Here is a 228,636-nt window from a genome sequence, read left to right on the forward strand (position 1 = left end):
ACCTCATTGCACAGATCTCAGAGTTGTCCATGCAGCTGGCTACTGCTCGGACCACAATTTTCTCTTTGGAAACCATTAATGTGAGAATCTAATAGAAAATAATTTGTGATATGGGTTTTCAGTTTGACATCACGCATTTTTTTCATTCTGCTCTCATCGCTTTTAAATACCATAAATATAATTTTTGCGGTTCCTCTATTAATACGATTAATGTGCACTCTCTCAGGTTCCATCCTTACTAAGGGAACTACTGGAAAAGCACTTCCAGTCTGAAGAAACTGTCAAAGAATTCTTGCTCCGCTGCACAAGTGAACAGTCAGAAGCCCTTACTGCAGCTGATCAGTCCCAGGCAACAGAGAAGGAGGAACAGCTGGGGAAGGCTGAAGTCCCACAAAGGTGTGGAGGGCAAGAGGCAGGAGCAGGTCACCAGAGAGTCACAGCCTTCCTACCCTGGAAACAGGAACGGAACAGGTGGGTCAAGTCAGGGGCTGAGTCCGGAGCTGAGGTAAGCGTCAAGCAACAATGCCAACACCTCTTACGGATACCTCACCTCCAATTCACCACACCCCCGGAAGCTTTACTCAATCCCGCAGTTGAGGCTGGCCTCACCAGCTTAAAAAACACCGCCAGCAGTCTGATGAGGGACACATGCAGGGCTCCGGTAGGCCAGCTGAACTCTCCCATCCGCATCTTGTCCACAAGCCTCGAGGAGATCCGTTCCCCAGGGATGCAGTTACACTGTGACCAGGACCAGACCAGAAATCGGCCCAGTTCGGCCACCACAAAAAGCTCTGGGCCCCCGCTGAGCTCCCATTTGCTCAAAGGCAGTACTGTGGAGAACTTGAGTGACAACATCATTCCCAGCTGGAGAATATGTAACAGCAAGACCACCACTGGAATGAGAAAGGACAACGTCGAACAAAGCTCCAACACAGTTACCTACCAGGTCGCCCAGAAGATGCTGGATGATTTCATGTACCAGCTGCAGCATCCAGCAGAAGGGGTGGGCCATCAGGGAGAATTTAGAAGCTGGGCCAAGTGTCCAACAGAGGATATCCTGAATGGAGAGCGAGCACAGCTCTGAAGCAACCCTTACGGGAGTCAGATGTTGCAGTCCCTTATCCAGTCCACATCCAAAGTGCCCATGAACTGCATTTTGCTGGCCGATGTGCTTCTGAGCCTCCAATCTTGAGCGTTTGAGTCTTTATGTGTGCACTTATCGCCTCTTACTCAGTCATAATTCGTTCTTGAAAATGGACCCAATATGAAAAAGTCACATAACGAAATTATTTCTTTCATTATTTCTTATGGGGAAAACATTAATTTTGTTCCAAGCCCATCTCACATTCACTCAGGAATCACCCTAAATGGTCCTAAATTCTATAAGGAAGAAGTAGTGCAAGACGTCAAAACAAAATGAATAACAATAACCATCGTGCTGGAACAATGGAAGCCGGAGCGAAGGTGAGTAGGACCCAATCGCGGGTTCCGTTTATTAACAAACAAAGCCAGGGAGCGAGACAAAGAGCCGTAGTCGGGGACAGGTGAAGGTCGGGCGATGAACCCTCAGGGTTTCTTGGAGCAAACAAGGGACGTAAACGACGAGACAAAGCGAAGGTCGGTATCCAGGAGATCAGGAATTTTGAAAAGGACAGGAATCGTTGGACACACGGGAGTAATGGTTACTCAAGTGAGGTTCTGCAAGCAGGTGTGGAATCCTTGTCTTTTCATCCCGGGCCGTCTTGATGGGACGCAGGTGCAGGCGAGGTGCACGTGACAATAGCATTACACACTCAACCCTTCATGTTTGTGCATTTTTTGTAAGTAGTTTTACTTTTCACCGTTTGTTCCTGGAAAATATATTTTTTAAAAATGTATGTTTTATTTGATCACATTCTCAAAGATGAAGGAATTAGAGATAAAACATTTTAAACACATCATTGAGCAGGCTGATCTTCCATTTAGTGTAAAAAGTCAGGACGTATTGAAGTCCTTCTACTTTTAATTGCATGTCAGGTAGTAATTTTAAGTGGAAACTCAAATAATTTAGCAATTAAACAACAACAAAAATGTAACCCCAATAATATGGTCTGCTAATTATTAAAAATAAAACTAGAACACATGACCCAGTGATGACACTTTTTATAAAGAAGAAGCAGCAGCAGTCTATGCTTCTTAAAATTGGTGACATCACAACTGGCATATAGGTACATTTTAGTGTGCAAAATATTTTGAAAAAATAACTGTTTTTTGGTTTCTTGTATAGGGGGTGCGGTGGCGCAGTGGGTTGGACCGCAGTCCTGCTCTCCGGTGGGTCTGGGGTTCAAGTCCCGCTGGGGGTGCCTTGCGGCGGACTGGCGTCCCGTCCTGGGTGTGTCCCCTTCCCCCTCTGGCCTTACGCCCTGTGTTGCCGGGTAGGCTCCCGTGACCCTGTAAGGGACAAGCGGTTCTGAAAATGTGTGTGTGTGTGTGTGGTTTCTTGTAAGATCAGTGACTTGGAAAAAAATGTCTTTCTCTAAAACTGTATTTGTGAAGGACTGCTCTCGCCTGAATTATTGCCTTTACTTGTAACATCACATTGCTCTGTACCCAACGCTCTCTGTTTCGTGCAGTGTGTGCCTCATTGTGTGCATTGCTCATTTTTGTTTGAGTGGAAATAAATCATGTCAATCTTGCCTTTCCAGTGTTAAACTTTTTGTGCCCTTTAATAAAAGAGTCAGTTGCCCAAAACTCTGTGATCTTTTTTTATTTTCCACTATTCGCTATAACCTTTACAGGGTCAAGCCAAAACCAGCTGACATCAAGGAAAATAAAGAAGAACCAGTGATGTTGCAGCGTCACACAAGAACATTTGTATGCTCTTTAGAAATTTTTTTTTTTTTTTTGCAGTGCAATGTCAACAACCGCTTGTCCCAAGCGGGGTCGCGGCAAGCCAGAGCCTAACCCGGCAACATTGGGCGCAAGGCCGAAGGGGCAGGGGACACACCCTGGATGGGATGCCAGTCTGCCGCAAGGCACCCCAAGTGGGGCTTGAACCCCAAACCCGCCACACGGGGCACAAACCAAACCCGTTGCACCCTTCCGAAATAATTTTATAACATGAAATAATTACTCTAAAAGTGCAAGCAATTATGAGATCCAACTAAATAATTAACATACCATAAATCCAAATATTCTGATCTTGCTGCTGCATGCCAAGCCTTGCCATGCAGCACTCAAACCAGCGTTTGGCAGAGACACAACAGTTTCCCTCTGGATCGTTCTAACTAGCCTGTTGTTAGGAACATTAAACAAGCTTATCCCTTGCCCCCTACTGTCTCCCTCACTCTACCTGTCAGCTTCAGCTGAGCCCTGCGATGAGATCACTTCCTCTTTGCACGAAGGAATGGAGCGTAGGTTTGCTGAGCAAACACTGGCCTCCTTTTCCATTGGAAGGTGCCATTTAATAGGATCGGAGCGACTCTGCACGGATTAGCCGTGAAACGCCCCAGCTTTTGCACCTGAGCAAATCCATTGTGTGTCTCCTCCAGCATGGACACAAAGGTATAGGGGTACCATGCGCAGCGCTGAGGGAGGGTCCTGATTCAAGGGGCAACAACAAAGCTGTTGTGATGCAGTGCTAATGTATTGTTTTGAGGAAATTAAAGGGAATATCTTTTTTTGTTGAGCAATCCTATTTTTTTACCTGACTCCGTTCACTGCACGTCTCAGGATCTAAGTGGGACCATACCAGAATTATATCGGTCCGAGTGATCAGAATTCTGGATTACAATTTCTTTTTGATCTTCTGCACCCCTGCACTGGTCTGAGCTTCCATTCTCTTCCTAGAGGGGATTTATCCACACTTCAACGCCATACTTATGCGCTGAATCCATAAATCAGGAGCGGCCTACCCACAGCCTGATAAATTCTACCCAATCCCAGACCTTCTGCAGAAAGACCAGCTTTTTTTCTGTGTTTTACCGTTCTCCAAATCTGCACTTAGCTTTTCCTCTTGGCCTATTCTCCAAATACTCCCAGGTGTCCTCCGACTGCTCCATCGTCCTTCCCAGAACCAGCTCTCTTTCACATAGTTCTGCACTCCTTCTCCTTCATCTCCTCTCAGATTGCAAAGTCTGTTTCTTTTTGCTCTCACCTTCGTCACTTGACACCATGGCACTGCTGAAGATTAAATTCACTTTCCAAAGCCGCGTGCGCCTGGCTCAAGGACTGTGGCTGCTGTCCTGGTTGGCCGTCATCGCTGCGACCCTCACCTTCTCCATGGGGGTCTTCCTCAAGGCGGAGCTTCACAAAAGGTCCGAGGTACCTGGAATCATCCCAGCTCCTCTTATGTTTGTCAGACATTCCAGGTCTTTATTGAGTTATCAGTAGTGGGATTATTAAGGATATTAACTTGTAACCAAAGGGTTGTTTATTCAGGACCCTGGAAAAGCCTTGCATTTACTCTGGCCTGAGTGACGGTTTAACCTGACGTGCTTCAAGCAAACAATGTCCTGTAGTGTGAAATGGTCAGATTTGTAACCTTTTGAGATAAAAGCATCTCTTAAACCCAAAAATCTTGCTGATGGCGGTGCAGTGGGTAACGCTTGTGCGTACACTACATGTTTAAGTGTACTGTCAAGTTGTAGAGCATCTGAATGTTTGTAATCCAAAATTGTATGGAATAAGGCAATGGTAACTACTTCTATACCCTCCCGTATTGTGAAAGACAGGTAAGTGGTCACGCTGAGTAAAATTCAACTCAGTGGCGCTAACCCCTTACCAACCTCATTAATCGCAAATGATTTTCGCGAAATACATTCAGGAATGGAAGAGATTTTCCACAAATTTCCAAAATACTCCAGAAGATCATAACATGTTGTCAAAAATATTCCAGACTGCAGTCAATTGTCTTTAGAATGCAGTTTATTTATAAGACTGTGCACCTAGGAATACAGTTTTAATCAATGTGCTTCAGGCAGCAACCACTATAACAATATTATATAAATTAAGGCCACATGGATAGCTGCCTCCACTTAACTTTTTTGCTAGAGATTAGCAGGACGATCAAGACAAGAATAATTGTAGTTTTAATTCAATGGTCTGCGTGGAATTTGTCGAAGTGCTTTAAAATAGCTAAATATCAGCAAGCCTAAAGTCTCCGTACAAAAAAATTCTCATATTAGAGTCTAAGTAGGAGTTTGCCAGAAAATGTGAATTTAGGGTGAAAGATTGCCGATTCTAAGAGTGTATGAAGAATATTAATGAGCTGCCTAGGCTGATTACTAGGATTTAATAGGTACATGACCCAGTGGAATGGGCAAAGAGGGGGTGGGGATCGACTGTGGTGTGAGGAAGTCACAGGCCTCAGCCTCTTCATGTTTGCTGTTGCAGCCAATTAATTCCCAAAATCATCTATTATTAAAATAACGAAAAGATTTTTTTGGGGGGGGTAATGCAACACACAAAAAATAAAACCATTCACACATTTTGAACATTTTTCAGACCTGTCCTTTGAGACTAGTTCCACTGTAGTTCTGTTTGAGCTGCAAGACAGGTCCACAAAAATTGTCAGATAATTTAGGCAGATATTGACACTGATATCTGAAAAATAGTTCATGCTGTTGTATCCATCCTTCTAGAATAGGCGTTTTCCTAGGGTTAATTTCTTAAGATTTCCTCATAAAACCTCACTGATTTGAGGGAATTTTAGGTAAAGTGGTCGGGAAAACAAATGATAATTGAATTGAACAAAAGTTTGTCCGTTATTTTTGTTTCTCTTCAGAATCTCAGACCAATGGTAAGCTTTAAAATGAACGAGGCATTATTGGAAACACTTTATGTGATTAGCCGAGACATGTCTGGATTAGAAATGATCAGGCCTGGGTAATGTGGGCCACAGTCTTTTACTGGCTGTTTTAACAGAAAACAACTTAACTCTTCACTAGACTGCTCCACAGATTTGATATTTTCATTTCTGGACATGGTTGGGTATAATGATCCCTTGGGTGCTTATGCGGCTGGGAATGCCAAATCAATCAATTTTATCTGTTTTTCTTGCAGATTTGTTTGTAATGCAATTGAGTACAAGGGTTAGGATTAGGCTTTGCCATGAGTAAAAAGTGTTTCAGAAGTTACTGGGTTATAAGTTGCAAGTATAGTCCAAGACTTATCTTGTGTTTAGGCAGCTCAGTGTTTCATCCTCTAGTCCTGTAACCTGTAAACAGTTAATTAAGTCATAGTTGTAACAATGGTGACCAGGATTATGTTCTCAGGTGATGGACAACACAGAAATCCATGCCGTCCCCAACACCCTAATTGTGGTGGGCCTGGCTTCCTTGGGCATCAACTTCTTTGCTGGCCGGATCTGCCAAGATGCTCTGGACACCACTCGCTTCCCACGCTGGAAGAGTTTCCTGCAGCCCTACTTTATCCTGTCCCTCTTTTTCACCTTACTCATGCTGGTTGCTGTCATCATGAGCTATGCTATGAAGGGCAATTTGGAAGAGTCACTGAAGATTGGCCTGAAAAATGGTATTCGCTTCTACAAAGATACAGACATACCAGGGCGCTGCTTCCAGAAGGAGACTATTGACCGGCTTCAGATGGACTTTCGTTGCTGTGGGAACAACAACTACAAGGACTGGTTTGAAGTGCAGTGGATCAGCAACCGATTCCTGGATTTTACCTCCAAGGAAGTTAAGGAGTGAGTGAGAAATGTTGGATAGGCCTTGAATGCTTATAGTGGGTGAAGCCATGAGGCAAACAACTCCAAGGTCTCACAAACAACGCTAGGCACTGCTAGTCAGTGTTACCTAGAATGCACCCAACCAAATTATCTGCTGTTTTTCTCCAAAATTTTCTCTCGGTAAAATAATGACAAGACATTAGTGTAACGCTGAGGTATTTCTGAGAAAGTCTGTTCAAAAATGCAAATATAATTATAACAGCATGGCACACTGAGAAAACAGATTCTTTTTCACTCTTTGGAAAAATCATGTTAACTTACAATGTTCCAAACAAGGGTGGTATGAGTAGTATTTCACAAAGGTGAAATTATGCCGAAATTTTAAAATAGTCGACAACACAGTAACTGAACAAGTGGGGTGAAGATGAAATCCTTATAAAATGAAAATAACTTTCATCCTTCTCTTCCGTAACACCTTACTTTTTGGCGTTCAGCCGGATCAAGAGCAATGTAGACGGACGCTATCTGATAGACGGGGTTCCCTTCAGCTGCTGCAATCCTGAGTCTCCACGGCCCTGCATCCAGCACCAACTGACCAACAACTCTGCTCACTACAACTACGAGTACCAGACTGAAGAGCTGAACCTCTTCAACCGTGGCTGTCGTGAGGCTCTCGTCAGCTACTACATGGGCATAATGAACTCCATCGGTGCCGGTGTACTGTCAGTCTTCATCCTACAGGTACTCTCAGACCACAGCTCCTAACCCCCTACTTGCCACCACAGCAGATAATACTGTGACCCAACTCATGTAGGTTGTCTCTATGTGCTATAGTTACAATTATCTGTAATGTTTAGTTTTTTAAGTATAATATTCTTCTCACAAGAGTGAAATTTGTCTCATGGGCGGCACATCAATTGAAGATTCTAAATTAACTTTCAGGAGGTCTAACAACATCTGTTCCGTACTTTATACAGTAATATGGTTTTAGCTGTTTTCTCTGGAAACATACTTCTCCTTTGGCCTGAATGTTTTCTTGTTCACAATCATTTTTTCATCTCTTTTTGTTCTTGCTCTATATCTTTCACTTATCTGGTTTCATTTTTCTCTTTGAGTCCACCCAAAGCCTGCTATCCTTGATCTACATGTTCCTTTTGTTGGGTTTTTCCACTTACCTTGACCTATTGTCTACTTTTTCATTGACCACTCCCCAGAACAATCCATCATGATCTAACATTATTATTCAAAACCTGCTCTAGACTCTATCTCTACCTCTAAAATTTCTCTCTCTCATCCCAAGCTGTTTTGTTCTCATACTCTCTATATTTGTTCTGCAGATGTCAGTACTCGTGAGCGTGCGTTACTTGCAGACTGCCACGGAGGCTTTAGTGGGGCAGGAGAACACCGAGATCGAGACCGAAGGGTATCTCCTGGAAAAAGAGGTGAAAGAGACCATCAAGGAGAAGATGGACACTATCCTCAAGTTCCTTCCGATCAACCAAGTGGATGCTGCTGCAGGGCAAGGGTCAGCTGAGGTCGGAGAGAAGCCAGCCACACCAGCCAGCTAAAGGACAGGACTAGTGCAGTGGACCCCTGTTTGAGTCCCAGGGATGCAGTGGGTGGAGGTGGTGCTTCCATATGATTATTTACAATTTAAGCTTTTTCAGCCCATAACTACCGTAATGGAAATACATTAGCTGGTTTAGAGAGAGCTGGCAAACCTGCACACACTGTAGCTCACAAGGATGTGACCTTGGGACCACTGGAACACAGAAAGGTGTAACTTCTCAGGTTTGAACACTACAATGATCCATTAAGCGTTAATTCACATCATATCACATCACATTCACTGATTAAGTTGCTCACACGAAGCAAACAAGCACACACTGATGCACATGTATTCATCATTCATCACCAACACATTTCCACTTGCAAATAGACACACAGTATGTGGCAAGGTCTGACAGTTTGGCTCATACATTCTTAACATAGAGACTTCAATCCAGGGAAGACTTCCTTTCCTTTATAAATCATCTATAATGTTGTAGCCTATCAAACTGCCTCAGCTTTATGCTTTATATTTTTCAGGAAGGTAAATTTTACTAATGAGATTTTCACTCAAAGTGACTCAGTTCTGAAAATAAAGCCTCCATATTATCCATTTCTTATTTTCCCTTCACTAAATCTACACAAATAGTCTGAAGTCAAGGTACAAGGTACTTTGGTGGTATCTGCAGCATTGGTTGTCTCATTGGCTTTAAATTCCTTTCTTTCCTAATTTGATTAGTTTAAATCAAGTTCTGGAGAGTGGGAAATATTTCTCAAAAAATTCCAAGAGTTCACTTCTATCTCTTTGTTGTCAAGGGGGCCCCACTGGGTTTGCAGAGCATGAAGCCCAACCTGCCTGTGACATTTGCCTCTTCTTGAACCATGGATGATCGCTCAAATATGAATATCCTGGAGAAATAATATACATTAGATCTTACTCTGTCTAGAATAACGATTAATACCCTGGCATAAATATACTAATATATAAATATAAAAATATGTTTGATGTGGGCTGGCATGGTGCCTCACAGCTCTAGCATTGCAGGTTCAATTGTAGCTCCAGGTTTGTCTGCGTGGACTTTGTGTGGGGTTCCTTCAAGTGCTTCAGTTTTCTCCTATGCTCAAAAGACATACTTTTCACAAAAACTGATGACAAAATTACCTTTAGTGTGGGCATCAAACTGTAAATGCCCTGTGGTGTATTACCATCTCAACAAGGGTGCACTGTACTCAACACCCTTTCATTCCAGGGATAGAAATGAGACCACTGTGACTGCATAATATACATCCATACGTTCACCTGACACAGTAACATGTAATAATGTATTGAATAGATCCAACATCAAAATGTGGTTGAAAAAATGGCAAAAAATACACACACACACACACACATATAAAAGATAAAGTCTTTGTCCAAACTTAATGTTCCATGCAGTCTGTAGTATATCAATCTGCTCAAGTAATCTGCGTTATCTTTGTAAATTAACAGAAATTGTGAGAGAACCATGGCCACAGATGAACATAATAAAGTTTTTAACTGCTTTGTCAGGGTGTGTCATTTAATCTGCGAAACATGTTCCTTTCTAAAGTGTGACCTGTTGGCAGATCATTCCTTTCTGAAGAGCTTTAAGACCTCATTCCTTCTCTGAACACTCACTCAACATTTCACATCACATACCACCCTGTCCCTTTTATGCAGTAACATTCCTTCTCACATTTCCATTTTCATTCACTGTTGGGTTTTCTCCACCTTCTCGTGCTTTCATCTTTCCTCATTTTCTCTTTTGCAATTTCCTACCAGCTATGACTTTCCCTCTCTCTCACTCTTTATAATGTCATGGGGAGTGAGGGAAATAGGATTACGCAGTCTGATGATTGATGTCAGTAATGCCAAGGAAGCTCTATGTCCGTGTCCTCTGTTCGGACACCTCATAAAGTCTTATAATCCCTATGGATAATGCCTGAACTGCTGTTAAAGCAGAACTCCACACCTGAGTGTCTTATGTGTGAAAGTATGCGCATGCTTATTTGCAAACAAAAAGAATAAAGAGATGTTTTTGGGGTGGGGGGGGTGGGGTTTTGGTACAAAAATATTTCAGAATATCAGGACATATGCGTTTAGTGAAGTGTGAGTGCTACTGCTAACTAATAAACTGACACGACTGTTGTTATGAATATACCCCTTGAATCACGCTAATACTTAACCAATATTTCGCCTCCACTGATATCCCAGGAAAGCAGGATATTTTATTTACTGACATTTCTTTGACATTTCACTTCACGTTAAAACGTCAAAAGAGATTGGTGGAGTAGTCAAAAGCACAACTCAGGTAAAAGTACTGCTGCTTTCAAAAACTAAATGTCAAAAGTACAAGTAAAAGTACTTGTCCAAAAATCTGCCCCTTAAGCATTGAGTAACAGTTTGAGCTTTTTAGCGCTGTGAACTGCTGATGATGTTAACAACTCCAATGATGAGTTTTAATACATGGAAAAATATATCTGAACAGCTTTCCAATAAATTAAATCTGCAGTGCCAATAAAATTAAATGTATTTGATTAAACTACCTAATCAGATACTTCAAAATAAATAAAACACCACAGTTTGCTTGGTGTTATTGTTAAACATTTTTATTAGAAACTTTTGTCCAAGACAGCTTCCAATGGTGGGTTTGTGTACTGAGTTCCTTACAATTACTTATCCACTTATGCAGCACAGTAGTTTTAATTGCATCAGTTCAGGGTCAGTGCCATGGGTTAGGGTTAGGCTCTACAGCAAAAGTAGAGATGTGAACTCATGTCTTTTCCAAGGCAACAGTGCCAACCCCTTCTCTACCTGCTGCCCTAGATGATTTAAAGCAGCTAAATACTGCTTTGGGGGGTGTGGTGCAGTAGGTTTGGCTGGGTCCCACTATCTAGTGGGTCTGGGGTTCGAGTCCTGCTTGGGGTGCCTTGCAATGGACTGGCATCTCATCCAGGGTGTTTCCCCTCCCCCTCCAGCCTTGTGCCCTATGTTGCTGGGTGAGGCTCTGGTTTGCCGTGACCTCACTTGGGACAAGGGGTTTCAGACAATGTGTCTTTAAATACTGCTTAAAAAATGAGTTTGTACAATGTCATGTAAATGGTGTTCTAAATGTTTAATTAAATGAAATGAACTTTCTAGTAACTGGAAACTTAGTTCAACAACCATTTAAAAAAGCTGCTATAAGGTGCACCTAACACAATACAGGAAAAAAAACATTTTCAACTTGATAATTTTCTGTAAACTGATTTTTCCCTCCGTTTTACTATCACTTCTCCTGCCTGGGAACGATCTTCATTGTCAGCCCAATGTGGAAGAAAACTCAGCAATAAACTTTGACAGGTTAAGAGTAACAATGGCTTGAGAAATGTACAGAAGACAGCTGATGGTTAGGTGTTTCTAAAAGATTCACAGGAAAGACAAATTGGTTTAGAAGAGAACTGTGACAGCTGACACTGGCCAATGAATTCCACAGAAGTTAGCTGACAGGAGATATTGCTCATCATGTGCAGTAAAAGTGACTTGGTTAGTTTTCGGGAGAGAAATTTAACACATTAAAGGTGAAAACTACAAAAATAACAAGAACAAGGTGACAGAAATGTATTTCTTTTTCCCTTACGAATGCATTTGATTAAAAGTTTTGATGCAGAAAAATTCCTTAAAATGCAATTTCTTTAGAAATGTGCTAAAGTCCATGTGACAAAGTGAATATAACAGTTACTATCTGTCACTGCCTGTCAAGCTGTGCACCATATGGCTCCAGTTAAGTACTTTTTGCTGTGTTCCATTAAGAAATACTACTGGATTTAAAGGATCATATACATTTAGCTGATGGTTTTCTCCAAGGCAACTGACAATTTTGAGCTACTTACAATTATTTACCCACTTATACAGCTGGCTGACTTTACTAGAGCAATTCAGGGTAAGTACCTTGCCCAAGGGTACTATAGACAACAGTAGTATCTGAACCTGCAACCTTTGTGTCTACAGGCAGCAGCACTAACTACTACACTACTAGTTGTCCCATGTGCCTATGAGAATGTTCTGTACACCGAACTCTCTCCAGATCCAAGAGGATTTTTTTCTCTTTTTGCTCTCTTTTTTCAACTGGCACTTCTATTTCAAATCATTTTATCTACCTCATCTTGAGGGTAACCCTTAAGAGTAACAGCTGACTTTTTTCACTGTCACAGATGGCAACGGTGGTTTGTAACAGACCCCGGCTGCTGGTCCTCTTTGGTTGTTTATTGTTTTCACAAATCATGAAATCAGAGATGCCAGATTGGCAACTTATACAGGCACAACTGTGTTAGTAGGTGATTCCTTTATTCCAGTTCTTCCCAATGATGAAGCTGGCAGGCCGTCATGTCAACAGGATGTTCAACCATATTTACAGCACTAACAACCCAAAAATTAAGACATAAAGTTAAAATTGTTCAGTTGGGGTAATGATTTAGTTCAGCTGAATACTCAAGTGGTTATGCAAAGTGAAGATCTTCACAGGCGGTAAAATCCACTGATTGAGGTAAATCAGATCTTTGAGTTTGTGCTCCTCTCTAGAAAGATTCCACTGACTGACTTCTACACTGCAGTTACTACAGCTTTTTCGTTTGCCTCTCTTTTCATGATATTTCATGTTTTTCCGTTTCAGTGTAACAATTCTTGAGCTATTAAATGATCCGTTATTTTTTCTACATTTTTCGTTGTACTTTTAAAAAAATCAGTGCATAGAACACATTCTACTCATACTTGTGTTTTGAACATAATGCACAACATGGAAGGATGGGTTTTAGCCTTGTATTTAAGAGCTTTAACTATAAAACTGAAACAGTTTATATGCTGACATTTAGAAAAACAAAAGTAGAGCTGCTTTGTTGCCTAAAAAATAGGAATAGGGTGCACTTTTCATAATATCAGATTCCAATACTCTATATCAATATTAATATTGATATATATGTTTAGAGAGAATATTGCTTAATTCCACATATATGGCCCATTCTGCCTGTTCTGTGTGTAAGAGAAGCATTTTCCTGTGTTCAGCAGCTCCAGGAAGGCATGTGTCTGCAACACATGGTCACGTGTGAGTTATCAAGCACATACACTACAGGGTGCTGTCAGGCATTAAAAGCTCACTGATGAGTAATAAATGTTAAATAAAGCTGTTTTATTTTAAAACTAAGACCTTTTGATTTGTGACAAAACAACTGGCTGATGACTCCTCAGTAACTTTTTCTGTTTGCTGTCACAGCACACTGACACAAATCGAAGGCTTCTCCTACCTGAACAGCTAGGATGTCTTCCCTGTGTAGGTAAATGACAAAATATTTGTGTAAAAAATATTTAAATTACATCTGGACATTGCTGCACAATGATACACCTGTATGCATCATTTTCTAATGATTTTTAAACTTAATTCATCATTTCAGCCGTTTGTTCTTTATAGCTTTTCTTTATCAGGTGCTTTCCTCTAGGTTCTCTGGTTTCCTTCTACAGTCCAAAGACATGCAGTTTAGGTGAGCTGGTAATGCTACATTTCCCTTAGTGTGCGAATAAGTGAGTGACCCTGTGTGTGTGTGTGGCTACCTTGCGATGGACTGCCATCCTATCCAGGGTGTACCCCCTAGTATTGCACCCGATGCTTCTGGGATAGGCTCCGGATCACTGCGACCCTGCTCAGGACAAGCAGTTATTGAAATTGAATGCACGGATGAGTTACCAGGTGCACGTTCCATCTGTTTTTGTGTGTTTTTCAAATTTATTTGTAAGACTGTTTGTTATCTGTCACATCAGTTACAGAAGCACAATAAAATGGTTACTTCAAAAGTATTTTGTTTTTTCCAGTCATTTTACACTCTGGCCACAGTTTTACCTCGTTCTCATTCTCTCTCTTCCTTCGAAGATGAATGGTGCCTATCAAATGAGCGGGAAGATACCCTCCCAGTCCCCCAGTGACTGACAACTGAACATACAGTTCCCTAGATAATTAAAACATGTAGACGTGTATATACACACTCTGTGTGCCCAGTCAGCCCAATTTACACTGAGTAAGCAGCAATGCCCTTGCCATCCATTCAGTCGTTGTCGTTAACCGGTACGTTCTGTATACTGTAGGGTCAAGGTGGTTCACATCTTATCCTGACAACACACTGCGAAAAATAGGGGTACATCCTGGACAGGTACAAATCATTTGCAGGGCACTCACACACACTACAAGCAATTTAGGGTCCCCACTTCACCTGAAACGCGTCTTTGGATTACAGGTGGAAACCGGAGGGTCTGGAGGAAACCCATACAGGACATGCAAGCTCTACATGGACTGAGCTGAAATTGAAGCCCATGCACTGTGAGGCATCAGTGCTACATGCTGCCCTCCTGTGTTTTTTTTATTTATTTTTTTTTAATTAAATTATACATTTAGTTGTGATTAATGAATCACAGAACACATTGCTCTGTCCTTTATTATAAATTTCAAAGTTTCACATTCATTAGAGGAAATATTTTAATAACTTGACATTAATTTTGAAACTGTGTGATTGTATGTAGCTTGATCCAGTAATCTACCTTTCAGTTTCTATAGTGATACTGTTCTTCATAGTGCTGGCACTATGACTTATTGCTTTTCTCATTTTAATTGCATTTGTTCAGGTTATCATTTTAGCATATGAAATCCAACTGTTACTATGAATATTATTAATAATGAAATTGCTCATCTTGGCAATTATCCCAGTTGAATAAGTTAAAACTTATCCCCAAGTACAGCTCAAGAGATAGACAAGCCTTTAGAAGTGATTTAAAACCTGAAAAGGCCTTGACTTAATGTAATCTTCTAAGATCACGTGACATTTTCTGCAAAGAGCATGGATCAAATCACAGATATGAGATTCAGAGTATGTCAGTTTGAGAATTTAAATCCTAAAGTGTGTGGTTAAATTAGTCTTGTCCTGTCTTATAACAGGTGATATTTACTGTTGTGGTAGAAATGCATATTAACAGTTATTGGAGCGAAAACTCTACTGATGGTAAATGTTGAGAACAACAGAAAAGCTCACCCAGATCATGTTTCTACTTAATTAATTTAGACTTGAATGAACAAAAGTGAAATTTCCATAGATGTGATATGAGCATTTTTCTTGTTCTGCAGCCCATCCTCTCTCATCTTGGAAATGCCCTAAAAGCATGGGTATTAAACTCAGCTCCTGCTGAACCAGGTACTTGTTGGCTTTTATATTAATTATTTCATTAGTAGACAATCCAAAGACATGCTGTTCAGGTTTCCCCCATAGTGTGTGACTGCCACAGGAAGAGTGTTTCACTGATGTATGGATGAGTGACCCAGTGTAAGTAGTGTATCTAGCAGTGTAAGTCACCTCGGTGAATAAGGTGTGTGGGTTAATAACACTACATAGTATCCATTGTAAGTCGCTTTGGAAAAAAGCATCTGCTAAGTGAATAAATGCAAATGTAAATGCAAATGCAAATATAGTATACCTGGCATGCAGAAAATTTACTTTGACATGCAAAAAACAATTTTTGGTGTAATGCCAGATAGAAATGATCCCAGCTTCCGAAATTTATGGTCACATGACAGCAAATGTGCGTAGTTGCCTAGATACTGGGAGTGGGTCAACTTACCCCACTCTCCCCTACTGTAAGAATACCCTGCTGTATAAATGATAACATTGTTGCCTTGGACAAGGACATCAGAGAAGCAGAGGTTAAAAATAATAAAGAAATCGTTTAAAGTACCGCCGCGTTCAATAGTCGGTTATTGAAATATAATAAATATTTAAATATTTCTTTATTGAAATTAATTGTGTGAATCATCAAGGTTCTGTTTCCTGCCGTGTCTGCAAACACGGCCGGCGGTAAAGATGTGTAAAGTACCTTGCTTTTACAGCGGCAAAAGCTACGTCAGTGACGTATCTCTCAGTCAGTCCCCCCACCAAGCAACACACTTTATTTTCTCCCTTTTCTTGATCAGGGAATTCACAGCGTTTCAAATACTGTACTGCTAAAAAAGCCCCACTTGTGAATTTTGTAACTTCCTTTTGCTTCCCATTCGGACGGGAATTCGGGGCAGTTGTTGAAACCGCGGACATTTCTTAGCGCCGACAGATGTCGCTGTTGTTCACAGCAGCGTCCCCATTCGTGACCGCAGCCTGCGCGATGAGTGTGTGGCGCAATGTGCCGTTTGCCGCTGCTTTCCGGCTACGGAGGAGTCCTGCTCACTCTATTCGTTTTAAATCCTGTGCTTAAGACAATCGACAATGTGACCTTGGCGGACTTGAAAAATGTGTAAATGGATTCGGGACATTTTGAACAGTTGACGTCCTACATGCTTATTTTGTGTAAAAAATAAGAACGAGCTGGTTGCTTCCATGCAGGCAGGGAAACACCTGCTGCAGTCAAACTTTTAATTTCATTCTCTTCTGCTAGTGCGTCCCACACACGTAGGTTTACATTTGAAGCATCCTTCCCATCGTGGTGTTGTGTATGGAAACAGTTGCTGCTTGGGGCTCATGTGTGTCCTTGTCATCGACGTGACGCCATTCTGTGCGAAATTCCGCTGCGGTTTCGCAGTTTGCCAATGAACTTCGGAGACGCTTCTGACTGTGAAAGCGCGTCGTTCGACGCGATGAGGGGGACACGCCGCACAGCAGCGCACTGACCGTGGGCACCTTTCCTCCTTCCTTCTTGCCTCTAAAACGATGACGTCTACGTAATTAATATTGGAAAGTCTTCGAGTCGCGATTTGTGAAGTAGAACCGATAAAAAAAAAAAAAGAGGAATAGGTGATAAAGATGGACGGGGTTTTTGCTGAGATGTTAGAGGAGTTCATGACGAGTCCGCTCGTGACCTGGGTGAGTCTCGCTCTCAACGAGCGGCAGAACTGTATAACTTTTTTTAACGACGACGGCGCGAGACTGGTTTGGTCGCGCGCTGTCGATGTCTGTTTCGTGCTCGCGGCGGCGGTCACCTGTCGGCACAAACTTCTTTAACGAGAAAATGGTGTCAAATCAAATTCCGATGCGATGGTGCACCAGGCTTACAAAAAAAATGCACACGAAGGCCTGTAATAAAGTTCAATAACTTTTTTTTTTTTTTTAAATGTAAATGATTTCTGCTTTCTTTAGTTTATTTCATTTTTTTGCTTTTTTAAGTTTACTTCATTTGGTTGTTGCCTGTTTTTCCTCATTACTGAAAAAAAGTGTGGTTTGGTGTCCCTTCCCCACCCCGCCAGTCCACTGACTAACAGGCCTCCCGGACAGCACCTTCCCTTCCATCGCTATTTCCTTCTCTTACGCCTCTTGATTCATAAATAACACGCCGTATTTAAATTACCACCTCTTTCTCTTTGCCTGGGCCTGAAAATGGTAGAAATATACCATTATTTGGTATTTGTTGCTGCTAAAGTGTTTGCAGAGGCACAACAGGGAAGGATGTGATGATGTTTCCTCCCTGATGTCCAACCCTAATGGATCCCTCAATATTATTTGTGTGTGGTTACACCCTTGTTATTATTATAATAATAATTATTACTATTGTTATATTGAGCATTATCAATGATTTTGGTCCCCCCACCCCCAAAAGAACCTATGAGTTGTACCGAGTGCCTGGTTCTGCCTCAGAAGTCGCAAGTTGTTTTCGTTTACTCTCCTATTGCTGGTAAATGTGTTTATTAAAAGGCAGTTTTTTTGTGATTCTGTCCTCTGTTTCTCAGGTGCTCCTTTTCGACAGCGAAATAGATGGAGTTGGTTCTTTTTCCACCCAGTACCTTGAAGTGAACTCTACGTGTCACGATGCTAAGAGGCGCTACCTGGAGTTGACCAACGGGATCTTTCTGAACGAGGTCATGAGGCTCATGTGAGTCTTGGTTCTCCCGCGCGTGAATTCGTGCCGAGCTTAAAGGGAGCGCCGAGTAAGTAAAGATGCACGGGGAACGCGGAGCGACGTTTGCGCCGCTTGAACGGTGTCATTAACACCCCGCAGTAACGGGCTGACGTTGCACCTACTGGTTCGGCAGCGCAGCGAAGGTGGCAGGTAGGGCAGTGCTTGGTGATGTCACTCAGCAGTCTGAAGGGTCCCGCATCAAATCCTACTTGTGTTGCTCCTGTTCTAGCGCTCTTCAAAGAGCTACTTTTCCCTGTGAAATACCCTGTTGTATAAATGGGTAATTCAGTGTAACAGATGTAACTCATTGGACACAGGCGTCAACAAAATGAAAAATACACATAATAATAGCGAATTGTCTATGTTATGAGGATTTTCCATGATATACACAATTATATGGTACATGCTTTAAAACTTTCCTTTCTTCTCGCTTCGCTGGTCTAGTGATCCCAGTCCAAAGGTGGAACAGATATATCAGACTGAGAATAACGATGAGGTTGTGAGGGTCCGAAACTTCTCCATTCTGAACCGACACCTGCGGTCCTGCTATGAGGTGAGGAACGGTGGGCGAAAGCTCCTACGGCTTCAGAGTACAAGGCGGTGGAGGACGGAGCGTAGAATTTATGCAGATGCTTTGGGCTTTTGAAGTTTTGGTTGAAGAAACGTGCTTGCAAACCCATGCTCTTTTGGAGACTTAAGACAATAAAAGCAAGTGCATTTATCAATGTACTTGATTTATTCTTGCATGTTTCCTTTTGTATTCATATAAATATACTGGATGAAACCTTGTCATTTTATGAAATTGATAGCTTTCAGACAGCTCTAACAGCTCCAGCTGAATGCTACTGATTGACCCTAAAAGTGACCTTTGTCCGTCAACTTCTTTAGCAAAACAGTATTAATTACATATTACAAATTACATATTACATATTACAGTCAACCTAATGAAAGGCCCAGATAGTCAGATCTGGTACTTTCTTATTTGAATTGATACCAGTTTTGAGGTTTGGGCAGCTTGAATAGTCAAGTTCCATGCATATGAACAGAAGCGTATAAAAACACTGCATAATACATGTCACAGGTGTTATTTGAATACGGGGGTGCGGTGGCGCAGTGGGTTGGACCACAGTCCTGCTGTCCGGTGGGTCTGGGGTTCGAGTCCCACTTGGGGTACCTTGCGACGGACTGGCGTCCCGTCCTGGGTGTGTCCCCTCCCCCTCCGGCCTTACGCCCTGTGTTGCCGGGTAGGCTCCGGTTCCCCGCGACCCCATATGGGACAAGCGGTTCTGAAGATGTGTGTGTTATTTGAATATTTAAATGTTTCTATGAATTTAAAATGGGAGGTATTTGTTGGATGAAATTCATTTTCATACCCTTTTCTTGCAAACAATGTCTGTCATTTGACAGCCATTTATTGCAGTGTTTCTTGTGGTTTCACTTCTTGGTTTTGGCTTCCTGGTCACTTGTAGGGCTGTTACTAATCTATACTTTTGTATTTTTATTCAGAGATGTGGGTTTCAGTTTACTTTTAGTTTTTAGATTCCTATATCCATATTTAAGTTTGTGAACCTTCAGCCTAGACGGAAACATATATTTCCACTGCCATGATGATGCATTCCTGATCAGTCATTCCTTTATTCTTAATGCTATTAGAGAAGTTTATGTTTTCTGCTAAATTAGTTTGAGTACTGTTAATGGAAGTTGTATTAATGACGACCCGCAACATAAGAGGTACAGACCACGTTAGCTGAACAACTTAAGTTCCAGCCATAACGTGAGTCACTTGTACCCTCTCCATTTGTGGTATTGCAGTTTCCATAGTAGCTCTTCCGCCACCTCACATCACATCACTTCCTGATACGTAGCTAAACTTCCTCTTCTGTGCAGCTATTCTCTCTCAAGTCCACCTCACCACAGTACCTTGTCAATTCTCTTTTCATACTTTTTCTGTTTTTCAGATGTTCAGCCTGGTAATAATTTAATTCCGTAGTTCCTGCTTGCGTATGCATGGATTAACATATGAGATCGGCACACAAACCTCCTTTTGATTTTGTCAGTTGATATTTTGAATTCTTGGTGCTTGTGTTTGTGGTAGATTAAAAATAAATATGTGTGACATGTTTAATTCTGTGTATTTATACAGCAACGCCATCCTTGTGGTAAATTTATGGCTTATTTATACCCTACTGAAGTGACCTCTACCAGCTTATATGACTCTCAGCACAGCAACCAAAACAAGGGCTGGTGCAGAACTAAACACAGTCCTTCTGCTTATGTGTGCCCATCCCTGTCTCTGCCTCCACTTGTATCTTTCAGGAGAGCCTTCAGCAGTTAATTCTCATGCCTCTGCCGAATGTTGCAGTTTTGGGAAGAGACCCTTTCACAGGTACCTGCCCAGATTGCCTTTATCATCTTAGCACTGTGCTCACTTCTGAAGCTGTTGTCCACTGTTTAAACCACCCGCTTTCTTCCTCTGTCTTGTCAGGTCTGTTGCTCTGTTCCAGCATATTGTTGTGCAGTACCAATCCAAAAAAAATGCATACACTTGCTAGAAACTATTTTTTACTTTCCTGTCAATATTTTACATTGTACAAGTTTGTGAAAACTTGAAAATACAAAAATCAAAATGGTCTCTATATGTTTGAATCCTTAGAGTAGCTGCACTTTGCCTTAATAACAGTTTCACGAAAACAAGGCATTCAGTCCTCAACCTGCAACAGGTGCACTCAAACTTTTGACTGGTATTGTATGAGTCTCTGCTATTTGTCTGTTGCTGCTGGTACAATAAGGGCTGCCTTTTCTGGAGCATGAAGTGTTGTATGAGGGCTGGACCACCACTCACCACAGAGCTTTTTAGTGCAGTTGATTTCAACACTGGCTTAGTGTAACCAGTGGGACAGGTGGCACATGGCACATCTGCAGGCTCATTGCTGTCGCTCTCCACTATCAGAGGCAGCTATGGAGGAGCTGAGAAGGCTTCTGCTGCTCATGCTGGGTTGTGCTGTGCAGGTGAGTGTGTGTCTAGCATCAGCCGTGCGCTAACCTGAAGCACCCTGTATCACACACTGCTACACCCCAGGTTGACAAATCATGGTAGTGTTAAAGCTATCAAACCAGAAACTTGCCATTTCAGGTCCTAGGTGGGGCTTTGTTGTTGTGTCTAGAAAACGGGAACTAGTGGAGTTCTCTTTGGAAAGAACTTCTGTTTGCCAAAAAAATAAATGAAAACACACTGAAATCTCCCAGAGCTGCTGTAACATAACGTCTGTTCTTATGAGTACAAGTGTTTATTTAATTTATCAGAAACATCTTGTCACCAACATGTAATAATTACTTTGGCAATACGTTATTCTTTTTTCGTGGCACCATTCTTGTGTTTTTCCTGTAACACTGTTTCAACTTGAATTTACCAGAGATTGCAGTGAAATCATGGTGACGCCTTCACACGCTAAACCACGTCTTTATCAACACCCTGGTCACAGGAGCATGACAAAATCATGCTGTGAAAACACTGTCACAAAAAATGTTGAAGTAACAAACAAAAGCAGGAAGTAGTGAAATACAGCTTGAGCATAGGCTTATTTTTTTTTAAAATTTTATGTTACCTTTGAAATTAATTAAACTCTCCTAATCCAAAAGAACACAATTTTCATCTGTTAGCCAGCAGAATAAATTGAAAAACAGGGATTTTTGTGACAGCATGTTTACTCAGACCAGAAATAAAAATTGTCACTTTATCATCATCCATATATTACTTTTATGACTTATTTAATTCTCTTCATGTCATTAGACCTTTTGTGGATCAGGTTTTAATCATGCTGTATAGATATATATTTATTTATAGATTTATGTGATCTTACAATTATAATCTGAAAGTGTCGTTAACATTAACTTCCTGGTTACTTAATACTGTTTTGACTTCCTGAAAAGGACCCAGAAATTCATAATGTTGTTCTTTGTTATGAGCAACCGTAATTTTGAAAGATGGAGTGTGATTTAATGTGGTCATGTGGATTGTGGGTGCTGTCCATCACTGATGTGTCACCTGAGAAACTTCCATGCAATGATAACACAAACATAACATGACCCTCATGCCATGAGTCTGTGTCTTTTTGTTTGAAACACATGGCACCATTCCAGTGTGAGAGGAGAGAGGAGTTCATACAGAGAATACAATCCCTGGATATTAAGACTCAGGCTGGCATTGCCACCTGCATTCAAGAGGTAAGATCAGCAAGATTAAGTATTTAATGCCTTGATACTTAATAAATCAACCCTGCTAGAGTATGGAACAAGCAGTCACCCTATCCGCCACCAATCCTCACGAGACAAATACACCCTATATCACCCGGGGTTATAAAAATCTAAGGGAGCATGATCTGTCTCTTGATTTTCTGTGACCTTTTTATAAATGTAATGAGAAAATAAAAATGTAAGAATTTTTTTCCCGGACTACGTGATTATTGTGTTCTGTTACCTTAGAGTGTAACATTCTAATACGCGCACTCCTTGTGTTACGAACATTTGAGTTACACATTTTAGACTGAAATTTTCTGGGTTGTCTATTGTTAATTGCTTTTTCTGCACTCTATCTTCTGAAACTTTCTTTCTATTGTGGAAACAGAATTATGATTCCAAATGTATCTCTAAATTGGTGAACCAGCATACGTTGTAATAACTTGCACACAGTAGTCGGAATGATGACGTAGCTTATGTTCTGTGTCATACAGTGCCAGGGTAGTGTCTCAAAGCACCTGGGCTGCGCCTTAGGACATGGGTTCTAATCCATCTTAGTTAGTTGGCATTAGCCTGGCATTCCTCCTGCAGTCTAAAGATATGTGTTCCGGGTAAATTTGCAGTGTGGAAGTGTAACACAGTCAGCATTACTATACAAATAATTGACCAAAATATGAACATCTGTCCTTTCTGAGAGAGAGAAGTGGACTTAATGACTGCTTGTCCGAATGACTGTGACTTCTGCTCCACCCAGGTCACTCAGAACCCGAGTGCTGTCCTGCCACTCCAGTGGGGAGAGCTATGCGCACTGGGGGGGAACGAGCTCCAGGGTGTCTTCAACTCCATGGCACAGCATATCCAGGGTCTACTGGCGCAGAGAGACACGCACTTGGAGGTGAGATGTTCCAGAGGGGCAGAGAGGAAGAACTACCCAGTGGAGGCTTCGTGCAGTTCCTCTGGCTTTGGCTTTGCTCCTACATGCTTATGGCTGGGGAGTGCTAGCATGGCATGCAGGCCAGTAGAAACTGCTGCTCCAGCCAGCTGTCAAAGGAGCTTCATCAGGACACGTGTAACACTGTCTCTCGGCAGTTTTTGACCCTCAGTGGCACAGATCTTTTACACTTGAAACCTGATCCCTACACAATTATTTCTCTATGTATCATTTATAAAACTATAAATGAAGCGTAGTCTTTTTTCGTTTTTCTCCTCTAGGCGTGTGTGTTTAATGCAAGTCATAAATAGTAGCTGTCCTACTTGCCATGTATAAAAAGACCTAAGGTATCCCAGTGCATTTAGAGCTTTAGCTATATTAAAGCCACCATAGTATTGATAGTGCTAGTGTTTTATTCAATGCATCGTTTGATTAGTCTTTTATAAAAATGTGTTTTATATTTTTCATAGCTACGACAGAAGCTGCTGCATCTGTTGCTGTAACATTGGTGAATATTTGGTGTAGAGTGCTCTGCTGTCTCCTACATTTACAGGAATCATCCAGTTACTGAGATCACACATGAACCCAGGGGCAGTAGCGTGTACATGGGACACTATTTGCAGTGGTTTACCAGCCAATCAATGACTTTAGTGAGACAGCTGAAGGCTGAGCTACACCACAAATCATCTCACTGCGTGTTCTACAGATGGCATTAGGCAGCCCTGCTTTAATTTCTCTGTTTATCGATTGACTGTCTCTCTCACTTATTTCCTGTTGCATTGTCGCCTCTGTTTTTTCCAGAGGATAGCGGAGCTCTGTCAGGAGCATGAGTCGCTGCAGGGGACAGGCCATTCAGGGTCCCAGAGCAGCCACCCTGATGCCCCCCCGCAGAGCCTGGCCCTACAGCTAACAGACAGCCGGGCCAAGCTGCGAAGGCTACGCCAGGAGCTGTGAGTAAGGGGGATGTTGGGGAGTGCGTGAGCGAGTGGAAGGAGACGACATGTACGAAAGAGGTTTGGAAGTTTTCCAGCCGCCCCAGTTTAGAAAAATAGAGAAGTTTGTGGGGATGATCACTGTTTTATCAGTTGCTCATTGGGCAACAGATGATGTGTCTGTTTTACAGAGAAGACAAATGCGACCAGTTATTGGATTACAAGCAGGAAGTGCAAGCAATGGAGGCAGAGCTAAAAAAAATGCGTCAGGAGGTGAGGAATTAATTGATAGATTTGATTATGAGACCAGAGTCATGGATCAGAGTGCTGGAAGCAAGTGATTGACAAAGTGAATTGCATCTTCCTGTGTTGGGGCAGAACCGGGCCCTACAGGGAGACATGCGGATGGCACGGGGCTTGCGAGATGAGCTCGACTGCCTGCGAGATCGTGCAGCCAAGGTTGACAGGCTTCAATCGGAGCTGCAGAACTGCACCCACCGTCTGCGCAACCTAGATCTCTACCGCACTCAACTGCAGGTACAGAAGCAGAAGGAGAGAAGAATAATATGGGATATCTCATTTTGGTGAATCGCTTAATCTAGAACAAGCAAGTGTGGATTTGTAGACACAAGAGTTATGATAAAACTTTACATATAATAGTACAAATGCTACAGGGGATACAGTCAATAAAATCTAAGACTGACTGCTGTGTGGTACTGATGCGGTTGTAACCCATCAGTGCATACAGCACAGCAGCATCATACTGTGGCCAGTTTTATAACTTATTGACTGCTATGTATTATGTGTGTGCATGTATTTATTCGCTGAACCTCCACAATATCCTAAATTATTTTACAGTGTGGTGGATGGACCAGAGTCCTGTGTCTATATAAATAATAGTTATCTCACCATCAGATAGTTTATATTAATTTTTTAAACTTGTTAGCATGGCAGAGTTTTTTTTTTTTTTTTTTTTTTTTTTTAATTTATTGAAAAAATACAACAGCAAGAGTTGTGGGCTGTTACAGACTGAATAGGAATATAACGAAATATACTGTATATATGCATTATATGTCGGTCAAGTGAAGACTGCACAGTTGTATATTATTTTACTTGCTATCCAAAGTAACTCACAATGTAGCAGATTATTTACTGTGAAATTTCTGGAAAACCCTCACATACAATTTTTTTTTTTTTTTTTTTTCCCTGGTGAGCTGTTAAGTAATTATTCTTTACAGAGTTGTTTAAAAAATTCTCCCTGGACACTACATTTATGAGACAAAAATTGTTAGATAAAGTTATGATTTCTACACATTGCACATTGCCCAAGTTTATTTTAATCTTCGACACCAGCTTGTATCTGGGAGCAGTGAATTGGTAAAATGGCAAAATAAAAGAAGCTTGAAAATGAGTACAAACAAAATTAAAAAAAAACTTAAGGAATTGTATTTTTTTAATTTTAATGTTTCTTGTGGTTTGAAAGAGTTTTGTATGTAAATGGACAATTTTACAACCAAATGATGGAAAGTGAACAATTAATGAGGCTTAATTAACCACACCCAGCATGCACAGTGCTCTCCTTTGCTCAGTACTGGAGACTCCTCAGGGAAAGCAGTCTCCTGCTCCAGAGGGCAACAGCATGTCTCTCTGGTGATTTCATATGTCCACATTTGAAGCACAAGCCACTCACTCTATTCCCCCATGGCTTCTCCTGCAGGAGCAGCAGCAGCACTGCGCCATGCTGCAGGAGACACGCGCCCTTCTGGAGGAGCAGTTGGCAGAGGCGCGGGCACGCTGCTCGAGCCTCAGGGAGCTGGAGAAGGACAACCTGTTGCTGCGACAGCAGCTCATCAACCTGGAGGCGGTGGGTTTGTGGGACACTGCACAGGGGGACTGAATCTGCTGTGGCTAACACCCAGAAAGTGCTGTTGCACACTGGAGGCTTCCACTGTCCCGGTGTCTAGACACATGGTACATACACACCTGATACCACAACACTTGTGCTATTAGATAGCATGCTTGGCTATCTGACCCCATGTATACATCTTAAACAAATGGAGAATGTACATAAGATACACAGAGAATTGGAGTGGACACACACGTCCTCCTGTTATGTAATGCGAGCGGAGGCGTATTGCGCTGTTTATGTATTAGAATGTGTTGTGGATGCAGGAGCGAGACACGGAGAGGCAGAGGGTCGATGAGCTGCTGGAGATGAACATGCGGCTGGAGGCGGAACTGAAGCAGCACTTGGGCCAGGCACGAAGAGCGCACCAAGTGGCCCTGGAATCTGATGAGGAGCTTGGCCAGGAGGCAGGTCTGTTGCACTCACCTTTTGTGCACCATGCTCCTATACGTGATTCGGAGTGCTGCTTTCCAATCGGTGCCCCCAGTCTTGGTCCCTGGCACACAGGTGTATGTGTAGGCTTTCATTTTATGGGAGCTCTGCTTTTGGATGCATTAAGTTACTTGACAGATTGAACCCCTTGTTTCAGTGCTGTTCACAGTTTAAGAACCAGCAGTGCGAGTTGGTTAGATGTGTTTTTTTGTGTGACAGTAATGATCCATGGAGTACATGTAACATGGTGGTTGAAGAACTAGACTTGTGACCCAAAGTCTCACCCCAGGGAGCCCTGCTTTTATACCCTTAAGAAAAGTACTTAAGCTGACTTCTCCAGTAACAACTGAATGAGCTGAAAACTGGAAACTGTGTAAGTGGCTTTCAGTGAAAGAATGTGGAAACAGAACTATTGTAAGAACTTGGTCTGTGTTAGTGCTCCCCTCGCCCCCTCTCGCCTCCTTGGACCTGAAGCCCCTGAGCGTGGAAGTGAGTGAGGCGTCGTCATGGAGACTGCTGGGGGCTGAGAATGAGAACATGGAGCTGCGCAGGCGGCTGGAGCAGCTGCAGGCCGAGCGAGAGGCCTGCGTGGATGTAGCTGACTCCATGCGGGTGAACGCGGTATGAACTCCTAATTTTGGTCATGACCTTCAGTGTTCGTCTTCTTTATGTAGCACATTTCGTGGTCATCGCATGTATCAACTACACATGCAGCAAGTTTTCTTAAGAGACTACAACATTTTATGCAGCATGAACAGTTTCACAGTGGAAAAAGAAGCTTAACCAAAAAGCTTCATTATCACTGTTGAAGCACAGAAAAAATTCCACTAACTACAGCAAAAGATATAGAAATTTTTGCATTTGCTGTTTATTTGGTTAGAACCAGTGAACATTAGGAGAGTGTGGTCTGACTTTACAGGAGTTGCTTCAACACCAGTACTCTGAGTAGATAATTAGCTCCAGCGAAGTTGGGTGTAGTCAAAACTGCACGTGTAAATGAATGAATTCCCCTTATTATTACTGATAAAGAGTGACGTTACAATAGGTTCCCTAGCAACCCTGGATCCCTAAGGATTTGCTGTGTAATGGATTCTTTGATGGTTTTACGAGTTTCACTAGCTTTTCTATAAGTAAAATTTGTGCTATTAGGACAGCATTCGATTCAGTTCTGCTGAATTTAGTTTTATATAATATCCTTTTCAAGTTAAACATGTACGATGTAATGAGCAGTAACAGAGTATTGAGATTGGTAATAAAATGACACTCAAAGTATCTAATACTTTTACAAAATGTATGTTTGTGCATGTATTTTTGTTGAATATATTTATACATATTCTTTTGATCTGGAGTGAAATATACTGTGTATCTTGTGAGATTGGAGATGAGTTAGTAGTTACTTCAACATTTGCTGTCTAGTGATGTACTTCATTTGTATTCAACTTTAAATGACTTCTTGTACAGGTTAAAGTGAATTTCCACTGACCTGAACTGGTCTTTCATAGTACAGATCATCAGTATGAATAGAAGTGTTTACCAAGTTAAAAGGAAATAAATGTAGAAGAAATATGAATGCACCCCTTTTTCAAAGTAAAATGATAGAGGCAATGAAGAAAATGTGTATTACTTTGCATATAGTTTCCTTTCTGTAATTTTGTGTATGTGTGTGTGTGTTTATGTTAATATTTATATGGTCAAGGCGGAATTGGTGGAAGTGAAGGAAAAGCTGAAACAGGAGTTGGAGCAAGAGACAGAGAGACGCACTGCCCTGGAGAAAAAGCACCAGGATTTAATGCGAGAGGTGAGATGGACACATTTTTCACTTAGCAACTTTGCTGAAGAACTTCATATTGTAAGGATTATAAAAGACATGAAAGAACTATAAATGCTATTTATGCGTCTTTGCTATCTATGCAGCAGGCACATGTATAGAGAATTATTTATATGAATGTGTGTTAATAAATACATGCTACATACAATATTTTCAGAAAAATTCAAATTAGCAGTGACTTGGTTGAAATAACATAAATCAGTGTTATAGAATGAAGCATTGGTACAAAGAATCTGGCTTATCACAGAAAGTTGAACAATTTTAAAATATTCCCAAGATGTTCTATTTTCAGTTTCAGAACCTGAAGAATGAAAACTTGAGCTTAAGGAACAGCTTGGAATCGCTGAAGGTGGAAGGCCAAGATGTGTCCCACCAGATGGAATTGGGGGGAAAGGGCTCCACATTGAAGGAACATTGGAGAGAGGAGGGTGAGGGGAGGAGGGAGGCAGAGGGACATTGGAATGGGAAAGGAGACCTGGAAACGTCGCGAGAGACAGAGACTGGAAGTATTGGTACGAAGAGAGAAGATGGTGAGGGAGAAGAAATATTCAACCTTAAAGATGGAAAGGTTAAGAGCTCTGACAATGTTAAAAAGATAGAATCCAAGTTGACTGTAAAGCACAGTGGAAATGGCAAAGGAAAAGGGGGTACTGACAGGACCAATGCAGCAGAAGGGACAACAGAAGAGGAGGCACCAGAGCTGTTTAAACTGAGAGAGAACAGAGAAAAACGAAGGGAAGAGGAGATGCTCGCACCAAGGGAAGAGACTGAGGGAGAGGAGAAAGGCTCCAGCCTTGACAGCTCCCCTCTGGCCCTACAGTTGCATCAGGCCCTCCTGGAGGTAGAGCAGAAAAGCCAGGAGGTTGAAAAGCAGGCCAGCCTGGCCCAGGAGCTGCGTTCCCAGCTTGCGGAGCAGATCCGCAGGGCCATGGGGGCTGAGCAGAGACTGAGTGTGCTGGAGGCAGAGGCCCTGAGGCTGAGAATGGCAGCAGAGAGCCTGGCCCAGGCCAGAAAACAGATTGAGGTATGCATACAGTGAGACAAAATGAGATACGTCAGCTCTTGTAGTTTTACTTTGCTGCTTTTCTCTAAAATTTTTGTTGTAGCACATATCTGTGTAAAACTAGAGTTCAGTACTCTGGAGTAATAGACCATACTAGTGGCTGTAGAAATGCTTGATGTGCTTCCATTTTTGGGTTTGAGTTCTCTGGAGGGCTTGCATTTGCTGTTGGGTGAGGTTATTAAATCTCCCACTGGCACTTCTTGGACACAAGAAGAGCTGGAGCTGAGCAGCAAGATGGGGTAAAGGCAGGTAACATATGCAAAACAGAGGCGGTTTGTGGGAGTTTTAGAAAGATAAGATTGAAAAAGAACTGGACAAACTGTCCATCCACCAACTCCGCAACAGTTTCTTCCCTGAGGCAGTCATATTACTCAACACCCTGCTGCCGCCCAACACTTACCTGGCACAGTCAGCTAACCCAGCATGACTCCATACACCACAAACTGCCTACAGTTCACAGCCCATGTTCGTGTCCACGTCCTGTCTTGTGTATTTATTTACCGTCTTGTACTCTGTTCTTTGTTGCATCATGGTCTCCGGAGAAACGACATTTGGTTCCACTGTATACAAGCTATATAGAGGAATGACAATAAAACTTGAACTTGAACCATCTTTTGCAGGCTCTGCAGACAGAGTCTCTTCAGATGGAGGAGGAGCTAACCCGACTGCGCAGTCAGGTGGAGCTGCAGAGACTGGATGGGGCCGTGATGGCACAGCTCCAGGGGGAACGAGCACAGCTGGAAAGGGAGCGGGACACCCTGCGTGGCTCAGTTGACTCACTCCGTGCTATTGCCCGCAAGGTGACCCACAGAGAGCCATATTAGTCTCCCAAATGTGTCACCTGCTGCAAGATGACTTTGTTTGCACATTGTTTATCCACTGTGTACATATATTCTCTGTAGGGTGATCAGCTGGAGCTGACCAACCAAACCCTAAAGATAGAGTTGGAGAGACTTGGGCGAAACCTGGATTTGGCACGACGACGGGAGGAGGAGCTTCAGGTGGAGCTCCAAGAGGCGGCACAAGAGGCAGAGGGTCTGGCACGAGGGCGGGACGCATCACTGCTAGAGGTCTCGCGCTTGGAACAAGAGAAGGAGGTGTGCCAGAACCAGCTAGATGACCTGAGGCGGGAGCAGAGGCAGAGGGAGAGGGAGCTGACACGGCTGAGACACCAGCTGGAAAGCACAGCTTCTGCCCTGGAGCACAGCAACCAGCGGGCCTGCAGCCTGGAAGTGGAGCACAGGTGTGACAGCTTGATACATGCAAGGTTGAACAAGACCTGAAAGCCTAGTAGGCATTGGTTTACAGAGATCCATGGGAAGTTGTTTTCTGAAACATTGAGAGCATGTAATATTTTTCAGGTTGCAGCAGCAGCTAAAATTGAATGTTGAACTGAAAACAAACCCCTTGACCACAATGCGTAGTTGAGCATTTTTCAGATAATTCACTGGTCTAGTGTAACGCAAAATCTCTACGCATCTCTGATAGTGATTAAACAATCTGCACCCTGGAAACATTTAAGCAATATGCACACCATATTTAACTGATACTGTACCATGTTTATCTGTTCATGGATACATTTCCTATACTTTTGTGTTTTTATAAAGCTGTGTTATAACGTAACTGTAATAACAGTCCACAAATGCTGTCTGAACATCCGCAGACGTGTGTGCCAGGAGGTGGCTCAGCTGAAGGAAGACAATGCCCAAATGAGGGAACTAGAGGAGGAAAACCGGAAACTGGTTGCACTTAATAAGGAGGACCAGGCTCGCATCAGTTCCCTCAGCCAGGTCTGTGTGTGCATTGGGATGTAGGTGTGGATGGGGTGGGGTGATGCAAAATACCAAGGGTAGATACTTACCTAAAGCCTCTCTCTCTCTCTCAATCAGGAATTGGCCAGTGAAAAGTTACATTCCCGGGAGCGAGCCAGTCAACTGACCAGCGAGAAGATCCAGCTACAAGAACAGCTGAATCAGATGACTAATGAGAAGGTGCAGTCTCAGGAGCGGGTCAGTCAACTAGCCTCTCAGTTGGCCAGCGAGGAGTTGCAGTCACAGGAACTGCTCAGTCAGCTAGAAAGGCTGCACAAGGAGCACAAGAGGCTGGAGGCCTCCCTTTCAACCCATCACACAGATGGATCAGAAGGCAACACTAAGACTCCAGTAACACCAGATGAAGCTCTTGTCCAAAACTCCATAGCAGACAGCGATTCTTGTCTGAAAGCAGAACCTTGGCTCCATGCTAAAAGTTCACTGCTTCTTGAAGCCCTAAATGCTGAGCAGTGCCAGCTCTCTGAAAGGCTCAGGCCTGGAGGTTCTTCTCCTAGGCATGAAGACAAAGTCTTTGCCCAGGAAAAAGTTACATCCCAGGAAAATGCTGCTGCATCATCCGAGAATTCAGAAAGAGGGGAGCCACTGAGCATGAGATTGATCGAGGTGGAGAGACAGGTGTGTTTTTGTGACCTTCTTTTATTCTGCTGTTGTTGCGTTGTGCCAAAAAGAAGGCTAGACAAGAAGACAAGATCAGGAACCTTTTATCCTTCAGATATTTTGACTACTTGTCATCATTTCTGTACCCCTTTCTCAGAATGCAGCCCTGCAAGTGGAGAAGAATGTGCTGCTCTCTCAGCTATCGCAGTCGCAGTCGGTCTGCACACACCTGCAGGAGCAGCTGGACAGTTTGAATCGACAATTCATTGTCCTGCAGGAGAACTGCGCAAACCTGCAGGCACTCAACACCAAGCTGCAGGTGTGTGTGTCCCCGTTCGTTTTTGTGTGCTTTGCTGGTACATTTTTGAGGAAAATGTGTCTCCAAGGATAATAAACCCCACATAATCAAATGCTATTGCTGAAGCTTAGTCAGCTTAAAAAAAACTGAAAGGGCGAAAACTTTCCATGAAATGTTTGTCAGATCTTAATCTACACAAGCCTGAAGAAACTTAATATTGCTCAGTCAGCAGTGTGTGGTTCGGTAGCATCTTTCAGTATTTTGCATGTGCATTTTTAGGTTGATATAAACATGAGCAAGTCAGCAACAACTTAGCAGTCTGGTTTTCAACCATTTTGTTGGTCACTTCATTTCTTCACCTTCATTTGTTGGTCACTTCATATGATACCTTCTGCCCCTCCACCAGACAGAGCAGGTATCCCTGAGCTCCCAGCATGCAACACTGTGGTCCCGCTGTAGCGAGAGTGAGGCCAGGGTGGCAGCCCTAGAGGCAGAATCTAAGGTCTGGGCGAAGGACCGGGAGGAGGTGATGATGCGGGGTGAGGGGTTGCGGCGCGATCATGAGCGGCTGACCACCCTGCAGCAGCGGCAGGAGGCTGAGCTCGAAACCCTCCTCTCTAAACATAGCCAGCTGAAAGCCACCCACCGAAACCTGGAGTCTCAGCACCGGGAGCTGGAAGGAAGGTGAATGCAGACACCTGGAGTTGTGTTCACACATACTACAGATACATACTACATATCACATGACAGTGCAAGGACTGTGACACCAGACCAAATCTTGAGCTGATTTTTAAGCAAAATGTTAATGTGAAATATTAAAAAATATTTGTGTTTTGCAACAATCTGTGAAAAGCCACAGGCAAGCTCTTAAGCTGCTTTATGTTCTGACAATCAGGTACAAAGAGCTGCTGGACTGTAGGACCCTTCTTGAGGAAAGAGAAGAAGTTATTAAAATGGAGAGAGAGAAGATGGAAAGAGAGGCACAGATGCAGGCTGACAGAGTGAGAGAAGTACAGAGGCTGAGAGATGAGAATGAGAGGTGAGTGAAGTGTCCTGCACCTGTTTGTTCATTCTGGAGATTTTTTTTTCGTTTTTAAGTCAACAGAGCAGATACATTGAAAGCTGCAAATTGTTCTAATTACCTGGCCAGGTGTTTACGCAGTATTTGTCCCTTTGGCACGATAGTGCATCTCTGTAAGTAAACGGCTGATCGGCCTGCTGCTCTGAGCTACCCTACCTGGTACTATGCAATTTGCACTGTGAAAATAATGTAGAAGAAGGCTGGATTTAGCTCAGGAATTAGAGGGGCAAATGTCCGATTTCTTCTTCCTCCTGCATTCGGAAATACCTGATATTTAACATAAGAAGACAAGGAACTATTGTATACAGGACTAACGCAGAGAAGGCGTGTTAAAATATTGGAAAGTAGTATTTCGTTATGGCTCCTTGCAGCAGACACTGGATGTCGCATGTCTGGTTAGGCCACTTGTCTTCCTTCCACAGGCTACATACCCAGTTGAAGGAGTCTGCACAGATGCAGACGGATCTCTTGGCCCAAGGCTCGGTTCTGCGGGGAGAACTCAGTGCCGCCCAGCTGGAGCGCACCCGGCTGGAAGGAGAGCTGAGCATGCTGAGGGAACAGAGTCAACAGCTGGAGCTCAACTATGCCCGTCTCTCTAGCCAGTACCAGGTCAGTTTTGCTTTAGAAATGAAAATGTTAGATGTGCAAATATTTCATATATTAAATATTTCTTCTTTTTTTTTTTTTTTGTCTGCCTGTCTGTCTGACTGATTATATGTATTCATGCATGTGTCTGTTATCAGCTGCTAACTCAGCTGAAAGGCAACATGGAGGAAGAGACCCGGCACCTCGTGGAGCAAAATCAGAATCTGGCGAGGGAGAACCGGGCCCTGCTGGAACGCAACCTAGAGAGCCGTGACCAGCACCACCAGCAGCAAAGGGAGTTCACGTGGGTGTCCTGTGTACTACTTTTAACTCATAAACAGTATTTGTACCAGCTGAGCTTTGTTATGTATGTGTGAATGCTTAACTGACACATATACATGGTATATATGTTCCACACTTATGACATGTCCAACTGAGTGTTCAGCAGCTTCTTCTACATGACACTTACTCTGCTACATACACTTATGGTTTTTGCACGTATACAGTGTTATAAGCACAGAATATACATTCTAGTTCTTTTGGGCTATATGAACTAATGTAAAGTGCCAGTGGTACAAAAACTGGGTGGTGGGATGAGTGATTACTGCATAAACACAAGCCCACACAAGCACCACATTGCTTAAAGTTGAAAGACAAGGACTTCTGACTAGGTGGTTGACAGTTCAGAACCCTTGTCATTTTGGGCAAAAGTGTGTTAGCTGTAACTAAGAAGAGTATTGCCAATAGCTCAGTCATAAGACTTGAATTTTCTATCACTTATGAGAAAAATGCTATGTAAATATTTCATCTAATTCTCTTTTCTCTCATTATTTCAGAGACAAGCTGAATGAGCTACGCAGAGAAAAACAGAAACTGGTGGAGAAAATAATGGATCAGTACCGAATCCTGGAGCCCACCATGCCGATGCCCAGCAAAGCCAAGTCAGTGTAGATTCTGTACCATGAAGCAAATCTGATCCACTCAGAATCCCTACTCTCACCCAGTCCAAGTCTGAAGGCCAGTGAAAACAGTGCAGTAGCAAAACAGAACAGTAATAAAACAAGACTAACAGTGTATGAAACATTGAGGAAGCGCCACAATATGCCTCAAAACACCGATGGATTTGCAGATGCCCAAAACAGTTCAATAGCTTATTGTCTGTGTAATGCATTTTTAATGCTTTTTTCCTTGGTAGTCATTAGTAACATAATACTTTGTTGATGTTTCTGATCTGTTAATTTGAGGAAGAGCGTTATTTGTTTTGCCACACACTGTCCTCTCACTGCTCTCTCTGTGACTGTCTGTCGCCCCCTTCAGGAAGAGCAACTGGATCGCCGACAGGATGAAGAAACTGATAAAGCCTCGCGCTGGGAAGGAGGGCAGGGAGGGACGAGCTCACTTCATTGCATCCGGGAGCATTGAGAACTTGAGTGAAATCAATGAGTCTGCACCAGCTCCATCCACATTGCAGGGTGAGAGACCACACCAGAGCACAAGCCAGGCACTCAACAAAATCATTTCAGTTGTTTGCTTAGCCACCGTTACTCCTGCAGCATCTGAGTGTGTAAGTTTAATTACTCTTATATATCGAAGGAATTTGGGTCAGATCTCTTGCTAAAGGATCCAGTGGTGTCTCCCCCACAGATATGAAGCTGAAACTGTCCAGCTGTCCGGTCCATTAAACTACATACTACTATACCACACAAAAGCTGTAGTATGTAATGTGAGGAGACTGAACAGCACAAGGCTAAAACACAAACATAATGTAATCAAAACACAATGTACACCCTTCCCAGCTTATTCCTCTAAAGGAGGCTTGATAGTCATTTACTCTAAATGCCTGATTATCCCATATTGACCCAGTTTTCCCTGTTTGTCCCTTTTTCCATCCCCTGCCATACTCCTCCTGTGGTGTTTGTTGCCCTGTAGACCCCCTGAGTGCACCTGTCTCGCCTTCCCCCCTCCGCAGAGCCGGCAGCAGTGATGCCGAAGAGCGGGTTGTGGTGCGTTCAGCCCGACGCAAACTGGGCTCTCGACACGGTTGGGGCCTGGGAAGAGGCAGAGGAAACGTTGTGTCGCAGTCATTTAGCCCCGGGGATCACCACCCCTCCCCCCGTGAGCGATTCCGCTCGCATGGTGTGTCCGCGGCAGTTTGGGAGGAAGACGGTAGCCCCACGCCCAGCCAAGAGAGCCTGACTGAGGAAGGGAAAGGTGAGAAGGGAGACAGTCATTGGGAGGTGGTGGGTGTGGCTCACAGGCAGAGGCCTGGGCAGATGTGGGTGCCACTGCATTAGGTGTTGTAAGGCCTGGGTCATGCAGGTATATTTTGCCTGGGACTGATGGAACCCCTTTTTGTTCAGTGACCAAGAAAGAGACAAGAGAATTTAATTTTGAGACGGAGATTAAGGCTTTTCTAAATTACTGTTGGAATTGTAGGGAATGGTTAACATCAGCTTGAACACTGAACAGCATAAGAATGGAAAAAACAATAGAACAATTACACCTGTGTTTTGTGTGCTAATGCAGCTGAGAGTGAGGACAGTATCACAACAGATCTGAACTCTGACACTCGCTCCCAGTCTTCTGTTGCTGAAGGTGAGCAAGTAATATGCAACAGGGATTTTCTAAATAAGTTACCATATTGGGGGGTGTGTGAAATTGAATTACTTTTATTACTATAGGATCAACTTGTGAGAAATTTCTACCATTGTGCTTGTATTGAAAAGCTTTCTTTCTTGGAAAACAATGTTCTGCATTAATTATTTATGATTTAGTGATTAGTACTCAAGGCCAATGTGCAAGCTAACAGTAAATATGTTTCTTTTATTCAGATAGTCCCTGCAGTGATGACAAACCCCAGGAAACGAAAAACCAGCAATCCACATGACAAAAGACCCTCACAGTATTATTTAAATTAAATTTAGCAGAGATCATACTTCTCAGATTGTGCCCATCTAAATCTCCTTATATGCACTGAACACTTGTAAACAGTTTACCATTTTTTTGCATTTACTTATCAAAGATAGCTCATGCAAAGAATAAAATTTGATTACCTAAAATATTTATTTTGCACATTGTTCATCAGTTAGCAGTCTTGCTGGAGTGTGCATGCTGAGATGTGTAAATTTTGTGCTAAACTATGGAGAACTCCACTTGCTATTTTGAGTGTTGCAAAGAAACAATGTGTGAAGTTTTAAAGATTTTAAATTAAAATTTCGTATGGGCCACAGCATTCACTCCTCTGTCGATATTTAGTGGACACTTCTTCGGTAAGAATCATGTTGATCTGAAACCAGTTGTGGGGAGCCTAGGGTCTCAGGTGGGCTGCAATGAGACAATGTCACAGGCGAACTACAACAAACATTAGAAAATATTCTTGTGCAGTTTGCTCCATGTTTTACAGAAAGAAACTGACCATGTCAATAAACTATGTAGGACATACCGATACAAGTAACTGAGAAATAACTGAGGAATGTACTTCATTTCCATAGACTCATTCAGACAAACAGCCTGCCACCTGTGCATAGGGGAATGGCAGGTAAAAATTCAACTGAAGTGAGGGTGTTTTTCAGAATGTGAAAATGAATACCTTCAGAGAGCAAATGAATTCATGTGGCTCAGGCTGCATTTTCAGCGTAAGCCATTATTTGCTCAGTTGCTCGGAAGTGCTGTAACCGTGAAACCTCAGCGGAACTGATTTTTATATTGTGCCTCGGTTGCTACCGGGTTGTTGATGATCAACAAGACTGCTTCTCAAAGCAAGTCGATGCCAGCACTCCTGGATACTGTCATGAGACCTGAAGTCTATTCCTTTGGCAGAGAGTGTCTGGCGGAGGAGTACACGCCCTACCTCGGAGGCCTCCGAGACAGAAGGAGACGGGTGTTGCACATTGCTGTGTGTGAAAATGGAGAACTAAACCGGGGTGAAATGTTTCAAGGTCTAAGAACGGGTGAGGAGATACGCCAACTGGACGGTCAGACGGAGGGAAGCGCTTCAAGGGCAAGATAGGCAAACTACCATTTTAGAGCAGGGGTGTCCAACCTTTTTAGGGTTAGGATCACAATCGTGACCGTGAACCGGTTCGAGGGCCACACGCAGACATCTCGGTAAGCGACGTGCTGAATCTTAATTGTCTGAATTGCATTGTTTTCTGTGTGCCTGACTACAGCTGCATTATTGTGTGATTCGACAGAATATATAGTATTTATGCCAGGTGTGCTCTGTATTAATCGTTGCGCAAACGTTTCTTGCAGGCTCCGTTACGTGGAACGGAAGGCAGCGTGCAGCCCTAAGGACAACCCTGGTTTAGATGGTTCCGTGGGAGGCTTAACCATTGATTTTAGAAATAAAACACAAAAATCATGGGGGAAAAAAAAAAAAAGGCCCAGTACAAAAATGAAGAATCAAAAAGTTGCACCGAAGCCCGTATGCAAGTTCTCAAGCCTTAATACAGGCCTTTAGACTTGCTTAAATTGCGATTTTCTTAAAGTAGTGTCTTGTATTTCCAGCATGAACGTATATGGTGCCTTTTATTTATTTGTAGCTAAGTGAACACGGTGTCAGTGGGAGTTGGACTCGTTCCTCTTTGCGGCGACCCGCCTCCCTGTCTTCCTTCCTCTCCCGGCGCGGCGCTCTATTTCACAAGGCGAAACGCTCCGCCCGGTTCCGACACCGTTTCCCGCTCGGACTGGCCCTCCTCGGGCCCCGTAGCCCTCACCTCCCCACTCCCCCCACCCTGTCCTCCACCCTCTACACATATACTAACACTCTGTACGTTTTCTACGAGCGGCGTACTCCACTATTTATCTTTTCGCCGTGGCCGCGGTCCTATTTTCCAACACGGCTCGGGCTCTTCTGCCTCCAGACGCGACAAGAAGGCGAGGTGTTTGGTTATGCGCCGCCGCTAGGAAGGAAACGAACGCTGCGGTTAGGTAGGTTCGCGGTCTGTCAGCGCGGAGGGCTGCTGTGCTGCTGCGGTGTCCGTCCGTCCGTCCTCGGCGAACGGGAAGCTCTCACTTGTCTTGGCGAGCTGTCGGTAGCAGCGCACCAGCGGCGACGGCACCGATGTCGGTAGGCTAGCGCGTGTGGGGCGGCCAGCAGCACAGCGACCTGCTTTGCTGGAATCGCCACCGCCACGGACTGACTGAGTGAGTGAGTGAGTGATCGCGAGCAGCAGCGGAAGCGATTTTGCCGGGTGAATTTTTCGCTACTACTAATAGTAGAGTCGACGGCCGAGCTACGCGCGATGTTGAAATTATAAAAGAGGAAACTGCTGTGCTGGTAGCGCTCGATGGCAGCAGTGACACAGACAGGGCTCCGCTCCGGCATGGCGGCTGTTGCGCTGCACAGACATGCTAGAATAAGCTAAGGTGAGAGCGCTGCTTTCCGCCACACGTCACGTCACGGGGGATGCGACCCGTTCCCGAGGGAGGCGCGCGGCAGCGGCGGCGTTGAAGGTGCGACACCCCCTCCCCCCCCCCACGAACGCTGGCGGGCTGCGTGGGAACCGGCGCTCCGAGTCCGTGCAGCTCGGGAACGCAGACGAGCTCTTGACTTAACGCCACAGAGCTGGTAAAGGTGTCACCTCGCGCCGACGGACATGTGTGCGCGCGCGCTTTTTTCCTAACGTCCCTTTCCGACGCACACATATCGGTATCCGCGCGCTTGTTCAGTACTACAGTAAAGTTACTGTAAAAGCCGGGTGGAGGAGGTGTGGGGGCGGAGCGCACGCTCGTGAGCACCATGTCCGGGGAGAGTTCGGCCAGCAGCGGCGAGGACACCGGCGAGGAGCTCCGGGAGGAGGGCTGTACGGTCAAGCACCAGCTCACGGACGGTACGTACCGCCAGCGCCGTGTCCCTGTCCCTCCATGTCCCTCTCTGTCCCTCGCTCCCGGAGCGTCACTGCAGGACTCATGATGATGGCGCGACCGTACCCTTAGTGGCCCATTGGCTGGTGAACTTTACCATGCTTTTACCTGTTCGTTCAGTACATATCAGCTCAGCCCAAGTACCTCACTCGAGGGAACTCCAGCACGTGTGGGATTCAGTCCTGCGACTTTGAGATTACAAGCGTCAGCCAGGTGCATTCAGTACCTGCGTCCCCCATAATGAAGGGTTATGTGTGGCTAGAAAGGGCCCCGAAGTCCATCCGTCCACTTGAGCATCTCGCTGGTCCTGAGCCTGTCCTGGAGGAGTGGGGTGTAAAACACGGTACACCTCGGACATGGTGCCAGCCCATCACAGGGCAGTCCCCCACACACACACGAACAACGAGGACGTGCAGACTGAGTGAGGTTCGAACCACATTTAAGCCCACATCCCAGGAGCTGTAAGGGACCAGCTCTAGCTGCGTGCACCACTGTGCCCCCCTGCCTTCAGATACGAACGTTGACTGAAGCCGCTTGTCCAGAGTGGGGTTGCGGCGAACCGGAGCCTAACCCAGCAACACAGGGCGGAAGGCTGGAGGGGGAAGGGACGCACCAAGGATGGGACGCCAGTTCATCGTGAGGCACCCCAAGCGGGACTCGAACCCCAGACCCACCCAAGAGCAGGCACAGGCCAAAGCCCCTGCACCACCGCACTCCCCCCCATGCCTTCAGATATTTACCTTTTTATCTTTGCCACTGGCCCTGTACTCGTGACATTTCACTTCATAGTTTACTCTTAACTACGGCAATTTATGACGTGGAGATTCGTAATCGTAAATAAGGCGTCTTATTGTAATCCTGTAGTTGAAGCATAAATTTATGGTTAGTGACTTGCAAACTTTGAAATGAACATATAATGTCCCCCGTGCGTAACGTACCGTCTGCATCTGTGCTTTCGGTACATTACATTTCCATTTATTCGTTTAGCAGATGCTTTTCTCCAAAACGACGTACATCTCATAGAAGAATACAATTTGTGCATTACATTAGCAGAGAGAGACATAGTTGCAGATGTGTGATTAAGTAGTTTCCTTCACCACATGCACTGACGTTCACCACACAAGTAGCTTCAAAAAACTTTACCAGAATATCGATTTATAATAACCTTCCTAGTAGTTTTTTTTTTTTTTGAGAAACATATAAACATTTATGTTGCATTGCAGGAGTGGCTCTCTATAGGATTGATCCGAGCATGATCACGAACACGTATACCTTACGTGAAAGTAAGAGATCGTGGGCAAAGTGAGTCCGGCCGGAAGAGATGAGTTTTAAGATCCATCCATCCATCCATCCATTTTCCAGACCACTTGTCCAGCTAGGGACGCAGTGTCAATAGGGAGAGTAGAGAAGCCCAGACGTCCCTGTCCCTTGCAACTTCCTCCAGCTCAGCCTGGGCCGACCTCGGGGACTCGTCCCAGTTGGCCGTGCCCGGTATGCCTCCAAAGGGAGGCGCCCAGGGGGCATCCTTATGAGATGCCCCGAACCACCTCAACTGGCTCCTCTCGATGCGGAGGAGAAGCGGCTCCGCTCCGAGTTCCTCCCGGATGTCCGAACTCCTCACCCTGTCACGGAGCGCGAGTCCCAGCACCCTGCGGGGAAAACTCATTTCGGCCACTTGTATCTGCAATCTTATTCTTTCGGTCATTACCCAAAGTTCATGACCATAGGTGAGGGTAGGGACGTAGATCGACCGGTAAATGGAGAGCTTCGCCTTATCGTTCAGCTCCCCCTTCACCAATACAGTCCGGTACAGCGATCGCGTTACTGCTGCCGGTGCTCCCAGTTTGCGGCCGATCTCACGCTCCCTTCTCCCCTCACTCGTGAACAAGACCCCAAGATACTTAAACTCCTCCCCCTGGGGCAAATTCTCTCCCCTTAGCTGAGTTTTAAGACCCCTTTTAAATGCGAACAGAGATTCAGCAGTTCTGAGCGAGAGGGGTAGGTCGTTCCGCCGCGGCGGAGCCAGAACCGAGAACCTCCGTGCGTTTATTACAAGTACGTCACTGCAGTAATATTAAAACAAAAAAGATGAGCAGACATAAGGCTTCAGGAGGTAGTTTTTTTTAATTAACGATTGTTATTGGGGAAAAATGTGATACGGATCCAAAGAGATTCCTCTTGAGATTCCTGTCTTTTTCTTTCAGCTAACCTCACGGGACACACAGAGAAAGTGGGCATGGAGAACTTTGAACTGCTGAAGGTTCTTGGAACTGGAGGTGAGATGATCTCTGTAGGTGGAACCCGGAAGGATTTTCAGCATATCGCAGCTCGGCACCTGCACAGCTCGCTCATCTGTCCGGGACGCCTATCGTTACGTTCTCTTACGTGAGCAGGCACAAGACGGTGTACTCTTTCACTTTTACTACAGACACCAGGGCAAATGTAGGTAGGGTATGAAAATCGAGCCTTTTCCTTCTTCAGTCGAGCAGAAGCCGTGGTTCGTTCGGTCTCGCCTCAAGAGCGCGTGCGGTTGTCCGGGACTCGTTCCGAACCATCTACTCACGTGAATAATTTTTAATGAATTTAGAAACATTTGACCTAAACGAATCCCAGAATAAAGGTCAGTCACTTATTTCGTACATACTCACAAGGTGCAGTAATGTGCGTATGAATTTACCGTGCGTGTGTTGCAAATGTTCTCTCATCTGCGTCCTGCAACCTCATGCTCCCGCTCGCCTTTCTCCTTTCCACCTCCTCCACCGTCTCTGCGATCTTCCTCTCTGTGCCCCTCCGATTGCCGCTCCAGCCTACGGGAAAGTGTTCCTGGTGAGAAAGATCAGCGGCCACGATGAAGGGAAGCTGTATGCCATGAAGGTTTGCCTCCCGTTCGCGTCCCCTAACTGCGATACTAGAGAAGACGGCCAGGTTTTGCACCCTGGAGTGCCTCACATACCTACACTTTGTTTCGCCCAACTTTCTATTGATGACGTACGATATCGGGGTGCATAACCCTTACAGTGTTTGTGGCTCGACTGTGGAAATGCTTTATTTCGAGGCAGGCGACCCACTCCCCTTTCGCCCTGTGAACGCGCAGGTTCTGAAGAAAGCGGCCATTGTCCAGAAGGCGAAGACGGCAGAACACACGCGCACTGAGCGCCAGGTCTTGGAACATATCCGCCAGTCGCCCTTCCTCGTCACGCTGCACTACGCCTTCCAGACACACTCCAAGCTGCACCTCATTCTGGGTCAGAGCCACGCAGATGCACCTTTCCTGTAGACTAGGCAGAGCACTTCATAAGTACATTTCTCCCGTGTTTCGGTTGCGTTAGCGCGAGGATGTGCTAACTTTTACTTTGCCCACGCTGCAGTGTGCGGTGTGAAATAAGGCCACGCTTTGTTCACCCGGTCTACCGTGCGAGTTTACGACGATAATTTATTCTGCGAACTGACTAGCTGCATCTCCGTGCTGTTACCCTGAAAGTCCTTTTGGATTAAAGAGGCTGCAAAGCAGATAAATGTAAATGCGGGACGCATGGATGCTAAACCTTCGGTCAGTCGCCCGACAGGTTTTTGTGGTCGTTACTGTGTTAGTGCAGGAAAGACATTTTTGTTTTGACTGCGAGTCGTGTTTGAGCACGGTACTTTGTTCCTCTGGTGTGCTATCGCAGTTGCTGAGTGCAATAAACAGTTCCCTCCATGCTGCTGTATTTTATGAATAGTTAGTGTACTGAGAAACAGAATGTGGTCAGCATGGGATTTCAGTGTCCCTGTGTTTCTACCGTGAGTCTCAAGTAATGTAGTATAACCCAGTAGGGCTACCTTGTTATGACCCCCTACCGAGGTCCTGTTTCGGAAATGTTAAGTATGAAATATACATGTGCGTGCAGACTATGTGAGCGGAGGGGAGATGTTCACTCACCTGTACCAGCGGGATCACTTCGCGGAGGATGAGGTCCGGATCTACATTGGGGAGATCATCCTGGCGCTGGAGCACCTGCACAAGGTGAGTGTGTCGGGGAGCCGCTGTACGTCCGCAGCGTGCGTTGGAAATGCCTGCAGTACCAGGCACACGTGGAGCCGCTTGTTACAGGGGATTTCTGCTCGAGTGACTGTCACCTCCTGCGGTGTTTGTTTGTACCAGTGTGCACTGACTCGATGCGGTATGCGTCTGCACCCGATTTACTGATTGAAGGTGCAGGATTTCACCTGTTCGCTGTACGCCGTCCTGTGTGATGATACGCGATCCCGCTTCACGCGGTCTTACGGAAAGTTTGTGTCCATCTTTCTGCAGCTTGGCATCATCTACCGAGATATCAAATTGGAGAATATCCTGCTGGACAGCGAGGGGCATGTGGTGCTCACCGACTTTGGCCTCAGCAAAGAGTTTCTGGATGACGAGGTTAGTGCGTTTTGCCAGCAGTGCCACTCCACTGTGGCCTCTGAGTTGAGGCAGACAAGCAGGGAACTGATGTCGGGTGGATGTGATGCAGCTAATCCATGTGTTGTGATGACTGCCTGACAAATAAGGTTCGTGTCTTCCTGTGTGTCCGTGTCCACAGAAGGAAAGGACGTACTCTTTCTGCGGAACCATCGAGTACATGGCTCCAGAAATCATCAGGGGGAAGTCGGGTCACGGCAAGGTGAAAATGCGCTCGCCCTTCGTTAACCTGGTAACGGCGCAGGAGGGATTGTCCAGTCCACTTTAGGGGGTCAAGAGCTGTACGTCACATTATTGTTCATTATGGCAGAATCCGTCCGTTGCAGGGTTGTCGCTTGTAGTGGGAGACGCCTAGTCAAACAGTCATGTGATCAACATTGTAAAGAATTTGTCTGGTGTTGAACCCGCAGTCTTTGTCACTCTCGCTGTCACTTTGTCGCTGACTGCTGAGCTGACTTTTGTGGCCCTTCTTGTGCAGTCGGTCGACTGGTGGAGTCTGGGCATCCTAATGTTCGAGTTCCTGACCGGGGCCTCACCCTTCACCCTAGAGGGGGAGAAGAACTCTCAGTCCGAGGTGTCCAGGTGGCTGCTCGTTTCTTCCGTCTTTTCGTTTTCCCTGTTTCATGAACACGATTCTGCCTTTCAAATAGTATATTAGCAGACAGAATCAAAGTACAATGTATCTGTGAAGCGATTGCCTTTGGAACAGTCTCTTTTGTTCTGCCAAAAGCCACTGTTCATCTTCAGTCATATTCCTTGTGTGAATTTTCTCCTCCCCTTACAGGCGTATCCTGCGCTGCGACCCACCGTTCCCCCCAGAAATCGGCCCGTTGGCTCGGGACCTTCTGCGTAAGCTGTTGGTGAAAGATCCCCGCAAGAGGCTCGGCTCCGGACCTCGGGGTGCGGAAGAGATCAAGAGCCACCCCTTCTTCAAGGTGCCCCCTTCAGTGTACAGGACCTTCTCCAGATCAGAGGCCGCCTAACAGTCTGTACTGTTGGAGAGCCAGGAAGCTGAGAATCTGTGTAGCGTCTTTATTGAGTTAAAGCTTAATCGTGCTCCTTGTATTGAACCCTCTCAAGGGACTGAACTGGTCAGACTTGGCTGAGAAGAAGGTGGCCGCCCCCTTCCGGCCAGAGCTGCGCAACGAGCTGGATGTGGGGAACTTTGCCGAGGAGTTCACGGGCATGGAACCAATCTACTCCCCAGCCAGCACCCCCCCAAGCACAGACAGGCTGTTCCAGGTAGCCGAGGGTGGTCTGCCAGGCTGCCTCAGTGGAGCGATTTACATCAGACACCTGACCTTCACACACAAACACTGTAGTAAAGGTACTTCCTTTCAGATGTACACGAGAGGTGCCCACTGTTGACTCGTACAGTGGCCCGAACAACCTGTTTGCGTAGGAGCGGATTCGGCTCTTTACGAGGGCAATTAATGCCGACGCTTGTGACGAAACGTATTGTGCGATGGGCTGGAAAATACGTGTGGGATTAAAGATCTCTCTTGCACTACTTGATAGGCCGGAACTCAACTGCAACTGATACGTACTGTAGGCAGGTGGTAATAAAATGAACCACAAACATAATCCACCTGCAGTATATTCCCCAGCAGTCACTGGTGTGGTGAAATCAAGACCTGCAAAAAGACACCGATGCCGAGTAGACTCCATACACTGAAGAATCTTACTAGTTTTAATAGTGTAGTAGAGTTAATAGAGGTGACTCAAATATACTCTGCTGGTGCCACGTGAGGAAGGTGCAGCAGTCCACCAAATTAACGCTGTGTTCTCGACTTGGTTTGTGGTCGCTGTGCTCTAGGGCTACTCCTTCATTGCTCCTTCCATTTTGTTCAACCGAAATGCTGTGATGGGAGACTTTCTGGAGACTCAGATGAGCCCGGAGCGTCCTGGTTCAGCCAGCGTAGAGCGCAGTGCCATGCTGAAGGTATGGACCGCACCTCTGATGTGGGCATTGCCGGAAAGTACTATACTATACGAACGTGTTCAGAACTGCAAAGGAGGGGAAACGACGGAACGGGTCCTCCTCAGCCTGCTCGCTCGCAGTTGTTTCTCTACTGAAGCACTTGTGTCTTTCATGTGGAGATAGCGAAGACAGTTTCTAACTCTTGTTAAGATCACCTCCTCGGCTACCCTCCGATATACCGCAACTGAACACGTGCCTCTTGAGATTTCCTCTGTTATTAAGGTGATTTTATCCTGATGATAACTTCTATCTGAATGAAACAAATGATAAAAGTTTCCCGAGTTTTAAGGAGAATAAAGGTGTTGTTTGATGACAGATGAATTAAGCTGTGCCTTGGGGTGTTCACAGAGTGTTAACTGGTGCCCAGTGCTGAACCATGCGGTATTTCATTTTTAACTTGTGGTAAGACTGTGGGATCAGTGCTCTCATTTTACCTGTGAAAGTACTGTGGGATACAACAGTTGTACAGGCTCCGACAGGCCTGCGCATATCTCAGGCTCGGAGTTCTCAGCTTCCCTTATTAGTGTCCGTGTGTTTCACAGCAACCTGTTCTGCTGGCTTCATTTGTCAGTTTGATAGTTATGCTATGTGTACTATTTTATTTATATACGTACGTGTGTGTGTATATACATATTATATATAAACACACACAATTTATTAGCATTACCGCATGTTCTTTAAAATGACTGAAGTGTGTTTTTATATTCTAGAAATGCACTTGATTTTAAATTATATTCAACTAGTTGTTGTGGCAGCAGGTAGCATAGTGGCGAGAGCTGCTGTCTCTGGTCAGATTTGATCTTCTGCTCTAATATCCTTGAGCAAAGTACTTACCCTAAATTGCTCCTGTAAAGAAGTTACCTGACTGTATAAAAGGGTAAATTACTGTAAGTGGCTTAACATTTGAAAGTTGCTTTGAACAAAAAAAAAAAAAAAATCTGCTAAATGTAATTTAGAAATCAACGAATGATCATAAAGTGAAAACGTGCATTCGTACAACTGCTACTTCTTTAAAATGTTCAGTGGGCATTTCTATCTAAATTTTACCAAACGTTGACTCGTGTCGACTTCGTGTTCTGTTTCACGATGTTTCCACGCCTGTGTCACGCAGGAGGAGGAGTACGAAATTTCTGTGCCGTGGGAACACAAGTGTAGCATTTAATGTTTGTTTCTGGGGTTAACTTGTCACAAAAACGAGTTTCAGCTGATAACCGACCGTTCCTAAAGCACACCCGGTTATACGTTGCTCTTTTTAAACACCACTTCGGCAATAAAAGTGTCATTACGTCACCGTTGATGTTTTCGATGTCGTTAGCCTACAAGACGAATTTTTATTCAATCGGATTTGTTGGCGACGACGCACCTTATGCTACCGCCGTACAGGGCTCGATTAAGGAAGGCCTCTGTGACACAACGTGCTTTATGTGCCCTTCCTCTATGTGTCTGCCTCTTGTCCCAGGACTCGCAGTTCTTCCAGCAGTATGAGCTCTGCCTGCAGGAGGTACCCCTGGGGGAGGGAAGCTTCTCCGTCTGCAGGAAGTGCAGGCACAGACAGACCGGGCAGGAGTACGCGGTGAAAATAGTGAGCCGCAGGTGGGTGCTGCCCCTCGTCTGAGCGACAGAGCACTCGCTCCCTCGTAGCGTTTTAAGGGAGGGACTGCTGTGGCACTGAACTGCTGCTGAGGAGTAACAGGCTCTTTGTCCTCTCCTCGGGTTACCTTCACAGAAAGGAGTTCCTGTAGTACGTCTGTCTCTGTCCGTCCGTCCATCCATCCGTCCTTCTCCTTTCTTCGGCCGACGCCTTTGTCCAAAGCAATTGTACTTTAAATGTAGCACATGCTATGTATTAATGTTTATATTGACCTTATGCTGTTATTAATATCATAGCTGTTTTTTTCCTAGAGAGCAGCGCAGTGTCTGCCGTGTCTTGACGGATGTGTTTGGCTGTTCCAGGATGGAAGCAAACACCCAGAGGGAGATTGCAGCACTCAGGCAGTGTGAGGCTCACCCCAACATCGTCAAACTGTACGACGTTTACCATGATCAGGTAGCCAAACGCACTCTCTCACACGTACATCCCACGTTTGCAGTTCCCTCTGTTCTTTTTCATACGTGGACAACCCCTGTGTATGTTCCAAGTTTTGATTGTTCCTGTCTGATGGATCAAACAAAACTCGTACATATTAGGTGCCCCAGCAGCCCTTGAGGTGGAAGTTCTTTCTGACTCACGTGATGCCTTGTTTCTGCACTTGCTCCCAGTACCATACGTACCTGGTGATGGAGCTCCTGCGGGGAGGTGAGCTGCTGGAGCGCATTAAGAAGAAGAAGCTGTTTGCAGAGGGGGAGGCCAGCCAGCTCATGAGAAGCCTGGTTTCAGCAGTGAGCTTCATGCATGATGCTGGAGTTGTGCACCGTGACCTCAAGCCTGAGGTATGACTCACCCTGATCTGCTCACACACCCAGCCTCACCTTCCCCTGGCCTGGTTACTATGGGAAATTGGAGGTAGAACAGTGAGAAGTGGGTTGCTCGAAATTGTTTGTTTAATAAAATAATTTTCTTTTTTGAGTAGCCACTGATGATGCTTTCTCAGTGAAGTTGCCTCATTTCCATTTACTTCTGCGTTTCTGTGAAAGCTACTGTCCGTGAAAACAAGTCTCATGAAATTCATTTAAAAGTCCTTTAGACTAAATACATAAAGTAATTTAAATGTGGAAAAAATGGGCTGTTTGAAACAGATAATTAGATTCTAATGGTGTAAGCAGTCCCTCAAACATTGTTGTGCATCAATATTAAAGTACCTGTGATGGAAACCCTAATTAATTGTCAGGATTACTCAGCTGGCATTGTGCTAAACTAATGTTTTGTGGAGGAAGCTTTACAGTCATTAATGCTGAATGTACTAAGCAGAACAAAGCAGGTACTTTACTAAGTTATAAAGTAACGTGTGTAGGAAAGGTGCTCTTCCAGCTCAGCCCTTGCAGGTTGTGCTGGTTTCTGCATTCCATGGCACCTCCTTGCAATAATCACTGGGATCATAATTTACCTGGTGTTTAAAGCGCTAATTGTGAGCTTAAAAAAAAATGTATTCCAATGCTGAATAGTAGTATCTACTGCATAGCAGTCTGCTGTTTTTGAATTTGTAATTTTTTTTTTTTTTTCCCCTCCCCAACTACCCAAACTCTGTGGCTGGAGCTTTTGCTGGTTAAGTCTTCATACTCTGGTGTATCAGCACTCAAGTGGTTGAAGGTCTGTGGTGATTGTGCGTCTTCCCTTTGCAGAACGTGCTGTTTGCAGATGGGAGCGAGGATGCTGTACTGAAAGTCATCGACTTTGGGTTTGCACGGCTGTGCCCTGCTGGCAGCGCCCCTCTGCAGACGCCATGCTTCACGCTTCAGTATGCCGCACCCGAGCTCTTCCACAGCACCGGCTACGACCAAGCCTGCGACCTCTGGAGCCTGGGCGTCATCCTGGTACTGCCTCCTTTTGTACTCTGGTTGCCTAGCGACAGAGATGTGCCATTTCCTAATGCCTGTCTGTCTTCATCCAATATGAACAGCACTGTGTAAGCCTCCATGATTGTATGGATCCAAACTGCTGTCTTAAATTCTAGTGTGATTTCCAAGTCTTACGTTTATTCATTTAGCAGATGCGTTTCTCCAAAGCAACCTAAAACTGCGTAAACAAAAGTGTGTTTCATCAACAAAGCAAAACAGATACAGAAATAAAATTCTTCCGTTACTTAGGTTAAAACCATAATTTTTGCCAGAATGCATTACATGAACAGCTATAGATATAGAATTGATAGGGAATTTATTTATTTAAATAAATGTAGTGAAAGTTTAGGGAGCATGTCGCGCAGGAGAGAAACGGGTCTGAAGGTGATGGGTTTTGACATTCTTTTTCAATGCTGATGGGGATTCAGCAGTTCTGAGTGAAAGGGAGCTCATTCCACCACATTGCCAGAACAGAGAACCTCTGGGCTGTTGATTTTGGACCTTTTGTCCCTGGGAGGATGACCAAGCAGCCATAGGTGGAGATGTGTAGTGGTCTGGCTGAGGAATAGTGAGTGATCAGGTCCTCCAGCTACTGATCCACTGATGGTGTTGAAGGCTGTAACTAGAATCTTGAACGTGAACCATGCAGCTACAGACAGCCAGTGGCGAGAGACATGGGGGGGGGATACATGAGAACGCTGGCAGGTCAAACACAACTAGCGCTGCAGCATCTGTATCAATCGAAGAAGTTTGGTGGTGGAGGCTGGAAGACCAGACAGGAGGGAGTTGCAGTAGTGCAGGTGAGATATCACCGTGGCCTGGACCAGAAACAGCGTAGAGTGTGTCGTGAGATAACGGTGAATCCTGTGAATGTTATGCAGCGCATGTCTGCAGGGCTGGGTTATGGCTTTGATGCATTGAGAGGAGCAAGAATTGAGTCGATTGTTATTCGGCTCAGGCTCTTCAACACTGGAGCAGATGAAATGAGCAGTCTGATAGAGTTCCCCACAGGTGGACAGACCTGCTGGGAGGTGGAGGATCTCAGTCTTGGAGAGGTTGAGTTGAGTAGATTGTGATCAGTCTATCAAGCACAGAAGTCTGAGAGACAGGCAGCAATATGTGAGAATAAGTCTGTAACTACAGGAGAAAAACAGAGAGATGAGTATGGGTAGCATTGCAGTGGTAGGAAAATCCCTGAGAGGCAGCGACAGAGCCGAGGGAAAAGGAGAAGAAAAAGAGTATGGGGCCCAGCACAAAGCCCTGTGGAACACCAGCTGAGAGAGGCTGAGGGGAAGACGGGGAGGTGTACGAATCCACCTGGGAGGATCTACCCGATGTCCATGAGAGAAAATCGGGATATTGTGGTTGACAGTGTAAAATACTGCAGAGCCAGATGGAGTAGAATGAGGACTTAGGAGAGGTAGGCAGCTCTAGGAGACAGCAGAGCTTCTGACGCTGCATGGAGTGCGGTCTCTGGAAGTGGCTGATCTTAAATCCAGACGCATAACTGGCAAGGAGATCATTGTTGGCAAACAATAGAGAACTGGTTGTAGGGTTAGGGTTCCAGAAATTTTGAGAAGAAAGGGGGAAGACAAACTGCCCTGTAATTGGGTCCAGTAAGGGTTTCTTCACCAGCAGCGAGATTCTGGCAGTTTGGAAGGCAGATGGGAAGCAACAGGAGGAGAGCGAAGAATTAATTATAGAAGAGGAAAAAAAAAAAATAGGTTATAGGAAAATTGTATGGTATTTTACTTTACAGATATAGAATTATCGTGAAGGAAAGGAGCTTTGATATTGAAAACACCTCAAATTTGTGAAATTATTGCTAAAACAGGATGACAATGACATGAGAACTGACAGTGAAATGTTTTTGACAATGTCTGTCAGTATACCATGCTGTCTGGACAAGTACCCTTCCAAAGTGAGACCAAAAGGATGACTTCATCACATGCGGCAGATATTATGCGCAAAATAAAGGAAGGTGACTTCTCATTGGATGGTGAGGCTTGGAGGGGCGTGTCCGAGGAGGCAAAGGAGCTGGTGAGAGGTATGGTTATAGGTTCTCTCCGCCTACCCTCATTCCACCGTACCACTGTTGCCGAGTGAACGCATTCACCCAATCCCCCCTGGGACACGCAGGCCTGCTGACAGTGGACCCAGAGAAGAGGCTGAAGCTGTCTGCCCTCAGGGAGAACGAGTGGCTCCAGGGCGGGGGGGCTCTCTCCTCCACCCCCCTGCGCACGCCTGACGTCCTGGAGTCCTGCGGCCCCACCGTCCGCACCTACGTCAACGCCACGTACAAGGTATGAGTTGGGGGGGTGGGCTGAGGAGAGAGAGGGAGAGGAATTGAAACTAAAGCCCAGTGTTCCCATAGGGAATTGTTTTTAATCAGCAGTGGGAGACTTCTGGACCCGAGGGCTTCTGAGCACTTTTACAGCGAGGCACCATTGTTGCATAGTTGTAATTGGAAAAAAGGTTCCGGTATTTTTCCATTTTAATGCTACATTATTTTGTAAAACCATTTTACACAATGGTGTAAAATGTAATGAATCGGGTACAGTGTGAGGCGCAAACCGTCCTGCTCTCCACATTCAGTAGTGTTGTTGCTTAACCTCCTCCTACAACCCGCTAGGCCTTCAACAAAGGGAAGCGCGAGGGCTTCTTCCTGAAGAGTGTGGACAACGCCCCGCTGGCCAAGCGCCGCAAGATGAAGATGACCAGCACTGGGGTGGAGACGCGGCGGAGCTCCTCCTCTTCCTCGTCTTCCTCGTCGTCGTCTGCCCCTCCGCCGGGCACCGCCGCCAACCCCAAGGCGCGGCCCACGCCCAGCTCCGAGCCCACGGCTCGGACTTAGGGGCGGCTTTGGAAAAGCACCGCGGAACGCACACGCCGCAACGTGCGAAAACGGAAGCGGATGGACAGAGAGCGAGCGAGAAAAGCTGTACCCCCAAGCACTGATCCAAGATTAACTCTCCTGACCCAATACCTTGAAGGGATTTCCTTCACCAACAGAAGGCTGCTCCTGAACTGCCACTTGCTGATCTCATCAACCAGCACCAAGGGGTGGTTGTCCAAGAGGCAGGTCCAGCTGGAACTGAAAAGCAGCTGAAGCCATAGAGGAGCAGGAGTAGGAGCAGGAGCATCAGGATCCAGCAGTGCAATTAAAGCCCCAGAGCTTCATCCCTGTGAGCTTCCCAGTCCTGGCCCAGGAGGCTTAACCCACTGCTGCTGGGCCCATGAATCCCCAGGACCTGGATGGGGCAGCCCTGCTGGTGGGTGTGGAGAGGATGATGGTTCAGAGCATGAGATTAAACCCCCATTTGCCACTCATTAGTCCTTCTGTAACCCAGCGGGGGTTGTCACATCTCCAGCCTGCAATCCCCCCAACCTTGTCGCCTTCAGAGCCACGATGCACTTTCCACAAAGGCAGCGCGAGAGACATGTTGGTAGAAAAGATTCCCAGACAGACCTCTTTACTGCTTCCCCAGTTTGAGCCAAAGTTTTGTTGCAGAGCCCTTGTCCAAGTACTAAGACTGATGATCCCCAAGGGCAGAGCACCTCGACGGTCTCTTGCAGGGCTCTCGTCTTCTGCCGTCTTCACGGGAGGTGTGGCTGTGAGCAGGAGTCGAACCGTGGAGCCAGGGTGTGCGTTTGTAACTTATTGCAGAAGTCATTCAAGCACAAGAGAAACATTTACATGAGTATTTTAGTTTAAGTGCTTCAGTGGAACCAGATAAATTGTCATGACACTGTGGATTTTTTCTTTTTTTCTTTAAGTATTTTATGGATTTGTTTTTATTCCTGAACCCATTTTTGCTTCAAAGCCTTGACTGTGAAATGTTGCTGTCATACATGTTCACTGAGAGCTGAATGGACTTTCATGCCACCGTTTGCTGCCCACCATGGCCTCCATGGGAGCAGGGAGCGAAGACGGCACTGCACGACCACTTTTGTCATCGCTTTTAAGCGTGGGGAGTACAGCGGATTCATTTTTGTCCATAATTTGCTATACAGCTTTAACCTGTCTTTGACACATTGTTGTGTTTCCCGTTTCCCGCCCGCTGTTGTTGTTGTGTGGAGATGTCTGTGCAGGTGACACTCTGCATCATCAGACATATTCCACACACACTCTTCTCAATTTCTCATCCATAGAAGTTAGGGAAAGGCTGGGCCAGTGAAATGTTCTAAGTGTATTTTATTTCTATTACTTTTAAGTTCATTAGTGTGTGTCATTAGATGTCTTTCTCAACCTAATGATTTTAGTTGAATTTTAAACAATGTCTAAGTGTCATGTGATGAAGTACCTTTTTGCAAGAGGAGTTGGTTTCATGAACAGCAAAAGGAAAAAAAAAAGTTTTGTGAAATGAAATCATGCATTAAACTTTTAATATCTGATCTTTAACAATGTCAAGTACATTTTACCTGACTATGGTATGGTTGTATTATTAAGTATTTTAACCAAAATGAAAAAATGTTTTGGGAAATTTTTATTAAAAAAAAATACTATCCATTGGTCCCTGGTTGTTTGTTCAAAATGTTATATGAGCTCAATTTTTTTTTTTAAAAGAAATCCTCTAAATGTATAAAATTAAGATGCCCTAAACCTGTTAACTTACACAAATGTTTCATGGCCATGCAGATGCCAACATCCATTTCGTTCACCATTTATGTCCAAGATGGACTCATTCAAGGTAGTGAATTCAGCTTTAGGTTTAATACCCCTTTTTATCCATTTTAATGGGACTTGGTGATAGTTAACCCTAGTTGGGTGTCAATGTTGGTGATCAGGAAAGCTTTCCCCCCCCCACCCTTGACACTAGTGGTAATTACATCAAATTTATTAGAATTCACCGTTTCATGTGCAGACTAGTTAAGCTCCCATAGGCCTAACCTAATATTTAAGAAAATGTGTGGATTTCTTATAACACTATCACAATTTGTCGGGATATATTTTTAGAATGTTTAATGTATAGTCTTTCATAGTGTAAGTTATTGGAAAAAAATTATACACATCTATTAATGCTGAACGGTATTTTCTGAAGGAATTCACCTACATTTAATCTTGGAGTAATGTGAACTGTTTTAGCCCAGGGGACAGTGGGTACTGCAGCGATGAGGATTTACCTTGTACTCAGAAGGTCCTGGGTTTGCATCCTGCTCCTGCTATAGTACCTTTGAGAAGTAAGATGGAGTAAGAACAGCATGCTGTGTAAATGGATAAATCATGTAAAGTTATCCATCACTGTCAACTGCCAAGGCATACCATAAATAAGGATCAATAACTTATTCCTAGTTTTCTGGTAATTTAGCTAGATCTGCATTGTATGACTAAACGAATCAACATCCCAACAGCACCAAGTTAACTCCAATCCAGCGTACCGAGGTGGTCTCTGGGACAAGGGCTGACCAGAGAACCATGCACTTGCCCACCCTGCACACCGGGTGGCAGTGTGGCGCTACGCCCACAGACTGCTGACACCATTAGGGCGGATGGATGTCTCGCCTGGGGACACTTGCAAGTTATTAAAGCGGCCTGATTGTTTTCAGGCGGCTCCTGCGCAAACCAAGGGCACCCCAGATCGGAGGGGAGGGAGAGGCGCAGAAGGGAGAAATGGGAAAAGGGGAGAGGGAGAGACGCGCAGTCACCCATTGACATGTTGATGCAAGAAAACGCAAGCATTTGGCATTTGCACACAGGCTCAAAGGTGAATAATAATTTAATGAGCAGTGGACAGCGGTTACGTACGGCGAATTAAGCGGAAAGAGGAGCGCGACTCACGAGCGGAGTCTCCGCGGATGACTTTGCAGCTGAAAGTGATCTACTGAAGCGTGGGGCAGTCAGGATTGCAGTAAAGGTACAAACAGGAAACGGTGTAGCACCGGTCTCTATTACTTCCACTCAACACGAACAGCAGGCTGCCAAACGCCCGTGTTTACACAGCGGTAAAAACGCCGACGCCGAGCGGACGCGCACTCCACCGATTGGCAAACGATGTGTGCGAACGGAAGGAATCAACCTGGACACGGAATTATTTTTTGCGAATAAGAGAAGGGCGTGAAGTGACACATTGCCATCGTGGGCCTGCCAGTCAGTCAGCCTAACAGCTGAGTAAAGAGCCAGCAGTGTCTCCCGACAACACTCTCCCTCTCCCTCTCCCTCTCCCTCTCCCTCTTGCTCTCCCTGCCTCCCTCACTCCCCTCACCATCAAATTTTAATCCTGACTTCCCAAAACACAGACTTCTCCATTATTGACTAGCCAAGCTTGACTGACTTCACTGAATACACATCAGAGCCCCACAGGTTTCTGCTCCTTCAGTGGGTTCACATGATCATATGAACATGCATTATGTTATGATCCTCTATGGACTTTGGCGCAGAGCCACACGGTAACACCAACTGACCGCTCGCTACGGTTGCCCGGGGCGTTGCGTTCATGTCCGGTGCTCCACGGTCCGACGCGTCCCGGTCTGTACCGCCGAGACCGGAGACCCGAGAGACATTCTCCTGCCCAAAGTCATTGAGCCCGTCCCATAACGGTCTCCTTGTGCGAACCTCTCCTCCTCTTCGCTTTCTCCTGCTGACCTCCCATCTCCCGTACCGCGTACCCACGTTTGCTCCCCCTCCCACCACCACCCCCCCCCCCCCCCTTCACCCAGTGTATTAAAGCCTTCCACGCTCTGAGTAAAAAGCTGATTTATTTTCTCCGAGTATCGATCGCTCCGTGCATTAAAGATTATAATTCATTACCCGGCCTTTTTAATACATTAAACACTCAAAATAAAAATAAAAATAAAAACCTTGAGACGGATGCAGAGAATCAGTGTGTGCCCACGTCTGACAGAAGCACTGCCCCCCGGCCCCGCACACGCACACGCACGGAAATGGAGGAAATGCGCTCTTTTCACTCGGGGGCAGTGCAGCTCTGGTCCAGCGCAACAGTAACGCTAATCTGTACTTCCTGTGGGAGGAGAACAGCGTTAACTAACGCAAGGAGAAGTTCCAGCAAGCAGATGAGGCCCAGAACCGCTCACATACGTCCAAAAAGAGGAGTCGCTGCAATAACAAACAGAAACGTATTTAAAAGCAGTGGAGCCTCCAGTCCAAAACAGATGGACGTTTCCGTAATACGGGTTTGCTTTTCGGGGGGTGCTTTGTTCCGGCAAGCGCACGGCGCGGAACCTCAGAGGCCACTTGTGGCCTCGGGCAACGCAGGTCCAGCTCTCCTTGGAGCTTCTGGATGCAATCATGCTGCATCGGGGGGTAAGACCAGCAGAGCACTGGGATCTCTGAGTACTTAGGGCTCCAGGCCAGCTCAAGTGCAGAACTCAATGCCTGTTTTCCCTTTTGTCTCTGTGTGTGTGTGTGTGTGTGTGTGTGTGTGTGTGTGTGTGTTTCGCCTGCTGTCAGGAGCTGAATGTGTTCCCTGAGAGACCCGGAAGAAAGTGGGAGAGAGTGGCACTTTTCCACCTGTGTCTATACCTGTGAGAGTGCGGCTCAGCGAACAGTCTTGTTTGTATGTATATGTGTGTATAAGTGTGCCCGTGCCACCTCACGCACGCCTGCATGCTTCAATACTGCATCACCCGGCTGTTGGGGAGGAACATGTGTCAGTCCCATCCACCCACCACGCCACACCACACCACACACTTATACACTGCGCTTTAATATTACAGCAGCCAACATCTGTGAGGGGATCAGAGACATCTGGCTCAGGGACAGTGGATGTGGACACGTGCAAAGTATGAACACACACACACGCGCACAGAGTCACTCAGCCATCCACATGGAAGGATCTCCACGTAGACTGATGTACTCTGTCCCCAAAACACACCGTGCCATTCCGTCAGCTAACCGAAACAAGAAATATCCTCTCAAAGTTGTCTCCCCCCCACCCCCCACCCCACCTCCATCACCACCCCGTCTGCAGCACTGTGACAGGCTTTCAGACAGTAAATCAGCGCATTGATCCAGTAGAGCTGCGAGTGTCCTGGATTCGGCTAAAGAGCCATTTTCATTTCACAAGCCGCTTCCCCCCTCCCCGTGCCATTAAACATGGCCCCCCCACCTTCCTTTAACCCGAGAGCCACAGCCACCACCTCTCATGGTCCTTCTCTTCAGGCCTGCTGGGAAAAAAGGACCCCTCACAGTACCTCCTTCCCTTCTCTGTTCTAGTCCTCTTCCGTCCTGCCTTCTAAGTCCTGTGACATCCTGCCCCGAGTGGCAGCAGGTGGCCCATCTGCTGCTGTTGCTGCCGCTGCCGCCGCCGCCGCCACCACACACACACACACACACACACACACACACACACACACACACACACACACACACACACTCCAACATAGTGGACATACTACACGACTCCTGCTGGGACAGAGATGTACAACCCCAGCTGCAGCGCAATAATTGATTGTGTTATTCACATCAATAATGACAACGATTATTGTTATATCAGTCAGTTCATTTCCTTTATCATTTGTTCCAGAATAATATCACTATGTTATATGTCAGTTTATTCCTGCCAATAAAAAATGTTTAATTTAAACTATACACAGAGAGAGAGAGAGAGAGAGAGAGAGAGAGAGAGAGAGAGAGAGAGAGAGAGAGAGAGAGAGAGAGAGAGATGGATGGATAGATCTCCAGGAGGAAGCAGCTGAGAGGAGCAGTGATCCGAGAAGAGCCTTTGTGGGATGCGAGGCTGGAGGATGACGGATCGACAGCAGGAGGGAGGGAAGGAACAGGTAAAACAGAGCAATAAGGAAAGAGAGTATGGAGGATGAGTGTGGAGGGGAAAAGACACGGAGGAGGTAGGTCAGAGGAAGGGAGAACGCTAATACGCCATAATGACTGGAGGTGTAACGGTCCTACCAGTCTCTTCCCTCCGCAATGTCCACCAGGTCTCGGCTGCTTCAGATACTCATCTGTGAGAGTGTGCGTGTAGGAAGCGGGTCTTATTTTGGATAAGACTGAAGACAGGAGGGAGCACTATGGAGGGGAGGGAAACAAAACCCTGTGCAGCCCCCTCCTCAAACACACATCCTCATCATTCGCTGATGAAGTCTTAATCGCAGTGACAACAACCCAATGCTGTGGGTGACAAAACCGCTTCGAAAAAGGTTCCACCACAAGCGCTGTGCAAAACCTGGAAACGCGCAACACACTTTATTGCTTTTTCTACACGGGGCCTCATATGCGTGCAGAGAAGACGCGGATACAGGACACAGCGTGGTGCAATCAGAAAGGGTCACACAGTGCGCCAGAGCCCTGTCATTTACATTCTCTCTGTTTAATTTCATCTTCCTTGCGTGCAGAAGTGCCACTAATGCTGTCATCACCCATTTCCCAGACTGCAACGCTGACACCAGCACGACATGCTGTGCTTTTCCCACGCCGCATCCCTAAGTCACCGAGCCCCTTGTCGCTTTAATGGATTTCTCTCATGCTGCACAATAATAGATGGCAAAAACACACTTTTAATAAGTGCACAGTAAGGAGCGATGCTGCTCAAACACACATGTATCTCACTTAGAATGTGACTGGTACCATTTCCAAGCGATTCCACAGTGATTCATACACGCAGGCTGCCCTGGGAGTCCCTGGGGCTGAGCCAGCAGAAGGAAGGGGAGGCCGAGGAAGAGGAGACACACATGCAGCGAGGAGCCCAGAAGGACGGGGACTTCATTGCTGAGGGCTTCAGAGCTTGCTTTTCACCTGGGCACCTGGAAGAGACAGGTCATCTTTATTGTCGTCATTATCAACATCAGTGACATCATCATCATCATCATCATCACCATCGTCATCTTCACCCCGCTCCCCCGCTAGCGCTGCGCTGTCGTCGAATCTCCAGTTTTAGGTTATTGTCAGTTATTCGGTGTCAGGTGGCCAAAGTCAATAAAGCTTAGCATCAATCAGCTCGCCTGGCACAAGAGTGGAAAATTAAGTCAACATACATCGATACAGCAGTTTAACTTGAGAGAGTCAATCTGGGGTAGAAATGATCATCATTCAGCTCATGTTAACGTTAGTGGGTGAATCTCTCACAGTCATCGCTTAGTGTCATTCCATCTTCCAAAGGAACAATACGTTGTTAATAGAATTCAAGTGTGTCAGTGAGAAGATCAGACTGTGCGCGCGCGCGCGCGCGCACGCGCACACACACACACACACACACACGCACACACACACACACACACACACACACACACACACGCACAGAACAGCACCACGGCAAACTGACAGCTACGACTGACTGCTCTCACCAGCACAGCTACAGCAGCTCTTAGCACCACCGTCAGGTACTACTACAACACTACTACAGCTGAGCACTTCTACTACTGACGTGAACAAACACCACAGCTACAGAGCGGGTTTACCGGGACGATGACTGACTATACTAGTGCCACAGTTACAACACGTTCACTATGGTAATTAATAACTAATATTACTACCACAAGCAGAGCAGCTTTAAAACTGCCATAAATTAATAATATTACCAGCACAGTTACAGCAGATATTACCGAAATGACCAATGACAACGAGAACAACCACTACTACTACTACTACTACTACTACTACTACTACTACTACTACTACTACTGATATAAGTAAACAGCTTCAGAGCTGTGACGAAGGAGCACTACAAGCAGAGCTACGACACTTCTCAGCACTGCTATGACTGCCACGAGCAAAATCACAGAAAGTAGAGGGACACGCGTGTCTCCGGCACTCCATGCTGGTTACCTGTCTCCGAGCCGAGTTCTGACCGGTCAGCCAGCTAGGGGTTCGAGGGTGGGGAAAGAGATGCACGCAGATACACGTAGTATCATTATTGATGTCTTACGGTAAATATATACAATATGAATTAATTGCACTTACGCTCCAAAGTCATAGTGCAGCCGTATAAAGGAAAACATGTTGTATTAAATCACTGAACTGCAGCGACCTGTGTTACACTTTGTGCGATGCAGTGATGGTGAAAAGTGAGGAAGGAGCTGTGCCACGGTGACATCATGACATCACTCACTGACGCAAGTTAAGGGGTATTATACAGCGTATTATCATACAGTGTTTACAGTGCTGATGAACACTGCTGTGGTATTATGTGGGTACAATGCTCGCGTGCCCTGCAGTGGTGCTGTGAACTGTGAATAGTGATGATGTGCCCAGCAGTGATATTATGTTATTAGCAGCACTGATGTACTCTGCAGCGATATTATACACTGAAAACCGTGCTGGTGTGTGTTATGGTAATAATGTGTAGTGTTACAGCGTTGACATTTATTGCAGCAATATTGTACAGTGTTACAGCGCTGATGTGCCCTGCAGTGACATGCGCCGTTTCCATACCGGTACACAGCTGTGAGCTCCACTGACGCCGATGTGAAGCTCTGTACACACTCACCATGTGGGAAGTAGCGAGGGAGCCTGTCTTGGTACAGATCCTCATCAGACTTGAGAAACACGCAGAAGATCACACGATCCAACTGACAAACGGGCAGAGAGACGGAAAGGACACAAGTTCAGCACTCAAATCTTTGAGCGACTCAACGTAAAAGGACGTCAGTGTGACGGGTCCGAGCTGGAAATAGACAGGAGCAGAATCGCCGTGCAGTGTGACAGTGACCGGCGGCACCAGCACTATCCTGGGCGGCACGCCTGCTTTCATGCTGTTAGATCGTGGACTACATAACAGAATCTAAATTTAAACCTTCCAGGGTGGAACACACAGGCTTTCTGATTGGCACAGAGATTGAGTAGGGCAATAGAAACAGCAACACCTCCCTACTACCTTACTAGTCACCTCACACTATCAACATGCCCATGTTACACACATGACGTAAGCTGTGTGCGTGTGGTCCACTGCAAGAAACTGCTTTCCAGCCATTGGTTCAATCATTATGTCTTGCTGTGAAGCCCACACAAACAGCTCTGAACAATAGTGGCAACTGAACAAAAAGTAAAATTAACAGTGCTGTCTAATACTGACTAGGCTGTGAGACCTCAGTGCAACAGTATAAATTTACTGAGCTGAGACCTCATTGCAGCAGTGTACGTTTGCTGGGCTCTGACCTCAGTGCAGCAGTATAAATATTTACTGGGCGATCTCAGTGCAGCACTACTTACCTGACTGATGCATCTGGCCAGTAGTGTAGCAGTATATATTTAAGGGGCTCAGACCTGAGTGCAGCGGTATATATTTGCTGTACAAGACGTAAGTGAAGTACTACGTATTTACTGGGATGAAACCTCAGTGCGGAAGTACAGTATATTTAACGGTCAGTATATGATTGCGTAGCTGGTACTGCAGTCATGCACAGTCATTGGCAGTAAACTACATTGCTAACCGTGCAACTGGGTTAAAGACCCCTCCTGTGAGGTTATATGACCTGTACTTTTAAACAGTTGGGAAATTGAAATATATAGCTACTTTAGTATAAATTTGTTGAAAGAATACACTGAACATAAATTAAACAAAAATAAGCTGAACAAAAAGTAAGTACTAGAATCTCAAAGTAAACTTTAAAACACAGACAGACAGAGGCACAAAACTGGACTTAGCTTTTCTATTTCAAATTAGATACAATTCTTATACATTTCTTATAGATGTTTTTAGATGCATCAGTGTATGTTTTAGGGGCCTGTTTGCAAATAATAAGCATCACTATTTATTCATTGTGCGTCTGTAAACAATGCATATGTGTGAGCTGCACGGAAGCTAACGTTACTGGTAAGTCGTGCGGCTTCGATCAAACACAAGTTTTAATAAAAACGTAACTGGCGTGAACACGATCCAAAAATAGAACTGTGCAGCATTCTTAAATATACATGGTGTCAACCAGGCAATGACTGTATATATTATATGCATGCATATTCATACATACACAATATGGTGTTTGCTTTAGTACTAAAATCAGCTATATAATTAAAAAATAAATAAATAAATAAATAAAACCTGACCTGTACCAAACCAACTGCAAGCCATTTGAGTCTTTAACGTTGATGCCCTCCCTCCTAGAAGCCTCCCTCTGTCAGAGGGTTAGAACTTACAGAAGCTAGTGATGTGGAAAACGAGAACTTTAATTAGGAATCTTTAATTAGGTATCTTTAATTAGTCATTTCACACATCTGTGGAGTGAGGAGGGTGAGAGCAACACTGCGAATGGTAAGCGGCACAACGACGACTGATGGGTGTGTGTGTGTGTGTGTGTGTGTGTGTGTGTGTGTGAGGAGCAGACTTGTGTGGAGGGAGGCAATGTGGAACAGGATGGCATATGGCAGGGAGGAGGTGGGAGAGACATGGATTAGAGCGCATACATGTGGAGACCTAGGTCTGATGGAAGTCTGTCTCTGCCGTCCCAAACCTCCCAGTCCCCTCTCCCTCCGGTGAAGACGCTAGTCTACTCGGGTCCCATACGGAGCCAATTAAAATCAAGGTTCTCCAAGCGTGTGCATCGACTCAGTGACTCCCCCCTCTGCCCAGCAAGGCAATCCCCGTGCAACGGCTAATCCCTCCCCTAGCAACAGCAGCATCGGGAGGAGAAGGAATATGAGGAGGACATGGGAAAGAAAGGTGGAATTGTACCTGAGCAGGGTGCTTCTCCAAGTACTCTCGAACCACGGTCAGGGCCACATCCACAGCTTTGTCTGGGGGATATCCTAAACACAGATTACAGCAGTTACTAAGCCAAACCAACAAACATACAAACACACACACACACACACACACAAAAAACCACTGCACCTCATTAATGTCCCACTATGGTTTTTGCCATTTTTTTGCCATCATTTTGCCAGACTAGTGGTACTACAGAGACTGTATACCCTGTCCGGGAACAACACGCAGCGGCATCGCTGGCTTCTCAAGCATCGCTGACTTTCATAATAATACTCCTCAGCTGGGCACTGCACTAAAATGACAGTCTCTCTCAGACATATACAGTATACAAAGCACACAGGACTGTAACATTTCCAGTTCTACATAGTTTCATTTTCTGCTCTGTTTTTCCGGATCATCTTGAGGATTTGACTTTATCCCAGTTTAAAAAGCCTGTTTCGAGTCTTCAATCAGTTTCAGATGATTGCGCCACTAATGTTAGCTGGGTGAAATATGTAGCTGTTAGCCAGAGGGATTTACTCACACAGGGTTATTTTCCGTAGTACAGGCTTTCCGTGGCACTGAGCACAATACGAAGCAGCTATGAAGAAATTCCAGAGAAACATTTCTGAACAACATATGTTGCCGCGTCATATCGCCAGCTCCGATGATGAATCTAATTATTGTTGTCATTATGCCATTTAGCAGATGCCTTCATAGACTGACTTGTCTACAGAAACGAATACGCGGAACACAAACACCAAAATCAACGTGAAAACAGCGGGAGGAAAGCGAAACAATTCCCCATTATGTTATGCAACACATGATGCAATGCCAGAGCTGAAAGCAGAACAAACGAACACAGATGAAGAAGCGAAGCCCCCTTCAGTTCTGCCCATGATGGACCCCCGCAGACAGCCGCCGGCGAAATAACGGGAGCGTCCCTGTCCTTCGTACATGTCCTACTCTTCCTTAAACATGGAAAAGTAACCTGTATAACAATGAAATGGTGGGGTCCTGGCTGCAGGGGGAGTGTGTCCAACAGCAACGAGCCCTTGGGTGAGCTGGTGAGCTGCTGTTTTGCCACTGTCTGTCACATGCACTGTGTGGTTTGGAAGGAGGCCTGCAGTATGGGAGTGGCCCTGCAAAGCTGTAGCTGCAGGCCACCTCATACACACACCCCTGAATGAATGAATTAATGAATGAATGACCTATTAATCCCAGAGGGAAATCCTGTTTGGGTGTAACAGCACCAAGCATACAACATACTTACACACAAACACTGAAGAGACAGAGATAAACAAGTAGACAGCTTATATAAATGAGCAAGTTAGGTACATAAACAAGCAAACGTGTTCACGCATCCAAGCACACATTGACACACTACAGGCAATTTAGACTCACAAATTCACCTGAAATGCACACCTTTGGACTGTGGGAGGAAACCAGAGCGCTCAGAGGAAAACTACTTGAATACAAGAACGTGCAAACACTACGCGGACTGGATGGAGAAGGGAACCGCATACACTGGCACGTCAAACGAGCTGCGAGGGACTCACTGTACCTACTGCACCACCGTGTCCAGCAAAGCAATGGTAATTTTAAATTGATCTTGAAAGTTTAGACTTTTATGTTTCCATCGTATGATATTTAAGAGATATTTATAAACAAAAAACTGACCTTTCAAAATGACAAGCTACAACCAAATAGAGAAAGCGCTGGCAAGATATTTCTAAATGTGCAGTTATTTTTAAATGACATTCTGTAGCTATTCCACAGATATTTCATGAGCAATAAGAATTCATGTGCTTGCAAAGAGGAGTAAGTTAGGAGAGCACTGCTACAGCTGACAATGCTATGCGACTAGGTTTGCTCACCTGACACTGGCAGATAGGTACGTGTTTCTGAAAGCTCACCCACAGCCTTCTGGGATCATGCTGTCATTTAGCAGTGCCTAACCACCAGCTCCTCAGTGCTTAGCTAGCTTATTTATAATTGCTGAGTGGTGCCAGTGACTTTGTCTGTCAGCAGCATTAACGATGCATAAACACTCCAATCCATTATCACCATTAGCAATTGTTCCCTATTTAAGAAAACCGAGAGGTCCACCTCAAAGCTGCTGGACGGCCCAGCCTTCCCACACGGGTCACATGCCACATACCGTGACTGCAATTGCAGATGCATATGTGACGTAGCGCCAGCATCCCACCGCAGTCCCACATGTATAATCTCTCCCCTTGACCAGAGTCTCACTGTCTTACTGTGGGGAGGCGGGGTCTCATTTCTGTTTGCAAAATTACTCTGATACTATACGGGATTAAACATTTCTTTCCAAGAAAAGACTCCAAATTGACTAAAACTGCACTTTGACACCAGAAACGATGATGCAACTTGCACTGTGCTGTCATGATAAACCCAAGTTCCCTTAAATAAACTTGTCTTAACCTCCTAACCTGATGTGCATTTGTTACTTAAGCTTGGGCATCACTAACTTGTCTGAAGTCATTACACTTTAAGTAAGTGCATATTGTAAAACTTAAATGGGAAATAAAACGTTTTACCTTTGTTCTGCATTACAATGAGACCTACAGTAGTACAGCTCTTTTATATGGTCACTTTGCGCACCAATTGCATAACTTCATCCATCCATGCATTATCCATAAGCACTTGTACAGTGCAGGGTTGTGGTGATCCACAGCCTATCCTGGAAGCATAGGGGCGTGAGGCAGTGTACACTATGGACGTGACACCGCTTCATCACAAGCCAATAACATACTTGTTTGCTCACATACACACACAAAAATAAAATTACCATCAACGGGAAACTGGAGCACCAGGAGGAAGCCCACATGAACATAGAGAGAAGACACACACTCCACGTGGAGCCGGATTCAAACCCACAGATCCTACACCACAGCTGTGGGGCACCAGCACTATCTGCTACACCATTATGTCATCCCCACATTACGTCATATTTCCCTGAGTGATTAGGTGTTAATTTGGCAAAAATTCTTGACAAAATACTGTACCCTTCAGTACACTGTGTGCTTAAATTACAGACACAACTACAAGCAGAAGTCTGTTCGTAAGTCAATTTATTCGTAAATCAAACCATGCACACACACAATGACTACAACCGCTTCTCCTGAGCAGGGTCGCGGCGAGCCAGAGCCTAACCCGGCAGCACAGGGCGCAAGGCTGGAGGGGGAGGGGACGCACCCCAGATGGCACGTGAGTCTGCTGCAAGGCACCCCAAGAGGGACTCAAACCCCAGACCCACCACAGAGCAGGCACCGGCCAAACCTGCTGCGCCACCGCACCCCCCTAAATCCAACCAATAGGGCACAATTAATAAAAGTTAATGAAAGCTCCCTTGATTTATTCACAAGGCACATTTTGAAAAAACTCAGTTATAATGAATGAAAAATTCACTATGACATACTCTTTCAGTTTTCATTAACTGCTCACCCTACACAGGGTCACTGTTCCAGAGCCTATCCTGGAAACACGGGGCATAAAACACAGATGCCAGTCCATCATGTGACTTATTATTTTTTTTTACTGACTTGAAACATGGGCAACATCTGTCAGCATTTGGCACTTCCAGTTTATTTTATTAGCTCAACAATCAATAAAAGCATAATAAGAGAAACAGCTTGATTTATTTGCAGGTTTATTCTTAAGTCTTAAGTAAAGTAATAAATAAAAAATGTGCTCCAAGACTATTATTAACATTTTCATTAACTTCGAGCTACATTAAAATTAAAACAAATTTAATAGGACTGAAAAATATAGTGTCAGAAGTTCCTATTTAATGCTGAAGGTCTACTGATTTTTCCCATACACATGTACAATGTTTGTCATTTTGTTACTGATCACTAACACAAACACCAGATATGAGGTGTAAACACTGTGGCATGAAGTTGAATTAATCTGGTCCCACATTCCTACTTTGTGTGGATGTGATTTACAGCAAGTTGTGGAATGGCAGGTGATGCTTGTTGCACATACACTTTCGGAACTGCTGGTCCCATACGGGGTCGCGGGGAACCGGAGCCTACCCGGCAACACAGGGCGTAAGGCCGGAAGGGGAGGGGACACACCCAGGACGGGACGCCAGTCCGTCGCAAGGCACCCCAAGCAGGACTCGAACCCCAGACCCACTGAAGAGCAGGACCAGGTCCAACCCACTGCGCCACCGCGCCCCCCTGCTTGCTGCACAATGAACACATTTTTAAGAATAAAAAAGTTAAGAAAACAATTAAAAACACACACACACACACACACACACACACACACACACACACATTTTCTGAACCGCTTGTCCCATACGGGGTTGCGGGGAACCGGAGCCTACCCGGCAACTCAGGGCATAAGGCTGGAGGGGGAGGGGACACACCCAGGACGGGATGCCAGTCCATCGCAAGGCACCCCAAGCGGGACTCGAACCCCAGACCCACTGGAGAGCAGGACCCGGTCCAACCCACTGCGCCACTGCGCCCCCACCCCAATTAAAAACAAGTAGGAAAAAAAGTATCAAAAATTTCCTAACTCTAGCATTTCTAACACAAAGACCCCATGCATTTCTTTTCTGTTTTTTTCTTCATATGTACAAAAAAATTGATTCTCTCACTCTCTCATACACATACACACACAGGAATAGTAGGCCTACAGACTGGTTTCCATCGTTAGTTTACTCTTCCAACCAAATTCCGCCAATGATTCATCCACAGTTGAGGTACCAAACCTCTGAACTGAACTGCTATCAGCCCTGCAAATGTACTGGTTTGGAACCAATATCAGTTTGGAATCAATATACATTTGCAAATTTAGGTTCTGCTGCATTTTTAGAACACATCAGACACAAGCCATTTTGACTATTATCCTTCTGTTAGGAGCAATTGGGAAAGGGTCTGAAATTATTTCATTTGAAACAAAATTATTGCTGTTACTTAGCAGATGTTTGATGGTTCTACTGACCTCCAGGAAATAGATGCCACAGACCAAAAAATAATAAGGTACACACACCGTCTGCAACCTTCCTGGAGCTAATGTAGTGCAGATACTATGTGCTGGTGTACCGTAGATAAGGCTCATCCCTACAACACTCGATACTCACCATACACCCCAGTGGAGATGCAGGGGAAGGCCTGCGGACACAACAGTGGGAGAAATGGTGACATTTCAAAGGCAGAATTGCTGGATTAAACACAATTTGCAGGCAGTGTGGTGCTATTTTGAAAGAAGGACTCAGTGTCTGGACCTCTGCATACAAAGAAGCTTTATCATGGCTATAAAGAGTGTTACTGTGCAATTCCCTCTGACGCTGCCCCGCTCTCTATTCCCTTCATAACTCTTCAGATTCTTATGACATGACCTCTCTTTATTGGGTCTAGTCTTGTGTGCTCCCACACCCATCTCTCTCTCTCTCTCCCTCACTGGCTTTCCTTTGCTTGAACTCATCTTCACCCTTAATGCCACTCCTCTGCTCCCTCCCTCTTCCCCACTTCTAACGTTTGCCCCCCACAGTGTCCCCTGCAGCCCTTACCACAGTCCTCAGCTGGTTCTGAGTGGCGGTATCCAGGCAGTTGCGGTAGCAGTTGCGCAGCTCCTCTCTCTCCCTGTCCCCAACAACCCCCTGGGCAATGGGACCCACTGTGTGGATCACGTCTGCGGGTGAGAAAGAGTGCTGGTGACAATGTGGAAATGCTGGGGTAGTCCATCCTCAGCCAGCCACTTGTTCTTCTTTCATCGCTGCTGTCCTAGTCACGTGTCCTCTCCCATGTTCTACCCTGTCTACTGCTACTTCAGTGCCATCCACTTCTGCCGAGGGTCCGGTTTAGTGTCTCCTTGTCCCGTACCTAAGCCCCCACATTCCCGTCGGGTCGTCCCGTCGCTGAGCTAATTTACAGCTCCACTCTGCTCCTGTTTACAGCATCGATCGGCAGAGTGTTTGTTTTGTCTGTCACCCGGGCCGTATATCATTGGATCGAGAGAGACATTACTCCTGGGGGGGTCAGGGATGGTAAAAGATGATGGAGTGGGTGGGGGTGACGATAAGCAAAGACTGGAGAAAGAACAAGGTGGGGGATTGGGGGTCAACAGAGTGACTCTTCCACAGGAAATATGGGAACGATGAGAAAGGAGGTGACAGATGGAGAGAAGGAAGAGGGAAGTGATCCGGTGTGCAGAGGAAGGAAACAATTTCAATGAAACTATTCAGGGAAAAAAAAAAAAAAAAAAAAGAGACATTTCACAACAGCACAGAATGAATGTAATTCTTACTGTGATTTTCTCTAATCCAGATGCAAACAAGAATTCACTGACTACCTGTGAACACTCAGCATTCCACAGACGTGATGCTTTCAAAATATCTTTGCTCATTCATCACACTGTAATAAATACTACATACAGCATTAACTGGTACTATTTCTAGCAGGATGAAAGGAATGGATAGTTGGCAGCAGACAAGAACACAAAATAACACCAAAAATACGCCTCGCAACACTTGCAAAAACTACCATATAATATCAAAAACACAATACACGACAGGGATTACGTTTGCATTTCCACGAAATCGTAGTTACTAAGAAATGGTGAAAAAAGAATGCAGATCTGTCTCACACCGAGTGTAAATATGTAATCTGACAGCTGAAGTGAGTTAAATAATTTGTATAGCGAGTTAGGGAAAAAGAAAGGGGGAGAGAAAGAGAAGGGGGGGGGGGGAGATCCGAGGGAGGAGGCATACATAGAGCATAGGAGAGGACAATTCTGAGGAATAGAAGATAATTCCCCAGAAAACAAGTGACTGTTTCCACTTCTTTGTCACCCAGGGATTTCCCTCAAAGACGGCCAGGGGCTTGTGTGTGTCTGTGTGTCGTACTTTATGAGTACGTGTGCGTGTGTTAGTGTGTTGAGAATGACTTGATGCCTGTTGACGTGAGGTCAGCGAAAAGACGAGGACGATAAAGGCCAAAAGCCCAAGACCACGGCACCTCTGAAGCAGCTCAGCCGTAATCGCAGCGTGTGAGAGGCGGCAGAGCGGCACGAAGGACAGACAGGGGTAAAACAGACAATGAAGAAGCACGTGTAGCTCTGCTGCCACTGTTCTCATGTGTGTTTGTCCAAAATCACAAGCTGCATGCTGTGGCACCCTCAAAAACCCTTACTTTTTTTTAAAAAGCTTAATACTCCCCCTATGTGCTACCACTGCTGCCTTTTAGGAAAGCGCCGTGGCTGGGAAAGGCAAGCGACCTCCCGCCAGAACTGGCCTTCGCTCCCTGCTCGGCGAAGCGCACACGAAGCTAGTCAAACGTGATGCCTCCGGGGGGCTACCTGGCCTGCAGACACAGCCGCCTCACGCTTCCACCCCCCTCCCCTCCCCTCCCCTCCCCTCGCCCTGCCCCCGGTGGGGGAATCATCTAGATGAGAACCCAGGGGAAAGAAGAGGACAATGACTACAATAATAAAGGGAGCAGGCCTGGACAGCCTTTTTAAATAGCCCCTTGCCTTTTTCCTCTGCGCTCCTGCTCCGCCACGCATCAATGAGAGGCCTTTGTCAGCTCCTCTTTCATGCTTCTGCAGACGCATTTTTGCTCACAGGGATTGATTTTCATGAAAAGGGCTATACGTCTATATATAATAAAAATATTCATCCATATTTAGAAAACCTGCAGCTGCCAAAAAAAAAAAAAAAAAAAAAGTGATGCCCCCCCCCCCCCCCCTTGGGGTCCATACCTTGTACTAGACTCTCTATACATGCATCTGCAAGGCAAGTATTAGTGTCGTTGACCAGGATTACATGCAAATAAGATGGAAGGTCTCCCACTACCACTGGCGGTGGGGGAGCGCCTACTTTCCACATCGTCACGGGAAGCTGGCTTCCTGTAGGCGTCTCAGCCGCTTTCTCTGCCCCACCAGCATATTTTTCAATTAGCTGTCCATCAAGACGTGCCAGAGGAACAGGTGATTTGACCACTAATCCCCATAATGAAGGCTAATGAAGGCAGTTAAGAGCTGGGAGTGGAACGGAAGCAGCCCCCTGCTGCTGCGGCTGCGGTAATGTCCCACAGCGTTAGCAGATCCTGCCTCTCCTCCAGGAGCACCAGTAAAGATCAAGTCCCCCTAATTCTGGTGGGCCTCCTAAGTGCTGGTGAGCCTGGGAGGAGAGAGCAGTGTTCTATGGAAGCTCAGCAGGTAGCCTCATCTGGGCTGGAGGAAAAAGACAAAAAAATATATTAAAAAAAAAAAAAGCTCCTTTAAGACTTTTCTCATTACACGTTTCAGTAACCCATGCGCACAAGTCTGCTTACTCAGAATACCCAAATGCAGGAAGCTCAACAGGTAAGATGGCTCATAATTGCAAACAGATAATGGGCTACAGGCCAAATGAAAACCACTGCAATGGCAATAACAGTTTAAGAGGACAGGTGTTATCCTTCCTTTGTACAGACCAGCAACAATGGAAAGACTCAGATTAATCCAGAAGCCAATTATAAACCATATAATTCTTACTGAAAGCTATAACACTTCATCAGGTGACAAAAATCAACACAATTTACAGTCAATCCAACAGCTGGCTTCCTGTCATGGGAGCGTAACCTCAAATATTTATAGAGATGTACATCTTGTGTGTAAAATAAAACAAGCTTCATTTCAGTGTGCGTCCGTTAGCCTCGTACATCTGCTTGGAGAGGTCTGCAGCGTTCAGTCACGACCGCTGCATTACAGACAGATGTCAGTGCAATGTTTTCGGTCAAGCCAATAGAATTCAGTCGAGTGCATAAAAGAGGAGAGCAGCTGGCGAGTGCCGAGTGATGTCACATAAAGAGACCGTGTGGCCTCACACGTCCACATGTCTCTGCGCACTGCAGCAGTGCATCGCTTGGCGGTACTGCATGTACATTTCCAAGGAGAGCGAGCATGGAAAATGTTCTTAGTCTAATTGGGAGGGGTGTCAGTCATTTGTCGTGCAGGTTTTAATTACTGTTAATTGGCCACTTTGGGAAGCGGAATGTGGGGGAGAACGTGATGATACAGGAGCTTTTCTCCTCCTTTGCCTTCCTAACAACTGCAGCTCTGTTTGTTTTCTGTGTCTCTCCGCCTAACCCTTGGGGGGGATGTCGGATTGGTACACAAGGTGGCTCTGGGACCAAGGCAGCTACCGATCAGGCCTGCTCCAAACGACCCCGTCACCCCCCAGCATGTCACCTGGGTAGTTACTCCATTCTTTACATGCTGTATCTGCTTTCCTCACCATGTCTTTCTTGCTGAGTCCAGATCTCTCCCCTACCCCCTTCTTTCATCATACGCTGTACTGCATTTAGTATGATTCATCTGCATGAAATTTTACATCTTAAAGCCTTAATATCTCAAGAAAAAAAAATGCATGTTTTCCTCAAATCACAGTTATGCACTTGGATTCAGTTTTAAAACTATGGCAGGAGTATCAGGAACTCCATGCAGCCCCATTTTCCTACCTTTGCACTAGCAAAGTCACCGAAAAGACATCTATTTATAAGCCTTGCTGCAAGCGTGCCATGTGGCTGCCGTTCACCAACAGTGACGACATATAGCAAGTGCAGAGAGCCAAACTACCTGAGTAAGCATGGAGACTTTCTGAACAAGCTGCAGGTGGACTAGACGTCACAGGGTTCAGGAAGTCTCCATGTCAACACGGGTACTCTAAAGTACATGCTACAAGATGGAATTCGGCATAAATTATGGATAGGCTAACCCAGAGACTACTTCAATGGGGTCAAAATGTGGGATGACACTAGGGGCATAGAAATAGATCAGTGACATCACTGTTGGCCCTGTAGGGCTAATGTGGAGAACATGAAGGCAGAAATCGTCAATACATAAACAAGACAATCAAACCATTCAGAGGCAGTCCATAGGGGCAGTTAGTACCGTAATGTTCAGAACTGTTAACTTGGAACGTGAAGGTGCTCAGTTTCAACCCCTGCTCATGCTGCAGTACCCCTCATCAAAGTACTTTTCCAGAATCGATACAGTACAAAAACCCCACTGTATGAATGGGTAAACCTTTTTAAAACGTGCTTAACTCACATTTTAAGTTGCCTTGGACAAAGACAAGTTAACAGTGAAACAACTTAATGGGTATATTACCACAAGATGTATGTGAGAGCTCGGACCAGAAACATGTTCAGCCTAAATGGTGCTCAGAATCCCATTAAACTGACCCAAGAGGCTTAAATTTTCTGGATTGAATTCAAGGAAAAAGGCAAAAAAAAAAAAAAAAAAAACCCATTCCTTCAACACTTGATATATTTGGTCATTATGTATAATTGAAACTGTATGCTTACTGATTACATGCTTTTACATTTACATGTGGATGTTATTTGTTTTATCCCTGTGTAGCACATCTCCAATGGTCTGTGACATGAAAGGGGTCAAGTTTGTACTTCCAATTTTGTGTCAAGATCTTATTTGTACATCGAATTCAGCGAGAGCCAAAATCTTAATCAAAGTTTGCTGAACTTGGGCTCTCTTCCAAAGAATATTATGGCAAAAATGCTTCCCTCATAGGCTTATGTTTGTTGTATTAAATTAGGTGTTTTGCACTTCAGTCCATCACATCCTGGAAAGGAGAGCGAGAGCTGAAGCCCGTGCCACGTTGGCTTCAGCAGCCACCTTGAGCCGACTGTCCTGCACTCTCTCAAAGTGATTTTTACTAAACTCCCACTGCTTGCCATATCTGTGGTGTCTCCAGCTTACCTAAACATACCCGTGTGTGTTGAGTTTCCTCGCAGCATATGTCATGTATATAAATCAAATGCATTGGCCACATAGTTTGAAGAAGGGGTCTGGAACCAGGTTGTTCCACTTATTCTTTAGGAATGGAAATGAAGTCAAGGTGATCAAGTGAATCAGTCCAAAGATGTAAAACATACATCCTTCCAAAAGAAGCACTTGGATGAGGGAGAGATATTGGATGCATTCGCTTATCTCCTCGGGGTCACTGGCACCCACCCCAGTGCCCAACTAGTTCTTTGGTTTATGAACTGGCTGGTGGTGACAAGAGTCTGACTCCCCCCTTCCTCGCAGCCTCTCTCTTTCTCTCTCCTGCTGTGCCTCTCACACGCTTAGCACCGCCACAAGCTGTTTCCCAGCAGCATCACTTTATTGCCCACCAGCGCGTCTGGTGCACGTGCAGTCAGAGCCCAGACAGGTTACACAAACAGACTTGTATTCCTTCCTTTCTTTAGAGACTTCCTGTTGACTTGCATTCTATTCTTTCCCTACAAAGAGTCACCTCCACCGGTGTAACAACAAAACATCCACCTGTGCTGAACACAGAGCACAAAAGAATTTTAAATACAGTATGGACTCTTGCAACATTTACTTGCTTAAGCAGACATTCTTATTTTATGGTGACTTACAATGCCTACATCTTTCACAATGTGAGGTGCATTTACACAACTGGTTTTATGCTGGAACACTTGAGCTCAATTACTGTGCTTTGTGGTAGAATGGTGTGACCCTGTGTGGGTATCCAACTCCTGACTCAGAGCTGAGGAGATTCCCTTGGTGATCCTACATGCCTACAGGTCTCTGCACACTTATTTTTATATGTACATATATATGGTTTTGGGGAAAAAAATTACACTTTCATCTCAAGTTCAGATCTGTGACCCTAGGTTTTATGCATTAAAGGGATCAAAAATCAATACACTACGCAAAGCACTAATAAGTACTGCTATCCCATTTTCCACCCGACTGAACAGCTGACAGTTTAACTAACAATCAAATGCATACAAGCATTATACCCTCATACAGTTATACTAGAAGTAAGCAAAACAAATATTTGTACATATTTTTAAAAAAAGTGTTTCATGCAAGTGCAAGACTGCACATGATTTGAACAGCGCAACAGCTGGGCATCATATATTTAGGCTTTTTACGTTTCTGAATGTGTTCTGGGACTAAAAGAACAGAAAACACCCCCATCTCCCACTGCGTTTCATTTTCACACTAGGTTCTCATACCTCTCCATGGCAACGCACCGTGGTCGCTCTTGGTTGGTGGAGAATTAAATACTGTCATTTTCATCTGAAAGGTCTACCAATTTTCAAGCCAGTCCAGATCTTTCAATGGCACAGGTAGTCAATGGACTCCGCGCAAAGCCTTTCAATCTGTGTGGACCTAATAGGGTGAAGTTTTTAAAAGTGCTGGGCGTGGGTCGATACAGTAATGCATGCTCTCTCTCCCTCAGCGGGGAGGGGGAGCTATAAATTAAACTGGGGAATTACTACTAAGTGTGGGAATAAATTAAAGTGTGCTTGCATCTGTAAACACAGTCTGACTACGTAATTACTGCACACTCCTACTGAGAGGAGGAAGGGAGCAGGGGGTGGGGGGGGATGATGGCTCAGCGATGCAGAGAGCTGGAGAACCCACATGCCCAAGAGAAGCACATGCAGCGCTGTCCACTTCAAGGTGTCAGTGCGCAAATACCAAGTTCTCTAAAAGTCCTTGTGGTATTTACTGGTGATTGTCTTTACACATCGTGCAGCAAAGGATAATTTTCAACAGTCACAGCTCATCTGAAATACAAAATTGTGTTGATATAATGCCATCCTGATCCCTTCAGAATAAGGCTTTGATCAAGATTAAATGCCCCAATGCCAGCGATACCGATGAGTGAAAGCTTGATGGTCTGCAAAGATAAGAGTCTATCCTAATTCCGATCTATTCATTTAAATGAGCTGGAGGAATACATCTAAAAAAAATTCACAAACCCAATGCATTTTAAATAAATCATAACATACAAATGTTTCTGTTAATAAAAAAAATCAGAAGTATTCAAGCAGCAAATTGCATTTACATAATAACTGTAAAGATGTGAGGCTAATAGATCGTCCGTATTTAGGTAGCTCCTCTCCACATCAATGGCTGAACAAATAAAATGACTTGTATAGTATAGACATATGACAATGTCTCAAAACACACACACACATTTTCAGAACCGCTTGTCCCATACGGGGTCGCGGGGAACCGGAGCCTACCCGGCAACACGGGGCGTAGGGCCGGAGGGGGAGGGGATGTGCAGAAAATAAAGATAATACATCACAGATTTTCATTTGAAGTGAACAGTAGCTGGAAGACCAAAAGCACACCGCTCTTTAGTCTGAGGCCTGCAGTTTTGTTTTTTTTTTTTTTTTTTTTTTAAATTTACATGAGCTGCTAAGGTTATGTACTATATGTTTGCCAGCCAGAATTATGACTGATCGGTTACTGGTGCCTGCTCATTCACAGCACCAGAAATTCTACAGATGTTTGTCTGCGCATCAATCAATCAGATGCATCTTAATTATTTACAAAACAGACATAACATTGTTCATCAAGACAGACCCATCAAAACAGAATTTTATGCACCTACATGTCAGCATGTATCCGTTACTGCATGTCAGCATACGTCAGGTCAGCTGTGTTTTAGAACATGTGTGTTTCAAAGCATAAATATGTAAAAACATGACTGTGTACAAAAGTGCATGTTCTTCTGGTGGCACAGTATGGGTGCCCATGCACGTGCATGCATCTGCCTCCTCTACTTTGTTTTTGTACTTCATTATGAGTCAGTGGATCTTTGTCCTTCAGCTCGTGTCTGTGTGACCCTGTTTTTCACATGTCCATATGTCACGGTCTGCCACTGTAGTCATGAATACACTGTACTGGGAGTTCTGTGGATGATTAGCACTGTAAGACTAAGGTGTGCATCCTATAAACCAATAATTATTATTATTGGAGGACCTTTTTGCTCAAATTACAGCCCCTGTCATACTGGATTTAAACATAACTGTCTGATAAAGGAGTCAGTCGGTGCAATGAAGTCATTCAAGAGCACTGCACTCACACTTGGCTGGTAGGCCATAGGCTCCCGTGATTTTGGCCTGGCCGGTATCGCAACCTCCCAGTGTGGCACATTCTTTCTTCAAGAGGGGCCCTGCTCCACGATGGATGGACCCATCCACTGAGGAAAGAGAGAGGGAGAGCGAGAACAGGTCACACAGACAATTTGCCAGAAAGAGTCCAAACTACGGCTACCCCTTCCTGCTTTGTAGTCTAAGCAGTCCAGGATGAATCACATGCATAACATACAAATAGAGATGCTGAGAGATTCTGCAGTCGTCTATGCTATGAATAATGTTATTAATCAGGAAATAATTGTAGCGATACATTCAATTAAAAACCTTAGCAGTAAAGAAATAATTTTTCAGCGTCTTATGTAAGCTGAGAAAGGAAAATTATTATTGTTACTAATGCAGTTTCTAAGTTGCACTTTGTTCAAAAGCCACTTACGCAGAGGTTTGCTAATAGTGATTTGTTGAAGTAATATACCTTACTCAAGGGTGTAACAACAAACGCCCTTGAAGGATAATCACTTGGTTAATAGTTCACATCTTTAAACATTACGCAACCTGCTGACCTGCACCTAATAGAGCCAGTTTAGCAACGATGACATTGAAACAGAAGCGCCCCTGTAAGCTAAAGAAGTGCAGAGCTGTGGACAGACACTGTCCTCAAAGGACCATTATTCACAAGCACAGCTAACCACCACACACCCGCATATGCGGGACTTTCATCATCTGTATAGTCAGTAAAATTATTAGCGCTTTGCGGCGAGTGAATGGAGGTGGTGCAAGTGTGCCGTCTCATTAGCCTATATAATTTGCTCAACAATTGACAGCTGTCACATCCAATGTGCAGTGCAGCTTCATGGACCATGCTATATGGCTTTAAAAAACAAAGTCCAGAAGGAAGGGAAGACTAAGTGAAAGTGGAAAAAGGAGGTGAAAACTATAGAATGAGGATCAATGGATGGGCATATAGTGAAAAACTCTGCAGAAATGACACAGGCAGAAGAGATCAATAAATAGGCACTGAGTGAGAGATCAAATTATATTTAGTGGAAGGGAGAGATAAATGGATAGGCTCAGAGTGAAGAAACCATAACAAAAGTTCTGAGGGAAGAAGGAATCAATAGAGTAGAAACGCAAAATGCTACGAGAGGAGAGGAACAAAAACATTATTATGCTTTCTGAGGAGTCTACTTGCCTTTTTACTTTATGCTTTACCTGAATGTGGAGCGTATCCCGTACACATTAGGTACACTTGAGTATTGGTGTATCACAATTAGGTATTTCAGTGAGGTGCTTACTGTGTGTGACCTTTGACATTAAGAACAGAAACTGGTTGTATTAATGTATTTAACAAAGTGAAAAGAAACTGATTTTTTTTTTTGCCTCACTGGTCATAGGCCATACTTCTACATTATGTATTAAAAAGCCCAAACTTTTTTTTAAAACCAAAAACGACATGTTGAAATTAATTTCCTCTACAATATTTTAAATTACTGATTCAGAGATTGGCTACTTCAGAGCTTAATAAACACAACTTTATTAGTAACAAAGTTTTTAACAGCGATAAAGCTACTTTTTGTTGTAGCGATGAAGGGAGGAAGAGACGTTACAATGGAGAGTAGGACGGATGAAGAGACGGAAAGGCAGCAAGGAGAGAGAAACAGTCAGAAACACTGGGCTTATTGTATACAGCTCGCCAGAGCTTGGCGACTCAGTGACTCAGTGATGGCTGAGGGGGGGGTTGGCCTTGGGGACCAACAGCCTTCCTGTGTCATTGCCCACACCTCCCCTTTACACACACAGGCGGGGAGAGAGGGCTCGTTAGCAGGTGCTAATTGGCTCCACACTAACAAGGCAGGGAGCTGCAACATGTCGCAAAGCGTGTGCCACACACATACACACACGCACGCACGCGCTCTAACACAAAGGCCAAGTTTCCGCAGCAGAAGGTTTAGCTCTACCTCGAGCCGATGAGTGCGCCCACATCCCAGGAAAGCGCTGCCCAAGTATAAGGGGAATAGAGCGCCAACATGAATCGGAGCCTGGCCCCCTTATTCAAGCAGTGTAATCCAACCTAAATACCTTGAATGTGAGCTTAGAACAAACACAGATATAAAGAGACAGAAATAGACACAAGAAGAAAGAGATCTAGGCATACAACACATACACCTACCTAATAAAGATTCAGAAAGAAATAGGATGACTATTCTTCCGCAGCACACTAGGATTCTCCAGTGCACAGGTAGACCAGCACACGGAGATTAACTGCACATACAGAATCAGTGTGAAAGCATATACGAACATAAGAACACACATCACTGTGTGTGTTTTTTTTTTAAATACCAGTTTATACAATAAAGAAGTGAGGTTAATGCTCCTGAGGTCGTAATGGGAGTGAAACTCAGGAAAATCCAGAGTCCCAGAGCTGAAACAGCTCCAATGGCTGACAGAATGCTGCCAGCTTGCCTCTGCCCAGTGGGCAGCACGCTGTCCCCATGAAAAGGGATGCTGGCGGCTGTAGTCTAACTGTGCTTGCCCATCCTCTCATTGGGCCAGGGAAAATTCCAGCAGCTTCAAATTGGCCCTGCGCCGCTGCGCGCCCGCTTCCCCATTGGCCATTAGTCAGAGGTGACGGCCTGGTGACAACACATCTGTTTCCCCGCATCCCAAACCCCTCGGTGGGGATGCACCTAGTTCAGTTTTGGCCAGTTTGCAGCATTCTGTCTGTCACAGGAGTGCGCAACTGGTCTGTGTACTGGTGAGTCAAGGTCACGGTGGACTAGCCCTCAGTTCTATTACGTCATCTATGCCTTGTTTCTTTAGATCTCTGCATTACTTGTATGATCATCTTTAATCTAATTTTCTATACATCATTTCCTCCAGTGGGTTCAACTGAACATAAAAATTAATGCTTTCAAAAACGGTGTTTTTAGAGGCACAAGTGGGTCATCATATTTAAAGTATATTACATGGCTTATTTATGACTCAGGTACAGTATGATTCTAGAAGGGGGAAAAACCTAAAGCGACGAACGTGATGCTGGCGACAGTAAACGCTTAATATTTTCTTATAATTGTGAATTTTTTCTCATTCTGAATTGCTATTTCTTTGCCTGTGTCTGATGTCTGAACTTACCGGAGTATTCCAAAGTGATAATGAAGCGGCCTTTGTTGTCACCAATAACAGTAATGAGGGTACAAAGTAGTCAGATGGGCTGCTCTGGTGGCAGGGACTTGATCTGAGGCACTGTACATGCTGAGAAGTCTGCGCACAGGTTCAAGAGAGCTATGCTATCGGGAGACCGAAATCAACACGAAATTTTAAGGAAATGGATGCTAACGGACAAACAACAGTATGCATTTGTTCAGAACCAACTGCTCCGACTTCCACTGCATGACTGGGGTCCCCCAAGCATGGCTAGACTGTCCAAGGCATAAACTCATATTTCACATGCCCCCACATTCTAGACTTTATTATAACCCAGTTACTGACAGTTTTGTTCAAAACAACTTGCATTTTTATCCGTTTGTATAGAAGGGTATTTTGCTGCGATAAAATTACCTTGTTCAAGGGTATGATGGAAAGGACTTGACTGGGCATTAAACGTGTGTGTTCTTAGCTGATATGTTACCTGTTTCCCCAAGCGGTGTGTATTGTTTAATGGTGAAAGAAGCTTTTAGAATAATTGCACAATCCGTTTCGGTGAAAGTTAAAGAGGACCAAGTTCAACGGCAACCTCCATTTACTCATTCCCACCCTTTGTCCTCTAAGTGTGACACAAACAATCTTATCCCATGATTAATACACCATATCAGCCTTTTGGGTCTCTTTACCCTCTCCAGGGTCTTTGGCAGCATAAGACCTAAAGTCCCATTGTGAGAAGGTCTTAATGGTACAAACCCTAGACCATACAAGAGGCACAGACGTGATGGTGAATTTCTGCATCCACTGTGATGCCTTTAAAGTGTTGCACAAATTACCTGAAAGAAAGGTACAGAAGAGACAGGCACAGAGACAAACACCGTTTCAATCATCCACCACTTCTCTCCACCCAGCAGTCTGAGCACTTATTCCTCTCTCTCACTCAACACTGCCTAAATGGCCTTAGCGCTGCTATCAGTCCCCAACTAATTAGCACCCAGGTTCCTGCCTGGCTCCTGAACGAATCCTGCAAGGAATCAGACAGGAGACAGAAAGTGAGAGCGAGAGAGACAGGACGAGAGGAGAAGAATTGCAGCTAATCGGAGACACTGAATGGAGAGGAAGGAAACACAGTTGAGGTGGCAAGGAATGGATGCGCAAAAAAAAAAAAAAAAAAAAAAAAAAAAAAAAGTTTTAAAACTTTGAGAAGAACGGAAACACATTGGTCTTATTCAAATGCCGGTTTGACAGTTCCGCGTCTAACACATCCTATCAATTTCATTTGAACTGAAAAAAACAGGAGAGAGAGAGGGGATAGGGAGGCGGGAAGAGAGGAAACAACAGAAAAGTGACAGAGGAAAGAGAAAGCAGTGACTAAAGCTACGAAATGAGGCAAAGGGCAGAGACGAAGGAAGAGATGGAGAAGGGAAACGGGGTCAAACACAAACACAGCAGAAGGACAGGAGGCTGGAAGTGGGAGGGAAAGGGAGGTTCTGATGAGTAGGAATTTGCAGCGCAGGATTTATCACTGATATTGATTAGCACAAGGCAAAGCACTTAACACTTCCCCCCTCCCCCACCGAGCACCGAGTCAACACTGAGAAATTACTGTTTATTTACACAGCACTCACACTCATAAATCACACATGCACACGATCTTCTTTCACAATCAAAGGGAGAGCTTTAAGAACACTGACTCATAGTTTTAAAATCACTGAGGTAGAGAGGTTCGAATTAAAGGTCTCCTTACATTACTGTTCTGTTCTTAGCTTTGAAGTACCTATTTTTGATTGTTCACTTGTTTCCCATTATACCTGAATGGGCAGTCTCCAGCACACCCTCCTCCTCCTCCTCCCCCCGGCACCTGCACAGATGCCTAGAAAGCCAGGTGTGGGCTGCTGAGAAGCACTGCACCAAACAGCCCGCTGCTCTTACACCCTGCAGGACACCTGCAGTAGCGCTGCCCGGAGACTAGAAGGGCTCCGACACCAAGCGTACACACAGAAGCAGAGGACCACTGGTGTTTGGCCCAATGGAGACAGTAGATGGACCTCTACGAAAGACACCTCAACAAATCATACACTTCCAAACATGACTATTTATGAAGATTTAGTGTGGAAATCTGACCAGGCTCTGATCCATGTGTGTTCCATGTTGCTTCCTGTTCCACAACTGTGATCAACCCTGTTCTTCAAAAAAATTTCCCGTGCTCAACAATTTTGTTCCTACTGAGCAAAGTGGAGATGACGGCCGTTTTATTAATGCACAAGCTTGATTCCCATCACATTTCACCGCCGTTTCACTGGTGACGTGTTTGTAACAGTGTTACAAAGGTCTAATATTTATGAATAGATGTAATATTCATGAAGCAGATGAAAATGACACTTCATCAAGCTGTGGTCACAGAGCCTGTGTGAGGTCAGTGTCTTCTCCACAATGCCGGGGAGGCGGGAACATGGCAGTTCCTATTTTAGAACCTGATAAGAATCTAACTTTCTGCAGAATTAGCTATCCAGTTCCAAGGCCTGTCTGCGCTACATTTTCGGGTGTCATAAAAAGTATATAAAAATGGTGGCATGCATACTGAGTTGGGATGAATTCAGAAAGTGATTTAGGCTAATTAATGCAGAGAATTAATGTAGAGTTTCCACTGGTGCTTGTTTTACGTGTAGTGCACGTTTGTGTACAGCAGTACATATATTTAGTGTACTTTTTAGTCTATTGTAGAGCAGAGCAACAATTGTACATAGAGGGCCGGAGGGCAGAACAATGGGACAACAGGAAATGCTGGTGCCTCACAGCACCTGGAATGTGTGATTGGAAGTGATCTCGGTCCACATTCAGAATGTGTCGAGTTCACATGTTCCCCTGTGGTGCTTGATCCCCTCCCTCCCCCGTCCCCCGTCCCCACAGTCCAAAGACATGTTCCAGGTGGATTGGTGGCTCTAAATTGTAACGAATGAACGTATGAACGGATGTGTGGCTACCCTGCGATGCACTGGTGTCCCTTTCAGGTTTACTCTGCCTAAGCTAGGACTTTTGGGGCAGGCTCTGGACCACTGCAACCCCTGCAATAGGAAAAGCAGTTATGGACAGTGACTATGTGAGCAGTGTAGCGTGGACCTGCAGTGCAGACCGATAAAGTGCAGCACACTTCCACATAGTAGGCTGAATGAAATTTCCTGGTTAGATGGTAATTGGAAATTCTCATCTTTGGAGAATAACACCCTCAATTGTTAGTCTTTCTACTGCTATGCTGATACACCGATTAATCTTCATCTTTGACACTGATCAAACTGGATTAGTGCATTGAAGAAAACGTCATCTCTTTGTTAGTCACATAATAAAATGGCCACTGACACCAAATAAAAACAGATGTTGGACGAGCAGAAATGATAAACCTTTGTTAATGTATGTTAGGATTAAATAGAGTGGTAGTTTGACATGATATCTTGCCCCAGGAAGCAGAATTCAGGAATAATCTTCATCAGGGAGTTAGGCCATATACACACACACACACACACACACACACACACACACACACACACACACACACACACACACACACACACTAGTTTGTGTTCTGAGCTCCAGTGCAATGTGGAAAGAGCCCAGAGACGACTAACAGAGGTGTCTCATTCTCTCATATGCACTCAACACTCACCTCCACCTCCTCCAAGCAGGGTCTTGTTAGCTGGAATAAAGGGAGGGAAAAAAATTAACAATGTGACAGATTCACACGTAAGAGACATGTAAAGGCTTTAATGTTGGATTTTCAGTAACACCAAAGCATTTTGCGAAAGCATGTTTCTCCGATGTAAAGCCCAAACCAAAAACCTTTCTAGTACAGGTGGTCCCCGATTTACGATGGGGTTACGTTCCGTGAAATTGAAAATATTGTAAGTCGAAAATGCATTTAATACACACCTCTGCGTGACAGACTGGGAGACACGGATTGCTGCCGCTGCCCAACATCACGAGAGAGTATTGCACCGCATATCCCTTGCCCGGGAAAAAATCTAAATTAAAAATTCAAAGTACAGTTTCTACTGAATGTCTATCACCTGCTCACTATCATAAAGTCGAAAAAATCGTACGTCAAACCCTCGTAAATCGGGGACCGCCTATAATGTGCTTCAGAGTGTCACCAAACAGTTCCCTCACACTCACTGTCTATAATACATGTGAGATCCAAGCACTGGCTCCACGGCATAGTACAGCATCCAACTCAAGCTGACAACCAAAATTATTACCGGTGTTCACAGCTCCTGTGGAGGAGGAGTGGTCGGCTGTAGTGGCTTAAGCGTTTATGACCCCACGCTCACTAGCAACACTGAGAACATTCACAGAGATCACAGATATTCATAATGGTATTCCACAATGATCACACGTTACAAATCACTCGCCAGCTAAGTGAATAATTCAATCCAAAGTGCCAGTCATAAAATCACATGTATATATGAAGAATGGCTGAGGTGTGAATTTTTTTTGACTGAGGTGTGAATTTTTTTTTTTAAATTCCACTGTTGTCAGCAGCTATTTCAGGAATTTGTCATCAGATCAATAATAATGCAAATCCCAATTAATAAAAAAGGTTATCACCAGAATAGGCATCAATAACAGTACAGCAAAATACTTGAAATTATAAATATATATCAAAGACTCAAATGATGCAAGACATACAGGAAGCTGGTAGCATAATATTTAGAGCTGCTGCCTTTGGATCCAAAGGTCGCAGGTTCGATCCCACCTCTGGCTGTCGCACCCTTGAGCAAGGTACTTACCTTAAATTGCTCCAGTAAAATTACCCAGCTGCCATGAATGGGTAAATAGTTGTAAGTCGCTTTGGAGAAAAGCGTCAGCTAAATGAATAAATGTAATACATGCGTAATTCCTTTATTCTACTCTCTTTCCAGTGTCCCACCGCGGAAACTCTTAACTAAAATTACCTGACAGAGTTAGAAGCACGGAATATTTGTTCCTGCAGCTTCCAGTCTCAGTTACTTTTGGTGGCAGTAAAAAATACACATGTATCTAAAGGACCTGGCTTTAAAAAAAAAAAAAAAAAAAAAAAAAAAGAGAAAGATCGTGTGCTTGAGTGTGCCTGACACATGCAAGTGTGTGTAGGAGGGCATTTACACCCGTGGCCTATGCGAATGCATAGGTATATACAAACACACAAATGCATACACGCAGAAGGAAGTGTGGACATGGTATGTAACCATGGCAACCTGAAAGCCCAAAGGCTCGTTACTGAAATCTAGTTAATTACACAGCGAATGAGAGGCTACGGCTGAACCAGTCTCTGTCGGCACCTCTGCTCCCCTGGCTGTCCGTGGTAGTTCAGGGAAAGGAAAACAAATGCCAGGGAGAAGCACTGACAGCGGAGGGGCCCTGACGACACAGGGAGAGAAACATAAATCTGACAGAGACGGAGGGCAGTAAGTTGTTGATACCCCAGGCAGAGAAGCATGCCATCTGTCTTACCCCTCCTCTTGTACCACAGGGGACATGGGGGTTGGGTGATGTTTTAGGGGGCAATTCATAATACAGTGAGTGGGGTGAAGAAGGTGATGGTGCAAAAAGATGACGTGGTGGTGGTGTGGGGAGTTAAATATTCACAAATTCAATTACTTGAATTATGAATCCAACTATATTTAGCTGTGCTTATCACAGTTTTGACATTTATTCAGTGGTCTGATCTCTGTAGCTGGGTTGAAACACCACTGATTTCAATTCACCCTTATATGGTAATGCAAAATGGTACTTGTGGAACTACGAAAAAGCCAATGAAAGCAGACAATACTGAAACTAACATCTAGGAACTATGAAAGTGTAAGGAGTAAAATGACTACAGTACTATAAGAATCTTGCATGCTCTCCGAGTACATTCATTTGGTACGGGAACTGGGTATACTCAATTTACTTAAATGGAAGCGCATATCTGTCTATGGCAAAGATATGCAGTCTTGTTCCTGCAATGCCACAAACATGGACATTTCCCACACTCCCCTAACAGAGGAACATCTTGTACTCACAGCATTGGATCACCTCTATTTGATTACCATCACAGCCAGTTCAGTTCGGGGATAAAAGGCGTCACAGGATGTAATGGAACCATACCGTGCAACAAAAAACTGAACACAACTCCAGCACTGCAGGGATCCAGGCTCCCTGACATGAAACAATGCTGCACCGGTCAGAACTGAGCAGGGGAGCCACACGGCTATGTGCCATGAGTGGCCAGTGAAAAAGCAGAGATTTGAACCTTGGTCATCCCTGACGCTGTGTGCCTACATGGCAACAAGGTCTGGCCAGCTTCCTCCAGCTGCGGAGCTATACTGTGACGCTGCTTTTGGTCTGATCCCAACCTCATGCAATGAACAGTGCGGAGGCTGAAGTTCCATTCACGGATATAAAAATAATTCATTGAAGGTGGTAAAGGTCAGGCTGTAGCCCTCAGCAAGACAGCATATTGCAAGTCTGCAGGTGTCAAATACGCTGGCATTTATGTAACTGTGTAAAGATGCAGAAGCGATGTTTTGATGCCGATTCTCTGCATAGCATTCATAGAGGTATGAAATGAGTTTGTGTGTCAACAAACAGCAAATATGTCCAGATGCAGCAAGCTCCAATATTCCTGTACCATCACCCCAGGTGGGAAAACTTGCAAAGTGTAGAGATGCTGTTTTCTTATTTAAATGCACAATGAGGGACTTTACTAAAAGCCTCTGGAACACAGCAACAAACAACAAAAAAGTGAGAGAGAGGCATCGAGACAAGGACATAAGGCAATGCAACATGGGAAATGTAGCTAAGACAAGTGTAGGCTGGAGACACAGACAGACAGGAACCACACAGCGCAACGTTACCGCACAGTCGTGAGAGAGAAAAAGGAGAAACATGGGGACAATCAAGTGTCAAAACAAAACGGAGCCAAAGATGGGGGTGAAACGGAACTGGACTAAAACAGAACCGAAAAGGCAAAAATTTGAGTGTGACGAGAACAAGAAGATGAAGGAGCACAAGGGCGAAAAGGAAAGCGATTGTGGGATTCTGAAAGTGGAAAACGAAAGGGCCAGTGCATAGGAAGGATGAGAATGGGATGACTGACACATGACTTTTAGCCACTGAGACAGAGAGTGAGCGAGAGAGTAAGAGATTGTAGGAGGGCCAACAGGGAGAGTGAAGCAAAGTTCATCACTGTAGAGGAGGGGGGAAGGGAGAGAGAGAAAGAGAGAGAGTTTGTGGAAAGAAGAAGTGAGAGAGCAGCAAAGGAGGGAAAGGACTAGATTTGTGAAGAGACAACAATAAAGACAGTGATTGCAAAGGCTCCCTGCGCCACTAGAGGTAAGGAAAAAAGGTGGGTGTGAGAGGGCGCGAAGGTAAAAATCTGCCAGCACTAGACTTTTAAATTGGGGCAAATGAAGAGGAGGAGGGTTGGACAGATGGGTTTGATAAACTGAGGAGTACTCACAGAGGGAGGGCAGGAAGAAAGATGGATCGAGGAGGGGGGGAAAAGTGAGCAGAACCGATTGAGACGGACTCACGGGCTGCTAACAGAGAAGAGGGAAAGTGTTAGATTTTGGGAGATTGACGAATGGCAGGGGAGAAAAACAAGGGAGAAGGTGGATTGTCTCAGCAGGATGTTTGCCAACACTTTGTAAGGTTCTCAACAGAGTGTCGCTGCCATTGTGATGTGCTTTGTGCTCCTGTTGCAGTGTGTGCATTCCAGTTTAAATACGGAGGCTCCGATCGGCACGTAGCCTCAACCGTTAATGATCAGCATGGTTTTCGGCTGCAATAATATTACCGTTATGCAATTACATAGGTAACACATGACTAACATTACAGCAGTGACTTGAAATATTTACCGAATTCACTTTAGCATGTAAAGTAATTTGAATCATTCATAATTTATTCACTGCATACATCTATAAGCAGTTAATGATTCATCTGAATAATCAGGTAATAATTCAGCTGAGTGGCTGTGTACATGTATCACCTTAGCACCGGAGCCTCTCTCATGGGCCTACACCCTATTCTTTTTCTCCAGGCTCTCTGCTAGTCCCTCTCTCCCAGTGCAACCTGTTTTCCCAAACACATCACGCAATCTTTTTTCCCAGTCCACCTCTCTTCCCTCCCGGCCCATCTGGCTCCACGTCTCTGTCCTGCTCTCTCCGACACGAAGGCCTCCCGTCCGTGCTTTCAAGTGCAACACGTTTTCAATCTCACCCTTTAATTGTGTGGGTATAACAGCCACAAAATTAAATGCAAAAACCAATTCTTTCGCTATTCCCTTTCTCACTGCAGTAAGACGGTGGGGGCGAGTTTCTGAAAAACAATCACAGTAAAGGAGAGACAGGGAGAGAGGGGATGGGGGGAAGAAAAAAAAAAACCACAGGAAGGTGGTTGCATTGCTTGGATGCTTTCGTCAGGAGTGACTTACAGAGCTCACAATTTTTTACCCATTTAAAACATGCTATTGTTACTGAAACTTTAAAGTGTCATATTTGATAGTAGAACAGTAGTCTCTCTTATGGGGACAGGAACCAGTAACCTTTCTGAACAAAATGACAAGCCCTTAAACACTAGTCCCTCTGTCTGTGTACACGAAGGCTCCTAGGGCCAGAAGTGCTGCTCTTTGACAATCTGCTGGAGAGCTGCCACACTCATGTTACCATAGCAAGTCTCCTTACAGCCAGCTAAACAGATGGTAGGCCAACCATTCACACCAGCACTGTGATCACACACACTGGCAGCCATGAACACCATCCAGTGACATGTACTTTGCTACTATCCGAGTTACAGGGAGATGAAGGGAACATGCCATGCACTTTTTATTTTTTCCCTTTTCATATCCGAGAACATCTAACCCTTAAGGAGTATAACGCTGACTTCTGCTAAGGAGAGGCAGAGCATCATGCTTGGATTTTCGTTTAACATTAACAAAGCCACAAAAGTCAAAGGAAACATCTCACCCAAATCTGATGCGTGTCCCACACATTTCTGAACGGTACCTATGGCTGTCAGGCCTACTTGAACTAGACAATCTCACACTTCCTTAGAGAGAACCTGAAGCGTGGTTTACACACATGCAACAATGCAAGAATATTAAAGCACATGCATGTAAGAATATTCATACCTTACACATGTGACTATTGCTGGGGTACACATTATGTACCTTAAACCCATGTTGATATTAGACAGAAGAACTCACTGACTTGCACCATCAAAGAAACACACCAAGGCTGAGGATGTGCATGAAGGAACACACACAGTACCTCAGGGTCTGAGTGGGGAAGGTATCTCACCGGCAGCTCCATCTCCTTGATCGGCAGTGAAGCTCCGCTCCCTCCTCCTCCTCCTCCTCCTGGAGAGCCCCCACCCACTCCCTGCACCCTCCTACGCGCGCCTCCCCGCCACTTCCATCCCGGAGCCCACAGACACGCACACTCGCAGCTGCCGGACAGCGTGGGGACACGAAAATCAGCCGAAAGTCCAACTCGGACGGCTGCTGCTGGCCAACAGAAAATCATGGCACAAAGTGCAGGTGCACAGTGAGTGCCGCAGTTCGGCGCGGCGGCTGGCGGATGGGAACATGCGCTGCGGTCAGCCCAAAAAACGCGGGTGCGGCGCGTTCTATAGCGCGTCTCTTTGACAACTTTTGACATTACATGTACGGCTATTCGTCGGGTGTCTCGCTAAACGGTCCACGAAGTGGCGGGACCGCTGGAAACGGGAGTGAGACGCACTGACTGACACACACACAGTGACAGTGGCTGGCGGAGAGCGCGCGCTCCCGGATTACAGCGGGGCGAAGGCGCGCCGGGAGCCCTCAGTCATAGCGGGCGACCGAGGGAGACGCACGGACGAGGACAAGATGATGAGAGCGGCGCGGTGCGGCGGGGGCGCTTTCCAAAGGTACGGCCGCTTCGTTCCATGATCTCCAGAGCTCTGTACGCGCACCTCCTCGCGGTCTCTTTCACAATTGAATTCACACGGCCCAACCAATGTCACCAACACGGCAGTTGTGTCGCATACTAAGTGGGATCGATTAATCGGAAACCAGTTTATTATAGGCAGAGGCGCAGGTTTTGTTCAGGGCTCGCAAACGTTACATACAATATAAAATGTAAAGAAAGGGGGGACCGGAGTGAATGAGGACGCAGTTCGTGAAGCGCCGCGGTCGCGTTCATCTGCTGGCTGCTCCGCGCTCATTTTAATCCTCCCGCACTTAATGTCACTTAGGAACTGCCGCGCGCCCGCCTGAGAAAAAAAGAATCGGAAACAAAACACCGTTCTCCCGGATGCCCCTTTTCCACGCTCGCGAGCGGATGAACGGCGCGCGCGCTCCGGGGCTCCGCGGGTGCCTGCCCGCGAACCCCGCACGTGCCGGTGTTTTTCGAACGCGCGCGCGCGCCAGGTTCTCGGGTTAATGTGAGCGTGCGGGAGCGCGTGCCTCCTCGGCCGCCTGCCTGTGATGTTCTGTCGCGGTCTGTCCGTACGTGTGAGCTGAGCTCAATCAACGCGCTGCGTTATTCTGAATAAAGAGCTCATTTCGAGCGTCACGGGGGACTAGTAGCTGGACCGTCCGCGGAGCTGGGGCGTCACTACGGGGCCATGCCTGACTGACTGGCAGCCCGACGACAGGGTCCGCCGGCCGGCGCCGCCGAGTTCCAGTTCGCACACCGTGGCTGTCGCACTTATACATGCATACTTGCTATGCGTAAAGACTAATGCGACATGATCGTGTACACAGACAGATACACACACGTACAAATATGCCCGCGCGTGCGCTGGAGTAACACCACCATAATCTATTTGCAAATGCACCTAATGCAGCTTATCATGTTGGCTTTCATTCCCCCCTGCTCATCCCTTCATCTCACAGTAGCCTTCTTGTCATCATCATCCTCCTCATCCCCGTGCCCCCCCCCCCCCCCCAGAGGTGTTGCTGTAAACATGCTCCATAGGTTAGTATGTCTAGCCTCAACAACTGTGTGGGGGGGGGGAGTACCCCGTTATACATTATTAATAATGTAGCAGAAGTTGTCCTTGGCCATATACAATTCCTCACTCCGCTAATTAAAAAAAGCAAATCTACCAAACTTTAAAATGCAGATGGGCTGAATTAACAAGTGCAGCTCATTTTTTCTTCATGGTGTTAATTGTTGGAGAAGCCAGTCAGTCACACAGCGAAAGATGCAAACTTTGCTCCGGTGTAGATCCCCACACACAAAACACACATAAAGGAGATGGAACAGAACAGCAGCCTTTCAGTAAAATGACCTCTGCAGCAGCAACAGATCACAGATCCACTGATGGTGTGTCAAACATATGTACATTCAGACATATGATATTTTTACCCAATGTCACCATTAACTTTTACTATTTGCTCAAGGCAGTATATTAATCAATTACATCAATTACTAACTGAAAGTAACGTCAGAAAAATAGATAGCTTTAGGCAAGAATGCCCCCAGTAGCTATTTTGTAGCTGTTTTCCCTTTGTAATCCCATACTTTTTCCTCCCATTCCCTTCATTCACCCTCACTGGTCCGTTTCTCATTTTCACTCATGCAGCTGCCTGCTGCTATTCTCTCCCAGGACATCCTGTGACAGTGGAGGGAGGCGATGGCACAACTGTTAGACCTTCTCCCCTGTCCAAACCCATGCATTACAAGCACATTGGTCATGTTTTTTTTTTTTTTTAAAGTGCAAAAGACAGACTGGGGCAGACACACAGGAGGAGGGAGAGAGATACAAGGAGAGCACAGAGCCTCACAACATGTGTTGTTAGCTGCTCTATGTGCTGTGGTGTCCTCGTGCATGATTGCATATTCTCTTGCAACGTTAATTATTGTTACTCTTGTGTTCTGCGTCATAGAGTGATTTGAACAAAGAAGAGCCAAGCACAGTGCGGTGTATTTTATGTCAATAGTGTGTTGCTCTGTGTAACACAAGCATGACGACCCCAGTGTAATGTTCAGGTATTGTTACTGTATGCTGTGTTAGTGTCGTGTTGTTGCAGTGCTGTCGGTGTGTGTTTGCGCACTCTATCCCTGCTTCTTGCTGGGTGACAGCTGGTTGCTAGTGGGGCCCAGTGACCAGGCCAAAGCAGGAGTGGGGCTCGCCAGCTCGCAGTGGCAACCGCATACATGCACATCTCCTACGGAAGGCCACATTGCAGCCCCCGCTAGGGCAGAGCGGGTGTCTGCTCCACGCCATCCAAGCCAGGGACATGCACACGCCCTGAGCATACCACATTAGGACTGGTTCACATGCCATGGCCCCCACTGAGCCAATGCAGCACAGCGGATTACAACAGCGCCATATTGAGAAACTAGATTATAATGCGATTCCCTGGGCCAGTATGGGCCACTAGATTAAGACGTTAGTCACACGGTGCAGGAAGATCGAGATGGCACCGGCACAGAGGCGATTAGGAGCGCTCCACTGTGCCGGGGGGGGGGGGGACCCACAAACTCGCTCTCTCTGAATGTGATGTTCAGAGCCGTTGACTGGTCCTACTGAGTTCACCATGTTATGCACCCTGTGGCAATGTGTTACGGCATCTAGTACCTTCGCTTAAGTCAAGGCATGTTATAGCTTTTGGGTTTCTTAGCTAAAATTAATCTCAGAAGACCCAAACCAGTGTCTGAATATAACCAATTTAGTATTTTCTCAAGTGTAAAAATGTTTTTTTTTTGTAATATTCTTACACAGAAGTCATCCGAATTAAAATGTAAAAACCCGCAAAACCTTTATATAATTAAACTATAAACTATTTAAGAAATTAAAATGACATGTTCTATCTGGTAAATGCTTTTGAATGTATCAACCAGTTTGTATTCAATGTGGTCTCCATGTTCCAACCAAGTATGTACTGTAGGATAAAGAAAATTTCAAAATGCTCCAGTTCAGCCTGTATTGAACTTACGTTAAATGTTCATAGGTCATTGCATGGAGACTACTTGAATCTTAGTGTTTGCACTTTCTTGACTTTTTTGGGGGCATCTCAATTAGATACTAAATATACAGATGTCAAGCTTGTGTAACACACAAGATTATAAACTACGCAAAATGCAGCATAGCTCCAGACAAGATTATGGTGTTACACACACTGCACCACAAGATTAGGTCCACACACAAGCTCACAATAGCACCGTATAATCCTAGATTATTACAGTACAGACTGAGCATTTGTCCAATCGGCCTAGATTAAAGCTAGACAGTGCACCGCTGTCTTGGAAGGAGGGAGGAAACCAAGCAGAGAAATGAAGCTACCCTGAAATGCATTACTGAAAAAAAAAAAGGGAGCAACAGAAAAGCAAGAAAGATAGCTAGAGGAGGAGTGATAGGGGAGCAGGATAATAATGTAAAATGTGGAGGCATTACAAGATACCGGCAGACTAGGAAGACCATTTAATCCTCTGCCAGGAGGAGGTCGTCATAGACGGAAGCCGTATTTCACACTCACTGCCATTTCAGTTGTTCGAAATAACGAATGCAGAAATACAGCCTCTGGGTGGAGGGTGTCAAGTCCTATTCAGCCTCAGGAGCCGCGGATTTAGGGACCCAAGACAACTGATAGAGCCAGCAGAAAACAAGGCGCAAAGCGAATGTTTGCAGGTGTGACGGCCAATGGGTCGTGGGCTGGCTCGGGGACCGCAGTCATGGTCCACGCTGGGAGAAGAGGCAGAGGAGATGATGACAGAACGAAGGAAAATGGGGGAAGAAACGAAGAGGCGTAGGGAAGGGGAGAGGATGTGTGTTGAACTGTCCCCCTCCCTCACTGTTCTGTTGAAATCAGTGGAGGGGGGGTTGCAGAGGGCAGTTTAGCAACGAAGCCCGATGTTTGCCCTTGAGGGAGGTTGCTTGACCCGGGCTGCCCAGCAAATGAGCGCCGTTCCGTGTATGATGTGCACCCTGTGTGTCGCCCTAGGTAGGCCTCCCCCCAAGCGAACGCGCCATTGACTCAGCCTTGCTGGCATGTCAGAACCTCACATTGTTGCTGCAGTGTTGGAGCGTTGCGCCTACCCTGGACAGTAGGTTCCGCCATCTTTAGAGTGCAATGTCTCTCCCCGTTCCACTGGACACAGATGCATGGTTTCATACGCTTCTCCCCTTCCCCTTCCCTCGTCTTGCCCCAGTGAAAGTAGAGTGGACATCCATATCTCTTCTTTATATTTCTCACTTGGTGATTTTTGTTACTGCTCCTTTGGCCTTTCTTCAATCGTTCAAGCACAGTTAGTTTCAGTGAATAAGTACATTAAAAACCACATGCAGCAAACGTTCCTTTGCCAAGCCAAGGGGACAGGGTGGGAGGGATACCAGAGAGTCACTGTCTGCACTTGTGGAGGTCTTCCTTCACATTGACATTCCACCAGGCTGTCAGACTCACAGCTGGGCCCAGCGAAAAGATAAGGGCGACGCTGGCAGTGCTAGCGGATAACCCGAGCACGTACATGCTGTGCTGCCGCCCAACTCGAATTAGAAAAATGAAAGGGGGGGAAAAAAGGTTGAATTGGAGTATTGATGGCAAGTTTATTGCTAAAACCATTTGCAGACAGTTTCCAGGCAATGGAGAGACAATGCAGGCGGCAAATGTTTCCCGTTGTAATGTCAGTAAATGAGGTTTAAAGGAGCTGACAGAGAGAAAGAGGAGGGAGAGACAAAAAGAGGATTTGGCTCTTTAGTCACGCATGGCAGACACCGGGCTGAGCACATTCTCTCCCTGCTTCCCAAAGTAAGCAGTGGGAGGAAAGGACACGCGGGGAAGTGTACAGAGGAAAGTTTACCTAGGGACAAAAAAACATTAGATGAGCATTTGAGAAAAGAACAAGTAAAATGGCAAATGAGCTGAGGACACACAGGAGACTATGAGAGGCGTAAGGAAGCGGAGGGAGAAGACTAATACTTCTCCTTTCCTCTCTCGCTGGCTCGTTTCTCTCGGAATATGAACTGTAGTACAGTGCCTCATCAGTAGCATGGCCAGTGGGATGATGGCAATCAGCTCCCCCTTCGCACTGTGCTACACAGAGGCCCATTAAATCATTAGACCTGATTCATTATTAACTCAGACGCGCAGCCGTAAATATTCATGCACTATGACTTCACCATTCCAGCACCATGTGCATGGCTAGGGGAGGGCAGGGGAGAGGAGAACACACACACTGCAGGTCTTGGGAGATGAGCAGGAGCGAGAGGGTGCTCACGTGAGAGACGCACCTCAGCAAGGGGCTCACTGCATTGTATGTTGTCAGGTTCACCAAGCATCCTCTTTCATGCACCGAAACCCTGGTGGGAAACTGCAGAGGCTGTTGGGGGGCCATCAGTCAGAGGACACATCTTACCAGATAGCTTATACCAGGACCTCAAGTCTGATTGTTACCGATTACCAATACACGGCAAATGAAAGAGCAGATAACACATTAAAACTATCAAGCAAACAGCACACCCCATGTCCTTTCACAGGAAAAAGAAGGAATCTCATCCACTTCCTCATCCTTGTCTGACCTGACCTTGTGCCTCCACGTTCTACATATAAGCGAGTGTTGGTCAGGGGGGCAAACGAGGGAGGGAAAGCAGTGAGGTATCCAGCACCTAAATTGCCTGTTTATTTCCAGTTACCGCATCATTTACAATGATGGAGAGCAATGGGGAGTGAGAGGGAGGAAGTCACAGCCACACAGTTTAAGGGAATATAATGAAAAGGGGATGAGAGAGACTGAAATATAGCGAGAACAGGGCAAGAAAGGGAGTAAGACAAGAAAATGAAAGAAAAGGAAGAGACAGTGGACTGGAAAAAAGTGCAAGAGGGTGAAAGAAACAAAAATGGAAGGACAGGCAAAGGTGTGGGGGGTGGAAAGGTGAGAGGTTTACAGGAGCAGAGGGGCGGGCGGGAGAGTAAAGGGACCAAACAGATAGCGGAAAGAGGAAAACAGACCCTGACAAAGTGTGTATTATACAGTGAGAGACTGACAGAAAAATCCTGTTTACAGCATTTACCAGTTCATTAGAGAGTGTGAGTGAAGGAGAGAAGAGAGGAGGAGGGTGAGAGCAAAATTATTTCAGTTGAAAAACACTGCATCAAATTTAACAGGCTATATATATTGCACGTACACACACGTACAATGCCATTTCTGTGTGCGCCTGACAAGGTGACAATAATTCACACCGCGTTCTGAAATGTGTAGGTGTGCGAGTTGTGAGGAGAGTTTGCACATTAAATGTGGGGTTTTTGCAGTGATTTGATTAGAGTAATAAGCAGTCATTAAATGGGGCTGCTGGGCTGGCAGGTTGGCTTTACAAAGCTAGCCCTACTCAACCCTCTGTCAGACCTACAGCACACAACCGTGTGTGTGTGTGTGTGTGTGTGTGTGTGTGTGTGTGTGTACACGCGCACGCTACTGAGTAGCAAGAGCACTCAGAGTTTATGAACAAGAAATTAAACAGCACATAACAGCATCACAAAGTACACACTGCAGCCATAAAAGACAGAGAAAGCTGAGCTGCAACCATTTATACAGATTTATTCAAACTGTAATTTCACTTAATAGCTATTCAGCTTAGTTGATCACTACATTCCATTTAGGTTCATTCATTAAAAAGACAATAAGCGTTTGTAAAAGATGCAGCAGTATAAGTGGGGCAAATAAGTTGCTTTGGATAAAAGCATTGCCTAAAATAAATAAGGAACAATACACAGGCAGTCCCCGGATTACAAATGAGTTCCGTTACTAAGTCTGTCTTTCAGTCGAATTTGTAGGTAAGGCTGAACAGTTCGGTACGGTTCGTATCTAACGTCAGTCAAATGTTTGTCTTAGTATATAGTGTACCTTTCTATGCATAAAAAACATTATAGAAACACTTCCAGATACACTAACATCTTTAACATAATACAGTAATAATGATAATAATAAATGTAACTACAGTACTTATAATAGAGACATAGAAAGAGAATAATGTCACTATTGTATTTATAGTTGCGGTGGCGCAGTGGGTTGGACCGCAGTCCTGCTCTCCGGTGGGTCTGGGGTTCAAGTCCCGCTTGGGGTGCCTTGCGGCGGACTGGCGTCCCGTCCTGGGTGTGTCCCCTTCCCCCTCCAGCCTTACGCCCTGTGTTGCCGGGTGGGCTCCGTGACCCCGTATGGGACAAGCGGTTCTGAAAATGTGTGTATGTATTTATAGTAAAGAGCGAGAGAGAAAGACACACACACATCGGGACAGAGCCTTTTACTGTGCATGTGCCATTATTTTCGCTTTGTCCTTTGAAATTGTCCCGATCGTTGGCCAACTGTAGCTTAACGCTTTTCCAATGTTTGTCTGCATTTCACGTTTTTCCGATCACTTTATTATTTCCACTTTAATTTCACTTGTGATCGTTTCCCTTTTCTTTGATGCATCACATTTATCCTTTGGTGCCATGGTTAGGAGAGTAAACATAAAAAAAATCAAACCCAAATACAGTAACACACGAGACACTTAATAGCAACGAGGTCCGACTGAAAAAAAGGAAGTCTTTGTCCTACTTCGGGCTCACGCACCCACGAGCCGACAAACCGCTGTAGACGCGCAATGTTTTCATGCATGTTGCAAAGTAGCGCCCCGTTTGTTATTACGAATCATTGTACGTAACTCAATTTTTTTTTTTGATATAATAGGCTTTACAGGGGGTGGTTCGTAACTACGGGTTGTACGCAAGCCAGACATTTGTAACCTGGGGACCGCCTGTAGGACACACAGCATGGTCTCTAGATTTTACCTGCCAGGATTGTAAAAACCATGCCTGTGTGAAGTAAACTACCAAAGATCCACTCAGATGTACAGTTTTGCCCATAGATTGAGATTATGTTTCTTGAGTTATAGGCAGTGTTATGTCTGCACCACACAACAGACTTTGGCTTTCGGCTACAAATCTTGGTATCGCCTCACCACAGAACCACCACAAAGAGCATTTTTCTAGTTTATAAACAATGCCGTTTTAAATAATTTTGAGTTCGTGTTTTGAAATAAAATCACATGGAACAAAATTTTAATGTAGCATTTGTGATTCTGTAGAATGAGGGTACTAGTCAAGAGAGTGAATACTTTTGTGAAAGAATTGCATTTTACTCCCACGCATGCAGGTGTAAATTATTTCAAATACGGGGAAAGTGCCATGTCCAATAAAAATACCAGTAAAGCACCACCATAATTTTGAAAGCACTGGTAATAAACTGGCTCCCGTTACAATCTGTGTGTGTTTGTATGTTCAAAGCTTATGGTTTCTCAGTGAACCCAACTGCAGACTGTGAGGGGTGTACTGAAAGCAGTGGGCTTCTGGACACAGACACTCAGCTGCCAGTGAAACAATGTAATCAACTAATAAAAGACTGTTCATTAGTGACGCTCTGAAAATAAGTATTTAAGAAGCTCCGTACTATTCTCTCTGCATATCTGTTGTAGTCATACTGATCATCTGTCCCCAGCCTTCGCTTTCTCGATGTGTTCTGCTCAACCATCTCCACCACTTGCACAATCTCTTCCTATGCTTGTTTCTCTCACTCACAAACTTTCGCAGGGAAAAAAAATCCATTCTCATCATTTCTTTTACCCTAGTAACCCCAGCTCGTACTCCATTCTTGTCACTGACAATGCTCATCTCCCCTAATGTTTCATGACCCAGGTTATGAATAGGTAGAATGGCGGAACTCAAGCTGTGGAAAGGTAAGGGAAAAAAGAGCAGTGGTGGGCAATAGAGGCAGATATTCTGAAACCTTTAAATGAGATAGGGAGATTTTAAATATAAAGAGGGAGGTGGGGGGAGGGGGTTCTTTCATGACAGAATAGAGTGTTATTTGCTCAAGAGTGAAGGGAGGAATAATTCAGAGATATGGAACAGGGAAAGGAAGAGAGGAAGGAGAATAAATTGTGTGTCACACTGCATATGCGGGTGTCTCTTAATTAACCCTGCTAAAAGCTTTCTTATTAGGATAGACACAATGTACTGGGAGGGAAGCAGAGAAAGTAAGAGGATGGGAGAGGCAGAAGAAGAGAAAGTGTAGTGTGCACCCTGCTCTGGCAGTCGCCTTCTCCTCTTGCGAGCTTCTGCCCCCCACAGTCCGTCCCATCCATCTCCCCCTGAATGGGTGCTGTGTGCTGCGCGGTTAAGAGTCTGGTCACATCCTTTGCTGTCTGTGCGTGTGTGCGTCTCCTACATTTCCAATCACAGCCTCATTGCTGATTGCCATAGCTAATTAATATCACATCATGCCGGCAGACTAACAATTAGACATTACTGCACACACATGCAAGCTCGGTGGACGTGGTGTAAATCCTCAGGCCTTTGCATGCTAACATCAGCTTTAAAAAACAAAACACAGTGGGCCAAATCCAAATCATTCAAAAAAAAAAATTGATTTTTTTTTAAACATTCATTTAAACATTAATTTATCCACAAATGCCACACCAAATGCAGCTCGGGTGTTCAGCAGAGACAGGAATATAAGTCCCTTGACTATACAAGGAACAGGTCCCCTGAAAGGGATTTGACCCGCAATCCAGTGTGTAATCCTCAGCCCTACTGTAAATCCTAGGGTAGAGACAGTTGAAACACAAGGCCACTGCCAAGACGGCACATGATCATTTTTTGTTTCTCTTTCTACACGCCCAAAATCCCCAAATATCTGCAACTCCTGTAACATATTAACATTCTGTTAACTAAGTGTTTTATTTTTTTACTTGATCTGTACAGTTATCCTGTACTTTCCTATACTTTGGCTCCAGAAGCAAATAAAGCAACAACAAATGTATCTATTGTAAGCCTTTCAGAACATAATAACCATTTTAGTGAGCTATAGAAACTACATGCACAAATCATGCTTTCTATTATGAAATTAATGTAAAAGTGGACGTTACAGCGGTGTGTGTGTGTGTGTGTGTGTGTGTGTGTGTGTGTGTGTGTGTGGCTCCTGTTGGTCGGTCAGTCACCCACATTCTGTGGCCCCCAGCTCTCCTTGTCCCTTCTGTGACACCACGACATCTGATTCACGGCAGAGAAAAGTAGGAAACGGTAAACAGCGGACGACAGAGAAATCGTGCGGTGCTAATCCGACACCACCGCTGCCGTTTCCCATTGGGCGAGAAAGCGCTCAGGAGCACCACACTTCACCATGTCACACAGCACATCCGTTTACATCGGTGGTGGGTTCTGTCTGGCCTGGGGTTCCACTGCTCACTGCTGCTCTCAAAAAGTAGCAAGAGCTATTGTTTTTCACGTGTGTGTACCGAGCAAGGGACACGAAGGACAAACATGAAGATAAAATAAGTTCTCTGGGGGCACAGTTGCTGTGCTGTTATTATTTTAATAATAGAATAAGCTAATAAACACAGGCAATAAAACTGGCACATCTTCACAGTTTACTGCCTTTTGTTGAATAAGAGTCTCAAAGCAGCCGTTACTTACCCTAGCACAGAAACAAACACTGACAACAACACGGCAGGGCGTGCGCCCCCCACCACTCTCTCTGTCTCTCTCTCTCACACACACACACACACACACACACACACACACTACAGTTGTCCAGCACAGTCAGTCAGTCTGTGTGTCTGTCGGTGTGAATTCAGGCTTCAGTGAATTTAAACCTTGCTTGGTCTGACAGTAATTTCTGCCTCCAAATTACATTCCAATGGGTTCATAAATCTCCCTCCCCCACCCCCACAGCCGCTTCCCTCCATCTGCCTCTCTCTTTCTCTTGCTCTCCCTCCCTAAATGGGAAACTGAAAGGCAGAGATGGGGAGGGTACGTGTGCTGGGTGGTTAAACAGTAACACAGGCGCACGCACACAACAAATGCATGCATGCACACTTTCTCTCACAAGCAGACAGACGCAGACGTGAACCTGCAGGGATGGACAGCAGAAATGCGCGTGCAAAAGCGTGCATATTCACGGAGAACTCCAAAGCGGGCAACACAGAAACGCAGAGGCTCACTCTTTGCTTAGCAAGAATCCTTAAAGTGCTCCCAAGGCTGAATCCATGCCCTAACAACTTCCGCAAAGATTTTGCTGACAAATAAACAGCTCCTGCGCACATTGTTCCTTTGAAAAACATTACTGACGCTGCCATCGGGATGGTAAGAGAATACATTTCACCTGTGTGTGTGTGTATGTTTTCCTGATGGTGACAGGACTTGAAAACAGTTCAAATTCCTCTGTACAAAATATTACAGCTTCACGCTTCATGCATTGTGCGTCCTGTCCCCTACCGCTGGGCTCACGTTGGAGCAGTCGTTAAAAATGGCTGTTATTTATGAGTGGTTCAGGTAGTGTTGGGGGAGGCGTGATGGAGAGGAGGCTGCAGGAGCAGCTCATGGTCTGGCTAGAAAAGCAGTGGGCATGCTGACTGAGGAAGGTGGACACAGACACACAATACCACAACGTCCCAGCCACATACCAAACCAAACCATACACACACACACACGCAACTGTGTCCTAGTGCACACACATAGTGACTTCTTCAAATAGACATCCTAGCATAAACCATATCCCCCTGCACATGCACTCCCACTGGTGCGCTGTCCTAGCCACCTATACAACCAAACACGAAAAATGATGACCCTACACACAAACACATCCACTCTCAGTGGAGGAGTGCACAGGGTTCCGTGTGAAGTAGCGTGTGGCTGAGTCAAGTGAAGCGACTTGCTGTTAAAGTAGTAGGCCCTCGGGAAAGGCCCGCTCACCCGGAGGCGGTGCTCCTGCAGGACTGCTCTCATAAGCTCGGCAGGGTGTGCTTTGCTCTGCCTCTGCTTATTTCCACCTATACCTCAATGTATGTTTTGTTTTAAATGAGTCATTTGCTCAGTTTTCCCCCATTCCTGGTGGCATGACGCTCATTCTTACACCCGAGCTGTTCGGAAATAATTCTAGTTTAATCCCAAAGGATTTTAGGGGCCACTGTACTCCGTCTATCTTGAAACAAAGTTGTATTTCGACTAAATGTTTAGTAATACAGCAGTGTGTATAAAACCTGCACAGTGCAGATGAGGGGAAAGTGCTGAACTGCAAAACCACAAGCCAGAGGTGATCCTGAGGTGATCGTGTGGAACATCACAAAGACAGTTGCGCAGTAGCGCTTGGCTTCCCACGCTTGCATTTTCAAGCCCCCCAGCTGTCTTGCCGCTCAAGCGGATGTGCAGAGCTCTGCTCGCTCCCTGCCTGTTTAACCCCCCCGCCCTGCCAGAGCACAGTGAGCCAAAGGACTTCAAAACTCACTCGTACTGCACCTTTGCTCTGTGGCTCTCAGACCTTCACTTCAGAGATCTCTCTGCCACAACCCTATCTCAGAACATGTGTTCACACTGACTTATAATGACTGGCACTATTTCTCTCCACAGGGTGGCGCTGCCCACATCAAGCCTGCACAAAGACACGTGCTGATAACAGAATTGGAGACACCCGTACTTGCCAGCAGAAAACAAGCTGAGCAAGCAGGCATCCAAGGAATCAGGCTGGCCCACTTGTGAAACGGACCGAGCGTAAAGCCACAAGCGCCTGGGTGCATCTCGAGCCGTGGCTAAAACAGGACCCTGAAAGACGAAGGAGACACATGGCAGTTGCATGATAGCTTGCTGTAACTACAATTGTGATGGAGAAGCTATGATTCCAGTGAGACGCGCAACAATTTAGAGAGACAGGAGAGGGGAGGGAAAAAATAACTTCGCAGAAGGACTCTTTCCAAGGTTTGGAAAAACATTTAAACCTGAAACGCTCCATTTTTAATAAACCACCTTTTTAGGTTACATTAGCATCACCTGAGCTCATTAAAGTTCCCAACTTGAGGACATTGATCATGGAGTGCTGGCCTGAGCAGTGAGCCATTGGTACAAGGAGCAGAAGTCCCAGTGGTGTGAGCCCCAGCACCCCAGCACAACATGAGGGTCCCAGCAAACAGGTTTCACAGAGACCCCTTGGGAAGATCCTGGAGTGCTCACTGAAGGCAGAGGAGGCACTGTTGCGTGGGGGAGACGTCAAACCCCATCAGGCTACAGAGCTTGGAAGGAGGACTAAACTACAGGACAAACACAGGAGTTGGGCCAAACCTTGACAGCCTTGCCCTCTGCCCCATCAGTCAAGGAGGTAAGCTCCCTGTTCTCCTTCCTGTATAGCTGGTGGTTTCCAGTGTTCAGATTCTCACCATTTCCCCTGTGGACTTCAAAATCCTTTGTATCCCCCACAAGTCTGTTCTCCTCCTTAAAACATTCCTTTAGATAAAGGGGATTTTAGCATGTTGTTTCTGTTCTGATCACACCATGGGGGACCAATGACAGGAAAAATCTACTGGGACAGGTGGAGATCACAGAAGAAGCAAGGATGGGGAGGGAAACAGAGAGGGGAAAAAGGAATTAACTACAAAGAATAGATATGAGGGATGGATGAAAAGGAATGTGTTAGAAGAGACAAAAAGGACAGAAAAATGAGCAGTCATCACAGTAGAAGGGAAGACACAGCAAGACTGAAGTACAGACAGAGGTATAATGGAAATGAAATGAATTAAATAGGAGAGGAGGAGAAGAAGATGAAGCAATTGCAGCTGTGTAGGAAGAGTGATAAGGCGAAAGGACTGTCAGATGTTCAGATGTGAAAGCTCAAGTCCGGGGGAGGGCGACAAAATGAGACTGAAAAAGAAGGAATGTGAGAGAGCAAGCAAAGGGACTACGAGGCGGCCTGATGAAATGGTACGAGTGGAAGGGATCGTATATAAGAGGAGGAAAGAAATTGCTGCTCAGTCAAGTTTTTATTCATTCCCAGCATGTAGAGAGAGAAAGGAGGAGAAGTGGAAAGAGCCCGTGTTCCGAGATGGAACAAAAGGACAAATATACATCAACGGACACAGACACACACAGGGGCAGGATCACATGTGTGCGCACACCGAGACAGACAGACACCACTGCATTGATTTTATTTGCTCATATGCCGCTGAACGAAATACTATGAAAGCTGATCAAATATGACACTGGAACAAGCAGAGGTTTATTTTCAGAGGCAGAAAAGCCTAGCACTGCCTTCATCTTTAAACATGTGTGATAAAAACAAGAAGCACCCTCCCACCTCCAGCTGGTTTTCCTAACCTGTTCTCATCCTACAGCCTGCTACTTAGACCTAAAAACTAATCATGTTAATGTGCTGCCTGACTTAAGAGAAAATGCGTTCCCAGTTCAGCTTCAGAACGCAGTAAAGATTACGTGGTTGTGTTGACCTACAAAGACATAGTGGCGTGTGGAAGGCATGGGGGGGACTGAGCCAACAGAACCCAGAGAATTACCACTTTTGGCCCAGGCCTTCGCTATCTTGAAACCAGGAGCCCCAGAGACCCAGCAGTGTGTATCGGCATTCCAACTGCAGGACCCAAATGAAGACAGACCACAGGACTTTGCATTGGTAGGGCACCAACAGTGACAGGATGGGGGGAGGGTGGTAGGAAGAGGCGGAGAGGGGCAGCAGACAGCAGCAATTTGTACATTTCAGCACCACCCATACACACAGAAACAAAAAACAAAGGGGGGGGGGGGGGGGGGCAGGCAAGGGAAACAAGGTCAGTGGCAGAAGCACAAAAAGTCATACAGTCTATAGGCTCCATGGTGTCAACTACGAGTGAACATCCCTTTTTTTTCCCCCCGGATATTAATGTCAATTAATGGAGCAGGCTTCATTTAATATGAGAAATATGAGAAAAGGAAAATACGGATCTCAACTCTGACAGGTAGGACCACAGCAATTGTGTACAAATGTGGAAGTTATTCAGGATTTTTTTAGTTGACCTAATTTTAGGATGACTAAATACCTGCTCTTTCCCTTCTTTTTCATATGTTGTACATTTATTATTATTATTATTATTATATTCTAAACATCCTGTAATCGTTTTGCGATACACTCCAAAACATAGCTATTCTGAGAGCTTAGTAAAACTCCCCATGTATAGTGTATATCTTTCAAGACTTGAAACAGAACGAAATTTGATGCATCATGAACAGTTTATTTGTATCAACCAGATTAATGAAAAACTGAAAATATACATTACACTTTTTTTAAATTGACAAATCTTAACTGTGCATCATACTTAAATGAACTGTATCTCAGACATTTTTCCAATAGCTGAGCCTAATAGGTTAAGTTTTCTGCTGCAAATTTTGTGTAAACTATGACTAATAAAAAAAACTGATGCATATTTGTTTATTTGGATAGTGGTTAATTTTGCTGCCTCATTACGATTTCCCGAAATCAATATAATTAATGTTCTTGGACAAAGCTTTTTTAGAATGATTAAACAAGCAAACAAATCAACATGCCCTGTCCTTCATTTGACAGTGTAACTAAGGAGGAAATTAATTTACACTGGTAAATCAGGGAGGACTTCTAAGAGATGATCAAACACTGATCCAGCCTGGAAGGAACTGCACAGATTGCAGTGAAGCTAAACCAAATGATGAACAAACTGTGAGCTGTCACTAGTAATGGCATTTCAGGACTTCCATTTCACTTTGACTGAGAAGGAAGGAGTGAAGGGCAAGAACAAATTCCTCATTCCAGGCAGCCTCTTCAGCTGCATGTCTGTCCAGTGTTTGCCTCTCTCCCCTGTTGTCAGGCATTTAAATATGGGCGTCCGATAGATCCAGTCAATTTACTGCTCCCTCCCACTTTTTATTTAGCTTTCCAGCCACAGCAGGTCAAAGTGCCACTGCCAAAGATGGACTACATGTTTGCTTTGTTGCAGTCTCAAATATCCCAAACACCCACAAGGCAGCCCCCTTAGCTGACAAGTATAAACAAACATTACTCTTCTCACCGATCCCAGTATCGGCACCTCCTGTTAGCTTTGCATGAGAGGCGGCTTCGGCTAATGAGCTGCTTTGCATACCCGGGGCGAGCTGAGCCCCGAGTTGTCCACGAACACTCACCGTCCCAAACACATTAACCCCTCTACTGCCAACGAGGTCCAGCGAGGGGTGCGGCCAGATATGTTCACTGACCTGAACAAGTTAAGACCCCTGCAGCTCAAATGGATGGGCAAGGGGTGCAGCAATGAACACTCCACACAGACAGACCCCCTGCCACTGCATGCCCTGCCAAGTGTAGTCAAGCTATCCATGTGGACAGGGCCATATATTCATAGCGAGCATATTTCTAGCAAGGCTCTGTACAGAGGGACCAGTGATGAGACTTGAAATTACTGCAAAATGAAGAATTTGCAATGTCATCCATTTTCAATACATTTGGAATTGTTCTGATCATGAGAAAATGTTTCCTTAAAGTTGAGTCCTTGCAGAAGTCATCTCTGGTCTCTTAAAAACAGAATGACAGTAAAACAAGATTCTATTCACAATAATAACAGGTGTGCTAAACAGAATCAAATGTAAGGGGGGAAAGAGTGTAATAATTTTAAAGTACGTACAACTCTATCCAACATGGCCCGTATGTGTAAGTTTGGATCAAAACACACATTTAAAATTGTAATGGCAGTTCAGATAAAAATAACAACAACAACATGCTAAATGCTGATAAGGATAATTTAAAAGAAATTCTTGATTTAGTGATTAAAAAGGAGATTACAGCTAGTATTTCTACCACAAAATTCTTTAAAGATGTACACTGAAGTGCTGGAGAATTCATTTTATTTACTCTTACATGCTTGGCAGGTACCTGCACAAGCCCGTACTTTGTATTTCCATGCATATGTTTTGTAGGATGTATAACCTCAGGAAAAGGGGGTGAGAGGATTGGCTAGGATAGCCTGATTTACGGTCTGTGGCATACTCTCTAGCACCCGCTAAATCCTCACAATCACATTTCCATATGTTCCATAATCCCCCCTCTCTAACACTCTCCCCATGCTCTCCCTCAGCTTTGCCTGTAGCTTGCAAGGAGCATCCCGAACATACCCTCTGCTTTCATCAGACACTTGGCCATGTGTTCTGTCTTTAATGTCCTCCACATTGCCTGGACCTCCGCCGGTCCACATCACCATAGTACAGCACATCACACATTAATGTAGACTTGTATGGCACATCTCCAGATATCCTTCTACTAACCACCAGTGCATTTGCAACCCAAGGAGAAGGACAGTTCATTTGATTCTGGCAAAAATAATGAGGCCAGAAAAGCTGTTAGACAACTAAAACGAGACAAATGTCAATAAAACTGTCACTCTCCAGGTCATTCAGTATCAGTGCAACATATTAGTACAGCAAGTCTGTTTTACAGTACCTCCAACTCAGACTTTTGCCCCCTTTCTTTCCCTGAACAGTGAAAAGGCTGGATACTCAGAAGGAGAGCAGGAAACACTGAACAAGAAAAACCATTCAAGGTCCAGGGTGGCTCCTTTCTGAAAGGAGCAAGAGGGAGGTGAGAAGTACAGAGTGGGCAGCTCAAGGAAGCAAGGAGCAGCGCCATGGCTCCAGACGGTGTAGCTGAGCTCCGCGACTGGCTGTTCCTGCTGCTGCTCTGCCTGACACTACTGGCCGAGGTACTCGAACTGGCGGCGGCAACTGCAGCAGCTGCAGAGGCGGTGCAGGAGGCTGAACGGGAGGCCGATGTGGCGTGTCCTTCAGCTTGTCGTTGCGATGAGGGCTATATCTACTGCAATGACCGGGGGCTAAGCGTCATTCCGCCGTTGCCCTTCTCGGCAGCAGTGCTTTACTTGCAGAACAACCGCATAGACAACAGCGGCCTACCCACATCCCTAGAACGCCGTATGACCGTCCGGGTCATATACCTGTATGATAATGAACTGGACGATTTCCCCATGCACCTACCCTCATCCCTGCACGAGTTGCACCTGCAAGACAATAATATCCGCAGCTTGCCTCGAAGCGCTCTAGCCCGGCTCCCACTGCTGGAGAAGCTGCACCTGGATGACAACTCCATCTCAACAGTCAGCATTGAGGATCAGGCCTTTGCCGATAATCCGCGACTCCGCCTGCTCTTCTTGTCACGAAACCACCTCTCCAGCATCCCATCTGGGCTCCCATCCTCTCTGGAGGAGCTGCGGCTGGATGACAACCGAATCTCCACCATTCCCACACACGCCTTCCGAGGCCTGTCGTCTCTCCGTCGACTCGTCTTGGATGGCAATCTACTGGCCAACCAGCGCATCGCAGATGACACCTTCTCGCGCCTGTCCAACTTGACAGAGCTCTCACTAGTGCGCAACTCCCTCCAGACACCCCCAGTCAACCTGCCCAGTGCCCACCTGCAGCGTCTCTACCTGCAGGACAACGCCCTGGCCCATATGCCACGGGGCTCCCTGGACGGCATGCGACGGTTGCAAAAGCTGGATCTGTCTGGGAACAACCTAACCACATTGCCCCGTGGCCTGTTCCGGGATCTGGACAGCCTCTCACAGTTGCTCGTGCGCGGCAACCCTTGGCACTGTGGCTGTAACTTGCGCTGGCTGCACGACTGGCTGCATGCCCGGGGTACTTCCGTCACTGTGCGGGGTCTTACGTGCCAGGGGCCTGAAAGGGTACGGGGCATGGCCCTCCGAGACCTCAGCACCCACATGGAAGAGTGTGAGGCTGGAAGTGGCGGAGTTGGGAATGCTGGGGGAGCAGTAGGTGTGGGCAGGGACAGAGGTGTAGGTCCACCCGTTACTACAGCCTCCACCACCATTTCCCTGCCCCAGGGCTCCCTCTTCACACTCCGATCCAAACGCCCTGGGATGAGGCTTCCAGACTCTAGCCAAGACTACCCTGCAGGTGACAGTGGTGCCAGTAAAACCTTAGTTCTCAAAGTAAAGCCGCTCACAGCAGACACAATCCATATCACCTGGCTTGCAGCACATCCTGCCCCATCCTTCCGTCTTAGCTGGCTGCGCCTGGGAAACAACCCGGCCGTAGGTTCAATAACAGAGACACTGGTACCAGGTGACCGACGTGAGTACCTGCTTACTGCCCTGCAGCCTCAGTCCAGCTACATTATTTGCATGGTGCCTCTGGTTGTGAGCTCCAACAAGGGACCTCTTGTAGGTAACACAGACTCAGATGAGAACCCAGTATGTGCCAAGGCAGAAACCTCAAACCTCATGAATCCTGGCTCAGAACAGGAGGAGGAACAGACGTCAGAACAGTTGACAGCCCTCCCACTGGCCGGAATCATAGGTGGTGCCACAGCTCTCGTCTCTCTGGCCCTCATCTTTGGCATCTTCTGTTGGTACGGCCACCGGGCAGGGTATCTTTCTGCCCGCGAGCACTCTGATTACAGTCGAGGTGGAAGTGGCTCACGCAGTGGCAAACATTATGACGATTATGTTGAATCGGGTACCAAAAAGGACACTTCCATCCTGGAGATACGGGGGCCAGGATTTCAGATGACACCGCTGGCTGCCCAGCAGCCACTGCGGCCTAAACCACGGGAAGACTACATCATCCATACCATCTTCCCCTCCAATGGCACCAGCCTATATAAGAGCACTCAACACCACTTGGCAAACTCCAGCTATGGCACCAACCGAGGGTACCGGGAAGGAGGGATCCCTGACATTGACTACTCCTACACGTGATATGGCCTCTGGTGCTTAACACATCCCATCTTCTGGTGTAAATTCCAAGCAGAGGGTCTCAGCCCTGTTTCCAAAGCACCCCCTTGTGCCTCATGGATTCCATTCCAACTGACCTTTTATTTGATAAAACAAGCCTTTAGATGCTATTTGCCCACCCAGATATGTCAACTAAAATATTTTTAAAAAATTTTCAGAAGCAGTAATAGTGCTGGTAAAGAAGTAATACCATGACTTTAAGACTTCAAGTACTGGCACCTAAAAATACCTCTACTTATGTAATTCATGAAAAAGTAGGGTGTGGCAGATCTTTAGTAATATGATTTTTAGGTTGGGTGGAATGGAACAAAGAGTGTATAGAGAAACCAGGTGTGTAAAGAAGGCTTAGTTAGTTCTTTCACTTTTGGTTGTACTCAACTTCTTCTATTTCCTCTGAAAAGTTCAAAATGTGACATTAGTCTGCCTGAGGAGCTGACAGCAGTGATGACAGATTTTAAACAATGAAAAGACCTAAATTATCATGTTTTTTTTCTTTAATGAGAGAATGGTTTGAGGGGGGAGGTGATGTTTTCACACTTCTAAGAAATAGGCAATGCTCAAAATTTAACTTATTCAGCAGCCCATTTTGTAAAGACACAAAAAGGGGAAGGACTGATTGATTTATCGTGGAAATCCTGCAGACAATTTAATCTTTCTTGTGATGTTTCCATAATGTAAAAATGAAACGTCTTTCAAAAGGCAAAAAAAAAAAGTTTCACACTACATAATAACATTTGTCCACCCTGTGTAAGAGGCCAAATTGCCCTGAATTCTGCAAAAGACCAATTTTAAATGAGGTATTAGAAAAAAACTGGCAAACGTGACAAAGAAAAAATTATGAAGAAAGTCGGAATTAGAAAAAGAACTTCAATGACAATCACATCAGAACACGAGTTGTGTTTCTGACGGCAACCCCAAACGAAAGGACAGCAAAGACAACAATTCTCAGATGTAATGCAAATTGATGAAACAGGCCAAAAAAGAAACACTAATAGTTAGGCATAAATAGCTTGATATAAAGGCAAGAGCAAAGAGAATAAACAAGACTTTGGCAGAGGTAAGGAGACCACTCCTACAGTCAAACAAATGGTTGGAGGGGGTGATGGATGGGAATAACATGGAAATCAGGGATATTCAAAACCGCAACACTGTGGACCTACATCTTCAGCATGTGGGGAGAGTGACTGGTGGCAGAACTTTGGATTCTTCAGCCAGTGTTTTTTCCCCACTGGTTTCGAAAGTTTAGTACAATCCACTCGTATGTAACTGCAGCAGGACTTAAAAGGAAACAAAGAGAGAAAAGTGACAAAGGGCTCGATAAAAGAAATGGAAAGACTAAACATGAGACCTTAAAAATGGGGATTGCATAGGACATCGTTCTGGTCTTCATAAGTTTGCCAAACCATTTTGCACAGCTAAAGTGTTCTCCAATGGCCACTTACAGAAAACTATTACTGTACTAAGTCAGAAAGATTACAATAAATTTAACTTTTGGGTTTTACCACTACAGGAGCTGGAGCTGCACAAATAGAAGGGAAGGTCATTTATATTCCTGATTGAAAGTCGGTATCACTCTATGTAAATCTATTTGTACGTTCATCCATCCATCGAACCCAACGTCTACAGTTGTGACTATCCAGTTGACAGTCACAGTGCTGAGATTCATTTTTAGAAGCTTTAGGAAAGGAAAAAATATCACTTGTCTTAGTGCTGTTAACACAATGCTGAACTGCACCAGTTCCAGTTAAAAGTAGCATAGGCAAGAATAGGCTTCAGCTGATACAATTTGCTGTTCAAAACATGAAATATCAGCGCTCTTTCCAGCAGCAGGGCACCTAGGCAGCATCAGTTTCCACGTGTCTGTGTGTATGCATGCCTGGACGCGTACACATTACATTAATCCATCTAAATCAGGAATCTCTTTCTTAGACATAATCCCTGAAAGCAAACATTGAAATCCATCGCACTTTTTTTGCCAAAGCAGGGATTTATGATCATGAAAACAACTTGCAACTGACGATGTTGGCACTTTGTATTGCAATGTTAACCGGATCCCCAGGGCCTAGTTCCAGTTTAGTCAGCTGTCAACACAACCTAAATAAAGTCTGAACACTAACTTCAGCTGACTGAAAAAAGCTATGAACAGCAATTTAAACATTTTAGGTTCCCCCCCTCCAATTAGTATGTGACAAAAACTGGAAAATAAAAACATTCAATACCCAAAAAGCTGCAGATACAGATAGATAACTAAGTTTAAAATCGTACAACATATGTGAACATAAAAAGAAATAACAGAAAGTAGAAATAATGGAAAGAACAGCAAGTTTGCTTTTTTGAGCCAACTTAATTCCCAAAACACATTCATTTTCTGTGTTGGTAAATATTGCTCCTGGCTGAACTTGCAGGCCTAGGATTCTGTGCCCAGTTTCACGCTGTGGTACGTCGGTCCCAGAGGGATTTTTTTAAAACCATCAGCAGATTCTGCAGTTCAGGCAGCACCTGTCCTTGCAATCTCCAGTTGCTGACTGTTCCACCTGCAGCCCATTAACACAGATGTCTCACATTTACAGTAGACCCACATCCTGCGCTAAAAAGGAATCAGTGTCATTTGACTTTGTGAAGGGAGGAGGAAAAAAAAAAAAAATCACATAGTTATTCTAGCAAATGTTAATGACAGTTTTTCCCCCAATTTTGCCTCCACTACAAAACCTTTAAACTTGGAAAAAGATTAATCTCTTCCAGTCTCTCTAGTGTGTAATGTGCCTCTCTAATGTGTAATGTGCACACCAACCAATATAAAAAGGGTTCTAATTGCTCCTGTTTTTTTATTTTATTTTTTGTAAATGTCATCCTATTCCACCTGTTAAAATGTTAGACATTAATTACAGTGAAAGAAGCAGTTAGCGGTAAGGTTACGAAACAATTGGAGATTGACACCTCGTCTTTTCTGACTACTCCAAGGTCTGCAAAGTCACCATCACTGAATTGTGCTCAATGCAGCTCTACCCACTACCCTTTCTGGACATTAGTGCGTGTGCATGCGTGTGCGTGTGTGTGTGAGAGAGAGAGAGCGAGAGAGGGCGTACCCATTAGTACACTTTTTTCTCGTGGTTAAGCAGTGAGGACTGGCAGCCGTGATACACTGCAGATAATGCCGCTGAACAGGAAGCAGTCACACCTGGGAGGACTCCAGAATATGCTGCAGGTTCCTTTGCCCACTTGTCTGCCAAAAATAAATTTAAAAAATAGGAATAATGGCAGCTGACAAGTTTTTTTCTGTTGTGTCTGGTGTCTTTTTCCCCCTTCAGGTTTTTCCACCAGTTTTGTAGGTTGCTTCTTTCAAAATATTTTTTTTTTCCCCCCTGTAATGGACTCTGATGTAAATTAAGGGGAAAAGGGACTATTTTGTCTATAGGCTGTTTTATTGGAGTTTTTCTTTTTTTATGCAATTAAAGGAGAGTTGTGCTGAACTATGTGCGATTCTGTATTTATTAGGAGTGAGACAGATCCTTCTGAACAACGGGATGTGAAATTTGATTTTATGTAAAATTTGAGATATAAAAATAAACCCTCCATGTAAAAAGCTAAATTTTACATGAGACCCAGTGAAATATCCCTCAGTTTGTGTATAACTACAGGTCAATCTCAAGCCTGTGTATAAATGAGGTGTCTTCCCGATTCATAAAAAGAACTTCATTCGGTGATTGTGTATGCATATTAGAATGTATGCTACTCTGTGGTTGATGGGTGTCACAGTCTATCACCTTCACTGGCATCAGTATGGGTGTGAATGAATACCAACCACTGTGCTGCTGCGTTGAAAGGGTGACGAACACACTCCGGCAGTACTGTGGTCTTCACAGCTCCTTCTATGCCCAAGGCAGTCCTTCTGCAGAACTGCATGCTGATGCATGCATATCGATTCCCACTGATATTCACACTGTGTTAGACAGCGAGACTTGCAATCCAGTCCACTTCTGATTAAATCGTCATACGTGCATGTTAGGAACATGTCCTCCCAGCCAGAGTTAACTACACAAACACGCTATAGTGCGTGCACACACACATTTTATATACATATCTGATATATAAGGCACTATGTATATGACCCATGTTTCTGAGAGAGTATAGCCCCACATGCTCATTTACACACACATCATGGTCTACTGAAAACAAAATAATTGGTCTGTCCTTGTCAACTTTGCTTGAGCGGCTGCATTTCACTCAATTAAAACGGAGCCTCCATTCACCCAGTTTCATGCAAATATAGGGGGTGAGGTGGCGTTTGATATGCAAATAACCAGTTTGATGTCGAATTTATGTTTTCCATGTGAAAGGCAGGTGAATTACTATGAGCCGCTGCTACACAATTAGAATAATATTTCAAAAGAATTTATTTGCATGGGCAGAGGACCCTCACACTTCTTAGGAAGATATTTTCACCCCACTGCCCACTCATCCAACTCAAGTTGGAAAGGACACAGGCAAAGAGGTGACAGCTAGAAAGTATGCCAGTTTTAGACAGCGCAACATGCTTACTGATAGCCACTTAATAAGGAAGATGAATTTTATTGACATGACACAGTATAGATCCTTTGCACAGAAGAAAAGAAAGGCTGTCTGGTAGGTACATAAAGAGGGGTCTATACTGCAGCTGTGGAAAGTCACTGTACAGCAGGCTGGAGGTAGCAGGCACCTGGACACCGATTCTAAGCCCTGTTTTTGAACCCTTTTGTTGTACTTTACCTAAGCAAGGAGTGTCACTAAGTACATCATTATGAATAATGCATAATAAAAGAAAAAATAATATGACAAACTGCTGCCCTTGCTCTAGGACCATAGCTGTTCTTGGACTGCAGGCCATTGTGTTACTCTGCCGAAAGAGGATGCAAGCCCGTGTGTGCTCACTGCTATTCAGGACCGTCTTCTACAGGGACATGCATCCGCGTATGTACAAGTGGAGGTTGTCCAAGTAAAACCATGTCCCACAAGACCATGAGACACACCACCAGCAGCTTTTCTACATTAATTTCTGTGTGTGTATTTTATCCATTTAACCATTTTTCCGAACACATTTTTTTGTTGAAGCAGGAAAGTACTCTTATACCACCTGCATTTTTTCCCTACTCTAACAAACTGAAATTATCAAAGTTCAGAGTTTGCTCAGAGTCATCCTTTAATTGATTTGTAAACTCTGAGGAACTTGAAGAACTCCAACCGCTGACAGCTTAGTGGAACAGACACTGGCCCCTTACAGACCTCCAGAGCCTTACGATACCCCAGCGGTCGGCCCACGTTAAACCTCATTGAGCCGTCTCTTTCTGATCGGGTCATTATCTGATAAACAGCAAGGCTCCTTGTGCATCACCACATTGAGGCAATTAAGATAATTAGTCTCATTGAGGGCTAACGATCCAGCTTCTTCAATATGAGATTCTGTACAGTGGAAAAAGAAGGTCGGAATAGATACTGTGTGTGTCTCTCTCTGAGGGTGAAGGAGGGTTACCTTTAACAAGAGGAAAGCTAATTACTGTTCTTGCTAACTTATTCCAATTTGTTTACTGGTATATCAGTCGTTAGGGATTTACTTTGCATTTTTTCCTTTTTTTGCTTGTAAAATAGCAAAATATAAAACATGCCCTGCCCTTGAAGCCTGCATAATAGGCCACATAGCTGTGTTTCAGCAGGCAGCTCCGGCACTCTTGCTGGAAAGAACAGAATGTACTGTAATAGTAGCAGTTACCACTCGGCTCTAGTAGCTACTGAGCTCCTGTAAGAATATCATATCGCCACGCAGAGACACATTCATACCGATGTCTTCCCGATGCAACTGGAACAGGAAAAGCACTTTACCTAGGTAGAAGTGTCAAGCATGAACCGAGAACAAAGATCTGTTTTCTCCCATGTTTTATGGCCTCACAACAGCTGTGATGGCCTCAACAGCTGGCCGTACTAACAAGCAGGTGGAATTGTGTCCACTGCTTTGGGGAAACGGAGCACGGACCCTGGACCGTGCACCGTGTCCACTGGCTTCAGGAAAGAAGAGCAGGTGTCCTGCACTCCTAGAGGGCTGCAGTCATGAAGATTGAAGAGAATGCACTTTAATTAGCACCTGCTTTGCACCTGAACTACCAGGTGAGGTGAGTAACTATCCAATTAATTATTTTAATAAAGCAATTAGGGGCTGAGCTCAAGCAAGGTCCAGCACACCCAGGAGCCTTTGTGGACTGGGGCTGTGCACACCTGAAGTACAGCCCATAAGCCTTCCAAATCTCATTAGTTCTACATATTTTGTCACATGCAAACCACATTTTCTTTTCTTGGTGTATCTGCCTTGAGGGAACTAAACACTGCAGAATTACAACTCCTGGAATTGGTAAAATCTGAGCTGATTTGTAAACAAACACACACACAAGTAAAAAATGTCATTAGTAATGACTAAAGAACACTTGGCGATACTGGTGTTTCCTGAATCTTAAAGAAACATTTTAAGAGCCCTGCATCCATACAGGTAACCCCCAGAAACATAATAAGGCTTCCAGTTGACCATTATGAAGAATCTGTAAATTATACATCAGTGTGCCTATTCAATAAAAGATTCACAAGCTGTAATGCACAAATTTCTCATTGGCTCTATCATTTTCAACATGAGATTCCCTTGCGGGCCATTTGGAAATCACTGCAGCAATAGAGTCGAACATTTCCTTGAGCATCTGGACTCCTCTCAGGCTGTCAGCTGATGATAAAAGGGGCAAAAGAGCAACTTATCTGGAGAGGCTTTGAAACACACCAAAAGCCCCCATCACAGGATGTGACTTTATCTCCCATAGTGCCAGGGCATTTTAGAGAATCTGCAGTGGAGAACTGCACTTATCAGAAACTGAAGGGAGGGAGCAGTAATAGCATACAAGCCAGAAGTGGGTGTGGTGTGGGTATGAAGACCATCCTGACCTGTGCTGTGGAAAATAAAAACAGACATACAGACCCGGTCCATGTCTCTGCTTGTTTTCTCCACTAATAATTAACCTTTTCATATTAATTTAGCGGCTTGGCAGGCACTGTTGTTCAAAGTAGTGTACATACTTTAGAAGTTCACCTCAACAGTACAGCAGCAGGACCTCCCCAACAATTTCAGCCAAGAATATTTAGGTCAGTGAAATATTACCTTTGTGAAAGAATACATATTTTTCAAAATGTACGAGTCAGTTATAGCTCTGATTTCTCAAACTTTGATTGATTGATTAATTATGTGCTCTTATAATGTGACAGCAAGTGTGTGCCCATACACACAGACAAACTACATTCTCTAAGGACAACTGATTGGACAATTTACAAGGCAGTCAATTAGAGACAATGTATCCTCCAGTCTCAATCTCCCTACCAAGGCAGCCTGGAGAAATTGAGTGGTATAAGTAGTACGGTTCACCTCTGGCCCCTCCTTCCTGGGGATGGTTCTTAAGTGCTTGGGGCTTTTTGTTACCATGTTTTATGGAGGAAATACAGGAGCCAAGCGCAGTAAAACTGTTGGGGGTGGGCCTCATTACTGTAAACCCCATCCTGAGTGAGAAGAACACAAGCAGCCCATCCCCCTGCATCGTGCACGATATCGACTGGCTCCAAACGAAGGCCCTGGTCTGCGCGTGCATCTGCGTCCAGGCCCTTCTGTCACACATCGCTTGTGTCTGCTGTACTTTTCCCCTACCATCACTGCCAGCCTCAGAGTTCTTTTGAGGATCCAGCATTGCCAATCCTCTTTAAGTGCATAAATATCTCAAACTCGTTCTTATAACGTTATTTAAATAAATAACATTTCAGACTTTTAACGAGGGGAAGTATCAAGACAAATCCATGGATCACTCAAAACAATCAAAAACAACTTACTTTACATTTATTCATTTAGCTGACACTTTTATCCAAAGCAACTTCCAATGAACTCTATGTAGTGTTATCAGCCCACACACCTTATTCACCGCAGTGACTTGCACTGCTAGATGCACTACTTACACTGGGTCACTCATCCATACATCAGTGGAACGCACTCTCTCTGTCACTCACACACTGTGAGGGAACCTTAACAGCATGTCTGACTGTGGGAGGAAACCCATGCAGACACGGGGAGAACATGCAAACTCCACACAGACTGAGCGGGGATTGAACCCAGATCCTCTCGCATCATTTTGCCACTGTGCTGCCCTTTGTATTAACATTCATCACCAGAATATTTTTTTAATTTGTATGTTTAAATTTTATAAACCCTCCAAATTTTTGTCATTCTGATTTACATATTTTGTTCCAGATTCAGTCTCTCCTATACTGCCAAATGAGTTACTTCCAATTATTTATGTTTTCCATTGTCTAGCATGCACTTTTGCCCATATGTTAAGAATCAGACATCTGCAACTATGTTCCTCTTTCTCCTAATGTAATGCACATAATTGTATTTCTCTGAGATGTACGTTGCTTTGGACAAAAGCATTTGCTAAATAAATAAATGTAAATATGTACAGCTTTCATGCATTTATACAGAAGAACACTGTTACTAAAATAATTCAGGTTAGTTTGTTTAGGGTTTCAAAGGAGTAACAGAACAACAACTTCTAGTCATATGGGTGAAAAGTTGACTGTTCACGATCTTTCAACATTCAGCTTTTTTTTTTTTTTTTGTTTACTTCTATGCTACCTCTGGCACTTTATGTTTTAAACTCACAGCTGCAGAAATGTTTACGCATATCAGGTTCTCCGTTATGCAGACCGTGGCCTTGCAGGACCATAAAGGGTAAGGACTTGTATGTTTAATGTTCTTGATTCAAGTCTCCATAGGGTCCCTGCTGTTGGAGCACTGAGAAAAGTACTTGACATGAGCTGTGCTTGCAAGATCTGTAGTGATGTAAATTAGGAAAAGTTTCTTTGTATAAACAGTTGAGCTAAGTAACAATAACACCACAGCTGTGCCAATACACTGCAGACCCTCCCAGAAGCCCACAGACCCCATTCATTACAATGGGACATCCACATGCTCATGCACAGACAGGACAGCTGGAGGATCGATATGGCTGAGATGAATGTACCAGCAAAGCACCTCTCCCAGTCGCTTTGCTCTTTCTCCATCACTTTCCAGGACTCATCAGCTCATATCACCTCAGAACTCTCTCTTTCAATCCATCCATTTCTTTCCTTCTCCACCTTATGCTCACTTCCAACCATTCCATTTCCTTTACTCTGCAGCCCCTCTTCCTTACTGCATTCCCAACCTCCATCTCCCTCCACAGGCCCTCTCCCCTCATTTTTTATCCTTATGCCGCCTGCTCTTCAGGCAATCTGGCTGTGCACTGAGCTGTGACAGACCTCCTTGCCTGCCTCCTCCCTCCCTCCCTCTCTCACTTCCACTTCTACTCTTCATCCAGCCAGCCATCACTCCTTCGTTTTTGTCCTGTTCCTCCATTTACCATGTTGGCTCGTCCTCTCTCAAAAAGGATACAACTTCCGACAGACTTCTGCACACATGTACAAGGAAAATGAGAAACATGTTTAATAAGTCACCACTATCAAAAAATGAGTCATGCATTTTGCTGAACCAATGAAAAGGAACTACAGAAATGTAATTGAAAGAAAACCTATATACAAACAATAGTTCTCCATTTATTCCATATTTTTATTTGATTTAGCTGTATTAGACAAGGGGGTGCGGTGGCGCGGACCACAGTCCTGCTCTCCAGTGGGTCTGGGGTTCAAGTCCCGCTTGGGGTGCCTTGTGACGGACTGGCGTCCCGTCCTGGGTGTGTCCCCTCCCCCTCCGGCCTTACGCCCTGTGTTGCCGGGTAGGCTCCGGTTCCCCCGTGACCCCGTATGGGACAAGCGGTTCTGAAAATGTGTGTGTGTGCGTGTGTGTGTATTAGAAAAATATAAAAATATTCATGCAAGACAGAGGATGTGAATGTTCTTTAAAGCAAAGCGATCAGTTTCGATATCCCCTTGTTAAAGTTTAATGCAGTAATCCATTTAATGCATTTAAAGGGTGGCACGGTGACACAGCGAGTAGCGCTGCTGTCTCACAGTGCCTGGGTGGTGCGAGAGGACATGGGTTCAATCCCTGCTCAGTCTGTGTGGAGTTTGCACATTCTTCCCCGTGTCTGCATGGGTTTCCTCCCACAGTCCAAAGACATGCTGTTTCCCATAGTGTGCAAGTGCCAGAGAGAGTGTGTTGCACTGATGTATGGATGAGTGACCCAGTGTAAGTAGTGCATCTAGCAGTGTAAGTCACCTTGGTGAATAAGGGGTGTAGGGCTGATAACACTACATAGAGGTCACTGGAAGTCATTTTGGAGAAAAGCATCTGCTAAATAAATGTAATTGACTCAATATTTGTCTAACATGCTAAAATATGCCATTCACCAATTACTAAAAAAGAAGCTATGTTAAAGTCTAGTTTTGGACATGCACAGTATCAGTATGCTAGATGAGTACTATAAATTATGATTAATAATAACAATTTAAACTATTCATGATTTACACCATTAAAATAAATGGTTAAATTAATTGGTAATTTGTAATTAATTAATTAATGGGAAATTTGATAACAAACATGACAATCACAATGAACACCTGAATTAAAACTCAGCAGGTGACAACACCAAGAAAATGTTAGGGTTACTGTTTACTGTGGCAAGGTCAGTTTGGGATTGATCATATCAGGAAAGTCAGATTTTTCTTTAATTAAATTTCAATGGCAGAAAATATCCATCTCGTACTAATACAACTGCACTTAGCTAGTTAACAGCTGCAATAGTTATGTGATACAGCAGTATACATACATAACTCAGTCTAGCAGGGTTAAAAGGTTCTGAGAGATTTCCCCGTTAGGCTAAGTCCCGCCATATGAATACAAATGGGACAGGAAATCTGTTTGTAATCAGAATTGTTCATAAACCTACCCACAACATTGCTATCTATAAAATCTTCAGACAAAATAATTCCTCAGTTTATTCACAGGTTAGGTTCTCTTAAAAACCTCAGAGAGCAATAATAAATTTAAAAATTCGGATTACTAATGACATTAGGACTATTTTCCATCAACAGCTCGTATAATGCAAGGTCTCAGCGTTCATCTTGCAAGCACAGTGGATGAGGCAAAATACAACATGAACTGGATCCCAGTTTACTACCTTTTATTAACATGAACCAACGTTAAATCCTACTTCAAATAACTGAAAAGAAACTACATATATTTCAGTGTGTTGTCCTTTACACATGCCAAGACATTGTAGTGTTTCTCCTACAAGCACCACAAGAGAATAGAACGGAGCAGTGGAGAGTCTGAAAAAGTATAAAGTGTTTCAGCACAAAATCCCGACTGTATACTACTGGCTGTGAGGATCGGACTGATTCATCACATAGGCATGTTTGCCAGCATCTGGTCACCTAACCATCACAAAGCACAGTAGTAAACATGTATTTCTTCAGTTGTTACTTTCTGTAAAAGTTTTGGATATAACTATAATAAAAGTTTTAGCAATATGATGGATGAATTTGCTCCTCTACAGCTTTGTGAAGAGGTGGTGTGTAGTTTGAAACTAGATGATCATCATTCAATTGATTCATTTAATGATCATTAGATTAAGGCTTTACTTATAGTGTAAAAGCATGTTGTAAAACTTATTTTAATAACCAAGTTAATATTTTAAATACAAACTGTATAAACATTGAGTTAGTTGAATTTGCTATTTCAGCTGTGATATTACCAGTACTGATGTTCCAATTGGTTGAGACTGTTGATATCAAAAGAAAGCAGCACATATATAGTCAGTTCTGCTGCAAAGCAATGTTTTATTACATGATTTGTATGTAATGCAATGAATGGATAAAGTAATTTACACAATTTTTGCAAGTGCAATTTGGGATTTATGCAGTCACATCCCACAAATTGTGCAAGAAGATGCGCATCTGTGGTGTGGAATGCTCATTCATGTGCTTGGTATAATTAGTGGTAATTTGGCACCTTACACATTGTTTTGTATTTCATGTTTAATTCTGATCTACTGTATTAAACAGTTTGACAAAGTGGTAACAATGCATATACACATAAAGCATTCCCAGCAAGTGCTTCATGAAGATTGTATTTAAAAAAAAAAGGCTTTAACAACACTAGACCTGAAGCTGAATGTTATAACTTTGAAAGAAATGCAAGACCGAAGTGTCAAAGAGCATATTCTTTCATTATTTTCATGTGCTTCATAATTTACCTGCAACAGATAATGTTTTTGGTAGATTTTGCACTGTCCCAATTTAATTTAGGGTATTCTATGAATTTTCAGTAGCTATGGCTACTGTACTTAATGTGCTATGCCCCAACCCCATTTAAACCCTTATTTTTACATTATTAGTGTAAGTCTTTTCTAGGAATGCAACTATTGCTTTACAGCATAACTGATTGTATAGTAGATGATTTTGTTGGGGGGGAAGATTAGCATCCATATGACTTGCACAGTGAAATACAGCAGGCAGTAAATAAAATACCTGAAGTGAAAGTAAAAGCACTACATAGCCACAGAAAAATTCAATTGTACTGAAAAATAAGACTGCTGTTGGGGGGGGGGGGGGGTACATATTTTCGTAAGCTGTTTACCATTGTATGGACCCCTTTTATATGGGGGAAGGTTATATAGACTAAAAATGATGGAACTCAGTCTTATAAACAAATCTGCAAGCCAGGCTTCACGTTTACATTTATTCATTTAGCAGATGCTTTTCTCCAAAGCGACTTCCAATGAGCTTCAAAAATGTCACTTGCACCTTTCTCCATGAGCTCTTCGCTAGGGAAGACTCAATATGCAAACTGTAGGTCTCATGTAACCACTCACCACTGACAGCTACAACGTAGATCTCATTCTCATTTTTTCACAAGATTCTATTGTGAGAGGTACTGAATTAAACAGTAAGGGAGAGTAACCTTTTTTATTTTTAATTCTGAAAGGGAAATGGATGTATGAGGACTGGCAGGAACTCCATATCAGAGCTCCAATTCAGGATCAGCTAACCTCAACCTATTTACGAAAGAAGATTAAAGTGCCTGAGGGTCAGAACCTCAAGGCACTAACTCTCACCATGAATACAAAACAGGGCCTTTCACAGTTTTTGCCTGTTTGGTGCTGACTGATTATGATCTCTCTGTGGCTTTCCATACTTAAATTGTATTGTTCCCATAAATTACTACCATACATACATTGCACATCAGTTTGTGTGTTGTTTTTGGGGTGGGGAGTACTACCTTCTGTGAACAATTATACACATAAAACATTTTTATTCATGTCACCATGCAGTATTGGTGGTACACTGGATTAGCAGTGGGTAGAATAGATAAAAATACTGTAGCTTTTATCCATTTGTCCTGTTGTTCTGAGCCATATACCACTATTTTTATGCAAATTGAAAGGAAAGTGACAAGCAACATGCAAATTAGGCCTGCAAGTTACCGCAAGGCTTCATGAGTTGTATGTTTGTTTTGTTGACCTGTCTCAAAATGACAAAGACATCTGAGAAATAAAGGATTCCTGCTGAGGTGAGGGAAAGCAGCCAAGGGGGAGGGGGTTATTTAATAAAACACACAAAAGGAGTCTACAGGATAGCAGATCAGCTGTACAATGCCTATTTCAAGGAGTGCCCAAACTTCAAAACTCTTTCTCAAGCTTAACAGACATGCTGGGGATATAGTGTACTACAAGTTGTTTGAAAATTTCCTGCAAATAAAATACAAGATTAGCTCATACAATGCAATGTCACACCCCATTTCAGATTTCTCAAAAGTGTTCCACATCAATAATCAATACATTTCTTTACATGCCAGGCAAGATAGCAGCTCAAACTTGTTTAAGTCGTTTTAGAATTTAACTAAGTAACAATCCCACTGTTCAGTTTGTAATTGTTCTCAGTGAAAAAGCAGCAGGCCTGTGATGTGCTGAAAACAACGCATTCATACAAGACCGATAGATTGATAAGAGTGACAAATACTTTTAGTCCCTGGGGGGAAATTCAGTTGCATACAGAATCCAATAACCTACGTTAGCTAATGCCAATCGATACTGCCTATATAGAAAGGGGAGCACAAAGCTTTGTTTTGTTCTTTAGCTGACATTTTATTCAAAGCTAATTGGTAAACAAATCAGTGTCCTGTTGTCCAGCAACTGGATTATCAACTTGCTTTCACATCACAGACTCTTTTCTTCAAAAAAAAAAAAAAAAACTCAAAAATTGGCTGTAAAATGGCTTTGTGCCATTTTAATTTCATTATGACAAGTCTACTTTTTTCAAATAATCTCATTTAGTATAATATGGCTCACTATATGCCACTGTAGATGTGAATTTCCCTTTGCAATTTAGTAATTTAACCACTGAAATCAGATCTTTACTCATGCAAGCCTGTTAGTCTGGTTTCTAACATTCTAAGTAGGTTACATCCATAACTGTTTCATAACCAGGCACATTATCTTCAACAGAAGCCCTTAATGTCAACAGAATTAAACAGTATCTACACATAAAGGCCAAAGTTGGGAGCCATAAGATAATGACCAAGGTCTGTGCAGCTGTTCAAGTGCAACTCATAACTGGGTGGTGATGGGGACATGACTCAAGGAGGCAGCAGCCAGGTCTTCTTTACTAGCCTCCCTTTAAGGCTAATTCACAAGTCAACACAGAGAATCTGTATTTATGAAAATTAAACTACTGTAGTGTTTTCAAAAACCTGATATCGATGGCAAGTTAAATCATTATCACATGAAATCACATTTTTAAGCCAAACAAAACAGGTTTTGACACTGCTTCAGCTGGTCCCCACCTTGGGTTTTAAGGTAACTATCTCAATGACAGTGTTGCATCTTTGACTACGAGAACAGTCCAAGTCCAGATACCTTCCAGAAGGTGTTCAAAATGGCTATACTTACCAAAAATATTAAGGATGAGGTATAAGAGAACTTATAATGATGTACAAGCTACTTGATGGATACAGTACTGAAATAAAACAAACATTTAGTGAAACTAAATAGTATATTTTTAATTTGATTTGAAAACCGAGAGAAACACTGCACTGACAGCAAAACCCTAACCTCAAAAGTTCAAGGGAGGAAAAATAGATCTTGTTCCCTTTACAATTCAAACATCAAAGCCTACTCTTGTTGTGCCCTTAAAAAACTAAGTTCCTGGCCTGAGGTTACAAGTCAATATCCTTTACCACCACACTACTTGCTGCCTAAATCTGCAGTTAAAGCAATATCACATAGTGAGAACTCATACTCCTCATTGAAAAAGAAAATATTTTGAAGAAGGTTTGTAACTTTTAATATAGAAAGTATACAAAATGAATATACAATGTTAGTGCCATTTAAAATAAGTAACGATTTAATTACGAAACACCAGGAATTGTCAGCACTGAACATCATTTTAAGAAGCAGTAGGTACTGGGAGCATTATATATGTACATGCATGATCTAGAATCAATTTCCAAGTCTCTAGTCATTTAGTTGTATGGTGGGCAGTGGGTGCATAAGAGCAGAGCAATGAAAAAAGTAATTAAACTGTAATTACAAGTTGTGATAGACTTACTTTTAGAAGCTGTTATGAATGCACTATCTGCATATACTGCATTACGCAAGTGTTGACAGTAAACAGCACTTAAAGTTTGAAGTAAATATTTACAAATGTTGCTATCCATGCAAACAGCCCCAGAAAAAAGAAAGTATAACAAGTGACATCACATAACATTTTGATATTACTGTCACCATTTTGACATATTCAAAGCTCAGCTCTACAACGGAGATGGCCTGGGGCCAAACAAAAATGTAATTTAAATAATGTCTGGCACCTTTCGGAATCTGCATGAAAATGGTGACATAGACAACAAGGCAGACAAATTTCCCCCCCTTTTTATCCCAAAATAATCCCATGCTGGATTGTGAGTAAAAGAAATAATATCTGACAAAAGTGGAAAAAATTAAAACTGGACTGATCCTAAGTCTCAAACCACTTGTTTTTCAAGCTTTAGTGATGCAGCACCGATCAAATGTCACTGACATGGCATAACGGTGCACTCCAGGTTACTTCAGATCAGCCCTCATATGCACAGTAGGTACTACTGAACTAATTTACTTCTGGAGCCTGCTCTGGAACATCCGTGACACACAACATCCAATTCGCTAATTTCACCTATCCTGAAAATAAATTTACAGACGTGAAAATGCATCATACTCCTAATGTTCTGTACTACAACTTCTCTCTCTCTCTCTCTCTCACACACACACACACACACACCACTTTGTCTTGTGCAATATGAGCTCAATTCCCATCACTAATTATATGCATATTGACACTTACGTAAACAGTAAAGTGTTCATTAATGCCCAGTGGTTGCATGGAAACTGCCCAAACACACCTGCTTCAGTCTCTCTTCTTGGCCTTCATTGTTTTTCATTCTATTCTCTCTATAAGCTTGCTCTTTTTGTTCTCAGGTTTTTCCAGCCCATCACCCCTACAACCTATGTGAACTTCCGAAGAGAACTGGTTCATCGGGACTGGATATCTGTATACCAGCTGATGTGCACAGGAATAAAATTCAAAAGGGTGGCAATACAAAACAAAGGCCGCTGTGTTTGTTAGCAGACTTTCCTCACTGTAAGGGTTAGACCGAAGGCCCGTCAGATATGAAGACACACATCCAGTTCTCAGAGCAAAGGATAAACACAGTTTTATTCATATCTCGCTGAGCCTGAATGTCTCCAGTCACAACAGCATGTGTTCGAAACTGCCTGATAAATGCACCAATGAATAATGTATGCTATGAACTGTATACATAATCATTTGCAGTTTTTTTGCAATGATATTGATTCATGCAGTCATGTATGTATGTAATATGCACCTGAAATCTGTACATGCAAGTTGGTTATGCGTACTATTGAAATGTGTGACCCAGATGTGTGGTTAGTGTTGAGAGAGACATTAGAATTTTCTCCACATTTGGCTGGAAGAAAATTCTGAGCACCGATGGAGAATTACAGTATATGAATAAACACTGCTATCTGCTGGCCAAGTCACAACATGCAGCACAGATGGTCATGCATCTCGCAACACACCACATAACTGGGACATTTCTTCTCATACTAAATAATAAACATCACAAAGTATGCCACACTGGTGCCATTAAATTACTGAAAACAGACCTATTCAGCTTTTCATTTCTTTGCTGGGGTATCTGTCTGGTCAAAACTTTATACATGTAATGAACAAAACAGAGGAAATACTTGTTGTACTGTATGAATCTCTACTTTGTGCAGACCACACAAAGCAAGATCCAAATCACTCAGGCACATAAAGAAAGAAAAAAAAAAAAAAAAAACTTGACAGAATAAATTGATGGAGGTGAACAGTGTGGGATGGGCATAAAAAGCTTTGACTACATTTCACATTCACACTCCCCTCCTTATCTATGCATAGTTGTGTTTGATGTCTTTCATATTAATCTGTACTCATTTCACTGGTTTAGTAATAAATGAGTGACAACATTCAGGTCTTAATTACATACGTACACTATGGTAGCAGAAACACAGAGGTGGTAGGAGGCAAAAAATAAAAACAGGTTTGCTGAAGAAAACACAAGCAGTACCGTGCTGTAACATGTAGAGTGATTAAAGGGTTAAGAATCCTAGATACACACATGTGACTGTCAAAGCACAGTCATTTTATCCAATACCACAGTTTCTGCCGGTGCACATCACCACACACCAGTACCTGCCAACAGAACTGAATCAAAACACATCCTACTCAAGACATTCCATGTGTGTTTGTGGGTCCGGAGATGTATTTGTGGATTTAAATTGTCTTTTGGCAGGACGTTGTCAAAATTATGTAGCAAAAGCATCTATGAGACAGTGTACAGGTGTCAAAGAGCAGAAACTATCTGTGCTTCATGCAAAAACAAAAAAATTCACTATAACTAGTAGTTTCAGATCTGACCCTTATTAACAGTAAATAAAAATTCAAAAGCTTGCAGTTTGCATTAGACTGATTCCAGTGGTAAATATTATCCTCCTGTCTGAAATAATTGAAATGTTCCCATTATCATCATCAGTACTATCACATCCTTAAAAAACACACTGGTCTGCTATTGCATTGCAGTTAGTAAATGGCATCATGTAAATCATATGTTTGAAAAACTGAAATGTAAAAAGGGAAAATCCAGTTGAACTCATTTACTGCCATGTAGTGGTACAACAATTCAAGTTAATACTGTGCCACATTATTTACATATAAATCATTTTTCAAAATCCATGTGATAACATTCAACAAAAGTAAGAGAACAAGTACTCAAACGCTTTGTATCTGGCCTTTATACTTCTTTTTTTCAAATTAAAACCTGACCTTATTCTAGTTAACACCAAACTTTACTCATTCTGCTGAAATTTTGGCCAAAATAATACTCAGCTGTAGATAAACTCTGGGAATTTGACAGTAAGTTCAAAGGGACTGTTTATTAATACATTTTACCACAGTTACAAAACTGAGTGCCAACAGAAAAACACATGAAGAAAACCTCATAAGATGCTTTGGACTGTACCTGTACAATATTGTTTAGGCAATATAGATGTGTGTATGATCAACCTAGCAAGACATGTGGTTTCCCAAGAGGCTATGCCTCATGTAATTGCAAAGGTCACTTAATTACTGTCATCTGTGACCAATGAGAGAAGCCCGTATCAGCTGCAAATTGGTCAGTGAGGGTAGAAAAAAAAACACATTTGAGAAAATGGCAAAGTGACATTTCCTCTTACCTGCATTAACAATGGCATCTACCTCCAGCTTGGTGATGTCACCTCTGAAGAGAGAGATCTTGCTGTTCAGCACCTCATTAACCTGATAACAGGTCTCACCAGTAGTCTGTCCTTAAAGGGGGGGGAAAAAAAAGTCATCCTCACCATCATCCCACTGTAGATGAGTGAGTCACAGCTCTGGAATACTAGACAAACGTAGGAGCCCAGAAACACACAACAGGTGTTAAGAGAAATGTTCACCCTCCTGTCTATGATACAGGATCAAATCCCAAATAACAGCACTTGACCATGAAACAGTTGATATTTTACATTAAGTTCATTGACTCATGTTGCAGACATTCATATTACTAATTTTCAAACAAACACTTTCCAATTCACATTTACATACATTTTTTTCACCATTCTATTTAATACAATTTGTGTTTGCCGTGGAGTGTAAGCAGCCTGTGCTTCTTCACCCAGCTGTTAGCTGAAAGTAACACATTCAAACTCAAGCATGGAACTGATGTCACTGAACTTGCTTCCAGCGTGAGCGTTTCCAGAATGCATGGTGTTGATGATCAATAGTGAGAATAGCAACGCTGCACATGTTTATTGGATGAACCTATCAACAATCATCACTGAATAGGAATTTGTGGAGAGAAGGATTTTTATGGGCTGGCACAGTGGCTAATGCTGCTGCCTCACAGCATCTGAGCTGTTTGGGGCATAGGTTCAAATCCAGCTCAATCTGTGTATAATCTGCATAGATTCTGCTCAGTTTGTGTGCAATCACCTTTCCTCTAGGCATTTTAGTTCTCTCCCACAGGCCATTCAGGTGAACTGGACATCAGAGCATGACCCTGTACACGCATGACTACCCTGCAATGGAGTGCTGTCCGGTCCAGGCAGGATGCACCCAGAGATTCTGAGACATGCTGCAACCCTGCACCAGTCAACCAATTACTGATAATCATGCATAGATGGATGGAAGTGTTAAAAGTTATTTTTACAGCTTCGACTATATCAGCTTTTATTGATTAAGCTCTGTTCAACTAAAGTGACTTTGAGCGGTAGGTAAAACGCAGTAACGAACAGACTTGCGATGCCAGGCTGCGTAAGAGGACGGGCCAACTTTAGAGCTCCTCTGCAGCCTTAAGGATTATGCCAACTTCATTATGACCGCTGCACGCGCTCATCCGCGCGCTGGGGGAGCGGTGTGTTTCGGCGGAGCGCGCGAGCTGCGGTGAGCCGCGCGCTGGACGGGACCTCCCGCGAAGGCCGTGCAGAATACGCTGACGTGTGACAGTGAGAGAACTTTAATATGTGGTTAGTGCTGAAGGAGTAGTGGCGAGGGGACCTGGCTTACCGGCGGAGGGAGTCCACACGGGGATCTGGCTGAGCGGGAGCACCTCGGACACTCTGTACAGCCGCCGCCTCTCGCGCGGGCTCGCGGACAGCAGGAGCTCTGCGACACACGGACATGACACGACAGGTCGCCACTGTGAGACACACAAGGACTGGACTCTCGGACTCCCTGGGCTGCCCAAATTACCCGACATTACCCTGTTTAAAAACGAACTTCAAGACTAATAATAAACTTGGACTCAACTCACTACTACTAGTTATGCCCCCCAGTTAGTGTTTTCTTTCTGTGTTTCACCCGTTTCCCACAGGGAAAGCAGTGCCTCAGTTTAAAACTCCTACAAAATTAGACTGAGCACTAACTTTTGGCCTCTTTCCAGTCGGTGTCGGGTGAATCCAGATTGATGGAGTCAGAGCTGGAGGCCATGGCCGCCGACACCGTGCCGGAGTGCAGGCAGCCGACGGTGGTGGAGAGGCCGAGGGCGGCCAGCAGAGCCCAGCACCTCCGCCTGCCCCGACTGCTGCGAGGACCCTTCGGAGCCGCGGAACTCGTCGAGAATGAAGCACTTACGCCGCTGTTTCCGAACAACAAGAGAGCGGGCTGCACGGGTACAAGAGTTGCAAGTGCAGTGAAAGGCGCCCTGCTGAAGGCTTCGCCGGCGCCGCCGAAAGCCGCTTCTCGGTGAACCTCTGAGCGGCCGGAGCGGACAGTGACTGTAGAGTGGAGCGCGGGAACGAGCACGGGAGCGCGACAGACTGCACGGCCGCGGGACAGCAGCACGCCTGCAGTGGCGAGCGCAGACATTTGAAACGCCATGCTAATGATAGTAACGGCACCAGCTGACCGAACGGGACACTTTCGCTATCGACCTCACGCCAGGTTACTCCCCCTTACAGGTTTCCAAGAAGCACTAGTGCGAGCTGACACCTCAGCTACTTTCATATACTATATAGGGGGTAGTATGTAACACAGGCGATGCTGGGAAAATAACGGCACGCCGCGCGCCGCCAATCACATCGTGGGCTTTGCGTCCCGCAGCTCCGTCTTACAAGTATGTAATATATATATTATATATATATATACACACATTACACACACACCTAGGAAATGACTGCTAGCTAACGTGTAGAACGCCGTGAGTGTAGTTAGTTTTCTAAAGATATTTACACGTGGCGTATACTTGAAGGTCCAATTCACAGAAGCAGACTTGACTTTCAACTAAAAGTTGCCATTTTACCGTGTAGTTCAAGAATAACTCGATAAAAGGGATTTGGACTACACTCTGACGACAACCGAGTGTCTCCATTAACTGCATCAGATTACACTGGACTACAGTAACCAATCAGAAGTACGGTGCCTCAGTGACACAAAAAGAAAATGGCGGAATACTTGATGGACCAAGTGGTTCACCAATCGTACATTCCGAAACTTCCAGAACACTGAAAAGCGATAGGCCCAGAAACTTCGATGCAGACCCCGCCTTGTCTGCGTGTGCATGGGCAACGAAAATTTTCATACCCAACCGATATGTCGCTACACGCGAAAATCAGCCAATGTGCAGCTCTGGTTAAGGTTTGATAGACAGTGATTTCTTCCTGTCAGATCGAGCGGATTGTTGTACGTCATTATGAGTAGACCCATCGTTTTCACTACAACAGAAACGATGCGGCACTGCCTTTGATTGACATACCGGTTGACCAATAGAATTTCACAAGGGGCGGCCTTCCTTTGCCTGTCGGGGGCTCATTAATAGATTCTAGAGGGAGGAGTAGGAGCCTTGTCATCTCGCAGTATCTTCTGGAACCTCATGGTAGGAAGATGGAGAAAGTACGTATGGGTACCGGCGGTTGATTACTCTTTAAATTTCACATTGTAATATGAAACTTTAACTCTCAATTGCTATGCGGTACGTTACGTGCGAGGTAGTCACGGTAGCTGTGCAGTTCTGTAGCGTTAACGTCCAGACCAGAAGAAATACTAGCGCAACGTGGGGAGAAGAGAGTGTAGCAGTGCGAAGGGTCAGCTGAGCTAGGTAGCTAACTAGCTTATTCAGCCGTTGGTTTGTCTGCTTCGTTCAGCTTGAGCGTTTTTTTTTTTTTCCGGCTTTTGGTGACTTTTTTTCGTGTGTGTGTGTTGTTGTGGCTTTACGTTGACACTGACAGGCAGCTGAATCAATGGCAGTAAATATTACGTCGTGTGGGGGGATTGGAACCGACTTAGTAACTGATCCGCGCAGCAGTGCAGGACGCAGGCTGAGGTGTGTGTGTGTGTGTGTGTGTGTGTGTGTGTGTGTGTGTGTGTGTGTGTGTGTGTGTGTGTTTTGCTGTTGGGCACCACGAAGTGTGTGTGTGTGTGACCGCAGTGAGTGGTGCTGAGAAGCTGCGTTTACACACACGACGACATACTGTATATTACACATCGGACCGGGGCAACCTGTCACTGACTGACTCGTGTCCGCGCTGTTGGCGGATCGAGTGAAATGGTTACTTTCCTTGTTGTACAGCCAGGCAGGTCGCTATTGATTCTCTTCAAGCAGTGGCACTAAGAACCGTTGGAAGGCGAAGGGACCTGTTAACGTAGTAATGCACATTAAGTGGTGTCTCTCTTGTTGTGCTGGGGGGATAGGTAAACCTAATTAAACTGCAGTGTTTGTTAACCAGCAGTGTACAGTGTAGCTTCATACAGTGTGGTTTGTGCATGCTGTCATGCTGATAATATTTGGCTCATCCAGTTTATCCTGACACCAGTCATTGTAGTTCTCACGCTGTATTGTACATTTTCTCATGACTTCTTCACTTCCTTCATCTGTCTTTGTCAAGTTTTCACCTTCTCAGTTACGCTCAATATTTTTTGCTCCGCTCCTACAATCTCTCACTTGGATTTTTCTGTCTTTGAAACACTCAGTTGTTGCATTGATCAGGATTTGCTTTTCTCCATAGATATCAGAGTTGAAAGAGAAGGGGAACAAGGCACTAAGCAGTGGGCAGTTGGAGGAGGCCATTCGCTGCTACACAGAGGCCTTGACTCTAGACCCTTCCAACCATGTGCTCTACAGCAATCGCTCGGCGGCCTATGCGAAAAAGGGAGACTACGAGAATGCCCTGAAGGATGCCTGCAAGACTGTTGAGATCAAACCAGACTGGGGCAAGGTCAGTGGTATACTCCTACAACTGTTGGCCTTTATGCAGTTTTCTCTCTCTGCATAGCTGTGAAACGGCTTACTATACATTGCTTCAAGTCATAAAGGAATAACTGTTTTGTACTTGCAGGGCTATTCCCGAAAGGCTGCTGCATTAGAGTTTCTTAAGAGATTTGATGAGGCCAAGGAGACGTATCAGGAAGGACTGAAACGAGAGCCAAACAACCAGCAACTGAAAGAGGGACTTCAGAATGTCGATGTTCGCCTAGCAGGTAAATGGAAATGAAACATGAGAATGGGCACACATGTCCATTTATGTCGTGCTTCCTTTCTTTAAAGTTTGACTCGTGCACATATTCAGGTATACAACTTCACTGCTTCTTCATGTAAATGATAGTTATGTGGCCAACAGTGTCTTGGTAGAAAGTATAAAATCTGAAGTTGACATTTCTTTCTTTCTTCCCCCCCTTACTATAGAAAAGAAAATGATGAACCCTTTTGCTATACCTAATTTGTACGAGAAGCTAGAGGGTGATCCTCGAACCCGGGCACTCCTGTCTGAGCCTGGGTACAGAGAACTATTAGAACAACTCAGGAACAGGCCATCTGATCTTGCTACGTGAGTTCTGCTTTAATCTGTGTTTAGCATGCACTTTTTACACGTGGAATCTCTTCTTTGCTTTGTTTCCATTCACGTTCTGAATAACGTATGTAAAATTTATTAGTGCAGCAACTGTAGGTCCATTTAAGAGAACTGAGAATTTGGCTTCATATTTTTTTCAGGGAACAGCGTGGGAGAAATTGGCAATGAAATGTACAAATCCTGTATAGGCTAATTGTATATAATCATGTAGTAAAGAGAATCGATTGCACTGATTCAAAGTTCTGTACATGTCATTGTCATGGTAACTGTATTGTGGTTAACTTGAACAATATTTGGGAAAAGTTTCAGAATCTGAAATACACCCTTAGTCTACTCACCAGACTTTAGTCTTGTAGTTACTAATACATTTAGCTGATGCTTTTCCCTGAAACAGCTTAGAATGTTAAAATACATTGTTACATTACTTACCCATTTATGCAGTTCGAAATTTTTACCGAAGCAGTTTTGGATATGCTTTGCTCAAGGTGGTGGCTCTTACCATTATGCTACCTTATGCCCCCTTTTTTTTTTTTTGTCCATTTTTTTTTTTTTTTTTTTTTTTTTTTTTTTTAATTCATCATTCACCACACAGACCTTCGAACAGGTTATATATTCTAGATTTTAGTAATCTCACTTTGCAGGTGTTAAATGGAAGCTAATGTCTTTCATCTTAAATAGTGAAGGAACATTCAGATTTTTGAATATGCAGGTCTATCAAAAGTTGTTTAAACTTTGACTTTACAAATGGGGTTTATCTTGATGAAGACACATAAATGTATATATTATATATACAAGTATCGTGTAAATTTTATGGTAACTAGGAGAGTAAACCAAAGGAGACTGTATTGGCAGTAACAGGTGGTAGAGATGGTATAGGAACTCTAAATGTCATGTCCTTTCTCAGCTTGTACAGAGCTTTCAGGGAGTCTGGTTCTATTTTGTCTCCACTATATGCCTTTGTGTACAAGCAGTCCTAGAGTTACAAGTGTCCGATTTGCATACAAACTACCCCTTTGCTGACGAAGTTTTTTTTTTTTTTTTGGTCACCCTTATGTAAAAATCAGAACTTCATAATTTACCCTTTTAAAAATCAAATTGCACACAATGGGTTTTAATAGCAAGCGGGCACTACTTTGCAACCCGCATCAAAACATTGCGCGTCTACAGCAGTTCGTCATCTCATGGGTGGGGTGTGTGAGCCCGAGGTAGGACAGAGTTCCTCCTTTTTAGTCGGGCCACAGTGCTGTTAGCAGTGTCTCGTGAGTTACTGTATTTGGCTTTAATTTTTTTGTTGGTTTTTTTCCCCCCTTCCTAACTATGGCAACAAAGTGTAAATGTGATTCATCAAAGAAAAGGGAAACAATCACGATGGATACTGAAGTGTAAATAATAAAGCGATTGGAAAAAGATGAAATGCCAACGAGCATTGGAAAGTGAACATTAAAGTTTGTTTAATGTTTTGCAGGAGCACACACTCTCTCTCTTATATATCGGAGTACTTGGCTATAAGACATTTCTCAGCCTCTTCCCAACTGTGGAATCCAACTCGAGACAACCATCCCCTCTGCATTCTCAAACCTACCTTGCGTTCCTCTTCCAAGTTCTGTCCCTCATAGTTTCCCAGACCTCTTCCACATCTCGTAGAAACGACCGCCTGCCTTGTCCCTCGACCACAGTTTCAGATCCTCACCTCTGTTCAGTTCACCAATCAACCGAACATTCGCCCATCCCCGAACACATCTAGTCCTTTGATTCTGAATAGACGATCCTGCACTTGGGTCCAGCCTCTACTGTTCATCATGACAGTAGTAACATTTATGTCTTTATATCGCTGTTATAAATACTGTAGTTACGTTTATTAGTTATTACATTGTATTATTACTGTAACACTAAAACATCTCATATTTGTGTTTCTTTAATGTTTAAGCATAGAAATGTGCACGATATATACAAAGAAAAACGTTTGACAGGCTGACATTGGATACCCACTATACCTAACTGTTCCAACTTGAGTCAAAATCTGACTTGGACGAACCGCAGACACGAAACTTGTTTGTAATCTGGGGACTGCCTGTTTTTGTCCACTGTACTATATTTCAGTCGTGTGATATTCAGCAGGAATGCTGTAGTTGCTATACTCCCTTATTGAAATTACACTGTGGATTTCTCTTTAATGCCACAACAAACTTATGCAAAACTTAATTTTGTTGAAGCTATGTGTCATTTATATTTTCAATAAACTTACTGTTTTTAGAGTGTAAGTTTTGTATGTATTGTTTTAAAAACAACTGCCTTGAGTGTTTAAACTTGTCTTGTGTATTTGATTTTTCAGATGTACTGGGGACATGAGCAGATGATTGTCATTATGTATGACAACAGTAAATAAAACAGGTTTCTGATGTGCAATAGCGTTTATATTCTGTGTTCTCTCTACTTCAGGAAGTTACAGGACCCTCGGGTGATGACCACACTTTCTGTCCTGCTGGGCTTTGATTTGGCTGGAGTTGAGGAAGAGGAAGAAGAGCCCACCCCAGCCCCAAAACCCAAACCACAACCGCCGCCTCCAAAAGAAGAGGATCTGCCTGAGAACAAGAGACAGGTGTGAAAGGGTGTAGAGAATGAATGCAATCCCCTCTGCTTGCTCGGGTGTCTGTGTAAAGCCTTGTTTGGATGAGTGGATACTGTGTCGGCATTCTGGCCCTGTAATCTGTCACTTTCATGTCTAGCAGCATAGCACATTCAGTCTGTGGAACCACAACACTGGAGCAGTGGACAGCAGCTGAAGTGTGTGTCTGTCTTCTTTTTTTGGAAAGAGAACTTAAAAACTAATGAGGATGTTTTTTTGAGCACGGACACTAACATTTACAAAACGCACCTTCGGAAGAGCCATGCATATAGGCCTATCTCCTCTGGTCTTAGATGTCAACTATTCAGAGTACATCTAACACATGACCCAGGCCTCTTCTCTCAAAGTTTGCAAGGCAGCCTCACAGGAGTTTCACAGTGTTGTCCATTGTGATTTTTTTTGTTCATTATTTTCAATTAACCATGTGTTGAAAGCAGTGAAAGGTGCAGTAACTCTTTCATGTTTATTTAACTTGCATTTTTCAGGAAGATGCATACGTGCGTTGAGATTTTCGTATGGTGTGTGAAAATGCAAGACGTCTGGAACAATGGATTTCCAGAGAAACAGCCACTACCTCCCCCCTAAAGTCCATAATTTTGATGCTAATCAATCTTGCAACTACAATTCATCCTCAATAATTTAAAAAGACCTGCTCAGTTTGCAGTTTTGATCAAGATTTTAACCAGCTGAATATTAAAAGAAGCAGTTCATGTGAAATGGCTATGACAATAAAAATAAGGACCAATATGGTACTCAACCAGCGGCTTACACAATCTCTCTCCTGTGTGCTCAACTGTTCTGCTTCAACCTGCCACTGTACATTCAGGCTCTGAAGGAGAAGGAACTTGGTAATGAGGCCTACAAAAAGAAGGACTTTGCCACTGCACTGAAGCACTATGAATCAGCACAGCAACATGATCCCACCAACATGACATACCTGTTGAACCAAGCAGGTAACCTTCCCTTACAGAGAGAGTGTGTTCCACTGATGTATGGATGAGTGACCCATTGCAAGTAGTGTATCTAGCAATGTAATTTACCCTGGTGAATAAGGTGTGTGGGCTGATGACACTACATCGAGTTCATTGGAAGTTGCTTTGGAGAAAAGCCTCTGCTAAATAAACATGTAAATCTCAGCTACACACTTGAGCTGTGCAAATATATCATCCGGGAGGGGTGGTGGTACTGACTGAATAGGTGGCACTGAAGCCACTCTTCTTCTGAAATTGAAATACAAACAGCAATGTTGGTATGAAGGAAAAAATGTTTTGCCACCGCAGAACATTAATGTTATATGGGTGCAATAAAGAGTAGTAATTGTACTAATAGTAGTTATATTATTTTACCTTTATACAGTAAAAGTAGTTTTGATAAATAGTGGTTCATTTCCTTTCTGCTTTTAGTGTGCTGCTATGTATTGTGTTTCTAGTTTACATCTTTTTTTGTCTCACCAAATAGAATTGGTAGTGTTCATGTGGATGAATTGGGCATAATTTTAGTATTTAAGAAATTGTATGTTTCTGTAAAAATGTTCTTGAAACAAAATGCAGCTTTTCAACATTTATTCATTTAGCTGACTCTTCAAGGCGACTTATAATATGGTTTATACAACTGTTTAAACATTTATACAGCTGGGTAATTTTACAGGAGCAAATTAGAGTAAGTACCTTGCTCAAGAGTACTGCAGCTGGAGGTGACTTGAACCTGCAACCTTTTGGTCCAAAGGCAGTGGTACTAACAACTACGCTACCAGCTGCCCGTTTTTGTTTGTCATTGCAGTTGTATAACTGTTTTTAACAATGTTTCTCTGCAGCTGTGTACTTTGAGAAAGGAGAGTTTGAGAAGTGTCGGGAGCTCTGCGAGAAAGCCATTGAGGTGGGCAGAGAGAACCGTGAGGACTACAGACAAATCGCCAAGTGAGTCTCTCCTCAACACCTCCTGTCGTGTGGATGTTGGCAGGAAGGTATTCCTGAGTCAGTCCTGCACATTTCCAAGTCATATTTACTCAAATTTCACAAGATGCTACTGCTGTGATAGCAAATGGAAATGTTCTTCAAATATGGGTGCTAAGTGTAGTAGTGATGGTTATTGCACACATATCAAGACAGAGCTTGGGTCATTTAAACTTCTTAAACTTTAAAAGTGCTTCATATTAAATTAAATTTACTGAGGCCTTACATTGTTGCTGCAATGCCAGTTAGTCCATTCTGATCCTTTCCCCCGGTAAAGTTTCGGTTTGCATGACTTTCAGATTGGTTAGTGAAGTTCTGCTGTTCATTTACTCTGTTCCTGTCTAACCCCTGGAACCTCCTTTCCCAGGGCTTATGCAAGAATTGGAAACTCGTACTTCAAGCAGGAGAAGTATACAGATGCCATCCAGTTCTACAATAAGAGTTTGACTGAGCATCGCACTCCTGAAGTGTTGAAGAAGTGCCAACAGGTCTGCCTGACCATGTGCCAGCAGTTCCTCCCTCACACCCCTCGTGCCACTCTTCATGCCCCCTTTCATGTTTTTCAATCCACCACAGGCAGAGAAGATTGTGAAGGAGCAGGAGAAGTTGGCCTACATCAACCCTGACTTGGCCCTGGAGGAGAAGAACAAAGGCAATGAGGCCTTCCAGAAGGGTAAGGAAGGGTGTTGAAGTTAGAGTAGTACCATTTATCTTTGAAAAGATGTTCTCAAACACAAACGTTTTCTCCTAACATTAGTAAAATCTGAAAATATGGAAGATGAAGGTGAAAATGTAAGCCGTTTGCTTAAAGAAACCATTTTGACTGTGTGCCCCTACAATTTCGGTCTTAAGGATTTATGGTCATTATGGAAACAGCTTGTTTCTGTTTAGTCAGCAACTTAATACAGTCTTTGGTATTCCAGAACCAACAATTGCCAGAAGCGATGGTACATTTTGTCAGATTTGATGTCAAAAGTAAATCACTTTTATTAACATTGTAGTGACCTACCGTTAAACCCCCCTACTCCAGGTGATTATCCTCTGGCCATGAAACATTACACAGAAGCCATCAAGAGAAACCCAAATGATGCCAAGTTGTTTAGCAATCGTGCAGCATGCTACACCAAGCTGCTGGAGTTTCAGCTTGCTCTCAAGGTACATTGCTTTGTCTTGCTTTATGCTGTATTACAGGCCATCAGCAGTGCTCGCTTAGGACTCTGGTAGAATTAGGTTCACTTTTTCTGTTCCTTGCTCATCTGCGTGAAGAACAAAATGAGCAGTTAGATTTTTTTTTCAGAGTGTATGAGTACACAAATTCTGTTTTCCTTGATCTGATGTACTATCCTAGGATTGTGGTTAACTGGTACCACATCAATGTGCAGTGCTGTGGAATGTCCTTCCTGCATTCCTCAATTATTGCAAATTTTTGACACTGAATATTTTCAGGTCTTCAACAAAACTATCAGATTACATAAGCATTTGTTCACCCAAGTATCCTTCTTTGTGTTATTTTTTTTAATGTATTTAATTTCTCAACACTTAACTTATTGCAACATTATAGTTACAAATAAAAACTCCGTCATTTGACCAAAAATTAAATTAACTAGGCTTGTTTGTTTTAGTTGTTTAATGTATCCATATTAACATGTTTCATTAATTGCATGTTTATACACTTTAGACATACTTTTTTGTACTCTAAAGGTTAACCTTCAGTTCAGTTTAATGCAACTGTTATTTTCCAGTAGTATGCTTTGTTACACACATTGACATGCAGTAATAGATTATGAATGCGATAAATTTGAGTTAAAGAAAAACATTTGAAATGTGAGGAATAGTCATGTTTATTGACAACTGAAAGTAAAGTACTGATGTTTGTATGTTTTTCAACCTGTCCCAGCAAAATGCATTAAATCAGTTTTTAGAAACATAGACCACGTGGTCACTTTAACTGTGCTGTTGCAATAAAGATATGGCTATAGTGGAAGATGATGAAAGTATGTTATGACTGCTTACGAGATTACAGTGGTCATTTCCCATTATGGTACAAATGGATAGTGTCACATTTAGAAGGCCTCCATTTCTTAAGCTAAAAACTTTTGTCAGTATGGTAAAGAAAAGCCTCACACTTATTTGTCTGTGTAGGATTGTGAAGAGTGTATCAGACTGGACCCCACCTTCAGTAAGTTACAACCACCTGCTGTCCTTTTCCTTTTATGCTCTTGTAGCTCAAGTGCTATTAAAGGACAGTGTTTTAATTTTCTCTCCTCTTTGTCTCTTGCCCTTGTCTTCAGTAAAGGGCTACACTCGCAAAGCAGCTGCACTAGAGGCCATGAAAGAGTTTAGCAAAGCTATGGACTTCTACCAGAAAGCTCTGGAGCTGGATGCCAACTCCAAGGTACCACCAGAGGTCACCATTCTGACCCTGCACATTCAGCTGAGCCAAAAACATTCTCCCAGCTAACAAGCCATGCTTAGCAGTTAAAGCTCTGAAACATGACAACATTCATGCTGATTACATGTAGTCCTCGACTTATGAAGTGGTTGTGTACTGACATCCATAATTCAACTTTCATATGTTGTAAATCCCTTTATACAGTATATATATACCATTACAAGTATATCCACTGTATAAAGAGTTAACATGCTACAGTGTGTGGTCTGGCATTGTTTTTTTTTCTAGCAATTTCACACAATATTAAAATAATATAAATGCAGCTTAGTATGTATTTTATTATGCTAATATTTTCCATTTCTAAATCTGTTTCACTTATTCTTTTTTGTAAAACCCAAATATGCATTTCTTGCTTGCTACCCTTTGGAAAGGAAGCAACTTGAATGTAATCACAAAAAATTCTGTAAATAAGTTTTTCCTAAATAAAATGCACTTGTTGATAGACTGACAAATTCAGTCAAAACCAAATATGGGTGCCATGTGACAGCATGGCCAGCAGATGGAGCGGTCATTGTTGGAAATTACAGCTAAACCATGGGACAGCAGCCGTTAAGTCTGGGTGGTCGTAAGTTGCATATGTCGTAAGTCAGGGACTACATGTACAGTATTTTTGAAGTCTGTCTGTATAACTAAGTTTTCTATATTGTGGTCTTCTGTATGTGAACACACAAATTATACTTGCTTTTGTGGGAATGTGTAGTTTTATAACCTCACACTCCTCCTTGTGGTTCCAGGAGGCATCTGAGGGGCTGCAGCGATGCCTAGTGAGCCAGGCAATGCGGAACGATAACCCGGAGGAAGTGAAGCGCAGGGCCATGGCTGACCCTGAGGTGCAGCAAATTATGAGTGACCCAGCCATGCGACTTATCCTGGAGCAGATGCAAAAGGACCCGCAGGCACTCAGCGAGTAAGAGTGCTCTTCATCAGAGACCAGAATGTCACTAGCACTATAGAATAATGAAGGTTACAATCCATATTGTAACTGAACCAAGCAATAGAAAAGGTTTCAAAGGAGGTATTGAATCAGCCTTAACATCTACATTTTAGGCAGGTAATTAAGCATTGTTTTATGCTGTTGTTCAGGGATAGGGCTGGCTTGCTAGTAAGTACTTAACATGGAAAAATTGAACTAGCTTCTACCAAAGATGGTGGTGAGAAACCCATAGTACATGCACACAGTCCAATGCAGAAATTGCTAAAGAAACTTATCGCATGTATTCAAATTTATCAGAAAGAAAAGCAATTTTTGTATGTAATACATGTGAAGGGTCACTTAAGTTCTACTGTAACGCATGTCTAAGGAAAGGAACCTTGTGTGACAAGTTAGGGGTCTTCTTTACTTTGTATATAATGGGATGAGCCCCAAGTTCCATTGCACTGAGTCCTGTCTCTCCACTGCTTTTCCAGTCACTTGAAGAACCCAGTTATTGCTCAGAAGATTCAGAAGCTCATAGATGTTGGGCTGATAGCCATCCGGTGATCAGAGGGAGACTAAGGAGAGAAGCCTGGGGCAAAAGTACAGAGGAACAGATTATCCCCCTGAAAGTGTATGACCTGACACCCCCCCCCCCCCCAATTTATTTCCACCATGAACAACATGAAACGGATGTTTCTACCATCACACCTTCAGTGTCAGCCAAAACAGTGTTGAAGACACCAATGGCCAGTTGCAGAAGACTTAAAATTCACATCTTCAAAATTCTTTAACATTTTGAAGTGCATGCTTTATTGTTCTTGACCAGGGGTTAACCCAATCTGTAATTTTGTCATTTTAAACAAGTTGGTTACATGTCCCGTATTCAAGTTTGAATATGTGATTTCAAAAAAAATACCTGTTCAGATACATATACATTGACCATATAGAGTGCCTCTGTGACCACTGCTACTATACTGTATTTGTGACTTGTTTAAAGGAATTGTAATCTCAATTCACAGCTGTGATTGTCTTTATTTTTACAAATATTTTTTGCAGTTTCAAGCTTGACCTTGTTCTGGCAGCTTCTCTGAATTAGAAAATGAACCTGGTGCTTTTTAGGGCCAGGTACAGAGTTACTTGGCCCTTGAATTCACCTTTTTACCATATGCTGTTTATACAGGAGCAGTGCTGATACTGATGGAAGAGTGTGCCTTGCAAGGTGGAACTGTGAAACATAGAAGGATAGGGTGGGATATATCCTTTGGGCTCTCCATCCAACTGGTGTACAGGTGGTGGCATACTTCTTTTACTTTGAGGGGTATAGAACACTTTATACTGAACCCAAATTCAGCATAACTCTTACAAATGTATGTCAGTAACAGGGAGGTAACTTCCCTTTGTTTCTCAGCAGGCTGCAGAGTATAGAGTTGAAATATCTTTGCAAAAATGTGAAAGGGCACTGTTTGCTTTAGTAGAGAACAGACCATTATATCTCCTTGGTTGGGACTGTGCTCTGTAGTAATATACTGCATTAAAATGGCATGGTTTTCAATCATTTGAACTGTGAAGATGCAGTTTTTTGCAACTGGACCTTAAAAACTGTTTTGGGGGTATTCCAAAAAATTGTTTTTCTAGAAGACTGATGTTAGGGTTTTCAGTAAAAGGAATGTATTTCCAAGAATTTCATTGTGTATCTTAAGTGCTTTTAATTTTGTAGACCTGTTACAGAAACCACACAAGTGTTTTCTGAGGAAACAGGGTTCACACCTCATAGATGAACTAAATGAACTTAGTCTCTGAAGCTGGTATTTTATCATAATTGCGCAGGTTAGCATCCATCAAATTTTTGTCTCCAGCAGAAGGCTAGTACTTGGACTAATGGGTAATATGGTATTTAGTACATCGTGCTTGCATGAAGTTCCCCCACTTCAGATTTGAGTAAAGACCTGTCAGTGTCAGAAGCAGAAGCAGACAAGGAAATATGATTAAACAAATTCTAGACCACCTTCCTTGTGAAGCTGATCATTAAATTACATCAAAATGTGTTAATCTGTTTATTCATGTGGAGGAAAATGTTTCACTGACATGGATAACATTTCAAGTACAAATATGCTCTATACAGTATAGATTTAATACATAAGTGCATACATTTTGAAAGGGTATAATAACATACCCAGAAATATTAGAAACTGCTGATGGAATTGAGTGGGTCGTATGAATAGTCGTAGGTCTGCTGGTGTATTTGTTTTCAGATTCACCGAGCATCTGTGCTCTTTTATTCACCAGCTGGAACCCTACGAAGAGCCTTGGGAAGTAGGGAGCTGTAGGTCTTGACCTTGGGTTTTTGCCCATTCCAGCACTGACAGAAGAGCAAAAAACAGAAGGGCCCTATAGGGGAAGTTAGTGTTTGGCATCAAGTAACTGAGTTCCTGTAACATCTGCAGAAGGTACAAGATTGCTGAGGTCATTTGGGTGGTTTGTTGCATTGCTATGATCATTGGAAATGTGGCTGTAATCCTATCAGCAATAAAGTAAATCCAAAGCTGCAGAGAACACTGTGTGGTACAATACATGAGTACATGAATTTTTAATTTTTCTTAGTGTTCCTACAGTCTATATTAATTGTTTTAAAAAAAAATACTTGTGGTATATTTAAAATAGCTTAGTTCATGATTTTTACATCTGAACTGTCTGTTTTATGCACCTACTTGTGCGATGAACATCGGTGCATAAAGTGGAAAGAAACTAAGTTTACTTAAGAATCACATGTCTGCGGCTATGTCTTTCTTTCTCCTAATGTAATGCACATTGTATTCTCTGAGATGTATGTTGCTTTGGAGAAAAGCATCTGCTAAATGAATAAATGTAAATGTAAAAGTTACGTCAAGACACTGAGTAATGTCAAATTGTTTCCTAGTTTTCTTAGTTAGTAGAACGTTTTGCAAAACAGCCACTATTCGATATTGATGTTCATTTACTAGGTCTATTCCCGTGGTCATAGTAGGAAACACGGAGGGTTATAGAAGATCTTATTGTTCACACTGAGGAAAGATGTATATTTAAATTATCGTGTGATGTTTGCCCATATTAAATGAGATGCACAAATTGCGCACACCTCCCAACACCCACAACGAGCAAAGACCCAATGACACAAAAATACTCTGAGCTGCTCGCTGAAACTCTGTCACACGGAAGTCGATAAAAGAGGAACACCCGTCTTGCAGCTTAGACTTAGCCCTGCGTATAAACCACAAGTTCAGTCCGAGAGAACGAGCACTCGAGAGGGGGAAGTGACACAGACCGATTTGAGACACCCAGCAGAGAGAGAAACGGCAGCGACAGGGCGGGGGTCCTTCCTGAGCCTCTGAAACGAAGGACCGTGGAATAGCCAAGAAGGTAGGATCAAGTCTTATGCACCTGCTCGAAAAAGCCTTTCTCGACTTTTCGGAGCAACGGTAGGAGATGGAGGAGATGTTTGCGGAGCAGCAAGGGGAGTAAAGCCTGCTGACACGTCAAAAGGTCTTTCCTTTTATGGCCTATTGTGTTCACATCGATGTTCCTCTTAGTGAACGAGATTCTCGATTCCAAGACCTGCTGCGTCTGTCTATTTCTGTCCGCAAACCTGTAAACATTTCTTAGTCATATACTAATATTTGAGAGTAAAATACACAAGTTCGCTCTAAGGGATGGCAAATGGGGAGAAAGGAAACAAAGGAACAGGCTTTCAAAATTCAGAACCCCACCATGTGCACCTGACCGCCATATCTGCACTTATTTTATACTTCTGCTCAGCTTTTGCTGGTTCTTCTTTCGGTTTTTTTTTTTTTTAATTTAATCTTTTATTTTAGCCAGGAATGTTTAGCAATTCTATTTATGACGTATTTTTGGTCAACTGCAACTTGACTACGAAGCGTCCTCCCAGGCAAATGACAGAATCCCTATAAAAGGTGGCCCGGGTTCGACTCGGCTTGCTGCTCACGTAGACAAAGTGGCTGTGGAATGTGTCTGTCACCCTCTCGGATAGGAAACATGAGTAAGTGTGATTATGGGCGTTGGGAATAGGAAGTGACCACGAAATGGCAGGTCAGGAGCTATCATGTGAATAAATACGTGCTGATTTGTGTAACTTTGCACAAGTTGCGTGATGGCGTTGCTCGCCCGGCCCTCGTGTCGACACACTGCCTTTCTTAATCCTTGTAGGGGTGGGTCGCCATTGTCCTGGACGAAAAAATTGTACCGATTCTCTAAGGATCGACAACCGCAGTCCTTGAACGCTCCAAGTTATGCTAGCTTGGCGGTAGATTCCACGATCGGCGCCTGATTGACACGCGCCGGATAGCTGCGCTGAGACCGCAAAGAAGAAATTAAGGCGCTGAAGTAGAGTGAAACTGGGACGCCTGGGAACTTTCTCGTTCTCTCACCTAGGAGAACCTTTCCTTAGAAGGCACCGGATTAGCGCTGACGATCCCGAAGACCGAAATTTGAATCCGTTCATGAAGTTCGGGTGATTTTAAAGTGTGAGTTGAGATGAGGACTTTGAAATGTAAAATGTCATCGTGAGTCACCCCTCCCTCCACCCCCACCCCCACCCCCACCCCCACCCCCCACGGCTCCATTGACAGAATGGCTGTGTGGGACCTGACCGTCGCCGTAGAGGAGCTGGGCCCCGAGGCGCCGCCCCTCAGCATCAGCGTCACCTCCGACTTGCACATCGGCGGGGTCATCCTCAAGATTGTGGAAAAAACACGTGAGTCGAAGTAGCGCATGAGGTCCTGGCCAAAATGGGCCTCTGCACTATAGAGGAACGGTGTGGCTAGAAATCATATTTTTAGTCCTTATGCCTGTTGTAAAGAACGACCCACAGAACAGAAGACATATTTCAGATTACAACGCATGTACTCTATGTTTCAAACATTGCACAATAAACACACCTTTTGCGTCAGTCCCCCTACGTTGAAGAGAGTGTGAGTGTGGGGGTCCCAATGAAGAGTCTGGTAAAAGGTAAGGGGTAAAATCGTTGTCGTTCGCCTTTGCCTTTGCCTGGCAGAGATGAAGAAGGACTGGTCAGACCACGCTCTCTGGTGGGAGCAGAAGCAGCAGTGGCTCCTGCGGCCCGCCTGGACGCTGGACAAGTGCGGGATCCACGCGGACGCGCGCCTCACCTTCACCCCCCAGCACAAGCCCCTGCGCCTGGGTCTGCCCAACGGAATGACCGTGAGGCTGCGGGCGTGTTTCTCGGGGCCCACCTTCCGCACCGTCATGGGCATCTGCAAGCTGCTCAGTAAGTACTGCAGAGCGGCTGTGCGCGAAAACCTAGTAAATCGACGACCGAACCGAGGACTGAATCGGCAAGACGGTTATCTGGAACCGATCATTTTTGCAGCATCTGAAATCACGCACATTCTCATGGGAACAATCCAGCGCTATCAGTACCTCACCGCCCTTCGCTTTAAAAAATCCTCAGGGTTCCTCCAAATATTTAATTTTTGGCTCCCCCCCCCCCCCCCCCCCCCATTTTAAATAAGCTCACAGAGTACAGCTGCGATTCAAATAAACGCCTTCCTTTTCTTCCTCTTCCTCTAATCACTCCGCCCGCGAAAGGCATGCGTCACCCGGAGGAGCTGTCGCTCCTCCGTCCAGTGGAAGAGAAAAAGAAGAAGAAAGACAAGGAGGCACAAGAAGAGGTGTACGACCTCACTGGAGTCCCCCTAACCTCAGGTGCAGATGAGATGTAGCTTTATTTGGGATTTTTAAAGATGTGCCTATCTATTTTAATGTTGTTCATTTGCTCTGAAACCAACAAACAAGCAAATAGATGGAGGAATGAATTAATAAATGAATGAATGAATGAATTAATTAATTACATAGATTAATGAATTGTCTATCCGTCCATCCCTCCATCCCTCTATCTATCTATCTATCTATCTATCTATCTCTCTCTCTCACTGGAGGACTGCACTAGGTAACTTGGTCTAGGTTTTCGTTCGGTCTAAACGCAGTTGACCGTAACGGGCAGTTCTATGTCATGAAGGGTTATGTTCCAGCCGTCACGCTGCGCTCTGTCTCTCAGGTTCGGTTCCCAACCTGTACAACGGTATGCCAGCCCACTTTGCCGACTCCCCCCAGACCGAAGCGGTGTACAAAATGCTGTCCATAAGCCAGCCACCACCTGCCCCTGAGGTCATCGCTAAAATGTACCGGCCGGCCAGCGTGGTGGACAAAGCCCATATCCACAGCAGGTGAGGTGTGCCTGCCCGCTAAACTCGTGTCTGCTTCCGTAACGCAATGTGTGTACCATTCTGGAGATGGCTTTTCTGGGAATGGCTTTCTAAACTGCATACCAAGTCTGCGCTGGAGCGGATGAATGAAGGACGTTGTCCCTCCCCCCAACTTCCAGGTGGCTGGACTCGTCTCGATCCCTGATGCAACAGGGAATCCAAGAGAATGACCGACTGTGGCTGCGGTTCAAATACTACACCTTCCACGAGCTCGAGCCCAAGGTGCCTGCTTACGTGTGCGTGGCTGTGTGAGCGTGAGTCCGGCACCAAGGTGTTCTGAACAGAACAGCCGCTTCTTAACGCTGTCTCATAAGCAAAGAGGTCAGCTAACCTAGACGAAACGTCGTCGACTTTTTCGACACGGTCCGTAGAGGAGCTTTTTAGAGTGACGCTAGTCCTCTCAGAGGGATCTCTCGGTGCGGGGCTTGGATGTGGCATTTTTCAAGCTGGACTGGAGTCGCCGTTTACCCGCTGTCACTCCTCTGCGTGCCACGTGGCCTTGCCGTGCTGCTAAAACGTACCTTTCGTTGGCATCTCCGCTTCCCAGTATGATGCGGTGCGCCTGACCCAACTCTACGAACAAGCTCGATGGGCCATCCTGCTCGAGGACATTGACTGCACAGAGGAGGAGATGATGCTATTCGGGGCCCTACAGGTGATGGAAGGATCCCTGGAAAACACACACTATGTCTACATTTTACTGGGATAACCACGGGAAACATGAGAATATGCTGCTTTTATTGCTGCTTTAATAATGACACGTGAGATTTGACAAGACTGACTGGTACGTGTTACTGTCCGAAGAAATATCAGCAAAAGCAATGAGGCAAAAATCCATACAGGTGACATTTTTTCTCCTACCGCAGTACCACATAAACAAAGTGTCCCAGTCCGAGCCCCAGGCCATGATGTCGTGTCCAGCGATGGATGACCTGGACTCTGCCTTGCAGTCGCTGGAGGTCAAAATGGAAGGAGAGAGCAGCTCCATGGATATGTTGGTCAGACATTTTTTTATTCTCGCTTTCTTATCTTCTACCAGGACTCTTCGGCGTTTTTCTAAATTTGTTGGTCTTTGTTACTGATTCGCCTTTTCTTACTTCTGCCTGACTTATGTAAATGACCCGTAAACTGTCTCAAAGTTTATTTACGCCGATCGCATCGGAGCGTCTCTGTTTCCAAAGGACGGTAATGAAGTGTTCGTTATGTTATTGCATTTTAGAAGCATTTCAGAATTTCGCAAATGATGCATTGATAACAGATAACAGAGATAGTGGGGCATGGTGGTGCCTCACAAGTACTGGGTCCTGCGTTCGAATCTGCCTCTATCTGTGTAGAGTTTGTGTATTCTGCCCTTGCTTCCGTGGGCTTTCCCTGGGTGCTCTGGTTTCCTCCCACAACCCAAAGATGTGTGTGTTTCGGATGGGCTGGTGACTCTAAATTACCCTTAGTACATGTGAGCAAATGTGTGTGTGACTGCATTACAATGGATCCGTATTCCATCCATGGTGTTTCCTGCATAGCCCAGTGCCCTATTATTCTGGGACAAGATCTAAACCGCCACAACCCTACACTGGACAAGAGGTTATTGATAACGAATGGATACGATAATGCAGAATTACACACAACAGAACTAATATTAAAAATAGTGGTGACCCGTAATGGTGTTTGCCACTTAAACAGGAAACCATGACGACCGCTCCAGAGCTGCACGACTACTTGAAGATATTCCGGTAAGATCTCCTAAAAATGTAACTGGGTCTCGCTAGTTTTGTTTCTCTCAATACAATTTTGGTGTCAAAACGTTTCTGGTGGGAGATGGAACACAGGTGAACATCCTTGAACAGAACAGCCATTACGGTGTGTACGGAAATTAACATCAGTTAACTTCCCCCTCTATCTCTGCTTCTAGACCGAAAAGGTTGACACTGAAAGGCTATAAGCAGTACTGGTTTGTCTTCAAAGACGCTTCCATCTCCTACTTCAAGAGCAAAGAGGAAGGTTTCGGAGAGCCCATTCAGAAGATGGACCTGAAAGGTACCGGACGTGGACAAAAAAATATACCTCGACACACATTCAGATTTACGGACATTCGGAGAGCTCACTTTTGATGGCGGGTAAAGCAGCGATCGATTCTCCAGACACGCCGAGTACAGAATCTGAGTACACAAGTTACCTGTGCTCCTCTGCCAGGATGTGAGGTGGCTGGTGATGTGAACGTGGCAGGCCAGAAATTCTGCATCAAGCTGCTGATTCCGAGCCCAGAGGGCATGAACGAAGTCTACCTGCGTTGTGAGAACGTGAGTGAGGAAGGATTTGCCGACCGACTCCCACCACACTTCACTCATGTACATGCGAATGATCCGGTGAATACGCACATGATACATTCCAGTGACCCTCAAATCAGATGATGCTTATTACGAAATGCTTCCTTAATTAGAGTTTTTTCATGAAAAAAAACATCTCTAATAATGTTAACAAAGAAGCATTTTATGTGCATTGATAAATTCATTACTATTATTTTTTTTTTAAATTATTCTTACTATTTCAGTTACTTTTAGAACTCTGGTAACCTGACTGCCAACATATAATTTTAACACCTCACCTACTAATATAGTTGAAAATTTCCTGATGGTCAAAGCACACATCATCACCACATCTATCTAGACCTGAAAGAGTCATCATTTAGGTTGCAAGGGCATATCCTTCATCTTTGGACCACCTGCTGCCCGTAACAGTAGAACGTTTGTGCTCCACCCACACCCCCGATTCCCTGCCTTCAGGAACAGCAGTACTCGCGCTGGATGGCCGCGTGTCGCCTGGCTGCCAAGGGGAAAAGCCTGGCAGACAGCTCCTTCTCCAGTGAGGTGAAGAACATCCAGGCTTTTCTGTCCATGCAGCACTCCAACCCAGGGGCCGCATCAGCCCAAAATGATGAAAACATCAACACCCACAGTCTCGTCTCCCCCCGATACCACAAGAAGTACAAGCCCAAGCAGGTAGACTGTCTTCCCTGGCAGAATTCTCTAGGTATCCGTGTCCAAGGCGCACTTCCATGCAAATTCATTCATGTATGGTTTATAGCCTTGTTACAGCACATTCACTCATGAAAAAACAATTTATGGTTATCCATTACCCAATTATCAATTACAATGAAAATGTTATTAACTTTAGAACCAGGGTCATCTAGCCTTAAAATTGACTGCTAGACAAGAAGGTGACTGAGCACAGCGCTATAAATCTGTCCATTGGCCCCGAGGAACAATAAATCTCGTCCTCCCCAGTTAACGCCTCGCATTCTGGAAGCGTATCAAAACGTGGCGCAGCTCTCCCTGACAGATGCCATCCTACGCTTCCTGCAAATCTGGCAGGCCCTTCCAGATTTTGGAGTGTCATTTTTTGTGGTGAGGTGAGTGGGGGGGACTGCCGCCATAATTAAACAACCGAAAAGTAGAAGTATATACACGTATACAAAAATAGCTTACCTAAACAAAACTGTGCAAAGTATTATGCATGCGAGTAATACCAAACACAAGCATTGTGCAGAATTTATTCTGGCAACCATTATAGCCTCGTTTCTCCGTTTTATTTCCAAGCATGTAGAAGGTTTACAACTATGCTTTGTCTGAAATAGGTTTAAGGGTAGCCGAAAGGATGAGGTCCTGGGCATTGCCCCCAACCGGCTCATCCGCATTGACCTGGGTGTTGGAGACGTGGTGAAGACCTGGCGTTACAACAATATGAGACAATGGAATGTCAACTGGGACATTCGACAGGTGAGTTGCCTTCTCAGTGTTGGTGGGAAAATTTCAGTAAAGTTCATACTGTCGATAACCTTCTCTCTTTCTCTATTCATCTTCAGGTGGCCATTGAGTTTGACGGCAATGTGAATATAGCCTTCGGCTGTGTGACAGCAGACTGTAAGATTGTGCACGAATACATCGGTGGCTACATATTCATGTCGACCCGCAGCCGTGAGCAAAGCGACACCCTCAACGAAGAGCTCTTTCACAAACTCACTGGGGGACACGAAGCTTTGTGAGACCTGGTTGCTTCGCAAATACTGATCCCTGCATCCTTTGCCATGACATCCACTGACTTCCTGTCAAAGTATTTTATTCCTTAAGACAGTATCAGCATCTCCAGTACCTACTCCTTTGCAGCCATTGACTTGTTTTATAAGGATACTCTTTTAAAAAAAAAAAAAAACACCAATTCATTACTGCCTATTCATGACTAACAGCTTGTCACTTTCAATGCTGGAAGAGTAACATATCTGAGATAACGTGCAGTACATCCATATTTGGTAAGAGAAAACCTCACACAACTGAAAGCACATTTTTATAATGTATTAGATACCAAATTCACTTAAAAATATACTCTAATCTCTGAATAAACATAAATTTGGTAAAGTGTTGATAATACAAGAACTAAAACTCTGAAAAGTTTGGACTGAAAGAGGTTGTTGTCTGATCAGTATTTTGGTTTCCTTGGTGAAAGAGTATAGACATAGGTCATGACAAATTAACAGTACAGTGCATCATTTATTCTAATGGTTATGCCTTTCTAAAGACTGCTCAAATGCATGCTTAATTTGTAATTAATTTTGGTAATTTTTTTTTAAGAAAATGCATCCTTCGGAATTATTTCGAATTCCATAGCTCAGGGAAAACTAATTCACCTTTGAGAGGTACAAATATATTTCACATTTTCACCTGATTTACATCGTAAACACTAGTCTGGTGACTTACTACGCAAATAAAAACAACTAAACTGAAGGAGGGTGCATTTCCACATGCTTTGTAGCTCTCAGGGACTGCAGTAGCCCATTCCACACAAAGCTAACATTAACCCAACTAATGCTTAGATTTGATTTCAAAATGACTTTTTAGACATGTCAATATGTTAAAAATGTTCCCAAGACTGAATTCTTTATACACAAAAACATTAAAACTAGTTTTTGAACTACATATGCAAGTAATAAAATACACAAACTAAACAGTACTGCTACGAAACAATCAAGTGTTTTACTTTTTTGAAAATATGGAAATAGAATGTACCATTTTACATATATGTAACATTAAGTACACAGTTTGTCCTGCAGCTTCTAGCATCTTCATTAGTGGGGAAAACATAAATGTCAACTATTCACAATATAATAATGTCTATTTCATTACTAATTTATAGTCACAGTTTCTCCTGCTCATTGGCACTGATGCATATATTAAAACAACATATAATGACTTCTTTGCATATGAAATGTTATTTTATATTCATATCCAATAAATTAAATTTTCAGACAAAACTATTTTAAATGCTGCATTTTTAAGTTTGAATACATGCAGTTGAAGTATTACTAAGATCTATGGTTCTTGGACTGCAAGTATTTCTTATTCAACAGTGAACACAGCAAATTGAAATGGTAAGCATGAGACAATCAGCATTCAGAGGTCACTTTGTCTGTGCTGTCAGCTTTATCGGTGCATACCGTTACAGACAAACTGAAAGGAAATAATGATACCTTTGGTGTACGTCACAAACACAGGAAACCACAGAGGCTATCTCCAGCAGTGCACGCTGCCTGACGGGAGTGGGAGATCTCATATAAAGTCAAAGTCAACTTTGTCACTTCCACAATATGTTTAGAACATACATCGGAATGAAATATAGGCATCTGCCTGTGCATTTCTGTCACATCATGCTTTCAATTCACAAAGCTTGAAAACCTATAGCCAATATTAGTGCCCATTTGAAGTTGCAATGAATAAAAAATGAAAAAATATTTTTTCATTATCCTTGCTAATTATCACTTCATATGAATTGAAATTTCTATGAGTGTAGGTAAATAAAAACACAATGGGACCTATTACGCCCAAATCATACAAATTTAACAGTAAACTTCCCAAGCTCAGTTTTAATAAAATGTGCAACATTCGGTAACAGTTTCAGTAATGTAAGTTTATTTATTCTTTAATGAGTCATCTGGAGAAGAACTGGAGTACTGCTCATACCTTTATTTCTTTACAGTGCACATGGGGCTAGTTGTGATAGTTTCTCAGTTAATTTCCAGTTTGACAACACATAAGTGTCAACAACTATTCTGCTGCCATCGCAATCTTCGGCTTGCACCAATTGCCAAGTTGGTCTCTTCACCTACTCCAGTGGAAGTTCACAATCTGTAAAACAGGACATGAACCACAAAATAAGCACCCAGCAAAGAAACTATGCTCAGTTTTTCTCTGCGGATTTTAGGACCATTTGCTGGGAGTCACGAGAGATTGGTGATAAGGCTCACTTGTGGGTTTCAACTGGACAGCACGTGTAAAGTACTTTGCAGCAAGTCTCCCATCTGTATCCCCTGGAGTCAACAGCACCCCATTGTCAGACCAGAAAAACAAGATTCCATCTGTAAAGCAGCACAGACAGCGAGAGAAAAAAAGACATACAATTTGAATAGTGTTAAAAACAGGCAAGTTGTTTGCGAGCGTCTAACGCATCGCTTACCTGCAAGAGCTTTGCAAACATCAACGTAAATTGCCAAGTCGCAGTTCTGCCTCATGCCTGAATGGGTAAACAAAAATGTCCACCAATAAGAGCAGCACTAATCAAAATCTAACTCTGCATGCAAATTTATGGGTATGACCATCAAAATTCAATTTTTTTTTTCTCCTACTACAAGCACAAGCATCTTTTGTTGTCATGTCAATCTTCACTATGCTCCTATCACAGTACTATCACAATACTGCTCTTATCACAGTGGCCTATCACAGAACAGCTCTTCCCTCATTCTCATGTATTATATTCCATCATTCAGTATTACTCTTCCCTCATCTTTATTCCAGCCTTTCTTCATCGCATTCCTCCTCTCCTTATAACACACTACTTCAGCTCTCTCTTACTGACCACTGATGACTGTACTCTCTTCGGGCAACCCTGGCGCCAGGTGGATATGGGTGCGTTTCATCCTGCTCAAACCATGGGTACGAATGGATGGCCAATGCTTGAGGTAGGAGCCATGGACTGCTTCTTTGGGGCAGTCTGGAGAATCAAGATGGACTTCTCTAAGCTCCAAATCCACTACCTGAACCATCAGCAAAACAAGAGCGTAATCAAAAAAATTAAAGTTTGAAACAAAACACATTTATAGGTCCTACATTGATACTGAATTCATGAAAACGTTGACATTTAGCCTCAGTGTTCTTGCTAAAAGTAATCTGCTGCTGGTTTTTTAAGAAGAAACAGTACCAAGTAATTCTTTGAAATTGTTACACTGCCTCCTATTTTTCTGTATAGCTTCTGCTCATATTGCATTGCTATTTATAACAAAAAAAAATCACTACATTAAGTACAATAAGTCTAGGTGTATCATCTAAATTGAAAAATAAAAAATTTTACCAAATTGTGATGCCACTCTTCCCATTCTATCAAATTAACAACAAACAGTGTAAATACTGAAGAAACCATATGCCAACCTTAATGGCTAAGATGTATTACTGAGAAATCCCAGAAAGTTTACAAAAACCTTTTCTTTTGAGCATTGACATGTTTCTTAAGAGCATTACAAATAAAGACTGTGAAGTACCTTAAAATGATGCATCCACCCATATGTTTTGAACAATTAACTGCCTGTTCTAGTTTATCCAAGACCACAAATGGTCCAAAGAAAGAGTACACCTTGGACAGAAACCCATGTTTGCATGGGGAAAATGTGTAAACTTTGCTCAAAGAGAGATGGGGACTGAATGGAACCTGCAACCCGTGTGCTATGAGATGGTATTGTGGGTAAAAAGACTGTTGCATAGGCCTTGACATTCCATTAACCTTTACTACAAACCTGGAAAGAGTGCCCCTGATTTGCTCGAATTTCCAGCTGTCCAGTACTAGGATGCCTGCGGAGTTTAAATCGCTGTTTGTCATTATTAGCCACCACCCTCTCTATGTCTTCCAGTGAGAAGGAATGGAACTGCGGATGTGACAGCAGGTCTTCCACCAACAAGAAGCCATCTGAAGATGAGTTGGGGTCAAAAAAAAAAAAAAAAAAGTCAAAATCATGTTACGGCATTTTTATGTATGCAACTGTGAAGCATGAAGCAGTTTTATTTGAAGAGCCACTGACTATGAAAACCCCAATTTGCAACAACTTATGACTATTTTATTATGCTTTACATAGAGGAACCAGTGGAATATGTCAAGGTCAAGCAATACATACATTAGAAAAATAATTAAATTATGTCTAAAGGCAGGAAAGTATAGCTTTGGGAAAGATGCTTATATTGTACCACAAATGAAAGGACTCCAACAACCACCAAACTTCATAATGATGTTTGGAATTCAAACCCATAATGGTCATCTACTCCAAACCCTAAAATCATGACCCCCCCACCCCCAAAGAAAGCCTCCTACCACTGCTCATGTTGAGCCTCATTCGAGCTGCTCCATGGCGCAAGACGAAAGACAAAGACTTAGATAAACGCACATCCAAATCCTACAGGACAAGAGACAGGACGAGGTTGGCAATTTTAAATGGCAGTGCATGGTGTGGTGGGCATAGTGGTTAGAACTTCTGCTTTGAGCTCAAAGGATCTGGGTTTTAATCCCACCTCCAACTGTAACACTCTTGATCAAGGTGCTTCCCCAGAAGTGATAGTCAAAATACCCATCCTGGTGTATAAGTGGGTACACAGTTGGACTTAGTTTAAGGTTATAGGTTACCTTGGAGAAAGGTGAAGTGAAAAAGCAGTCACAGTGTTTTCAGTGCCATGTTTCCACATCGTGTACCGGGATGATGAATCCACCCTCTCACCTCGTCTCCTCGACAACCCTGCCTCCTCCGACCTCTTCCTCTCTTTCTCTCCATTGTCTACTTCATCACTTCAGTTACACCAGACTGAAGATGCAAGCAAGGACCAAACACACTTTTCAGACATTTAATAGACACACACACACACACACACACACACAATAAATTAGGTAAATAAAAGAAGCAGCAAAGTTACACCTGAAACTGTGTAAGAAACTGTTACTTTTATAAAATAATGTAGGTACAGGTATAAGTATCTCCACTTGGTACAGAACATGATGATGGTACTATATTTACAAAATGTTTGTGTGAATCACACAGAAAGCATTAGTGTTTATTAGGAAGTGTGTATTGTACGAGGTGTAACAAGGGAAATCTCACCAGCTAACGCGAAACAATCAAATGTATCATTTAAACTGGATACAATAACTATTGCTTAAGACACGCGGTTCTCCGCAGCTATTTTCAAGCGACTGAAAAAGCCTTTTCTTAAAGGAAGCAAAGAATTTAATAACCTCTCCAGCGACTCCACTCGAAAGCTTAACACGTTTACCAGATTCGTTTATCTTGTCCTACAAGTATCTTTCAATGTCGTGCACCACCAAGTCGTCTGGTTACAATTTTACACATATAATATAAGAAATCTCAGGTATCGTAGTTTTGCAGGTTGTAGAGGTGGAAAGTACGAGAACACCGGCGCGAGCGCAGCCCCCGACTCCTCACACTGCTGAACCATCAAGCCTTACAGCACGTTCCTTTTCTGCACTTTTACAGGGCGACACGACAGAGGAAGCCACCAATCGCCTTGTTGGGGGAAAACCCACAGCCAATCGAATGTGCCTATTGTTTCGGGAGGGTGGGACTTGCCTGCCGCCATTTTTACCGAGAACAGAAAAAAGGAGAGGCAGCCGACTGTGTATCGTATTGGTGAGACTTTCGGATGATGTTTGTTGTCAGTAAATATGTCGCGTGGCTTTGCCATGTTGCTTCTTGTGTGATTAAATATTCGCAATAAAATGTGCTTTTAATGACCCAACGTTTCCTTTCAGAACAGGACATGGAAAGAATAAAAAAGGGGCATTTTTGCTCAGCTGCCTGCTACCTGAAGTACTAGCTCACTTGACTTGTCTTCTGTGGCAGCTTTATCTGTTTTTTTTTGTTTGTCTTTATATTTCTGTTATGTTTTTAAAATTGTGTTGAGCATGTCAAGTGAAGTCGTGTCTTCACCGAGATGCCATTTTATTTTTATTGCGAACATTCATTCACTCAGCAGGCAGTGCCTCGTCCTAAGTGGCTACTTTAGCTACTGTGGGTCAGTCCATTTTTTTAAGATAATAACATAACGTCGTAGGTTAAATTTAAAATTCAAAAGTACAGCAGGCGGGTCTATATGATAAGAAATCATTCTAACACGTAATCTGGGAAAATCAACTTGTCTGCTTCAGTGTGATTGTACAATTGAATTGCAGTAAACAGATTATCTGAAATTAAAATATGAAAAGATGGAAAATTAATAGAATGGGATTATAATAGAACAACCTTTCATGAACCTTTAGTACTCCTGACCATTATTAAACAATCCCAATGCCTGTTGAAGTGATTTCTGATTAAAGTAGCACTTAAAATGACACGATTCACTCATACAGTGGTTGATACTGATTAGTTAAAAAGAACATGTAATCAGTAATAATGAAAAACCTGTACTTGTATTTTTGTGAGAGCTGTCAATTTGGTAGAACAAAATGGAAATATAGTCAAGAGTATTGATAATGAGGAGATGAATTAATGAATCTTCTTAGGACATTAGCTTATTTCGACTGTGCTAATTCTTCCTCTTTTTGTGCATTTCGTTCTCTAGTGACATTCCTCCTTTTGTCCTTGCCAGCCTGATGGGAGAGGGATGAGAAGTGAGTCTCCAGAAGCATGTCCATGTTCAGTTCTACCAGTGGAACAACAGCCCCATTGAAAGGGAAAGATTGTGGTGATGTTTCAGCTGCTTTTTTGGCCAGACTGCAAGCAAACAAGTTACAAATATTTTTCTGATTACTTCTGTGGAAGAGAGCGTCCCTTTTCTGTGTAGTTCCACTTTTCTTTCTTTTACAACTCCAATCTTATTTACGCCTTTCACGCCTTAATCGGTTGCTCCTTGCGTAAGTTTCCTTCAGCTGAAACAGTTGGCCTCCTGTGCACTTCCTCTTGAGGGTGATGGAGTTCCCCCAGCATAGCCAACAGCTTTTGGCTAACCTGCGAGCTCAGCGCCTCCAGGGATTCCTGTGCGACTGCACCGTCCAGGTTGGGTCTGCCCGTTTCCTAGCCCACCGTGCTGTCCTGGCCTCCTGCTCGCCATTCTTCCACATGTTCTACTCTGAGCAGCCTCTAGGGAAGAGGGAGACTGTTACCATCAATGGAGAAATTGTGACTCCCCTGGCCTTTGGCCTGCTCCTGGACTTCATGTATGAGGGCACACTGAGGTTGGCTGCCCAGCCCCCACCAGAGGATGTGCTGGCTGCAGCCAGCTTCCTACACATGAATGATATTGTACGCGTGTGTAAGAAGAGGCTGCAGGGTCGAGGCCTGGCCGAGGCAGACAGCACCAAGGCTGAAGAGGAGTGTGTGGTTGTCGGGGGGAGTTCGGCTAGGTTGGTGGGAGGAACCCGGGAATCTAGGGAGGATGCAGGAGGAGGGGGGACTGAGGGATCAGCGGGGGTGACAAAAGGTACAGCGCTGTCCTTGCCTCAGTTTCCCCACCTCAACCAGTTCACCCCACACGGATCAGAGAGAAAAGTAGATATTCGAGAAGAGACTCCTAGCCCGAACAATACAGACAAATCTGGCTCTGCCAGTCCAGACCTAGCTGATACTACCCAGCCAGGGATGGACTCTTTGCCCAGGCCTCAAAGCCAAGGAGAGACTACCCTCGCCAGCCCTTGCAGCTCCACTGAAATGTACTCCAGCAACCACCCATCTTCTTCATCTTCCTCCTCATCTTCTGTTGTACCTGTAGCCCAGTGTTTCCCCAGCTCAGAGACTCAAAACAATGGGAACAGCTCTCTTTCACTGACACATGCAAATGAGAATAGCACCTCCAGTCCAGATCTGGCCGGCCCATTGATCTCAAATGATAGTTGCATAACGTTAGCGCAAGGTGGCAACCTGCAAGCTGGTGTTTCAAAAGCAGTGCCTATTACAGTGCAAAGGCAGAGTCCCCCACCACCCTTAGCACCACTTCCCCTTCCACACACGCACAACCAGTCTGTGCCCGAGGTGCAAACCCTGGGGATGGAAAGAGAACGCTCAAGTTCACGACAGGATGGACAGAGTCAGGGTTCAACAAAGGAAATAGCAGCAGGACTAGGACAGGAGGAAGAAGAGGAGGAGCGAGAGGATGATGGGGTCAAGGTAAAGGTGGAGGCCATTGTCATTTCAGATGAGGAGCTGGATGACATGGAAGTGATGCTTGAAAGGGAAGGGGAGCACCGAAGGGGCTCAGAGGGAGTGGAGGGGGCTGAGTTTGAGGACAGCGATCAGGTATTCCTGCCGCACCACTCCCTTTTGCACCTCCCTCACCACCAAGAGCCCCTTTCCTTCCCACTCTCTCCTCAAGGTACGAGCACCTCTGACCCTCCTTCCTTTCCTGGCGGTTTCTTCCCTTCCACTTCCCATCAAGGACACGCTCAACAGCCAGACCAACAGGCCCTGTACTTCCAGGACTTTCAGGAGTCCTTGGGCACCTATGTGGAGGACGTGCCCACTTGTGCCACCTGTGGGAAAACGTTTTCCTGTGCCTATACTCTGAGGCGGCATGCCATCGTGCACACGCGTGAGCGCCCCTATGAGTGTCGTTACTGCTATCGCAGCTACACCCAGTCCGGGGACCTGTATCGACACATCCGTAAGGCCCACGACCACGGGCTGCCAGCCAAACGCAGCCGAGTGGATTCTGAACCGCCACAGCCACCGCCCCAGCAACCCTGACTGAGGTCTGTGGTGGACACTCAGAGGTACTTATGTAGCAGAAAAGGAAACATGGACTATAGAAACCTGCTTTTAATTGGAGTTTTCAATTCCGTATTGTAAAACAGCTCTATCTTCAGCCATTTCATGATGTGGAGTACCAAAAATGTATGCAAACTAAGAAGTGTCTTTTAAAAAATATCAGTTGCTAAACCGCAACTACTTTGTGAAATCTTTGAGTAGAGAATACAGTGTCCATAATTGTCAGGTTTACCAGACTTGAGACCAGTTGTGAAAAATGACTGGAAGAGTTTAGTGCAGCTGAAAGGGAATGTTTCAATGTAATGAGGATACAATGATGGTGGGCAATTCTGGTCAAGTCCTGCAGTAATACAGATCTTTGTTACCTTTCTACTACTTACTGATGCCTGAAATGCCATGAGACATTTTTTTAACTCACTTTAATCACACCATTAAGCATTATGGTCAAGTGAAAACCAGCTCACCATGCTGCCTGTCAAGACCAGAATTTCCCTTACCTGTTGTAGAAGCATTATTAACTAGTGTCTTTTATTATTTATGGGTTTGTTTTTTTTTAATTAATTGTGCAAAAGATATGAATAAATAGCCCACTACCAAAACATGTTACTAAACCTTTGCTGTGAACAAGGTGTACAGTGCTGTATTATACGTATTTATACTTTTTTATGTTTTCATTGATTGTTCATTTAAATAAATGTGTATGAGCAGTTTTTCTTGGCTAGTGGCCATGTTATGTCAGTAGCCATCTCAATTTTACCTATAAATTGTATTTAATTAGGTTTGGGTAGGATGCCTGTAGATGTACAGACTAATAAAACTTTTAATAAAGTAATAGCGCTAATAAAGGTTGAATAAAGGTTTGAAGGGAACTTGTGGCTTTGCTGTTTGGCCACAAAGGCAGGGCTTCTACGGAAGGTGTTGTAAGAGTATACATGCTCATACTAAAAGTATATCTTTGTAGCTTGGTTTAGCATGTTTGTGCACCACAGACATACCTGGAAATTAGCAACCAACAATCATTGTTAGTTGTTCAGGAAGTATTTAAATGGTTAACAAACCAGATAACATTCTGCATAAAAATACATCACTTAAGATTTTAGTTTATTCATCATCAGTTTGGACAGATTCTAATTTTCAAAAATGTCTTGAAGATTTGCAGAATCATGAAATGTCAAATGACAGGGAGAACTCACCTGAAGATAATGCAAGGCATGAACTGGGATCCCATGTGCAGGAATGGGAACCACGTGTTCATTGGTCTCTCAGGAATGGCCAAAATAGTACCCCAAGAGTGACAAATCTGAGCAAGAGTTCCAACTTTAGGACTTTTTGACATCAAAGCGATGAAGTCAAAATGAGAGCGGTACTAAATGCAAAAAGCTGAATGCAACAAAATACTGTAGAGAAGTACATTTTAACGGAATGTGTTTCTTTGCCATGAAATGTGATATTCACCCCATCTGATGTTCAGTTTGAATATGAAACTGGCTTTATTTCTACGTCTCTATATGTGCATGAATTGCTTCAGAACAAATCAACAACAGAGTAGCTTACACAGAAGAAATTTGTGTGTTCTGGAATGGCCAAGTCACAGTACAGACCTCAACCCAGTTGAGATTCTGTAGCATGACCCGAAAAGAGCTGTTCTCACAAGGAATCCTAGAAATATCAATGAGCTGAAAGTTTTGTGAGGAGCAAAGGTCTAAAATTCCTCCTAACCCTTGTGCAAGTCTGATCAGCAGTGAGAGGAAATGTTTGGTGGTGGTTATTGCTGCTCGAATTCTATCATTACAAAATACAAGGGTTCACATACCTTTTCCAGCCTGGACTGTGAATATTGTCGATATTGAGGAGGTGTGCAATAGGTCGGTTAATACAATTCACATCTAATTGTAACTAATAATTTTTAATTTAGCAGATTGTGTTTGTCCATCATTGTGACTTAGTTTAAGATTAGTCCATATTTTATGAGTAATGCAGAAATCCATGCAATTCTAAAGAGTTCAAAAACTTTTTCTTGGAACTTTACATTTATAATAAATTGGAACCCAAACCATATCACCTAACCACATAAAATTTATTTTTAGACTGATAAGAACTTGAATAATTGTGAAAGAAATTGCATAAAATACTTAATTATGGTAGTATATCTAAATGCACTGCATTAAACAAAGAGCATGAGAAACACAAAAAATACTGTACATAATGTTCTACAAGTTGCATATTGCTTCTACTTGTGCAATATTCTTCATAATGCCAGTCAAAGTTTAACTGTCATTTTGAATATACTAATGTGTTATATTCATTTGTGTAATGTAAAACATAACATCAAAATGTCATCTTATTATACTCAGATTTCATGTACGCTTAAGAAAAGTCGTACATGATGGTAGGCAGGGACCTAGTCCACACCAGAGATCAGTGGAACACAATTCTGAATAGGAACACACTAATAGGTCCTGTATTGGAGGACACAGTCATACCTTCACATATTCTAAGGAGACTGAGCCATCATCCATTATTTGGCCAGCTTTCATTCTCTGGGCCACGGAGGATGCCAAGGGGTACAAATAAAAGTACACAGTTCAGTAGTTGTGGGATACAGGCTAGACTGTCTTGGGTTTCACTCTTTAATCTCTTCAGGTAGAATGTTCAGACATCACAAATATCAAACAAGTGTCAGTTGTAATTTTCACATAACAGCTCATTTAGGTCAAGTATAAGACTGGGACCCTCGCGATTGAAGTATCATGCTGACAGATGCAAGAAAATAAATATGAATATACTTTTTACATATATACATAAATTATACTTTTTATTTTGGCATAAAGATACTCTTGGTCCAGAACATCCAATTTTTATAATCATAACATATTTAAATCAGAAATTACCTACAGAACAGATAAAACACTTTTTATTATTCAAATATGGTGAGATTTTTTGCAGTTATGAAATTCATTTTAGGTATCTGGGACTAGATAACAGTATCTCAGACCTTGGGAACCTCTGGAAACTTTTTGATACTGATGATTACACAGTAAGTGGGATGGGCTTTGGTACTTCAGCAGTAAACAAGTTCTGAATGAGATGTAAGGATGTTTACAACAGTATAAAAATTAAAGAAAAAAAAAAACAAGTGGCTTTCCATGAAAAATGCCATGTCACAGCTTCACAGTAGAATTACAGCGGACTGTACACATGCAGCAGGGGTGGAAAACACTCCTTCCTCCAGGACAGCAACCAGAGGGAAGTGCAGTTATTGTGGAATGCAGTCTACGCAGAACATCCGTTCATAGCGCTCGCTGTAGCTAAGACAAGGTGGAACAAAGTGAAGAGGAAAATGACATTAATGCCTTTACGATTAAGTTCCATACATCACAGGTAACGTGCAGTCACAGGAGTCAGAGTTACTACACATGTGGTTGCCACTCTTACTGCTGTTAATGTATTACACGCTACCGGCACTTGCTCACACACAGCGCTCGTACTTGGGTTGACAGCAGATGAAGCAGTGCACCCGAAGGCAGAGGTGGCACTGCCGCTGGCACTGCACACACACCACCTTCTCACACCTTCCACAGGCAGCGCTGTTGAACAATGGACGCTCACACAGTGCACAGACGGAGGTGGAGGACTCATCTTTGAAAAGAAAAAAAACGATGCAGTGTGCAGAATGAAACAGTTTAAGGGATGTAATGGAGCAATAAACATGTCAGTCTTACCTGTGTTGTTAGGGCTTCTCAGTAATTCTCCCCTGGATCCCAAGCGCATCTGTCCCCCCCTAACAGCACCCCGTCTGGGTGGGGTACAAGGGGATGCAGGAGGGGCCGGAGCCGGACGCGTAGAGCAGGCACCAGAAAAGAGCAAGGCTCTAGTGCGCTCTGTGATGGAAGCGTTGATGGGGAGGAAAAGACACTTTAGTAAAGCTACTGTGTTTCAAGGGGGGCGCGGTGGCGCAGTGGGTTGGACCTCATCCTGCTCTCTGGTGGGTCTGGGTTTTGAGTCCCGCTTGGGGTGCCTTGTGATGGACTGGCGTCCCGTCCTGGGTGTGTCCCCTTCCCCTCCAGCTTTGCGCCCTGTGTTGCTGGGTTAGCCTCCGGCTCCCCGCGACCCCGTATGGGACAAGCGGTTCAGATGGTGTGTGCGTGTGTGGGTGTACTGTGTTTCAGCATTCCCATTAACTGAATTCTCTGAATTTGCTTTGATATTCTCACAGGTACTAGGCTGGCATTCAGCGTCCGAGCTCCCCGGGTTGGAGCTACGTTCCGGAACACGTCGAACGACCACTACTTGTGAAGAAGCTGTCATAGAGAAGCAGTCTGGGCTGAAGGCGGACTCACCATACACAGCCATTCTTTGAGCCTCCCGGCTGACCGTCCCCTCTTTCACACACGTTTTCCTCTGCGGGGTGCCATCAGACCAGGGGCAGCTGCGCTTCGACATTTCCAGGCCCACCACCTGCCCCGGAAGAGCTTAATTTGACCGAACGTTTTATTCATTGGGGCAAAAACGTGTGGCAAATGTGAACACAAGGAGAAATTCAAGAGACCAAGAGTGTCCAGTGCAACCAGGATTCAACATATCATATTCCACACTATAGTTTTTTTTTCCCCATCAAGTCCATAATCCATATGGGTTATCGCACACACTGTGACGATAGAAATTTAGCTATTACTACTATTATTTATAATAATAAAAATAATGATAATAATAATAATAATAATAATAATAACAGCAATTAACATAACAATTATTATTATTATTCGACTCTCAGAAATTTCTTCTCAGTGATGAGATGATGACAAACCCAGGATGGACTATTGTGCTGCATTTAATACAAGCTACTAGACTGTGTTAAACAACCGAGTAAACAGCAGCAGAACGTAAGGGAACAATTACATTCCTGTAAGTAATAAAAATAAGAAACGCAAAGCGACCCCCCCTTCACCTTTTTACTTACTAGTAACAGGTTTTCATTTCAAGCCTTGTACTATGATACACATGCTGGCGGGGGGGGGAAGAGGGCCAATAATCAAAAAGGGACCTTATGAGGCCCAAAACGCCATAAGACGAGAATCGAGAGAACAGTAGAGAAACTCATCAGCACTCTAAATAAACACAAACAGGCGTCTTGTTCACTCGTCTGAGGCGTTTGTGATGGAGCCGCGGCGTCGGCGGTCCCTCTACTGCCACCTACAGCACGGGAGTCTGGAGGGGCTTAAAACGTAGATAGGGCTGGAAACACATCGAGTAAATTTCTAACTGTTAACTCATTCGTGTGAACGTTAGAAACATTAATTTTATCACTCATTTTTACCAGCCCAGTTAGCAGAAACACGCCAGCACTGGTTATGCGTATGTGACGCCTCACGGGAAAGTGGCTCCTGTAACCCACAATGCACCGCTGCCTCCTTGTAAACGTCGCGGCCCGGGTCGGGTGCGCAGTGTAGGAGACGGACGCGCAAGATGGCGGATACGGTAAGGATCTCCCGGTCGGAGCGTAGCGTTGGCCTATTTATTTATTTAAATTAGCTCCGAGCATTGCCTTCAAACATTGTTCTGTTCGGTCGTCACTGATGTTTTTTTTTGTTGTTTTTTCTGTGCTCGCAGTTAGAAGTTATCGAGGGCTGTCGGCTACCCGTTCTCAGGAAAAACCAGGAGAACGAGGATGAGTGGCGTGAGTAGCGCTCTCTGCGGTCGGGACGGACTGTGTTTATAATGGCGGGGGAGCGGCCTTCAGAGACTGCGTGTTTGTTTGTTTGTTTGTTTGTTTGTGTGTGAGAGAGAGGATGACGAACCTAATCTGTCCGGAGACGGACAGCGGACACGCCGCAGTCTCCGAACGCCTGTTTAAGTTAATCCTCTGCGTGTTTGTTGTACCCGGCAGCCGCTGGCGAAGCGCCTCCTCCCCCCGCTGCTCGCCTCGTCAGCCGGTTATCGGCGGTCTGTCGTGTTGCTGAGCCGGTGCTTTTCTCATAGCAGTCTGCAGTATGGCACTTTAGACTAGTTAGCGCAGTACTGCTCTCTGTAGGCACAGTTATTGGAGCTGTCATCACTTCGTAAAGAAGCCAAACTGCCTGCTCTGTCTGTGTACTGTACTATACAGCACTGGTTCCACATCCTGTACAGAAACTGCTCTTTCCACCCGTCTGCAGACAGACGTATCTGAGCTCTTACATAATAGTGGCAAAAACCTCAGGTAACACGAACAAGATCTTTATTTAAAAAAAAAAAAAATGAAAGTAACATTTTTGTCCTGCGCAGCCCTGGCCGAAATTCTCAGTGTGAAGGAGGTGGCCAGTAGGAAGCTCTACTACGTGCACTACATTGACTGTGAGTATTACCCACCGCACGCCTGGCTGGCGCTCGCTTTCGGTTATTGCCACCGCAGTGTGCCAGATACGGTGTTCGTTTTTTTTTTTTTTTTTAAACATTCCTGCGTTTTTGCTGCCAGTCAACAAGCGTCTGGATGAATGGGTGACCCCAGATAGGCTTGATTTGAAGAAGCTGCAGCTTCCCAAGAAGGAGGCCAAGACGCCCACCAAGAATGGCCTCCCGGGGTCCCGTCCCAGCTCCCCGGAGAGAGATGTGGTAAGAGCTGGGCGAGAGGGCGAAAGCCAAATGTCCGCAGAGTGACGGAGAACCCTTCGGTGTCCCGTTCCTGCCCGAGGGATGTCAAACTCAGACCGCTGAGAGCTGGTGTGTACAGGGGCTTCACATGAACCACTTGGTCACATCCCTGTTAATACAGTCACCCTCTCACTGAGGCTGAACTGCTTTTCTCGTGTTTTAGTAATGCCGTTTAACTACCGAAGGCCTAAATGACCATGGTTTTGATGGCACGTTAACTGAGCCAGTGAAATAGAAAACTTTGGTTGGTTCAAAACCAGCCAACACACCAACCCCCCCCCCCCCACAAGACTGAATTTGACATCCTATTTATAAACTGTAGACAATAGCTGCACTACATGTGGGTTTTATAGAGCAAAAAAGTGTCATTTAATAATGCCTATTGATTTCTAAGGTACAACAAAGATACCTTTCCCACAGTTTACTTGCATACTTGTCCATTGATTTGGTGGCTTTGGATTATTTCCCCTCCAAACTAGCATTCAGCCTCTCATTTCTGTATTGGGCTTTGTCAGTTTAATTCGGGACTCAAGACCCTCAAGTACAGTATAGTGGTTTGAAAAGCTGAATATTGTCTTTAGTCACTATACTACAGTGTCATAAGAATGTATTACATGAGTGCATTTTTTCATTTCAGGAAACTTTTTTTTTTATTATTATTTTTATGGAAGGTATTGTAAATGTCAGGGCCCCCCCCCCCAACTTAAAATTACTCATTCACAAATTGTGTTCACTCAAACACAAATCCCATCACCAGATATATTTTGAAGGCCAACTTTTTTTTTTTTTTTTTTCTTTCTTTCTTTTTAAGCTGACCTGTGCACACAATACAAAAAATTGTAGTGGTCTTAGAGCCCAGTGATATTCATAGCAGTTTTCTTCATCAAGTATATGGAATTTATTTTATAATCATGCTAATAATCTTCTCTTCCACTCCAGTCTTTACTCTGGGAAGTGAACAATACAGAATGCTTTAGTCAAACACAGGCTTAATTAAGAAAATGAAATATTTTCAGGACTATATCCATATGCAATTTTTTTTAAAAAAAAATCTGAAATGAGATGCTGTAACTGTGGAGGTTTGAGTGTGAATGCCAGTTAACCCCCCTTTCTGTTTAAATTCAGAGGAAGAGTCTAGATCTCAGCCTCCAAACTCCTACTGCTCCGCCCAGAGGCAAAACTGTCCCCACGCCGGTACAGAATCACTTTACTAGTTTTACACATGTAACAGGAGATATTACTAGCATTGGGTGCCAGAACACAGAATGTACATGTTGTTGTATAATGGGATGCAGAACAAAATGTATAAATGGGTCATAGGAGAGATTACTGTATGTTCTGCTTTTATTTATTACTGCCTTGGGAGGTTTTAGTGCTTAAATCTAGCTGTACTTAATGTTGATTTAACATTTGCCACAGTAAAAAAAAAAAAAAAAAACCTAAGCGAATTGTATTAAACCAAATAGTGTTATATTGTAGCTGTGTTCTGGTATCCCATTATTCAGGAGTTTTTCCACCCTGTCAGGAATTGTGATTACACCCAGACAGATGCTAATGATTTTTGTTTGTTTGCAGTTCACAGATCGTCATTGTGTGTGGTTATTTAACCAAATATTATAGGAGTTTTTTTTTCCTCCATGTGTGGACAGAATGGGTTTGTCACAATTTCATGCCGACTTCTTTTTATTTGGATTAGTTTGGAAGTATTAGCAGTAGTTTTTATTACTCAATCATCTCCACCGAGGTGCACTTATGTGGGATTTTAGCATTAACGCTTCCTCGATTTAGTCCTGGTCTAGTCAGTTCTCACAGAGCTGTATAAACCCTGGGTTTCATTTATAAACAGTGAGAGATAAATGGGCTATTCTGAGTATGGTGAATAAGAAGCATTTCATTAGAACGCCTATGTATGTATAACTTGTAGTATTTTTTTTAATGATTTTTACTGTCAGTAACTACTTATTCCATTACATGACTGCCATGGTGTGGATATCAGAAGCATAGGGTACCAGACTAAGTAGGGTATATCCTGGACAGGATGCCAGTGCATTGCAGTGTAGCCACACATATTAACACGTGACATACGATTTCTGAGTTTTCAGTAAACCCGCTCAGACACGGAGAACTGCAGATGTCACACAGACTGAAAGATCAATCCTATGCCTGATTGCACATCCCAAGTGCTGTGAGGCACTTGTTACCCTCTGTGCCACCCTTTTTCATAAATCTTTAACCTGAAACTTTTACATTCATGGTCACATAAAAATCTAAACACATGTATTGGGTATCTCTATTAATTGAAATGCTTGTAATGTTTCCAAACATGCCACCACAGTTCCTGTGCTGTATGTGTAGCAGTGATCAACTTTTTTCTTTTTTTTTTTTTTTTTTTTAAAAAAAAAAAAAAACCTGCTTACAGAAAAGGAAGGCAGAATCTGTGTCCCTAACAACGCAAGTGCCACCAGTTACATCTGTGCCATCGCTGCCAGGCTCCACAGAAGTGACGCAAGCATCTGTCTACCCATCAGCACGTGACTCAAATGCCTTCACTCCAAAATCCAACAGTCGTGATGACCATGATCAGCTCTCTGTCACCACGGTAAATATTGCCCAAACAGGATTGTAAGCAGCGGTCTTTTTTTTTTTTTTTTTTTTTGTCTTTGTGTTTGGTTGAGACTATAGACCAGTACAGAGTATATTGTTGTTATATTGTGTTCCCTGTTAAAATTGACAAGATTTAAATTTTTTATTTATTTATTTATTTTTTTTTTTTTTTTTGTGATTCCAAACTTGTCCAGAATGGCACATCTCGCCGCCTCATACCCTCCCAGCCTGGAAGGAAGAGGAAGGCCAACTGTGTAGGCACAGATGAGGTAAGCATGACTTCTTTAGGTTTGCACTAGCATTCTATGGATTAACCCTTGTTTCAGCCTAATCACTGGAACTTTCGGACCCTGACTTGGTTTGTTGTGCTCCCTGTTGTGGGGAGCTTGTTTTACCCCTTAAGTTCGAGTGATATAGAACCTTAATTAATGCCTTTAACAACAGTTGCTTTCTACAAGCAGACCTGCAGAACTGCTGCTTTTGCAGGACCTGGGTTAACCTTTCCCTTGTTCACTGGAAATGCTCAGGTTTCTCCTCTATACTTTTCCTGTTGTGATGACTGTAGCTGATTTATGAGAGGTTTTTTTTTTTTTTTTTTTTTTTTTTTTCCTCTCCTCATTTGGATCTTTGGGACCCTTGGTGTGAATTAGATTTTGTTTGTAATGTACCTTTCTTCCAACCAAGAGACAAAAGTGGGTTCCCAGTGCAAGAACTGTGAAACACCTTTATGTATCTCATTGTTAGCTTTTTAAATAGTCAGCATCTGCTTACTGTACTCTTCAGTCTGTTGAATGTGCATGATTTATTACAAAAAGCAAATGAGAAAAGCACAAAATGTTACTTTTCCCACTCAATTAAAATGTCCAAAGCCTGCAACCCCTTGTGTCTCTCCTACTAGATAATAAAGGTTTTCCAGTATAACAACCCTCGATGTGCCAGTGTGTGTCTACCGCCTGGAGAGGTCCGTCTGATTTTCCTTCTCATTGCCTTTTGTTTATATCTGTGGCACTTAGTGCCAGCCCAATAACTGGTGGGAGGAGTCTGCACATATTTGGAATCCACTGGCCTCCTGTAATTTTCCGAAAAGGTTCCAACAAAAATAGTGAACATGCTTGAGGGAAAAGTGTTGATGTTGATTATATTGCTTTATGGACAATTTCTAAATTTTTGTAGCAATTGTGAATTCAGATAAGACAGTGGAAGAAAAGTTAAAATTGTTCATTCAGTATTTTGAGTGTTTAAAGGAATGTTTAGACAAATGATGCCAAGGTTCATAAACTAAGTTGCTGGAGCTGAGTTTCATTAAGTTGTTAATTTGGTGAACTAATGAAATGCTTACCACAGCAAGAATACTGTTGGTATCAAATGAGTGAAGGGGCACAATAGTGCAGTGTTAATTTTTTTTTTTTTTTATTTTTATAAATGTAACTGATGCGTCATTTTGACTTCTAATGACACATTCAGTAAAGATGTTTAGAAGGATAAAAATGAGAAAGGAATGAGTGAGAGGAGTGACATGTACCACTGGTACTGCACACTTGGGATGTTCTCCCCATATTTGTGGGGATTTTCTCCAGGTTTGGCTGTGGTTTCCTCACAGTGTCTGAAGATGTGCTTCAAGTGAATTGGTGACTCTAAATTGCCCATATTATGCATATGATTGCAGCGTGATGGCCTGGCTTTGCAGTTCATGTCATTTCCCACCTTAGACTGTGATTCCTGGGATAGGTTGATAGGTTCTAGACTGCTGGGATCCAGTAGTGGCTAAGCAGTTCATCAAAATCTATGGATGGAAGTGAAACTATGTGTATTGTTGTTTAATCTGAAAAATGTCCTTTCTTACTGAAGAAAAGTTACTTTGTAAATTTAACTGGTACAGCTCTTGGGGGGGGGGACTTGCTGCCTACCTTTGACAGATTTTGCCATTGTTCACTTAATTAGCATTTTATTTCCATAGCTTATCGAGAGCCAATTCCCCCCCCCCCGGTCTTAAAGCAGTTGCCAGTTTGTCCCGTTACAAGTTAGCTGTGGCTTAAGTTTCTCATCAATGACAGCTGTACATTAGTTTTCATTATTTCCTACAATAAGTTCATGTGAACAATGTATTCTACATAAGTTCACATATTGGTAGCTTGAGTAAACAAATCTCAATTTTTTTAAATGCAGCTGGAGATAACCAGTAATTCCTAATATGAACTGCTGTTACAGCTGAGTTTTGTAATCCATTTAGTAAATGTAATTGCAGATCCCAGACTTATTTTCAAAATTAAAATGGGCATTAATTTTTCCTGATCTTTAGGTGTCCTGGAGGTTGGGTATACTTCATATCTCTAGAATATTCATTTGTCTTGGAAGTTTCACTGTAATCATTTGATTTGAGACTGAAACTTGATAAATCTTTAAACATGACAAATCTCTTAGCCCAAAGACTGAATCTTGAACCAAATCAATATGGTGATAAAATTAACACTGCAATGGTGCTGCCAGTTAAAATGCTGAAAGCCTTATTCAACAAGTGTTATGATGAATGACTTTTTATGAAGTAAAATGATTGTTACAGATCAATCTTTCATGATGTCAAGAAACCTGTCCAGCCACTTCCCACCCACTCTTACACGCTCCTTTCTGCCCAGGACTCTCAAGACAGCTCGGATGGCATCCCATCAGCACCTCGTATGACAGGCAGCCTGGTGTCAGACCGCAGCCACGATGACATCATCACACGCATGAAGAATATTGACTGCATAGAGTTGGGCCGCCACCGCCTCAAGCCCTGGTACTTCTCGCCCTACCCCCAGGAGCTGACAGCCTTGCCCATCCTCTACCTCTGCGAGTTCTGCCTCAAGTATCTTAAAAGCCTCAAATGTCTACAAAGACACCTGGTGAGAGGATTTTACCCTGTTTATGGGAGTATGATGCAGTCCTCTTACAAAAGGAGTTCAGCAGTCTCTGCATTGTCATCTTCTAACAAGTGTTTCATGAAGTTGAGTCTTATTGCAGTATTAATTTCTTGCGATGCTCTGCCCATCTGCCAGACCAAGTGTAATCTCCGCCACCCTCCAGGAAATGAGATCTACAGGAAGGGCACCATCTCCTTCTTTGAGATTGATGGCAGAAAGAACAAGGTCATTCATTTTTGGATATTGCTCATTGCTTGGTGTCTTTGCCTTATAATTCCAGTCCCATGATTTATTTAACGATTCACTTGGTTTATATGTATATCTCTATTTGTAGTAAAGAAAACATGTAACCTGCTCACTAAGACAAGTCTATCCAAATTAGGACAGAAATATAGTTCAGATAAGTATTTATGTGCTCAGTATTTGTCCAAGTAAGAGTTATTGGAACCTGTAGTTATTTCACAGCTAGGTCTAAACCTTAGACATGGGATAATTTGTTCAGAAGTCTTTTGTTCATGTTACAATTTACTTATCATTTACAGTTTAAAATAATAATGGACATACAGCCAGGTTGCTTTTCTCTCTGAAAGATTGTAAATTGAAGACTTAACTGTAGTGAATTTAACAGACTAATCTGTCCTGCAGAATTGGCTGCCAGTTATAGTACACATCTACATTTGTTTGGATTTGAATAATCTCACCTATACACACACCATTCCACTTTACAGACATATTCACAGAACCTGTGTCTCCTGGCCAAGTGCTTCCTGGACCATAAGACCTTGTATTATGACACAGACCCCTTCCTCTTCTATGTCATGACTGAGTATGACTCCAAAGGCTTCCACATTGTGGGATATTTCTCTAAGGTAATCTTTGTCTCGATGTTAATAGAAAACCAGCATCGGGAGCATTAATCTGGTATATTTTGAATGTTGCAGTGTACACAATTGTGGATGTAGATTTTTCATACCTTTTAAGGTGTGCATGTTTTCAATGGTGAATCTGTTTAGGTCATTACGTACCATGTGTATGATTTTTATTATAACTGATCTTTCAGTTATGATTAGAGCTATTTTAAGTCACAGTACACTGGCTTTTAGCACTTAAATTACACTTTAATTTTCTTTTTTCCAAATACATCTGCAATAAAATGTTTTGTGCATTTTAGGTTTAGATAGCAGTAAAGTGCACACACAAAGTGCTGGTCACTCTTAGCCACTAAGAGGTGTATTCTTAATGTGGAGATTTTTAATAAAGGGATTTGAAGATAAACATTGCACATACTTGGGAAAAGAATCATCCAGGAATTGGGAGCAAATAGTTTTTGAAGAGGGTTTATGGTAACTTTAAATTAGCTTACTTTTTTTTTTTTTTTTTTTTAGCTCGAAGTAAATTACTTCAGCTATATCCATGATTTTTATTTATTTTTTTTTTAAACAAAACCTAAGCCCCAAATAAATCAGGGGACACCTCTAGTATGCTTTTATTTTTGGTGACTCTGGGTTTATGAACAGTGGTTTAAGATTACAATGGGTCCTTAGCTTTGAACAATTTTGAAACAGAACAATACATTGTACTGAAGGTTTTTTTTTTTTTTTTTTTTTTTTTTTCTCCGTGTAAAATCAAACATATTTGATTACCTGTAGAGGTGCCCAGTGTTTAAGTTGGTCAGTAATTTAGTGGTTATTAATAAAGTTTGCAGTTCTGTAACAGTAAAGCTATGTAGTCTAAATTGTGCTTCACTGGATAAATTTGTGCATCCAGCTGAGGTTCAGTGTCTAAAGGCTATTGATGAATTTTCTTATTCAGCATTCAACATATTTGGATGAACATGGTTTGAACCTTATTCCTTAATCTAATGCATTAAATGCAAAATAAAGCATAATTAAAAGCTTTAACAAGGACAGCATACGTCTGTGCTATGACCTAAGTTGAGGACTAATGTATTTAACTGTTACATTTAAAGTAGGGTTTTGCCGTTATCAGCATTGACATTATTGGTTCAGTTTTAGTATATTTGAAATACACTGACTGAATTTTTCTTTTTTTTGCAACGCTGCTCATACTTGCATTTTTACTGAAGTTGTCTGTGGTTACAGGAGAAGGAATCAACAGAAGACTATAATGTGGCTTGCATCCTGACCCTGCCTCCTTACCAAAGAAGAGGATATGGCAAATTGCTCATAGAATTCAGTAAGTTTTGGAGAATTAGTTTCCCTAAAGGGAAATTGCTCTCTACCACATACTGTGAGAGTGCTGAACTACATCATGTAATTTAGTACCCTGTGCATCTTTGCTAACATGGAGGTTTTGTCTAGGTTATGAGCTGTCTAAGGTTGAGGGAAAGACGGGCACCCCTGAGAAGCCCCTTTCAGATCTGGGCCTGCTCTCCTACCGCAGCTACTGGTCCCAGACAATTCTGGAGATCCTCATGGATCTGAAGTCTGACAATGGAGAGCGTCCACAGATCACCATCAAGTAATCATTTTATTCTTTCCAGGACTTGGAGGTAGAAAAACATTCATTCTCAGTCATTATGAAGAAAAAGTTCCATTCTATTATTGGTTTCAGTGGATTGCAATAAAAATAGCAGGGCTGACTTTCCATTATATTACATGAATCATTCGAAGGAAACAGTAATAGTTGGACATCAATAAAAACATTTTAGAAGAATCATCCAGTTTATTATATAAATATAATTAGGCTACTCTTTCAAAAGTTAATCTTATTTTGCATGGCTTCAAAAGTAAATGCATTCAGTAGGCCAAAATCACTTGCTTCCTTCAGCTGTTTTGTGTTAAGACTAATGTGCCTTGATTAGCTTTTGTATTTGGCACTGTATTGTGTAAATAAGACAGTGTGGTTAATGAATTGTCAGTCTTAAGATTTAGGCTATTTATTGGATCACTTAATTTAGTATTGATTTGTGCTGCTTTCTGTGTGTTGCAGTGAGATCAGTGAGATCACTAGTGTGAAAAAGGAAGATGTTATTTCTACTTTACAGTACCTTAATCTCATCAACTACTATAAGGTAAGGAGATATGAAAGGTAACCACTGGACATTAGACTTGAGTGCTGATATGAATTTTGACTCAAATGTTTTGCTATATTTAGTTTTAATTTTAGTACTCCATCCTCAGAACAATGGACTGTAGAGGCAGAAGCAGCATTAGTGTCATTAGAAATCTACAAAAACGCTATATAGACCTTAGCTTCACTACACGTATAACCATTACTATTCCTCATGTAATGTGGTTAATTCTGTCCTTGAAATCACCATTAGATGAATTCCTAGTGAGGAATTATTCTTATGGGTAAATTTTCTGGACAAAATATGTTCATGTGGCTTTGCTCTTAGTCACCGAGTGAATGGGTCTGGCTACCCTGTGCTAGAGTAAAAATGCTTAAGAGCCATTTGAGCAACAGGTCCACAATGGATTGGTGCACAATCCAAAGCAATCTCTGATCATTCAGGTCCAATGCAGAGGGTATACTGCCACCATGCAGAACTGATGGTCCTCCAGGGTTAGTGCACCCTGGTGTCTTATTTTGATACTTTGCCTCTTTGCTTTCAGGGTCAGTACATCTTGACGCTGTCAGAGGACATCGTGGAGGGCCATGAAAGGGCCATGCATAAGCGTCACCTCCGCATTGACCCCAAATGCCTGCACTTCACCCCCAAGGACTGGAGCAAGAGGGGGAAATGGTAGTGTCAGACTGAGGAACTCCAAGGCCTTTGCCTGTAGTATGCGGACTCGTTGCCATCCCACCAGGAGAGCTGTGGGAGGCTCCAGTATTGACCCCTCAGTCACAAGATTTGAAATCTTTCCAGTTCCCTGTGATTCCACTGGGTTTGCTATGTGAAATTTACAGGAAGTTCCCATCACTTCATATAAAGCCAGATACAGCTACCATTTTTTTTTTTTTTTTTTTTTTTTTTAAATTGGTAGCCATCTAGCTGGCTTTCTCTTGTAATCTTCTTCCAGCATTGTCTTGTACCTGATTATGTGATGGATATCTTATGAGCGGCACTTTCAGTTAAACAAGTTTGAATAGCATTTCAGGTTCAGGATTTTACACAGTGAACATTGAAATATGTAAAGGATCATTTGTATATAATACTTTTTATAAAAAAAAAAAACTTCTGTATGCCAGATATGAGGATGACCAGTCCTATTTTAAACAAGCTGCATTGAAATTTAAGAATGTACAGTGTGTCACTAGCAATTTTTTTGGGGGGGGACAGTAGAAGTGAATATTCACTGTTGTGTTTTCTAAAAGAAATTAGAAGTTTATTAAAACTGTTGGTCACTTGTAATTATTTCAGTCATGGAAAAAGTCTCCTGTGGGCTATCAACTTCCCTAGAAGCTCACTTACATGCAGCAATATCACCATGGCATTTTCATGATTTAAAATAAAATACTATGAAAAGAATCAGCAATCCAAAGCTAAAAGAACCAGGCTAGCTTTGACAAAAATCTGATTTATAGTTGTATGTTCTGAGAAACATTCCTGTGGCACTTGTTAGGTTTACTGATAGACTAATGAAAAGTGCTTCCAAATATTTGCCAAACCTGCCTTGATAAACACAGCTAAAAAGTTAATTTTGTACTTTTTCCAGTTAGAAGGCTGCTCACCTCATGTTAGGTCAGATCCATGAAAAAGCTGCAGTACTGTACTGACATTTGGCAACTACTTTGGAACCCACCATGACCTGATGGCTAGATATTAGACACCATCCTAGGAATCATCACTAAACTGAAGAGCAAGCAGGATTTCAAAGTTGAAGAGACTGCATGATCCTCACTGTCCATCAACAGATCCATGAATCTAAAAAAAAAAAAAGCTTTACATCAGATTTTTGTTGCAATAACAAATGTCTAACTACAATTCCATGTACAGATTACATTTATGGGAACCCAATGGGGTAGGTGTTTAAACTGGCTTTATGGGGGAAGCTCAAAGTTGAAACCCACAACAAAGAAGCTGCTCAATGCTATAGTTTAAAACAGGGTAAGAGTTGCAACCTGTTCAATTTTTTTTTTTTTTTTTTAAGCGCTGGGCTCTTCATAATACGTAAGATTTTGGAGCAATGATAAAACTAAACATATCAATCTGCAAATGTCATACCTCAGATCATTCTTATACATTTATTTAGCAGATGCTTTTCTCCAAAGCAACTTCCAATGAATTCTGTGTAGTGTCATCAGCCCACATACCTTATTCACCAAGGTGACTAACACTGCTAGATACACTACTTACACTGTCACTCATCCATACGTCAGTGGAACACACTCACACACTATGGGTGAACTCGAACAGCATGTCTTTGGACTGTGGGAGGAAACTCCACACGGACTGAGCGGAAATCGAACTCACGTCCTCTTGCACCACCCAGGTGCTTATATCTGAAGATTGTACGAACACATACTTTGGATTTCTCCTACGCACACTTCCCAGTGAAAGTCCACTAAATGACAACACGCATCTTCTGGATATTACAAACAACTAACCAAAATGTCTTGTATTCTCATGGATTTTGAAATAATTTATAAGTTTGTGGCCTGCTGGCTTTACTGAGGATACTGCTATAAATTAGCAGCTACAGCTATAGTGAACTGACTGTAAATTAAAATAACCAGGAAGATTCCAAAGCTCCAAGCTGTCAACAGTTTTAAGTAAAATACACTGGAAATTTAGAAACCAAAACATATGTATATATTTTCATTTTGCATAATTCTGGAAATCTTTTCAAAGAAAAATACAATTGATATCAAAACTGCCAGTTACTGATACACAACCATGTATCATAAAGATTCCAGAAGGTGTGAGTTTGTGCTTGTATCAATGAGGATAAAAGTATCCAAATAATGTAAATTTGTCTACTATAATGTTTAAAGGCTCAAATATTTTCATTAGTGAAGCACAAGTCACGGTGGCAATCTAACACACACTCACCGCTTCTGCCAGCGCTGGCCACGTCATTGCCATGACAACACCATCATCGGAGTTAGGTTTGGTCTCAAGGTTCCAGTAGGTGAAACGGTGGAAAACAGAAGAGATCCTTACTGTCCTGTCCTGGAAACCCAGACACACATTATGCTCACAATTGTAATTTTATCAGTAAAGTAGCCAAACTCTTTGACAGTTGCAAATAACAAAAGTCAGCTGCAGTTAAATGTGTACTGTTAAAAACTTCACAGCAAGTGTCTGTGAAGATTCTCAATTATCCAGGTCATGGTATCTAAAAAAACAAAGCTAAAAGAACAAATAACCACTTTCAAGAAGAAGCAGCCACTTGGATGAGTGGTGAAATGTTTTCAAGAAAATTCATGCAAGTCCAGTTGCCTTTGTTCACAGCAAGTGTTGAAAGAAAAATGTTTTTACTATTGCCATTATCATATAAAAATTACTGTACAAATGGTTTGATTTTTAATATCCTGAGACCCAGCCATTATTTTACTGTGTCCACTCTAGGGAATATCTGTTTAAAGAACAGATCTCAAACCATATTATAAAATACTGAGTCCTAAAGTCCCCTATACAGTACTTTTAAATGACACCATCTGCAAGGATATCTTCCTAGAAATGCTACAAATACATCCAAAAACATTTTTTGTTGGGTCTCGGCAGGATACATCTGGTCAATGTATTTTTTCCCCCCCACTGTGTATGTTATTTCTACCTCTTGGTCAGAAGCAGCTTTATTGTCCTCTTTCAAAACAAGACCAGTGTAGCCCTGTGGACAGTTGATCTCGGCACCTTTCAACCCACGGCCCCTGAATGACACTGACATTTCTGATGGGGATGAAAACAGGAAAGTAACAGTCTTTACTCATGATCAGTATTATTTTAACAAGTGACAGAGTATGGTGCCACCCTACACAGTCAGAGAAACATAGCCAATACCATTTTTATGGTCCTTCACTGTAGGCGTGAAGTAGCGCGAGACCTCAGCTGGCCCATCATGTTCGATCTCACATGGTAAGAGATGAATCTGCGGTTTGTCTGCCTGGCCAAGGGATCCAAGCTGTACTGTGATCACACTGGCGTTGGAGCACATCCTGAGCAAAATAAAACCGAATGCTAAACAAAAACGCAACAATCGTTCTGGGAGTAGAAAAAAGAGCAATTTCACTCTTGCTATCATCAACCATAAACTTCTGCTCATACAGTCAAATAATTAGACAATGTAAATCGCAACATCAAAATAGGAAAACCGCAGAGCAGTAAATTGTACATTTCATTAATATTGCCACAAAAATGTCCTAGAGAGTAACACGGCTTAGCAGTGGGTGGCACACACGATTTACGAAACCATGTGCAGTGTCATATTTCGCAGCATTTCTCTTTCGAAAGCTAAAAACAGTAAAGAACCAGAATTTCGTCTCAGGAAATTTAAACAAAAACCCCACACACACGAGAATACGTTACGAAAGAAAAGACTGTAAACCTTCGCTTCAGACCAGGCTCTACTTTTCAGTGTCGACGCAGAATTTAAGCGTTGGCGCCAGAGCACGTGATTATAAAGGGCTTCTGGGAAACGTAGTTTAAGAAACGTATTGTAATCCGTTCCCGCTTTGCAGTGAGTGGACTGTATGCAGTCCGACCACAAGGGGCCGGTGTTGACGATTATTTTACACATTCCGCAAACTAAGGTGTGTAGACATTTCTAGGCGACATAAGTGATCTTGCTGAAATGCACATTATGATGAAAAGTCAGTGAGAACCATACAATAAAATAACCGAATTCGTAGATATTATAACTTTTTAAACAAACAATATCGAAAAAGTACACATATCCCGTCAAGAGTAGCCTAAGTCGCTGGTAGTTTACGATATTTTTCAGAGGAAATTCCGAATTCACCGAGCGGTTGACCGTATTTTCTCCTGTTTCCCCCAACTCCTTCATGTTTATCCTACGATTCGCGCGCGGCCAGAAGAACACTGAACTGTTCTTTATAATCGATTGCTGGAAGGAACACATTTGGATTTGCACCTCTTCACTGGTCCGATAAATTTAAGGGCCTCTCAATGTGGCAATGCGAGTTAACAAGAAACTAATTTGCACCTCGTTCCTATCTCCTCTTTAAAAGCCGCGAGCCAGCTGGTCCCACGTACAGAGCGCGCACATCTGGACCGGAGAGCTCGCTTGTAAAGTACTTCCTGTCCTCTCGTGAGCCGTCGCGAGCCGCGCATTCAGGACAGAGCGCAGGAAGTGGAGCGTGCAGGTGTCCGCAATGCTGTGCGTTTTTGAGGATACCTGCTATTATTATTATTATTATTATTATTTACACCATTACACGCGACGTGTTTAGTTTGGCGACTGGATGTAATCTTGTAAAATTCTAATGAGGATTTTATTTATTTTTAAAATTATTCCCCCTAAACGGAGGAAGTTTAAAAAAGTTCATTCAGATCCACGATCATCCGTCTGGGGCAGTTTATCGTCACTTGTGTATATTTAACTAATGTTTGGTAAATGGTAATTAATCCAAGAGTGCAATTTTGTTTTGTTACAGCAGCATTCAATATACAACATATGTACACATAGACAGACATTGAAGACACTGGGAGCAACAAAAATATGAATAATTTATTAGATAGATTAGTAATTTGCCTAAATGTGTATCAGTACATTAGGGCAATTACATCTTGATATACCGGCTCTTACACAGAAACCTTCAGCACTTTTCTTTCAGAACATCAAGTTTAGATACTATATACTTTAAATAGCTCATTATAAAGTGAATTATTACTGCAGTTATTATTACTGTGCATTGCTCTCCCTCACATGCTTGTATGGATTTGCAGTGAGAGGCAGAAACACACACGTGCACAGAATCCAATGAAGCTAAGGACCCCTCCTAGAAAAAAGAAGTCTTTACATGAGTTGAGAGAAAATTCCAATTCATTTCACTGAAACTTGATTAGCTTGACGTAGAAGTACGTTGTAGAAAGCAGTATCACAGTAGTGTTTTTATTTTTGGCTTTTATTGACTTAGTGCTATTTTCAAGCAGGCCTGTCCATCCATGGACCCCAAGGCGTTAATGGAAGACAGGTTAACAGCCCCTGCTCCAAAAGTTATTCTATAATTACCATAACAGCTCTATGGTACTCATTCCATGAGACCACCTCTCTCTATATCTTACACCGAAAACTGATTTCCTATTAGCATACGTGGAGAACTCGTTGCCCTTTAGCTCAGGCTCAGAGCTCATTTCTCACTAGCGTACGCTGAGAATTTATCTCTGCTTAGCCCACACCGAGAAGGCGTCTCTCCATAGCCTACTCTCAGGACTCACTTTCTAGGAGAGCAAAGTTGCCCCTCTGTGGTTGCCCATGCCAACCCTTTGTTGCTGTCAGTCAGAATACAGGAACCCGCACAATAACATTTGACCCCTGCCTTCTGCAAAAAACAGTGGGTGCTTTTCAGCCCCTGAGCCAGGCGGTGTGGGTATGGGTGGTGGGTGCAAAGAAAAGGGGGTGCTCCATACAGGCAGTAAAGCAAATGTTTACTTTCTGCCAATAAAAGTGAAATTCTACACCGTGATCTGCTGGGCAGCTGTCTTCTACAATGGAGGGGAATGAGAGAATGGGGTGGGATGGAGAGGGGAGGAAAGAGAGAAAGGGATTTTCGCTGTGTGAGCCAGCACACAGCACAACAGTTAATTATGCAAGAGATAAAAGGAACGCACAGCCATTTTGCATTAGAATTTTCATTATCGCATTTGTCCGTGAGTTTTCTGTTGTGTTCCGGGAATATGTAGGCAGCTCCCTTTTTGCCCTGCAACCTCATTTTCTAACAAGAATCCATTAATATTTTTCAACTTTTATGTAGATTAAAGTGTTCAGTAAGTCCATATTTTTGTGAACTTGAATAAATTAGCCGTTTTGACTTTGGCGAAGCCATTGCTGCCTTTGGAGATGACACGGCATGTCAGATTTTTCAGAATAAAATAACAATGGTTTTGTTTTTAGTATTTCTGGACTCAAACCGGATGATTCTATGCATGTACGAAAAAAATAGGCAGTATTGTTTCAAAGTGTCAGAATAGTAGAAAAGGTATTCATTTAGTTTTAGAAAAAATATATGCGAGCAGTCAGCCGAAAATACAGAGGTTTTGTCAATAAAACACGTCAGAGAGTCTCAGAAAAGAGGAACAATGCCACTGCAGCCATGTCTTCGAGGCCATGGGGGTGACTAGACGTCCCAGCTTCGCAACCCCTCCAGACCCCTGAAGTATCGACTCACGGGGCCGAACCCCTGGGTTTCGACTTGTCACTGTCAAGTCTTAATAATCGACAGTCACAAGGTGTCAGTTTATGTAAACGATCAGTGAGACAGATCTCTCATTTTCCTGTAGAATAACTGAATTTCAGATATTATAGACTATCTGCTGTCAGCTGCTAAAAGAAGCTGCTTATTTAGGAAGGGGAAAATGTGAAGGCTGAGAGTTGACCATTTGAAAGGAGAAGAACTAATATGTACCTATATGTATATAAGTTTTGTATACATATAAACTTATATATATGTGTAGGTGCAATATGTGTGAAATGGGAGAAGGGGGCTGGGCTCAGCCAGAAAGGGGTGGAGGATGAGACAAGGGCAAGGAGGTGCTGATGCTGAGGACCTTAAAAAGGACTTTAAAAAGAACCTATAGAATGGGTTCGGACCCCTGACATTCAGGCCAAAACGTGAGGAAAATCTCAGCGTTTCACTCCTTTTCCAATCCGTTCTTAGCGCAAAAAAACATCCACCCTTTCGCACGCGTGTGCCTTAGCGGGGTTCCTGTGTCGCTCGGGCGATTTGGGCGCGACGCGGATCTCAAGTGTTCAATATTTGCGGGCGGAGATGATGAGCGCCGTGAAGCTGGAGGGCGGCGACGACTGGACCGCGTTTTACCACGATGAGGTAAGCCGGGCACCTCAAGGCCCCTCCAGGATGTAGCAAGTACAGGTTCATTTGGGTTCGTTACACTTCCGTTTTTTTATTCATTATTTTAAATTTTAAATTTTTAATTATTTTTAATTTTTAATTTTCACATTGCGCTCTCGTTATAATGCGTGGGCGAATATTTTTTCCCAGCAAAACTGTTCAGGATGTCCTGCAGCTGAGAATACACTGCAAATCTTGTCAAAGTTCACTTGGGTCGTTCTGATCAAATATAACATGTTTAGAACACGTTACACACTTTTCTAAGAAATTGACTGGAAACACGTACTGCTCACGCCGATGTTGGGAAATGCAAATACAAAAAAAAGAAAAGCACATTTTTACAAAGTGTTTTGTGGCCTACGGAAGTAAAAAAAGAATAACTGTAAGTATATGTTAAAAGCTAAATAAAAAGTTAAAGCTATAAAACGTCAGAAACCAATAATAAATAAAGCAGCAAACATCTGGAGTTAATAAAAATATTTGCGACTCTGCTGCCGCATTTTTATGACACCTTCAGGTAAAAGTCGCGATAGTCCTTCAATCCTGAAGAATCTGTTTTATTATTAAAAATAATGTTTGGCTTGTATTGTATATTAAATGAATGATATCATTCCGCTATTTTACCTACAGGTATCCGTTATGGAACCAAACGAAAACACGCATTTTAGTCAAATTAATTACCATGCTGATGCTTCGCGAAGAGGAAAACATAAAAATCGGTTCATTCTGAACTTGGAAAATGACCGAAATCCCATGATCATGTGTTCAGTCGTTATGTTTTCTTTTTAAATAATAGCTTATTATTATGTGAGAAATTATTCCAGTGGTTTGCAGTTTTTTACAAGAGAGAGCAGGGAAGAATAAAAAGGAGGGAAGAAAACAGAAAATCACATTTATGTAATGACATAAGTGACATAACTAAAATACTTCCTTACCCTTTTTTTTTACTCATAATGTTGATAACACTGTCGTCACAACTGCAACTTTTGTTGTTACCCTGCTGCCTGCGCGTTGAAGGGCGATCCTTGCGTCTGCTTATGGAATTATTTAATTTACAGATAAATAATTATCATCATCTTCATCATCTTCATCAGCAGCAGCATTTTAACTCTAGTTACTGAAATTACATTTACATTTATTCATTTAGCAGATGCTTTTCTCCAGAGCGACGTACATGATCTCAGAGAAATACAATTTGTACATTGAGAGAGAGAAACATAGTTGCAGACGTGTGATTCTTAAGTAAAGTTTACTGATGTACTTCATGTTTCTGATTCCTGGTTACTTCTGTTTCTATACACTGCACTCCATTTATTTTCCTGCAGACTTTTTTAATATAATACACATGTTCAGAATTGAAAGCTTGTGGCATTATGCATTTTTCCCGCCTTCCGTGTTCATAATAAAAATATAAAGGGGAAAATGAAAATTCAGGATCGTTAATAAGCCGATTATGTTTCTTTCCTTCATTACTCTGTTTCTCATTAGCTTTGTTCGTAATCAATTACCATCGTTCAGAAAAATACATTTTTAATTGTTTTAAGTATTAATTTAAGCAGAGTTAGTACACTTTAAATTGTGTTGAGGATGTTTATAAGGACGAGGTTGGAGAAAAGCCGCGAAAATGCTTAGTTTTAAACAAATCCGAACATTGAGTGAAGTATATATATATATCCTTTGCTTTTTAAAATGTTTGTATTTTAATGCTTCTTCGGAAAGCTGTAAATTCTTACTAATGAAGGAGATTTGATATTTTAGGTCATCATTTAAACTTCACTAACAGCTTACAAGCGGTTATTGATACTGAAATGGATCGATGAATATCCGACTTCTGACGTCATGATTCGGTGAGAGAAAACGGGACTGGAAAATGACGGCGCCGGTTCCAAAAAGAGTCACGACTAATTTATCCACTCAGACAACAGTCATTTCCCCTTACATGATTAGAGAAGATCAAAGTATCACACCGGGCGGCAGCCTTATGGAAAAATAAACTTATACTCAATACATTTATTTTTCCTCGTACGGATCATTAAAATAATATATCATGCCATGGGTTATGGATAGTATGATAAGCACAATGCTAATGAAATATGACATATAAAATACTAAAATGACATAAGTGAAGTGGTCGAACAAGGCAGTGATTTTTAGCAGCCTTGCGCTGGACAGTCTTGTTTCGGACACAGGTGTTGGAAGTTCTGGTGTTGGCCGAGCGCTGGACAGTCGTGTGGGACACTCGCAGTGTGTGTGTGTGAGTGTGTGTGTGTGTGTGTGTGTGGTCTCCGTGCTTTTAATCGATTGACTCCTGGAATAACTTTTCCCTTCCGACACTTGGGGGTAGCTTTTACATATGATTCACAAATGACCAACACGGGTCCATAATCACGGGGGCGTTTCTGGCTGGAGAAAAGGGTACCGGGGGGGCGGCCTGGGGGGGGGGCACAATGACAAGAAGAGAGCAGGGCGATCGCGTCCTCCTGCCTCCCTTGACTGTCGCCCCTCTTTCATGATACAGAGAAAAGGCGGCCGGCGAGTGACTTAAAAGCGCGGACTAACAAGGGCGAGAAGAATGGAGGTAGCGGGCGGACACAATGCTGGCGGTGTAGAAGCGCGGCCAGGCTGGGTGGGTGGCCCGAATATATTTACATGGCCCTACCGGCACAGACACGGCGACGAGTTAATGAAATTAGGGGAAAGCCGCTTAGGAGGTGTGGCTGTAGGGAATAAACCACGTACATTGGTTACAAGGAAAAATCTCATTTTTGCCAGTGTCTGTCTGTCTATCTATCTATCTATCGGGGTGTGGTGGTGCAGTGGGTTGGACCGGGTCCTGCTCTCTGGTGGGTCTGGGGTTCCAGTCCCGCTTGGGGTCCCTTGCGATGGACTGGCGTCCTGTCCTGGGTGTGTCCCCTCCAGCCTTATGCCCTGTGTTGCCAGGTTAGGCTCTGGCTCCTTGTGACCCCTGTATGGGACAAGCAGTTCAGACAATGTGTGTGTGTCTGTCCATCCACAAAATGACTTAACCTGCAAAAATTGCTTTTTGTTTTGCAGAATAATGGTAAAATGTAGTTATAAACAGGTGCCTAACAGGGTGGTGAAGGCGTGGGTCTGCTATTACTGTTTCTGAGCATGTGGTGTCAGGTTTATGTGGGATCAAAAAGGTACCAGAGCTCACTGTCGTTTAAATCTGCAGGACCAGATGGATGTGTCGATAGAAAATGGTCTGTGTTCTATGTATTGGAGCCGTTGTGAGGCTGTTTTGACACATATTCCAGTAGTCGGGTAAACTAAAGCACGGGTCCTTCGTTCCGTGCATAAACATGCCAGCAAACCTGCCGTGGTACGAAATGAGGTATTCTTTTATTGGTTTAGCTGTAGAAGCATGTAAAGCTGTTGCTGTGTCCCGCAGGTGTATCCCAGGGCCAACGGCATGGCCCCCACCCTCAGCGGGTTCCCCCCCTCCAGCGTGCCTTACATGGGCTCTAGTCACCCAGCAACAGGCATTGGTGGAGGGGGCGCAGGGGGCTTGGGAGCTCCTGTGAATCAGTTCGGAGGCTTGTCAGCCCACGCCTACGGTGGGGACGGCGAAAGGGGTGCTTTTGCTTTCGAAATTGCCGGCGGCGAGCCCAGGGTGGGGTTCCGGAGGAGCTTCAGTCACGCCAAGCCGCCCTACTCGTACATCTCGCTCATCTGCATGGCCATCCAGCAGTCCCCGGCTAAGAAGCTGACTCTCAGCGAGATCTACCAGTGGATCCGCCAGCTCTTCCCCTACTACCGGCAGAACCAGCAGCGATGGCAGAACTCCATCCGCCACTCGCTGTCCTTCAATGACTGCTTTGTGCGCGTGCCCCGCTCCCCGGACTCTCCTGGCAAGGGCTCCTACTGGGCCCTGCACCCAGACTCGGGCAACATGTTCGAGAACGGATGCTACATGCGTCGGCAGAAGCGGTTCCGCTGCCCGCGGAGCACCGAACGCAAGGCAGCCCGGGACGAGAGAAGCGCCGAGGGCGCTGACGCTCCTACTAACCTCGCCTCCTCCGTGTCTTCTAGCGGCGGTTCACCCCAAGGCCAACCACCTGCCGTCATCTCGAGCCCCCGGTCACCCAAATCTCCTTCCTCTCCGCTCCAGTTTCCCGCGCAGCAGCAGACTGTTTCTCCATCCTCGTCTCTGCTTCCTCCCTCCAGCCAGCAGCCCCTCTGCCTTTCTCCCGCTAGCCTTTCTCAGCCCCCCCTCTCCTCACTCCCACCCCAGTCCCTGGCCCTGGACCCCTGCGCACGTGGTGAACCCCTCAGCCAGCACCCTTTCTCCATCTCCCAGCTCATGAGTGAGGAGAGAGGGGACATGCAGTCCTATGACTCCTCGCTGGGCTTTTCCGGATACTACAGCCCAGCCTCCTCCCATCACCACAACCCCTACTCCACCACCTGGGAAGGAGCACCCTTCGCTGGGGACTCCATGTACTACTCCAGCATGTACTCTGTGCCCATACTGAGCTCCTCCTGAGGTGAGCGATGCAGAGAGACAGAGAGAAACGAAGGGATTTCCAGCCATGGAACCCCGGACTCACGCTGACTGCAGGAAAGGCGCTGACTCTGTGTTTTGTGTGGGAATGCACTTTTCACACAAAGAAGATGCTGGAAAACTAAGCTGAATCGTCATCATTTATCATCTGTAGCAAACGCTGGAGCCGATGGCGAGATTCGACGATTTTAATGCATATTTCATTCATCTCGAGAAGCTGCGTTAGGGTGTGAACGTCAGTGCGGATCCCGCGTGGATTCAGCTGAGAAGTAGAACAATATGTGTAAATCTAGATGTTCAGGACATTATCCCATAACAAGCAGTTAGAGTTTTAGGTCACGCGAATACAGTTGCATGCTGTCTGCAACTGAAGATGAATTTTAGCGTACGGCACACATCTATAATTGCTGTTTTCGTAGGTACCAATAGTACACTGTAGAACTATTTCAACTAACATTCAAAAAGTATGTACAAGTGTTAGTGTGCGAATGGCCAGGTGGGTGTGTGTTTGTTTGTTCTTTATGTTTTTTTTTTACAGTTTTCTTGGAAATATTTTGTGTATTCATAATATCTGCTTTAACAATGTGTTCTGTTTGTAAAGGAAAACTAGGAATTTAGACAATTCCAGTCTTTAATGAGAAAAATGGAGGCAGCGCTCAGAAATGTAATTAGCAATAGATGTAATTTGCACAGTGACATAATCGCAACGAAAACGAACGCAGCAGCATTTACGCTTTTGAATTATGGCTGTTTCAATCACTTACCTTTCATATCGCACCAACTGAAGGTGCTTCTTTGGAACTGGGTTATATTTTAAGAAATGCAGCTCTTACTTGACAAAACACAACCGCAATAAACATACCATGTGACTCAGACTTTGTGACAAATGTTTGTTCCTTTTTTTATGTCTTGATCCCGAAGCACTTTTCTTGTATTGCTTTAATAAGGAATGTATTATAATTTCTTACAGTGGGGGGAGGAAGGTTTGTGTCTGCGAGGGGAACATCCCAGGGGCCACACTGAGAACAGAGCAGGGGAACTCACTGACTGTCTGCCTGCCTGATTACAGTTCCTTAACCACTGCCAAAGAGTAATTTCTTAATATGTAAAATACCTTGTCTGTCTACAGTGATTCAACCAACCAAAATCAACAACTGTTTGTCCCAAGCGGGGTTGCGGTGAGCCAGGGCCTTGCTCAGTGGTGCGGGGCACGGGGCACGGGGCCAGGGTGTGGGGAAGGACACCCTGGGCAGGACGCCAGTCCATTGCAAGGCACCCCACGCAGGATTCAAACCCCAGACCCACCAGAGAACAGGACACAGCCAAGCCCGCTGCACCACCGTGCCACCGCACTCCCCCCCCAACAGGAGGCAACCGATATCAGTTGCATGTATATTACTCCAAGTTCAGAAATGAATATTGTGTGAATGTGAAGCCCATTCTGTTATATTTTATATAGGCTGATATTTTTTAACTCATTTTCAGGCAGCATATCTTAGTGACCTTTAAAAGGTTCATTTTATGCGTAGACAGAAAATTCACTTCCCGATACACTCCGAGACGCAGCAATTTGACCCGATAGAGAAGAGCGAGCCGAAGTTGTCCCTGTTGCTTTCGAGGCACCTGTCCTTGTAAAGTTAAAGCACATCTGCGCTGAGGGGATCCTCTGAGAGATCTGGTCATATAATTAGCATTATATTGTCTCTGAGTAGAACTTTCAGGAAGTCACTTGGCATCACACACTACTTTACGTCAGCATTGTTCAGATACCTCAAGGGTCAAAGCTGTGTAAAGGGGGGGGGTCCAGCCCTCTTGACCAAACATGACCATTGTCTTCGCACACTGCAATCCTTCTCTCTCACTTCCCAGTATTGCCCCAGAGCCCATACCTTGCATTCCTCCTGGAAAGTGTTTGCAGAAAGGGCTTCACCTCCAAGGCTCTAGAAAGCCCCTATAAGTGGATTTATTCCAAATATGAAACTTGTTTTGTCACGAGTCGCAATAATTAAGGACAATGATGGTGGTGACAAGTGTAACTCATTACCGTGTGCACGAAGTTCGCTGGCAGTCTCACGTTGAAGCTCTCAGCGCAATCGATTAAGATAAGGACAGTGGCAAAGGGTGAATTATTGCATCTTTCAATACATCCTTTCATAAATGCCATGCCGCACAGAAAGCTCAGTAACATGATGAATTATTTGTCGTTTTTGGAGAAAGCACCGAAAACGAACCTAACTGTTACGTATTTGTCCACGTAAACTGTTTAAATAATGAGTTTTTCCAAACGTTTCACCATCACCCCTATTTTACCACCCAAATGTTGGCACATTTACAGATGCTGCATATTGCCCTCAGCAAGCGAAGGCCAAGCTGAAAGTTTGAAATACATGAAACAGGAAGAAAGCAACACGGTGTCTGCTGAAATGATGCTGGAGCTCTTCTCTCAATAGAAGGGTGCTAAAAACAATCCCCCTCCTTTCACACCAATGTGCGGTCAAGGGGACCATGCTATGGGACCATAGTAAAAGCAGGAAATTTAAGAAGACCACTCGGTTAACAACGAACGGTACAGTTACCCCAAGATCTCCCGAATTTGCGAAGAGACTACGGAGAACAGCGTTCGCTCACCATCCCTGCGTTAAGGTGGACGATGAAAAGCACTGGCAGGATGTCCAGGATAGAGGTGCTGATGGCAGAAGAGGTTATCCACAAGGTCTTGACCCCCCACCAAACTTAATCTTCTTCTGAACCACCCATTGTCTGTCATGCCCTGTGGACAATAGGATGACACTGGGTATAATGACAGACCCCCCACCTCTCAACACTGTCTTTTTTAATGGGGACACAGGGACACACACAGAGTTCTAAGCAGGATGCCTGAGTTGGCTTTGGCTTACAAGTTGTAAAGGTTTACGTATAATGAGATCATAGATTTTGCGCCTTTGTCCTGAAGTCCCCCCTCAGTATCTTAGTGTTTTACTTCTGACAGATGGGACTTTTTCAGACCGAATCATTGTAACGTAGACAGAAAGCAAGAAAGCAGTGAGACTGATGGATCTGCCTAGTCCCTGATTGAACAATCAGGATTGATGTGGATCCAGTAGTGAGATGGTTGAGTCACTCTTGCTTCTGCCTAAATGAAGGACCATGTGCAATCGAAGGATGAGGAAGAGCAGGTAGATCAGCAGTAACGGCGCCTTCCGTGACACAGTGGATCTGATGTAAACGCTTACAGACATCTAACCCTTCTCCAGATTTTTCCAAAATTTTTTCCCTGCTTCCAGGTATCTCAGTCTTTATGGTTTTAATTTGTGGTTTCTGTTCTTCTTCTCATTCATCAGTATTTTTTTCCTTCAAAAAGTTATATTTGTAAACGCTTTATTTATACAAACAGATTGTAAGAATGTGTTGATGTTACTGATGTTTTTAATAAGGAGTCACACACATCTGTGCAGGATCATCATTGGTCTGTCATGTCTTCTTCAGCAACATCACTTTTTCTGACTTAAACCCTGGTGTGAACAGTTTACTCTTCCATCTCATGCAAACCACCATGGAGCTTTTCCCTATAAAGAGAAAGAAAATTTTAAGAAGAAGCAATTAAGGTTTGTTAAGAGAAAATTGCTGACATTTTTTTTCTCAGGAAGAGGTAAATGGCACAGGGAGCACGTATATCAAAATCACTAAGTTAAACATAAGTTCATTTTGTCTCTCATAGGTAAAAGCGGCCTGACGGAAATAAGAAAAATGTCCTATTATCTTCCTCACCCTGTCCTTCCTACATTTTTGTCCTCACTGTCAGCTTCACCCTGAACAGTTTTTTTTTTACCAAGTTTTCTATTCAACCCTTTTGTTGACTCAACTATATCCCAATTATTCTTAATTGATTTCTACTGTTCTTTACAAATGATAAACTATTAATGTAACAGGACACATGCACCTATACATGTTGAGCTAAGGTTCTGTTTTATGACTTATTAAATGTTATTATGACATGCATTTAAATGACTGAGTCGGTAAATCTCTTCCAGTGTGAAAGTTCAGGCAGCACAGCGGCTCAGCAGGAAGCGCTGTTGCCTTACAGCTCCTGGGACGCGACGTGGCTGAGTCTAAGTGGAGTTTGCATCTTCTCCTCATGTTTGCGCAGGTTTTCACTGGGTGCTCCAGGTTTCTCCAACTGTTCAAAGATGTGTGCTTCAAGTGGATTGGTAAATCCAAAGGGTCTTCAGTGCGTGCATGTGTTAGCGAATGTGTGTGTGTGTGTGAGACTCCCCTGCTGTATAAACGAGTGAACGAGTGTAAAAGTCAGAGCAGAATACCTAGCATTGTAAGTTGCTTTGGACAAAGGTGTCGGCTAAATACTAGTTAATAATCATCGTATGTCGCTTCGGAGAAAAGCGTCCGCTAAATGAACAAACGTAAATGTACGGCTGCTAGGATTTGGTGACCTAGGAAAGTGGCACATAAATCAGCCTCCCAGAATAGCGTTGGAGGACCGCTACCCAATGGAAAAGCGGAGCCGTTCCACTCTGCGTGGCTGAAATGTAGGATTGCGGGTACAAGTGTGCGTGGCCACGAAGACAGGTCGCCGCGCTGCGTGCGTACCCGTGTGTCCCAGGGAGCAAGGAGGAGGGGGGCAGGAATCTCTCCAGGCCTGGCCTGTGACATCAATCAGACAGCTGTGACAGAAGAGAGGATGGAGAGGGGTGCTGGAAGACAGGCCAGGGGGATGATGGGTGGCAGTGGGTGGGTGGTGTGGTAGTGTGAAGTGGGGGTGCTGCTTTTGTATGTGCACCACAGAGCAGCACCGGGGGCTTTGTGATGCTCTGAAAGGGGAACAATGCCAGGAGATTCCTCACACTGGACGGTCAAACAGAGTGGGTCCTCTCTCCATCTGTCTGCTTTTCTGCCTGTCTTCGGGCTTCCCTATAGTTGGGTGTGAATCGCCAATGGGGGTGCTATATCGCCCGCAGTCAGCACGCCGTAGTGCATTAAAGATCCTGAAGACTTTATCAAAGCCTTGCCCGGCTAAGACCCTTGCTGTACTCTCATGGACAGCTCTCTAACTCCAAGACCTCCAGATCTGCTACATACATGTGTTTTTTGTAAAAAAGACGTTAAACAAATGTGGGAGACAAAAGGATCTCACGGGGCTCTTTTTCTTCGCTGAAATGTGGGCATGATACGAAAAGGCAATTAAGGGGCTTTTTTTTTTTTAAAAAAAAGAAAACTTAAGCATCAATTCAACACTTGGGACATTTTTAAAGATGTAGCACTAGAGATGTGTTTCGCATTGGGCAGGAAAGCCCAAATAAATACACGGGTCTTTTCCCCATGTGTGTTCGCCTCGGGACATGCTGGCAAGCATATGTATAGTCATATAGATTGAATTTAAGATTTAGTTTGGGGGGTTTAGTGAAATTGTCGATAATTATAGTACAACCTCAATCAGCATACCACCTGTAGTGCTGTTTTGCTACAGCGCTGTTTCATTTTAGCCCTTTGAGCACTTTATGATAATAAGACCATCGTAACCTCGAAAAATCGTAAGTCGAACCATCGTAAGTAGAGGAGCATCTGTATTACAGAACTGGATGAATACGGATTATAGCAGTGTTTATAAACAGTATATTCCTTTTTATTTCCCAAGGATTAGATTGTACAATTAAACGTTGGTTTTTAACTGGAATGTATATATTTTTTCACTATAAACAACCTTAATGTCTATGTTTCTGATATTACTAAATGTATTATTCCAAAAGTAAATTTCCACATATGAAAGAAATATTAGAAGCTATTAACTGTAGTAGTTTTTTTTCATCACAATCACATTCATTAGATGCTGGCATATAATTTCCTGCTGTTCAGCAGACGTTTAGTGCAAATACCAATTAGAAGCAGCAATGTGCAATGTACGATTATGCTCAGTTTGATTTAGTAAATATTAAATGAGTTTTGTAAACAGTAGTCTCCTCATTATGAATGAAGCATGTGCACATCTTTTTGGAATAACCTCTCATAGCTCTGTTTCACATGGCCCCCCCCATTCCTCAAGAACACACACGACACAGAAAACTGTTGCTGTATCAAGAAGGCTTACTGAATGGCCTGGCAAGAAAAAAATCTAAATACCTTTCACTCCTCAAGGACTGCAATTTGCACTACTGACATTACTTTCTTCATCAGTCAACAGTGTCCACCGTGTGAGTAATGTAGGAGGCACTGCCTGTCTTATCGTCTTCACTACCTTTGTGAAGACCATGGCCAGTCACCTTTGCAGTCTTTTTCCTGCATCCAAGTGTAACCCTATTCTACTTTGTGACGGGACACATGGAATCTCCCAGCAGACAAGGGGGGTCCGCCTTGGCTGCTGTGGCTCTAATAGGACAAGTCATGTTTACACAGTGGCCCGGTTTATTGCCGGCCTGTGCCTGCATTGCTATCAGTGTTCCTACTTCTCCTTTGACAAGGGCCAGGGTAAACAGGGCTGTTCAAACACACATCACTCAGGGCCAAGTCAAACCCCACTTCACCCCCTCTCCGGTCCAACCTCTACCAAAGCTGTGGCCCGGACCCCTTACCGCCACACCTCCGCTGCTTGTCATGCTCAGTTAAATTGGTTTAGACAGTATATATTTTAATGACATGCTTAAGGTTGTCAGAGTGGCTGTTTTCTGGAGGTATTGGCCGTATGCCCTGTAAACTGGCATTTCAGTCGTGATATTTATACTGTCAAAGTATCCTCAGGCAAGGTACTTACCCTAAATAGCGCCAGTAAAATTACCCAGCTGTATGAATGGGTAAGCAACTGTGAGTAGCCTAACGTTGTAAGTTGCTTTGGAGAAAAGTTTCAGATAAATGAATGGATGTACATGTAAAAGAAACCAAGCTTCCCTTTGACTGCTTTGTTCTGGCAGCACTGCCCCCATTTGCTCTGGCGTTTGCTCCTACCTATTTCCCAGCTTCCCTTCTCCTCCCATGGGCTTAGCCCGCCTCCGAGCCCGTCTGCACACCTGTGTTTGCACAGAGCCGGGCCGGGCCGTCTTTGCCACTTGCAGGAGAGTGAGATAAGCCACAAGCAAATGAAAGAAAAGGTGATATCCATCCTATTGTGTCGTGCCTCTTTCATCCCCCGCAATTCGTCGGCCTCCGTCACCTTGTATCACTCCACATGCAGAGTACACACCAGACGCACCCCTACGCGGTCTACAAAATGTCCATCCACAACGTCACAAGTTAGAAATGCACTGAGTAAACGTTTCTTTTAAATCACCAGTTTTCTTAAATATTGACAGATTCAGAGACATATGAATAGATGAAAACTATTTTTCATTTTATTTTACAGTCTTACACATTTCCCAGTTTCATGCTTTAGACACCTCTAAAAGACAGCTGTGGTGTTTAGATTCTAGTAAGTGTTCTGTACACAGTGTTGCTAAGTATGCCTCTACTTTTTTGGGCTGGCATTTGCCATGAATTAGTGGAGCTGCTCGATCTCATCTTTGTTAATCATAGAAGCCATCAAAGTCGTCCTGGTCATCCATCGACGGTGCGGCCGGGTTCTCGCGAGCCAGCGGCTCCTCTACCGAGTCGCTCTCCGAGTCGTGCCACAAAGCTGTGCCGCACACATACACACACCCTCATAGGCCTTGTGCTGATCGTTGCAATGGAAGGGGGACCATCACTCCCCACGTTACGGTTCTACTGTTCTGTGAGCTCCGCTGCAGTGGTTCTGCCCTCTGCATGTGTCGCTGTGATGCAGCACTCTCTTCTGAGTTACAAACAGACTTATGGTCCCAACTTTGGCAGTTGAGGACCCAGACTGCTTCAGAACAGTTTTAGAGGGTCTTTTCAGTGCTGTATCACAGAGAAGTTTAGCTGATGTTTAATTGTCTTACCTACTCAGTATTACCCCATCAAGAATAGTGGTTAAAAATACTTCAGCACAAATAAAATTCCACATCATACATATGAAAAAAAATATCTAAAACAAAAGCATCGTTTAATCACATATACAGTATGTGTTTGAGGGCTTTATTTGTTTATGACTCAGTGTAGACCTTTGCTTACAAATACATTCATATTCTTACAGTATATTTCTGTGTGGGGAGTGCATGAGGAAACTCACCTTTAGGTTTCACGCTGATTTTTTTTTTCTCCCTAAAATCACAAAATTAAAGAGGCAAAAGATCAGTAAGGAAACATAAGCAAAATGCAGATACTTCTTTCACAAATCCTACTCACAGTGTCAAATTCAAGTGTTTTAACACAGTCTAAAAACAATTTCCCCCACAAGTGATGCATGTCTGTGAACAACAAATTTAAGTAAGTTGTAAGCATGCAACGAATTAAAATGTCTTTAGTGATACTGTCCATTTCATACCTTCCGTCTAGTTTCAGCACCAAGACCACACTAACGCAACAGATGTCTAAACAATTTCTATCTAGACCGGCATGAGCTGCGGAGAATTTGTCCATTCTGTGCTTTGAAACAGTGACACAAATTGTTGCTCACACTTCTGTTCTTGTCTAATTATTGGCAATAATCTCCCTCCAGTTAATATTCCTTGAAGAAAGATCTTTGTGGTTCGTATCGAACTAAATAATACAACAAATTAAAAAACAATTTAGATTTAAATTTAAGAACATGGGTCTGAGAGGAACTGTGAGTTTTTGAAGGATTATTCCACACAAGCATCGTCCGGACCACCAAATCTTATCAAAAGGTCTCAGTGTTTCCTACTTATATGAATATTATATTTGATCAAAGTAAAGGGTGCAATATGCATGCGTGATGTTTAATATTTAGCGCCCATAACTTGGGCAGGTGTAGCCCAGAATGGAGCTCAGGGGAATTGGGAGTCTTTACCTGGGTGCATTACACGCAGGGTGGCTGCTGGGTACCTCTTTCAGAGCTGGGGCTCTTCCTGTTGCCTTCTCCTCCACAGTGTCTGAAACACTGAAAATTACATTACCTTCTAAACACATAAAGGAAATTTAAGAAGTGTTTTAAGAGTTTTGTTACCGTAACTCCTTTCTCAGGAATTCCGATATCAGAAACGCTTACAATATACAACACAATTTTCTACCTGCTTCCTGCATATTCTATTTTTTAAAGCTGAACAATTTTTTTTTTCTATTTTTCCATTCATTAAAAAGTCAAAAGAAAATAAATTCCTCCCATAAAATGTGCATTAAGTGAAAGTTGTTCATGGGTCACAGTAGTAACTGATCCCTGAGACCAGAGGTTTGAAGACAAAAATATGAAGAATTATACAAGTAACAGAAACAAATTGTAAAATGATAACCATCAAATGATACAGCATCCATTACATTCCTCATGTAGGGTACATATGATTAGGTTTCCAGAAATCTCCAAGATTTCTAAAACTAAAGGCAAATTTAAAAGAATTTCCAACTGGTACAGCACCAATAGTTAATATAAAAAAGTTTTGCAGACTCTACATTTCATTTTTAAATTTAGTACTGATCTTCTGCTTGAGATGGGAAGACAGGATGTTGTATTTACTTACTGAGGTTTTGGAGAACTTCTACGTGGAGCTAGAAGACCTTCAATGTCTTCCTGAACATCAGCCGACTCGCCCGCCTCATCGTTAGTCATGACATTTCGAATGGAAGCTCTCTCATATTTGGCCTTCTTGTTGTTCATCCTGTGTTCTTCCCCATCTTCTTCCCCCTCTTCCTCCTCCTCAATCTTTGCCATATTTTCTTTAGCTTTAGTATTCCAGCCTTCCAGATTCCAGCTTTCATTGGTTGCTTCAATTTTCCTGCAAAATACAGCTTACTCATGTTCTTTAACTTAAAGATTTTGTTGTACTGTAGTCTGACACATCATGCAGGGTGTTCACTATGCTTCCAGGATAAGCTCCAGATCACTGTAACCCAGCATTGGACAAGCAGTTATAAATTTCATTTTCTTTTTTATCTATGTATGGATGTATTTATCTGTGTATCTTCCTATCTAGTCTTAACCGTACTGATTGATTTCAAACTAAATAGTCCAGTTTACAAAGTGTACAAACCATACCGTTGTGGACAAATGATCGTTTAGAAAAGTGTATCATGAATGTGTGGTTTGTACCTGTATTCCAGCTGCGAGCTGATTATTTCATCGTCCGAGTCTGATTCTTCCTTACTCTCCTTATCGCCGCTGTTTGAAGCTGCAGAGTCTTCAGCTATTCCACTTCCCTCTCTGTCTTTCTTTTCGCTGTCTTCTGCCTCTTCTTCATTAATCTCTTCCTCATCTGCCTCTTCTTCTTCCATACTGATATCATCCTCCATCGCCTCTTGTTCCTTTGCGCTTTCCTTCATAGTATCTCTTCCTTTCTCTCCATCCTCTCCCTCATCATCATCACTGCTCTCACTGAGACTAATCATGCTCTTTCTTTCCCCTTCTGCATCTCCTTCTTCTTCGTTGCACTCCTCAAAATGTCCACTTCCTTGGGCTTCATCATCCTCATCACCCTCCAGCTCTACCTTTACTCCATCTCCTTTTTCCTGGACTCCCTCTTGCTCCAAGTTTGGTAACTTCTCTCCAGCCTCTTCATCAGACACCTCCTCTTGCTCCTGTTCCACACATTCACTCTGCTCTGGTATCCCATCACTTTCTCCATGCTCAGGGTCTCCAGAACCTGATGATCCCTCTCCCTCGCCTGTTCCTACTTCCTCTTCAGTGATCTCCACCTCACTGTCCTCATTCTCTTCTCTTCTACCTATTTCTGTTTCACCACCTGTCTCCCCTTTGTTTACATCCCATCTCCTTTCCTTTTCCCCTTCTTGCCTCTCTTCTTCCACCAGTCCCTTACACTCCTCTTCTTTAACACCCTTTCCACCTTCCTCATCTTCTTCCTCCTGATTGCTGTGCTGCATCTCCTCTTCAGCTCCAGTACTTTCCTGATCTTCTTCCTCTATGTCTAGCCCTGCACTTGCCTCCACAGCTTCATCCTGAGTCAGAGTCATGTCCTCCTGCTCTTGGTCAGGTGGCATTGTGGCCATTTCGTGCACGCATTCTGAGGATGAGCTGCTCCTTTGGTGTAGTCTTGTCTCCAGACTGCGTTCCATACAATGAACACAAACCCCCCCCACCCTGCTGACTGTCCCTTTAGCACACCTGCATCCACTTGAAGACCTTGACTCAAACAGAGAAAATATTATATTTATTACTTTCATCTAGGCTGTTAGTACACATTGTCATATATTAGTGTGTGTATTTTCAATATTCATGTCTTATAATGTTATTTAATTTTGTTTATAGTTAAAGTACATCTTAAAAAATTACGTAACTTGTAGTCCAAGTGATTTTAATGTTAACAACCTATGCACTTTGTTTGTATATTTCAGTATATAGCAATTTGTATTTGGCATACAGTGTAAATTTATGTACATTTACGGCGGCTCCTGAATTTGCAGTCACACTGGGACCAGAGGTCCGTTTGTAACCGAACTGTGTTCATAACTCCGAAGTCACTTTTTCCACAAAGTCACAGGCAATAAAAGCTGCCTAGCACAGACATCCCTCATTAAAAAAGCAGATAAAGCTACAATAAATAAAAATGCTTTGTAACACTTCCATCCATCAATCAATAATATTTCAAAGCAAGGCCGAGGTGATCCAGAGCCTGTTCAAGAAACTCAGGCCAAAGAGGGGTTTTACCATAGACCTAAAACAATGCGTACATATTGTAGGGTCCTGCCTAAGCTGTGCTGTTAGCAGTAGTGGTACAAATGTGGGACTTTTGGAGACGGGACTTCAGGAACACTCGTTTTATAGGACTGCAGCATGTCCCAGCAACACAATTTTAAGTGGTTATATAAGAACTTCAGACTACACTAAAACTAATCCAAAATTAGAGAAGCTAAAAATGTTCCATATTCATAACCTCCTATTCAATCATAACTGCAGGCTGATTTATCATATAAACATGTACAGTGTTTACCAGCTACTGCCCACTTCAACTTTTTTTTAATTAATAAAACCTTAGTAACACAGGTCCCATAATTTATTAACAGTTCTGTAAATATCTTGGAGATAACTATAATAAATAGAAATACTTTATACATTTTTTTACATTTTTATTATTAAATGCTGATTGTTGACTAATTGATCTCATAAACTTCTTGCTATTGATCACCAATACATACGAATATGACACAAGCTATAAACACTGCAGAACTGAGGTGAATCCGACAGTCTTTTCTATTTGACTGTGTTGCCAAATAACAGTTGGACAAGGAAACATAGGCCACTCTCACACCACAACAAAGTTAAGAAATTTGAGAGCCAGCAGGTAGCATAGTACTTGCTGCATTTACGTTTACATTTACATTTATTTATTAGCAGACGCTTTTCTCCAAAGCGACTTCCAATGAACTCTATGTAGTGTCGTCAGCCCGCACACCTTATTCACCGTGGTAACTTACACTGCTAGATACACTACTTGCACTGGGTCACTCATCCATACAGCAGTGGAACACACTCTCTCTGTCACTCACACATTTGGATGCAAAGGTCAGAGTGTCAAATCCCATCAGTGCTGTAGTGCCCCTGAACAAGGTACTTACCCTAAATTGCTCCAGGAGAAATCACCCAGCTGTATTAATTGCTTAAATTATTGTAAGTACCTTAATGCTGTAAGGTGCTTTGGAAAAAAGTGTCAACTAAATTAATAAATCCAAATGTAGAACAGTGAAGAAAAAACAACTTAAAGAAAACTGGAAAATGTTTGCATGTCCAAAAATTCATAACTCAAACATCTGTAAAATGAGGAGCCAGAATGTTTCCAAGTGCAATGCAATCAAATTTCTGAAAATGTATTAAGACTTAAAATACCAAGTAATTGAACTTGTTGCTTATAAATCTTTAAAATCCATAAGATTTAGACTGGAGTAGAGACAGACCCTTTGCAAGAGATTTCCTTTTGAACTGTGTGACTTTCTGAGATCTTTCCTGTCTTGTCTTTCCTCTTCCTTGGCACCCTGGAGCAACTCTTGCTTGGGGCACCACTGCAGGCCGAGCTTCTCCCACTGCTGACCCCAGGAGCACTGGACAGACGCACTGCAGACAAATACCGCCACAGCTGACAAATACTACCTCCCCAAAACATGCTGCTGTTTTTCACTGCCTGGGATTCTGACTATGCAAAGCTTCACTGGCTGGGATGCCGTAAGAAGGGTCTGATAAAGAGTATTCGCCCATGATCAAGAGTAACTCCTCACCTGGTCTGACATCCAGCTCAGAAGACTGGTCACTGGACCTCTTCTTCCTCAGGCACCTGCTCCCCTCTAGGGGATGGACTCCACCATCCCTCCCTTCCCACTCCCATCTTCTGGATGAAGTGTGTATGCCCTCTTTGGCTTCCTGTTCTTGCACTTTGCTTGTACCCCAAGCTCTAGGATCAAGACTGGGAAACCCTGGCCATGGCACCTGCAGGGATGTAAACTGGGGCCTGACTGGGAATCCAGTGTACAAACCATACCAGCTTGACAGAGGCTCTATGGGAGGGAGGAGCCAACGGGGGTCAAAGGGCTGGATCGCAGGAGAAGGCAGGGGGAGTTGGAAAGGGTACCCAGCTCTGGAATGTTCCTGAAAACGCCTATCCTCCATGGAAACATTGGCCTTGATGTTATGTAGAGTCTGAGCTTGTGAAGCAGATGTCTGAGGCTCAACCTGTGTCAACCAGGAGGGATGCGACATGGAATTCCAGATCAGGTGTGGGGTACTGTCTTCTTCGTGGAAGGCTGTTGTAGTATTTTTCACTGAGTGGAAGTAAATTAAAGAGCAGCACACAAAAGCATGTATGTAAGTGAAAACATATGATTATTTAAAATCTGAAAAATATAAGGGTAAGTCAAAAAGTATCTGCAATAATGTCATAAGTTTTATTCATTTAACTTACACTTTTCTCCAAAGCAACATACAGTGCTTAGCTACTTACAGTTATACTTACCAATTTATACAGCTGCACAATTTTACCAGAGCAATTTAGGATAAGTATGTTGCTCCAGGATATTACAGCTGAAAGTGGGATTTGAACCTGTAAACTTTGTGCCCAAAGGTAGCAGCTCTGAACACTATGCTACCAGGATCCCACAAAGGTGACTCACAAAAGTTATTAAAAGAATGTATTACTGAACATAATTGCAGATACCTTTTGACAGACCCTCACATGTGGGGTTGAACTTTGCGTGATGTGCTTAAGAGCAAAATACTCACAGGCTCTGCTCTTCTTTACTGGGTCAGTGTGCAGAGTAAGGGGTGTATTGGTGAGGTAGGAGGGACCAGCAGGAGAGTGAGAATGGGCTAGCCCAGGAAGCCCGCTGTCAATGTCGCTCCTGTTCTCCTCTCGTCTCAGCAGAAAATCTTTTACATGCAGCTCCGCCTGCTGGGCAAGAGAGAATTGCTCTTTCTGATCCAGACCCTCATGGTACAGGTAGATTTTCAGAAATTAATTAGGTTTGGATGCAGGGAAAGGTGTATAAGCTACTCTGACCTTTAATGCACTTGGATAGTAAAGGGTCAAAGATTTTCTGCCTGTACAACCTAGCATTATATATTTTGTACATGTATATGATTCTCTCTAAACAATAATAATTTAATGACAAGCTTCAGACAAATACTAACATTTCTTCATGAGAATAAGTAGAGGTAAATATGGAAAATGCAACATTAAAAAGTATTTTTTGATTTTTCATATTAAATGCATATTTTCATTTATCAGTGTTGGGTTTTTCTTGAAAATTATATTTTACACATAACTCATTAATTGAAAAAGGAATATAATGACATTATTTTGTTGGAGACACATCCCAGAACAAAAAACAAGCAAGTATCTACAGACTTCTACATCCTTGAACTGAACCTAGCAGCCAGGGAACTGACACCTCCTTGCGCTGCAGCCTCTTCTCATTCAGCCTCTGCTGCCATCGAGAGAACTCCTGTTCCAGCTGCTTCTCATACTCAACCTGTAGGCGGCAGGGAGCGGTGAGGGGTCCTCCTGAATTGTACAACACATCACATTTTATTCTGACACTCTTTTAACGGCCATATGGAATGGATGGGGTAACAGTATCTACTAGATGAGCAGTGTGCACAACAAAACAAAAGCTTGCAGTAAGCCGTTACTCTACATAAAGAGCCTTTAATACCTCACATAAGAAAGGATGACCGATTAAAGTAAATTGTTGCATGATCTTACACTGACTTTCAATAAAGACTTATTTTAAGTAAGTTGCCTAGTACTTTTTTTCTACTCTCCCCTGTCTCTAAGGACAGGCTGAGCCGTGTCCTTACGCGGATGGTGCCCATGGCTGCAGTTTGAGCAGCCAGGTCTTTCAGAGTTTCCTGGGCCTTCTGGAAGTCCTGGAGTAGCTGCCTGTTGCGCACCCAGGCCCTGTGCTCTCGTTCCCTAACCTCCGTCCACTGTGACTGCAGCTGCATAGCCCGTCTGCTGCAGGTGGGGACAGGTGGGGAAGAGCATGCTTGTGTAAGAACGTGGGGCCAAGGAAAAACTCATCTGGGTCTTGTTCACACACACACACACAATCCTGTATTACATTTACATTTATTCATTTAGCAGATGCTTTTCTCCACAGCAATGCACATCTCAGAGAAATACAATATGTTCATTACATTAGGAGAAAGAGAGCCATAGTTGCAGACATGCGATTCTTAAGTAAAGTTAGTTTGCTTCTTTCCACCATATGCGCCGATGTTCATCACACCAGTAGCTGCATAAAACTCAGAACAGGCGATATAGACCAGTACAGAAACTTAAACTGTATATAGACCAGCGGAGAAACTTCCCCCAAACACAAACACATAGTCTTGGATATAAGATCAACATAACTGAAGGTAATGTTCACTCAAAATGTTTTGAGTTGAACACAGCAAGTCAGTTGTACAGGTGAATAAGGGCCATATGCAATAAGACTGGAGGTTCACCTACAGGTTCTGCTCCCTCTGGAAACACACAAGGGTGCTGTTCAGCTCCATTCTCTTATGCTTGCTGTAACACACGAAAGTGATATTGTTACATCTTTTTGACATCTTTTCCTACAACATATTAACAGATTTGGACAGCAATGATTCACTCACTCCAGGTGTCAGACATGTCTTTTTATTATTTTGTTAAATGTTGTGTTCATAATGTTGAAATCTTTCCCATGTTTCCCCCTTTCATTATTCTGTATATAGGTATGATCCAGGTTATCCTCAAGTTACATGATACATCATCAGTACTCCTTTTTCAGACAATATGTATTTAGCACAGGTACTGAACTTAGTGTATATATATTCACATTTATTTATTTAGCTGACACTTTTCTCCAAAGCAACTTACAATGTTCAGCTATTTACAATTATAGAGCTGGGTAATTTTACTGCAGCAATTCAGGGTAAGTACCTTGTTCAAGTGTTCAATAGCAGGAAGTGAGGTTTGAACCTGCAACCTTTGGGCCCAAAGACATGAGTGCAAACCACTACGCTACTAGCTGCCTATATTCAGCACTCCTACACTTAAAATTTGACGAAGAAACTCTGAAACTGAAAAAAGTCACTTTGAATAAAAGTGTCTGTCAACCAACTATGCTGTGAGAGCATACATAACACATATTAGGATATAAACCATGACTATACCAAATATGTGTTCAGTGAGCACCTAACGGTCACGCTCAACAGATAAGATTTCTCCCCCTTCACTCTCAAGAGGATTAGAGCTCCTTAGACGAGATGCACAAAAGCTTCACCCACAGTCATGTACTGTACACACATTCATGGGTAAGACTGTAATATCAGAGACTTCTGTTCAGTTCATCTCTTGCATACCTTGGACAAATGTAATTTGTCATTAATACATTTTCCTATTTTCATTAGGAAAGGCAGTTTGTTGAACACTGCTCCACGTTAAAAGGTGTACAAAAGAACTGAAAGATGCTTCTTTCTCCTGAACTGTGGCACTCATCTGATGAGCGATTTTTAATTACACCTTTTATTTCCTGAAGTTATCTAATGTATTTTGCCTTGAAAATTGTACAGTTTACACTATTGGGATGTGTGTAATTTCTAAAAATGATATGGATGAGAAAGTGGAAATATGAATGAAAAAACATAAAGACAGCGCACTGGCATCAGAACTGACCTGTCCAGCATGCTCCAGACCGGCTCTCCGATGTTTTCCGGCCCGCTTTGGTACCAGAACGCCATGTTGTCCAGTCCGCACTCGGCGTTGCTCCGCCAGGCCTCTGGATTAACAAGGATTAATGGTCAGATTACACTTTTAGGGGGAAGGACATAAAGAAAACCAACTCAGCACTACAAATGCTGCCATGAAAGCCACTAAATTGATTTTTATTCCGAACTATAATCCAATGAGTGGTTTAGAAATTATGATTTTCATTTGACCTTGCATGCTTTACAAATTGTGCTCAAAATTCACATCATACACACACATCACCTGAAACCACTTGTCCCATACGGGGTTGCGGGGAGCCGGAGCCTAACGCAGCAACACAAGGCGAAGGGGATACACCCAAGAGGGGATACCAGCCCATCACAAGGCACCCCAAGCAGGACTCGAACCCCAGACCCACCAGAGAGCAGGCACAGGACAAACCTGCTGCACCACTGCGCCACCGCACCCCTCTTGTGCTCAAAATTCTTTAGAATTAAATATTACACACACACACATTTTCAGAACCGCTTGTCCCATACGGGGTCACGGGGAACCGGAGCCTACCCGGGAACACAGGGGCGTAAGGCCAGAGGGGGAGGGAACACACCCAGGACGGGACGCCAGTCCGTCGCAAGGCACCCCAAGCGGGACTTGAACCCCAGACCCACTGGACAGCAGGACTGTGGTCCAACCCACTGCGCCACCGCACCCCCCTCAATTAAATATTATTTTTGGTTTATTTTAGCATATAATAATAAACAAAAACAAAAGACAATGAGTAAATTTTGGATTTATCTTGCAAATAGTAGAGATGTACACTGACATTTGAACCGATTTAGCCCTAATAAAAATACAATTAAAACTGTTACACTCTGTAAACCATTTAATATTTTCATCTGCAGGTGGTCCCCGATTTACGATGGTTCGACTTGCGATTTTTTCGACGTTAGGACGGTGAGCTCGCGATGGGCATTCAGTAGAAATCTGCCGTACTTTTGAATTTATTTTTCCCGGGCAACCGATATACGGGTGCGATACTCTCTCGCAATGCTGGGCAGCGATCCGCATCTCCCGGTCTGTCACGCAGAGGTGTGTATTAAATGCATTTTCGACTTACGATGGGTTTCACGGAACGTAACCCCATCGTAAGTCGGGGACCACCCGCAAATTGTCCAAATTGACCATTAAGACGGTGTTACTGTAATACTTTTAAACATTTTTCTGTAACATACGGATCATCTGAGTGACTGCTTCACTTGTAGTTCAATTCTTTTGTTTATTTTATTTACTTATTTTGCATAATTCTCCCTGGCTAAGTTTGGTTGTTTACTGACAAATGCTCTTGTATTGTGAGCTCTTGAACTGTTCGTTTAATTTTTTTAAAAAAAAAAAAAAAAAAGAAAAAAAGAAAAAGAAAAAAGTGCTGTAGGCGCCCCCTCTCCGCTCTCCCGCCCTCTCTTTGCTGCCCCTCGTGGTGGGCAGCGGGAGTCCCGCGGGTCGGAACTGTCGATGCTGGGTAAACGGGATTGATTTCACTGTAACACCGCACGGGGAGGGCGCGCGGCGGCTCGGGCCAGACCAGCCTCCCGGGTGTTTCCGACAGAAACCGGGCCGGCGGGCTGAGCGCCTCAGAGAATGTGCGCGCGCTCGACAGAACTTAAAACGGGGTTCTTGTGCTTTGGGCTCAGTCAGTGTTTCCTCCGGCACTGAGTCTGCGGCTGCTGCTGGCAAGCTGCTGCTGCTGCCCGGGCGGGAGTTCTCCTCAGAGACTCACTGACACACTCTGGCGTTTGTCCACCACCAGTCCTCGAGAAGTGGTCTCTACGGACGGTGTCGGCGCCGTTTTTGCTCCGAGTCAATCCTCTTTGAAAGCGCCGCGGCGTCGCTCTGGCTCACTCACTCACTGGCGCCTGGTTTGGGCTTGGCGCGGACTCGCGGACACCATCACCATCATGTCTGTCTTCGGGAGCCGAGCGAGGGGCCGCGTGGAGAGAGCGTGCCACTACCTACCCGTCGTGGTGAACACGCTGCTGGTGCTCTCCATCACCGGGGAGGTGAGCTACTTGGTGCTGGTGGAGGCGCCGCGGGAGCCCGAGCAGAAGGCGGGCGAGTGGTCGGCCGTGTGGAAGGCGGCTCACCTCCTGCTGCAGTACTTCATGCTGGGCAACATAACGTGGAACGCGTCGCTCTTCCTCAAGACGAGCCCGAGCATCCGCGGGGTATTCCTGGGTGGGGACGGCGTGGGCCAGGGCTGGAGGTGAGACCGCCGCCTCCATCGGTGAAGGGCACGCGAAGAGTGACACGTCCCCGTGTGGCCGGCTCGAGATTCCTCGTGTATTTCCTGGAAATTGAATTCAGCGTTCGAACGTTTGGGAATCTAATGCTCCGCTTCCTGTGAGCGCGCGCGCCATCCTTCCATCGTATCGCCGTACAAAGGTCCCGCGGGCAGCGCGCGATAGCGCGCGACGGGGGGTCTGGGCTGGTCTGGTGACCCCGCCCCCCCCGAGTAGGCTCGCGCTCTCTCCAAGTAGTTCCTCTTAGCTTAGGAGTTACGTTACAATGCAGTACTATGCAGTAATCGTTCACATACACAGGGTTAACTTCGCTCTCACAAGTTCCAGCTCATCTTAAATATTTAATGACAGCAAATGAGTACAAGAGGCAACGGGAATTCATCTGCGACCAGGCAATCAGCCGTGAAATGATCTGCTATATCACAGGGTCCAAGGCCTCTGCGGGACTGTGGATCGGATTCGGGGGTCCCTGGAGTGCAGGCTTGCTTTGAAAATAAAGCAGTACGATAAAAATATTACCGATATTACCATCTGTGATGTAATTGTGACTAAATGTATTTGCCTTTGAAAATGTGTCAATGTAACATGTTACATTGACACATTTTCAAAGGCAAATACATGTAGTAATACATTTTCAGGGCAAATTTTCTCTATTATACACCTGTTTCAGAGGGTCTTTTGGTTTTTACTAGACTCTTAAAGGGGTTCATGGCCTAAAAATAGTTGAAGAACCTCTGCTCTTTATATCTGAAAAGGGGAAAGTGAACACGTAGAGGATGGCGATGTCTCATTTAAAGCAAGGGAATAATAATGGGTTCATCACACAGTTCCGCCTGGGTGAAGCTGTCCTTCTCTCGACAGGTACTGCTACACCTGTGAAACGCACACGCCGCCACGTTGCTCCCACTGCTACGACTGCAACGTGTGCGTACTTCGTCGCGACCACCACTGTGTCTTCTTCGGCCAGTGCGTTGGCTTCCGCAACTACCGCTACTTCCTGAGCTGCCTGCTCTTCATGTGGGCTGGCCTGCTGTACGCTGTGGTGATGAATGCCGAGGTGTTCATCGTCATCCTGAAAGAGGGCGTCACGCTGCACAGTGTCATGCTCCTCATGGTGCCCTGGATCATGCTGGTGTCCGGTGAGTTGTGCGCCGCCAGGTGCGACAGTGACATGGTCACTAGGCCTTGGTTCATATTGCAGCTGTTTGCACCCTGCTTTTAGAGAGATCCTAAATTTCCAACAAATTATTGCATCGGCTGCGTAGCAACGTGTGCGATTATTTTCTTGTTCGCACTCTATTACATTGCAAAGCCTCATTTTTACTGTAAGATCTTCCCCGTTTTCCTCTCTTCTCTGACCTGCTGTCTCTCCAAGGACAAGTGACAGCCCGTGCCTTCGCATTTGCATTCATCGCAGACACGTGCGTGGTGGGCTTCCTGTTGGTGGCAGCCTTCCTCTTCTTCCACATTGCCCTCATGCTGCGGGGCCAGACCACCCGGGAGTGGTACTCAAGCCGTCGACCCTACAGTTTGGGTCCGCTGGCCAACGTGAAGGAGTGCCTCGGACAGCGCTGGTACCTTTGCTGGCTCTGTCCCCTCATCCCCTCGCCACTTCCTGGAGACGGCATTCATTTCCGGGTGACGGGCTCCCTGGAACCTGCCAGCAGCACTGTCTCACAATAACCCGAGATTAAGTAATTTGCTGTAATTGCAGTAATTGCAAGAAATAATCTGTAAAGGAGTTATCCAGTTCCTTCGTTTATGCTGGGCTTTAGCTTAAGGCAGAGGTGTAGGCAGTGTTGAGGAAACCATACAATGTTCTTCCCCTCAGTTTACACTTTGTTTGCCCTTTGATTAAAATGAAGTTTGACAGATCTTTGGTGAACCAACAGAAGTTAAACTTATGCTGATAAATGTAAATTCCAAACTACACTGTACCTGTGAGTAACAAGAGGATCAACATAAATCCTAGTAACTTGTGGAAGTTGAACACGTTGCTCTAAGGTGGACTTGCCTTAACTGCATAGAATACGTGTATTTTTTATTACATGCACAATGTTTTTGTCCTAGAAATTAAAAAAAAAAAAAAAATTGCTGAAGTGAACTATGTAGCAGCTGCTGTACTCACAATATTTTCTAAATGAATATTTCTGTCCCACGGAAGTTCACTTTGACCTGCTGCCAATGCAGCTCTATCCTGTAAGAGGGTGAAGCTGATTTATTTTAGCCAGGAAATGGTTAATTGTACATACAAGTCACTGCACTGTTTCACAGCTGACTATACTAAACACAGAAAGCTGCATGCAGTAAAAATGTCTTGTTTCGTGCCTGTAAAAGAAATGAGTGGAAGGCATTGATCACTCATGGCATGCTATTCTCTTTTTGGAAATTTTCAAGCTGTCCTTATATTCATGAGGCCTTTTGTTGAGCACCAGCAGCCCCCTCTGTTGGAAGAACCACTAACCCTGTGTGTTTGTATTGTGGTTGGCCTGTGCTACCTCACAGTGTGTAGGAGTGTGGTGTCGGGCGGGTATCAGCCTCTTGTACGTTGCATTCTGTGCTGATCGCTGATTTATTTTTTTAAGACTTAAGCTGTGATCTTGAATATGTCGAGTCCCTTTAAACATTTGTGTTTTTGTTAATTATTTTTAGACCTATGTGTCTTCCTGAACAAGCACTAAATGTAATATGTTCAATGATATAAAAATGCTTTTGTCTTAGAGAGAATTGACAATGGGAGGTTTATATGCTAATTTTGTTTATTTCCTGCTTATAAGAATGGCACTGTGTTCGGTTTTCTATGCTTGATTGGGGTTTCTGTTGGGAGTTGTAAAAGTTTTTATATTGTCTGCTGGTAATATTTTTATCAATATTAGTAGACATTTATCCAAAGCAACTTAAAATTATTTACTCATCTATACAGCAGGATATTCTTACTGGAACAATTTTCAGAGCTAGGATTTGAACCTGGGTGCTTTGGGTGAAAGGCAGCCGCTCTAACCACTTCATTATGATAAGTATCATGGTCAGAGGCACTGTAACAGGAGCTATGCGAAATCCTTCTGAAACTTCATCAGCAAAGATGCTGCAGATAGCAGTGAAGGAGCCCCATCACACAAGATTGCGGAGTTATACTGCATTATGAAGCATTGCTGAAGTTGTGTTGGTACTGTTGCACATTAGCCCTGTGCACAGCTGTGATTAGAACCCAGTGAGCACTTCCGCTATAGGAAATCTTGTATTGTTCCTCTTTGTTACATTTTAAAATTTAGTTTCCTTTAGAATAACAATGCAACAAAAATATTTTTCTTTTGATTTGATTAACGACATATGATGAAGAAATAAATTCTTGTGGCTATGTTCAGGGTACAGTAAAGGTTGTTTTTTTTGTGGTTCAATCCTGTATTTTACTGACAACATTCATCAGCTGACTCTGAAATGGCCATTTGCTTGCTACGGAAATGGGTTGTGGGCAAAGAACCAAAAATTTGGATAAGTTGTATGCCGTATATGTGTGTTTGGGCCTGTATTACACGCTACAGTAGCATATTTGCAGTGCATGTTCACACCTCAGTCATTTGCACTTGGTATAAATGTTGAGCTCATGGTAAGTAATGGACATAGAGTATTTTTAAATTCAAAGAGAGGTGGAGTACAGTTTTCTGTTTTGACTTTTTGCTGGTTGGTGACTGGTGCCACACTGCAGCAGGACAAAAATCAAGATTTTGGACATTGCATATGTGATGTAACGTGCTATTTCACTGTGACACTTGCTGCATAAAATGACAATTTTAATGAAAACTTGCAATTAAAATGAAAAGACTAACATCCAAAGTCTGGTGTGAGGTGTCACTGCTCTATAGAAAACCACACCTGCTGTATGGAGACTGTTTTATGCAACATTTAACTTATTTTTATGTGATTGCCTGTTCAGAGTAATTACATGTTAATTGCAAGGATTAGGTTTGTGTTTCAATGTTCTAAGTGATTCTGGTGGCAGTTAGTGTTAAGTTGAAGATGATGGTGAACGTATAAACCTCTAAGGTGCTGTGTATGTGTATTTAATAATGGTCCCTGACATCCTTTAGTTTTTGTGATGTTGAAAAAAATACATTGATTATGATTTGATATTGCTCTGATCTTAAAGTGGAAATGCAAATTGTTTGTGTCAGTGTTGTTCCTTACTTTCATTTTCTTACTTTTAAAGAACTGGTGCCAGTATGTTTGCCAGCAGTTAATATTGTGAATTTGTTTGCTATTAAGTTCACTTTGTCATCTGGTGTTCCCCTTAGTCATACTTTTTGATTTTACATATAACTGAAATTATAATAAAGGTTTTTGATACTGTTTGAATCTGAAATATTTAATTCCTTAAATGTACATATTTTACAGCTTTGATAATGTATTTATCCTCACCATTCTGGTTTACTCGGTTTACTCACTGTTTTCATCAGTATTCTTATTTTTCCTGGAAATTCCAATTGCAGAACTTTGCCACTGATGTACCCGTCATGGATGTCAACTCTGCTTTGTCTGTATTAATTTACAGAATATAAATTTGGTGTGAAATGGAGGGAGTTTGAATGTGTGCCTAAGTACAACTTACGCAGAAGTTTGCGTGAGGTGTACTTAAGCACACATTCAAACTCCCTAAATATAGATGCCGATTTAATGCTAAATGAGGTAAAACTAGTTTCTCTAAAGACCTACACTGTCTACTGTATGTATTTAAAAGCATGTTTTTTTTTTTTTAATCAATGGATTGTCACACACTAAATGCCGTGTTTCATTTCTGTAATTAAAGTAAAGCGTTCAATGTTCTTAAACACTAGTATATTCACAGACAGGTCAAATACACGGGCAATAAACAAATGTTTCAGTAGTGGAAAGAATAAGGCAGTATCAGTACTGCTCAGGGCTAGTTATAAACGTTCCAGTTGTGACTTTTTAGAATTTCAAACACATTGCAGTTTATTAATTTTTAGAGTTGCAAACAAATGGAACTACAAACAGACTCATGTTTGACAAGGTGACGTGACAAATCAGCTCCACAAGAGGGCGACATTAACCACATTAAATGTCAATGACTGATCTCATAATGTCCCAGATTTGATTTACAGTACAGTAGTGCATATTTTAAAAAGCTACAAATTTAAGTTTTGATTGCACTCTCTTTTGGGGAATACAGAGTATTTACAAAATATACACTGTGAAAGAACAATACATTTCCAATATCCAAACTGATTTCCAAACTTTATTCTTGCTGTGGGCATGATTTGTGTTTGGTCAAGTGGTACACACACCCAGAGGACACTTTAGCAGAATCACAAGTGGGTCCTGAAGTGCAACCCAACCTGTCATAAGGTTTGAGGCTGACAGCCTACATGGCTCTTCAGAGTCAACCATCAGCAATTGCCAGGACATTTGTACATGTCCATAATCTGTGCAATGTTAAAAAAGTGTTGTCAAACAAATGGGTGGCTTTTAACCTTATTCTAAAAGATCTGCAAACATTTTGACTGAAGAAAACAAAACCTGTGTTAGAAATAAATCAGGTCTTCACCAATAACCACATGTTCAGTGCAAGTTCGTGGTGGTCCAGATCCTATCCTGGAAGCATATGAGACAGTGCACACTGCTGATGTCATACCAGTCCATCCGAGGACAATAACACATAAATTTGATTATGGTTTTCTGCTGCTTTTTGTAACCATTATTAATGTTTAAATATTATTACTTTAACTCCCACACTTGCCTGCTTTATTAGCGGGAGAGGGTTAAAAGCTACAAGAGAGGATACACTCTCTTCCTACATGAGTGGACTTCACAATTGACCCAATAATTAAGCCATAATTCTTCATTCCAAAAGGGAGTTCCAATTGCATTAGATGATGCTGCAAAATAAAATTAGCTGAAATTAAATTTGACTGCAGAAATCCACTCTTATAAATATTGTTTGCATAAATCTGAAAGAGCCAGCGATGATACTACTTACAAATGATACTTCTCTGCTTTCCTTTTCTCTCTTTTTCTTTCATTGCTAAACTATCATTGCTTCTGAAGCACGCAATATCACCACGAAGGCTATGTTCAAAACAATGAAATCATTCACACATTTCAGCTGAAGTAATAAGAGTTGTAGCACTTAATGTTATTTTCTCGAGTTTCTCACAACTGGTAATCTACATGACTGTCCTTTTAATTCTCAATTAAATTGTCAAACGCTTGAGGGTAGATTGTAAGTGAAATATCCAGGATGGCCCTCCGTGAGCCAAATGAATAACTAAATAGGGATAACGGTCATGCTCCCTTACTCAAAAGGCAATGATTATAGGGTAGCTTAGCTCTTTTACGTGGGGATGGTCACGGCCACCAGCAAGCATTCATTATGCCTTTTGTGCGGATGAAGCACCGCTGGCCTCACCTCTGCTCTCTGACCCCTGCACTCTCAATGGCCACAGTCAAGGCCACTGTGGATCCCCACCTGCCAGCCCACAGGTCCCACAAGGTGACACTAAATGACCCACACAGTGACACAGTAAGCCAGTAGTGGTCATGAGGCTTGTGTAAAACACATTGGCAGCTGTAAGAGAAAAAGAGAGCAGAAGCTGGCCTTCTGAGTTATTAAAAGCCTTCAGCACCGCAATATCTCCAAAACAGCAGCAAAAGTACTCAGTAAAATACTCTGCGCCGACTCAGCTGAGTACAGCCTTAGACTGATACAGAGAAATATTTTCACAATTCTTTTGAGAGAAATGTGTCCATTGCTTAGTGGCAAAGACAGATTTGGTCTGAAAGGTGGCCACCTGTGAAAGCAAGCTCTGACTGCAGATATGGAGATGCAAACCTTCAAGAGCAATGATGTTAACGTGTTGCTTGCTAAACACCTTGATGCTTCCCAACAGAAGCCATATGAGGTACAGTATATTCATTTGTAAACTGGAGTACCTCATGCCAACAGTATTTCCATTTCCTTCTGCATCGTACATCTTTACTGGGTTCTAAGTAAAGTCTTGCCCTGAGATGTGCCCATTTGGGTTACAAAAATTAAACTTTACAAGATGTTTCACTTGATACCCCTTCTTTGGCTTATGAGGCATACCTTTACATTCATGGGGAAAGGATTTGGATTTTGTGCACCTGCTGAAAGCTGCATTGAGTGATGTCAACTGGTGATGTCAGCAATGTCAAGTTGTTCTGTTGGTCACAATTCATTTGCATAGTTTTTGTTGATTTCTTTTGCTTTTACACTTCTGTTTTGCTTTACATTGAACTAATTGAATATCATACCCCTGTTCGTTTTTTTGGAGCGTTTAAGTGTACAATATATAACTGCTATGAAAAAGGTGAAGGAGTACAAATATATAGCCATGCAGTGTAGTTGTGTCCATTATGAGGGGATTTGATGATTTTTTTTTTGGAATAAATAAGTCTCAGTTTTGGTCCTCAGAAATTAATTAAATTTTTTACAATAGAAACTAATGGTAATTATGTCTGATTTTTGATACTGTGCAAAGACTTCACTTTATGAAGGGGTATTTCAAGAATGAAGTACTTTTGTAGGGAAGGGGAAGACCGTGTTCTAATGTTTCAGACCTGTAATTGTTCAAAATCTCTAAATAGTATTGATTTATGACCTGGGCCTTTGGGTGTCATTTAAAGTACTATAGATACATAGCCAAAAGAGCAGCTGAAAAAAGGCAGCATTAATACAATTACTAGTTCTAACGTTGTTGTACTTTTTTGATGAGAAGAATTAAGTGAATTATATAAGTGGTAAGTAAATATAGGTTGGATAAAAATAGCTTGTATGAAAATAGGGTAAACTATACTACTGTAACAAAGGTAACCTCTTCATTCTTGGATGCAGACTAAAATAAGGTCAAATTTCCATTGGCAGGTGATGCTCACCTAAACAGTCCATAACTAACAGTCCAATAAACTTCCCTTAATTACATATTACATTTTCAAGTAATGTGCGATGTCCTAATGCTTTTAATCAGCATCCAATTTCAACAAAAATATAATTAGCAAACTGCAGAACTGCAGACTCTTGCTTGTGGACCACCATACAAAAGGCTAAACTTAAACTTCACATTATGAAGCTCCCAGTTCCTTTCTTTAAAATCTATGGGATTTATGGGCAGATTTGACAATTTCCTTTTTTTTTACTTTGGCAAAAACAATTGGTTACACCGTATTTGCAGTTATAATAAAACAATATATGAAATAAACAGCGAGAAAGACATCATAAAAACTAAATAAACCACATTTCATTTACTTGGAAGCACCAGCAGACACTCTTCTGCGAAGCATCTTAAAATTAAAACTGTAATCAGCATTCCTTGTGTAGAGTACATTTATGAAAATATGGTATTCGTAATTGTATTATTCATAATATAATTATGCACTTTCCAGTGCTAATAATGATAACTTAACACTGCCATGTCCACCTCTGGCACTACTCATCTTATTATATTCCAGGTGATCCATTTATTTCCAGTGAGCTAAGAGGTCATATATGTCCAGCTTAAACTTTGTGACACTGACTATAAAGGGGTGTCCAGGCTGCTTCACACAAACCAACGGCCCTCCGTCTTATAAAAACTAATAATAAGCGGACCCGCCTTGCATGCGCACTCTAAAACAATTACCCTTTGTGCCAAGAGAGTGATGCTCTGCAGGATGTTTGTAAGGGGAGCATGTGTGTGTGTGTGTGTGTGTGTGTGTGTGTGTGTGTGGGAGGGCTTACAAGCATAGTAACTGGCTCTATGAGAAAGAAGAAGATAAAGAAGCTCTTAAAGAATCCGAAGCCCTGTCCCAGCAGGTGCAGGCGGACACATTCCTGACTGCGGCCTGCGCACAATCAAAGACATTCCTGCGCAAGCGGCGACAGGCCGGAGCGGCGGGTCACCGAGCGCCACCCCTGGGCCCGTGTTCCTGTGGGGGCTCCCCACGGGCCTCCACACGACGGGACAATCGGGACAGAAAAGGAGAGTGGAAGTGGGGGTGCTGGGGTAGGCAGCTGCTCAGCACAGATAAAACGTGGAGATTATGAGACAAACATGGATGAGTGACCCATTGTAAGTAGTGTATCTAGCAGCGTAAATCACTGCAGTGAATAAGGCGTGTGGGTTGATAATACTTCATAGAGTTCACTGGAAATGAAAGTCCAGTCTGCCTTTGGCACGGAAACCTCCTCTTGTGCTGAGAACATTTGTCTGCGCCCTCCGACTACGACGCACACGTTAAAGCCATTAGATGGTTGCAACACAAAACAAAACAGGTAAATTGTACAAAGGGGAACAGGGATCACACACACACACACACATTTTCAGAACCGCTTGTCCCATACGGGGTCACGGGGAACCGGAGCCTACCCGGTAACACAGGGCGAAAGGCCGGAGGGGGAAGGGGACACACCCAGGACGGGGGAACAGGGATCATTGCATCCCAATTCAAGAGCCAACAACTTTCAACAACTTCAAAGTTAACCTTAGAGTTCCAGTTCACTTACATTGGTGTAAATATGTCGAACAGTATGTTCAGGTCATAACTCTGTGTTAGATTCAGACAGGAACGTTTCCTGGATGCTTTCATTACTTGCTCATCATTTCTCCGAACAAGTTTACACTTTTTTGCTTTGCTTGTAGCCGGAACGATGTCGTTCAGATTCATTAATTAACTAGTCATAAATTAGTCAAGAAGCGGAGATCAATCAGCTTGTCAACTTGATAATGAGTGAATTTCGCTCCTGTTTGCGCTGTGATTTCCTCCACGGTACACAACGGGCTCTCGTTCGCGGCGCGTAAACCGGCCACGTGCCGCGTAATGATCTTTGATGAAGCGGAGCGTCGACACGCGCCGAACGGCTGCACGCAGGCAAACTGGTCAGAAAGGGCAAGGTGTGTAAAGTGGACAAATCCGGTTTATCAGTTTACGTTTCACATCAATGCTTTCTTTGCGTGTGAGCGCGTTTCTTCATTTCCTTACATTAACGCAAATGATCACTGCATACACACACATATATATAATATTTAAATATAGTTAATGGTATGCATAACATTAACATTTCCAACGCATTTTAACTTAGCGTGCAGCTTTCACTGGATTTCACTTGCATTAAAGCTGAAATTTAAAAGTGTGTTATTGCACAGATGGGTCACGGGTAACAAAACATGCTCCTGGATCTGGGGGAATCTTTGTAATGAAGGAACAGATTTTACTAGACATAACACAGGACTTACACTTGTTTTATACTTTTTTATTTCTTAAATAGGCGAATACACACAAAAATACATAGAAAAATACAAAGTGTGATTTTTGGTGACTGTTCGTCACAATTCATGTTCAACTTCAGGTCATCGTGAGCTCTTCTCGTCTTCTCATAACGCAAAAGCGCTGAATGCATTATCAATACTGACATAAAAGCAGCAAAACGTCCGTACAAAATGTTATAAATAAATAAATATAATTTAATATTTGTACACGTCGAGGAAAGCACACGAACATAAGTACATGACGAAGCTAGGCTAAAGGGCTAGGCGGTTGGTGTTTACTAGTCTAAAGATTTACTTCAGATGCAGCCACTTTGTTCCGAAACTTCGGAGAAAATGGTGTCTTAGAAACGGTACTTGGTGGGAAACGAGCAGAAAAAGTCTCGTTTCGTTTGTGTTTGGCTGCTTCCCATGTCTCGTCAGCCAGAGAGTACGATGACCTGCCGGCTTTCTGTCGGGTGACATTTGTTGATGTGCCTCGTGAGCCCCGGAGAGGAGAAGAAACCTTCGCGGCAGAACCTGCAGGGAAACACGTCGCTCGCGCCACACGTCGCCTTCCCGCGCGGACAGGGCGGCGCGAGCTCGGCGGGACGGGTCTGCTGCGCGGCGCCCTGGGTCCACCTGGCTTTCGCCTTGTCGCCTCGCCTGTTGTGCAGCGCCACGTGTTTTCTGAGGTAGGCTTGTCTCCTGAATTTCTTAGCGCACAGGGGGCACTTGAAGGCCACCTCCTCTTCGGACGCGCACACCGAGGGCTGCGCGGGAGGCTGAGGGGGAGAAGAAGGCGCGCGCGCGCCTCGCGTGGTCCCGTTCCGGCTCTCGTGATCGTCGTTGACTGGGGCCGGAGCGGCCGGCGCCTCCTCCGGCTGAGCGCCCCTCGGCTTGTGCCACCGCCGATGGGAAGCCAAGTTGGCCGGACAGCTGAAGACTTTGTCGCACTCGGCGCAGCGGTAGTCGACCCGCACGATGCGGGAGCACTTGTGCTGCGCGAGGGCGAGCGGATCTGCGTACCGTTCCTTGCACAGCTGACAGATGAACTCCCCGAGCGGGCTGCTGGACCGCGGCTTCACCTCCTCCTCTTCCGGGAGCTCCGTTATCCTCAGTCCCAGAACCGGCGATGTTGTGACCTCGTCCCGATAACCCGACCTTTTATCTCCAGGGGAGGCGCTTGAGCTTTTCTGCTTCTTCTTGGCGTTGCCGTTGGTCTGCTTGGCTTTGGCGCTCGAGGCGGCTCTCTTGCTGGCAGCGGCGGACTGAGACTCCTGGTCCCGGCACGCAGAACCCAGCTTAGTGGTCATTTCCGCGAGCGATGGAGGTACGCTCATGTATTTCATATGCGAGGCGCTCATTGTGAGGCTGGGCTCGGGGAAGGATTCGGCTTGAACCGGAGAGCTGGAGTTGAGCTTTCGGTCCAGGTGATCATCTGCTGATGCCGGGTGCTGTTGGCGGCATGATTCCGCGCTCACGGGTCGCTTTGGACTGAGAGTCGGGGGACTTTGCGCTTCGGGCATTCCGCCGAAAAAAGTGACCCGGCTCTGGATTCTCCGCACCCGGTTGCACTCCGCGGGTAAGATCGCAGCCCCGCTTTGGTTCCCGTGGAAGTGGCTAGCCGGCGCGGCGGGGGCGGGGGAGGGCGCGGGCGCGGGCGCGGGGCCGGCTGGGTAGGCAGTCTCCGAGAGCTCCTCCGCCGGTGTCGCGCAGCACTCCTCCCGCACCCTGTAAGACACGGCGCCGCTCTTCTTCGAGCGCTTTACTAAAAACCCCCGTGGCATCGTGTTGGCTGCCCTTCCGGGTGTGCAATAATAAAACGTAGCAGAGCGCAGAAACGCGAAGAGTAGCTGCTGCGGAACGGAGACGGATGCTCTCCGGTGGAGTCTGACTCTGGCCGCCGCTCCTTGGCTCGTCTTTTAAAGGCGCTCAGCTCCCATTGTGCGCCCGGGGGAACGCAGATGGCGGAGACCCAAGCGCCAATGGTGGCGGCCCGGCAACCTGATCCACCCCGTGTCTCGGGGGAGCGGAGCGGCAGATGTCAAGTCCCCCACTTTCCCGTCACCCCACTCCCCACTGCCCACTGCCCACTCCCTGACGCGTGGTCCCTCATCATTATGTAGATTGGGCCATGCCACACGCCAAGCCTCGCCGGCCTTTGTTCGTCCTCTCTCCTCCGGGACTCCATTCAGCAAACACGTGCCCTATCTTTGTCTTCATTCAACAGGGCAACAGAATGGGGGGGGGGGGGGGGGGGTGTCTGTGGAGGGGGTAGGCAGGCGACCTCTGTGGTAAAGTGGTCGTGGCGCGGTGGGGGGGTGGGGGGCGTGTTCATGGTGGTATGCGTGGAAATGGGGAGTCGGAGAGTCCCAACGCATCTCTGAAAGAATAAGACGGATAAAAGTTGAAAATTCCAGCTATTCCAGTCTATGTCACTCCTATGCCCCCCCCCCCCCCCGCCCCGAGCGTCTGATCCCTACAATGGGGACAGTCTGCCCCGCTATTGTAAACGAAATTAACCCTTTTCACAGCACGTCTCTAAAAGACACCCATCCAACACTCCTCTTTTTCCTCTTCTAAAAGGAAAATGGGAGGAATTCATTTCGGTCGGCATGGGGCACTTCCAGAATGCGATAAGCATTCTACAAATGATCTTAGATAACAAACAAAAGTTCTCAAAAAAACCGATGAACATATACAGTTGGTAGCCTGTGTCAGTCAAGCTCGTTTGTCTGCATATTTGCATGAGAAGGCCCAGTAAATTAACGGATTTCTGTAACTGAAATCACTTTTTTCTAATGGAAAACTTTTATTTATTTATTTATTTTTATTTTTTTTTTTTTTTTGTGTGTTGTCGTCGTGTTATTGCAACTGTGTACACTGCTGGGAATTTTACCAGAGGAATTCACTGCGCCTTCTGTAATATGTTACAAAAAATGATGAGTTCTTAATTTCATGTCTCCTATACTTTAAAATGATAATCCTCGCATTATACGGTCCACACCATCTCTTACCCGTTCCAAATGTGTGTGCTTGTCGACCTTTGGTGGGGTTCAATGAACTTAACAAAAAAAAAAAAAAAAAAACCGCCAGAAAGCCTTTATTATTTGAATCCGTTTCCAGCGTGGCGGGTCGGACAATTATTCTACTTCTTAGTATTTGATCCGCTATTTCATTTTTATGTGTAATATAATGCATTATCGCATTCATGGGTTATTAAGATAAATGTATACACGAACTGGCCGTACATTTTATAATATAGCTTATATAAAGAAAATGGACAAAACACAATTGATTGCCACAAACGGGTACAATATTTGAAGCAACGTGACACGCGTTATTAATTAAACGGTACATAACGCTGTGTTCATGAACACGTGACTTCTATTTTAAGAATGAAAACATTCTGACGAAGATTGCTGGGGTTGCCAGATTGATTAATACAGTAGACACGTCATTGTAAGAAATGACAGTTTCAGTTGGCATTTACCCCCTGCAGACAGCGCCTCGCGGTCCCTCCGCTCGCAGCCGCTGTGCGGAGTCCTATTGCGGCCGGTTATCTCGAGGGAGCGCGGATTGTCGTTGGATTTGGGGAAAGAGAAGGGCAGTATGGTGTGTGTGTGTGTGTGTGTGCGTGTGTGTGTGCGTGTGTGCGTTGGGGAGGGGTGCTTCATTCTTTCTTCTCTTTCAATGTCGGAATTGTAAGTTTGAAAGTGTGCCTTGCAGCAGAGCCACGCGCCCGCCCTGACCTCGCGACCCGCATTTGCATAAAGCTGGAAAATCAAATTGCTTTTCTTTCCAGGACGAACCTTGACAGATTTAACCCGTTTCCATCCGACAGACTAAATGGTGCACAAGCAGAATGCAGTCCCAAAATACCTTACACGGTATAAGGAAAGGAAATAAGCAGGACCGATAAGTTGTCACGCAAAAGATTGAGCGGTCAGATCTGTAACACTTGTTACGGTGCTTAGTCTTTAATAAAAATATCAGCAAATGCGCTGGAAACATCGGTAATCATTTCAAGTCAATGATAATATCAGATCACGACGCCTTTTCATGTGCATCCAATGAAAATGCTAATATATGTATTAAATAAAAATGCTAGGTTACGTTCAACATTAATTTTTCAGAAATGTCCCGTTTTCTGCGGAATGCGTTCCTGCTTTAAATAAACGAAAACTTCATTCTCACACGTTAACTTCATCATGGGTTCCCATCAAATATATACCAGCGATTTAGAAAATACAGAGCAACAGTTTTTAACATAATTATTAAATATTTTGCAAAAAGAAAAGTAGACAAAATAGGCAATGTTTTCTTTGCTAAATTACGCTAGACGTCTGTTCGTTATACGAGTTTTGATTTCGCAAATAATTGTAGTTATTTTACAACATTCACAGTATATTCCATTTAAACGAATGAAACTTACATTAGTAACTTTGTTGTGATGCGAGTGTTTTTATCGTGGATGTTCACACGTTTCGTTCCCATCCACATTCGATTCCGAATCTCATTTTGCTGTTGGTGCCCAACAAGCATTTAATTTCATTGCAGTGGGCATCAAATATAAAATAAAATAGGGCTTCAATCTATTCCATATTTGCAACATTTTGCATATATTCATTTAAGTTAGTCTTAAAATGACATATCTGTGGATGAAAGATAAAGAGCAAAACAATAAATATTCTGGAAATTAGATGATGGTGGTTAAGGTTAAAAGTGTGAATATGACAAAACTTGACTCATTTCATTCTTCATTCAGCATTTGTTCATCTTACCTATCAATTGTTCATAAGATACTGTTCTACTCGAATGACTGGACAGTAAGGAGTATAACGTTTTATTGGCAATTCTGTCTACCGGTGCAGTTGAATGAAAGGATGAAGAGCAACGTGTGAAGGAAGGGATGAAAGAAGGCAGGACAGTGGAAGACGGGGGGAGAAAACTGTACACCGCCCTTCAGTCGCTACACCGTTCACTGCTGTGGGCTCCACTGGAAGGCCTCTCTGCTGCCTTCCTAGAATAAGGGCCTTTATTTTTATCACTTCACTTCCTCTCCGCAACAAACCAGCTCCCTTGAGATGCAACCCAATGTCTTTCTGAAAAATATTGACCCAGCACAGGATTACTTTACATTTCCTATGTACAGTCCATCCGGAAATTTCAAGGCATTTTTAGGGCTCAGCGAAAATGTCAAGGAACCTTCTCGAATGAAGGGTAATGTTAAAAGAACACAGTGTAACAGTTTACTTGATTCAGGGCTGCTAGGGTTATTGGTGATCAGACCCTAGAGTACACTCTGTAAAATGTAACCTTTTCCTTCAGATAAAAACCCAAATGATCACGTCTGAACTGATACAGTTCTAATTATATTTAAATTTCCTCGTGCACCGAAATTTTCTTCATTAACCCGTTTATGTCTTTCTGTTAGTGCAAGGAACTGCACAGGTTTCAGTGTGTAACCACTTCTAGGTATTAGGACACTTAAAAGTACAGTGGAACCTCGCAACTGAAACGCTTCTTAACTCGAACAATTCGGAACTCGAACGAGTTGTTCGAGGAAAAAAACGTCTCAGAACTCGAACGAAATTTCGGGACTCGAACCAATGAACCTTTCAGGCAAAAAAAAACCTGTCGGACACGTGACGCGTCTTTTTTCCCGTAAAACAAAGGGTGCGTATCACTCGTATCACTCGGTATGAGTCAGTCTTGCCTGAAAACTCGTGGAGTGAACATCTCGCTGAATTGTGCTGTGAATTTCCACGTGTTTTGTGGGGGTTTTTATATAAAAGAAAATAGTGAGAGCCACGATAGGTTCGATGAGTTAAAAAGGAAATAATTGAAAGACACGATAGAGGTGTTTGCGTGGTTGATCTGGCTGCACAGTATGGAATGTCTAAATCTACGATTTGCACTACACTGAAAAATAAAAGGAAATGTGAAAAATATTATATTTTACGGGAAAAAAGACGTGTCACGTGTCCGACAGGTTTTAGCCTGAAAGGTTCATCGGTTCGAGTTCCGAAATTTCGTTCGAGTTCTGCGACATTTTTTTCCTCGAGTTTCGAACTGTTCGAGTTCAGAAGCGTTCGAGTTCCGAGGTTCCACTGTATATAGGTGTAAATGGGCAATCATTTGGGGATCTGGAACGGATTAATCCAATTTACATTATTTCTAATGGGAAAAATTGATTCAGAACTCGAACGCCCTTCTGGAACGAATTAAGTTCGAGTTCCGAGGTTCCACTGTATTACCAATTCTGCTGAATTTGCTTATAGAACAGAAAGTGGTGGGGAAGGAATTAAGACTTAGCCTGACCAGAAGGTAGCGCACATGTTCCCCACCCCTCCCCACCGTCCCTTCTTGATACACTTAAGGGTTCTACTGTTCAGTTTACATAGTTAGAGAATAATATAATACAACTCATTTTAGCATAGCATCTTTATATAATCCGATAAAAATTCCACTGTATAAATGTGTACATAATAATAATGTAAAGTAAAAGCTTGTGGGACTAACCCAATGAATGAAGCACATAACATTGAACGAATGCACATAATGATGATGATGATGATGATGATAATAAGAATAATAATAATAGTGCGCTTCTTTGCGGATACCCCTAAAGCCTACTCTTGGTGGGTGCAGCCCAATCACCTCTTCGGACCATTGTTTTGAAGACCCTCATTCAAGAAGAGCACGGGCTGTAATTCCTGTTGCTACGCTTCGAGCCGATCTGCCCGGTGAGCAGGAGCGGCGCCGCTGATTGGACGGTGAGCCTCGCCGGCCATGTGCTGGAGGCGTGCAGCTCGCGAGCCGCGGCGCTCACCGCCCGAGGCCTCATTTGCATACAGCTGCACCCGCCTCGCAGGCTGCCGCTTCCAAGTCAGAGTGAAAAGAAAAGCACTTACAGCAAGCATCCATGACCTCCCCTCCCCTCCTCTTTTACTATACTCCACCAAATTAAATAAAGTATGGCGGGCCGGGGGGTGGACGGGAGGGGGTGTATTGTAAAGCTGCAAATTGCGATCCATTAGACAGAGGTGACAGTGATAACGCATAAGTATCTTTGGACCGGCTGGCGTAGAATTCATCCAAATTCCTACATTGGGGGGAAAAAGACAGATCTTAAGTCTTTGCCATGGAGACAAGTCAGAAAGACTGTAGTCCTTTGTCTTGTTGCGGAGTAGTGCGCCTACACTGCCTGGACAGATAATCAGATGTAAAACGAAGTTATATACCACAAATTGTCAGATGCCTCTGTAGTGGTTTTTCCTTTTCAATAAGTTGCGCTTTCTCCATTATGCATTGACTATATATTGTGCATGATGGTTTACAAAATTGTAGAACTCAGTTGAAATCAGAGAGTGCTCTTTTTTTTGGAAATTCTAAGTTCTGTTAGTCCCAGTTTCAAAGTGTGCCTTTAGTAAATGTATACCCTAATTCCATATATTTTTCCAAATGAAATGTCGGATTTGATGAAGCAAGTCCCACATTTCTGGAATCAGACGACCAGCCTCTGCACGCCTGTGATGATCTTTTTCAAAGGTTTTATATTGGCTTCAGCTCCAACTTTCCATGAAAAAGAATTCACTTTTAAATGTCATAGATCAAAACTGTCTTTTAACATTAACACGAATAAATCATATTACGTGTGTGTGTACATAAGATATAAACTGTATTTTTATCCAAATGACAGCATACCATAAGTGCATTTTAAAGATATTTTCAGTTATGTACATTATAAAACACTGATGCCATATGATTATAAAGTTTTATATTATACATATAATTATATATACATACATATGTATATACTGGTTATTCTGCTATTATATGTATATATATATATGGTATATAATAGCAGTATAAGATCTTTTATTTGATAGAACAATGAATTCCAAACTGTACAAACTGGAGTTCTAGGCCACCTGTTCCAGAAGTTCAACGTAAGCACCTTTCTGCGGGTGTAAACGGTGTAAACGGTGCCCTTTGTCGCCACACTGCCAGCTCTGATGCAACATGACATAAAATGCATGGTTATCATTCATTTTTGTTACCATTTTTCAGTTGACAGTTTCAAGCCAGAATTCTTCCTTGCACTATTCAACAAGGTACAGTATAGCAGCACATGGAATCCCTACTTGTATACAAGTGTAACCCTTGTAAGAGTTTTCCTTAGGGGACATTAACGTTCATATTCTGGAAACAAGTTAGATCTGATGTAGAGCTGTATGAATTGATATAAATGATTAAATGTAAATATAAATGATAAATATAAATGATTAAAACAAACCCATACAGGTGCTCATCAACAACTGCATCACTGACCAGGGGTGTATGTGTGAAGGAGCTGTCCTTCTTTGAATGAATATAATGCGTGAATAAGGGAGAAAAGGTGGGTGCGGTGGCACAGCGGGTTTGGCCTGTGCCTGCTCTCTGGTGGGTCTAGGGTTCGAGTCCTGCTCGGGGTGCCTTGCGATGGACTGACGCCCCGTCCTTGGTGTGTCCCCTGTGTTACCGGGTTAGCCTGCGGTTCGCCGTGACCCCACTTGGGATGAGCGGTTTCAGATAGTGTGTGTGTGTGTGTGTGTGTGTGTGTGTGTGTGTGTGTGTGTGTGTAAGGGAGAAAACTAGTGCGATTTTCAGCGAGTCGCGATGTCGCATCTTCTCTTGGCGAATGAGCGTGGATTGTTCAGGTTTTCGTGTCTCCGTCATGTATTCATGGCGAGTTACGCTAGATGTCGCTGTCGGCTCTAAAAAGAGCACTTCGCTCACCGTATCCAGCGCTGGAGTCTTCGCTCTGCGAATCTGTCCGCTACAGGAGAAGACGCGCTTGTGAAATATCACAAAGTCAGAGCTATGGCAATAACCAGCACATAGTATGGTGTGAACCTGATGACCAATTCGTTTACATTTGTATTTTTTTCTTTTTTTTTTTTTTTCCAGAAATCAGCGAGAGGTATATCCATCATCAAATCAAAGTAGCAGACTTTGGTGAACTGAATCAAGTGTTTCCTGTTCAAATTTGCTCCATGAAATATGTATGTTTGATATTTCCAGGAAAAAAGTTCACCGGTACCCACCAAATCTGCATACTTTAAGAAAAGTATATTTCTTTTGGAGACTTGTTCACTAGCATCACTGGTGCACTGTTGCAATTCACCACTGTTCACAGTTCTGGAAATACAATGTTACAGCCCCACTTTAATGGGTTCTACAGGAAAAATGCTTGGCAGGTGATTGCAGATCAGACATTTTCCATTTTTGTCCATACTCCCTGCATTGCATGGCTCCCATCCGCCAGCTCACCCGACCCGTACTGTATAAGTTTGGATTGAACCGGTGACCTCGTAGCTCTGGCCATATGGCCAGGCAATGTGTGTATGTGTGTGGGGGGGTGGTGCATTTTGTAATTAGGGTAGAGGGTAGGTCCTGACTCCAGATGCTCATTACCCTGAGTCATGAGGGGTAAAGGAGTTTTGCCCCTACAACAATAACCTCACTGTGCTCCCCTTCTTTCTAAGCCGTTGCCTCCTACATTTACATTTATTTATTTAGCAGACACTTTTCTCCAAAGCGACTTCCAATGAACTCTGTGTAGTGTTATCAGCTCACACATCTTACCGCGGTGACTTACACTGCTAGATACACTGCTTACACTGGGTCACTCATCCATACAACAGTGGAACACACACACACTCTCCGTCACTCACACACTGTGGGGGAGCCTGAATAGCACGTCTTTGGACTGTGGGAGGAAACCAGAGCCCCCGGAGGAAACCCATGCAGACACGGGGGGAACATGCAAACTCCACACAGACTGAGCGGGGATCAAATCCACGTCCACCACCCAGGTGCTGTGAGACAGCAGCGCTACTCGCTGTGCCACCGTGCCACTCATGTCCTGTCGTTTGACATGCAGATATTACTTTATTACAATTACTCTCTTTGGGTGATTGCGATATACAAGAAAAGCCAGTGTATTCATACATTTGCATGCACTTTAGGAGAGTCATTATGAAATATTAAAGACATTTGTAAATGTTACTGCATGATGTAGCTTTTTTTAGTTGTTCATCAGCAGGAAGAATAAAAGTGAACAAGTGAAGGGGTCAGGTGTTTTACCTTTTAGAGGGGTAAATATTGTTTACTCGTCTTACAAAGAGGAATCCTTTGACATGTGCCCAAAATTATAACTCTTGTCAATGCTGCATTTATTTTTGCTGTTGATAGACTATAACATTTTCTGCTGGTCCCCTAGAGAAAATTAAGTCTTTACGGACAGACACTTTCAGCTAATGCAACAGTCCAATCTGTATGCCAGCTATTAATTTTCTGTAGCTTTACAGTTATTCATTTAGCAGTTTTAAAATAAAGAATATCTAAAACATGCAAAAGTTCTTTAAATTTGTGAACATTTTGAAGAAGATGGTAGTGTCTGACAGCACTTGGGCTTGTCACTAACTGTATCACTTATCATTAATTAATGATCAGCAGAACTG

General features: G+C 43.6%; 18 protein-coding genes across 32 annotated transcripts in view; 11 read left to right on the forward strand and 7 right to left on the reverse strand.

Moving 5' to 3' along the window:
• Positions 1–1,853, forward strand: part of LOC108925364 (uncharacterized) — a 7,387-nt gene extending 5,534 nt beyond the window's left edge. The window contains exons 6-7 of the mRNA XM_018737220.2: positions 1–80; positions 227–1,853. The exon at positions 1–80 is cut by the window's left edge and continues 28 nt beyond it. Of these exons, the coding sequence (XP_018592736.2) occupies positions 1–80; positions 227–1,084 (938 nt within the window). The 3' untranslated portion in view covers positions 1,085–1,853. The remainder of the gene's footprint in view (positions 81–226) is intronic.
• Positions 1,854–4,152: 2,299 nt separating this feature from the next.
• Positions 4,153–8,235, forward strand: rom1b (retinal outer segment membrane protein 1b). Its single transcript, XM_018737122.1, has 4 exons — positions 4,153–4,302; positions 6,255–6,685; positions 7,162–7,408; positions 8,005–8,235. Exons 1-4 carry the CDS (start codon positions 4,153–4,155, stop codon positions 8,233–8,235), a joined length of 1,059 nt encoding a protein of 352 aa, XP_018592638.1.
• Positions 8,236–17,010: 8,775 nt separating this feature from the next.
• On the forward strand, positions 17,011–37,071 carry ccdc88b (coiled-coil domain containing 88B). Of its 3 annotated transcripts, XM_018737487.2 has the most exons (29): positions 17,011–17,095; positions 17,956–18,098; positions 18,570–18,678; positions 20,442–20,511; positions 21,076–21,134; positions 22,266–22,349; positions 23,116–23,256; positions 24,094–24,242; positions 24,416–24,497; positions 24,603–24,761; positions 25,942–26,088; positions 26,397–26,541; positions 26,999–27,183; positions 28,259–28,360; positions 28,683–29,414; positions 30,074–30,253; positions 30,356–30,696; positions 31,117–31,243; positions 31,343–31,900; positions 32,040–32,201; positions 32,587–32,864; positions 33,076–33,219; positions 33,684–33,870; positions 34,005–34,150; positions 34,683–34,787; positions 35,164–35,318; positions 35,776–36,057; positions 36,373–36,441; positions 36,678–37,071. In XM_018737487.2, exons 1-29 carry the CDS (start codon positions 17,036–17,038, stop codon positions 36,731–36,733), a joined length of 5,157 nt encoding a protein of 1,718 aa, XP_018593003.1. In that variant the 5' UTR covers positions 17,011–17,035; the 3' UTR covers positions 36,734–37,071. The 3 variants fall into 3 exon arrangements, with proteins under 3 accessions (XP_018593003.1, XP_018593004.1, XP_018593005.1); XM_018737488.2 differs by lacking the exon at positions 36,678–37,071 and having other exon boundaries at positions 35,816–36,057; XM_018737489.2 differs by lacking the exon at positions 17,011–17,095 and having other exon boundaries at positions 18,022–18,275.
• Positions 37,072–38,382: 1,311 nt separating this feature from the next.
• Positions 38,383–54,055, forward strand: rps6ka4 (ribosomal protein S6 kinase, polypeptide 4). Of its 2 annotated transcripts, XM_018737391.2 has the most exons (18): positions 38,383–39,680; positions 41,919–41,990; positions 42,521–42,588; positions 42,809–42,959; positions 43,602–43,717; positions 44,006–44,113; positions 44,274–44,354; positions 44,631–44,734; positions 44,937–45,087; positions 45,233–45,394; positions 45,969–46,094; positions 47,593–47,726; positions 48,087–48,180; positions 48,393–48,563; positions 49,413–49,604; positions 51,516–51,675; positions 51,768–51,931; positions 52,261–52,607. In XM_018737391.2, exons 1-18 carry the CDS (start codon positions 39,590–39,592, stop codon positions 52,480–52,482), a joined length of 2,367 nt encoding a protein of 788 aa, XP_018592907.1. In that variant the 5' UTR covers positions 38,383–39,589; the 3' UTR covers positions 52,483–52,607. The 2 variants fall into 2 exon arrangements, with proteins under 2 accessions (XP_018592907.1, XP_018592906.1); XM_018737390.2 differs by lacking the exon at positions 38,383–39,680 and having other exon boundaries at positions 41,727–42,588; positions 52,261–54,055.
• Positions 54,056–58,242: 4,187 nt separating this feature from the next.
• Positions 58,243–131,278, reverse strand: macrod1 (mono-ADP ribosylhydrolase 1). 3 transcript variants are annotated; one of them, XR_003798086.1, is made up of 11 exons: positions 130,344–131,278; positions 129,985–130,083; positions 128,637–128,747; positions 83,912–83,941; positions 77,100–77,216; positions 68,769–68,890; positions 68,340–68,370; positions 63,209–63,282; positions 61,028–61,109; positions 59,170–59,345; positions 58,243–59,068 (listed from the first exon to the last, which is right to left on the reverse strand). XR_003798086.1 is itself a non-coding variant. In XM_029257383.1 (11 exons), the coding sequence occupies exons 1-10, from the start codon at positions 130,795–130,797 to the stop codon at positions 60,393–60,395; spliced, it is 1,128 nt and encodes a 375-aa protein (XP_029113216.1). In that variant the 5' UTR covers positions 130,798–131,278; the 3' UTR covers positions 59,080–59,345; positions 60,367–60,392. The 3 variants fall into 3 exon arrangements, 2 of the variants coding, with proteins under 2 accessions (XP_029113216.1, XP_029113215.1); XM_029257383.1 differs by lacking the exon at positions 58,243–59,068 and adding an exon at positions 60,367–60,400 and having other exon boundaries at positions 59,080–59,345; XM_029257382.1 differs by lacking the exon at positions 58,243–59,068 and having other exon boundaries at positions 59,080–59,345.
• On the forward strand, positions 87,573–110,088 carry flrt1b (fibronectin leucine rich transmembrane protein 1b). Of its 2 annotated transcripts, none has more exons than XM_018737423.1 (3): positions 87,573–87,597; positions 102,632–103,373; positions 107,539–110,088. In XM_018737423.1, the coding sequence occupies exon 3, from the start codon at positions 107,683–107,685 to the stop codon at positions 109,789–109,791; it is 2,109 nt and encodes a 702-aa protein (XP_018592939.1). In that variant the 5' UTR covers positions 87,573–87,597; positions 102,632–103,373; positions 107,539–107,682; the 3' UTR covers positions 109,792–110,088. The 2 variants fall into 2 exon arrangements, with proteins under 2 accessions (XP_018592939.1, XP_018592938.1); XM_018737422.1 differs by lacking the exon at positions 87,573–87,597 and adding an exon at positions 89,698–90,171.
• A 435-nt stretch (positions 131,279–131,713) lies between the features above and the next one.
• Positions 131,714–143,954, forward strand: stip1 (stress-induced phosphoprotein 1). Its single transcript, XM_018737456.2, has 14 exons — positions 131,714–131,808; positions 132,921–133,130; positions 133,251–133,392; positions 133,598–133,739; positions 136,203–136,362; positions 137,216–137,342; positions 138,203–138,305; positions 138,709–138,829; positions 138,918–139,014; positions 139,372–139,496; positions 140,484–140,520; positions 140,633–140,736; positions 141,528–141,700; positions 142,201–143,954. Exons 1-14 carry the CDS (start codon positions 131,800–131,802, stop codon positions 142,271–142,273), a joined length of 1,623 nt encoding a protein of 540 aa, XP_018592972.1. The 5' UTR covers positions 131,714–131,799; the 3' UTR covers positions 142,274–143,954.
• A 1,009-nt stretch (positions 143,955–144,963) lies between these two features.
• On the forward strand, positions 144,964–152,442 carry LOC108925204 (fermitin family homolog 3-like). Its single transcript, XM_018737013.2, has 15 exons — positions 144,964–145,105; positions 146,332–146,456; positions 146,757–146,990; positions 147,311–147,427; positions 147,780–147,948; positions 148,107–148,209; positions 148,535–148,642; positions 148,854–148,985; positions 149,668–149,717; positions 149,897–150,021; positions 150,178–150,284; positions 150,768–150,983; positions 151,269–151,393; positions 151,619–151,760; positions 151,847–152,442. The coding sequence occupies exons 2-15, from the start codon at positions 146,333–146,335 to the stop codon at positions 152,024–152,026; spliced, it is 1,932 nt and encodes a 643-aa protein (XP_018592529.1). The 5' UTR covers positions 144,964–145,105; position 146,332; the 3' UTR covers positions 152,027–152,442.
• A 1,453-nt stretch (positions 152,443–153,895) lies between these two features.
• On the reverse strand, positions 153,896–157,524 carry trpt1 (tRNA phosphotransferase 1). 5 transcript variants are annotated; one of them, XM_018737233.2, is made up of 8 exons: positions 157,338–157,524; positions 156,788–156,871; positions 156,388–156,469; positions 155,819–155,988; positions 154,888–155,065; positions 154,489–154,545; positions 154,280–154,390; positions 153,896–154,160 (listed from the first exon to the last, which is right to left on the reverse strand). In XM_018737233.2, the coding sequence occupies exons 2-8, from the start codon at positions 156,839–156,841 to the stop codon at positions 154,138–154,140; spliced, it is 675 nt and encodes a 224-aa protein (XP_018592749.2). In that variant the 5' UTR covers positions 156,842–156,871; positions 157,338–157,524; the 3' UTR covers positions 153,896–154,137. The 5 variants fall into 5 exon arrangements, with proteins under 5 accessions (XP_018592749.2, XP_018592747.2, XP_018592748.2 ...); XM_018737231.2 differs by having other exon boundaries at positions 157,300–157,524; XM_018737232.2 differs by having other exon boundaries at positions 156,788–156,899; positions 157,300–157,524.
• A 151-nt stretch (positions 157,525–157,675) lies between these two features.
• On the forward strand, positions 157,676–161,649 carry zbtb3 (zinc finger and BTB domain containing 3). Of its 2 annotated transcripts, none has more exons than XM_018737191.2 (2): positions 157,676–157,711; positions 158,643–161,649. In XM_018737191.2, exon 2 carries the CDS (start codon positions 158,990–158,992, stop codon positions 160,757–160,759), a length of 1,770 nt encoding a protein of 589 aa, XP_018592707.2. In that variant the 5' UTR covers positions 157,676–157,711; positions 158,643–158,989; the 3' UTR covers positions 160,760–161,649. The 2 variants fall into 2 exon arrangements, with proteins under 2 accessions (XP_018592707.2, XP_018592708.2); XM_018737192.2 differs by lacking the exon at positions 157,676–157,711 and adding an exon at positions 158,049–158,096.
• A 1,662-nt stretch (positions 161,650–163,311) lies between these two features.
• LOC108925469 (apoptosis regulatory protein Siva-like) lies at positions 163,312–165,936 on the reverse strand. Its single transcript, XM_018737431.2, has 5 exons — positions 165,741–165,936; positions 165,121–165,238; positions 164,503–164,661; positions 164,269–164,419; positions 163,312–164,088 (listed from the first exon to the last, which is right to left on the reverse strand). Exons 2-5 carry the CDS (start codon positions 165,221–165,223, stop codon positions 164,037–164,039), a joined length of 465 nt encoding a protein of 154 aa, XP_018592947.2. The 5' UTR covers positions 165,224–165,238; positions 165,741–165,936; the 3' UTR covers positions 163,312–164,036.
• A 239-nt stretch (positions 165,937–166,175) lies between these two features.
• kat5b (K(lysine) acetyltransferase 5b) lies at positions 166,176–177,235 on the forward strand. Of its 2 annotated transcripts, XM_018737429.2 has the most exons (15): positions 166,176–166,258; positions 166,391–166,457; positions 167,045–167,113; positions 167,235–167,371; positions 168,536–168,604; positions 169,830–170,009; positions 170,209–170,283; positions 170,913–170,975; positions 172,648–172,896; positions 173,050–173,139; positions 173,643–173,783; positions 175,017–175,110; positions 175,236–175,395; positions 175,867–175,948; positions 176,493–177,235. In XM_018737429.2, the coding sequence occupies exons 1-15, from the start codon at positions 166,247–166,249 to the stop codon at positions 176,625–176,627; spliced, it is 1,623 nt and encodes a 540-aa protein (XP_018592945.1). In that variant the 5' UTR covers positions 166,176–166,246; the 3' UTR covers positions 176,628–177,235. The 2 variants fall into 2 exon arrangements, with proteins under 2 accessions (XP_018592945.1, XP_018592946.1); XM_018737430.2 differs by lacking the exon at positions 170,913–170,975.
• Positions 177,051–181,073, reverse strand: rnaseh2c (ribonuclease H2, subunit C). Of its 3 annotated transcripts, none has more exons than XM_018737434.2 (5): positions 180,990–181,073; positions 179,828–179,982; positions 179,604–179,716; positions 178,877–178,996; positions 177,051–177,748 (listed from the first exon to the last, which is right to left on the reverse strand). In XM_018737434.2, the coding sequence occupies exons 2-5, from the start codon at positions 179,979–179,981 to the stop codon at positions 177,722–177,724; spliced, it is 414 nt and encodes a 137-aa protein (XP_018592950.1). In that variant the 5' UTR covers position 179,982; positions 180,990–181,073; the 3' UTR covers positions 177,051–177,721. The 3 variants fall into 3 exon arrangements, with proteins under 3 accessions (XP_018592950.1, XP_018592948.1, XP_018592949.1); XM_018737432.2 differs by lacking the exon at positions 180,990–181,073 and adding an exon at positions 180,372–180,432; XM_018737433.2 differs by lacking the exon at positions 180,990–181,073 and adding an exon at positions 180,340–180,400.
• A 2,701-nt stretch (positions 181,074–183,774) lies between these two features.
• On the forward strand, positions 183,775–188,365 carry foxa (forkhead box A sequence). Its single transcript, XM_018737120.1, has 2 exons — positions 183,775–183,834; positions 187,271–188,365. The coding sequence occupies exons 1-2, from the start codon at positions 183,775–183,777 to the stop codon at positions 188,363–188,365; spliced, it is 1,155 nt and encodes a 384-aa protein (XP_018592636.1).
• Positions 188,366–195,788: 7,423 nt separating this feature from the next.
• Positions 195,789–199,477, reverse strand: LOC108925385 (cilia- and flagella-associated protein 251-like). Its single transcript, XM_018737246.1, has 5 exons — positions 198,486–199,477; positions 197,917–198,171; positions 197,253–197,342; positions 196,512–196,543; positions 195,789–195,998 (listed from the first exon to the last, which is right to left on the reverse strand). The coding sequence occupies exons 1-5, from the start codon at positions 199,463–199,465 to the stop codon at positions 195,889–195,891; spliced, it is 1,467 nt and encodes a 488-aa protein (XP_018592762.1). The 5' UTR covers positions 199,466–199,477; the 3' UTR covers positions 195,789–195,888.
• A 2,321-nt stretch (positions 199,478–201,798) lies between these two features.
• On the reverse strand, positions 201,799–205,604 carry LOC108925291 (uncharacterized). The gene is made up of 6 exons (XM_029257497.1): positions 205,540–205,604; positions 203,694–203,850; positions 203,285–203,365; positions 202,617–202,785; positions 201,855–202,159; positions 201,799–201,804 (listed from the first exon to the last, which is right to left on the reverse strand). Exons 1-6 carry the CDS (start codon positions 205,602–205,604, stop codon positions 201,799–201,801), a joined length of 783 nt encoding a protein of 260 aa, XP_029113330.1.
• A 1,860-nt stretch (positions 205,605–207,464) lies between these two features.
• Positions 207,465–209,897, forward strand: zdhhc24 (zDHHC palmitoyltransferase 24). Its single transcript, XM_018737045.2, has 3 exons — positions 207,465–207,829; positions 208,728–209,005; positions 209,242–209,897. The coding sequence occupies exons 1-3, from the start codon at positions 207,525–207,527 to the stop codon at positions 209,547–209,549; spliced, it is 891 nt and encodes a 296-aa protein (XP_018592561.1). The 5' UTR covers positions 207,465–207,524; the 3' UTR covers positions 209,550–209,897.
• Positions 209,898–218,419: 8,522 nt separating this feature from the next.
• Positions 218,420–219,781, reverse strand: LOC108925290 (insulinoma-associated protein 1b-like). Its single transcript, XM_029257647.1, has one exon. It carries the CDS (start codon positions 219,649–219,651, stop codon positions 218,563–218,565), a length of 1,089 nt encoding a protein of 362 aa, XP_029113480.1. The 5' UTR covers positions 219,652–219,781; the 3' UTR covers positions 218,420–218,562.
• Positions 219,782–228,636: the final 8,855 nt, after the last annotated feature.

The sequence above is a fragment of the Scleropages formosus genome, chromosome 13, assembly GCF_900964775.1.
Source record: "Scleropages formosus chromosome 13, fSclFor1.1, whole genome shotgun sequence".
Classification (NCBI taxonomy): domain Eukaryota; kingdom Metazoa; phylum Chordata; class Actinopteri; order Osteoglossiformes; family Osteoglossidae; genus Scleropages; species Scleropages formosus.

Bases quoted from the DNA above. Each gene is read 5' to 3' on its own strand.
- rom1b (XM_018737122.1), top strand. From the start codon at position 4,153: ATGGCACTGCTGAAGATTAAATTCACTTTCCAAAGCCGCGTGCGCCTG. The intron at 4,303-6,254 runs GTACCTGGAATC...TTATGTTCTCAG, and splicing joins AGCTTCACAAAAGGTCCGAG to GTGATGGACAACACAGAAAT. The intron at 7,409-8,004 runs GTACTCTCAGAC...TTTGTTCTGCAG, and splicing joins TGTCAGTCTTCATCCTACAG to ATGTCAGTACTCGTGAGCGT.
- ccdc88b (XM_018737487.2), top strand. From the start codon at position 17,036: ATGGACGGGGTTTTTGCTGAGATGTTAGAGGAGTTCATGACGAGTCCG. The intron at 26,089-26,396 runs GTGGGTTTGTGG...TTGTGGATGCAG, and splicing joins AGCTCATCAACCTGGAGGCG to GAGCGAGACACGGAGAGGCA. The intron at 34,788-35,163 runs GTCAGTGTAGAT...CGCCCCCTTCAG, and splicing joins CCGATGCCCAGCAAAGCCAA to GAAGAGCAACTGGATCGCCG.
- rps6ka4 (XM_018737390.2), top strand. From the start codon at position 42,292: ATGAATTTAGAAACATTTGACCTAAACGAATCCCAGAATAAAGGTCAG. The intron at 46,095-47,592 runs GTATGGACCGCA...CTCTTGTCCCAG, and splicing joins AGCGCAGTGCCATGCTGAAG to GACTCGCAGTTCTTCCAGCA. The intron at 48,564-49,412 runs GTATGACTCACC...TTCCCTTTGCAG, and splicing joins ACCGTGACCTCAAGCCTGAG to AACGTGCTGTTTGCAGATGG.
- flrt1b (XM_018737423.1), top strand. From the start codon at position 107,683: ATGGCTCCAGACGGTGTAGCTGAGCTCCGCGACTGGCTGTTCCTGCTG.
- macrod1 (XM_029257382.1), bottom strand. From the start codon at position 130,797: ATGGCGTTTCAAATGTCTGCGCTCGCCACTGCAGGCGTGCTGCTGTCC. The intron at 68,891-77,099 runs GTGAGTGCAGTG...TCTCACCCGCAG, and splicing joins CTATGGCCTACCAGCCAAGT to ACGTGATCCACACAGTGGGT. The intron at 68,371-68,768 runs GTAAGGGCTGCA...TTGTGTCCGCAG, and splicing joins AGAACCAGCTGAGGACTGTG to GCCTTCCCCTGCATCTCCAC.
- stip1 (XM_018737456.2), top strand. The intron at 133,393-133,597 runs GTAAATGGAAAT...CCCTTACTATAG, and splicing joins TGTCGATGTTCGCCTAGCAG to AAAAGAAAATGATGAACCCT. The intron at 139,497-140,483 runs GTACATTGCTTT...TTGTCTGTGTAG, and splicing joins AGTTTCAGCTTGCTCTCAAG to GATTGTGAAGAGTGTATCAG.
- LOC108925204 (XM_018737013.2), top strand. From the start codon at position 146,333: ATGGCTGTGTGGGACCTGACCGTCGCCGTAGAGGAGCTGGGCCCCGAG. The intron at 148,210-148,534 runs GTGCCTGCTTAC...TCCGCTTCCCAG, and splicing joins TCCACGAGCTCGAGCCCAAG to TATGATGCGGTGCGCCTGAC. The intron at 150,022-150,177 runs GTACCGGACGTG...CTCCTCTGCCAG, and splicing joins TCAGAAGATGGACCTGAAAG to GATGTGAGGTGGCTGGTGAT.
- trpt1 (XM_018737233.2), bottom strand. From the start codon at position 156,841: ATGGAGAGAAAGAGAGGAAGAGGTCGGAGGAGGCAGGGTTGTCGAGGA. The intron at 155,989-156,387 runs GTAGGAGGCTTT...ACTCATCTTCAG, and splicing joins GAGGCTCAACATGAGCAGTG to ATGGCTTCTTGTTGGTGGAA. The intron at 154,546-154,887 runs GTCAGTAAGAGA...TTACCCATTCAG, and splicing joins AGAGAGTACAGTCATCAGTG to GCATGAGGCAGAACTGCGAC.
- zbtb3 (XM_018737191.2), top strand. From the start codon at position 158,990: ATGGAGTTCCCCCAGCATAGCCAACAGCTTTTGGCTAACCTGCGAGCT.
- LOC108925469 (XM_018737431.2), bottom strand. From the start codon at position 165,223: ATGTCGAAGCGCAGCTGCCCCTGGTCTGATGGCACCCCGCAGAGGAAA. The intron at 164,662-165,120 runs GTGAGTCCGCCT...CTTCCATCACAG, and splicing joins TCAAAGAATGGCTGTGTATG to AGCGCACTAGAGCCTTGCTC. The intron at 164,420-164,502 runs GTAAGACTGACA...TTCTTTTCAAAG, and splicing joins GAGAAGCCCTAACAACACAG to ATGAGTCCTCCACCTCCGTC.
- kat5b (XM_018737429.2), top strand. The intron at 172,897-173,049 runs GTGAGAGGATTT...CCCATCTGCCAG, and splicing joins AATGTCTACAAAGACACCTG to ACCAAGTGTAATCTCCGCCA. The intron at 175,949-176,492 runs GTAAGGAGATAT...CTTTGCTTTCAG, and splicing joins ATCTCATCAACTACTATAAG to GGTCAGTACATCTTGACGCT.
- rnaseh2c (XM_018737434.2), bottom strand. From the start codon at position 179,981: ATGTGCTCCAACGCCAGTGTGATCACAGTACAGCTTGGATCCCTTGGC. The intron at 178,997-179,603 runs GTAGAAATAACA...CTGGGTTTCCAG, and splicing joins AAGCTGCTTCTGACCAAGAG to GACAGGACAGTAAGGATCTC. The intron at 177,749-178,876 runs GTGAGTGTGTGT...TTTTTTTTTTAG, and splicing joins GGCCAGCGCTGGCAGAAGCG to ATTCATGGATCTGTTGATGG.
- foxa (XM_018737120.1), top strand. From the start codon at position 183,775: ATGATGAGCGCCGTGAAGCTGGAGGGCGGCGACGACTGGACCGCGTTT. The intron at 183,835-187,270 runs GTAAGCCGGGCA...TGTGTCCCGCAG, and splicing joins CCGCGTTTTACCACGATGAG to GTGTATCCCAGGGCCAACGG.
- LOC108925385 (XM_018737246.1), bottom strand. From the start codon at position 199,465: ATGGAACGCAGTCTGGAGACAAGACTACACCAAAGGAGCAGCTCATCC. The intron at 198,172-198,485 runs GTACAAACCACA...TGTATTTTGCAG, and splicing joins AGCTCGCAGCTGGAATACAG to GAAAATTGAAGCAACCAATG. The intron at 197,343-197,916 runs GTAAGTAAATAC...TGTAATTTTCAG, and splicing joins AGAAGTTCTCCAAAACCTCA to TGTTTCAGACACTGTGGAGG.
- LOC108925291 (XM_029257497.1), bottom strand. From the start codon at position 205,604: ATGGCGTTCTGGTACCAAAGCGGGCCGGAAAACATCGGAGAGCCGGTC. The intron at 203,366-203,693 runs GTAAGGACACGG...TGCCGCCTACAG, and splicing joins CAGCCATGGGCACCATCCGC to GTTGAGTATGAGAAGCAGCT. The intron at 202,786-203,284 runs GTGTCAGTTCCC...TCTCTTGCCCAG, and splicing joins AGAGGCTGCAGCGCAAGGAG to CAGGCGGAGCTGCATGTAAA.
- zdhhc24 (XM_018737045.2), top strand. From the start codon at position 207,525: ATGTCTGTCTTCGGGAGCCGAGCGAGGGGCCGCGTGGAGAGAGCGTGC. The intron at 207,830-208,727 runs GTGAGACCGCCG...TTCTCTCGACAG, and splicing joins GGCGTGGGCCAGGGCTGGAG to GTACTGCTACACCTGTGAAA. The intron at 209,006-209,241 runs GTGAGTTGTGCG...TGTCTCTCCAAG, and splicing joins CTGGATCATGCTGGTGTCCG to GACAAGTGACAGCCCGTGCC.
- LOC108925290 (XM_029257647.1), bottom strand. From the start codon at position 219,651: ATGCCCGAAGCGCAAAGTCCCCCGACTCTCAGTCCAAAGCGACCCGTG.